Below are 240,080 nucleotides of genomic sequence, written 5' to 3'. Positions count from 1 at the left end.
ACTCTTTTTTGTGAGACTGTACTTCAGCTCTCAGCGCACTATTTCTTAGATTTTATAAATTCTTTTGGTGTAAGTTATTTCATATATTTCTCTTATTATAGTACCGGTTAGTAAAGCATGCGGTATGAGTTTGCCTTGGAGGCAATGATAATTTGGAATAAATCTCTTTACAGTATTATTGTCTTTTTTACGAGTAATTAACTATAAAAATGACCGGAATCACTAAGCCCAATGATACCTACCTTCTTATAGTTCGTTTTTTTAGCATTAGAAGAAGACTACCTTGACGTGCCTTTAAATGGTAACAGCTTTTTAAAAGTTTGTAACTATTACTTAGGAAAGCAAGAGTGTAAATAATCATACCTATATGATTCATACTTAATTGTTACATATTTGCCGTGACTTATTTTTCAATAAAAAAACACGTCAAGATTGTTTACCTTTTTTCTAATGCGAAATAAACGAACTATAGACTGATACGACCTTGAAACCTTCAAGAAAAGAGCGTACTTCCATCTTAAAGGCCGGCAACGCACTTACAACGCCTCTGGTCTTGCGAGTGTCCATAATGCGGTAATCGCTTACCATCAGGTGATCCGTCTGCTCGTTTGCCTCCTATATCATAAAAAACCCTTTAAAAAACTGTACATTAAAAAAATAAGTCCCGTTGAATGGGATTTGCAACAATTGCAACTGCTGCGCCATTAGAAGTTAGAAGTCACTTTTAAAAATGATGTAGAACTATCTGCGATCTTTTTTTAAACGGCCACAGTGCCCACAGTTTTATTTATTTACTGCGCTAAATCCAGGGGTCACCAACTGGATCATGCTGCGAAACCTTGCTGACGCCAATGTCGCGACCGCTGACTCATACTTACCAACTTATCTCTGCCGTCAACACACGGCAGCTCTCTTAAAATAACTATGAAGAAATATGTTAGTCACACGCATTGGTAAATTTGTACGGTAAAAAACTAGCCGTATTAAGTTGGTAATGTGTAATAATATGTACATAATAAATGTTCTGGCGCGGAGTATAAAGTGGTAATTGTTTGGTTTGCATTGCTTTGGCGCCATTGGAGTTATGCGGAAATACTCGTAGTTCGAATATAAACCCGGTAAAAATAGCACGCTCCGGCGGCGTCCAGCTTCTAAAAATTTGCTATTGATATGATATTACTCTCTCTGCCAGCGCGTTTAGAAGAGTGAAGGAGCATGGTCATTGTGGCGTCTAGGTTCTGTTGTATTACAAGGTGATAAATAAAACTCAGTTGGTCAGTCAGGTGTGCTCCGCGACCCGCCTGTACGCCATGACAGTTGACAACAGAATGTCCACTTGCAGGTAGTTCGCATTGCACTTTTATTGTATAAACGTCACATCTCTTCCTTTTTATAATGATTTATTTATTTTATTTTATGCGTTAGCCATGCAACAATAGTTCAGTCATCTCACATCTGTTTATCTTATAACTGCTAGGTTAATTTAGATTCTAATTCCGACATACTACCACCGGTTCGGAAAACAGCGTTAACCTCAGACCCGAGAAGAACCGGCGGAAGAAACTCGGCGAGGTGTGGATATATTCATTTCTCAACAGTTCAACAATAAACATTTTTTAACAATATAACCTTGGAATATTTACACTATTCCTAGTATCTCTCTCAGTTGCTTAGCGGTCAGCTGGAAGAGATCCTTTAAAGGGATGAGTTCGCCTTTGTACACATTTATTCTATTATCTTATTGTTATGTACTTGTTTAGCGTAATAAAGTGTTTTAATACAATTATGGTTTTACTTTTACAATATCAGTCTCTCTCCTTCTCCTTTTTTCAGTTTTGAATTTTGAGTCTGCTTTCTTTTATTCAAATTGATAATAACTCGAGGTTTAAATATCTTAGGAGTTTAACCTCAATTGATACATATTTTCTTTGGATGCTTACACTTTTCTAGGTATTTTCATTAGCGTTCAAGCTTCACACACACGTTTCACACAATTAATACCTATTTCGTGAATTTCCAATAAAATTGTAACATACAGGTCGCTTTCCAATAACATCTCGTACATGTACATTATTTATTGGCAACAACTGATTTCCTCAGTTTTACTTGGCTGTTTGATAGGTAATATAGTATAATATATAGATATAATGCAATTTATAATATACGTAAATGGTCCAATGTTAAGTAAGGTAAAAAGTCATACCAAATATCACAACCTATTTAGTTTTACTTGTGTACTGGTATGTTATTTACGCAAACCATGATCTATACAAATATATTTCTATTACTCGGGTAAAATGATGTAGGTACCTACATATTTGACCGTTATTATTATAAATTGCATTGGATACATTATTTTATTACCGTTTTTTAATTATAATACTTGCTGAATACAGTATTGACCTCAATTATATTCAAGTATGGTATATCGACTGTACTGTTAATCTAGCAACTTAATGTTACTTATACAATGAATGATATTATTTATGTTATGAAAACAACTTTAATCCCTGCTTACAATTGGAAGTTGATTTTAGCCTTGACTATAGTCTACAGTAGCCCTTGACTACAATATACACAGCCTTAATTTGACCATGGTTACAGTCACATTAATATTTTTTTTATAGACATTTTGCTTCCCTTAGGTTCAATTACTTACAGATATATTATAGAGCAAAACTAGCACCTGTGTATGTTCATTTTGATGGTGGCATATATTGTTTAACTCTAATTATGTATATTTTACAAGGAACCAATGGAATTTCATTACCATGAACACGGTTTCACCGAGTACATTGTTCGAAGATTTACTTTATTATTATTCCGTTGCTTTAATAAAACCCTAGGCCATTTTGGGTTTAAGTTCATACTTGGTACTTAGTACCTGTACGATAATTAAACAACGACTTAAGTAAATAACTCTTTTATAATATATATGTACTCTTGCAAATATAGAGGCTCGATCTGCAAACTCAATTTACAAGGTTTGTTTGATTTTGTTAGTTTCAACCTCAACTAGGCAAACTGCAATTTGGTGCAATCAAGATCACGTCTGGTCCTTACGTTTTTATACGTACACAGTATAAATTTCCCACTAACGTATCTGGGTAACTGTCCGATATTGACGCCATCACTTGGCCGTCCATTTTACGGATTTGGTTACTATGTTCGTATGTGTATGTTTTCACTATTAGGAACAAGTCATATATAAAGTAGCGCAGTGGGAGTGCAAGGTTTCACGCATCGTCACTGATTGGTACTTTGTATTTTTTTCAGCATTTACTTTAGATACCTACACAATGTGTGGCATTGTGACGGACCCAGCGTCTATTTATTTACCTTAAATTGACCTTTGACCTGATTGTAAATTTATAGAATTACTATTGTGTTCTTTTTGCACTAAAATTAGTTGATTGGCTTTAGGTAATTTATTTATTTTTGGACTTTAATTTAGTCGGCCCGTCGACTTTTATCGGTACTCATTTAGTCCTAGTGCAGCTTTGCATTTTGAATTGGCCTTTGTAGGCACATTTATCACATGCCGGCACATTTTATCTTTTAGGGGGAAGGCGGCGCCATTATCGCAATCCTGTCTACCTGTTTGTTATGTTTGCCCAAAAACTCTTTCAGTTGCCTCCTAACATTTTATCAAACTTGTTCCCATAATCACTTGTTTATTGTAACTGAAACCCCTAGATTCAATATTTTCCTTTAGATGGGCGGAGGCTCAATTTTCCGCATTGAAATCACATTTAGAATCATTAGGAATAGATTAGATTAGAAATTTCCAAAGTACAATTCTTGTTGCATCAGTCGAAACACGAATCGTTCATACAAGCTCTGTTTTTGCGAAAAGTATTCTTATAATTTGTCGACAGCAACATTAAAAATGTCCATTACGCTAGCTTCTGAAACGTGCGTACTTGGAAGAGTGCTCGCAGATAGCAGGCACACGACACTCAGGCACATTCTAAAGCGGACAATTAAGACATCATTGTAATTAAATACTATCCGTAAGTAAGCACGGAACATGTGCGTTAGGTAAGTACCTTCTAACTACCGAGTTTCTGTACTTGAGGAGTTATCGAAGTAACCTAACGTGTAACAAACAGAACAGGTAGACACATATACATAGGATTGGACCCCAAGACATACATTAAAGTTCAACGAGTCTTTGTGACAATAACCTGAGTTTCACTCCTTAACGTTAATTATAGTCACATATTACTAACAATTTAAATTTTATGGAATTTTTCCTGAGCTATATTTATTTTTAATTCTGAAGAACTTATCATTTGCACTACATGGGCCGATATCCCATGCAGCACTCGCGGAGTTTTCACTCCAATGGTATTTCCTTATTCGGACTTAGGTTCCCCTCACGGAGTCTTCACTCCAATTGTAGGTATTTATTTATACGGAACTCGTATCTTGCATAAACTATACATTAATACCATTGTCTTTTCAGCCTATGAAACTCGACTTCTCTAGTTTTCATATTTATAGGCAAGGTTGTGTCAATGTCTAGTTAATTATTTTAAATGCACCATAGTCGGCATCAGCAACCCCGCCCCACCACCATAACCGCGGTACTTGCATTTGAAAACTCGTTTAAATAATTAAATAAAGAACTTATTTAAGGAGGACAAGGTAAGCATTTCATGAGTTTCCAAATGTAATCGATCACCGCGCAATCATTGCTGGCGCGGCAGAATTATTAAGCATAGCCATACCTTCCCAAGGCCCACGGTCCTACCAGCTGTAGTAGGTACTTTCTAAGTTCGGTGGAAGAATTTTTTACATTTATTCGGAAAATGGTTTTTTTTTATTATAATTATTTTCAACAAAATCTGTTTACTGCACACATGTACGACTCTAGATTCTTCAGACTCTCAAGACTCTTAGACCCTTTAGCCTTCTTTAGACTATTTAAACTCTTACAATCTTTAGACTCTAACTTAGATTCTGTAGTCTCCTTAGACTCTTTAGACTATTTAGACTATTAAGACTATTTAGACTCTTTACTTTTTAGACTATTTAGACTCTTTACTCTTTAATCTCTTGAGACTCTTTAGACTCTTTAGACTTTTTAGACTATTTAGACTCTTTAAACGCTTTAGACTCTTTAGACTCTTTAGACTATTTAGACTCTTTAGACTCTTTAGACTCTTTAGACTCTTTAGACTCTTTAGACTCTTTAGACTCTTTAAACGCTTTAGTCTCTTTAGGCTCTTTAGACTATTTACTCTTTAGACTCTTTAGACTCTTTCGACTCTTTCGACTCTTTAGACTCTTTAGACTCTTTAGACTCTTTAGACTCTTTAGACTTTTTAGACTCTTTACTATTTAGACTTTTCAGACTCTTTAGGTTTAAACTCTTAAGACTTTAGGTTCTTTAATTTAACTTTTTTTTTTATTTTTTATTTCCTTATACATATATTATGTGATGTGAAAAGCAGTATGGGTCACATGGTAGCAAAATTATTTTCACTTTGGGCGTTAACACTTGAATCCCTCACTACGCTCAGTATTCCATTTTAATACCTCGCTTCGTTCAGGATTCAATGTTCGCCGTCGCCGTAACCATGACATTTTGCTCCTTAGCGACACAACCTAATGTTTAATTGAAGCAGAGTTGCATCTGTTTTGCTTCGTTCCATTTTAAACAAAACAAAATCAACCCTGAATCCTACACTATAGATTCAAATTTCAATAGCAAATTTCAGACTTTTTCCTTGTATGGCTGGGCCCCAGGAGGGTGAGTGCAATATTAACACAACAACATTTACAACCATAAAAGTATTCCATTTTTGGAGAATAAGTACTCATATTACGCTTAAGCTTTACGACAAATTTCACCGACAGTATCAGTTTGTTTATTTATTTTTCCTTTTGCATTATAGAAACAAGACCCAGATAATATTATGCTGATTTGGTTAAATAATTTAAATGCATATCTAACTAGCACACGTAAGCTAAGTAGCACCATGTTGTATAGCAGATGATCTGTTGATTTTTATTGAGTCTGACGCTAAATAAAGCGTACACTTATTATTTATTTAGGTAGATAACTTCTGGTTAAAAGTGCTAACCCTATTATGTGAACTATTATTAAGCATTTGTCGTTAATTAGATACATTTGTGAGCTAATAATAAACTACAGCGCACCCAGATATTGTTTCAACAACCGTTAACGCAGACAGCACCACGTTGGTATACTTAGTTACCTGTAGTAAATTACCGGTGAACAGACATATTCAGCACTACACAGCAATATGCGCGACAGTTTATTTATTATACGTATAACTTAATTATAGTTTTACACGCTTCCTTAAATACACAGTCGCTATAAAAGTTTTATTCCTTTTTTTTAATAACTTATTTTACTGTATTTGGCTTAATTTCTGTTCACCGACCCGTTTTTTGGAAAGGTAAAAGCATTAAATAGTATTTAAACTGAATAAGACGTTGAAATGTGCCCTATAGTAATAATATTAGCGTAAAAATAGTTCTTTTCTCGATCAAAATATAGTTTAAATACCAGAAGTGTACCTTATAAAGATGTTTATGTGCTCAGAGCTATAAATTAAGTCCACAATGGGTCCATCATACCTGTGCTATTTGGGTCATTCGTCTCCCTCCCTTTTATTGAAAAAATAATTTCAAACTGATAACTTTTTGTCGGTTATTTAGCAACTCCATCGATTTTTTTGTTTTTTCTTACGTTCTTTATCCTCGTCGCCATTGTGGCGTCTAGGTTCTGTTGTATTACAAGGTGATAAATAAAACTCAGTTGGTCAGTCAGGTGTGCTCCGCGACCCGCCTGTACGCCATGACAGTTGACAACAGAATGTCCACTTGCAGGTAGTTCGCATTGCACTTTTATTGTATAAACGTCACAGTCATAATCTATCAATAACAGATATTTAACCTCGTAAGGCCATAATCTGTTTCAATCTAATTTGAACCTCTCAAAAACTACATAAGGTAGGTAGGTAGGTGGTCGTGTCTTTTGTTTCATTGTTTTCTAAAACAAACGAAAGTCACCCTAATCTCCTATACAACAAGGTTCAAATTAAAAATAGGGAAAGTTTGTATGGTGGGCCTTACGAGGATAAATCTGAGGTACGCTCCCGTTTTTACCCGACTACGGCAACGCAAAAGGAGGGTTATGATTTTGACCGGTATGTTTCAGAATCAGATGGCCTACCGCGAATACAGAAGTTCGCAAATTGCGGGCATCTTTAGGTACCTATCTGTCACTAATTAGCCCTAAATTGGAGTAAAAGAGTTTGCGAATTTCGGTGTTCGCGGTAAGCCCTCATATTCGGAGCAGAGATGCCGACCGGCAAATGAAAAAAAAAGTACCTAATTAGAATTCGATTTGTTGTATCTGGTTGACTGACAGAGAAGGCCATTTGGCACTTATAGGTCTGGCTGGTCTTTACAAATAGTATAATCTGCATCTGCATCAGAAGCTAAGCTTGCGAGGTGTTTCCAAATGATTTGACCACAACCCAACTCAACTGTTGTTAAAATAAAAGAATAAACGCGTGTGTTGACTATTTTGAACACCTGAAGCACTACCACCAGTTTTAACATTGACATATTCACTCACGTTTAAGTAACTTACTTTCTATGCATCTCGCTCGTACTCGCATATTAGTGCAAGCGAGATGTATAGAAAGTAATTTACGTAGACGCGAGTTAATCTGTCAATGTCAAAACTGGTGGTAGCCGTACTGACCCACTTATCTACATCTGCAGCTGACTGTATCTAACAGTCACGTAGTTGTTACATTCAATCAATATGTCGCCATCCACATATGGTCACAGAACGAACAAATCATAAACAGGAAAATAACTAGCGTAATAAATACGTTTTAATCGGTAAAGCTGAGCGCTAAATAGCCAGGGTCCACGAGTGCCTTAAATGGAAGAAATGGCGGGCCGAGGCCGCTTGCGAAACCGAGGTCTGACGACACCTGGTGGATGCTTTTAAGTAATTTGGACATATCACAGACAAGACATCCTCCAGACTGAGCATAGTAGCTTTAACCCTCTGCCACGATAATACGGTAGTTTTACTCCATTTTCGAGTCGAAAGTGTCTTTGTGTGACGTCCGTGTCTTTGAATGGACCAATCACGGCACGGGACCTCGCTCACCTCGTCCCCCGCACCCCAGAATTTTTGGCAGCATCGGTTTCATGAAATAATTGCTCTAAACTCTGTCTAGAAGATTCCTAGTCTATGGGACATACTTAGGTTTGATGCGAAACCTATACCGTAGAATTAAGGATGACTCACGTTAGACCGGGCCGTATCCGGGCCCGAGCCTTCCGGGACTTACCTTTCTATGACATGACAGGTGATCACGTGAAAACAATGCGCTTACACGACACGGCCCGGTCTAACGTGAATCATCCTTTACCCAACTTCATTATAGTCCGAAAGTCCAATTTTGGCCCAAAAGTAGGTTATAGCTGGGTCAAACAGATCACTGTGTTATGTCTTTCCTGTAGACATACACAAGAGTTAAGGGCTATAAAGGTTAATTTTCTTATTTAACCCTTATCCATTATTATCCACGTGATCTGTTTGACCCAACTAGGTTCTCGTGGGCTTGGTTTCCGCAACTCGACGTCATATTATTGCGCCTATTTTGCATGATGGGTTGTCGGCACTATTCTTGCCAACCCAACTCTACCAAGAAGCCTAGCAGACCCTTGACGTTGCCGACGACTTCTGGGAGAGACCCCGGTAAACCGAGGTGTCGTGCCCGGTACTCTGTGACCCCTGGCCCCGTACACAACATGCCAATCACGCAACTGTCACTGTCACACTAATATGGAAGAGTGATAGAGAGACACGAAGCGATTCGATGGCGAAGCGCAAGCGATCATCAACTTGGCTAGGGCGCTTGGGCATTCGAGAATGACGTGGGCGTAAGTAAACTCCAAAAGGCCCATAACCTGCCCATCAGTAAAGAACACCTATTTACTGATGGGTAGGTTATGGCCATTAGTTGCCTGAAATAAGTTTTTAATTTTCTTTCTGGTCTGTACCGAGATGACCACAGTTACCTTCCTATGAATAGTAACTTTCGGGAAGAGCTACTTACGACAAAATAACAGAATCTGAATGTTATTTATTTGGCACTCTTTGACACGTTATTGTTGCCAATGTAATTTGGCATTTCTATTGCTGTTAGATTCATCCTGCTGACAGAGTACTTAGTGACAAGACGAGGCAGAAATACCTATAATATTTTAAGAAAACAGTTTAGATTTATTTACATTTCAGTTAAACGTTCTAGTACATACTAGTCTTTTACAGCCTAGTCACCTCCAACTTGGAATTAAGATTGCAGGTGGCTAAGGCAACTAAAGAGTCAGACCTAGTAAAATTTCATTTAAGTTTGACGTTTAAAATAACACTTGCACTGCGTGGGCTATCAAAATCGCTGCAGACTTTTCTTGGGGTCGTTCTCTCATTTCGTGCAAATCGGTGATATTCTCTCGATTTGTAATTTTTCTTTTAAATGGTAAACTTTTGGGTTTCGTCAATGTGTGGATTCATTTATTAACACTTTTCTGCTAAAGGCACCTTTGTAACCTTATTAGTTTTCATTTTATAAGGCTACTGGTAATGAACTACGCGCTGGTAATGAAATCGGCCGAGATGGTAATTTTATCAGTGGATGGTAATGAAAAAAACTTATGATATCGGACATAAAAAACTTTATTTCAAGAAAATTAACACTAATTAAAATCAACAATATTAAAAACATGTGTCTTAAGCACTGCGCAGATGATCAAACCGACTTGACATACACTTGGGGTTTACAATCCCGACTTATAATGTTCATGCTAGATGGTACATTGACCTTTTATTTATCATTATAAGTCGGGATTGTCAATCCCAAGTGTTTGTCAAATCGGTTTGATGATCTGTGCACCACATCTCATAAGACATAGTTTTCAAATTTTCAAAAATTTGCATAGAAAAAACATATTAACTCACATTTATAGACGGGTCTATCGCGATTTATTTTATTACCTTTATTTACCGTCGTTTCGATTCAAGTTTCACTGGTCATGGTCGCAGCTAACTGATGTCCCAGCAAAATGTCAAAACAGAGATTTGTGCAACTACCCGACGAAAAGTGTATGAAAAAGTTTGGGGTAAACAAACAATACAATAATTAACATTATGTGTAGTGGGTGGTTTGAAAATTTGATGTCTAAACTTTTTCATACATTTTTCGTCGTGTAGTTGCACAAATCTCTGTTTTGACATTTTGCTGGTAATAAAATAAATTCACGATAGACCCTATAAATATGAGTTAATATATAAAAATAGTTTTACAAAACTATGTAACAAATGTAATCATGAAAAGTTGTCATAAAACGTCTTCAAAGAAGGGTTTATTGTATAGAGGATAGTGGACGATGTACGAAAAACCGAATTACAACATTACGAAACACAAAAAATTTCCTCTCTGAATATCAATATTTTAGAAAATAGTTTTAAGTGGATGAATATTAACCATAGCTAAATAAATGTCTAAAATTGTGTAAAAACTCTTTTTAAAATGTTAATATTCTAAACCTCTTAAGAACCAAAATTATTTTGTTGTAAGTAACCGGCCATTGTGTTACATAGTTCTATACAACTTTTTCCATTATAAGATTAAAATAGCAAATATTTTTTTTATTTAGAAACTACACAAAGTATTAATCAGTCTTTGATCAGTTTGTTATTTTAAACTGTTACATAATTATCATCTCTTGCATATCAATTATTTTAATGGCGAGTTTTGCAAATATTTACCTAAATTATAGATCAGAAAAATACTTAAAACAATACTACCTACGCCGATTAATGTCTGACATTTGGAAAATACACAATATACCTGTATAAAACTATGAAATAATAAAAAGATGGCATAAAACGTCTCCAAAAAAAATATATATATACTTCTGAAAAAGAAGTATTTTGTTACAGCCGATCTTTATTTGTTATTTAATAGTTTTATACAACACTTTCTGTTATAAGATTAAGTAACAAACATAATTATTCTTTTATTCATAAATAAAACGATGTCTTAATCAGCCTTTGATCACTCTATTATTTTAAAATGTTACATTATTATTAATTAGCTTACTACCTACACAATTTCGATTAAATTACTCGTATAGCAATTATTTTAATGGCGTGTTTTGCAAATATTTACCCAAATTATAGATCAGAAAAATACTTAAAACAATACTACCTACGTCAATTAATGTTTGATATTTGGAAAATACACAATATACTTGCATAAAACTATGAAATATTGAAAAGATAGCATAAAAAGTCTCCTAAAGAAAAATATATACTTCTAAATAAGAAGTATTTTGTTACAGCCGATCTTTATTGGTTATTTAATAGTTTTATTCAACACTTTCTCTTAAGATTAAGTAACAAACATAATTATTGTTTTATTCAGAAACTAAACTAAGTTTGAATCAGTCTTTTATCAGTCTATTTTAAATCGTTACATTAGCTACAAAGCTGAGTTTAAGCAACTTGTTACGCAATTACGATTAAATTACTCGTAAATCAATTAATTCAAAAATGTTTAAAATGCTTCGTAGTGTCCGATAAGGTTAACCACATAGGTACTTAAAAAGAGTATATTATAACAATCTGACAAGTAGGTTTGTCAGATTTGTTATAATATACTCTTTCTTAAGATTAATATTTATCAGACGAACCCCACACATTCAAAAGTTCTGTGTCACAGAAGTACTCAACACATGACCCAAGTAGAGGTAACAGAGCGGCAAGTTTATGTCATTCTACTGCGCTCGAGTAAATCCAAAAACTCCCCGGTTGGGCTCCCCTATTATCACATACAGTTTTAAATGTTTATAACAACGTAATATTTATTATAACTAAGCCTCTTTCCATAAAATGCACTGCCTCGTATATTATTAGCATTACCTTCTTAAGTCGTTCATTACCTTCCTCAGTAAAATTGGAAGGAAAAGAAGTGAATGAAACCGATATGAATGAAGTTTTGGAAGTTTTTGTCGCCTACATCAGTTGGCATCAGACCTTAATTTTGCAGAATAAACCATCTGAAAGGCAACACAAAAACACTTCATTACGTATAATTATAATAATGTACACTTGGTACTTACTGTATAAATCACGCGATGGCGATGAAGACTGACGAGAACCACACTCCTTCCCGACACGAAAGATCGTATATATTTTCGCTAACAGCGACATACGAGCGTCCGCTACGAGAGCATTCGACCAACTGACTGACGAACAATGTGTTGCATCGGCGGTAGGCGCTATATACCCTTGCTATACAGCAAAATATAGCTTGAAGAAAAAGAAGAAATTACTTGAACCATCACTTATAAGGCTGTATATAGTTTTTATTATTAATTTCTAGCTTTTAATATTATACGATTTAAAACATAACTAAATTAGTCATTTATTGAAGAAACAACGAGTTTCCTATTTTTAGTATCTTAAGGTTAAAATGTAGGTCAAAGTTATACCTTCACGCGTTACATGTAGAGATGAATGAAAAAAATTAATTGTACATATAAAGAAAATACCTACCTTTTTAGAATTGTTCATTGGAGAGACATATACTTTAGGCCCTATGTTACAACCTTGCATTAACAGATATTCGAAAACGCCACCACATTTTTGGTAAATTTCCTAAAACACCGATTTGCACGAAATGCGAGAACGACCCCTTGGTCCAACTCTATTGGGACTGTGCCCAGCACTGGAACATAAATTTACGTTACCTACCTCTAAACCTCTATTTATACCATACCTATGTTTGATACTTATCAAAATTCTGAAGAAGCTCAAAAGTTAAAAACGCATATTTTATTTAAGAAGGAAAGGTACATTATCCGCATAGACTAGGAATCCTCTAGACCGAGTTTAGAGCAATTATTTCATGCAACCGATGATGCCAAAAATGCGGGAGTGCGCGGGACGAGGTGAGCGAAGTCCCGTGCCGTGATTGGTCCGTTCAAACGACGAACGAGTTCACGGACGTCACACAAACACACTTTCGACTCGAACATGGAGTAAAATTACCGTATGCGCAGAGGGGGTAGCGCGAATATGCTAAGTCTGGAGGATGTTTTGTCTGTGATTATCCGTGACAAACGTGTATTAAGCAGTACGGATATATTTGATGGTCGTTCTTGTTTACGTGACAGCGTGATAAAACGGTGTCCGTCACTTTCTAACCCATGATGTTAAAAAGTGACAGTTATTTTATCACGTGGAAAGCCATCCATAATACGCCGGCTGGATTTGTTTAATTCTGTCAAGAATTCCTTGTCACCCACAAAATTCTTATAAAACCGCTAAAGTCTGGAAGACACATGGCCCCCGGCTATTTTTGGCTTCATGCCTGAAATAACAGCGTGTCGTCATCGGCCGCGTACTGGATACATCACTGATTGCATCCTATACTCGTACAAGGGAAGGAAGACGATACGTAACTCATGTGAAAGAATTTCTCTTCAGTGTTGAACTGTTAAGGCCCCAGTACAAACAAGGTGGCTGTAGATGTAGTGGTCAAAATTGTACGTTGACCACGACTTATCAAGAAAATAAAGTATAGTAGGAGCGAGGAGTATTTAGGGTCAAAGGGCTTGGCCTACGAAGGGCGGCAGCGGCGCAAGCCAAACCTCGCGGTCAAATTTGTAACGGCTATGGATCTGCTTCAGCTTCGCGTCAGTAACTGGCAGGAAGTTGCGCAGGATCGGGACAGGTGGCACGCTCTCGTTTCGGAGGCCAAGATTCTCTTTGGAGCGCTGAGCCAAAATAGTTAGTTAGTTAGTTATGCCAGGAAACCTTCGCAGCAAAAAATTTCGTGTTTGACTCGGCAGCAACGTTTGTCTAACTCTAAGTCTCTAACCTAATCCTCGTGCCTTGACCCCCTCGCTACGCTCTTTATTCAATATTGAAAAATGTTAATTACTAAATAAAAACTTTACTCCCTTGTAAACTATTGCGTCGGAAAGTAACTGTTTGTCTTTAAATGTATGAAATCCAAATCTTAAATGTGACTTTTATCACATACTTTAGCATCAGTATAGCGACTTATGTGATATTGCGTCTTAGAGTGTCATCCATCTACCAAATGACATAGTCCATGTGATCCATGTCATAAGCTGCAAATAAAGCAAGTCGAATTAGGCCCTTATCTGCCACTTTTACCAAGTACCAACTCATATGCTAGCGTATTCACGTAAGTACATAATTGTAAGCATTGATCTTAGGTAAAGGCAACACCTTAAAAAGATTCTGGGTCGGCGCAGCTGGCACGGACGTTGAGTCACCGACGCATCGAGGAATTCGTGGCGTAATTACGATATGTGATTATTGTGAATATGTCACGGTTTGGAAACACTTGTACATATATAAAGACAAGGAGTACGTGTATTTATGTACATAGTTTATCCACTTATATATTTGCTAATGATAAGAGTGATAAGACACTAAATGCCGGCGTTCAGAAGACGTAAACTGGGCAACTGTTTCCATTTTTGATGCGTCGGTTTTTCTGCTCGCTGAAGCAGCTCAACTTTGTTATTTGGCAAGCAGTTTATGTCATTATGTCACTGCTATAAATAAGATATGCACGAAATAAGGCTCTTTATTGTTTTATTTATGGTACTAGCGGAAATCGACGCAAAATTTGAACCTATTCAACACTAAATCGAGAGAGAATAGACATCTCTTAGGTAAGCATATTCCATCCTAGACTGCATTGGCACTTACCATCAGGTGAGACTGTAATCAAATGATTACCTTTTTTTTAAAAAAAAACTTATAAAAGTATAACAAATTTGGAATTCAGCAAGTTAAAAACTGGGCCTTATTTGGTGCAGCTACTTTAGTCATAATGTCACGAAAACCACTTTGACTTTCCATGTCTAGGTCTTTCTTCCAAATAGGAAACCTTGGGTTTATCTGATGGCGCCAACGTCTCATAAAAATAGCCATAATATAAGGAGAACACCACAAGGTTAGGTATAACATGACACTTCCAGACCATATTTGCTGAACAGAACAGCCAGAATAGGTACTATAAAAGAGTCACAATGGAACAAAACGAATCGTAGGATTCTAAAAATCTCTAAGATACCTATTTACCTACTAGCGTTTTGCTACTGCCAAACTGCCACATGACAAATATTGCTTTTCACACTGTCTAATACGAGGAAACTCATTTTGCGACTCTACTGTCTCGTGCTTATGAAGGTTGGCATACTTTTTATTGAACGACTAGCTGTGCCCGCGGCTCCGCCCGCGTGGAATTCGGTCTGTGTCAGTAAGCGGCTAATTTCTAATCCTAATTTCTCTCCCTCTCCCCTGGAGGCGGAACTTGAAGTAAAGTTAACAGATGGATATGCTAGAGGATTGTAGACCAGATAAAATATTTTACAGTTACCACTAAATAAAACTACACTCCAAAATCAATAGTTTTTTTCGCCTGTACCTATATCGGACGATACACTAAGATGTATACGCGCGCGAGCGAAAGCGAAGTGGCCTGCCTGGCTAAAGCGCCACTCACCGTGGTCTTCTTCAGACTCCCGAGGAAGACCACGTGCCCCTTGTAACTTCAATGCGTTGCGAGACTTTCGCGAATGATTTGATTTTTTTCGGGAAGGCATTAAATGCGTATAAAATGCGAGTCCCAAATCGTTTGACTCCGCAAACGACCAGTGCCGGATTAAGATATTTTGATGCCCTAAGCATTTCTAGACCATGGTGCCTCCTCTCCCTAGGGTCATCAAGATTACATTGTTTTTTTTTTGGTAAATTGACGTTCATTGCCGCATTACAGCTGAGAATGGAAATCAGTCACATCATTTTATCACGAAAATTTACAGTGCCGCAGCAGTAACGTTGCAACAGAATAATGCTGCTGCAGTCGCCACCCGAATGTCACCTTTATCATACCTCAGGAAGTGATTGAAAACGCGAGCGAAGCGAGCGCGAAAATTTTTCGAAATAAAAAAGCAATTTGATAGACAGTTGTACATTTTTACTTTTAGTATGGAAATCAGTTACATAATTTTCTCACGAAAATTGACAGTGCTGCAGCAGTAACGTAGCAACAGAGTAATGCTGCTGCAGTCACCACCCGAATGTCACCTTTGTCATATGATAGAAAGTTATTGAAAACGCGAGCGAAGCGAGCGCGAAAATATTTCGATATAAAAAACGCAATTTGATAGACAGTTGTACATTTTTACTTTTAGTCCCATCCAGGCGCGAATCCAGGATTTCATTACAGAGAAGGGATGGGACAGTTTTTAATCAGCCTAGCTTCGCATAGGGCTCGATATTTAAGGGTCTTTTTATGCCTACGGTTTTGGTGCCCCCTAGACGTGGTGCCCTAAGCAAGTGCTTATTTTGCTTAAAAGGGTTAATCCCGGCACTGCAAATGACAGAGACAAATGTTTTTTTTTTGCAAAGTACCCACCTTCGTGGCCATTAAAGGCGCGCTTAAAGGAGGCGATACGTATGAATATGGATTTGATATGGATGCCATATAATTACGATTAGGTATAATTCATGACGGAGAAAATTAATAATTTTAAATAATTATGCAATTATACGCGTGTTGATATGTGTCTTCATTTTACCACTACGTAACTATGTAAACTCATTTTTAGTTTTCTTGATTACTTAATGGTTACTCAGTTCCCCAAAAGATGGCACTGTGCAATGAGGGGCAATTAATTTACTGTCGTTTAATTTTGTTGTATTATTAAATCAACATAATTATTCAATTAAATTTGTTGATATCCATTCCATACCCCCTCTTCTAAACTTAGAGATAATTTGGCAAAATCTTTCCTCGGTGGTTTATTCATGTCCCAACGTATTAAATTCAGCGCCATCTATTAGTTTACCAGGGTACTCAATAGTGGTAGCACATATTTGAAAAAAGTTTGCCCCTCCTTCCTAAGTAGCGCCATACGATTCAGGGGCAAACTTAAGTCAATCGAGTGTTGTGGCTACCCCCCCCCCCCCCCTTTTAGGGGTTGAATTTTTATAGCCTATATATAACCTGGCCGGGGACTTTCCCGACAGATTAGTAAAGTTTTCATCAAAATCCGTTCAGCCGTTTTCACGTGATGCGCGTTCAAATAAACAGACAAACAGATAAACAGACAAAAATTCTAAAAACTGTTGGAACGTGTTCTGTTATCGATTCTAAGTATCCCCAGCCAACTTTTTTTCGAATATCTTCCATGTACAGACTTTCGACCCTCTTCAGCTTTATTATATGTATAGATACGAAGGTGTAACCCAGTGATGGACAAACATTCTTCACGGCGCGCCAGAAAGTTTACGCAATTTGACAAGTGCAGCAAAAATGCATTTTTATTATTTCGCAGGCCATATATACTACCTAATTATTTCGAAGGACCGGCGGCGGCGGCGGGCCGGATCAAATCCTTTCGCGGGCAGCAGCTGGCCCGCGGGCAGTAGTTTGCCCACTACTGGTGTAACCTGTTAGCCTATAAGGCATGTATCAACAGTCTGAAAGTGTGTGTTATCAACGAGCATCAAAGCAGCGACAGCATTGTATATGTCATTTTAGTTGAGATTAGAAAATGTAACCAACTTTAAGGCATCCACCACTAATTACGGGACATAACACTCTTTATCGCCATCAACTACCTCCCTCATGCAGACCACTGGCTGTGGCAACGCGACTCTAAATCTCTCTCCATTTAGAGTTAAAGAGAGAAATTCTTTTGTATGTTACGTATCGTTTTCCTCTTCCTATTGTATGGGACGCAATCAACTGATGATGAATGATGTGTCCGTACGCGACCGATGACGACACGCTGTTATAACATGCAAGACTATTCTAAAGCCCCCAGTGGTCAACGATGGTCCATGATAAAGCCGTCACCATTGTATATGGTACACCTCACAGGTACAGGGGGCAATGATTGACAATGGCGAACGACTGGCCATCATGGTTGTCTATCGTGGTGCGCAATCGTAGTCGATTTTTTTGACACTACAAAGGAATAGTGGCGTAGTGTCTGTGGTGTTCACACAGTCGCCCGTGGCAGCAGTGGCTTGGCATGGCCCATCGTTAGCCACTGTGTACTGGAATTGGACCTACCTACAAAAAAATTGGGATAATAATAAATGTGCACCACTGTGTACAATGTCGGCCATTAGCCTATACAGTCATCGCAGTCGATGTAGGCTGTAGACTACCTCCTCAAAACACCTTTTCTTAGGTCGCTGCAACTACTTATCATCTGCAAAGACGCTGTGGCCAATGATGATGGTGTAGGTACCACAAAAAAGGAAACAGTAGATGTAGGTACGTATGTTTCCTAATTAATTTAGAATAAATATTTAATTATTATACTTATATCTTTAAATTTAAATATTTACACTTCCGAATGTCGGGTGATTCCAAAATTACCCTACATCCAATCATAATTAGAGTCTATTTTAGGAGTTACCCGAAAACAACTTCCATAACTTAAGTATATAAGAATGCGTTTACTGGCCGCGTACCGTACTTAATAAAAATAACTAATTCTAAGTCAAATCCGCCATGAAGCACGTCACACACCGCGAAACCTTTTGTTATGATCAGCTGTCGGGTGATTCAGTTTTCCTCTAATTGGCAAGCCGTGAATAGCGCTGTGGCCGCTTATCAAATGTGTCGAAAGCCAAGGTGGTACGAATTCTTCTGAATTGGGTCAACGCAGCGGGTTGGGAGGAATTCAGAATACTTATTAATTATTTTTCTTGTAACTATACTTTACTAAACACAGAATTATTTATGGAAAACCTTAAGAGCCAACAGGAGTGGTCATTCCTCCATACAAACGTAGTCCTCGTTTTCCTCCGTGGTTTTTGAAGCTAGAGCAATGATTTTTTCAACACAGATTAATATTGTCAATATCTGTGTCGGACCGTTTTGCTTTTTTTGATATTTTTGTTTTTTAAGGCGCTAGAGCCCTTCAAAAACGGCCAAAATGGCCTAATAGACTATGCCGCAATGAGAGGCGTGGTATTCAAAACTGATATCAATTAGCCAAAAAAGCAAAACGGTCCGACACAGATAATTTCATAATCATTTAGATTTCCAAATTTGGTTACGATTGGTTAAGTTTTGGGGGAGGAAAAAGAGGACTACGAAACCTCGATTTTTGTAATTTTTACGCAGGATTTTTCGCCTCAGCTGCAGTTGTCCCTATCGCACTAATTTTAGGGGCGGAGTCAAGTTTCTAAATACGTACACAGCCAGAAAAGTGATGGGCAATAGTCGACATTTAATGTCGATAATCTAGTGATGTAAGAAGTTATCGATAAACCGTCTTGTGTGAAAAATATCTAGATCCTAAGATACAAGGGGTTTTGGGTTGAGAGTAGGGAACACATTTTTGTAGTTATGATATACAATCTATTATGAACTTTTTGATTCTAATATTTCAAATTAGAAATCAAAATCAAAAATATTTTATTGCATGGTTAAAATGGGTTAACAAAATTTTTAGGTACCTACAGGCACGCTTCGTAATTGTCGAGCAATTTAGGGTCCTAGCTGAATTGGTTGTTCCATACTTACTCGTGCTCTATGGAATGTCCAATTTAGCTAGAACCCTAAATGGCTCAACAATCACGGAGCGTGACAGTACTAATGATTCATGTTCTGTATATCCTGCCCTACAATGGCGTTAATATTTGGTTGTCATGTCTATACTTCGTTTTTAAGCATTATTGAAAAAAAAAATAGTAAATACTAATATTAACCACTAAGTACATAACTATTACAAAAAAAGCTAAATAATTATACGATTGCATGCTTAAAAAAGACACGTCACCTTCACTCTAATGCTAACCAAACGAAGAATAAGAACTAACAGCGATAAGACCGCCTGTTGCTACCTTTATCTACATTGTAAATCGGTTTTAGGGTTCCGTACCCAAAGGGTAAAACACGGGACCCTATTACTAAGATTCCGCTGTCCGTCCGTCCGTCTGTCACCAGGCTGTATCTCACGAACCGTGATAGCTAGACAGTTGAAATTTTCACAGATGATTTATTTCTGTTGCCGCTATAACAACAAATACTAAAAACAGGATAAAATAAAATTTTTAGTGGGGCCTCCCATACAACAAACGTGATTTTTGACCGAAGTTAAGCAACGTCGGGCGGGGTCAGTACTTGGATGGGTGACCGTTTTTATAAATAATGGTACGGAACCCTTCGTGTGCGAGTCCGACTTGCACTTCGCCGGTTTTTTTTTAATTTGTTTTTATGTTTGTGGTGTAATAAAGAATATTTTAGAGTCAGACCAAGAAAAGTCTACAGCAATTTTGATAGCACACGCAGTGCAAGTGTTATTTATATGTCATAATTTCATAGAAGCGACGTTTGAAATAATACTTGCACTGCGTGTTCTATCAAAATCGCTATAGATTTTTCTTGGCCTAACTCTACTTTAAATTACAAAGTAAGGCCTAAATTATAAAATAAGGCCCATCAATGTTTTTTTTTGTGTTTATTAAACTTGATATTTTGTCTATAGTATTAGCGGACATGGCCTCAAAATTTAAACCCGCTTAAGAATCGGGCCTTATTTCGTGCATTATATACAATACTACCCATTTTTGTGTAGTCATTATTTATACTATAGAAGCATTGTTTGAGTAGCCAATTATTTAAACAGTATTTTTTTAAAGGGCAACGGTGGCAATATTTTAAGGTCTGGATAATAAGATACAGATCTTAATAAGGATATCAATGTAAGTGAATGTTACCATGACTACCAAACAAACAAATGTGATAGAATTTGCCAGCTGGCATTGTAACATTCAGACAGTTACCTATGTACCTAATCTGAAATATGAATAAATTAGTAATATTTTAAACAGGAAAGTAAACCGAATTTTGGCCTTTTGCTGGACACAATCACAATAGTAATTTGTTTTACAAGAGGGCAAAGTTTATCGCCACCGGTTGATGCATTTGCAGCACCAATGGTAGAAAATGCAAGCTCATCATCAACTGCATAATCGACGTTTGATATGACTATTGAATCCGAGCTTTTTGATCATGAATCATGATAAAACAAAATTTTAGAAGGTCGCAGAATAGTGGATTTAAAATATTTATTTTCTGTGATCTCAAATATCAGGCACGATCATACAAATTGTACATTTGCTGATCTTGCCTTTGTCATTGAAAGACGTAAGGGTTTACACAGAGAATATATATTAAAGTGTAATATGTGCAAAAAAAAGGAAACGATACACTCTGAAGACCCAAAAAGAAAATGTTAGTAAATACTGCTCCTCCCCATGGTTACTTGGTTCCTTATTCAACCTACCTGAAATTAAACGAGTAGGTTAGTAAATTATATCATTTTACATTATAAAGTTAAATGTTTAGGTATCTCAATCACTTACTCACTGGTGGACATGGACGCAAAATTTTTGCCCATCTACTTATACTATCTTATAAAAAATGAAATTTTAAAAGTTAGCACGCTTAAAGTTCGTTTTTTTTGCATTAAGGTAACAGATTCTGACATGTCTTATTAAAAATTACCATTGAAAAATAAGTCATAGCAAATATGTTAGAATTATAAATCATATTAATCATATTAATGAGCAAGAGCACCCTAAACCGGCGAGCGTGTATGAGGAATGTTATGAATGTGAAGGAAGCGAAACTGGTATGTCAGGATCGTAGCAAGTGGAAATCCGTGGTCTCTGCCTACCCCTCCGGGAAATAGGCGTGATTGTATGTATGTATGTATGTATGTATTAATCATATACTTTTTTATATTCTTTTGCTTTCATAAGTAATATAAACTAATTTTTGAAAGCGTTTTTCAATAATTATTAATAAAAAGACACGTCATGATTGTTTACCTTCTTTCTAATGCTAAAAAATAACGAACTATAATAACCGGGCCTTATTTGATACAGAACCTTGATTTGATAGGTACATCGGATATTCTGGGCCCCTGAGTTTGTTACGTAAAGGACAAAATGGTGACATGTGGTTAGAGCTGATACTGTTAAACTAGTGGTTCTGTGCGCTAAGTATAAAAAATAAGCTTCAGCGAACTCATTAAGCCTAGAAAAAACCCTACACCCTACTGCCACTTAAGTCAGTCTTGAGTCTTTGAATCAATTTCCGTAGTAGTACTACTACTACTAAGGTACTAGGAGGTAATAAGGCCTATAGTAGGTATAATAAGGCCTACCTGAAAAATAATGTTCTTACAACAGTGTAACCGTGTTAGTTATTTGAGTAACATATATGTAAAGTGATACAATTAAAAGCTAACAGCAAACCAGTACATAAATTATATCTTATGTACTTCTTATGAATTACACTCTTATAAAGGTTTCGGCTAATTACGCTTAATTACTTGAATAAAGGTAGATGAATTGCGTGCGGTCCAATAGGTAACCACAACTCACGGAGTCCAAAACAATAAGCTGATCAGCAAAGTCAAGTAAACAAAGCCAAGTCACAGTAGTAGAAAGATTAACGAGTTCCGTAAACGTAAGCCGGGTCAAAAAATTCAATCGCAACACAGTAAGTAATAAGTGAACGCCTCGTGGCAGTAACGCACGAAAAATAACATTGCAAATTGTCGGCAATGAGGCGCGCGCGGGTGCAAGCGTACGCATCTGTGTGCGTGCATTACACACACAAATACAGTCTCTCACGCCCCGTCAGAGCGACGGGTATATTCAGCTTGAAATCTCAAAATTGACTTTTAGCTCAGCTCCCGTTTCGTCTGAGGCTAAAGGCCGTATTATACTAACGGAAAATGTTTATTAAAATGGAAAATAATTCGCAATATCATTAACGCTAAAAATTTTATCTGAAATTAGGTGCATGTGTGCAACTTGTGACTCTAGATTGAAACCTAGGAGTATCAATATCTAAACCTATATCTTTGAAATTTTGTTATACAGGTTGAATATTTTGTAAAGTAGCTATAGATGGTCAAGCAAATCTTGTCAGTAGAAAAAGGCGCGAAATTCAAATTTTCTATGAGACGATATCCCTTCGCCCCTACATTTTTCAAATTTGCCGCCTTTTTCTACTGACAAGATCTGCTTGACCAAGATAGCTGCAAGATTGATGATCTTTAGGAGCCCATTTTTTTTAATTTATGACAGTTGGAATATAAAATTTAAAAAAAGACATATGTCAGCAAAAAATATAGGTACCTATACTTGGTCAAGCAGATCTTGTCAGTAGAAAAAGGCGCGAAATTCAAATTTTCTATGAGACGATATCCCTTCGCGCCTACATTTTTCAAATTTGCCGCCTTTTTCTACTGACAAGATCTGCTTGACCAAGTATATGTCATCATTTTTTTTACATTTCTTCCAAACGAATTCCTAAAAGATAAATGCTTAGGAGAAACTTTGGTTTGGATAGTAGAAATTTCAACAAACCATACCACGGCTGTATTTATCTGTAGGGAAACAATAGTTTTTTTTGTTAACGTAACAAACGTAGGTACGAAGGAATTATTGCCATTGCATTTGAAAGCACCGGCTTTTTAATTTTCTTTAAAACTCAAATTTCAGAGACAATGGGATTACAATTTCTATCATTGTAGTGATCAAGAGAAAGCTTTCTTTCCAATTGCCAATTTAATCGCAATTCGGAAGGCTTTTCTTCACACTTATTCTCGGAGCGGGGAAGATGGCCATCTCCTTACGCGGCCGTAAGGCGACACCAGCAACCGCGCGCCGCCAGTTCGCCAGTCGCACCACAGCTCGCGTCGACTCGACATGTAAGTAACCGTGCCATAGTGTCCGTGAAAAAAAAGTGTTTTTTTTTTTAATTTACGTGTTGGTGGTAAGTAGGTAGTGCAGTGATTCAGGATATTATAGGATTATAAAAATTGGTTTTGATTTTTGGATGATCAATTTGTGATTAAAATCCAAAAAAATGATGCGATATTATTGCCGGTGTCGATTTTATTATTGCTCTAATTGCTTGACATTTAATGTATATTTATCTCATTAATGTAGGTATTTATTATCTATCTATGTATAATTATTTATGTACTTGTAGCATTAAGTAAATAGTTAAAACTCGTGAACTTATAACAGGTATTTCAATAATTAGTCCGGGAAAGCGGCCAGAAATTTTGTAATCGCTCGTTCTATTTTTGAATACCGCGGTGCTTGGTTACATTTCGGGCGGCCAATAGAAAATGTCTATGCCGAAGTTTTGCCGCGCTTTTGGCAGCCGGCCAGAACGTCGGCCAATGGCAAGCGAGCGAGGAGCGGGGGCGATAGACGCATGCGCGGAGCGGTAGATAAACTTTTTTTCAGCCGAGTTAATTTTAGATGCCAGTAAATCAGGATATCGAGGGGAAATCTTATGAAAGAAATGTTCAGGATACTTTTAAAATTTTAATTGAATGCAGCTACAGGAAAAATATGTATCTATCTAGGTGTAGGTATATATATTAAACGTTTAATTTGTTAGAAAAACTTGTGTTTGCCGAATGAGTAAACAAAACTTAGACACGTTATATATTCGGTATTATAATTTAAATTAAAGTTTAATACCTACACTAGGTACTGTATGATCGAATAAATCTATTCTACATTTTAGATAATTGTTACTAGGTATGTTGAAAGGTTAAAATGTTTTATGATCTTCGATGACGACCGATATCGATCGATATGCATCGTACTTTTTTATACCTACGTATATATATACCTACAACGTATTTTTTTTACAACCAACCTAAAGACTTTGACATTAATACATTCTGCCTTGACATAATACTCGGCACTCAACAGGTACGATCACCTTCCCAATTTGGGCAACACATTTCATTAAGTTGTAATAAGTCGCGATAAAATCAATGCCCGTTATGGATAACCGTAATGTTGTATTATATTCCACTACGTCAATGCCAGTAAACAAGCATAAGAAATAAAAATAGTTAAACGTATTAACGTATAATTAAATTAAAATACATCCCGACGTTTTGACCTCTTTACTTCACAGCATTCGTGTCGTGGCAACCTGGGGGTTCCCATCCAATATTATAGGTATACAATATACATATTCCCAGGCAAGACAAGCGAATAAAACAAAAAACTTTGTTATGTTTCTTTTTAAAAATAAAATAATGTTTCCTATAAGTAAAACGAGATAAGGTTTTAAAGTCCCATTATTTTTTCCAGCGTGTATATAATCCGTTTAATAGTTATTTGTTTTACAAGGGGGCAAAGTTGTTGTTTAACCGCTCGTGCTAATATTGATACCCGAGCAAGCGAAAGATTCCAAAATTGAACCACGAGCGTAGCGAGTGGTTCGAAAATGGAATCTTGAGCGTTGCGAGTGTTTCAAAGCACGAGGGTTAAACAAAATTTGCCCCCGAGTGAAACACAACATTTTTCACCACACCAATCCGAAGCAAATATTAAATGTAAAATATCAAACAAAATCAAACCAAATCAAATCCAAATGAATGTTTTTAAATATTTATCATCCAAAATCATCATTTAAAAGTCAATTCTACCAGCAAACATAAGAAAACAACTCAACATTTGCATTTGATTACTTTGCCTCACATGTGAATAAAATGCAACTTTGCTATCAGTTTTTGAAGTGCAAAGTAAGCCTTTCCGAGCTGGTGTGGTGAAAATACTTTTATTTCATTAATAACTATCGCGGTAACCGAAGACAACATTAAGCATAAGGAAATTTAGGGATTGTCACATGTACGTTGGCTTTAAAAAAATTAACGTACCTGTACCTACTCACTTTTAATTTTATTTTAATTCTAAGTTAGAGAATAAAGAGGCGACAAACGGGCTGTCGACTATCGGATTTAGATAGTCAAACTCTGGGACCTTTACATTATAAGTACCTACTCCTTTTTGATGGACTCGAGTGTGTAGTCTCTCGAAAAAACTTAATTATATTATAATTATTTCAACATTAAAACACTTGAAATACCGGAAAATATCCTTGAGGACCGAAGCTAAAGTGAATCGAGATTGCAATCGTGACGCTTTCCTTATTATTAAATTTTTATTACATTATTTTCATTACTTTAAAAAAAAAATTAATAAAACTACAATGTAATAACTAAGGTGCTGGAAGTAATAAGTGAAGATAAAAGGTGCGGCCTGCAATAACCTAATGATTACGCGATTTATTAGCAGATTTAATTTTAATAATCCATTTGACATAGCAACTTCATTAATTATGTGAAAGGTTATCAAACTTATCAAATATTGTAAAGCGAACCAAAAAGAAAGCATCAAAGTCCCTACCAGAAAGTCCACTACTTAATAAAATAATTCATGGCCCGTGTCGAATTCATCTTCCAAAGTGAAATTAAATTATCATTTACCAATAACGCATTTGGATTGGACGCACCATAGACCTTGAATCTTGCAATAGCAATCCTTAGCTCTAACCAATCAATCTCAGTAATTAGGGCGGAATTTCTAATCGACCATAACTAAACACAAATAGATAATTGTTAGCTGACAAGTAGCCATTAACTAGGTACTTTTTGGACGGTAGCCAATTGGTGCAGCGTCTTGCGTCAGCAATCGTCAGCGTGAAACAATGACAACACTAAAAAAATTTGCACATAATGCATAATAATTTAATTTATTAAATTGAATTAATAATATAAGTATTATGTATGTATTACCGGTCATTGAAGACGTTTAATGTCAAATTGTTTGATGCTAGACGTAAATAATCTTAATTTACCATTGTTTAACTAGAATAATTGCCCGCCATCTGGTTTCATCCTGTATATATGTTCAAATATGTTAGGTATGATGATTGTTGGGTTAGTTTTTAGACATATAATATAGGTACACTATAATTTTACTTTCATGCCAAAAGTTTGCGAAATTTTCTTTTGTTCTTTTGTAAGTTTAAAAAACAATTAAAATATGAAATAAACTGGAATCTTTGGATTAAGAAATGACGGATGGTACTCACTACTCAAGCACTCATTCTTTTTAATTAATATTATGAACGAGCTAAACATTTATGGCGTTATTCAATTTATGGCCTGAGTCAGCTATGAATCGTTTGTCATTTTAACTTATGTATTTGTAGGAAAGGGATAAAACATAATTTAACTAAATCAGGCCCGTAAAGTTTTATGTATGAATAAGGGGGTTAAAAGAGACTACGATATCTACATAAATATCACAGGGAGTAGTACATTTTCTAAGAAAATTATGTAGCAATCCTAATAATAGAATCATTATCAACAATCTTGTGACTATAACGATAAACATTAAATGTATGCAGATAAACAGGCATAATGCACGGATGGAATGCAGAAGATGCAATCGTCACGGCATACGGACGTGCTTTTACTGTACACGGATTATAATATTTCTTAAACGCGATGGCTATACGATTATAGTGGTTCTCAATCTTTCATCCACTTAGATTTCCAAGATTTTGTAAGCAGGGGCATACAACAAACGATCATCCTTGCAGTCTTGCAAGAACAGAAGAAAGGTCTGCTATATTGATCTGTCATCTCCCATCAAACCGGTTCAAAGAGTTAATATATGATTCGAAGCAAGAGTTCCAAGAGAAATAAGGTTCAGAGATTGTTAGCCCAAGCACCCATTAATCGTTGGTTACTGGTTTTTATTTTTTATTTTATTAGCCTATTAATAGAGTGTCCCACTGCTAGGCAAAGGCCTCCCCTACTTGCCGCCATTTGGTCCTATCCAATGCACACACCCGCCACTCTTTACAAAATGTATCAAGGTCGTCCCGCCATGTCCGTTTTGGTCTGCCCCTGCCCCGAGATCCATCTTTTGGGACCCAGTCTGTGGCTAGTTTGGTCCAGCGCTCCGAAGTTTTATCAAAATATATTTCTTTATATCGCGAGCATCAGCTAAGTGGGTATGTGAGCTACCTGAATTATTGTAGGTATTTCCCCTGGAGGGCCTAATAATTTCTTACCTGTAGGTGCTTTACATTGTAATTGTAGCAACCGTTTGAGGATCACTGCGGAAACCGGTCCGGCGTTAAAGGCGTGTGATTTAAGGCTTATGACATTCCTTCTCTGTTGTTACTGATGACGTGCTCACTTTAACTACTTAGGTATATTTATATGTGCTTCTAGTCTTCATCCGCAATTTCATATGGAAGTCATTCAATACTTACAACCCCATTTTCATCCCCTTAACGGTTGAATTTCAAAAAACCTTTTTTTAAATATCTTTGAATTTACAACGTTCATGTAATAAATAACAAAGCTTAAATTATATCATTGTAAAGACTTGCGATTACTGGAACTTCCAAAAAATAATTAAGGATATATTATAATCAGATAATTTATACGGCGAACTCTTACCATCAGGCGGGCCGTATGCTTGTTTACCTTTGTCACCGATGTGTTTAATTTTTTTTAAATCTGGTTTAAATATTTGCTCGTATTCCATTTACACCCTGTATACGTAGGTGTAACGGTAAATATTTTCCGTTTCAAAAGCAATCGTATTCTGTAAATGTAGGTAATATTCGAAGTGCAGTGACCTAAATGTCATTGTTTTAATATAATATGACAATGCCAGTTAACTAATCCAATTTGTTTAAAAGATCTGCCATGTTAAATATTTTTGCAAATATTGGACAGGTGGTGTAAGTGACGTAATTTCGAAAAATACAAGGCCAAAACAACTGTGGTACGAGCGAGGAGTCAACGCGGCGGGTGTGAATTTTGGAAATGTACTACTACATACCTTACGTTACATGCCTACTTTAAAAGTGCAGCGCATGACTTGGGCTCGCTACCGTCCATTGTTTTTATGTAGCTTTAATTAGAATGGTTTACACTATATGGCATTACAAGTACCAAAGTTAACCAAAAGCAATAAAAATTAATAAACCTAAAGTACAGTTCACATAACATTATATGCGTCGCCTACAGGTGGAATACCACCCTAAGTAAGGTCATTGCGGCCAATTCCGTGTGCCGGAAATTCCGTACACGAGCGTTTCTTTTAACAATAGTAGTAAGAAACTAGAGCCCATCTGGTTTTGACTACTGAAACTGAAAGCAATATCTGCCTTGTCAATGAAGTTGAGAATAATATGAATCATTGATGAAACATTTGTTATTGGATGGTGTGAAGAAATCAGTTGCCTCCGAGCGAACTGGGACCATCCTGTTTTCTTTTAGTATGTAAGTTGACTCACGGTTCAAATCGCTTTCTTATGAATCATCTCCTTTGACTGCATATAATATATATGCGGAAAAATTTAATTGTTCGGGTATTTTATGTGCACTTAATGCCAGAGGACTGAAAAAAAAATCATTTATTCAGATGAATAATTATACAGATTTTTTTCTTCTGCCAAACTGGAGGGCAGTTTGTTGGCAGAGGGAACTCCCTTAAAACATAGATGGGAAGACTTAGCTAATTGCCTCATCATCATCATCATTTAATTTTTTTATCTGGTTAATTTGCTGCAAAATATCTTACGGTCATTAACCTTAACAAAATCCAAAATTATATTAAAGATAACCCAAAATCGTCACCTTATAACTCAATTTAAAAAAAAGTTAATATTAACTCTATGATTAACAACAACAATAATGGATTCGAGTCATGCCCCAAGAAGACAATTTAAAAAATATCGGCACCGTTTAAAAACAATGCATTGTGGTTAGCAATCACCGTGGCGTTACCGTTCCAGTGCTATAAATGAATTAGATGCCAATTCCAGGTTTAACATTCACAAATCATTTATACCGATAGAATTCATGGCTAGTATAACTTGATCCCAATGTTTATAACGTTTCCGAGGGTAAAGTTTTCTTTGCTCAAGTGTGTGTGTAAAAGTATCCAAGTGCAACATCTTCAAAAATCCTTACAAAATATTCGAAATAAAACGAAGGTTTAGGTATCTCAAAAGCGCCCCAAAGGACAGTTTCATATCCATAGAGCTCAAATTAAGGTTTCATAACAATGCGTAAGTTTAAATATAGAAATCAGCAAGTAATTGATGACTATCGTTTGACACAAACTTAATGAGAATTTTTTTTTTGTAATTACTTAAGAGATAAATCAACAGTTAATACAATTTCTCTAATCCGATTTTATGCTTGTATGTGGATAAAACCGCGGATATTCATTTTTTGTTTTTATTAGTTTTCACCCCTCTTCTCCCTACTAAATTGATGTGTTGCTGGAGAGGGCCTACCGCGAACATCGTAAATTAAAATTTTGTACCTGCAACTGGTGGTCAAAAGGTAAAAGATCAACTCCTACACTGGTTTTGTAGGCGTTTAGCTCGGTAGCTTGTCAATAGGCTACCTAGGTGTTTAACCTCTGCCCAGTGGCGGATTTGCAGTCTTTGCCGCCCTAGGCCCCAGGCCTTGTAGCCGCCCCTTTCTCAGCATCAGCACCCATATTGACTACATTTAGGTCAGGCGACGAAAGGTTATAGAGGGAAATGCTTGGGACACATTTTTAAATATGATCAGTAATAAACTGTTAACATATTTCGGGTTCCTTTCCTCGTGAACACCGTGAAAATATTATTGAAGGAAATTTAATGTAAAATTACAGTTTTTCAAGAGCGGATATCTCGAAAACTATACAAGCCCCCCTCCAGACTATGTGCGTGAATCGCATTGCATTCGCGAACATATCGCGACGTTGATGTATGACTCCACACTCGCAAACTTCACGGTGATTTCGCAGTTTAGTTCGCGCCAAGATGGCTGAAAAGCATCATCTGATCGAGTTTGACTGTCATTTATCTACGGCATGAAGTATGAACTTGCTGTAGCTATTTTTCCATTTAATTTTCTTGTAAAACCATAAAATATAGCCGCTATAAGTATATAATATACCTAATTAAGAAATTAATATTTATAGCTGGTCAAGCAAATCTTGTCAGTAAAAAAGGCGCTAAATTTAAATTTTCTATGGGACGATATCCCTTCGCGCCTACATTTTTCAAATTTGCCGCCTTTTTCTACTGACAAGATCTGCTTAACCAAGTATATCTTGCAACTGATGAGCCAAAATAGTGTGTAATGTGGAGTCTTGTAAGTTCGCGCTTCGCGCCTCCTTTGACGTTGTCTGAAAAACTTACAAAAAAACCGGTTCAGTGCGAGTCGGACTCGCGTTCTAAGGGATCCGTACATTAAGTCCGACTCACGCTTGACTGCACATTTCTAATAGGTTTTCCTGTCGTCTATAGGTAAAGAACTATTTTGTGTATATTTTTCAAAATTTAGACCCAGTAGTTTCGTCATGAAATTTTTTGCCTATTATAACTATTTATCCTAAAATTAAAAAAAAATATATATTTGAGATTCTTACAATGAGCTCTTTGATTTGATATGTAAGTTTGAAAAACTTAATTTATTAATTTTCTCCTGCCCCAAAAATGGCATCCTTATTTAAAATTCATTTATTTACGTTACACGTCCATCTTCGGGTCACAAACTTACATATGTGTGCCAAATTTCAACTTAATTGGTCCAGTAGTTTCAGAGAAAATAGGCTGTGACAGACGGACAGCCACACGCACGAGTGATCCTATAAGGGTTCCGTTTTTTCCTTTTGAGGTACGGAACCCTAAAAACGGGGAACAAGGCGCGAAGGCTCGCGCGAAGAAATCTTCGAAATCGACGCCACACTCGCGTTCGCGGCTTCGCGCCGCGATTCGCACACAAGTGTGGAGGGCCCTCAAGATATCGAAAAACTTGTAGCTTGTAGCAAATTTAACCAGCTTTGATCATGTCGTTAGAACGCATAGTTTCCGAGATATAAGCGAAAAACCGAAAAATGTGACCTTCAAACCCCTCTCTTCCCCCGGCTCAAGGGCTACGGCCAGGGACTTTTGATATGTTCACTTCCTAGATAGTCCAAATAAAGTTAGGTACGAAGACAAACATTTTGTTCCAAGCATTTCCCTCTATAGGTACCTTTTTTTGAGAATTCGTTGCTTGGCCTAATTATGAGTTATGTTTTGTTATCATCAGCGAATTTTTTTATACATTTTGCCGCCCCTAATATCTCGCCGCCCTAGGCCCGGGCCTACTGTGCCTTATGGGAAATCCGCCACTGCCTCTGCCGACAATCGTTGGAAAAACTTAATCGTTTGTTAAGTTCGTTCTCATAGTTCGTATTGGATTCTAAGTATTCTTACGGTGGAATTTTAATTGCGTGGATTCTTTAATGAGGTTTGATTAAGAATTTGCAAAAACATTCGAGCGTTGTTGTTACATCTGACAATTTGCAAATCAAAAATGGTTGGTTCTAAAGATTAGAATTAAAGTTAAGAATTCAACTTAACTTATTGTTATTTTAGGTTCCCCTATAAACTCAATAAAAAAAATACCTACATAAATAGGCAAAGAAAACAGCATGTATGCCCTTCTTATCATATTACATGTAAAGTGTAAAATGTAGGTATGTTATTGTTAACATGTTACGTAAAAAATAAATATCTTTTTCTAAATTAATTTGTATCTGTTGGAAATTGGATAAAGCCAGTAATTCGGAAATTTAATTCTGAAAATATAAGGATCAACGGTGTAATTGTGTAAGAGATAAATTAACAGTTAATACAATTTCTCTAATCCGATTTTATCCTTGTGTGTGGATAAAACCGGATATTCATTTTTTATTTTTATCAGTGTTCACCCTGAATAAATGAACATTTATTTATTTTAAATTTTTAAAGTAACCCATTTCATTTTACGACCCGTTCTTTACCGCTACCATACACCATACTCCTTACTTTCGAGCTCTCAGTTAAGAAATGTAAAATGATTTTAAAATGGCGGGTTATTTTTAGCTTGGGTGCATTGATCTTGAAACTTGACCGAGCCGTTGCAAACCATAACTCACGCTTGTTCGGTTGAGTAGGGTCAGCGGTCGCTGGTGATGGTGAGCCTTGGACAGATTTGGAGGCCCAGCCATACAAATGTAAAATCCAAAATTTGACTATAGGTTCAAATCTTGTCAGTAGAAAAAGGCGCGAAATTCTAATTTTCTATGAGACGATATCCCTTCGCGACTGGTTAGATCATTTTCCCAAAATCATAATTTACCTGTAGCATAATTTCTATTCGCATTTTTTCCTATTCTTAATTTACACCAGACGCATTAATTCCTAACATGATATTTCCATTCGCATATTTTCCCATTAGACAATTTAGCCACTCACAAATATTTCTTACGGCGTTTATTATCGATTTTTTTGCATTCTTTTTATTTCTTAGGCGATAATATTACCATGTGGTCTCACCGCACTGTTTCTGTTAAAAAAACATTTAGTTCCCAACTTAGCTAGACGGAGCCCCGAAATTCGGGTGAGAAAAAATGCGAATGGAAAATTTGCTACGCGGAATTAACGATTTTGGGGAAAAGATCTAAACATCCTACATTTTTAGGGTTCCGTACCCAAAGGGTAAAACGGGACCCTATTAACTAAGACTCCGCTGTCCGTCTGTCACCAGGCTGTATCTCACGAACCGTGATAGCTAGACAATTGAAATTTTCACAGATGATGTATTTCTGTTGCCGCTATAACAACAAATACTAAAAAGTACGGAATCCTTGGTGGGCGAGTCCGACTCGCACTTGTCCGTTTTTTCAAATTTGCCGCCTTTTTCTACTGACAAGATCTGCTTGACCAAATATATTTTTATTTTTTTAATTTTGTTTACATTATTTAAGTATTAATACTTATATTTTATTTTTTTGTTACATCTTTCTTCGTGTATTATGTGTATCTCTCTGTAAATGTTTTATTGACGTTGTACAATAAAGAGAATATTAACTTTTTATATGATGTAGGTATGTCGTGGTCAATAATCAGGCCAAGGATGCCAACCTCGGCTGTGTCACATAGGTCAAAAATGCAAAAAGATTAAAAATTCGGTCAGGGGGCCGATTTTTGAATTTCGATCGCTCGATTTCGTCACACGAAAATCGGCAGCAAACGACGAAATGCTAATTTTTGAAATTCGTGCGATCGATATTTGGAATCTATTGGTATTGACCACTCGATTTCAATTCTATTAGTAGAATTTAAATGCCTAGTAGTGGAGATATCATTTAATGAAATACACGAAATCGAGTGGTCGAAATTCAAAAATCGGCCCCCAGGATCCTTATTATAGTTATCATACAAATAAACAACTTCAGAAATTATTTTTAAAAGCAGTGTAAATAATGTCAAGATATACAGTTTCATTTTTATTTCTTTTAAAACAAAAGAATACTAGTGTCCGACCGAAGGTTCGGTTTCGGTTTCGGTTTCGGCCAGTTTCGGCCAAAAAATCATGTTTCGGCTGTAGTTTCGGTTTCGGCCAAAAAACGGCCGAACCTTTCGGCCGGGCCGAAACTTACGAAATGGTACTTCGTACTATGAAACTAAACTATGTGACAAAGACCAAAAGTTGGGGAATAAGTAGGACAACAATATTAATATGTACCTACATATACTGATTCATGTATAGGTACAGTAATTAACTGGTTTATTATCAAAACACAATTCCACTAATGAGGGCGCCACTAGACGCAGTCTTAAGAGACTGTTAATACCTATAACGCGCACACTGTCTAATTGTATCGGAGTAAATGAGATAGCACTGTCGCATGTTACTGGGCCTGGGCAAAGGAATAATAAGAAAACTCATCATCTTCCTCGTGTAATCCCGGAATTTTTGCCACGGCTCATGGGAGCCTGGGGTCCAATTGACAACTAATCCCAAAAATTGGCGTAGGCACTAGTTTTTACGAAAGCGACTGCCATCAGACTGACCTTCGAACCCAGAGAGTAAACTAGGACTTAACGGGACTAGTCCGGCTTCCTCACGATGTTTTTCCTTCACCGAAAAGCAAATAGTAAATATCAAATGATATTTCGTATACCTATAAGTTCCGAAAAACTCATTGGATTCGAGCCGGGGTTTGTACCTGCGACCTTCGGATTGAAAGTCGCACGCTCTTACTGCTAGGCCACCAGCGCTCAAGGAAATATCTCGCTTTTTAATACAATGGACATTGGTTGGAGTTTGTGCTCAACTACTTATCCTGAAGCCTGAAGCACGGCTTTGACTTCGCATGAAAGTTCGCCTCACTGAGGCACTTCGGACTTTTAGGCCCAGGTGAAGATCGGTACCCGGCCTTGCGATATTTTAACAAAAATTTTCGCGCTCGCTGCGCTCGCGTTTTTGGTTGACCCTGTATATGTATATACATGTTAGCTTGACTGGTGAATTAATAGAGTTAGACTAAGAAAATTCTGTAATGATTTTGATAGCATACGCAGTGCAACTAGTGCAAATGTTATTTATACGTCATAATTTCATAGAAGTTTTGACGTTTAAAATAACACTTGCACTGCGTGTGTTATCAAAATCGTTGCAAAATTACCTTGGTCTAACTCTAGTAATTTTCTTAAAAAACTGCTTAAGTAACATCAATTTCAAGGACACTGGGTGTTGACAGCTCCATAATATGTGTGTAAAAGCGGTTTTATGACATTTTTTAAACGATTTTAACAAGTCTACAAAAGGTTCGGTTTCGGTTTCGGTTTCGGCCGAAACTAGAGCCAAAGCCGAACATTCGGTTTCGGTTTCGGCAAAAAAACATGTTTCGGTCGGACACTAAAGAATACGATAATAGATAAGCACACCGAGACAAAGTCGGTAAGTAGTCAATGCGTTAATAGTTTACACTGCCTTGAGTGCATTGCATTCCTTTTCGAACATTCCGTCGGATTACCGTTTTAAAGATTAGGGACAATAGGGACCAGTTTTAACAACAATGAGATGTCGATTTAACTAATACCTACTTCTTGGCTGCACTACCTTACTTAGCTACCGTAGTGATACCGATTGATTTATATTTTTCTGAAACAACATTTCTTATTACTTTGATAGATTCTTAATTTTTAGTTTTAGTTATTATAATTATTGTAGTTAGTTTTAGTTTTATATTCCTGTTCTTATTCCAATTGTTTAAATAAATGATTACTTTTTCTTATTACTTAAGTAGATAGTTTTATAAAATTGTCTTCTAAGTTTCAAGTTCCTAGCTCAAAATAAAACTTCTACCACATACAATTCAACTCCCTTTTTAAACCCCTGTAGAAGTTGAATTTTTTTATACACCTATTATTTCTTGTATACTATAGTATATATTGATAACGTAATTGCTATAAATATTGTGTAACGATGTGGTGTGCAAATTTCAACTTTCTAGCTTTTGTAGTTTCGGCTCTGCGTTGATGTCAGTCAGACAAGACACGCACTGTATAAGATAATTAGGTGAAAACTGAAAACATTAGGTAATAACAAGTAATAAGAACATGAGCGTCTTAAAATGATCCTAATAATGTATGTGCTAATTTTTTTTCCCTTGTCCATAGACTTTGACCCAGGGAGTAAACAAAACAAACCGCCACCATGGACGCGATCAAGAAGAAGATGCAGGCGATGAAGCTGGAGAAGGACAACGCGCTGGACCGCGCGCTCATGTGCGAGCAGCAGGCCAAAGACGCCAACCTTCGCGCCGAGAAGGTAAGGCTTGTTGGAGAAGATGTAGGCGATGGATAGAGAAGGACAACGCGCTGGACCGCGCGCTCATGTGCGAGCAGCAGGCCAAGGACGCCAACCTTCGCGCTGAGAAGGTAAGCCTCGTTGGAGAAGGACAACGCGCTGGACCGCGCGCTCATGTGCGAGCAGCAGGCCAAGGACGCCAATCTTCGCGCTGAGAAGGTAAGCCTCGTTGGAGAAGGACAACGCGCTGGACCGCGCGCTCATGTGCGAGCAGCAGGCCAAGGATGCCAACCTTCGCGCTGAGAAGGTAAGCCTCGTTGGAGAAGGACAACGCGCTGGACCGCGCGCTCATGTGCGAGCAGCAGGCCAAGGATGCCAACCTTCGCGCTGAGAAGGTAAGGCTCGTTCGAAAAGGACAACGCGCTGGACCGCGCGCTCATGTGCGAGCAGCAGGCCAAGGACGCCAACCTTGACGCTGAGTAGGTACGTCCACTTCAGTATCTACGTAGAGGGGGTTTAGGTCCAATCTTTGTGAAGGGAAGTACTTCCACATCAGACTTAGGGTATTACGTAGTAGCTCTAAACAAAGTGGTCCTTCGAACCGGATGTTTAAAATGTCAATCTCTTTCTAATAAAACTCTCCCCACAGGCCGAGGAGGAGGCTCGCCAGCTCCAGAAGAAGATCCAGGCGATCGAGAACGACCTGGACCAGACCCAGGAGTCCCTCATGCAGGTCAACGGCAAGCTCGAGGAGAAAGAGAAGGCTCTGCAGAACGTGAGTACATTGTGTACAATATGACCAGGCCCCGGTAGCAGTGGGGAGACACTCCTGACTTTCGGTAAACTCGGCTCCGTTCGGCTCAGCATTGATCCGAGCAATTATTAGGGTTGGCACCACTTGACGTCCTTTTGCGTGCACGACCACAGATAAGATAATCACTTGAATTTTGACAACCCTAAATCGCCGAAAGGGATAGTGCCATATATTAGAAAGGGATAGCAATGATAGTATGATTCGACTCTGAATCGCTGTCAAACTTCGGTTTTGTAGGAAGTGTCCTTTCTGTACGGTAGTACTATTATGTATTCTGTGCCCGTAGACAACATGCCAATCGCTAACGCTACGTAGCGAACGAAACGCAACGTCACTGTCACATTAATATGGAAGAGTGATAGAGAGACACAAAGTGATTCGATGGCGAAGCGCAAGCGATCGTCACCTTGGCTAGGCCACCTGACAGAATTTAACCATAGATTATAGTTAGGGAGGCGAGGTAGCTAAATGGCGTAATTCAACGGCGCCGTCGAGACCTATCAAAATCGAAAGATAAAATAATTTCGAAAAGAAAAGCTCGTATGGCAAAAACCATTTTAGCGGTGGGTTTGGCGTGTACGGTTTTTCAAAAATGTTAAAAAAAACAGTTACTTGGGCATTCTCGAGCGCGTCAGATATTCATACTACGTATGCCCCGAGTGCCTCTGATAACAACGGTATACTACTAATCTGCCGGTTTGCGTGGTGGGGGTAGGCATATAAAGTAGTCAAAAATGCAAAAAAAAAAATTTACTCGAGCGCGTCAGATTTTCGGAAGGGGTGTTAAGTAGGCCCCAAGGAAGCTTCCTTTAAAAAAACTGACGATTTCGGCGTGACGATAAGTTACGATGAATTTTTGAAAATGCAAAAAAAAAAAGTTTTTTTGAAATACTCGAGCGCGTCAGATTTTCATAGGGGAGGTTTATCTCGGTATCCTGAAAGCATATTTTTTTAATCTGACAAAAATGTTGGTGGGTTCTCTTAATCTGACCGAAAAAGGTTTTTTGGTTTTTTTTTCCTTTCTTTCTCCTTGATAAAACGGGGAATTTAAGAATGACAATAAAATTACCTTTTTTGTTTATTTAAACTTTTTTTTTGTAAAATGTATCGTTCGCGACTTATATGCCGCAACGCGTTCTTAGGAAGACGAAATGGCTCCTCCACACTTCCGGTCATGCGGAAACCGGCAGATTTTGTATTTTTAGTAAGTTTTAGATTATATTCTTCAAAAAAAAAAAAAAAACAATCGCGCTCGAGAATGCCGGATTAACGTTTTTTTTTTACAAGTTCGCGACCCTATAACTCGGCGGCGTCAAGGACTTATCGTCAGATTAGTTAAATTTAGTCTTTAAACACTAAAATCAACCCCCAATATCTTAATCTGAGGCGCTCGAGTATTTCAGACTATCCATTTTTTTTTACTAATCTGATCGTCTATCCTAGGCGCGCGTCACTACATATAGAGCTAAATACTTTACAAGGTTGTTCTATTAGGTCTAAGGTATCTCTCATATCTTAAACTGCCACGCTCGAGTATTGCCGAAAATTCCCCTATTCGCCTCCCTAACTATTATGAGGATCTGCGGGAAGTTCCGTACACGAGCGCTTTATTCAAACAATGAGTAGTAAGTATACCTACGATGTTAACTATATCGACAAAGCGGCAATTGCTTTTAGTTATTCTACGGTTGAAAGAGAAAAGGAATTTCCCGCAGACGCATTTGGCCCTTAACCCTATGACATATCTATAGGTATTGTACACATTGTGACATGTATATAATATTGGTAGTCGAAAATTAGCTCGTAGGTGGACGGAAACTAAGTACTTTTGCAAATTATATTTTTTATGAAATAAACCGTAAATATTATTTAAGGTCAAGTAATATTAACCTAGAATAGACAAATGAGTAATACACACAAATATAACACTTGTAAGTAAGAGTAGGTACCTTCCTCCTTTTTTTTGGCATTTCAATGTAGGCATCCTGACACATCCTATATCTTGTCATTTCTATTGCGCGATAAAGATTCTAAGTCTAAGCCTCAAGAAGTACAGTACATAAGGTAACCTACTGTCTAGGTCACAGAAATCAAAACGTCAACCTTCCCAGTACACAAACTTCGCCCTAGTAAAACTTTGTAAGTTTAACCGAAATTGTTAATCGTTTTCAAAAACGCGGTTATAAAGTAAGTAGGTACAAAAACGTATTTAAATATAAAATATTGTCGCATTGCATGTTTGTTAGTTCAGCTGGTTATTACTTATTATAGATATTGTAACCTAGTTTTAGTTTAATTTACCTTGGTAAACTACTTTACGTAGGTACCTAACCTATAATGGTAGAAGAGCCGGCCGCAAAATTTCTAACCGACTTGATACCACGATGAAATGCACAATGGTTTCCCAGAAAAGTTATGCTAAGTCCGAATTCGATAGTCTGCCACGGCGGAACTTGCCGAAAGTACGAAAAAGAAGGCCACTTCCGGTGCGAAAAAAGGGGCTGATTTAACCCATCTGATACCGAGATAGTAGTTATGGCAGCAGTTAGAAATTTACATGTAGACACAGAAAAGCGAAGTCTGCCACTATTTTTTTTGCCGGAAGTGCTTGGCAGACGCTCTCAAAGGTGACCATCGGGACCCCTAAATTAACCCATCTGATACCACCATGAAACCAATGCCAGTCGGTAGGTATGAACTCTCATGTCAGGAATATATAAGTCTGCCAAGGCTTTTCCTGCCGAAACACCATGGCAGACGAGATTATGTAAGCAAGGTCGCCATCGGTTACCCTACACTAACCCATCTGATACCACCATGAAACCAATTCCATTCGGTAGGTATGAACCCCCATTTTAGGAATATATAAGTCTGCCAAGGTTTTTCCTGCCGAAACACCTTGGCAGACGAGATTATAAGCAAGATGACCATCGGTTACCGTACACTAACCCATCTGATACCGCCATGAAACCAATTCCAGTCGGTAGGTATGAACCCTCATTTCATGAATATATAAGTCTGCCAAGGCTTTTCCTGCCGAAACACCTTGGCAGACGAGATTATGTTAGCAAGGTGTACATCAGTTACCCTACATTAACCCATCTGATACCTCCATGAAACCAATTCCAGTCGGTAGGTATGAACCCTCATTTCGGAATTTTTTAAGTCTGCCAAGGCCTTTCCTGCCGAAACTCCTTGACAGACGAGATTATGTAAGCAACATCCGCATCCGTTATACCGGACCGGTATACGTGATTACTGTAGGCTTATTTATTACTTTATGCTTTTACATATTTGTATATTATTATGTTATTAATGAAATATATTTATAATTTATTAAACCTATACCTAATACATTGGGAATTCATTACCTGCTTACGGCAGTAGTAGGGAGTAGTGGGTATCAATAAGATATCTTTAATTTGTAATTTTTAGCGAGTTTTAGCGGTGGGCAAAGTAATCCGGTGATTTGGCATCCATACCAACATTGCCCACCACCAAAAACGGATTAGGGTTGTCACTTTCATCTAATTTACCCAACTTCGCATGTAAAATAAGGTTATGTTTGTACACTAAAGTAAGTTTATAAATATATAATGTATTTAATTTGTCTTATTATCCTTTACTTAGATGTTTTATCCCGTTAACTAATGAAAAACACAGCAAAAATCATATTTTTGGCCATTAAACTATTGTAACAGATTTTCTCAAAAGTGACAACCCTAGCCTTTGTAAAATGCTTAGGCGAGCCTTATATGGAAATGAGCAAAAACGGGTAGGCAACATTGCCCAGCAAATTTATTTAAAAGTTTTTACACTTATCGCTAAGTTATTAACAGGGAATGGTAGGATTGCCCAAAACCAGTGATCCTTAGACATCATCATCATACGAGCTGTATTTGAATACCAAATTGACGTGGGCAATGTTGGCGAAAACTCCGGATATCTTTGCCCACCCTCTAAAACGCAAAAAAATGGGTAAAAACACGATAAAAATATTTTTTCTTCAAATAAACTGATGCGTTTGATCACAATGGACGTGCTGAGCAAAAAAAGTAATTACGATTTTTTTTTTGAGAAATTCGTGTTTTTTTTTAAATGCGGGCAAAGTTGGTGATAATGACCGGTACCTACTCTTCGAAGGCCGCAAAAATATATGACATGCACTTATGGTTCTACAAATAAGATCGTGTCAGATATTTTTGCGGCCTTCGTTGTGTGTTGTGTAACATAAATTGCAGGTGACTGTATATTAGGAATAATTATTTTATTTAGTTTCAACGAAAGTTTCAAGTTTAGTACGAAAATACTTCAGATATACAATATGCACAAAATGTAGACCTAATCGAAATAAAACATTGCTTCTTATAGTAAATTTTTTTTAAAAACATTCGATACATAGGTATACATAACAATAACCAGGCCACAGCGGTATTGGCCTGTAAGCTTTATCTCGGTCTCCAAAGCCGCAAAAACTCGCTAGTGCTTCGTGCTGGTCTAGCTGTTATTTTTTCTTGAAGATTTTCAGAGAACAGCACGTACACGCATTATAGATATAGACGGAACGAACGGCATAATCATAATCATTTATTCGTCGCAATCCATGGTATTACAGATCTAGGTACAAGACTTTCAGGTATTACTTATACGAATTACATAACGCTTCCTGTTAATAGGCAATATTTTAAGATAAAAGTTCTATAATATATTACAAGATTACAATTGTCATCAAAATTAATTGACGTACAGAAGTCAAATACGTTTTTAAAATGACGCAAAATGAAAATTAATCCCAATCAGTAAAGGATGAGTCTTTAAACTTTTTTCATTTTAAGCGAGTTTTGATTTGAAGGAACATAATACTTAAATTCGACTGTAATCGTATTGTTTTAAGATAGTTTACTGAGGTTTTCAACCATTATGACCCGTAAATAACAGCAAATCAAATTTAAAGGAGACGCGAGCTGATATTTATGTACCCTATTTTTTGAAATACAATTTATCTACTGGTATACTTTCTCGTGTGCGTATATGATTTAATGTCAAATCAAGTTGTCATTTTTATTTGAAGAATTATACGTGTGCTCCGGACGGCTCCGGTGCAGCCCCAGCGGGCATCTGACTTGAAGAAGAATTTTGAGTGATGTCGTCAATGTATGGAAATTGTTCGAAGGTTTACATTTGAGATTGAATTTCTGTGTTGTCTTTGTGAGTAAAAATATAAATCTTGAATTGTCTAGCTTTCAAAATCACACAATAATTCAATTACTGTCAAAGACAAAATTGTTTTGCTTCTTTCTCAAACGGAACTCCATATTTTGATATTTTGATACTTTTAGTGTCGATTTGTAGAGAATAACAGCAAATTAAAAATATAATGGCATGAAGAGTCGGTACACGGTTTCTTCGTGAACAAATTTACGTGTAATAATAATAATTATAATATAATATATATTATAGTGGTTTTCCGGGTCAAGGTCCGGGTCCGAGTCCGGGTCCGAGTCTGAGTCCGAGTCCGGGTCCGAATCCGTGTCCGAGTCCGTGTCCGAGTCCGAGTCCGGTTCCGAGTCCGAGTCCGAGTCCGGGTCCTAGTCCGAGTCCGTGTCCGAGTCCGAGTCCGGGTCCGAGTTCGATTCCAAGTCCGGGTCCGAGTCCGGGTCCGAACCGGATCCGGGTATGAGTCCGGTTCTGGGTCCGGTCCGGGTCGCAGTCCAAGTCAAAATCGAAATTAGAAATCACCAAACGTGTACTATTCGTCGTTGAAGAGTTTTGTTCTGGTCATCATCAGCAGTTCCACTTCATCAAATGCGACAGTTTTTAATGTAAATGCTTGATTTTATGATGAAAATACAAAAAAAATCTATACTTATGCCTTTAATATTTGAGGAGTTCCCTCGATTCCTTATGGATCCCATCATTAGAACTCGAGCTTGACAAAAATGTGGCTTTAAAACTTGACTTGCTTAACAAACATAACGAAGAGGAAAAATCGCCAAACGTGAACTATGCGTGGTTGAAGAGTTCTGTTCTGGTCATCATCAGCAGTTCCACTTCATCAAATGCGCCAGTTTTTAATGAAAATCCTTGATTTTCTGATGAAAATACAAAAATGTCTATACGCATGCCTTTAAGATTTGAGGAGTTCCCTCGATTCCTCATGGATCCCATCATCAGAACTCGAGCTTGACAAAAATGTGGCTTAAAAACTTGACTTGCTTAACAAACATAACGAAGACGACAAATCGCCAAACGTGAACTATGCGTCGTTGAAGAGTTCCGTTCTGATCATCATCAGCAGTTGCACTTCATCAAATGTCACTTTTTTGAATGTGTATGCTTAATTTGATTATAAAAACCCAAAAATCACTATATGTATGCGTTTAAAATTTGAGGAGTTCCCTCGATTCCTCATGGATCCCATCATCAGAACTGGGTTTTGACAAAAACGGAACCAATCTGTATGCATATACATACAATCAAAAACCTAATTTTCAAAATCGGTCTAGGAATGACGGAGATATAGAGTAACAAACATAAAAAAAATAAAAAATAAAAAAAACATACAACCGAATTGATAACCTCCTTCTTTGAGATTTGGAAGTCGGTTAACAAACTAATATTAGCCCAAAATCTAAAATAAATGAAGTACCGATCACATAAAAAGTAAAAAAAATAAATTAAGTAAATAAAAACAGGAAGGTATCATAAAATGTTAATAAAGAGAAATTGTAAGAGATGGTATTATGCCAACCAACAACTGCAAAGTTTTTTAACATCGGTTTGTGGCAAATACTGTTTAGTTTATCTTTATTTTAAAACGAAAAATGTCAACTTGCATGTTTTCTCCACTGTACACAGAATAAGTAATGATGTTACTATATGTTATACTATACTATACTATATATATGTTCAGAATATTACTTGAATAAACTTATTATCCTATATAAAATGTGTGTTTTTATATTTCTAAACCCAGTTTCTAAGTAGATTGCACATACATTATAGTCACATTAAAATTCCATTTTGCGAAATAAAGAATTCAACATTTAACTTTGCAAAAGTAGATAATTGTTATTAGAATATTTTCTAAAAGCAATAAAAATAGATTAGGTTAGATTCGAGCTACAATGACATTAGGTTGGGTTCAAGGTAAGGTTGCAGGGCCTCAACAAGGGAAAAAAAGGGGGAGGGACTGTTGGCCTGGCTAAGTGAGCCAGAACTCACCCACTACTCCCTACTACTGCCGTAAGCAGGTAATGAATTCCCAATGTATTAGGTATAGGTTTAATAAATTATAAACATATTTCATTAATAACATAATAATATACAAATATGTAAAAGCATAAAGTAATAAATAAGCCTACAGTAATCACGTATACCGGTCCCACGGATGCGGATGTTGCTTACATAATCTCGTCTGTCAAGGAGTTTCGGCAGGAAAAGCCTTGGCAGACTTATATATTCATGAAATGAGGGCTCATACCTACCGATAGGAATTGGTTTCATGGCGGTATCAGATGGGTTAGTGTACGGTAACCGATGGTCATCTTGCTTATAATCTCGTCTGCCAAGGTGTTTCGGCAGGAAAAACCTTGGCAGACTTATATATTCCTAAAATGGGGGTTCATACCTACCGAATGGAATTGGTTTCATGGTGGTATCAGATGGGTTAGTGTAGGGTAACCGATGGCGACCTTGCTTACATAATCTCGTCTGCCATGGTGTTTCGGCAGGAAAAGCCTTGGCAGACTTATATATTCCTGACATGAGAGTTCATACCTACCGACTGGCATTGGTTTCATGGTGGTATCAGATGGGTTAATTTAGGGGTCCCGATGGTCACCTTTGAGAGCGTCTGCCAAGCACTTCCGGCAAAAAAAATAGTGGCAGACTTCGCTTTTCTGTGTCTACATGTAAATTTCTAACTGCTGCCATAACTACTATCTCGGTATCAGATGGGTTAAATCAGCCCCTTTTTTCGCACCGGAAGTGGCCTTCTTTTTCGTACTTTCGGCAAGTTCCGCCGTGGCAGACTATCGAATTCGGACTTAGCATAACTTTTCTGGGAAACCATTGTGCATTTCATCGTGGTATCAAGTCGGTTAAAAATTTTGCGGCCGGCTCTTCTACTATAAGAATCATATAAGAGTTGAGACAAAAGGGAGAAAGAATGGAACAAATGGTATCAAATAGCAATAAAAATAAGATCATATTATGAGCTATTGTTAGTTAGTGCAATAAGTATAGTTTTGTAACAATTAACTTTTAGCACCATTATTTTATTAACCTTATTAAATCTTGGGGGTAGTATAATGTTGTTTTGTTTATTGTTTTTATCCAATTTGTCATTATCAGATAATTGTTACCTACAGCACGTGGCTACGCGAACGTAAACTCTAATTTTAAAGTGATAAAAACTTTCGGATCTATTTCGTTCGATGACAATGAAATGACGCTGGATGACAGAAGCAAAATTGTTTGCCAACTACCGACTTTCAGCGTTTAGTAGTAGTTATAAGATGCTGTTCGGTGCATAACGTAGTTTAATACGCGCTCCAGGGGGCTAGACACGCTCGCGGGGTTATTTTCAGCGTCTGACCTAATATGGCCCCGATGCCCGGTGTTTCGGTAAAAATAGACGCGCTCACATGAGTGAGATTTCTAACGACTCAATCAATCGCATGATCGAGTGATTGAATTCTTTAGTTTCATTTCACATTATTTACAAATAAACATCAATCTGGTAAAATGTATTTCGGTAAAACTACTTGAAACGGTCTAGTAATAATAATTTCTGTAGTATCAACAAAAGAAGTTTTTAGAACTCGCGCGTCATAGTGTAAACAAAGAGTTTCCGCTCGGTCGGTAAAGCAGATCGGAAAGTTAAACAAAAGATGGCAGCAGAGTGGCGACGGCAGCGCCGCGCGCGGCGAGACGATGCAGACGCCAGTCAACATGGCGGCCGCCTGAGCCAGCGCGGCCGGAGCGCGCCTCGAGCAGAGATGTCCGCGTCCGCGCCCCACGCCCACGGGCGCACCCCCGTGCGGCGCAGGGGGCACCAACACCACCCGCGGCTCCGGGGCGATCGCGCGCCCGCCCCCACAAACGCGAACACTGATCCGTCCAAACAAGTGACCTTACACAGTCAAACAGACGATGTTGTGCCTTGTGTCAATAGTGTTAGTGAATCTCAACAAGTGACAAGGACGAACGGTGACGATACACTTTCGAATCGAAACGTAATACAGGAATTTTCGAATATTGACGATGAAGACGAATTTGATAAAATAATAGCGAGCGTAGAATTGCGCGATAGTTCGGACGATGATTTTTCTAATAAAGAAGAGAGGTCGGCGGGAGACGGTGCAGAGGTCCCCGCGCTCACGGATGCGTCAGACGATGATCCGGAGACAGCGGAGCTGGCCCGGCTGCGGTGCACCAGCGTGTGCACGGAGGTGTTGGCGGAGCGAGAGAGCCGTAGGCGGCGGCGCTGCGCCGACTACCCGGGCCTGGCCTTCGGCAGCTCAATATTCTCATCGGATACGATGATGAAATTTTCGATCATCAAGAATGAACTGCAGAATATCAAGAACACAGCTTTGAAAAGGGTAATGTCCTATATTATTTGAGTTATCGGTGGGCCGCGCTCGCGAGTTGGGCCGCCAACTGCGCCAGAACTATTTTTACACGGGTTGAGGCGGAATGTTGACGCTGAGCGGGGCGGCGAGCATCACTCGCGTCCGATCAGCTGAGCCTGACATTTCGTTTGACATGTTTACGCTTAGTACTGCATTGATATCCGCCAGATGTCGCTGGGGTCGCCGCGACCACGTGGCCTTACGCTTGATTACATTTTATAAATAATCGACGATCGGAATATTTAAATGCTATAATTAATTAATTCAATTTGATTTAAATTATTGGGGCCTCTGATTTACAGTTGCGAATTATTTAACTTTGCATTGTACATCTTTTCATTTATTTTATCTTAAGTGCTCTGGTAGGTATTTAGAATCTGACAAGAGGATCTGATAAGATCTCTCTGTGCTACTTAGATAAAACGTTCTAACTTCAGATAAAAATCAAGTTAATGTTTGTATTAAAATTATAAATTATTCAAATCATATGCCACGGGGTTCACTAATTAATTTGCAAATTCAACTTTCTTTATATTTTTTAATTCATTTAGTACATGAAGCAGCATAGTTGTGTGTGGGCGGGGAACTTTCTAAATTATTCAACATTACATACTCAGTGAGCAGTTGTAAATGCCACTTCTATACCTGCTGGTTGAGGAAGCCAACTTACACAACAGTTATACATTTTCATTACATATACTTAGCTTTTCAACTTAGGGTGGTATTCCACCTGTCCAATGTGCATTGCATCTCACTCTCTCATTAAGCAAAAAGTGAGACCAAATACACATTGGACCAAGATATTAGACAGATGGAATACAATCCTTACTTAGACTGAGTTGTTTACAATTCAGTTTTTTTTTATTAACCTATAGGCTGAGCGCAGGAGCAACGCAATATTTCTAACTGTATTAATTAGAGAGGGACGGGTTGCCTGTCTCACGGCGAGATACTGAGGCGCTGCTTCTGTGCTAAGCCTACTGGTTACTAATAATATATAACAAAAAATTTAAAGGTCAGGTCAGGGTCAAGTTTTAAAAAGTGTTTGCCTTATTTGAAAAAATCAAACAATTTTCTGAGATGAAAATGCAATCACTTCCATATTTACAGCATATTTGGAATTTTTTAAAGCCATTGTCCTGTATCAGACACATACACAACCTAATTTCTCGTAGATAAGTATCTGTACACAAAACAAATGTTATGCTTAACTATTTTTGTTAGTATAAAATGAAACAAATGTATCACACAACAGATTTAATAAAATTTGGGGCACTTAACTAAAATTTAATATAAATGTAGAGGCTAAATGAAATCAAAGATGATAGAGATGCTAAACTGTAACAACACTGAAATAAGAACAACATGTTGTTTATTATTTATCTGATAAATGTGGGTCATAAGTTCATACAGCTTAATAGAATCTATACTAATATGCCTACTTAATATTCGTCATATCAGCCCTTTATCGCCCACTGCTGAGCATAGGCCTCTTCTAGTACGCCACTTGTCCCGGTCCTGAGCTAGTCTCATCCAGAAGTGACCTGTAATTTTCCGGATGTTGTCCACCCAACAAGCCAACGGACGCCAGGCGCTTCTTTCACCCAATAGCGGTCACCATTCTGTTAACATTTTAGTCCACCTGCCATCTTAATATTATAAACCCGAAAGTACCTATTTCTTCTTTGTCTGTTTGTTACCTCTTTACGCTTAATTTCGTATGGAGATAGTGTGAGGCCCCGGAAGTGGTTAGATTTTATTGATCATCATCATTCCATGCAGACAAAGTCGGGGACAGAATCTAGTAATGTCTAATATGTATTAAGAAGCCAACATAATAACGAGTCTAATTTGCTGATCACTTAACCAAGGGCTAGTGTTTCATACTTCTTAGCAACCATTAAATAAGTGTAATCTGCTGATCAATCCTTGATTTAGGTGTTTTTTTTAATAATGCTGTAAATATTTAATTATTTATTAATTATTAAACATTATTGCACAAAAAACAAAGAAAAAAGTACAAACACATGGCACCTATTACACATTTTGCTCCAAAATATGTCCAATAATTTTTACAATACAAAGACAAAAAAACAAAAACGGGAGGCTTTTGCCCAGAAGCGGGACACAATTTAGGCTATTAAAAAAATAAAGTACTCATATTTTTAAGTAAGTTGTATGCACCCATTTTTACACTTGGATGTACTACTATGCACTGGATAACACTGGCTGGACTAGGTACTTATTAAATAGTGTAATGAATGAGGAATTTATATAGAACTCGTGGTTACGACCTGTTCTGTATCGGGCTCATTATATCTTGACCAATTAACAAATGAAATAGATAACATGAAGTAGGGGAGACTGGGGAGACTTGATCCCCTAAATTATAAAGTTATATTCAATTTAAGATAGCAATTATAACTCTACATTCTTTTCAAAATTAGAACATTATAGCGATTTATTAAAATGTATTTATTTTAGTTTAGCAAGAAAACCAACTAAGGTGTTTATTTTTTGTACCATATAAGGTATACTTTATGAAAGGCAGGCTAAACTAAACACATATATTATGCCAATTTGAAGAGTCCTAGTCCTATTTATATAATTTTTGTATCAGAGAATGAAATCAATTCCATTTCTCACCTATAGTCGAGGGTGGAAGCCCTAAACGACGGCGTTGCATGAACAAGAGATTTCCTTTGGCAGGATTGGTCCTTAAGACCCAAGGATGGATTTAAGAAGTGGAGCCACCGAGATTTTTGATGTAAATTTTTGGGGGGCTCTCAACTTTATCTTGGTATCTATATAATTTTAGTTACTAGGCCAAGTTTGGTATCGTTTTCGTATAAATCGGGGATGCCGAATTCATTTGTGATATCATTCCGGCACCATTTCTGAAGTAAAAACACATAAAATATGAAAAAAATACTTTTATTTTTATTCCTCTTCACGCTTAAACTGCTGAACCAATTTTGTTGAAATTTGGTATAGAGATGGTTTGAGTCCCAGGAAAGAACATTTTAATGTCAAAAAGAATCCCTAAAGGGTGTAAAAAGGAAGGTGGAAATTTGTATGGGGATTCAATAACCGCTGAACCGATTTAGATACAATTTTGTATAGAGATAGTTTGAGTCCCGGGGAAGAACATAGGATAGATTTTATTCCAAAAAAAATCCCTTAAAAATTAAAGGTAAGGTGTAGGATTGTATGGGAAATCAATAAACGCTGAACCGATTTGGATGAAATCTATGTCTACATCTTTGATTTAGTTGAAAATGATACTAAACTTGACTTAGAACCTAAACTTAAAGAATTATTAACCTCAGACGTAGCAGACGCTTAAAAACCCCCCCACCCCCCACCTGCATCAAAAATCTGGGTGGCTCCACTTCTTAAATCCATCCTTGGGTCCTAAGGACCAATCCTGTAAAAGAAAATCTCTTGTTCATGCAACGCCGTGGTTGACCTTTTTATGCTCTGAGCACACTCAACTACTATTTTCAAAGTTAAAGCAATGTTTCCAGTAAAAAATGGAATACTGAAAACTATCATTCATCATTTTATAGCCTTGTAAGCCCATCTGGCAAATTTTTGTACTTTTAAATTCGTTTTGTTTTCTAATGAGTTCAAAACTCGATGTAATTTGTACTTTGTGCATGACCTGACCTTATATTTCTTATAAATAATATATATATATAACTCTATGAGTCACCCTCCAGCTGTCATTGCATTGAGCATCAAACCAAGTCCATGTAAGGCAATGCTAGCCTTACACATTAATACGGATGAACATATGGCTACATGATAATATCTCATTAGTATGTTTTTAATATTGTGTTTTGTATTGCAATATAATTGAATAATACCTAATTGAAATAGGCTTATCTATAATTTCAATGTTTATTGTGTTGTCTTTAATGTAGATACGGTTTGACTCAATGGTTGACTGGCAGAGAATGCCTTTTGTACTTTAAAGTACAAATAAATAATGTTGTACTCCATGATAAAAAAGAAACATTATAATAGAATACTCATTCAGGTGAAAGAATTCACGAATGTGTATTTTATCTGAACTAGAAATTTGTTGGTAGATCTAATTCACAAGTAGGTATTACAAAGTGCAACTGAAATTTTGGTTAAGGTCAAATGAACACAATTGAACACTTCCTGCACAAAAGAAGTGCAGAGCGGCAACTGTTCATGAGTAGGTAGTTTAAATGTTTACAAACTTTGTTAATTAGGTACAATACTACCTAGTTTGCGTAAACACGTAAACTGTCATTTGTTTAAAGAACTTTTTAGAAGCAATACTTATTAAGACATCATGAGTCAGTACAAAAAATGTACTAAAAAAATCCTTTGTCAGAGCATTACTTAGCAAAATTTTCAAACGGCCAAATGCTTTCCAAATGACGTCACCTCTTTACAAAATTCGGGCATCTCCGTGTTTGCCGCTACTTACCCGGTCATCCGAATTAATACCGGTTACTGCCGGCTGCCGTTGAGTGCGCTGAGGTCGCTCGCATATCTTTGAAGGTTCCGATGAAGAGCCCTAGATGGCGTTACGGGTCTCAATTTAACTATGGTCATATCGAAAATAATTGTTGATAACAACATTTATGTGGCTCTAATTATAACAGTTCTTTTTGCTCGTATATAATTAAAATAATTATCTATCCATCGTAATTACGTAGGCTCATTTCTAAATTGCCACCGTAATATTTTTTTCCCACGTTAAAAAATTAATGATGTAATGCCCTTTTACTATGTATGACTATCGTCTACTTCCGGTCACTTTGTTGTGTGGTCATTGGACCGTTTCACCCATCCCATGATTTTGGTTTCTTTCAAAACCCCACTTTTGACCCTACAGGATGTAGTTCCTGTGATGTGTAACAGGTGGTGCTGCTAGTCGCACGGTCGATCGCTTAGTGACGTGACGTTTGCCGTGTCTGTGTTCTGTCAAAGTCATTTTATTCGAAATAATGCGTGGTTGTTTCATTTACTAATTTGATTCGTGTTAATTGTTATCGCCGTGGGTTCCGATTATTAGTTATCGTCGAATGCACGAAAGTGCACGTCATTAGTATTGCGATAAAGTTGTGCGCCGAGGTTGGTGTCCGCCATCTTACTCGCCGGCTGTGTTCATTCGTGCTGCGCCCATCTCTGCGATACCGAGCCAGTCAGTTGGCATTTTCGCGACTCGAGCGGAGGTGTCCTTAGTTTTTAGCTTTTAGGCTTGTAATCTAAACACAAAAGTGCATAAAAATGACGACGAACATGCAGCAAGGAACGATTCTGGACGTTTTGAAGAAGAAAATGCGCCAGACTAAAGAGGAAATGGAGAAATACAAGGATGAGTGCGAGGAATATCACAAACGGTTACAAGTGGAAATAATGCGGAGAGAAGAAGTAAGAATTGTGTATTGTTACTGTGTTTAGTGTTTTGTGTAATTCTAGTTTCAATGTGTAAATATTTGTGACACGTTTATCACAAGGAAATATGGAAGTTATCACGTTCGGTTACTATCTACCTATAGTGAGTAATGTCCGGCCATACTTAGGTGTGCAGGCGACGTACGCATACTTCCGTCTCTTTCCGATTCATCTCGCGAAAAAGAGATGGCGGAGAATATTTTTCGTGTTCCTAAAATTTAGTGATGTCCTGAAACTAGAAACATGTTATCGACAATCCCAATTGTCTGTCGAGATCTATCCTTATTCCGTGAAATTAACCTTACATAATTGCCTGTTGAATGGTTCGTGCGGTTTTTATGTTACACGTAACAGGTTTGGTTGCGTTGGAGGTCGTATAGGTACCGGTCTTTTGTGGCACATGTAGAGCGAGGCGACGGGTCCGCGAGCCGGCACCCTTTATGCATTCCTGTTGTTCGGACGTCCTCGGAGGGCCGCTGGCGCCGGGAAGGCGTGTCCGACCTCTTCGCCGTTATCGCCGTATGACGTAACCCTGTACGGCGACGATGCCCTACCGGCCAACACCTATGGACGGCTTAATTATCTCCTGTTAAATTCCGATTACGAAATACATATTCTTCATATTTTCAATTTCCTTAGAATGTACATTGCCTTATCAGCTTACGTGTAATCAGACGTGCGATAAGACATTTACAGTTGGGCAATAAAGGTAGGTTAGTCTCTTAGGTGAAATGATTTGGTAGGTTGGATGAGTCAAACCCAAATTAAGAGATACACATCTGCCAACATGACCACCGCGTTGACTGTGGGCGTAAAACTAACATTGAACTGTTTAGTTTTGTTATTACACTTTAAACTGCCATTGATGTCATGACCGACTAAGGAAAAGCAGTATTAAGACTCAACACTTCCACTATTAAAGGGAACGTACGACTGACATACCGCTTTTATGCAGAAAAAAGAAAAACATCCACACTTTATATATTCCTCGTAAGAAATGCAAAATAACTCGACATGCTTATAAGCTCCTGAGCCGACTTTAACCTGTCTCTAGTATATGTAATACTTGCTTGAGAAACCCATTATTTCAAGTCTAACCCTGACAAGTTGAACTTGAAGGTTTTACCGTAAAGCTTTGGTTACTATATTAAATTTCACAATCGTAGCGCACCGTTTGGCAGGGAGTTAAGCCCTTCGTGGCCGTAAGCCGCCTATTGTATTACAATCCATTGGGCTTGCCATTGTCCTCATATCAATAGCCACTAGCCCTACGTTTCCCAATACCATCAAATTAAACAATGTTAAAATTTATCAGAAAGACTCATCCGGAACTAACTGCCGAAGGGAGCAGGTTCATTCAAACCGTTTCGTCGTTCAGTTCATAGACCCCACCTCAGGCTATTTGACTAATGTGTATAAAATAGCCTTAAACATCAATTAGAGCCATGTTCGAGTTCAAGGTGACGAGACAGTCCAGCGTCAAGAGGTAATAAACACTTATGTGAGCTTACGTGTAACTTTTTTACTCCAATCGGACTCCGATCAGGTTTTATCAGATCGTTCTACGTACTGCCTCGGTTAATTGGTTGAAAGAAAGTTATAAAAAGGTGTTTGTCTGTGGTCTATAAATAGAGGCCACGCACGGATGACGACACAGGATAAAGGAGGAGAAACTGGGACTCGTTAGCGCTTCCTCGCGGGCAAGGACGCGTGATGTCATGAATATATCGGCGCGACACTTGTCACATTACCTAACGTCAATAATCCTAGCTGATCAGCATTACTGCTACAGTTATGATTTAATGTTGACCAAATAGGTGAAATTGTAGGGATTTATTTATGTTACTGTTACCAATTGTTATTTTCACTAAGTTTAATAAGACCATTTGACCCATTGACCAAGGAAATAGGTATCAAAAATTCCTCTTCCATAATGAGTTAATGTAAAGAAAAAAAATGATGTCCACGGTTCTGATAGAGATAGAACAGCTTAAACTGCTTGTAGGAATGTTTTTATGGAAAAATCCCTAAAGGAATTTTGTATAAACAGTCGCCGGTTGGAATAAATCAGCCCTAATTCGGCAGTTGGTACTTGGTAGTATAGCGATCAGTATGCCACTGTCGTGCCGTGAATTCGAAACACGTGTATTGTGTAGACGTTTAAAAATGCGACTTTGGCAATGCGGACTTGCGGACACGCACAAACTTGGACGACCAAAACATGTGTACACTTTTGCACCTTACCGTATTGTAATAAGGGTAAAAAATGTGTATTTAGTTTTGACTACACAGTGACTAATCGTAAACTTTATTGCAAAGTGAAAAAGTCTTCTGGTGAGAAATAATCTATCTTCGTTTTGCAAGAAATTGATTTACCGCCAATCACTAAAATCGGTCGGTACATCTTGTATGCAACAATTTCTAGGATCTATTGAGCTTTTTGTTCTCTTCATTCGATATATTTAAATATTTTTATCGTAATACATCACGCGATTGTTTATGGTTATCGATACTATACGCCTCACTAGCATTGTTAATTTGTATGAAATTGGAGCAATTAATAATTATTATGCAACATGCCTACGTTTTCTGTGAAGGATAATTCAGATCAATATTCTACACATGCTTATTTGCCTTGATATGTAGATATCTTATAAGTATGGAAGATTATAATTATACGATTGTTGGTAGTTTTACCTTATTTCGGATAATAAGCGCAATGGATATTTTCGTAACTTAATGATTGATGTAAATGTCAACTCGTTAATAATATGTATTATTTATTGTCGCTATAAATGCCAATAGTATTCGGTTACTGTTTCAACATAGGTCCCTTTAACGTTGTGGCTTTAAGCCTTTTAAGGTAGGTTAGTAATCGAATGTCTGAAGTTTTGATTTATGGAGTTTGGAGTTAACGTATGTAGGTTAACAGGTACTTGAACTTACATTTCCATAGCGAGATTAAAGAGAAAGCCCTATGGTAATACAATACATGTATGTATCGTACTATAACTACCTAGTATGTATCCAAACCCGTGTTATGAGAAACAAGTTGTTATGACCACTTAAACTTAAAAACTGGATTGTCAAATTCAATGCTGCCTTAAGCATCAGGGTCGAAAGCGTTTCGGAAAATCGGCGTCTTTTCAAGTAGTCGTTTTCGTCTTGAAAGTTAACGATTTGAATACATTTTTCTAAAACTTTATTGTAGGTACAACTTTAAAGAAGTAGGTTTTAACGTGCCTATAAAGTAATAAAATTAGGCATCAGCTCATTGTAAAGGGCTACACATAAGACAAATGCTTCAAGGTTACTAAGCCATTAACCCCCTTTCCAGGCTGAGTCCGAGGTTGCCGCCCTCAACCGACGCATCCAACTGCTGGAGGAGGACCTCGAGAGGTCCGAGGAGCGTCTCGCCACCGCCACCGCCAAGCTCGCGGAGGCCAGCCAGGCCGCCGATGAGTCCGAACGGTGAGTCGAACAACAAAACTGGCGTAGACTAAACATATGTCTCTTTTTGACAAGTTAGTAGGTTCCATTTTCTGGCAGATACGTTTTCGCGGTTGTCAGAAATATGTTCTGTGGCTGGCAATGGGGTTGGCCGTTGGAAGTATTTTACTGCAGTTAAATTGTTGTCTTGTTTTTTATTTTTTATTTTATACCATGAATGCTAAATGCCCTTTAAGTTAAATCCCATAAAACAAATTATAGAGACAGGTAAAACCTATGCTGCCGCCATCTATAAAAAGCTTTGACAGTTGCCAACCCCATTAAAACCTTATCACAACCGACTACGTGGTGCCTTTTGCAAGCAAATGGCTTAAATGTAGGAAAACAAGAAACATATTTGCCTCCTAATTACTTACGAGGATTTTTACCTAGCTATCATTATCAGACTAAGATTAAGAGTGATCCTTTGCCATTTTTTACAAACGTTGATTCTTTATTTTAAAATTACTAGATAACATGATGTAGCAGAGAGGCAACAAACATTTTGTTTAGTCACTGGTTGTGTCAATCCGAAAATGGCTTTAAATCAACATTGACACATTGCAAGTGTTATTTAGTGTGATTTCCAAGAACGTGACAGTGACTAAACATAATGTTGGCGCCAGAAAACCTTATTTCAAAGAAATACCACCTGTTTCAAAAGCGTTTTGAAGAGCAGCCATACAACAAGGTTTTAATGCCTACAAAACATATAAATATAGAGTCAGACAGTGATTTCTTATAAAACCTTATTGTATGGCTTCCATTCAACTGTAAATGGATCAGCCCTTGAGTTTTTGTGTGCATGAGTGCTTTCGTTTTTATTTTCGCCCATAACCACCATATTTCTAGACCAAATGAAAAATAATGTTAAAAGCCACTTTATCGATATCGATGTTTGTAACACGCATGTGTTTGGCCCCGCACTAACCAGAATACGCAAGGCGCTGGAGAACCGAACCAACATGGAGGATGATCGCGTCGCCATCTTGGAAGCGCAGCTGGCGCAGGCAAAGCTCATCGCCGAGGAGTCGGACAAAAAATACGAAGAGGTGAACGCTTATCATCGTCATTATTTAACCAGAGACAATCAGTAACTTTAGGACAGTAATGTTCAAAGTCTAGGCGGCTAATCAGCCTATATCTTTTTATGAAATGCTATTGTCCAATACTTTAAAAAAAAATACGCAGATATTCAATACTGTCCCAGTTACTGTCTGTCTATATTTTTGTCATTCTTAGACTAAGGTATAACTGAGCTCAAAAATACAGTTCTCTAGTAGTAGATCATTAGAAAAAACACTAGTCTGACTGGTCGGAGTGCCGTTATATTTTCCATTGATTTATTTTACATGCATTCAAATGTATTTATGGGCTCTTGTAAAGAATGTAATGTTAAACTTAATACTATTACTCACTATACTTCGCCTTGATGACTGTTGTGACCATCGTGCGTCCAGACATCTGTCAATGATCGCAAACGCAGATAACGAAGATCATGATGTAACTGCCATATTTACTAATAATTGATGTATATCGCGTTATGTCACCAGTGTCGTGACTCAAGGATAGTATTCAGTGTACATTACATTGTCGTATTGTGTTATAAGGCTACACGAATTTAAACCTTAACGCCATGCCTATTTGAAACAACACGCCATCGTAAACCTTTCCGGAATGCACGAATAATCTTAAATTGTGACCGTGCGCTTCTGTGACTGTCTTGGGCTGTCACAGTGTAAAAAGTTCTATGTTGCCTATGTTGGTAATAAAAAAAATCGTATAGCCTTATAACGTCATAGTTGACAATTGACATTTAGATACTTATCTTATGTCCATGTTTTGAATTCACTAAATAGACTTATATGGTGTTAATGCAAAACTGGATTTAAGTTTTTAAATGTCAACCTTACTTAACCTTAGTGTTGCAAAATACATGCCTATCTGTATTTTGCAGTACTGTGTCTTACCGTTCCGTAGAATACTGATTCTGATCATTATGTGTTAAGAATTTGTAATGGGCATTAACTGTTATATTTACCACAATCGTAAAAAATTCGAAAGACTAAGATGGTTACAATGTGTTTCGAAATAGAACTGTCATGGTTACCATTTGCGGTTTCGATATATAAGTTAATGCTCGTCGCAAAGTATTTCCTTCACAGCTGTATCCAGTCGGACGCGTCGCTTTGTGTGTTCCTTCCGATGCATGTCTAACTCTTGGGCCACCCTTGGAAATCGATAGGTTCATTCATTTACGTACAATGACGACGATACTTGATGACGATTATTGGTAGGAATTTTTTCGGTTACTGATGTTGTTTTGGATGTAGCGCCCGCAAGGTCCTCGAGAACAAGTCCCTGACTGATGAGGAGCGTATGGACGCCCTGGAGAACCAGCTGAAGGAAGCCAGGTTCCTCGCTGAGGAAGCCGACAAGAAATACGATGAGGTCTTTATTCGATGTCGTTTGGGTTGCGCTTTACTACGTGTGGAGATTTCCCCTTCGAAAATCCCTCCCATTGATGTCTCAAACCGTAACTCAGACTAATCCAAATTTAGTTTTGTTTGATACTAACATTTAACGACCTAGTAACAAGCAACGAAGTTGCATTCCCTATTTGACGTGTTCTGTTTCTGTAGCATGATGCTGTCTTTTATATCACGTTTTCACGTGATTAGATATTGCATTTTCAAGCAGATATCAATAATTGGAAACAGATGGAGTGGCCAGATGGTCCGTCCTAATTTCTCTGACACTGTCCCGTAGAAGGAGTCGTGTCGCCTGATCTTGGCTTTCGCCGTAAAAGGCGCGACAGGCCTCGGTCGCATGTCGTAACATAAGCTTTACTTCCATATACGTAGTCGTCAAGACCGAACGTGATAAGATACCCGTAATTATGTACTATACTCAGCAACTGTAATTCAAGACCAAAAATGTTGACAACGCGCAACATGTAGACATTTTTTTAATGTTGAATTTACATTGCGGAAAAGGCCTTGTCAGTAACTTAATTTTGATGAATCTATAAATTATTGTTAACAATTTGATTTGTTACAAATATTAGCATGATAAAATTATAGGTGTTAAAATGACTCATGAATAGCAGCAGTAGGTGATAACTGATAACGTCTTTTTTTGGACTGAAGATTTAAGTATGATTAGTTGATTATGTCCTGTCCTGACTAATTTCGGTCTCAGCGGCTGCGTGTTGGACTCGAGTTTTTTTGATATCGATGGCTGACTTTTGGGTTTTGATGTCCAGGTGGCCCGTAAGCTGGCCATGGTAGAGGCTGACTTGGAGCGTGCGGAGGAGCGCGCCGAGACCGGCGAATCGTAGGTTTCCAATCTCGGACCCCCCCGCACTTCATATTGTTTGGTTGCAAGCAAAATTCAATCAAAACACCCTTAGATTAGCAATTATATTTGCATACCAAGCAATACTGAGCTAGAGGGGAATTCTGAGACGAGTTTTTGCGCCGTTCTGCATGGTTGTTGATTAAAATTCCTAACGCACCGTAACCCGAACTACCTACATTGGTATTTTAACATAGGTTCACCGTTTTTTATTGCATGTCCCATTCTAGGTCGAGCCGGCGTACGAGACATTTATTTTTACATTTAATTTGCATCGTTAAGTGACATCGCACACGGCTTTTTGCATTAATACAGCATAGTTAAATTTGCCCCAGACGATTGTGCGTTAGCAGTAATTTAGTACAACATACTTAGAATACGCTGCAGTATTTTTGCAAACAATTGCCATGTGCGATGGCGGTAAGGTGTTGTTCCATTTCATTTCCTATAGTGGCAACACCGCCTTTTTTTAAGCACGGTTCATGGTCATTTATGTCCGTAACGCGACTTAAATGATTCTGTGCCGATAGATAACCAAAACAAGGGTTGCCCCATCTCATGGATATTTCTATGCGTTAACTATCATGTCCATGTGTCGACTAAACTTCTTCAATGTGTGTACCGTAGTGGCTGTAGGCTAGGCCAGGGAATATGTGTGGTATAGGGCAATTTTGTTTTCAGATATGCACGGCATTACACCAGAATTACTGGCCGTATGCGTGCCGCACATATACAAGCGCACACATCACATAGTAATAACTTTAAAGCACTAGATAGCACATAGATATTTTTTATAATGTTTACAAAAAGTAAAATTTAGAGCTAAATGTTTTGGGACAACCCTCGTTTATTCTTACGCCGCCGCCCTCGACTAAGCTTGTGTTTTTTTCGCGTCGCTTTCTTTTTAGCATCGGCGATTCCGTCCTAGCACCTTTTATGTAACATCGCCGAGCCTAAAACCCTTCCATCTAGCATTGACCCCATCCTTAGATCCACGTCCTTTGCACATGATATGGCGCATAGCACCGCCACTGCACACAGCGGGTCGAGAGCGGCGCGCTCAAACGTAACGTAGCGTAGTGTGTGTTGTGTGTGCGTGTACTAACGCGGCCGGCCGCCAGGTGGCGCGCAAGCTCGTTATGATGGAGCAGGACCTCGAACGCGCCGAGGAGCGGGCCGATCAGAGCGATAGGTAAGTGGAAGAGACACTTCAAACCGACCTTATGTCGATGGGATAAGGTTGGAAGTTAATCGTGTCGTCGATATTACGATTCACACGCCTTAAAAATACATTAGTGCATTATGCACTGGACGATACAATAAAATATGGATATAAGCTCAGAAAGTGCAGTGTAATGTGGTAAATTTCTTAAAGCATGTTTCTTATACACACAATTTTACAAGTTTAAACCGGTAACAAAATGCAGATATTATTATTATGGCGTGTGGATCGAGAAATGCCTTCTGCATAAAATTAAATTGTCGTGTCATGAAACAAGAAATTAAAGACGTAACCTAATTTCAGGACGCGCAATGGGTAACAACCCAAATAGGCAACAAACCATTTAATTTATAAAACAGTAGTTTTTGATCTAAGAATTCCTTTATAAAATTTGCATTTAATGTAGTATTAGTAAAAACTATGATAGATGTTGTATTTAAACGTATTCCTTTTTTAATTTTTCGCTAAACAATGCTTAGATAATCAAACGAGAATATTGCGTGATCGTTATTTTCACTTTAATTTGGTAATAAAAAGCAAAGATTTACGATAAACATACGATCGATTAATGTAATTAAAATTACGTTATTTTTTATTGAAATTGAAGGATTTTAACTCATCTTTGCTTTTAATCACCTATGCAAATGCATGTTTTTGTTGACAGTTGGTATTTATTTTTATTAAAACATTCTCGTGCAAAAAAATGTACAAACAGCAATCTTAAAGCCATGTAACATTTTTTATCGACTGATAAAAATGATGGCCGACTGACCATACAACATGGAAAGAGAAAGATAAAATTAAATTTTCTAGTAAAGCAAGCAGGTACTGTAAATTAGTTATAAATGTTTTATTAAAATAAATGCCAACGTTTTATAAATATTCAACATTAACCAGCACGCTTTTTGATTCCACTAGTTTGTATTTGCTCTAGATATTGAATTCAAATATTTAGGTCAGTACGTCCTTAAATTGTTATTGATTGACTAGCCCTTTGTTGTGAAACAGTCAACTCTATATGATAGTATAGTACCTATTAGTCTACTCTCATACATGGACATTAGATATGAAACAGAAAAAGTTTACCATTAACAAATGTTCCCTGACTTATTCCTAATAGTTTTCAGATAAGAATAGAGGCTAGCACTGTCACGCCCGAAGCAACCCAACCCTTTTTATACTTATGATCTAGGGTAGCCATAATTTCCCAATTGGGGCACTTTCTTTTAATACTATTAGGGGCCTATTTCCCAAACGGTTTTAGGCTAATATGTTTAGTCCACGAATTTATGGGTTGCCATGACAACACACTAATAATATTAGACTATATCGTTCGAGAAATGGGCCCTAGAATGGAGAATCTGGCCAAATCTTTCTCGAATTAGAAATTTCAATCGGACACGAGACATGATATTTTCTGATGTGGCTCCTTACGTTTCCAGCAAAATCGTCGAGCTTGAGGAGGAGCTCCGCGTTGTCGGTAACAACCTGAAGTCCCTGGAGGTCTCCGAGGAGAAGGTATCTTATCTAATTATCATTATCCAACCTTGTTCTGTACAATCTATACAAGTACATCTAAGCGTGCGTTAAAGACAATGCGTGTTCTTATAGTATTTTTGTACCACTCTCAGGTAGGTATAAAATTAGGTATTATATGTGTATAATTAGGTCGAATTTCAAAATTATCAGATGACAATAAATTTTTGTTGTTGATTCTACTAAATACTAAAGATACTTAAATCTAAAATACGAAAAATGGAGTAAAAAAAATGGTAAATAACTATATAACATTGAAAGCACCTGTTTGATATCTTTGTACAGTTTATTTATAAAATTCTAAAGATAGGTTCTGTAGCATGTATTTCAGATAGCTACGCAGCGCAACGAATATGTAAAATAGGTCACATCACAGCCGATAAACATATTTATAATTTGATAGTCGGATATAGCACATGACATATCTACCACTTACACTTTATTGTCTTGTCTTTAATGCGCGCTTAGATTGCCGAAGTACATGAGGTAGGTTTCCGAACGCGGCTTCTTTATATAAACTACGAGTAAATATATAGGAAAATTTGATTGCACTGAAAATTTAATAAGTAAAATGAAATATGAAACAATTTTTGAATCGGGTTTAACTATTTGCATTAGCGTCAATTTTTTTTGTATTGAAATAAAGGCGCAGCGATTCGAAATCTTCTTGACTGGAGCTCTAATATTGTTGTTAGAGGCTCTACAAGAATTCATCTAAATAAATAAATAAATATTGTTTTTTCATCTCGCCGGTGGAAAAACACTTTATTGTTTTTCGTCCAATGTTTGGACAAAAGTAATTTCTGAAATGTCCTTTAATAATGTAAAATTTTAAGATTATGATGCACCAACCAAAATTTTATCCAGGTCTTATCTTCTACAAACGATTAGAATTAACCTAAAGTCCTGACATAATATTTGTAGAACGATTGTAAATGCAGACATCATGTGTAAACTAACTTGTTAGGTTATTTCAAATAGAGGAGTTCAATAACTAAGCTGATAATTTAATACAGGCCAACCAACGCGAGGAGGAGTACAAAAATCAGATCAAAACCCTCACCACCCGCCTAAAGGAGGTGTGAATGCGACCAGACCGTCGACTGATCGCTTGCCTAACTGCATACTGCCTCACTGTAGTGTGTTTTCTATGCCTGATTCACATACAAAAACGCTCAAGTTTGAGTCGGCGTCGAAAACGACGCGTAACAATTCTGATATGCGTATTGACCACATGGTGCATTAGCAAATGTCAGTCAGGCATAGAACGTAGTGCGTCTTTAAACTTTTCGTATTACGTTACCCTCCTCTCACTTTTTTATTTGGCTGTTGTTGTTTTCTTTCTCTAGCGTTCTAATCTAGTGTATATCCGTTGTTTTCTACGCGCGGCGTTGCCAAAAACACTGTAACATAAAGCAACGCTGTGTGTGCATGAAGTTTCGTTTTCGTGTTGTGTTTTTTCGTTAATAAGTAACAATCGCAGGCTACGCAAAGGGAAGAGACGTTCGAGGGGCAGGTCAAACTTCTGGACGCACAACTGAGAGAGGTAAACCGCGGTCTGAGAGTAGATAGCGGTTGAGGTTGTAGATAGGATCATCCATCGCCATCATGTTGGGGTTGTAGTTTTGCTTTAAACTGTGTGAAGAGGGACTTAGGCGAATGTCACGTTACAAGTCGAGGGACCCTCGATCTTTTTGGAGGTACACGAACCTAGCCGCCGCCATATTATTGGTTTTAAAATGAGAGCGGAACCTTAGTCGGGAGCAGCTAGGGCTTACCGCGAACCACGTTCGAAGTGTTGCCTCTCTGTCGCACTTGTAAATTCGTACGTAAGTGTGACAGGGAGGCAAGGCAACATGTCGAACCGGCCTACCGCGAAGGCCCTCAGCTTTGAGACGGCGGGTTCAGTGACTCAATTGGTGCTAATTTTGCGTGACATTCTTAGGATCTTCGCACAGTTTAATGCGTCCTTAGGCTAGGTATGGTGTAGACCCGAGCAGCGGTTGGTGCTTCATCTATGTATGTACAGGTCTATCCTCTGTGCAATAATTATATCCCTTATGTTTATGTATGTCTTGCGCCTGTATTGTGACTGTACGCTTTATATTCCCTTAGTCAACTTGTGCTTGTCTTCTCCAGATTTCATGATTTATTTTCCAAGTGTCTTATTAATATTTCTAATGAAGGCTTAAATGTAACATCTCAAGGTCAAAATCAGAAGCTTTTTTGTCCCTTTTATATCTTTGAAAACATTTTTGATGATATTTCGTCACTACTTTGAAAAAAATCTCGTATCTCGCACTGCTACTCGAAAGTTAAAACGCAGTAACTCTGTATGCATAACATACATAGTTACCAAATTTTTATTTTTGTGGACAGAACAAGATACCAGTTTTTTTCAAAGTAGTTACGATTTTGGTTGTTTGGTAGAGGAACCTAAACAATTCAGAAATATCATAAAATAACGTCAAAAATGTGTCCAAAGAAATTAGGCGGTTGAAATGCTTGTGATATTGACCCATTACTGCCGTGTATAGTGTCAGAACAAGCTAACTCTGCATTTGCAATGACAAAGTGCGGATATGTCATCATTAATGTCAAACTATGAAAATATCACGTTTATAATGACACTCCACACTTCGTTGTGTTCAAGTTGGTGCGAAGTTAGCGTAGAAGGACTCTAGACCCTTACTACCATGTATACCCTAAATGTGTCAATATTTTCTAACGGTTTAACTATGAGATTGGTAAAAAAGACGTCTGGAAAAGTCAGGTACAAGCGAATCGTACAATCGCAACGGGCGTGCTCGAGCTGTGAGTAAATACCAGTGTGTGTCAGGCGATGGCGTCCCGTGAGCACGTGGAGGATAAGATCCACGGCCTCTCCGCTAAACTGTCGCAGGTGAGTCGCGGGACACGGGACAGAGAAACATCTATACAACCCCTGTTGTCTTAGCGCGGTGTGTATAGCTGTTACTCTGGTTCAGTGATTTGGCGCGGAGAAAATAAGTACCAATATTGATAAAGTTGTATGGAGACGCCATCTGACAGTACTTCTATATAAAAAAAGGGTTGGGTTTGAATACGGGATCTTGATTGTTTCTGAATTCGAAATTGTACTTTTTCATCACACTTGCTCGGAAAAGATGTATTTACACGTAGGGCTTGCGGGCGGGAAATTGAATTTTTCGCCCTAGGGCGGAAAAAATCTTTTCCGAGCAAGTGTGATGAAAAACACTTATTTACACGTAGGGCTTGCGGGCGGGAAATTGAAATTTTCGCCCTAGGGCGGAAAAGTGTTTTATACAGAAGTTTGTTTTTATTAATTCTCCTTTTTTTCCTTACAAGTGTGATGAAAAACATTGTGTGTGCCACGGGCGGTAAAGAAATTCCGAACTCGTGAACATTTTAAGCCCTCGCTTCGCGTCGGGCTTAAAATTGACACTCGTTCGTAATTTCTTATTTCCCGCCCTTAATACACAATGTACTATTGGTTTAGACGTAAAAGAGTCATGTGTTCATTGGATAAAAAATTGTTTCGCTTCTTAAATTTAGACGTTCATCAGTCACTCTGTGTATGTTAACGGTATCCTTATACAACAAGGTACAAATTATATGGGAGAAAATTGCCGAAAGACAGACATTTAATTCCATTTTTGTATAGAAAAACTGCCAGCAATGCGTCTTCTTGAACACTCTTTTTTTCTATATTTCTTATTCAAATAAAGTATCATTACTAGATATAAGCATCACATCATGATCATATTTTGTAGTCACAGTATTTTAGTAGTGGGTAACGGTATATTGTTGTCTAGTTAGTGACCGGCAACTTAGCTGCTTGCGGTGAAGGTAAATGCATGAGTTGTGGTGCTTCAGCTTTCTTTAACAATGTGTTATTTGTTTTTATAGATATATTATTAATGAAATTTAACAGTTTTAAAAGTACTGGGATTTTCGGTAGCAAATTGTATAACGTTTTTTAATTATAATTATGTAGATTTATGATTAACTTGTCCGATTATTTCTCATTTTAACTTTATTAATTAGTGTGGGGACAAGTATAATCGATAAATTTTCCTAGTATAAATTGTTGATGCCTATTTATCGAAAATCATTTTGAAGAATATATCAATGTCAGATATGTGTTCATGTTTGTGATAATAAGAAAAAAGTTAATCTCACGATTCAAATAATACATTCATTCTGCAATTAAAGATTTTTTTAACTGCTACCGAATCCGTTGTGTCAATATAAAATTAACCAAAGAAAGTTTGCATGATTTTGGTCGATTAAAAAGAAAGCAGTCCAATTTAAAGCAATTAAAATTTTTAAATGTTAAATTCAATTATGATTCTGTATCGTTTGTTTATTCGATTTTTGGTTAAATTGGACTGTTTTCGCAATAAGGCCAGATGTTAATTTTTTTTTAAATAATTACAGGCTGAAGCCCGCGCTGAGTTCGCTGAGCGCTCTGTGCAGAAACTCCAAAAGGAGGTCGACAGGCTCGAAGGTAATATATATTCCTGTTTCAAATATATTAGAAATTGTATAAGAAACGTCGGATGACATTTTGACAAAGCATTCTAGAATATAGAAAAAAATACAAATTAGAGCAACGAGAAAATAATGTAAGCCATCCAGTTATTTGTTCAACTTTTATATTCTGTCTTATTCTGACATATACCTGTATAACTTTTCTCAAATCGCGTTATCAGTTATATAAGTGGCAATAATCAAATTTTGGTACACAAAACCTAATCGTTATCATGGATGCTTCGTCAAAATGTATCAATATAAAAAGAAAATCTAGGAAAAATAATAATATGATCTACCAATTGCTAGTTTTCAAGGTTCTCCAGATCTATTACACACTACAGCAGTACGGTTAAGTCAATTTAAAGTACCTCAAGTCAAGTTATAACATGTTTGACAGAGCTTGATCATTAATGCACAGTCATCAGAACTGGCTTTCTTCTTGACTCTCAAAGCTAAGCTCAGCTATTGACGTAAAGCTTATTTACTTACTTCATTGCGCTATTAATTACTGATTTTATTTAAATCATAGTAACAGTTTTAGTTTTTTTATTATTTTATTTTTTAAGCATCGTCGATTACACAGTTGTTACTGGCACATGAGCGAGAAAAAAAAATGTAAAGTGGTGATTTAATAGTATCGTAATATTCGTAATCGATATGGCAATATTATTTTGTCAAACAAAGTATTTTAAAAACACACTAAAAATCCATTTTTGAATATACGTATTATTAATTATGCAAAGATGTGCCCGAAACGATTGTGTGTTCGACTTTAATTATCAATATTAGAGCTCATTTACAAAACAACCTTGAGCAACATAGAACTTCAATCGTAAATCTTAGATATCATACGAATAGTTTGTAGGTGAGCTCTGATACTTAATTACACAATTTAGCATGTCTTTGTGTTAGACTGCTCGGTCGTTGTATTTATATAGTGAAGCATGGATTTTGATTTCTGTTGTTTTTTCTTTGTTTTGATTCACATATTTTCTGTCGTTTGGTGACTATTTTCATACTTTTATAGAACTTTAAGTGCACCCTTCTCCTTCACACATATAAAGAGATTGATGCATTTAATATCGTTTATTAGTTTCATTTAAACTCAATATGGACTGGAAAGTCTTAACATTGTATTTAAGCAGAGTTCAATGCAACGATGATTTAAGTTCAGATCATATCGCGATGAAGAGTCTGAGTAAGATCAAACAAATTTTGCCGCTCTGATAACCCTACATGTCACCACGACAGATAATGTTTGAATGTGTTGTGTGTTCTGACCGTGGCCGCGTCGCCTTGCAGACGACCTGGTTGCCGAGCGCGAAAAGAGCAAACTCCTGCAGGAGGAGATGGAGGCCACGCTCCACGACATCCAGAACATGTGAACGCGTGACCGCCGCGCGCCCGCCCGCTCATCGATATCGATTCCCGACACGCTAGCGCGCTTTCCCGACCCTACAACTGTCATTTGAAAGCGGAACGCGCGCTAGTTTTTTTTTCAACTCGGCAGAGATATTATTTTATTTTTTTGACTTGAGAATCGATGCCCGCTGAGCCGGCCGGCGCTTAGATGTTACTAGCTATAGAGTAATTGCCAGCCGCTTCTATTGTAACGTCGAGTGTTCGCTACGACACCACTGCCATGTGCAATTTTTTTTAATTTGATACACAAATTTACTAATATTTTTTTGTTGAGAAGTGTACTCGTATAAATCCTCATTTGTTTTAGTCATTATTTATCGAGAGTGACTGATTTAGCCGATTGCGGCCGTTGTATGCAGCTTAGTAAGATCTTACGGCACTCTAGTTCTAAGGGAAAAAGTTGACATTCCAAAATGGGGACCAAAATGTTAAATACATCCAGCATTTGTCATACTCTAAAGTCATTCCAGTAGCGTAGAACAAAATAGATACCAACGTCAATGAAATAAGATTTCCACAGTAACTGATATTATTCAGATATCAACTTTAGCAAGTCTGTTTGCAATTCAATGAGCTCTTACTTAATTTTAGAGAAGAGATTAAGTAGATGTTTTATTTAATGAGTGATGATAAGCATATGATATTTATAAGAATATACTTGCTATGAAGTATTTTGATATTCTATTTTGTTTCGAGTATGATTTTTTCTTGTGTCATAATTTGAGTTTGTTGCTATTTATTTAAATTAATCGATGAAATTGACCGCACCGTGTCGCGTTTTTGGTTCGGCGCGTCGAGTACCGCCCGCCGGTCATACATACAAATACTTATGAAAATGTGAAAAATATTAAAATACGTTCGATAAATCGAGGGGAATCCGTCTTTTTAATGTTATCGATTAATGAAATGGTAGATAAGTTCGTGAGAAATAAATTAATGAATTTAAGAGTATTCTAACACAAGTGTTTATAAATATATATTATCATTATTTTTAACTCGGTGTTGTTTTTTTGATACTAATCCGTGTGCTCCTTCTAACCTCCCTTTCACTAATATCATCGATTCTATCAGCTATAAATAAAGTCATTGTAATTATTCATATCATTTGTGATCCATCAACGATTCGGAAGAGGAATGATCAAAAACGAAATCATCACGAGGAAGCATCGAACGTACATTGGCACGGGGCATGGCCCGACCTTATCCTATGCATTGTTCATTATGGGCATGACACGGCCGCGACTCGACACTGACGGCCTGGCCTGACGCAGATGAGGTGATCAACGAGAGCGAGCGCGTCAACGACATGGGGCTCGACCTCGACGACTCCTTCGTGGAGATCATTCCCGGCGTGGACCCCTCCGAGCGGCAGATGGTCGCCATCCGCGCCGAGCGCGCGCGCATCGCCGAGGCGAAGCGCAAGGAGGAGGAGCGCATCGCCGAGGCGAAGCGCAAGGAGGAGGAGCGCCTCGCCGAGATCGCGCGCCAGGAGGCCGCCAAGCGCGCCGCCGAGGAGGCCGCCGCGGCCGCGGCCGCCGCCGCCGAGGAGGACCGCATCCGCCTCATGGAGGAGGCCAGGATAGCCGCGGAGCTCGCCGACGTCGAGCTCCAGGCCCGGCTGGCCGCGGAGCGCCAGCGCAAAGCGGAGGAGGCAGCTTTCCAGGCGGCGGCGCTGTCGCAGGAGGGAATTTTCGAGCGCGAGGGCTCCGTGTCCCATCTCACGCAGACGACGGAGGAGGATCTCGAGGCCGCTAAGGCCGCGGCGGAGGCGGCGGCGTTGGCTGCCGCTAACGCGCCTCCCCCGGCCCCAGCCGCTGCTCCGGCTGAAGGCGCCGCGCCGCCCGCCGACGGCGCCGCCCCCGCTGAGGGCGCCCCGCCCGCCGAAGGCGCCCCGCCCGCAGGTGCCCCCGCCGCGGCCCCAGCCGAAGCCGCGCCACCATCATAAAAAAAATCACCTCAAAATATACGCCTCGGATCTATATAACCAAAACTGCGGCGTAGCAATTATAATGTGAATTCTATTTTTTATCGTCAAATTAAACGAAAAACGAGCTATAGCTGATGGAATAGTATTTCAATTAGGTTTAGTGTCCGTGTTGCATGCGCGTGCCACTGACGACCGTGGGCTGACCGCGTCGGTTTGTGCAGACGACCTGATATCGGGCAAGGAGATGTTCCACGAGATCGGAGGGGAGCTGGACCACGCGTTCAACGACCTCGGCCTGCAGGCCCCGCCGCCCGTACATGGGCCTCTTCACGCCATCCCCCCGGCCACATGCGAGCTGTGCACTTGCTGCCATTGATCTGCTGCCGAACCGCTTCCTCATACGCATTTAAAGCCTATAAACCTTACATACCCATATAATTATCAAACGCTTCTACTAAATTCTAAAACCGCATGACCGATTGACTTTCGAGCGAAACGCTTGAGGTAACAGCAAGACCGGCGCATGGCTTCGGAATAAACAGGATCACGACATGTAAGCACTCATTTTCTTTTTTCATACGCTGCTAATAAATGCAATACTTGACTTGGAGAAAATCAAGGAAATATACGGTATATTTAAAAATTTACGCCTAATAAAGTAGTAGGCGCAATTGATGTTTAAGCGAAATATTGCTAATAAAAAATTCCAGGAGTATTTAATGGTTTCTTCCAATCCTGAAGACCTAATAGTTACTGTACATACCTGTAGCGCCAATATGGCTACGAAAGTAATTTATACGCCTCAAGTAAAGTCTATATTGACTGTTCAATGATAAATAAAGGGCGTTAAAAGGAAAAATCACTCGTTTATCTCCTAATTTATGACTAATCTCTCTTAAAATGTACAGACGAGCTCGTCGCCGAGAAGGAGAAATACAAGGACATCGGAGACGACCTGGACACCGCGTTCGTGGAACTTATCCTCAAGGAATAAACGAGCACTGCCGAGTCTGGCCTGGCAACACCATCTGCCCGCGATTCAAACTATCTGTATAAACGTATCTTAATTTATATTTTATACTCCTGATTTTAAAGTATTACAAACCATAGGTTTATGGCGGTATTTATTTTCGTTTAATTTAATAAATAATTTATTAATTAGCTCTTGTTGTTTTATTTCTACTGATCAAATAGAGTTCGAGGTCATATAAAAGAATTTTTTTCGTTACATGACTGACGATCCTTCCAATAGGGGGTATTACTGCAATGTTCTGCCGCCAGAGAACAGCACTGTGGCACATATTGTAATGGTCCTAATTAATTAATTAATTAATTAAATAATAACCATATGCCTTAAACAGTCTTCCGCGAATATGGAAAATTCGTTATGTGCCTCTATCTTTCGAATATGCAATCTAGAGTGAAAGAGAGGCAGATAACGAAATTTCGTGTTTCGCGGTAAGCCCTCAGTGTGCTAGTGGCGCCCTCTACGCAGAGTTTTGCGTAATATCCCATTAATGTCATGGATTAATAGCCAATACAAGTGGCCATCATGGACATCATTGTTTAAATACCTTGATATCTAAATAGATGTCACAAAAATGCCCATATTGAAAGCTCTCTTGCAATATAGTCACAGAAAAGACACACTTGCAGGTATGCATTTGTAAACTAAGTCTGCCTATCGCATTGATGTTCATATATATCTCCTACACTTCCGAGTTCCGAGTACCTATAGGTACCCACAGGTAGGACTTAAACCATTTGACATACCTTTCTATGTAATTTGATTTCGAACCGTAATTCTTATTGTTGACATCATGCGTTTGTGTTTTAAGTACCTATGTTGCCGCTTTGGGTTAAGTCGAATAATTTAATGTTCAGTGTAGCTCAGAAAAGAAGATGGAATTTAATAAAAATGGCAAAATTTTTAACCAATTAACTTTAAAAACGACATTGGCTCTAATACCAATGCTATATTTAACCCTTCTTTGCATGATTTTTTATTTATTTTTGAAATAAATCAAGATAATGTTAGTTGACCTCCACATTACGGTAAAAATGTAAAAAAAAATATATAAACTGTAGTATAACCCTTGCATGAAGGGTAGGTATTTGCATTCGCCATACTTTACGAGTGAAGTTGTTGCATAATGATGGAAATTTCCATCACATACTTTCGAGTTACTTTATGTTCCAATTTCGAAAATGTATGCACAAAAAGTAACATGTTATTAAATTACATACCTGATACACATTAATTATTCCGCAAATATCAATATTTTCGCAGTACTATCGTTCAGAATACAGAATACAAGGTCAACAGTTTTCGTAAATGGCGCGAAACGGCGACCCCGCGAATAAAAAATTGAAATGTCATAATTCTGTTAATTTATCTTATCACAACTACTCTCCATTTCACGCTGTAATGTTGTTGAAACATGACAGTCTTAAAAATAAATATCAATCACCTCCGAAAGCACCTTTATTTCATAGGACAATGTTATGATGGAAATTTCCATCACCATGCAAAGAAGGGTTAAACAAAATTTTAATAAAATAAAATAATTCTGTTTATTCGGTAGGTATCTATATTTCGATTTATAATTAAATATACTAACTATAACTTCAATTTAAATAATCAAATGAGTATTATGCGTACTAGTCAAAATGAATTAAGAATTGAAATATCTAATAAATGTGCCAAATAAATGAACTATATAAATAAATGGCTGCTATTTAACTGATCACCAGATTTAGTAAAATTTAATACCAAAAAAATATGTTTTACCACCCTAAAATAATGAATGATCACCAAAATTATAACACCATTTTAATGTGAAATGATTACCAATTTTATTACATTTTACTATCCTTTTAAAGGAAATAACACCAAACTAATCATTATTAACCCAAATATTGTAAATGATTACCAAATTTCAAACCCCATTTTAATGTGAAATGATAACCAAATTTTTACATCTTGCTATCCTATTAAAGCAAATTACTCCAAAATAATCATTGTAAACCCAAAAATAGTAAAGGACCACCAAAATTGTAACCACATTTTTATTAAAAATGTGCAAATATTTAATATAATACTATGAAATTAATTAATCCACTTCGTCACCTTTTTCTAGTAGCATTTTATTTCTGTAACAGTCGCAGTTCTAACCTAACCTAACCCACTTTTCTAGTAGCATTTCGTTTCTGTAAGGGTCGCAGTTCAAACCTAACCTAACCCACTTTTCTAGTAGCATATCTTTTCTGTAAGGGTCGCAGTTCAAACCTAACCTAACCCACTTTCCCAGTAGCATTTCTTTTCTGTAAGGGTCGCAGTTCAAACCTAACCTAACCCATTTTTCTAGTAGTATTTGGTTTCTGTAAGGGTCGCAATTCAAACCTAACCTAACTCACTTTTCTGATAGCATTTCTTTTCTGTAAGGGTCGCAGTTCAAACCTAACCTAACCTACTTTTCTAGTGGCATTTATTTTCTGTATGGATCGTAACAGTGTTAACCTAACCTAACCCACTTAACTGATAGCAGTTTAACTTAGGTTAGGTAGGTATGCGGTGCGGGGTACGGGGGGTTGAGCGGGAGGGGCTAGTAATTTTGGCATCAGTTTACTTTATTTGATAATATGTATACATTTTTTGGTAATCATAGTGGTTTATTTAGGTGAAAATATCGCATTAATTTGGTCTTCAAGATTTGGTGATCATTAATGATTTTTGGTGGTCATTCAATATATTTGGTATTTGAATAAAATTTGAAGGGCAGTCGTAATTAAAACGGTGGTACTTTTGTATTTTTAGGCCTTATTTTTTTGGTGTTCAGTAATTTTTTTTGGTAAGCATGATTTTTTTATTTAGGGTACCAAAGTATTTTTTGGTGGTCATTATATTTGTAGCCTAAATAAATTGAATTTGTGTTTATTCTGAAGCAATAGATACTCAAATTAATATAAATTTTAAAATTATCAAGCAATGTAATACACGAAATAGTTTGCATGTTAAATATAGTAAGCTAGATAAGAAATACATGGTAAATATATATATATATATATATATATATATATATATATATACATACATACATGTAACTAGAGGGTACACTACATAATTCCGAAATATTTTATGCCGAATTTTAAAATATCGAATTTTATTATTCCGATTTTTAAATGCTCGACCCATCAAAATTCCGATTGTCGTAATTACTGAACGATGAAAATCACGAAGTTTTATATTTCCGAATAGTAAAACCGACGATTTTTTAAATTCCGAACCACATAATTCCGAATATAAAAATTCCGATAGGGAGAAACACCGAATTTAACATTTACGATTTTTGACATCACGAATTCCGAATTGTCATAATTCCGAAATTTTGAATTCCGATTTGACGTGATTCCTATTTTTAAATTCCGAATAACGATATTCCGAATTTGTTGTTAATAAATAAAGGTACCTACGTTTCTACGGGGGGTAGCAGTTCTAACGTAACCTAAACCTACTTTCTTAAAAACAGTTATTTACTGTAGGGGTCGCAGTTCTAACCTAACCTATACCTACTTTTCTGTAAGCAGTAAGTTTCTAGGGGAGGGAGGGTCGCAGTTCTAACCTAACCCACTTTTCTAGTAGCAGTTGGTTTCTGTAAAGGTCGCAGTTCTAACCTAACCTAACTCACTATTCTGGTAGCAGTTGGTTTCTGTGAAGGTCGCAGTTCTAACCTAACCTAACCCATTTTTCTAGTAGGAGTTGGTTTCTGTGAAGGTCGCAGTTCTAACCTAACTTAACCCACTTTTCTAGTAGTAGTTGGTTTCCGTAAAGGTCGCAGTTCTAACTTAAGCCACTTTTCTAGTAGCAGTTGGGTTCTGTGAAGGTCGCAGTTCTAACTTAAGCCACTTTTCTAGTAGCAGTTGGGTTCTGTGAAAGTCGCAGTTCTAACCTAACCCACTTTTCTAGTATCAGTTGGTTTCTGTGAAGGTCGCAGTTCTAACCTAACCTAACCCACTTCGCTAGTAGCAGTTGCTTTCTGTAAAGGTCGCAGTTCTAACCTAACCTACTTTTCTAGTAGCAGTTGGCTTCTGTGAAGGTCGCAGTTCTAACCTAACCTAACCCATTTTTCTAGTAGGAGTTGGTTTCTGTGAAGGTCGCAGTTCTAACCTAACTTAACCCACTTTTCTAGTAGCAGTTGGTTTCCGTAAAGGTCGCAGTTCTAACTTAAGCCACTTTTCTAGTAGCAGTTGGGTTCTGTGAAGGTCGCAGTTCTAACCTCACCTAACCCACTTTTCAAGTAGAAGTTGGTTTCTGTAAAGATCGCAGTTCTAACCTAACCCACTTTTCTAGTAGCAGTTGGTTTCTGCGAAGGTCGCAGTTCTAACCTAACCCACTTCGCTAGTAGCAGTTGGTTTCTGTAAAGGTCGCAGTTCTAACCTAACCTACTTTTCTAGTAGCAGTTGGCTTCTGTGAAGGTCGCAGTTCTAACCTAACCTAACCCACTTTCCTAGTAGCACTTGGTTTCTGTAAAGGACGCAGTTCTAACCTAACCTAACCCACTTTTCTGGTAGCAGTTGGTTTCTGTGAAGGTCGCAGTTCTAACCTAACCTAACCCATTTTTATAGTAGGAGTTGGTGTCTGTGAAGGTCGCAGTTCTAACCTAACCTAACCCACTTCGCTAGTAGCAGTTGCTTTCTGTAAAGGTCGCAGTTAACCTAACCTACTTTTCTAGTAGCAGTTGGCTTCTGTGAAGGTCGCAGTTCTAACCTAACCTAACCCATTTTTCTAGTAGGAGTTGGTTTCTGTGAAGGTCGCAGTTCTAACCTAACTTAACCCACTTTTCTAGTAGCAGTTGGTTTCCGTAAAGGTCGCAGTTCTAACTTAAGCCACTTTTCTAGTAGCAGTTGGGTTCTGTGAAGGTCGCAGTTCTAACCTCACCTAACCCACTTTTCAAGTAGAAGTTGGTTTCTGTAAAGATCGCAATTCTAACCTAACCCACTTTTCTAGTAGCAGTTGGTTTCTGCGAAGGTCGCAGTTCTAACCTAACCTAACCCACTTCGCTAGTAGCAGTTGGTTTCTGTAAAGGTCGCAGTTCTAACCTAACCTACTTTTCTAGTAGCAGTTGGCTTCTGTGAAGGTCGCAGTTTTAACCTAACCTAACCCACTTTCCTAGTAGCACTTGGTTTCTGTAAAGGACGCAGTTCTAACCTAACTTAACCCACTTTTCTGGTAGCAGTTGGTTTCTGTGAAGGTCGCAGTTATAACCTAACCTAACCCATTTTTCTAGTAGGAGTTGGTTTCTGTGAAGGTCGCAGTTTTAACCTAACTTAACCCACTTTTCTAGTAGCAGTTGGTTTCCGTAAAGGTCGCAGTTCTAACCTAAGCCACTTTTCTAGTAGCAGTTGGCTTCTGTGAAGGTTGCAGTTCTATCCAACCCACTTTTCTAGTAGCAGTTGGTTTCTGTAAAGGTAGCAGTTCTAGCATGTCCAAATGATTTAAATGCATTTTTTTTTGCAGATCAATTTTAAAAACGGCTGACCATTTAATTACTTCCCTTTTGAAAATCACGAATTTCATTATTCCGAGTTTACAAAAGATCGAAAATCTGAATTCCGAATTATTTTATTTCCGATCGGTCAATGATTTTTCGGAATAGACAAATTCGGAAAAAAAATTCGGATTTTTTAATAATCGGAACTTTAAGCTTTCGTTCATATGACAATCGGATTTTAAGTATTCGGAAATAGCGCAGTCGTGATTTTTTTCTTTCGTGGTTTTCAAAGTCGTGATTTCGATATTTCGGACGTATAAAAAATCGTGATTATGAAAATCGAGGTTATGAAAGTCGGAAAAACATATTTCGGAATATTTGGGTGTTCCCGTAACTAGATACTAAGTATCAGAAATAAAGGCTATTTGAATTGAATTGAAATCTATATTTCAGTAAACGTTAGGTATCTATTGTGCCAGGTGTTACCGAAGTCACTCATATTTGTTTTCAATTTTTGCCATTTATATTCACGGACCTTTGGAGTCAAATGAAATATCCACATTTAACGTTACCAAAGTAGCTTATTTTAGCACATGTAGGTTTTTATGCTTTTAGGTGCCTATTTATTTATATTTTGTAATTAGCTAGCTTCATCAAGCTTGTAAATGGCTTAAATTGGTAAGTAGTTTATTTATGTATTTTATTATATTTGCTAAATACCTACACAGTAGATGCACGCATTGATGACACGAATTGTTGATAAAATTGCAATCGCATTATAATCAAATATGTCTACTTTTAGTCTGGCGTTTAGATTCTGTCGAGAATCAAATATTCGAGGAGAAATCCAATTACTTACACTTATAGGTACCTTAATTATCAAACATCAGGGTTATTATATAGTACTTATTAGAATCCTCCCTGGATATGAACATTATTGAAAATATTGTGACACAATTTGTTGTATATGAACCACAGTTATGCCCCTACTACGTTAGATTTTTTTAAATATTTAATAGTTAGGAGCATTTATAAATTTGTATTGAAAGCTATAGTTAAGTATATATCAAATTATGTAGTAAGTATATAAGTATAATAATATTTTCCATAATGTCAATATCCAGATAGGAAAATGGGGAAACCTATGCTGGCGTCATCTAGGTATACATTTTGATAGTTGCCAACCCAGCCAAAGAAAAGATTACCTTATAATGTACGGAGCCGTACAGCGCCATCTGTATTAGATTTTACACACATTCAATGAACATTTACTAACCACTAACCCTTACAGACGAGGTGCTAGAAGAGCGCAGTAAGTACAAGGCGATCGCCGAGGAGGTGGACCAGACCTTCGCCGACCTGTCCGGCTACTAAACACGCCGCCATCTTGCGCGATGTGGCGGGAAAATGATTGAAAACTAAACGCTCGTGCAGGGGGCTCTATGGATATGGGCTAACCCCAAATTAAGGCTTCTATAGACGGCGCAACAAATGGCATGCGATTTACGATAATTGCTGACTACAAGTAGGAGCAACGAATTCTACTATTTGATTGATCAAATGCCGCAATGCAGTGTGGCAAATCGCATGCGGTTATCGGTGAGGTTTGGAGAGGACATTACCATTAGTCTGCCTATTTAATGCCTAGAAAAAATTAGATAAATGTAGTCTAAAAGCTACGATCTCATATGAAAAAAAAACGGCTAGATGACTCCAATATCACCATTAAAGTAAAATTTGGGATTAAATTGGAGATTGACGCCAATTTCATTTCTGATCAAATCGGTCGATTTGATCATCCCGTCTGGACTCCACTTAAAAAGGATCAATAAATCCATGGGCGCCTTCTGTACTGAGAATTAGTAATTTTAATCCTATTGACAGCGCGCACTGCGGGCTCAATTTGCTTTCTCTATATATTTTGCTATGTGCACATGAAAAAAAGAATTATGATGGGTTTTGTATGTGACTAAGTAGAGTGGCTTATAATGAGCAATTTTGAAAATGCCTAATATACTTATATGGATGTTAGCGTTCACCTTAATATTGAAATATTATTGTTATTCTCAATTCTCAACCAGGCCATTAATTGAACATGTTAAATAAAAAAAAACATCAAATTTTAAAATTGTAATTTTTGATACTTGTACAAAATTGTTATTTAGAAGAAAAATTAAGAAATGGAGACAAATAAACCGGAAAATTCAAATTGAAATTTCAAAAAAATCATTTTGGCGAAAGTGCGCTTTTTAGTAGATCACTGCCGATATAATTATAAATTTTAATGTAATTTAAATATTCGTATGTTTAAAAGTAATAAGAAACACTAAACAATCTAAATTGAGTTAGAATAAGTTTCTAATTGACTATTGTGTTGCTTTTTACTTTTGAACGTACGAACGAATGTAGATTTCGTAAGTTGCGATTTTCATATTTTTTTATTGAGTAATTTTATTGAAATACTTATGATTAAGAGCCAACAGGAGTAGTCATTCCTCCATACAAACGTACTGGACTGTTTCCTCCGTGGTTTTTGAAGCTAGAGCAATGATTTTTTCAACACAGATTAATATGGCTACAAATATAATGACCACCAAAAAATACTTTGGTACCCTAAATAAAAAAATCATGCTTACCAAAAAAAATTACTGAACACCAAAAAAATAAGGCCTACAAATACAAAAGTACCACCGTTTTAATTACGACTGCAATTCAAATTGTATTCAAATACCAAATATATTGAATGATCACCAAAAATCATTAATGATCACCAAATCTTGAAGACCAAATTAATGCGATATTTTCACCTAAATAAACCACTATGATTACCAAAAAATGTATACATACTACCAAATAAAGTAAACTGATGCCAAAATGACTAGCCCCTCCCGCTCAACCCCCCGTACCCCGCACCGAATACCCACCTAACCTAACCTACTTTTCTAGTGGCATTTCGTTATGCTACTAGAAAAGTAAGTTAAACTGCTATCAGTTAAGTGGGTTAGGTTAGGTTAGCACTGCGACCGTTACAGAAACGAAATGGTACTAAAAAGTAGGTTAGGTTAGGTTTGAACTGCGACCTTTTACAGAAACGAAATGCTACTATAAAAGTGGGTTAGGTTAGGTTAGACCTGCAATCCTCACAGAACCGAAATGCTACTAGAAAAGTGGGTTAGGTTAGGTTTCAACTGCGACCCATACAGAAACGAAATGCTACTAGAAAAGTGGGTTAAGTTTGCTATCCTATTAAAGCAAATGACTCCAAAATAATCATTCTTCCAGAAGCAAAATGCTACTAGAAAAGTGGGTTAGGTTAGGTTTGAACTGCGACCCTTACAGAAACAAACTGCTATCAGAAAAGTGGGTTAGGTTAGGTTTGAACTGCGACCCTTGCAGAAAAGAAATGCTACTAGAAAAGTGGGTTAGGTTAGGTTTGAACTGCGACCCCTACAGAAATAAAATGCTACTAGAAAAAGGGGACGAAGTGGATTAATTAATTTAATAGGATAACGATATATTAAATATTTGCACATTTTTAATTAAAATGTGGTTACAATTTTGGTGGTCATTTACTATTTTTGGGTTTACAATGATTATTTTGGTGTCATTTTCTTTAATAGGATAGCAAGATGTAAAAATTTGGTTATCATTTCACATTAAAATGGGGTTTGAAATTTGGTAATCATTTACTATTTTTGGGTTAATAATGATTAGTTTGGTGTCATTTCCTTTAAAAGGATAGTAAAATGTAATAAAACTGGTAATCATTTCACATTAAATTGGTGTTATAATTTTGGTGATCATTCATTATTTTAGGGTGGTAAAATAGATTTTTTTGGTCTTAAATTTTACTAAATCTGGTGATCAGTTAAATAGCAGCCGATTAATATTGTCAATATCTGTGTCGGACCGTTTTGCTTATTTGATATTTTGGTTTTATAAGGCGCCCTTCAAAAATGGCTAAAATGGCCTAATTGACTATGCCGCAATGAGAGGCGTGGTATTCAAAACTGATATCAATTACCCAAAAAAGCAAAACGGTCCGACACAGATAATTTCATAATCATTTAGATTTCCAAATTTGGTTACGATTGGTTAAGTTTTGAAAGAGGAAACAGTCGAGTACGAAACCTCGATTTTTGAGATTTTTAAAGATGATCTTATGAAGTAATATGATTGTTTGCGATAATATATGATAAGTTACAGTACCTATGTACGAGTATGTTTTGGATTATATTCGTGAAATCAGCGTGAAATGAATTTGTGAGTTTTTTATACAGCTGTTAGACTGATTAGCGCACAGTGTTCCCAAATCTCGAAATCTGACGACGCGATGCAAGTTGATGAAAATGGACATAAATCTATCTTCGAAGGTGTATATTAATCTAGCGTCGAGAAATGGAACTCTGTTTCAACCCGCCTCGGTCTCCCCGTGCTTACTTAGATTTGGCAAACAGCGCCAACAGCGCTTGACTAAAGTCGTAATTTAATGTGTGAATGTCGTTATTTGCTATAACAGACCTTACTTGACCACATTAGACGTCAACTGACGGGCGCGACAACAGTGGAATATCAACCTTCGTGCATTCGAACAAGGTTCACGTTGTCGCGCCGCGCAAGTTAGGCTTGGTTTTCAAAGGGTTAAAATACTTGATAGATAGTTTTTTTAATATTTTAAATGAAGCTTATGTTGGTTCCATACCTACAACTCAATGACTGCTTAGTTTGTAATGTAGCTTCCCTTTTCAAGAAACTTACCTGCTGTCTTTTCATTCCAATAAAATATACTTTTTACAATAATTTGTTTTACTGATGTGACCGACTTGGCTGCTTTGTAAAGCCCGCTCCACACTCGTGCGCGTATCGCGCGCGAGTGTGGAGCGGGCTTTTTAACATGTACTCTTTTAACGCCGTGACAATAAAGGCGTGTTCAGATATTTCTCAAAAATTGCTCTGGGACTTACGGGCTATGACTAACTTTAACTATAGGTATACTCCGTTTTTAGGGTTCCGTACCCAATTCAATTCGATTCAATTTCTTTATTGTTGGATAAATGTAGGTAATACAGATTTTCTAAAATGGTTGTGACCATTATAACCTGCCTTTAAGGAGTACAATATTCTTTTCACCTCAGCAGCCCGAACAAGGGTACTTTGCTTCTTAAAAACAGTGAGCAAAATGCGATTTTGCTCACTGAGTGAGACAAAATGACATTCAAGCGACCTTTATAGTCAAATATCATTTCAACATGCGGGGTCTAATACAAGTTCGATATACTTGGGTTCTATTATCTCTGTCCCTCTAGGAATGTTCTCACTGCTTAGGGTGAAAAATTTTGTGTACTACACGAGATCAAAGTTATTTACATCTCGTGCGCTTTTGAATCCCTTACTACGCTCAAGATTCTAAATTAGATTCACTCGCTACGCTCGTGAATCTATTATAGAATCTTTCGCTTGCACGGGACTCAAAATAAGCACTCGAAGAAATATCAAACTTTGATCTCTTGTTGTACAAATAACTATAAACTACATGCATTAGTAACTAAACTAACCAAAGGGTAAAAACGGGACCTTATTACTAAGACTCCACTGTCCGTCTGTCTGTCTGTCACCAGGCTGTATCTTACGAACCGTGATAGTGATTATGTATTTCTATTGCCGCTATAACAACCAATACTAAAAAGTACGGAACCCTAGGTGGGCGAGTCCGACTCGCAATTGTCCGGTTTTTTTAAGATTACAATTTTACTTACATCAAAAGTAGTGGCAAATTAGCTTTTTCTTCCGAAATGCTAGGGTTCCTAGTTCAATAATATGTAAACAACACTATAATTATATTAATTTAATTTAATTCAGTGCATACCTATTTATTCAGATTTAATTTTGGAGGAAAAAAGTTACCACTAATTTTGAGGTTATAAAAAATCTGATAAAATAATTTTTAAGAAAAAAAAACTGACTTCTATGGGGACCGGTGAAAGATTATTGTAGATGGTGCAATATGTAGAAAAGGAGGTAAAACCACCCACTTTTCTACTAGCATTTCGTTTCTGTAAGGGTCGTAGTTCTAGCCTAACCCAATCCATTCCTCTAATAGCAGTTCGGTTCTGTGAGGATCGCAGTTCGAACCTAATCAAACCCACTTTTCAAGTAGCATTTCGCTCGCAGTTCTAACCTAACCTAACCCTTGTTCGGTTCTGTGAGGATCGCAGTTCAAACCTAACCTAACCCACTTAACGGCGCATGCGGTGTACGGGGGTTTGAGCGGGTGGGGCTAGTAAGATTGGCTTCATCATACTTTATACCTACATTTTATGGTAGGTAATCATACTGGTTTATTTAGTTAAGGTGTATCATAAAAGTGGTTTTCTGGCTCAAGGTCCGGGTCTGAGTCCGGGTCCGAGTCCGAGTCCGGGTCCGAGTCCGAGTCCGAGTCCGGGTCCGAGTTCGGTTCCGAGTCTGGGCCTAAATCCGGGTCCGAGACCCCGGGTCTCAGTCCGGGTCTGAGTCCGGTTCCGGTTCCGAGTCCGGGTCCGAGTCCGTGTCCGGGTCCGAGTTCGGTTCTGAGTCCGGGTCCGAGTCTGGGTCCGAGTCCGTGTCCTAGTCCGTGTCCGAGTCCGTATCCGAGTCGGGGTCCGAGTCCGGGTCCGAGTTCGGTTCCGAGTCCGGGTCCGAGTTCGAATCCGAGTCCGGGTCCGAGTCCCGGACCGAGTCCGGGTCCGAATCCGGGTCCGAGTCCAGGTCCGGGTCCGAACCGGATCCGGGTATGAGTCCGGTTCTGGGTCCGAGTCCGGGTCGCAGTCCAAGTCAAAATCGAAATTCGAAATCACCAAACGTGTACTATGCGTCGTTGAAGAGTTCTGTTCTGGTCATCATCAGCAGTTCCACTTCATCAAATGCGACAGTTTTTAATGTAAATGCTTGATTTTATGATGAAAATACAAAAAAAACTATACGTGTGCCTTTCAGATTTGAGGAGTTCCCACGATTCCTCATGGATCCCATCATCAGAACTGGGTTTTGACAAAAACGGGACCAATCTGTATGCATATACATACAATCAAAAAAAGAATTTTCAAAATCGGTCCAGTAATGACGGAGATATGGAGTAACAAACAAAAAAAAAAAACAACCGAATTGATAACCTCTTTCTTTGAGATTTGGAAGTCGGTTAAAAAGCAGGTTATAGGAGGAAGACAGTCCTGTCTTTAAGTGTAGTTTTGTAGTTAAAGTGATGTCAAAACAAGGTAGATTTTTTTTATTCGAATATTCTTCCATAACGATCATAAAGATTTGTCTGAAAAAATTATTAATAACTAATATTATACTTCATTTTAAAATGGATTTTATCTGGTTTTGATACGACCTTCCGACCGACCACGACTTCCACTTCATTTTGCACGTCGTATCAAAATAATATCAAAACCATAACTAATTGTTACCTATATCAGAATCGGGCTCCCGATGTTTGTCAGCGCGTAGCAAAATGTTCCCTACAAACGAAATGGGCACGCTACGGCCTACGGCGTAGCACGGGTACGCGAAGCTTGCACCCCGAGAGGGTGACAGGCCTATTCGGATTTCGAGATAATCACAAGATCTTGAGACGATTTAGAGATCAACTAGATCTACATTAGACATCGACTAGATGTGACTTGGATATCTAAGTAATAACTTGTCAAAATCGTTCAAGAGGACCTCCAGAATCGCGGAAACGTCAAATTTGACATATCTATCTTACAAATATCTTTAAATTATCCGTATCGTCACTTGTCTAGTAGAAATCTAATTCATTTTCCGAATCGAGCCGTGACCTTCGGCGCGATTCAGGAAATGAATTAGAGATTAACTGGATACGATATACTAAAGATATGTGACGTCCCACGGGTAAAGGTATCTTATGGCGGTTGGCGCTTACGCTATTCTTAACGACGCGACGTAAGCACCAGCCGCCATAAGGTACCTTTTACCGTGGAACATCACATAACTTGACTATTTCATATCTAGTGAATCTCTAATTCATTTCCCGAATCGCGGCGCCAGCCGCCATAAGGTACCTTTTGCCGTGGAACGTCACATATCCTTACTATTTCATATCTAGTGCATCTCTAATTCATTTCCCGAATCGAGCCGTCTAACTGAAAACGCGTGCATTCAAATATGAATAAATATCTGGGAGACTGAGCTTTGCTCGGAAAACATATAAAAACTCAAAAATGCACGTTTTCTAGAGATAAGACCTAGCTAGATCGATTTATCGCCCCTGAAAACCCCCATATAGCAAATTTCATTGAAATCGTTAGAGCCTTTTCCAAAATATATAAATAAATATACAAGAATTGCTCGTTTTAAGGTATAAGATAAGATATAAGATTAGGGTTGGAATTGTTATTAGGATTATTAAATTTAAAAGTTACTAGGTAAGTAATGGTTTCCCGAGAGAAAGTGTGAAAAATAGTAGTTTTTATATTGTTTATTAATTGATGCTCTTTAAGAAAAGCTCAAGAACGAATGAAAAGCACTTTAAGAAAGAAGAAGAAAAATGGATTTAAATACTTAGCATTAACTTAATCCTATTTTAGAAATATAATAATAGTAATGCTAGTAGTAACAAGTAGTACTCGTACAAAACATACTTATAAGTTAAGAGTTGTTGTTAGTACCGACCCTATAAGTACCTATAATTACCTACACTCAAATAGTATATCTATAAACATTCAAACAACATACGAGTTCTGGGTCTGGCTGAACGTCCCTGCGCTTGCCAAAACGCTGCCAGTCGCAGACAGCCCAGCGTCACAAAGTGCATACTTGGACGTACCCGATTCATTTAGCGTATGCTATCTAGTGTTATTATTTGTCTTTTATGTTCCCAAAAGCTATACGAAGATGATGCCCACAATTTTGAGAGGTAGTACACCAGATAACAATGTCGTGAGGTCGTGACCGGCTTTGGACTAAGTCAGACCTGTCCTTATTATACTACTCTTTGGTCAGACCTACAATCGGGTACAGGAAAGATGTTTATTTAACTTTGAGATCGTTTTAACCAGTTAAGGACTACGATAAACAAGAAACGCCTCTGTAAACTCTCGGCTTTTAAGTTTAACGCAATGAATACAAACAAACTTTATTTACAGATACCGTCATAGATTATGTTACCGCGATGAAAGCACGATCCCATGGCGTTCGATACCGGCTAAATATAGTCCAGGCGATAAAGCAAAATGGAGAAATTCTGCAGGCGTGCGAGCAAGCGAGACCGTTGACAAATCACGACAGATTTAGCCGGCATTGACTGCGAACAGTGCATCGATCTATCGACCCGAACCTCGATGCATCATCGCTATACCCTTTGAATTGGAATAGTTTAATAGCTGAAAAGGCGCGCGAGAGCGTGACGGGCAGCAGAGTCTCTCGCTATCGGATCCTGGATTTTTGGCACCGAAAATAGCAGGGCGGGCGCTCGGTGTGCGGCGCTCGCGCAGTGCGTGTCGCTCCGCCGTGTGAACAGCCCGCTCGTGAGGTGAGTGAGGAGCGCGGGTACTCCACCGGGGCCGGATTGAGGCAGTGTCCTGCCTGAGGGCCCTCGCCGTCCGCGACCCTACTTATCAGGACTAGTACTTGGCTTAATCCGGCCCTGCAGCCAACCACGTTGTGACCAGGAAGTGGATATTGTGCCTGTGCAGTGTGGAGTATCCTAACTCTGGATTGTGCTCTTTTTTGGGTTCTAAGTGACGTCACAGTGTGAAAGTGAAGGCGATGCTTCTTATGGTGCGCCCGCGCTGCTGTGACTCGGGTTTCAGCGGCGGCGCGGCCTCGCTGAAAATACCTCGTCCCGCCCACGCGCCCGCCTTCGCTCCGACCTATTTGTGGCATGCGCACGGACGTTTATTTAGGAAACTCGCCTCAATTTTTATTTAGAATTAGACATGGCCCATATATCAAGTAATTAGGGCGCTCTGGAATGTCACTGGAGCTTTACATGTCGAATGTTTCCGTTTTCTAATGATCTATTTATACGCTTGGCTCACACAGAGTTAACACAATTTTACACGAATTCGCACACACTTTCACACTGTGAAACACGCTTGAAAACGATATGATGCAACTTTAGCATAAACTAGGGTTTGAGCTTATAGAGTCTATTCGGAAAGAGAAGAGTCGTGGAGTGTATTGGGCTCCATACATTCCACGACTCTTCTCTTTCCGCACAGACTCTAATCGACACGACCTTTTTAGTGGAAAGTATCAGGTACAAGCGATATGGTAGTTAACAGCTGTAAGTGACAGTGGGGAATGTTGGCACCGGATCAAACGGGATCTGAGGCCGCAACTGAAATATTTGGGCCGGAGATACTTTGATACAAGTGGTTTAGATTTCAGTAAAATAAAAACTAATGAAAAGAATGGCTCTTTGTGGAATTCCTTGTAGAGCTTTAATAAAATAGTAGATACCTACATGAATAAGACTATTGCATATAGATAAATAAATAAAGTTTGCGAAGTTATGCACGTAAATCATGATTTCAATAAATATTTTTTTTGGTTTATACATTCAATTACTAACTTGCGTTCCTTATCATTTATCGTTTATTTTAACGTTTTGCTTTAATGTTATGTTTGCGGAACTTTAATCGCAATACGTAATAGAAGTTATATATATATATATATAGTACTCACATTACGATACAAGTGCGAAAAGCAAGAAATTCGCAACGAGTGGCGATAAATTTAAACATGACCAAAGGGAGTGTTTTAAATCGACACGAGTTGCGAATTACTATTTCGCACGTGTATTGTAAAACGTTTTACAGTACGAGTAGGTACATATCGTCGGGGATAGTGCAATAAGGCGTAACTAACAAAGGCGATAGAGTTCTAAATTCAAACAATGTAACAAAGAAATTAGACCTTACTGCATTTTTTAGTTACGCGGTATTGCACTATCCCCGACGATATGGCCCTTTAAATTTTCGACATAGGCACGTATTGTGCTAATTACCGCACTAGTGCGGTAAAGTAGCACTATATGTACTGTAAAAGTTCATTGACCATCCCGTAACACTTTAAATGACAAGGATGCCTTACGTTTTTGCGATTTTTAATAGCTAAGCGCGTTGTCGACGTAAAGTTGTCAGATTTTGGTTTCGCTGATAGGTATAAGTCCTAATCGGATGCGCACAGACCAATCTGATCCCAATCTCCCTTAATAATTTTTTAACGAATTATTTAGGTAGACAACAAACATTGTGTGCCTTTACTGTAAACTCTAGTTATTTGCTACTTGATGGCTTTATTCATAATTATGAATTAGCTATGAATCGTTTGTCTATTATCTGTCATTTTTGACTTATGTATTTGTCATCATCTTCCTCGCGTTATCCCGGCATTCTGCCACGGCTCATGGGAGCCTGGGGTCCGCTTAGCACATAATCCCGAGAATTGGCGTAGGCACTAGTTTTTACGGAAGCGACTGCCATCTGACCTTCCATACCAGAGGGTAAACTAGACCTTATTGGGATTAGTCCGGTTTCCTCACGATGTTTTCCTTCACCGAAAAGCGACTGGTAAATATCAAATGATATTTCGTACATAAGTTCCGAAAAACTCATTGGTACGAGCCGGGGTTTGAACCCGCGACCTCCGGATTACAAGCCGCACGCTCTTACCGCTAGGCCACCAGCGCTTGCTTTTTTTTTGCTATTTGCTAGAATGAAAATATTAAAATATAAATTCGTATTTACAGCGCAGAAATACGGTAAACAAATTACTTTTCTTGGCGGTTGTTATGCTAGGTGGGGTACCTATTATTTGAAATAGGTTTTCGTCATTACACAGACAATGGTATTACATCTGACGTGGGCTTTAACGATAGATTTGCCACGACTTTCTGCCCACACTTTGGGCGTTTGCCAGACGGAATCAGCAAGGATGGAGTGGCTAGTTTACATAGTTTTGGAATAGAAAAACTGGAGAACATTAAAAACACATTAATCAAAACAAAATAAATTGGAACAGATTGTGGAATGACGTCGATGAAGTCACTCTTGAGAATAACGGCAATGCCAAGAGCGAAAATTTCAAATATTGTAACTAAAAATGCAAAGTTCTAGTATGACGGATATGTCGAAATATTTGCGATGTCACAAGCTGGGAAAAGTAATGTGGAATCGCACCCTTATACACTTGTAATATTTCATAAAATAATTTGAAAAAAAAAATCGTACATACTACCTACACAAACAGAGTGCACTAACTGTCAGATACCTAAGTCGTATTTTTCCCCCGTATATAATTCGGTAAAAGTACGTAGGGTTACTACGTGTGGCCCCTAAATGTAATTGGCCACTCTTAACAAATCAGAAAGAAACAAGGCAATAGAAGTCTTATTCTGGCCAATAACAGCAGTCACCCTACTAATGTTTTGCGTTTAGGATTAGAAAGATCTTTAAAAGAATGTAATCCGGACGCTTCCTGCCGTCATCATCATCATACAGTATTTACTGCTAGTAGGGAGGAAACGAAACATTTCCTACTCTCACAAACATCATGCTGTTTAAGTTATTATTGTAAATAAGTTATTTAAGTAAGTAATAGATAAAACGCCGGTGGCCTAGCGGTAAGAGCGTGCGACTTTCAATCCGGAGGTCGCGGGTTCAAACCCCGGCTCGTGCTAATGAGTTTTTCGGAACTTATGTACGAAATATCATTTGATAATTGACCAGTTGGTTTTCGGTGAAGGAAAACATCGTGAGGAAACCGGACTAATCTCAATAAGACCTAGTTTCCCCTCTAGGTTAGAAAGTCAGATGGCAGTCGCTTTCGTAAAAACTAGTGCCTACGTCAAATCATGGGATTAGTTGTCAAGCGGACCTCAGGCTCCCATGAGCCGTGGCAAAATGCCGGATTGCCGGATAACGCGAGGAAGAAGAAGTAAACTTTAGTATCTGGTATTTATTTAACAACATAGTTAAACCTGTAGGCCAGAAGTCTCAGTGCAAGTAGTGCAACGCAACGGGTGCAAGTCTGCAAGACATATTGATTGATACGGGCTATTTTAATCTTCAATAATTAATTTATATGTATGATGATCTGCAGCCCAGATCTACGGACTAAAATAATAACTGTGCCGATGTTCAGTGCCAGAGATTTGTTTACTTTTAAACAAACACGAACATGAATAATAAATAAAAGAGCATATTTACGGCTCGATTCGGAATATGAATTAGATTTCTACTAGACTTCAACAAGTTACGATACGGATAATTTAAAGATATTTAAATTAAGTAAGATAGATATGTCAAATTTGACGTTTCCGCGATTCTGGAGGTCCTCTTGAACGATTTCGACAAGTTATGACAGATATCCAAGTCACATCTAGTCGATATCTAATGTAGATCTAGTTGATCTCTAAATAGTCTCAAGATCTTGTGATTATCTCGAAATCCGAATAGGCCTGTTATATTTTACCAAGTTTAATATCGATTAACCAAAAATGTTAGCTATATTTAGTTTAAAAGAGTAAGCAATTTCATTACTTTTATACGTGACCTCTGTAAATATACAATCGTACTGGACACGCACTTAGATAATGTATGTAGGGTAAATATATCTGTATATAACATTAAAAGGGTTATTACTTTAATTTAGTCTCAAATTCATACAATTAACAAAATTATTATTAAGGGGCTGTCCATAAATTACGTCATCGTTTTTTGACGATCTTTGACCCCCCCCCCCTAAAATCATCCAAAAATCATGCTTCAAATGACCCCGTTTCCTCCTACGACATGCTACCATCATCCGATGTCCAGACCCCCCCCCCCTAATTTGAAATGACGTAATTTATGAATAGCCCCTAATTAAAACGAAACGCTCGTGTTAAACCTCTGATGAAAGACTGCTGAAGTTATGGACGCCTAAAATTGGTATTAATAAGCGCATTTAATTATATTTAGAGGCAATAATAGTATCAATTGGGGTTGTCACGCCGTTACCAGATTCCATTAACACGAGAAAACACCCAGAGGGATTGTCCGCGGGATTAACCCTATACTTAGTACATTTCAGTTACACTATACAGGGTGTCCCTAGCCATTGGACAAAGCCGAAATATACATATGCATTAGGGTATTTAGCAATCGGTGCAAGCAATTATATAACAATCGGTGTAGCAGTTACGAAGAAATTAACAAATTACGATTTTTTTACTTTGGAGCAACCTGTATGTTAATAGCTCCTGAGGTAATAAATAGTATGAAACCTTCTTCGACCGTTTTGATTATTTTTATTTTTATGACATTAATAAGATTCTGACTTTTGACAAATGTCATCATTGCCGCACATTTTCAAACAAATTGTCAAAAGCACTTCCAAATGATTAATACAGTATGTTTCTTTTTGTTGTCGATTATTGGAAATAACTTTTGTTTGATAATTTATTTTTTTATCTTTTGTTCATAATTAAAAAAATATTACCGTTAGAGCATTTCTGAGAATTACAACCCTATGTGGGATTTCAGGGTTTGTCCAATGGCTAAGGTCATCCTGTATACTTAATATTATACCTACTGTTACTGAAAAGCCAAGAATTACTAGGGATTTGAGTACCTAACACTATACATGTAATATAGGTGTACGTCTTTTCACGAAACATATTTGGAAGTATACCATTGTCGCATTCGGTTCATTAAGGTCATTTAACCTCCTTATTTTCCTAATAGGTTTTCTAACCATTCGCATAATTTGGATATGTTTTCTTATTATAATATACGAGACACTAACTAAAAAATAACTTCTTTTGTAAATCAATATCGTACAATAAAATAAGTCAGTTAACCTAACACACTCCTCCTCGCTTCGCTCGTCGTCGCACCTATCTATTTTCTGTCTTCCGTGATTGTAAACAAATGAAATATAGTGGGAAATTATGCGAATGGTTAGAAAACCTATTAGAAAATTAAGCTATTGGAAAATTAAAATAATGGGAAAATATGCTAATGGTTAAATATGATTTCGGAAAAGGAAGCTATTGAGAAAAAATAAAATGGTATAAATTGCGAATGACAAAAATATCAATCTGGAAAAAACGATTTTCATGGCAGCGTTGTTGATTTAAAGGAAATATTTAAAATATTTACATCGTGAAATATTTTAGCTCACAAAATTATCAAACCGTATTGTAAACAAACTTTCTAAAATTAAACATGGTTAAATCGATATAACATTAGGTACATAAAGTGAACCCGAATGCGTTTAATTATTATTATGCACCCATCTGGTATTGGCTCCGTGCCAGTAGTTGCATAATTCCATGCAGGAAAAGCCATTATACATGACATAATCTATTTAAAATTTCATTATGGAAAAGACTTCGTGTTGGTAACAAAACCGACAATCCGAATTTTATTAGGAAGATGCTATTTGGTAGATAGATAGTCATTAGTTGTTAGAAGCGCTGGTGGCCTAGCGGTAAGAGCCTGCGACTTTCAATCCGGCGGTCGCGGGTTCAAACCCCGGCTCGTACCACAATGAGTTTTTCGGAATTTATGTACGATATATCATTAGATATTTATCAGTCGCTTTTCGGAGAAGGAAAACATCGTGAGGAAACCGGACTAATCCCAATAAGGTCTAGTTTACCCTCTGGGTTGGAAGGTCAGATGGCAGTCGCTTTCGTAAAAACTAGAGCCTACGCCAATTCTCGGGATTAGTTGCCAGGCGGACCCCAAGCTCCCATGAGCCGTGTAAAAATGCTGGGACAACGCGAGGAAGATGATGATGAGTCATTATTAGTTATTAGACATATATGAACTAAGAATAAACAAAAATCACTAGACTTATAACAAACTGTTAAACATAAATCATTTTACATAATAACACAAAACGTTATGGCTTAATAATTCTTATTGGCCGCATTAAGAAACATAAAATGTGCTACAAAATCTATTTTAACACCAGAATCTCGTATACCTAAATAGACATCTGATTGAAAGCGACACGTTATTAACTTTTGACACGAAGAACCTGCATATCTAAACAGTAGAGCAAATTTTACGAGGCAAACTTAGAGCTTACCTACTGAAATAACCCAAATGAAATTAGTTCGCTGAACAAAAAACAAGGTCACAAAATTATGTAACGCAGCTCCCGTGACGCATACTAATGTGTTCCTGAGATATTATGATATTTATGTAGAGTTTGTGAACATCGCAATAAGAGAGCTTTCTATCTGCGTCCCTGTTATTTTCATAATGCAAGAGCGATAGAGACTCTCTTTAACTTCGATCCGTCTTGTTCTTAGAGACATTCTTATTACTTAGTGTATTACTTAGATACGTAGCAATTGCACGTTATTAAAAATACATTAGCCTGACATAATATACAGTTTACAGCTCTGTAGGTATTTATGTTAAATTAATATACATATTATGAAATTGCTTAGGTACACATCTGCTGAAACCCTATTTATAATAAATGCTTCCACATTATATCACGACAAATTAACTGTGAAGATTTATTACCTACAGGAATTTGGCAAAGAAAATTAATTAGTTACAAATAGGCAGTTAAGTATTTATCAAATATATTAGCCCGGATATTGCAAAACAATTAGGTATCGTGCCAAAATTGTGAAGTATTTACTACAATAGGTGTCAGGGGTGATAAAGAGGCATCGATTTTACGAGTCTACTATCAAATACTTTAAAGATTTGTAAAAAAATGCCAGTAGTAGATTAGGCTTCTAATGTCCTGATGATGACTTTAATAACACATAATTTTTCATATTCCAGGCCCATTGGCGTATTTTCTGTAGAAAAAGCAAACACACAAAGCCGCCACCATGGACGCGATCAAGAAGAAGATGCAGGCGATGAAGCTGGAGAAGGATAACGCCATGGACAAGGCGGACACCTGCGAGCAGCAGGCCAGGGATGCCAACCTCCGCGCCGAGAAGGTAAGGTTCGTTAGATAAGGTGCAGGCAATGAAGCTCGAGGACAACGCCATGGACAAGGTGGATACCTGCGAGCAGCAGGCCAGGGATGCCAACCTTCGCGCCGAGAAGGTAAGGCTCGTTAGATAAGGTGCAGGCAATGTAGCTCGAGGACAATGCCAGGGACAAGGTGGACACCTGCGAGCAGCAGGCCAGGGATGCCAACCTCCGCGCCGAGAAGGTAAGGCTCGTTAGATAAGGCGCAGGCAATGTAGCTCGAGGACAATGCCAGGGACAAGGTGGACACCTGCGAGCAGTAGGCCAGGGATGCCAACCTCCGCGCCGAGAAGGTAAGGTTCGTTAGATAAGGTGCAGGCAATGAAGCTGGAGGACAATGTAGGGACAAGGCGGAGACCTGCGAGCAGCAGGCCAGGGATGCCAACCTCCGCGCCGAGAAGGTAAGGCTCGTTAGATAAGGTGCAGGCAATGAAGTTCGAGACAATGCCAGGGACAAGGCGGATACCTGCGAGCAGCAGGCTAGGGATGCCAACCTCCGCGCCGAGAAGGTAAGGGGAAACTTCCAAAAGTACAATCCATCCCACCGTCCCACTCCTTAAAGCGAACATAAGTCTACTCCTACATTTCAATTTACGTTAAGATTGTCCAGCAATAAGGGAGAAATTAAATATTCTGTAAACCATGTCTGTAATATTTATCCGATAGACCATAGTGCCATTTGTTGATCAAAGCACCACAGGCCTATAATATTCCTACCTATATTTTACTTGCCTTTATACCAGTCTCTACTGTTACTGCATGAAACAGAGCATTTCTTTCCACACCCTGTCTAATCCAAAATGTCTTCTTTCCGTAGGTGAATGAGGAAGTCCGTGAGCTCCAGAAGAAGCTGTCGCAGGTGGAAGAGATCCTCACCCAGAGCAAGAACCAGCTCGAGGGCGCCACCAAGACCCTCGAGGAGAAGGAGAAGACCCTCACCACCACCGAGGCTGAAGTCGCCTCCCTCAACAGGTTCGTACCTACTTTCAATCGTGTACTTTTGTGTCTAGCACTTATCTATAGGATTGCGATTTGCGATTTTATCATCTCACATATCAAGTCGTGCCTCTCCCTTGCAATTCCATTATTCCATCTTAAGCAAAGAGGAATAATATGACTCGATGTAAAGTAAAGAACTATGTAACGAATCTTTGGCCATGTACCATAGGGTTCCAGGGGTTGGTCTGCCTCATTCCGTGTTATAGGTGTCGTGGAAAAACTGGTTTGAATTTGGACTTTGTTGTAACGAATTGGATAAGTTTTCAATAGCTGTTACGACTATTGTGCAAAGTGGGCAGTATTGAGCTCCATGTACTCGCTTAAATTCATGAATTTTATGAAATTACGGGTTTTTGTTGCTCATGTAGAATGTCTATACCTTCTGATCACAGCACTAGCACCTAAAACGTCTTTAATAACGCGATATGTCTCTTCTTCCTTGTCGTATCCGGCGATAGCGACTCCATTAACAGTTCTTATCCGGATTATGAAATGACCTAATGTGGCTCGGATAACCAAACTTTATCTTGAAGATGCGGTCACAGGTTGCGCAATATGTACTCATATGTTGTTCTTTACACAGGAAGGTGCAGCAGATTGAGGAGGACCTTGAGAAGTCCGAAGAGAGGTCCGGCACTGCCCAGCAGAAGCTGCTCGAGGCCCAACAGTCCGCTGACGAGAACAACCGGTCAGTACTAGACTAATTTAAGAGGATATACCAGCTGAGGCCCTTCTCAGATTTGAGAGTTTTAGGTAAATAACTCCGTCGCGATGACGGAGACGGCTCCTAAAAGTGCGATAAGGACAACTGCAGCTTAAATAATACGTAAAAATCTCAGAAATCGAGGTTGTGTTCTCGACATTTTACTCCCCCAAAACTTAACTTAGCGTAACCAAAGTTAGGGAACGGAATAAGAAAGAAAATTTTCTGTGTCAGACCGTTTTGATTTTTGATTTACGGCGCATTTATTTGGCCATTTTAGCGCTGTTTAATTTAAAGTAACTTAGTTATTATAAAAACAAGAATATCAAAAAAGCAAAATGTGCAGACGTAGATACCTACAAGTAATACTGAACTCATATAAAAAAATATTCATCTAGGGCCAAAATGCAGAGAGGAAAATGTCGAGAACGCTTGTATGGAAAAATGACCACTAATCACTAAATGAATCCTCTTAATAGTAGACAAAGCTTCCGCCAGCAACTTCGTCCGCATACTTATTGTTAGAAAAAATGGATCACCATTTTCACCCCCAATGTACTGGCCTGACGTGTCGTGTCGCTTGACGTAGCGCTTAGCGTAGATGGACCCTATTTAACTTAGGTACTTACGGGGCGTTGTTGTTACAGTATGTGCAAGGTGTTGGAGAACAGGGCCTCCCAAGACGAGGAGCGTATGGACCAGCTCACCAACCAGCTCAAGGAGGCGCGTCTGCTCGCCGAGGACGCCGACGGCAAGTCCGACGAGGTGCATTCCTTTTTTATATCATGAATTATGAGATAATGTTAATGTTTTTCGGAACTTATGTACGAAATATTATTTAATACCAGTCGCTTTTCGGTGAAGAAAAACGTCGTGAGGAAACCGGACTAATCCCAATTAGGCCTAGTTTACCCGGGTTGGAAGGTCAAATGGCAGTCGATTTCGTAGAGCCTACACCAATTCTTGGGATTAGTTGTCAAGCGGACGTCAGGCTCCCATGAGCGAGACAACGCGAGGAAGATGATGATCATGATGAGATAATAAACATATCGATCAATTTACTTAGATGGTTGGCAGTCCTCAACTGTACGTTTCTCCAGAAACTTCTTTCTGGCACAGCTAGATTGTGGAATGAACTGTTGCCTGCGGTATTTTCAGACCGATACGACTTTCAAGAAAAGGTCGTACCTACTTATTAGTCATCAGTGGTGTCCAGAAGTTGTACCTATATGTAGCTAGGTGATTAGATTATGTAAATATTGGTACTAAATAAGCTGATATGATGTCCAGGTGTCCCGCAAGCTGGCCTTCGTTGAAGACGAGCTGGAGGTCGCTGAAGATCGCGTCAAGTCCGGAGACTCCAAGATCGGCGAGCTTGAGGAGGAGTTGAAGGTAACTATTTAGTTTGGACTCACTTTATCCTGGTTTTAAACTCTTGTCTGAGTATAATAAGGATCCTGACCGAATTTTTCTTCATATTTCTTTCTTAAATTTTTTCGAGAACGTAAATCTTCTGCTTTATACAGCACAGCCGATGTTTAAACCCACGTTGATTGACTACCACACACAAAGATTAAGACTAAGATAAGTCTGCAGCGATTTTGATAGCATAGAGTAGACTATGCAAGTGATTTTTTTACGTCACTGTCATAATTTCATAGAAGTTTAACGTTTAACAAAGGCAGCCTGTAGTTGCAGGCGTTCATAGGCTACGGTGCCTGCTTACCATCAGGCGGGCCGTACGCTTGTTTGCCACTGAAGTGGTATTTAAAAAAATCTAACTTTCCATTGCTAATATTTAACCAAATTTTCCTTACCCCAGGTCGTAGGTAACTCCCTGAAGTCCCTGGAGGTGTCCGAAGAGAAGGCCAACCAGCGCGTGGAGGAGTTCAAGAAGCAGCTCAAGACCCTCACGAGCAAGCTGAAGGAGGCCGAGGCCCGCGCCGAGTACGCCGAGAAGACCGTTAAGAAACTGCAGAAGGAGGTCGACAGGCTCGAAGGTACGGTCACATTGTCTGTGGTCTTTGTTTTTTTTTATTTGTCCAGGAGGCCTCACCAAGATGGCAACCGTACCATCACGCTCCGCGATTGTTGCGCCATTTAGGGTCATATAGTTCGTTTTTTTAGCATTAGAAAGAAGGTAAGCGAACTTGACATGTATTTTAATTGAAAAACACGTTTTAAAAATAAGTCACTGCAAATACCTATGTAACAATTTTGAATCTAATACGATCATTTATATTCTTCTGCTTTCATAAGTAATAGTTACTGATTTTTAAAAAGTGTTTTTCAATTAAAATACGTGTCAAGATCGCTTACCTTCTTTCTAATGCTAAATAAAACGAACTACAGCTAAATGGGTTGTTAAATACTTACGCTATAGAATTTACAATTTAACAAGAATCCTAAATGGCATAATAATCACGGAGCGTGACTAATATACATCGACGACTAAATAGTTTCTCCCAAGAGTGTCTCATTTCAAACACAGACGGAGAGAATCATACTGTCTTTGTCTTACGCTTGTACTAGTATCTAAAAGAAAGGGATGAGTATAATTTTCCTGGTTCTTACTGATTGACAAGTTGTGTTTGCCAGACATATTGAAGACAAAATGTTTCATTGGGATGACACGATTGATTTATGCTCCATAGTGCATAATTGTTTTCCATCGTATTTTCTCGGGAACGTTCGTGTTTGCCATGCTACTTCAGTCAACTTCAGTACTTTTTGTACCGAGACTGACTGAAATAGCAACACACGTTCGTATGTTTCCGTAAAAAATACGAAGGAAAATAATTATGTATATACTACATCTGTACGAAAAGTCACGTGTCCATTTCCATACATTATTTTTACTAATGACTTGAATTTTCATCATAAATTGTAATACGAAGCGCGCTCTTCAAACTTAATTATTTAATTAACGCTGGATCTAACAATTAAGGAGAACTTTATAACTTCTCTATTGAAGCTTTTTAATCAACTTTAAAACTATGTTCTTCACAATAATGCATTATAATAGTATCGAGTATATTGATTGATTGATGGATGGTATCTTAACAAATTTGGTACCTAATACCTAATGATATTGTATTTATAACAGAAGAAGACTATTAAAGCAATATTGCCGATTTTATATTGGCAAAAACAAGCTTCAACAACTAAAAAATATGTTTTCTAAATTCATCATTGAAACTAAAGATCACGGCGACTTTAAATCATTGTTCGATACAGAACTGTTACTTTATACTTGAATCAACTCGCGTGATTTTAGTTTTATTGGTCTATTATTGTCACTTAACACCATTTTCAGACTTGTTATTCAACGAGAAGGAGAAATACAAGGCCATATGCGATGACCTCGACGGCACATTCGCCGAACTTACAGGATACTAACCGCTTAAAGCTTAGTTGAAGACAAACCGTCCAACGCGCTTTCCGTAGCCCATAGCTTTAAGCCTATTATTCCTGATAGTGCCCCCACACAGGCAGTTATAACGTCATACAACATCATGTGCAGCTATGTAGTGACTAATTATTTTCCATCGTATTTTCACGGAAACGTACGAGCGTGTCTTGCTATTTCAGTCAGCCTCGGTACAAAAAGTACTGAGATTGACTGAAGCAGCATGACAAATACCTACGAACGTTTCCGAGAAAATGCGATGGAAAACAATTATGCACTACATATGTAACAGGGACAATATGATAGTATTGATAGTGTTCTAGTACGTTGTACTTACCACATAATGTTATACTAAGTAAGTAAGTAAGTATAACGTTAAATAACTGTCAGTGTAGGAGCACCATGAGAAACTTCCTTGCTGTGTAGGATAGGAGAATGGGTGCCGTCTTCTATTTTACTATTAATGCTTTACTTTTCACACTAACTTTCTATTTTTAAATGATTCTCAACGCGCTGAACTTCAGATGCCAAAAATTGTCTTAATAATTTTTGATCATTTTCTTTTCCATCAACTTTACTTCGATCCTGACTTTCGCTGCAAAAGGGACTATTATTATCACATTAACACCATTTTCCAGACTCATTGTGGAAAGAGAAGGAGAAATACAAGGCGATATGCGATGACTTGGACGGAACATTCGCTGAACTCACAGGATACTAACCTAACCGCCCTAGCTTAGTTTAAGACAAAACCGTCCAACACAAGTTATCCGTAGAGTCCATTTTGTACCATCGCCTCCACTGTTAACTGTGCATTGGTGGACCTTATGCCTTTTGTAATAAAGTCCACAGATGTACAGTTAGGAGTGTTTGTAATTGTATGCCCTTCGAGGAGTTTAGACTCCTCGCCTACGCGTGTTTACGTGTAGCTGATGAGAGAATCAGCGCAGCCATTTCCGTTTTAATTTTCTTTCACGCTAATCCCCCTGTTCTTTAGAGGATTGTTGACAGTGGAGCCAGAACACATTTTTACACGAGAAAAAATAAGGAGCGCATTTATTGTTTCTCGGTAAAGGACTAGAATTGAATTGGAAATCATTGTAATACTGTTTTCACATATAACTGTTTTTGATTTTAACTTATAGTGTAAAAAAGTGTTCTTTTATACTCATTTAGCTGAACGTCTAGCAAATTTTGTCTATGTCGAGTAGTTTAGCTTTTAAACAGAAAATAAAATTGTCGTCTTTTGGGGCAATTTGTGACAAGACATTTAGGTAAAGCTTGCAAATCCTTGTCACGAGGGTTCTAAATGACGACGGTGGTTTTTGTATAGATGCAAAAGCTGACTTAATGCATGGAAATAAAGTTTAAATTCCGAGCATGCTAGAAGCTGACGTTCAGACAATCCTGTTTAGATCGCATAGATTTAAGGTCCCGCTTTTCGTGTTGTGACTAACATGTCTTACGCTTTGCTGCTACCGGCGGACAATGCTTTCAAGGTACTGGTTGTTCTTAATTAAATTAGACTAGTTAGGGCAAATAGACAAGTTCGGACGTCTGTTCGAACTTTGCTATTCGCCAAAATTATTCTAAAGTAGGATTTTAATAATAGTTTAGTAAATAAAGCCGACGCTTGCGCTGCAAATTAAATTTAATTAGTAACATTATAATTTTAGTAACTATCTTATTTCACAATTAATATTTCATATTAAAATGCTATAACTTTCAATTCGCTTTTCATAAACTAATTTCACCATCAATTTTAGACATAGAGCACCAACGTAGAGGAGCAGTCAAGTAATTTTTTTTATTCTAATAAAAAAATGTCCGTTCAACAGACGAGCTGGGCATCAACAAGGACAGATACAAGTCCCTGGCCGACGAGATGGACTCCACCTTCGCCGAGCTGGCTGGATATTAAAAAAAAAAGCTCCCGCGCACTCCAATACAAACCCACGAGCCCTCTCTTTCTATCACACTCGTGCGACAGAGAGAGACTCTTGCGTTTGTTTATGTAATAATTCATACTGCTGCCTGCAGAAATGAGCATCGACTATCGTGATGTATAATAATATTTATTTATTATTTTATGTAAATTTATTTACGATTTTCAATAAAATTAATTTATAACATCTATTGATTTCTTATTTTAGTTTAAGCCATTTCTTAACGAGGACCAATAATAATTAAATACATAGTACAGTCACCTGCAATAATATGTTACTCTTCGAAGGCCGCAAAAATATGTGACACGCTCTTATGGCTCTACAAATAAGATCGTGTCAGATATTTTTGCGGCCTTCGTTGTGTAACATATTATTGCAGGTGACTGTACCTATGGTCTCTTAGGAAGGTCTTATTGGGTACTATAGACGGTCAAACAAGTTTGTCAGTAGAAAAAGGCTCGAAATTCAAATCATGAGACGATAACTCCACGCCTATATTTTTAAAATTTGCCGCTCTTTTCTACTGACGGAAATGGCTTGACAGAGTATACATACTCATAGTAACATGCGACGCTAAGTACCTACCTACAGTCTTGAAAAGAAATGACAAATGTTCAATAAAGCTTTATGTTATGTCGCAAATAATCATTCCACTAGCCTCCGACCGCACTCGAATAACAAAATAAAACCCCAGCTGCTTCAACAAAAAGCCACAGGAAACAACTAGAAAATAAACTACGAAACCGGAACCACATCTGTCACCTGTCATCCGCACAATTGGCGGCAAATGACGTCTTTCCGCCACAAGATGGCCGCCGGCGACGCGCGCAGGCTCGGCCGCGGTCCGCACACGCGCACTCACCTTCTACCCCAATCGATAGTGCAACTCTAGTCACACAACAGCCTGTTGGCCGCGCGAGTTTCACGACGTATTTCTGATCTGAGAGGATTTTTCGGGACTGAATAGAGTGCAAAAAACGTCAAGGTGTCTGTGTCCAGCAGTGTTCTGCCGGGGGCCATCACGATGAAGATCCTGGCAGCGCCCGACGGGCCTGCGATCTCGCCCGTTGATCCTTGTAAGTTCTTAAATATCAAGTATTTATACTAATCTATCCTATTATCTTAGGCTTAATAATGAAACAGAACAATATACTGATTGTATTCTTGCCTGAGAAGTTTTTAATGATCACCAAAACAGCTGGAATGAGTATGAGCAAATGATGCGCAATAACATCGCATTGTAGACAAAATATACAGCTCTTCAACATTGCCCTGGGGGACCATGTTTCATTCTCATTAGATACGAGTCTCAAATACATGATTTGAGGAAAAGATAGGTATTTTGTGTAACAGATATTTCATTTAAGTAATCTTTTATAATCGTAGGTTAACAACTTAGTTTGATGTTCTTTAGGTATATTGAGGTAGGTAATTTTCCTCACATTAGTCTTGTAAAAGAGTAGGCAGGTAATTACAGGAGACTAAGATATGTCCTTAACATAATTCGGCGTCCTACCAATATCATCTGTTAAATACAACATAACTTAACCAAACCAGTCTAGCCTGAAGCCGACAGACGCAGGGCCGTCTTTAACTATGCTGGGGCCCCTGGCTAGTAGCTAGGGCTAGTGTGCGTCCATCGTGAGTGATATATTTACGCGCTAATGGTCAAGACGGTCGACGGTCATATCGAAACCAGTTCAAAACCATTACAAAATAAAAACGATCTCCAGCTCAATCGTGAGCTCAATCTTACGCAAACCAAACACAACTCCCGCAAGAAGGCACTGCAGAAACTGAGCTTCCCTTCCCTTATTTCGACGGGTGAGCGGTCAAACCAGATAAGTCTAGATATTTTGTCACTTAACCTCCTGAGTCAAATGTACATTACAATGTACATATTCGTGCAATCTAATTTGAACTGAATTAGAACCTTTCATGAACCAAATAAAGTGGCATTTCTTTTGTTTCATTGCTTTTTAAAACAAACGAAATTCGTTCTAATTTACTTATTGAATAAGGTTCAAATTGAAAATTCGAAAACTTTGTATGGGGGTCTTACGAGGTTAAATAAGAACTCTACGCATGTCACATATATTTCTAATTTCAAAAACCCATTTGCAGGACTTATCGGGTTTTACCGCACACCCTCCAGCAGAAAACAGTGACTTTTCTAATTGAATTAGTTGGTCGTAGGTTTTGGTCAGTTAATACGTACCATCGCCCACACTGTTGACAGTTCGTAAACCTTATTACAAAGGTATAAGGTCGACCGATGGACAATTAAGCGTGTCGCTGTTTGTACCTACTTTAATTTAAGAAAGTACCTACCTCACGGCGACGTTGTCTTAACTTGAATCAACTTTATCACCTCATCTTAACTTTCTTAATTAGATAAGTCTTAAAAATATTTAATAATGGCATTAGGAAATTATTTTGATGACTAAAATACAATAAAATTATCATAACTTTTTATACAGCCTGTTTTTTAATACAACCGCAAATTGAATCGTGCCATGAAATGATTTTAAAATATTTCTTTAATTAGGCCTTAACTAACAGAGATCAATTATTTAAAAAAAAATGTCGAATTATTTTATAAGTAAAAAATAAAATTCTTAATATTTCAGTAGGTAAAACATGAAAAATTCTTTATTCGGGCCCATAGTAACTACTTACCCTTAGAATATACGATCGTATAATACATGCTGAATTTTCAACTAAGTATAAATAGCATCATAAAATATAACTATGAACAAAATTACATAAATAAATAAATCACCTATTTAAATTAGGATAATTTGACTCTTTTAAACATATAACACAGAAGCCGAGCTATATCCTATAAGTTAACAAGTTTCGCTTATAGTTGGATAATCCTAAGCGCATCTAACTTGTCCATTTTAACCGTTTATGGATAAGATCCACCGAGCCATCGAGCTAACTGGGTCATCCAAACACTCACTATCACAAGTAGAGGCTCTGTTCTGCAATGAGATAGTTACGTGTTGATATTGGATTAGAAACGTATTGGTTTTATCGATATACTTAGTTGCACAGGAAAACCTATAATTGGCCATACTATTGTATAAATTAGCATAAGAAAAAAACACTCTGTAGCGCTGTTGGTTTTCACAATAAATAATAATATTAATTCTACACGACATTTAGAGCTCTCCAAAGGGCTTCTACGTGTTGGATCTATATCCCCACGCAAGCCTATCAAAAGACCGGAATTTATAGGCCCGTGAAATCCTTAATAATAATAATATAGCCTTTACGCAAAGCGACGCGATTAGTCTCATATTTTTTTTAAAACCAGATCTACTTACGTTATCGAATAGGGTTTTGTTTTACCATTGCTAGAAAATCTCAACCAATACCTATCTACTCTACTTACCTATTACCTATCTACCTAACAACCAACCAGTACAATCCTCTTCAAAAATTAGATTTCATTTGAGTTCAATTTACTTTGTATTGGTGGTTGCTGAATAAAGACAGCCCGCATGCACTTGCTCTGAAGAGTTGAGTTATCGAATGCAAATTTAATGATCGTGATTGAATTGCGGTCATGATTAATTATTTTGTTTGTTCTACTTTGCAGTTTCATCTTATTTGGATCAATAGTTGTTTATTCGGGCCGTTAAATGGGCCGTTAATATAATATAATACCGCTCCACGCTTCTCATGTAGGTCTATTCCTCGGTGATAGTATATTTATCTTTAAATATATAAGTAATAGTGAAAATGTTTATTTCATAATTAAAATAACACATAAACTAAACATAAAACTAATTAAAAACTAAACTAAGAAAGCGATAAATAATATAGGTATTTAAATAATAATAAAACATGGAGTCGCCTTTAAGAGCTTACCCTGCCGAAAAACTTGCACAATTGTGCAAACTTTTGTATGGACTGACATGACTAGGTATTTACGTACAAATCATGTAGAAATAGCAGTACATTTGACGTCCCCTCCCCCGCAAAAATCGGCAGACTGTTTCGTAAAGAAAATGACAGCGATGACATCTCCAGTTACTAAATGCTCTAAGATTTGAAATACTAACTTTTGTTTTAAATAGACAGCTACAATTAGTGTCCGTTCAAGTTTGACAGTAGGTAATACTAATAACATTCCTCTTATATAAATATAGCTTGTTGAGTAAATATTTTAGCAACCCTCTGCTGCTGCTGCTGCTCGTCGCTTTCAATTTATGTTAGCTCAGCTCTGGAGGCTTATTCGAAGTTTAGAATCACGACTTAACTTGTTTTTTTTTTAAATCAGAAGGGGACTTTGCGGTACAGTTCCAAACTTGGTTCCCACTCACCGGTGCCCCGCATGTCGCGCTTGTATAATACAATTAGCAAGCACAATGCCCAGCTGGATATATACTATGACAGCTTAAATAGTTTTAAAAAGAAGCTTACTTCGATTCCCGATAGAAGTGCCTCTTGACATTCCACTTTGTAGATTTTAGGTTTATTTATTGTTTAGTTTTTATCTAGTTATTAGACTTATTAGGCATCATTGTGATTCTTCTTACCTTATTAAAATGTTTAGAGTAATATGCATGCTGTGTTCGCCTGTAATTGGTGGCGCAATCACAATTGAATAGTGCGCAAGTGTGTTAGTGCATAAGTTGTTGTTGCCACTGTTGGTGAACCTTAATAATAAAATAAAATACAGATTTTCTTTTGCCATTATGCAGAAGGCGGTAATATTGGACACGGCGCGTATAGTACGTCGGTTCCTCACTCTGCGGCCCTGACCACCGGCAGCTTGGGCCAAGCCCCGCTGCCGGCGGCACCCTAGGTTAGGTTTTTTATAATGTGTTTATATGTATTTTTTATTGTTTTGTAAGTGTTTTTATATTTTACTTTTATATTCATATTATAACAAACCTAACTTAAGACGAAAAATAAATAAAGAAAATAAAATAAAATAAATAAATAAATACAGTTCCTAAATTTAAATGCCAATTTAATTACCACAAAATCAGTCTTTTAAGAATTGTTTAGGAGAACTTATTTAACCATGGTAACGAGAGATAAGGAAAAGTTGATTCACCCATGTGGGACTGGGTACCCCTACACACTTAATACCTACGCATCATTTTACATTTAAAATTATTAATTTAAAAAGTCGGCCACGTGCGAGTCACAACTCGTGCACTAAGGCTTCCGTACCATTAAGCAAAAACGGCAAAAAAATCACGTTTGTTGTATGAAAGCCACTTAGATATTTTTTATCCTGTTTTTAGTATTTCTTGTTATAGCGACAACAGAAATACAGTCTGGTGACAGATAGACAGACGATAGTAGTAAAGGTCCCGTGTTTACCCTTTGGGTACGGAACCCTAAAACGTAAATTCTATGCTATAACACAAAAGTTGAAAGAGGCACGTGTTCATAAAATGTGTAAATTACGGTAGTTTCAAAGTTTTTCAGGACAAGCTTTAAATTGTAATTTCTTGAATAAAGTGATTAGTAAGGTTTCGTCCTTCCATTCATAACCATTACTGCCAATATTGTTTTCAGTAACTGCAATAAGTACTACATGATGTAACATTACATCTCGACGTTTTGAGATCCTTATAACCAGTGATCGTTAATTTTCCAGCAATTTTGGTGCAGCATTGTTGGTTAAAAGCATCTGTATGCCCTACTCTAGGTGGAATAGATAATTAGGGTTAATAACAGTAATATTAACCTTATCCAATCCTCTCCCTAGATAAAAATTAAAAAAAATCCTTTATTTTTACTATGTTGCACCAAAATTGCTGGAAAATTAACGATCACTGCTTATAACTCTCGAGACCTTTACAGATTTTCTTTTGCCATTATTTAGAAGATGTCCGATTTAAGGCCAATTTTACACACTGCTGTGTACCGTGTATAGCCTGTATCGTTTCAATAATTAATCAAGCTGAGATTTTTACTTTCGAATAGGCTTCCCATCCAACCTGTCCTAATTGGGAGCGAAGCCGGGATTAAGTCTGCTAATCAAATTACGATTTAATGTATCACAAATTCAAATTTAACGTCTATCCCAATTTCGGCAAGGTATTTTAAGACTTGAAATATTTAATTGCATAGAGATTTTAGAAGTGAGTGATAGAAGTTGGTCAATTTGTTTAGGTCTTAGGTTCCTGCGGCTGTCGTGAATAGACCTCGTTTACAAAATCTCGCTTACCCCCCCTAGTGGCACAATGTACATTGTACAGTCACCAATATATATATCGGAGCTGCTATCTAAAGTGTTCACAATATCTGAACACGCGCTCCAACGCCTTGACAATAGAGGCGTGTTCAGATATTTGTGAGCGCCTTGACCGCTCCGATATATCTGATGGCGACTGTACTATTTAATATGGAATGTCTATCCGAACTCTTAACTATTTACCTATATACCGGGTGTGGCCTGTAACATGAGCAAAAAATTAAACTGTAGGCTGTACTCCTCATACTGACCAACATTTGTTCAGCGACTTTTAAAAATAACTTGTGGTTTGATTTTTAATACACTTTAAAGTTTATTCTAAGACGCAATGTATTGCGAGTTTTGTTATGTTTAAGGCGTGACAAGCAACGTCAATCACAGTGATATGGCGTGGCGATGGCGTCCATTGAAGATACTATTTATTTTGTATGAAAAGTAGGGAGTCTGAATACTTCATAATTTTTAAAAGTTGTTGAACAAAAGTGTCACCGTTTGAGGAGTACAATCTATGTTTTAATTATTTGCTCGTGTTACAGGCCACACCCGGTATGTGATGTGTATTAATGTTCCACTAAACAAAAACAATAGACGGCACAAAAGAAAAATAAAACAAAAGTTATCCAATGACAGTGCGGTTAGGTAGAACTCCCAAACAATTAGATTAGCGATGCCCCCACTATTTCATCGTCGGGGTAATTCGGTTTGCGGACAATGCAATTAGGACATGTTCGGGATACGCCGAATTAAGACACTAATACACCACGAGTATATGGAGAGCTATTTACAGCCTTTTGAGACTAAGTAGGCCTTTTGGGAATAGGTATTAGGTATAGTGTTTGAAGGGGCGACGCGCACGGTAATTATAGTCTGTCAAACATTCAGTCTTAACATTCAGGGCCAAGAACCCGACTGTCGGGTACACTGTGTAGCGACTACGCGCTCCATACGGCGAAACCGTGGCTATACGCGCTACGAGCGTAACCCAGCACTTAGTGACAATGAATGTGTTAAACTATGCTGAGGCCCTTGGGCACATAAGAATTTGGGGCCCATTTGGAAAGTAAAAAAAGCGAATTAAACTAACATTCTTCTACTATGATCTTCTATTTATTATAGGCAATCAAATACACTGTTACTGTCTGTCCTTCGGGGCCCCCCGAGGATGGGGGCCCTGGGCACGGGCCCCGTCTGCCCTTATGGTAAAGACGGTACTGCTATCAAACAACTTTGTCAGTAGAAAAAGGCGCGAAATTCAAATTTCAATGGGACGATAACCCTTCGCGCCTACATTTTTCAAATTTGCTCCTGACGGATTTTCTATATACTGACGGAAATGGCTTGACAGACTATACGTAATTTCATTACCTCGTTTTCTCGTAGTTTCCTTAGTTACCTCGCAGCTCGCTTCTTCTTACATTACGAGAACTGTCCCTACTCCGCTTCAGAGACTAAGATTAATTTTGTAACGGGATTGAAATCCAATATTCACGCGCAAGGTTTAAGCAATTAATAATGTGAAATGAACATTATCTTAATAAAACCTAAATAGCGTTCCATATCTTTTATGTGCCTATCCGTAGTATCTGTACGGCTTGGTATAAATTAATTAAATTATTAAATTATTATACAGCCATTTTATCTTAATGCCCCTAGGTCGTAGCCGCGTAGACGGTCTACGGCGTAGCAGGTGCTACACGTAGAGCCTGGTATTACTTAATTGTGTTAGCCTCCTAGATCCAGCAATAAAGGGACCTTAATAAGAAAAAGTTGATACTAAAGTATCAATCTGTGTCGTTTTATGGAAGTTTCGGAAATATGATGATTTGACGAGAACCTGTTAGGTTTATTATCAACTAGCGACCCGCCCCGGCTTCGCACGGGTTAACACATTATACACCTAAACCTCCCTCAAGAATCACTCTATAGGTGAAAACCGCATGAAAATCCGTTCAGTAGTTTTTGAGTTTATTGCGAACAAATATACAAACACACAAACAGACAGACGCATTAAAAAGAAAATAACGGCCCGATCCTAACGTTAAGATACGTCAGTTAATAGATGTAGAAATTATATGGATTAGATGTGTCAAATGTGACGTTTCTTCAAACATAAACGTCACTTTTGACACTGACACATCTAATCCATATCGTTTCTAGATCTATTAATTGACGTATCTTAAAGTTCGAATCGGGCAATATGTATGCATTACAACACCATAGAGTTAGTAAATTACAAGGTATATAATACATATACAGTAAGTAAATAAAGTTAAGATGTTTATGATATTTTCAATCCAGTGGGACATACTTAAATATTTCTACGAAATGTAAAATGATGTTCACTCAAAAAATATTCAACTCGTCTGTACACTCCACTGGACACTTTTATTCTGTAAAAGAGCTCCGATTTTTTTTTTATTAACAAACGCCATCTTAGAAAATGGCGGAGAGCTGGGGGCTGATTCTGATGTATGATGTCATATTTCATATCTACGAATAATTATTATCATAGAATATAATTTAAAAAATACCGATTAAAAAATAAATTGAAAGGGGCCCACTGATTAACAGTTAGAACAAAATGTTTACAGTTCCGAACAACTGACAGGCCGATACCGTCCGGCGGACTGTTAATCAGTGGGCCCCTTAACCACACAATCCATAGATATAGAATAAAAAACACTAGAATATAGTTTTTAGGGTTCCGTACCCAAAGAGACCCTATTACTAGTTAAGACTCCGCTGTCCGTCTGTCGGTCCGTCCGTTTGTCTGTCACCAAGCTGTATCTCATGAACCGTGATAGCTAGGCAGTTGCATTTTCACAGATGATGTATTTCTGTTGCCGCTATAACAACAAATACTAAAAACAGAATATAATAATTATTTAAGTGGGGCTCCCATACAACAAACGTCATTGTTTTACCGTTTTTTGCGTAATGCTATGGAACCCTTCGAGCGCGAGTCCGACTCGCACTTGGCCGGTTTTTAAATGTCAGTAAGAAAACCATAATAAATAGTGAAATCAGAATCTGTTCTGTAGGCCAAGCACATGATTGGCGCGACAGTATCTCGCGGCGAGATAGACTACCCGTCTTTTTCTAACTATGTTAACAAAAGAGGGACGGGTAGTCTATCTCGCCGCGAGATACTGTCGCGCCAATCATGTGCTCGCCCGGCTATACGGCCGCTATCTGAGCGCCGCCTTTGTTGGATTTTGACGAAATACCTTTTGTAAATAGAAATCGCTCACTTGGGTATTTATATGTTACTTACACTCTCGTCTGTCATTTTTAGGGTTCCGTACCCAAAGGGTAAAACGGGACCCTATTACTAAGACTTCGCTGTCCGTCCGCCCGTCCGTCCGTCCGTCCGTCCGTCTGTCACCAGGCTGTATCTCACGAACCGTGATAGCTAGACAGTTGAAATTTTCACAGATGATGTATTTCTGTTGCCGCTATAACAACAAATACTAAAAAAACAGAATAAAATAAAGATTTAAATGGGGCTCCCATACAACAAACGTGATTTTTGACCAAAGTTAAGCAACGTCGGGAGTGGTCAGTATTTGGATGGGTGACCGTTTTTTTTTGCTTTTTTTTTGCATTATGGTATGGAACCCTTCGTGCGCGAGTCCGACTCGCACTTGCCCGGTTTTTTATAATATAAGTATGTAAAGCAAGGATACTGTAAGCACGAACAATTTCCTTCATACGTGGTGTAAGGTAAACGTACTGGTGCTCGACGCGGTCCCAGTACATGTCATCTTGAAACATAAGTCATTGTCAATAGAGGTGACAGCAAGGTGTCATCTATTGGGCATTAGCATTTCGAGCACTAGTACGTTTACCTTACTAACGGTAAGATACTAGAGTGTATTAGTGGAGACCGAGGTGAGTTAAAACAGAGGTAAGTTGAAACAACGTAATAATTGAGACATATTATATAACTAGGGTAGCATGCATTTTGTTAATTTAGCTGATAGTAGTGAATTCTTTAGCGCCTAATGTAATCAATAAAAACCGGCCAAGTGCGAGTCGGACTCGCACACCTAGGGTTCCGTACCATTATCTATAAAAACGGTCACCCATCCAAGTACTGACCCCGCCCGACGTTGCTTAACTTCGGTCAAAAATCACGTTTGTTGTATGGGAGCCCCACTTAAATCTTTATTTTATTCTGTTTTTAGTATTTGTTGTTATAGCGGCAACAGAAATACATCATCTGTAAAAATTTCAGCTGTCTAGCTATCACAGATCACGAGATACAGCCTGGTGACAGACGGACGGACGGACGGACGGACAGCGGAGTCTTAGTAATAGGGTCCCGTTTTACCCTTTGGGTACGGAACCCTAAAAACTGGCAAACTAGGAAAAGTGCCATCCTGCGAGACAGGCATAGCCTAGTGCAGGTGTCACGGGCAATTTTCATATCTTGCAAGAACTTTAGCAGTGTTTAACTAGAATAAGTTTACCTAACCTTGTTTAATCATAAGTTTCACTGTATCAATAAAATATTTTGATTTTGATTTTTGAACTGATCGTGGTGGAAAAAAAATGTTTAGCCGCGTCCTAACACGCTGGTCCTTCCATATGCGTCCTTGCATCAAGACGATTATACATACCGGAAAATTCACGTTGTTTCAACTTACCTCTGTTTTAACTCACCTCGGTCTCATATATTATACAAACCAAAATGTAACAAAGGCTGAATTGTCTTCTACGCCGAGACACGTGACAGTACAATACAGTGGGACGCACGCGATATCGTTAGTATGAGTGGTATGAGCAAAGACATATGTAACTTCGTATAAGATGAATAAAGTCTAAGGAAAAAACGTGCCTCGGAAATCAAGAAAAAGTAATTCTCGGATAGATGGCGCACACACCTTTAGCCTATGTTCGGCTAGATGGCGTGACGACACCGTTCAAATTTAACAATTTTAACACATAGATATCAGTGAATGAATATGGGTCAAAATGATATAAAAATAATAAAATCATTTATCCATATATATACATTTTTTTGATAATTTTATACGTTTTATTTTGAGTTTTAGTCGTGTGTCGATAGATGGCAGTAAATTTACTGTGACTACAAAATTTACTATGACAGGACCCCTCTATACTATCTATTCTCTTTGGTATGAGCAAACTTCACAGCTTCATACCAAGGGTAAACACGGCCAGATACTAAACTGTGTTACGCTGTATATTATATAAACCAAATGTAACTAAGGTAGGATTATCTCTTCGTGGAGAAACACGCGATCAGCCGGACAGTATAGAACATGTTTGTTCCCGTTTCAAGGGCCGGGAGTAGTTCGTAATCCGATTGAGCGCGTGGCGCGGGACGCACGCGATATCGTTAGTAGATGAGCAAACTTAAGTTTAATAAACCAATTACCTATGAATAAGTATGATTACTTTATTTAATGTGGAAATGAATTATATAATTTTCTAAGTGTGGTTTGAGATTTTTGTATACGTATATTTTTAATTTAGATCAAAGTTACATTACCATTAAAACCTAAGTCCGAATTAGGTCCGAGTCTGGGTGTATCACATGTTATTCTAACCGAGCATTTTAAACAAGGATTCAACGTAATTCCCTAAAGTAATTTGGGCTATTCATTATGTAACACAAGCGTCTGGAAAGCTGAATGAGTTAAATATTACAGTAGACATTACGGCCGGTCTTCTTTATCTACCCGTACCATGAGTGAGTCACTGACAGTGTCAAAACTGACATCGGCGCGATTCGGGAAATGAATTAGAGATACACTAGATATGAAATAGTAAAGATATGTGACGTTCCACGGAAAAAGGTACTTTATGGCCACAATAATATTGGAGCGGCGTTAATAATAGCGTAAGCGCCAACCGCCATAGGGTACCTTTTGCCGTGGAACGTCACATATCGTTACTATTTCATATCTAGTGAATGTCTAACTCATTTCCCGAATCGCGCCGATATACGCTAACGTCTACGTAATTTACTTTCTATATATCTCGCTCGCACTAATATGCGAGTATACGAGCGAGATGCATAGAAAGTAAGTTAACGTTCTCGATAGCGTTTATGTCAGTGTCAAACTGGTGGTAGCCACACTAACTGTTGTAATTTGATAACGCTTGTTGAAATACTGTTATATTTTATTCACGATTTTTTGATCTGTGGGAATAAAAGAGAAGATTTAAGTTTGTTAGGCCCACTTGCACCATTTCGCTAACCCGGAGTGAACCGGTTAAACCTGGAGTTAAGATACCAGTATAATTTGACACTGGGTTAACGGTTTGCTTAACCCCGGGTTAGTGGGATGGTGCAAGTGGCCCTCTAAAAATACAATCTAGTTTTTACCATCTAATAATTATTTCATATTTTCTTTTCTTGCCGTTTCAACCCCTCTTAAACAGTTTGGGCTTTAAAAATAAATAGCTATCTACTTACTTTAATAAATACTAGTGTGATTCTTATTAATTTGCCTTTAAGTAGGCACATAAATCAAGAATATATTCTGCGAATTCTGTATTAAATACAAACATTCTAACAACAATATTCAACCTTCTAAGTAACTAAACTCAAACATTATTTAAAAACAAAACTGTTTAAACATCATGATATGAACACTTGGAATAATAATAAAGTAAGTAAAATAAGAAATAATACCTATTTGAAGCCAATCTAACATAGATCTAGTCCCAAACTATGGAGCTTTATATATATAAAAGCTTGCTTTTCTTCCAACATTGTCTGTCCTATTTTCGGACCGCCGCGACGTGACCCCGCAAGATGTAATATTTTAAGGCTCGGATGACATTTCGACGCTTAAGAATCAATACTGTCTATGTAACAAAAATACAATTTTACAGGAAGCGTGGCATGCTATTCGTTATTTTTGTCTGCACCTAACTGCATTAAAAGGTAAACAAAAAAACCGGGCAAGTGCGAGTCGGACTCGCGCACGAAGGGTTCCGTACCATAATGAAAAAAAAAACGGAAAAAAATGCAAAAAAAAAACGGTCACCCATCCAAGTACTGACCACGCCCGACGTTGCTTAACTTTGGTCAAAAATCACGTTTGTTGTATGGGAGCCCCATTTAAATCTTTATTTTATTCTGTTTTTAGTATTTGTTGTTATAGCGGCAACAGAAATACATCATCTGTGAAAATTTCAACTGTCTAGCTATCACGGTTCGTGAGATACAGCCTGGTGACAGACAGACGGACGGACGGACGGACAGCGAAGTCTTAGTAATAGGATCCCGTTTTACCTTTTGGGTACGGAACCCTAAAAACGTCAAAAATGTTGGTTAGACAGTATTGATTCTTAAGCGTCGATTTGTTTGTCTCGCGTAGGCCCAGAATCTTCCCTACATGACAGTCCTAATTCATAGACTACTTCAGTAAACGTAATACATTGGTAATAATTTTACTAGCTTCTCTCTGTGCCTTCGTCTGCGTAGAATGATGATTTATATGATAAAAACTAACCCCATTATTCATGAAACTTAGTAAACCTTTATTAAATGTTGTTGCGATTCAGCGAGTAAATGCTGCCAGTATCTTTGGCACTATGCCCCAGAAGTCCTCTTTAGATATATATAGATTTTTAGTTTAATTTAGGTATTCGTTTTAGTTTTGTAGGTAGTTTTAATTTTAGGTTACTTTTGATTGTAAGTTTGTTATTTATCCCATTTCAATAAAATGTGAAAACAACTTCTTATAGGGTCCTTTATTAATTTAATTTTTATACAGTATTTATAGGTACTAATTTATTTAATTTTAATGTTGTTTTGCCTATGTAAATAAATAAATAAATAAATAAATATTATTGGACAATTTTACACAGATCGGCCTAGTCCCACAGTAAGCTCAATAAGGCTTGTGTTGTTGGTACGAGACGACGATATATATAATATACACATACATACAAATACTTATATACATAGAAAACATCCATATCTCAGGAACAAATATTTGAGATGAACACACAAATAAATGCCCTTACCAGGATTCGAATCCGGGACCTCCTGCTTCGTAGGCAAGGTCACTACCGACTAGGCTAGGAGGCCATTATGTAATTCAATAAACTTCTTATCTCAATTATTAATATCCGTAACAAATATACTTTGAACCTTAATTCGAATCAGAAATGAGCTGACAATTTGAATTCCTATTTACGCGACCGCCGTCCAGATGGAATTTCCCCAGGCACGGATTTATATCTAGTACCTTCCTTATAATACGACGTTTTCCGGGCTCCCAACTGTAATATGTAACAATAGTTTCACTGACAAAAGGCTCGAACGGAGGAAAAACCTTCGAATGAACAAAGAGTGTGAAAATGCGACACAAATAACTATCAGAATTCTGAATTCTTCGTAACACTGTGGGTAATATTTTATTTTATTTAATATGAGCGTTAAACAGTTAAAATTGTTAGAACTATAGAAGGAACGAACTGATCAACGTTAAATATTGCAACGGCGGTTGTTACCTCAACTGTCAAACTTTTCACACAATTTTAACGAACTATAATCAGTACAAAATCACGTCACCATCTTCATTTCTCATAATTACATACTTAATTTCATAGTAAGGTAATTTCATAGTACCTAGAGTCAGTCTATGAAAAGTCTGCAGCGGATTTGATAGCCCACGCAGTGCACGTGTTATTTTAAACGTCAAACTTCTATGAAATTATGACGCATAAATGACACTTGCACTGCGTGGGCTATCAAATCCGCTGCAGACTTTTCTTGGTCCGACTCTAACAAATCTAATATACTATACCTATAGCTTAGCTAATTTGACACACTACCTTATTAGTAAATTAGTGTGCTATTAGCTAGGAATTTGGTTAGATATGAGTTGCGTTCTCGCACGCGACTCCATATACATGTAGCGCAACTTCAAGTATGGGTACGCGCGCGAGAACGCAACTTATGCTAGACCGCCTGATCTGCCTGGCAGAACATCTGCCGTCATGGCTGGTGTAGGTCAGGAATTATTACGCTGTACGCAGTAAATTATGGTGTACGCAGACACAACATATATACCTACCTAATCCCGCTAATAACTAAACAGATTTGTCTCCCCTTAGCCTTTTACATTTGACACTATCTAAGCATATTTTCAGTATTTTCTCGTAAGTTAACATATCTTAAACACCATTGTTACCTCTAAAGGGGCCCACAGATTACCAGTTCGCCGGACGATATCAGCCTGGTGCGTCGTCGTATTGCGTCGGTGCGAGTAAAAAAATCGCTGTTTTTTTATGATTTTTTGATTTAGGCATATTTTAATTCCTTTTTCAATTTCCCGTCGACCCACGTAAATATTTTTTTATATCTTATTATTTTTTATTAGTTTTGAAAAGCAGGTAGGTACTGAAGTAGGTAGTCTGTGGATTAGGACTGTCATGTAGGGGGCTGTTCATAAATATATATTTCTAACTCCATAACTAAATTCAAAAGTCACACAGATCGCTTACTCGAAATTAGCCCTCATTATGCTCTTGTGATTCTTAAATTCTGCCTTTTTGTCCCTAAATTTACGTATGTGCTCCGCTGTTGTCCTTTCTGGAAACATCAAAATTTATTGTCGCCCATAGATGATTTGATCAAAATTAGTTTAGAGACGATTCTAAACATTCAGCTAAGTGAGCCATCCTGGTCTCAAGCGTCCCTCCCTATTCGGTTTGGAGGTTTAGGAATTCGCAAAATTTCCAGTGTGGCTTCCCCAGCCTTTTTGGCGTCCACTCATAGCACGTCTGGTCTCATAGGAAATATCTTAAGGGCTTTGCCCATAAACTGTGAGATCGCGAGCTTTGGGGACGCCAAAGATGCTTTTAAAATTGCTTGCCCAGGCAAACAATTTCCAGACAACCCAAATTCACAAAGGAGTTGGGATAATGTTTACTGTGATTTAACTTACAATACTCTCCTAAACAACTGTACAGGTCCAGACCGCGCGAGGCTTTTGGCGGTCGGAGCCCGGGAAGCCGGTTACTGGCTACATGCCCATCCTTCGCCCAATACTGGTACTTTCTTGGATCCGGCCTCCCTTAGACTGGCGACTGGTTTGCGACTCGGGGTTTCGGTCTGTGTACGCCACACGTATGCTCTTGTGGCACGGACGTGGACCGACTGGGACACCACGGATTATCTTGTCAAAAAAGTGCAGGCCGTTTTTCGAGACATGCGACGCTTAATGACATAGTCCGTCGGACTCTTGCCACCATCAATGTGCCTGCTCTTCTTGAGCCGACTGGCATTATCAGAGATGATGGCAAGAGGCCCGATGGGGTGTCTTTAGTTCCTTGGAGCTTGGGTCGGATGTTAGTGTGGGATGCTACCTGCGTAGACACACTGGCACCGTCCCACCTCCAACGGACTACTGTAAAAGCGGGCGGAGCGGCGGAAAGCGCCGAAATTCTAAAACGTAACAAATATAAGAGCCTCGGTAGAGAGTACCATTTGGAGTTGAAACTCTAGGTCCATGGGGTCCCAGCGCGCATAAGTTGTTCGCAGAAATCGCGAAGCGTCTGGTTGACGTAACTGGTGACCGAAGAGCTGGCGGCTTCCTCGCACAACGTATCAGCATTGCGATACAGCGAGGAAATGCCGCCAGCATCCTTGGTACAATGCCTCAAGGGCCTATTTTAGATTTAAGCTAGTTATTAATTTCGTTTAGTAGTACCACTGTATATATATTTTATGTAAATAAATGATTTAGGAACATGTCAAAGACACGTTTTGAAAATAACTGAACAACATTTGTACAAAAAAATAGCATTGTGATTTTTTTAGCACCTAACGAAATTAAATGCCTTGTTTTCCGTCGAGGGTGGTGGCGATAATGTTGCACATGGCGATTAATTGTAGAGTGGATTACCCTAAAATCCGCTATGTATCATTTCTCGTGCTACGTTACTTTGGCAACAAATCGCTATGTGTAAACTTAACACATGACGATTTTAAGTGAACTAAATTCAAGTCGCTATGTAGCAAAATTCTGGTTAAAATAATTAATATTGTAAAAGTTTACGAAAAAATCTGTTTATTTTCTTCATAAGTATCATGTAAAAACCATTGATCTACCAGAAAAAAAAATACAGGTGCGACAAATATATTACAAACAGGAAAATAAACAGTTTTTTTGTCTCCTGAAAAGTAACTAAAAAATACATGGCGATTTTTTTATTCGCAGCGATGATTGGCGCTGATTCAGAGCTGTCACATTTTGCGTGTCCGGGGAACTGGTAAACAGTGGGCCCCTTAAGTAAGCTTAGCTTAGAGCATTGGAAAACACTCGATGTCTTATGTTTTATGGTCATGCCACTCGTGCCGTCAGTGGGTGTAAAGGTCACTGCGAGTTGCGAGCGGCTCGGCCGCGTTTAGCGCTCATTTCTTAAAGGGTAACGTGGCTGCGAGTGGATTACATGTCTCTTTAGCAATAAAACCACAACACCACGAATCCTATTCGAACTCAAGTTTGTGTGAGTCGCTCGTGCTCGATCTCAAATAAGAGATTACTAGTAGGTAGTTGGCCCCGAACTGTACCCCTAATGTAAATTTCGTTTGCGTTAAGTGTCAATTTGTATGGGATTTAGAGTTGCCAAAACGTCCCGCTTGGCGCGCTGTTCAAAATCCCATACAAAAATAGACATAACGCGAACGCGAACATTCGTCACGCTATCGAAAGAAATTTCCACTAGGGAGTCCGGGGACCCCCGCGTAGTCAAGATGCCAATCGCTTACGCTCCGTAGCGATCGAAACGCAACTGTCACTATCACACTAATATGGAAGAGTGACAGAGAGACATAATGCTTTTCGTTGTCGAAGCTATAGCGATTGTAACCTTGGCTAGGCCGGACTCGCGTTTCGCCAAAAACTATATACGGTAGATTGATAGACATCCGTGATTGACAGACAGACTGCCACTTTTTATAATTTTAACTACGAATTTATGTCTATATTTCCGAGGTAGCCTCGATAGACCCGTTAAAAATTATGATTCACTAATTTCACTACATACGAACACCCGATGTTTACATTTTTGCACCTTAGGGTGGTGTTCTTGTCCAATGTGTATTATGTCTCACATTTTGCTCAATGAGAGAGTGAGATACAATGACATTGGACCAATATATTGGACAGATGGAATACCACCCTTACTCCTTTTCATTAATTAGACGAAAACGTCGACTACACATACTCGGAAGCAAAACGCTTTTTAAAATGTTTTAAATCTATCAAATCAAGTTAAAATATAGCTCGAATATAGGTAAAGATCGAACAGCCGTATTCGAACAATGAAATACGTCAAATACTAGATATTAAAACAATATGGATTGGATATGTCAGTGTCAAACGAGTGTCAAAATACACGTTTCTTCAAACAAAAACGTCACTTTTGATACTTGTTTGACACTGACATATCCAATCCATATCGTTTCAATATCTAGTATTTGACGTATCTCATTGTTCGAATACGGCTGTATAGCTTCGGACGTAGGCGGTTATTGATCACATCTCGCTTACCTTGCCCTTGAGCGATCAAGATCGATGGCTGGACGATTCCTCGAAGTAATTATTAAGGCGTGGAGCGCTGGGATTCCACGTGCCCTTTAATTGAAGTTGCTTGAGGGAAAAATAGTTGAAGATCAAGGTTTTCAGGGCATGTTTCGACTTGACTCATTCACTATTAAGTTACACTCTTATTCTACACGATAGTGTAGGTTTTCCTAATATGTAGCGAAAATGCTTCGTAGAGGCATGAGCACGACGTGGAGGTATTTTCCTTCTTTTTTGAATTAGTTTTGATACGACGACAGCCGGTGACGAATTAACTCAACATTAATTAACTAGAATGAATTCTTTCTTTACTACCTCACATTGACCTCCCTTATTACACACTAATTTAGCTTTACCGCGTATATTTTTCTGTATTGTGCTACATAGAATTGTAGAAATTAAATAAAATTGAACTAAAGGCGAAACACAGTGGCAACACCAGTTGACTTGTCACGACCATGTCACAACCATGTGCAGTGGCGGATTTGCAGTCTTTGCCGCCCTAGGCCCCAGGCCCTGTAGCCGCCCCTTTCTCAGTACCCATCATATTGACTACATTTTGAGTTATTTCTTGTTATCATCAGCGAATTTTTTGTCATAATTTGCCGCCCCCAAATAACTTGCCGCCCTAGGCCCGGGGCCTACTTGGCCTTAGGGCAAATCCGCCACTGCCCATGTAATTTAGGATTTTCTGATACTGAAGCGATTGTAGCGTTTATTAAACTTAAGTATTATTTAGTAGGATTTACTGAAGTAATTCTGGAATATATGTAAGCGCACGAACCCCGCCGGTTTACTCTACCTAAGATACGAGATTAGACTTCAAGTCTCATTGCTTTACTTATTGTGACATGCTTTTACATTTTATCCCATTTCGAAATTGGGTTTACAATTCAAACTGAATTTACCAACTTCAATTATAAGGTTTCATTTCGTTCAACAGACGAGATCCAAGTCCTTGTTAGTATTTCTCATCTCGGATGCTATTAGGTATTTGGAACTTATTTCCCGATGTTAAAATGATACCATTTTGCTACCGTTCACCCCTGCGTCTCGCTCGTGCCAATGCGCGAACAATTATAAGCGAAATGTTCGCGCGAACTATAACAAAATGACATCATTTTGGCATCAAAACGTATGTTCGAATTGGCCTCCCCTTACTCGTGTTCATTATATATTCTGATTGGGATTCCGATACCGACGGTGATTCCTCGTGTAACTTGAAGCGAAGTTTTCCGAGTCTAACCTTGTTTACCGAGTTTGTTTTCTTTGTTTGGAAATGTTCACTAAAATGGGTATTGGAGCGGCATTCAGATATTTAATATTTGTATGGACTTTGTTTTTCGGTCCTAACTCTTACAATAATCTAAAAATCTTAAATAAAACAAACGAAGGGGCATATGTAGCTATAGTGCTCATTTAGAATTGTAAATGTAATCTAGAGCAAAAAGATGTATTTTCAGTATAGATATTTTCGTTCATTACGACGAAAGTGGCCTACAATCTTCTCTGCTTTGCCCTAAGGTTGACTGGTAGAGAATGCCTCATGGCATTAAGTTCGCCTTTTGTACACTAAGTTTATCTTTTGTGCAATAAAGTATAAATAAATAAAGTGGAGGACCCGCGAGAAATTTTCATACAAACTTAGAACTTATTTTCCTCTCTCGATATTTACATTAGGTATTGAAAATATTTTGACACTTGTATATCAACCACAGCTACGCCTCTAGGTTAGATTTTTTTTTTGATTTTTTTTTATTATTATAAGAGTTTTTTTATTATAATATATTAAGATTATAAAGAGCATTTGTATAAAATCTGTTTTTCGCTCCTACCCATATAACCATTCCAGTCGCAGAATCACAAAGTGGTAACTAAATGTCAGATGTGTCGTAACAGAGTCCACACAATGTGTCTAGAATTGTTTCGAAACAAAGTGTCGTCGCCGTGTCTACACTTTTCCGTAACAAGGTGTCGACACATTTGTGTGCACTTTGCGTGCGGTTTGCGACTAAATCTGACAGCAAATTTGTGACAGCAAATGTCAATATAAAATACCTCTTGAAAACCAAGGTTTGTCAAACTACTATTAGTGTCTCGTGTGCTCGTAATTCTAGTAAGTCATCATGGGCAATGCAAATGATAATAATCGACCGAAACCATATAAACACCCAACACCCGTCAACCTTTTACAGAAAAGTTTTTAAAGAAATTCAATAAGCTACTTAGGTCAGGCAACGAATGCTCCAAAAGTTGTAGAGGGAAATGCTCGGAACACAATTTTTGACTCCGTAACTCGGTTTGACAAGTTAGGAGGTGAACATATCAAAAGTCCCCGGCCCTAGCCCTTGAGCGGGGGGGAGAGAGGGGGCTTTGAAGGTCCCATTTTCCCGTTTTTCGATTATATCTCGGAAACTATGCATCTCAGCGACATGGCCACTTATTCAAAATGAAAGTTAATTTAATTTGTTACAAGTTTATTCAGTCAATTTTTTCGATATGTTGAATAGTTTTTGAGATATCCGCTCTTGAAAGTTTATTTAGGGCTCTCAATTTTATCTTGATATATCTATATCAGTAAAGGTGCTAGGCCGTGTTTGGTATCGTTTTCGTATAAATCTGGGGTGCTGAATCCATTTAAGATATCACATTGACACCATTCCACAAAATAAAAATAAATCTTTTTAGGGTTCCGTACCTCAAAAGGAAAAAACGGAACCCTTATAGGATCACTCGTGCGTCTGTATGTATGTCCGTCTGAATACACAAAATAGTTCTTTACCTATAGATGACAGGAAAACCTATTAGAAATGTGCAGTCAAGCGCGAGTCGGACTTAATGTACGGAACCCTTAATACGCGAGTCCGACTCGCACTTGGCCGGTTTTTTTGAAACTCTTCTTGACGCTTAACCGCTGAACCGATTTCGTTGAAATTTGGTATAGAAATAGTTTGCGTCCCGGAACAGGACATAGGATAGATCTTATAACCAAAATCATCTTTTGAAGGTGTGAAAAGTGGCGTGGAAATTTGTACGGGAAATCAATAACCGCTGAACCGATTTATATGAAATTTGGGATGGTCTACATCTTTGATTTAGTTAAAAATGATGAAAAAACATGACTTCAAACCTAAACTTAAACAGTATTAAATTCAGAAGTCAATTCTGAATTCCCCCTACACCTCATTTCACACCTTTAAAGGATGATTTTTGAGATAACTTATTATATCCTGTCTCGGGACTCAAAATATATGTGTACCAAATTTAAATTAAAGCTGTTCAGCAGTTTAAGCGTGAAGAGGAGTTTAAAAGAAAGTATTTTAATAAGTTTATATGTTTTTACTTCGGAATGGTGTCAATGTGATACCTTAACTAAATTTGGTACTGCGAATTTATACGAAAACGATACCAAAACATGGCCTCGTAGCTTTACTGTTGTAGAAGTCAAAATAAAATTGAGAGCCCTAAATTCTTATTACTTGGCCAAACTTGTGTAGAAGGAAAAGGTAAAATAAAAGTCTTCGGCAGGAATATAAGACACAAATATATTTTTTTTTTGCGTTACTATTTCATTCATCAAATATAAACATACCTTGATTATACTATTCTAGTGAGATCCTCATAGATAAACAAAAACATTTACTTAAAAAATTACAAGGTCGAAATGTCACGGAACTTGTGAGAGTAATATGTGAAAAAAATAAACTTTTATGACAAAAACAATCTGGACACAATTTAAGAATCACCCAATTGCGTCGAGGAATCATCTGTATTTTTGCTTGTTTCATTACCTCCTCGCTTCTTTTTTGTCCTTTGTATTCTGTAGCAATTTGTTAGATCTGAAAATAAAGATAACTTGCGTCGTCACGGATGTCGATTTATAGGTTTTAGGGAGTGCAGAATTCGAAAACGATGATCATTTTATAATCCAAGATGGCGGCTACGTATTTTGTCATAAAAGTGGAATCCAAAATAGTCATCATTTTCGAAATCTGCGCCCCCTAAAACCTATAAAACGACATCCATGACGACTTTTATGACATAGTGCATGGCCGCCATCTTGGAATCCAAAATAGTCATCATTTTCGAAATCTGCGCCCCCTAAAACCTATAAAACGATATCCATGACGACTTTTATGACATAGTGCATTGCCGCCATTTTTAAATTGAAAATGTTATCATTTTCGAAATCTGCGCCCCCCAAAACCTATAAAACGACACCCATGACGACTTTTATGACATAGTGCATGGCCGCCATTTTGGATTCCAAAATGGTCATCATTTTCGAAAGCGGGGCCCCCTAAAACCTATAAAACGACATACATGACGACTTTTATGACATAGTGCATGGCCGCCATCTTGGAATCCAAAATGGTCATCATTTTCGAAATCTGCGCCCCCTAAAACCTATAAAACGACACCCATGACGACTTTTATGACATAGTGCATGGCCGCCATTTTGGAATCCAAAATGGTTATCATTTTCTAAATCTGCGCCCCCCAAAACCTATAAAACGACACCCATGACGACTTTTATGACATAGTGCATGGCCGCCATTTTGGATTTCAAAATGGTCATCATTTTCTAAATCGGGGCCCCCTAAAACCTATAAAACGACATCCATGACGACTTTTATGACATAGTGCATGGCCGCCATCTTGGATTTCAAAATGGTCATCATTTTCAAAATTGGGGCCCCCTAAAACGTATAAAACGACATCCATGACGACTTTTATGACACAGTGCATGGCCGCCATTTCGGATTCCAAAATGGTCATTATTTTCGAAATCGGCACTCCCTAAAACCTATATATCGACACCCATCTCGACTTTTATGACAAAGTGCATGGCCGCCATTTCGGATTCCAAAATGGTCATTATTTTCGAAACCGGCACTCCCTAAAACCTATATATCGACACCCATCTCGACTTTTATGACAAAGTGTTTTGCTACCATCTGCATGCAAGACATTTCTATTATTTTTACGTACAAAAATGGCCCCTGTCAACTTTCAATCGAGATTTAATCGATAATTTATTCGATTAATATTCAGATTAATTCAATTTCAATCTATGTTAGGTCGACTAAACTAATCGCGATTAAAATTTGAGAATTAACTTTTTTTATTCCATTAATTAGTCGAATAAACAGTTAATCGATTAATGCCCATCTCTGACCACGGCATTTTTACACTTTGAGAATATCTGAAAACAAATCAACACAAGGAGCCATTTTGCAAATCCAGTAACATACCAGTAACTTTGTTATTACTTTTGACAGCGCGTGTCATGTGTCAACACAGAGTCGACACAAAGTCGAAACATTGCAACTACTTTGTGACTGCAATATTTCTCAGCCTTAAACCATATTTATACATCATAATTAACAAGTTTCGTAGTATGTAAAGCGTTATTTCTGTTATTTAAGTATAGTATACGCATCGAAGTACTAAAAATGCTTCAAATAATATAGTTATGAACACAGGCACTGAGAAGTAAACAATTTCATTTCCGGCTAAACTAAAACAATGTGGTGGCGCGTTGATTATATTACACTTAGTTTATCAAATCACTCGAGCAGTTTAATTCCCCATAATAATTTAAGTCCTATTGTAATATAAATGCAAACAATATATAATTACGTCTTGTAATCCGTTTTAGAGATGGCGTATTAATGTCACTTATTTTTATTTAAGTATTTTTCCATCTGACAGTTTCCATTTGACAGGAACAAAATGAACGAATGATTTTGGCATAAAGTAGTCGCAAACCCGAAACAATGTGTGCACACGGCGACCACACTTTATGTCACTTTGTGTCATGTGTCGACCCTTCCCCATTTCTGGTAACTGTGTCGACACGGCGACGACTCTGCGACTGGAATTGTGACCGAAACAGACGGTGTCGACACAAGATGTGTCAACACCGCGTCGTAACGGCGACTGGAAATGGTTGTATGGGTAATTTTTACAATAATTACAAAATCGAAAAAAGTCAAACGTAGGGCATACCTATCATTATAATACATCAAATTAAGTAAACACATTTTCCATAGTGTCTTAATCCAGAGAGCAAAATGCGATGGGGACTACGTTTGTATGGAGTAACAGCCGTCCCCTTTCCTCTGTAAACATTTAAAGTAAACGTACTAGTGCTCGACATGCTAATGCCCAATAGATGACACCTTGCTGGTCACCTCTATTGACAATGACTTAAGTTTCAAGATGACATGTACTGGGACCTCGTCGAGCACCAGTACGTTTACCTTATTTCTATTTGGAAAATTCTAGCCTATTGCGAGAATGTAATATCCATCTATAAGATTGCTAAATTTTACGTCATCTTCTGAGTTAAAATATCATAATCTCTTAAAGCTATTACATTAAATTTTATTTCCATCGTCTGCTCAAATTGTCGGCACCATCTAGATATATTATAACCCCACTCGTAAACTGAAGTACCTACTGCCAGTAGTTCTGACCCTTTTATTGCGTTGGCTTAAGTGAGCATCAAATCAAATAAAGCTAATAAAGGTTATGTTAAGGTTAGAGATATAAATAAAAGCTGTCTGTGACGCGACAAGACGTGACAAGGTTTTGTTTAGCTACAATATGATAGGTCACAGGACTCACAGGTAGTCTTGTTTATTGATTGACTGTTATTTAAAAGAACATTTTTAGAAACGGAAAATATTATAGTAATTTGATTTCAATATTAAAGCTCCCGGCACTTGTGCACCACTACACAACTCATACCTTTTCAAACTTCTAAATTCAAAATGGCGTTATGTTTGCTAATGGAGTTTAGTAGGTACGTTTCGAACACGGCGTTAAATATTTATAAATATCGATATTCCTGAATCGGCTTCTATGGTACAGTCAGCAGCAATAGTTGCTAAGCGGGAGAGGTGTTCAAAATGATCTTGACGCGTCTTTATTGTTAAGAGAATAATCATCCGCATAGCAACTTCTGCTACTAACTGTATCGGTTTTAATGCGATGAACGACAAGTTTATTTAGGTGCGTACATACATACATGGGTTTCATGAAAAAAATATTTTCCTTGAATCTTCTTCCCCCAAATTAAAATGCCGCCAATATGGGTCACACATAACATAACATTGCTCTAGAACTTAGATCACCGAAAGTTCTGTACAAGACGCCATGGTGTGATAAGTGGATAAGATCCGTTCCATCCATTAGAGGAGTCCGGGACTGGGTCAGCTGGCGGTCACCCACCCGTCGCCTACCCCTTCCCCCCTTCTACCCTGCTATTATATTACATCTCGACTCTTTCACGGTCTAAGGTCACGGCCTCTTGAGAGATTAAAATCTGTTTTGTTGAAAACTTAGATAGGTATTTAACGTAGTAGACACAAAAGATATTAAATATTATACTAGGTTCTTACATGCTACCCTATTCGGGTGTTGCAATATGTACGCTTTATGTTTTGAAGTACTTAGAACATAAATTTAAAAGTGGAAAAATTACGGTCTTGGGTGAGACTTGAACTCACGGCCTCTGGATCGATACTCCAGCGACCTGCCATCTGAGCCACCAAGACCTCATCCATAGCCAGCAAATCTTTCCACCATATTATAGGTCAAGGGGACCCTTAGCCGCCGCTTATGCCGCGGGGGGTCTATTTATTCTAAGCTTAATAGCATCGTTCGCAGACGTTTCTGCTTGTTAAAAATTCAAATTAGTATGGGTAGCACATCGTAACTGGTGAATTTCCAATGACTTGGAACTCCGGTAGCCGTTTAAGAAGTGTAACACTCTTGCGGTAGATGTCCCTAAAGGGTCTCCTTGACCTATAATATGGTGGAAAGATTTGCTGGCTATGGATGAGGTCTTGGTGGCTCAGATGGCAGAGCGCTGGAGTATCGATCCAGAGGCCGTGAGTTCAAGTCTCACCCAACACAGTAATTTTTCCACTTTTAAATTTATTCTAAGCTTAATAGCATCGTTCGCAGACGTTTCTGCTTGTTAAAAATTAAAATTACTTAGAACATGTAAAGAATAGTAGATCTATAGAGACATAATAAACGCTTCAATATCTAGCAATTTTCTGATAATAGAACAACTAGCTATTAAAGGAAAATCTGAATAACCATTTTCTTCATATCAATTAAATAAAATCTCATATCGCTGATATGGTATGTTCTGTCTATTGTACGCGCGATTTTTTTTCTGTAATTTCGCTATTAGATATTAAATACAACCATCATTTTATAAAACTTTACCCTTTAACATAACTTTGCCCACCGCGTCACAGTTCAGTGAATGCGAAGCTGAACCATGGCGCGGTGGGCAAAGTTATGTTAAAGGGCAAAGTTTTATACTTTTACGGTAGTGAGTTGTGAAGAGTTACCCTATTTACTATATTATAGTAAATAGGTGTAGGTAAGTAAATAACTACAACTAATAAAAAAATAAGCTTTCTGTTTCGTTTACTAAGTTTAAATCTACTCTGTAAGCATACAAAAATACCATTATATTATAAAAGTTTCTACTTGAACATAAATGAGACAAAAGTAATCCTCTCTCGTTAAAGATGTTCACGGTTGTCTTACTGAGACCAAGTACAAAGTACTTTTAAACTTCCGTCTCGAACTGTCGGAACTCTGAAAGCATGGATTTAAACTTTCCCAATGTCCCTAAAGCCGCCCAGAGACCTATAAAAAGTTCATTCACCCTGTTCCATTCTAAATTGAACTTTGTGTTGACAAAATAAAAATTCATTTTGCTTGGCAAGGTTTGACGTATGGGCGGCTAGAGGATAAAATAAAAGAAGAATAGTGACACCAGAAATCAGCACAAGGTTTATATTTTAATAATAATATGACACGACCTTTTCTTCAAGGCCTCTAAGATGAAAAATCACGGAAACGGAAAAAAGGACACACATCAATAAGAATAAGGTACTTTGAGCAGAAAAAGAAAAGGTTTAAGGTTAAAAGTATGCTAAATAATCCTTATACAAACAATATTTTAGTAACAAACACATACCATCCTTAGGTACGTTTTTGTTCAGAACATTGACTTATACCTGCATTACTTCGTAAAGGCAGACCTTACGGGCACTATGAATGGTGCCTATACAGCGGTGTCATTTTGGGTGTCACGCACGAATTCCAGGCAATCGGGCAGTCTAACGCAACTAGTTGCGACCAGTTACTCGCGTGATGCAAACTCATCAACCAATCGCGTTGTATATGACACCGTAAGATTGTGAACCCGTTAGTTTATAATCTAACGTAGGTTAGGTTAGGTTAGATTGTAATCTCCCTACCGTCAGTTTATAATTTAACTAGCGATATTATAAACTGACGAGTGTTTACAATTTTACGGTGACATATATAACCTTCTACCCAGGCACACCAAACGACAATTTTTTTTTGTTAGTCTATTAGTGTGTGCCACTGCTGGGCAAACGACAATGTTCGGTCGGAATATATGTATAAACCATAATTTGATGTATGTCGACTTGTATTCGTTGTGATTAGTTATGTAAATAGTACTCTGAATCTAATATGCATGCATATTCTAGCATACATGCTATGGTAGTATGGTATGGTATGGTGGAAGTATACTTCAGTAAGTAATTTTACTCTTTTGATTCTGTATATCACTGCAGAGACATTTTACAAAGTACCCACACAACGCGCCCCAAAATATGTTGAATATATGTGAATTCCTCTGGCAGGTGTACAAAGATCTCATTGTGGGTTTTCCTCACCAACAAGCTTGTTAAGTATGCTGCACACTTTGTCAAAAGGAGCTCAGATGCCAACTACATCTCGGCTTTCAAAAATGCTAGTGACTTCAATCTTTTCAGATTCTTTTTAATTTCGAGAGTGTCCTAAGGCACTGCGAAATTTTCTAAAGCCAAGCTCGTTTACTTTTCACGTCTATTCACGAAAGGGTGAAGCTTTTGCGTATTCACAATATAAATATATGGTAATGAGCGCACCTACGTTCCATTTCAGGCAAATTTGTAATTCCACTTCATCTTAAATTCGGCCCTGGGGCGTATTTCAAAGAACAAGCATTGAGGGATTTATTGTGGGTACCTACTTGACATGACGTAGGTACCTATGTGATGTGAATTAATAAAATTTCACCTTGTAGAGCAACATAGCGGGCACCGGTCCGATCGCTATAACCAATTGAGGGATAAGATCGACGCTTACTTAAAATTTTACCCAAGGTCGATAGTTTTCAATAAAGGATTCTTTAAGGCTCAAAAATGTTGAAGGATTTACATGCGGAAGACCGTTGCATTTATCTCAGCTGTAGAAGAGGCTAAGGCGCTTAAGTTTTCTTGCTAATATTTACTTACGTACCTAAAATGATTGACACTATGAAAGCCATCCTACTCAGGGAATTGAATAATTTAACATAACAGAAACTGAGGGATTACTTATCCACTAAAACCTTTTATACGGAACGGTTTCCTATACGGAAATTCTCGTAAAAATTACGAGGATCCAGTAACCTATATCAAATTCCGGACGCACAGGGGACATGTCATATGATAACTTCTACGGTAATGTCACAAAACTGTATAACTTGTGGCCTACGTGCCTACGGTACTAAAGTGGGAGGGGTCGGTGAAGGTAATATCCTTTGGTCAGGTTACTTACAAAGATACCTGCTATAACTAAATTTAAAAAGTTGGAAATTGTTTGAAAGCCACCCTATGACTAACACTTGTACTATGTCATGCAATTTAGAAAGAACCAAATTGAAGGAATGATAAATTACCGTTAAACGGGGTGAGTAGGTTTCGCGGGGAGCTATGGGTTATGAATGAAGAGAGAAGGATTGAGAGGGGGGTGAGGTGGGTTTTTAAGGCTACTGCTACAAAAATAATGTATTCCAATTTAAAATGGAGCTATAGTAATATTCATAATAAAAAAAAATCGATCCAACAATCTTCCAAAATCACCTTTGTATGAAAAACCTCTCACCCCTAATACGAGGCACTACGGGGTGAGGTGGGTTTTCCTCGTTATCGTCAAGGTTATGAAATGGAACTACCCAAAATAAAATACAAACGTCCGAACCACTTATTATATGACACCATTCAGTTCTCACATGTAAAAATAAAATTTTATCGAGGTTTGAAAGTCAAATTTCACCCAACTCACCCCATTTTACGGTACTTAGTTATTTTCTTGTGTAAGCTATACTTAGATAGGAGTAGCTATGACCAATATGAAATTGGGATGAAATTTTAACTCCTTTTATGTGGAAGACGTTGTGGGCGGAGGCGAGAGTGGAATTGCGTCTATATAAATCAAACGTTGATTTGTTTCTAGGTTCCAACATAAATGTTGCAATGAATTGGATATAAATGGGGTCGTAACTCCCAGGAAAGTAGGTCACACTGCACGTGCCTAGTGCATGTGCAAGCTGCTCCTTTATATACTATTTACAGTAAAACTGATATTGGAATGGAAACGACAACGTTCTCTCTTTCACGCATATCATGTAAGAGCGGGAAGGAATCCGATACACATTATATATGTATGTTGTCAGAACAGGCCTGAGATTTTATGTTACTAAGCTTTCTGGCTTCTTGACGTGTCGTTACGTATGCTGATGTTATTATCCTTAAACCTAAGAAGGTACGTAATTTCTTACATAGGTACGCAGCTGCTGCACCTATATACATAATTAACGTTTTTATTAAGGGTATTGGTTAGGTAGGTACGCCTTTACAACGAACACTTGAACAAGACAACTTTAAGTATGACTCACTCACATTAGACCGGGCCGTGTCCGGGCCGGAAATTCCGGCGCTTACTTTTCTATGACATGACAGGCGATCACGTGATGCTTTCCATAGAAAACGATGCGCCGGAAACTCCGGGTCGGACACGGCCCGGTCTAACGTGAGTCATCCTTAAAGTGCGACAAAGAAGAGACAGATTAATTTTACGATATATTATTGCAATATTTTTTTACAAAGCATTTGTTTGAAGTTACAGATTGTTGTTTAATCTTCACTTTGTGTTTGTTGCAGCGGGCGAATGGCACGGCGCGACATTCTGGTTGCTAGTGCTAGGAGCGGGCGCGTTAGCGCTGGCGACGCTAGCTGGGATCGCCTGCTGGCTCGCCAAGCGACGCAATTCGCTGCACAAGCTAGGTAACTTCATTTACCACATTCTAGCGTGCCCCGTCTAGTTCCGTCTACATTTGATAGTTGTATTTATCGCTGTAAATAAAATGTGACGTCATCTATGAAAAGAGACCTTATTGTCGATGGCGCTTACGCCATTATTAACAAAGCTCCGATATAAATAAAATGCCGCGCGACGCTGTGCAGTGTAAGCGCCATCGACAATAAGGTCCCTTTTCATAGATTATGCCCCAAATAAACGTTTCGTTCAATTTTTTTTTTCTAAATGTCTCCACTGCGATTTGATCACAATTTATAAAAATCATTTAACCCACAAATAACATGTTTATTGATACTTAATTTTTCTCTCAGGAGGCAAGCGCGGCCCAGATAAGGCGCTAGTGTTCCAGCCGCCACGCCGCGCCACCGCCGTGCGGTCTCCAGGCTCAGCGACCCACTACCTGCGCAAGTCTCCGTCACCTACCGCACCGACTGCGCCAGCTAGCTCGCCGCCTAACGCGCCGATCCCGCCGCAGATCCCGGTCAGTACATCACTAGCCACTACCGTGCGTTCTCTAAGATCAGCGACCCACTACCTGCGCAAGTCTCCGTCACCTACCGCACCGACTGCGCCAGCTACCTCGCCGCCTAACGCGCCGATCCCGCCGCAGATCCCGGTCAGTACATCACTAGCCACTACCGTGCGATCTCTAGGCTCAAGTGCAACACTAGTCACCATCACTCTCTGAGCTCAGCGTCACCTAATCCGCCACAAATGGCTCCTTAAGCCAGTTGAGAGTAGATGAAGATATTATTTATTTATTTTATTTATTTATTGAGGAGATAACACAGAAAAACATACATGGGATGAACATAAAACTTAAAATAACATAAATGGCCTTAAATATAGATGCTTCCATAAACGTATCTCACAGAGAACATATGAATATTATACCACTTACCTAATACTAATACTTAACTATAACATGCGGTTCACAATATTTCAAGTGTTGAGAGACACTGTACCTATATAATAATATACTATGTATGTACTTAGACTAATGTAATAGGAAGGAAAAAATTACCTAGGTATTATTTATTTCTATATAAATTTGTGACTGCTGTCTTAAACTGGGCGCGGGATTTTGAGAAGAGATCAATCTCGAGAAGAGACTTATTGTAGTGGTCGCACAGTCTGTATATAGGTGCACGTTTTCCGGATTTAGTCTTTGTCTTCGGAAGACTGAAGAGGTGTGTGGACCGCGTTAGTTTAGAAGGAGCTCGAAAGTATATTTTTTTTTTATTTATTACATGTTCAAATAATCATCCAGTGGCCGATCCAGGCGGTTTTGTATTTGGTTGGTTAGCTAATAAATGTTATAACTACCCGAAAATGTACAAATTATTTGTTTACTTTTATTTAAATACCTAAAGATACAGAGAATAGTACCATTTTTAGTGCCCGGCCTGAGATATACGTGCTCAATACCTTGAAAAATTTAAAATTTCTCGGAAGAAGATAACCCGATTAGAATTTCCCCACAGTTGAGCGGTTATATATCAACCTAACGACTAAATAACCTACCGCTCAACATACAAATGTTATCTTGCAGTCATCCGGCGGCAATAGCCCGCACACGCCGACCGCGCCGGAGCCGGCCCCGCTGAGCAAGGAGCTCGCCGACGCCAATGCCACCGAGAAGCCGAACAAGCCCGCCGACTCCGACAACAGCGAGGGACGGCTCGGCGACTTGCATTTCAAATTGCGGTGAGTCGTGTTTTGTCTTTGACATTATTTGTCCCAAAACGTGTTCTTTTCTTAGTGATATTGACTCCGGTATGAACCAACAATACTGGACAGATTGTTCGGTCGATTACGATGAGGCGGTGTGATATTTTAACAAAATGTGCTCCGAAGCGGCGATAGTGGTTGAAGACTAAGCCTACTGATTCTGACAAAAGTAACCACCGGCTAGGCTACTTGCACTATGCTTGCACTTCGATCGAATTGATACGTTATTTCTGCCGTCCGAAAGAGTTATAAAAGTTGATTCTAACACACCTCAACAGAATAGTCTAGACATCACAACAGACTAGTATATAGATTTGAGAGAACTATTCTTAAATTGTACTATTTATGTGCTGATTGACAACGGTAACGAAAGTCGAGCGTTGGATTATGTCGTTTGTGTTGTCGTACTGTTTGCCAGCCACACTAAAATAATTATTTTATAGAGTAGGTACTGTTAAGGGCGATTTGAATCTCCATTTTTCAAACTTTATTGTGTGATTTTGGCGTATATTCATTCCGTATCGGATTCGTACGATAGACATACGTGACTTACTTTAGGTAAAGGATGACTCACATGTTACATTGAGATCCTATGCCCTATCTATGCGCATCTTTACAGACAGTACTTCTGAACTACAAAGTCCAACTTCGTAATACAATTTTTATTATTCTGTCTTACAGAGCTTTCTCCGCAAAATTACCTAGATACCAATATGCGAGACTGTAGTATAGGAACGTCCATTTCTCGTGGACAATGGGAATCGAATTCCAAACCGCTTACATTATACATGAGGCTGCATTGTTGGCTTGTGTCAACGTACTTGCGGCCGGGAACCGAAGCCGATCGATATTTCGATCAGGACGTAATCTGACCGCAAGCAGACAGGCTAAAGGAAGATACCTATTCAATGCTGAAGTGCTGGTTTAAAAGATAGGAAAATAACAATCCTGATCTATAGTCTGTAGCTTTCTTTAACTATGAAGCCTATAGGAGGTACCTACTATGAGCGCTCATTTATTTCTTTTATAGAAAATGTATAGAGTAGTACCTTATAGTTAAAAAAGTAGGACTACATCCTAAGACTACATCACATGACTTTTCGAATACCTGTTTATGTCTACAAGATGACGCAGTATCGCAGTTTATTTGTGGTTCAACTCCACCTAAAGACACATCTTATGTTCTTATGTACTTTCCTGACACCTCTAGACCAGGAATGAGGGATTTCCTGCCGAACCTAACCGAAACACCCTAACTTATAATCTCTTGATGTTTGAAACAAATAAAGGATATACAAACAAAAATGTGTCAAGAATATTTATAAAACATATTATTACATTCGTCTATTCTGATACTGTTACGACCTTATTCCGTTTAAAACTCTGCTAATGAGTAATGACACTATTTTTCCTATTTTGACCTTTTAAGGTGGTGGTACTGGTGCTAGACGCGGTCCCAGTAGTATCCCATCTTGAAACTTAAGTCATTATCAATAGAGGTGACAGCAGGGTGTCATCTATTGGGCATTAGCATGTCGAGCTCTAGTACCACCACCTTACCTAGAAACACGTCAACGCATTTTTAGAATCCCATGGTAAATATGCGATTTCTCTTTTATTACCAATCCATCAATGACAGTCATAAAGATGGATATACGCGGGGTAAACAAGCAATACGCGCTAAAATCGATTGGTTAAGTACCTACTAAATAAATATAGGTGGGTGATATCGAGAGCCAGTTAGGTACTTATGGGTCTTACTCGTTTAAATATGAAATGCGTACTCAAGAAGATGTGTAAAGTCATGAGTCATGGTAGGACCAGACGAATATTGACCTACTCTACCTAGAGCAGCGGTCGGCAACCTTTTAGCAGCTAAGGGCCACATAGTAGTTAACGAAGTTGCCGCGGGCCGCCCTTTGGTAATATTTGTGATTTTAGCAGACATTGTCGTTTGTCAATATTATATACAAAATATCACTGAGAGAAAAAACTAACAAAAACACACTTAGAATTACAAAAATAAAACTTAATCCGGGGACAAGGAGAGTCAACTAATAGGAACAAATTGACTTTTGCAATTTCCATTTAGTAGGAAATACAACTTCTATATTTGTAATTTGAAGTATGCTAGAGTAATTTCAGAAATTTGGTTTTGTTATTCCGAGAGGTGCTTTAGCAATATCGGAGGTGATGACGTCATGGGTGAAAACTAACCGTTTTGTAATTCTAAGCGTGCTTTAGCAATATCGGAGACGATGACGTCATAGGTTTTACTAAACTGTACTGCGATTCCAAGCTAGCTGTTGTTATTCTAGAGATAATGACGTCACAGGCAAAAACTAAACTGTTTGCAATTCCTCCGCCCCTAGCAAACGGGCGCCGCGAGAGCATGTCGCGCGCGTGGTATCTACCCGTCTCTATTTCTGTCTGTATGAATAAAAAAGCATTTGGTAGTATATCTCTGTACTAAAGAGGCACTATAAAAGCCTGTCGAGATATTCTACCCATTCCTTTCTTATTCATACAGTCAGAAAGAGACTAGTAGTTATTACGCGCGCAACATGCTCTCGCGGCGCACCTGTGCTAGGGAGGTTGGAATTGCAAACAGTTTAGATTTACCTTTGATGTCATTATCACTAGAATAACAACAGCTAGCTCGAAGTTGCAGAACAATATATTCCTGTAGACCCCAACTACACAGTAGGTCGCGGGTTAATATGTCCATGGCCCACAATATATCCTAAATTTATTATTTAACTTAAGTATGTTTTAAACAAAGAAGACACGAGACACGCCCGCCCGACATCCGACACAATACTAACTCTAACCAAATGAACGTAGCAAGTAGCTGTGTTGGTATTACAAAACTCGTTTAGTGATTGGTACAACAATGAACATAAACACAACAAGTCTATCTACTAAATACCAGTAAACTTTGTAATGTCGCTATAGTAACAACTGAATTGTTATTTTAAATGGGGTAATGTTATTCCCGCGAACTCGTTTTTTAGATATTACAAAACTATGTAAGTGAGACATTTACTAAAATCATAACTTGAAATCACAGATGCTTTTTTCCAAAAATCACAAACTTTACTAGTAAAAATCGGAGAATTTTAGTAGTAATAAAAATGGATTGTAACAAATACTGAACTTTGTTTAATGCTCCATTTACTAAAGTCTGTTTGCTGAAATTAGATTTAGTATTACTGAGCTGTTTGTAGAAATAAATAAATTTTACAGAAATAGTGAAACTTCCATGAATACTACTAAAACTTCATTTTTTCCCCCAGTACAGAACTGTTTATTAATTCCTGGTGGTGATTTTTCTCTCAGCTAGGGAGGCTCGCGGGTCGCAAGCGAGAAGTTCGCGGGCCGCTTGTTGCCGACCGCTGACCTAGAGGGTCAACATTATGCCAATAAGTAACTTAGTTTATAATTATATAGTATAGGTAAACAAATTCTTACTCCTAGCGGCAAAACATAGCGTTCGCAATAATGCTTTAACGATAAGACCAATTTACAATATACCTATGTTATAACGAATAAATGTATGTATGTATCGTGGCCATACATACAGTGGCGGATTTGCCCTAAGGCCCAGTAGGCCCGGGCCTAGAGCGGTAAAAATTTAGGGGCGGCAAATTGTGACAAAAAATTCGCTGATTCTAACAAGAAATAACTTAAAATGTAAGTAGTCAATATAATAGGCTGCGAAAGGGGCGGCTAGGGCCTGGGGCCTAGGGCGGCAAAGACTGCAAATCCGCTATTGCATACATACATACATACATATAAGATTTATTTAACGACTATACGTATATTATGTTATAATATAATATATAACGTATTTTACGTACGCAAATTGAATATACATTATTATATGAGGCGTTAAGTTATCTTAATACCCGTCTAGACTAAAAGTTGATAAAGGATATGTAACTACTACCCACGCTAAAATTTGATAGCGAAACAAATACGCGATGAATTCTTCAATAGGCAATCATTACAAAATTAAAAATAACTAAGTAACTTCATAGCTTAGCATTTAAAGCTCCCTGAGGTGTACTTATACTCTGTATCTTTAGGTATTTAAATAAAAGTAAACAAAATCTACCCTCAAATGGCTCCTTGAGCCAGTTGAGGGTACATGAAAACATTATATGATCAAATAATGTATGTTAAAGTCAGGTCGTTCAGTGAAAGATCCAGGCGGTTTTGTATTTGGTTGGTTAACCAATAAATGTTATAACTGCCCGAAATGTATAAATTGTTTGTTTACTTTTATTTTAATACCTAAAAATACAGACTATAGTTTAATAGATGCACAGGTACACAAAAAAAAACAATAGCATAACATCATTTCGTTCGAAAAAGTGAAATGGAATCAACATAAGTAAAAAAGGCAAAAGGTGACCGAGCGAGAGACCTATGGACGCATCGAAGCTCGCACACCGCAGCGGCCCGCGGATCCGCATCCAATGTGAAAACCATAAAATCAATGAGGTGTTAAACAACTGAAAGTCATCGGAGCCCACTCACGCCCCCGCGCGGCGCCGTGCGTCAAACTCATTATTTATAGCAACGAGTTGTTTTACATCGGGTAAGGGGAAACTGTCTGCAAACAGCCTTCCAAGAACTGCCAGTATGCAAAAATACTAGGTAAGGTGTATTCGGGTATTACCGAATGTCGGATAATTCCGAAATTCAGATGAAAATCACCCTTAATTCCATCATAATAAAAGTCTCTTTTCGGAATTATCCGACGGTTTTCGACATTCGGAATTACCCGAGTAAACCTTACCTATAGTTTGTTTTTTTTAGCATTAGAAATAAGGTAAACAATCTTGATGTGTTTTTTAATTGAAAACCACATTTTAAAAATAAGTTACGGCAAATATGTAACAATTATGAATCTAATACGATCATTTATATTCTTCTGCTTTCATAAGTAATAGTTACTGATTTTTGAAAAGCGTTTTTCAATTAAAAGACATGTCAAGATCGCTTACCTTCTTTCAAGTTCTTTCTAATGCTAAAAAAAAGGAACTATAAATAGAGTCAGACCAAGAAAAGTCTGCATCGATTTTGATAGCCCGCGCAGTGCAAGTGTTATTTTAAACGTCATAATATCATAGAAGTTTGACGTTTAAAATAACACTTGCACTGTGTGGGCTATCAAAATGGCTGCAGACTTTTCTTGGTCTAACTCTAGTACATTGTGACACGAGGGGGGTAAGGGCCGCCCCACACTAGCGTCTCCCGAGCGTTGGCGTCTATTCAACTCTTGCTGCTGCTCGACGCAACGTTGACACAATTGCGCAGCGACTCCATTTTTCATAGCGCTGACTAGACGCCGACGCTCACAAGACGCTAATGTACCTTACATTAGCGTCTTTTGAGCGTCGCACATAGGTTGATTTGCCCGATTTAGGCGGCCAAAATTATTTTATGCTGTAAATTTATCATTTCTAAATGGAACAAAAAATACGGAAATATGTTTTTTCTCAAAAGGCATTTATATTTACTTAATTAAATAGAAAATTTTTAAAAAAAATCTACAAAATATAATTAAAAATTGTCATTTAATCTGACATGCATTATAATTACTTATAATAAGTAAACAGATGTAAAAAAGGTGTTATATTTTCTTAATTTAACAAGTAATCGTAAAAATATTAAAAAAACAACAATAGTCACAATAAGAAAAAGACTGAATGCTACATTTATTGACATGCCTACATAATATAAACAAAATGCATTAAGTATAAGGATAATAGAGTTACAACAAAACATGAATTGTTATTAAATATAATTAAACATTCCCATTTCTTTCACTTTCCAAACATTCCTGTTCCGGCAAATATGGTTCAGCACACAACAAAATCCAGACGGCAAAATTGGCCGCCTAAATCGGGCAAATCAACGTACCTATGTGCGTCGGCCCTAATGAAATATTGCAAAAGAGAGTCTATAGATTCACGATAGCCGCAGGCTGGAGTGAATTAAAGTTTCGAGTTTGCAATATACATACACCCGGAGTTACACACAATGTTTTTCATCACACTTGCGAAGAAAAAACTAAATTTTAAGCATAGTATTTTTGATTACAGTGACATTTCAAACATTCGACGTATAATGCAAATTATATTTATAATACCTTTCAAGCTTTTCTTCCACTGATTTGTGAGAGTAGATGCCAGTCGCCTTACTCGCCTTCAATAAGCTAGTGCATACGCCAATTTCCAGAATTAGAACTAGAATTTATATAATAATCACTAAGGCCCACTTGCACCATCCCATTAACCCGGGGTTAAGCGGTTTAACCGTCAACCCAGTGTCAAATTATACTGGTAACCATGGTCACTCCAGGTTTAACCGGTTAACCCCGGGTTAGTGGAATGGTGCAAGTGGGCCTAAGTTGTTATTATTATCATATTAACTATATTCGGGGTATTAAAAGTCTAAGAGCCACTTGCACCATCCCACTAACCCGGGGTTAACCGGTTAAACCTGGAGTTACCATGGTTCCAGTAATATTTGTCATTGGGTTAACGGTTAAACCGCTTAACCCCGGGTTAGTGGGATGGTGCAAGTGACCCTAAGGGCCACTAACACAGGATTAACGATTTAAACCTGGAGTTACCATGGTTACCGGTACAATTTGATACTGGGTTAACGGTTTACCCGGGTAACCCCGGGTTAGTGGGATGGGGCAAGTGGCGCTAAGAAGTCTAACGGCCCAATTCGCACAATACAATTATAAGATGTCACAGCGATACGATACTGATCTGATTATGTCAAAATCAAAAGCCACGCACGATGACTACACTTTCGAGCTTTCTTATTAAGTAATATCAAAAAGAATTTGATATAGAGTTACTGTCATGGTAAATTATGTAGCTACAGTACATTTACTGCCATCTTTCGACAGAAGATTAAAATTAGTAATATTATTTTCAGGATAAACAGCTTACGTACCATATCCTACGTTACCAGACATCTTACAACTTGACAAATAAAACGTAAAGCCTTGATAGGTATATTCGTCCCCGTGGCGGCAGTAAAAGTCTTTTATGGCCTATTTCAGACAAACTTAACCTTCAGCCGAGTCGGCTGCTGGGCGGATACGAGTATCTTAATAAAAAACCATAGGTAAAATAGACCTTAAGTATGTGCACTTTTGCCATTGTGAAATATACTATATTTAAAAGTCTACGCGGGTGCATTATTTTTCCCTTAAAGTAATACAACAAAGCCACCTTCGTTTATATTTTGTCCAACGGCAAACAAGTAAAGTTGCATGTGCAAACTTAAATTTACGACGCTGCCGTTCCCTACAATAGGTACTATATTTTTCCACATTAAATGACTCCAGTTTTGGTTTTTCCAACTGCAAATGTAAGGTGGTAAGAATTTTTTTATAGCGTTCTAAAGTTAGTTTAAAAGGTATAGGTACTGATGGCGCTGTTCATTATTTATTTAGTGGAATGAATGACTCTTAGTTTTACTCGTACAAGTCCAAAATAGAGTTGCAATGAGGGTTACCAGATGACAGGAATTTTCCTGACATGTCAGGAATTTTGGCCTTTTGTCAGGAATGGGGACGGAACATGAAAAATGTCAGGATTTTTTTGAATTGATAGACTGTTTTATAAAGTACCTTTTTATTTACTTAAATTAATACAAATAATAAATTAATAAATCTTAAATATAAAACGCGGCTATCGGCTCAATCGGGTGGCCATCGCTAACGGCTAGACAATCCCTCCCCCCTCTCGTCAAAAATATGAATGTCAGGAAAAATATTCGGAAATCAGGAATTTTGACAGGAAATTCTAAATTTGTATCTGGTAACCCTAGTTGCAATTCAATTGCGAGTTCAAGAAATCATCGAATCGAGCCGGAAGGATCCTCATCATCATAGCTTCGATTTTGGAAATAATCGACTGCCAGATAAATAAATTGCCTATTGTATGAAACACCAAGTTAAAATCTCATAATATATTGTACAAATATAGGTATAGAATAGGTAATAAAATAAAACAATAATGACCAACTCTACCCGGCAGCAACCATTTTGCTTTTATTGTTCCGACGCACGACTGTACTACTGTACCCTTACCATGAGTTTAACAATATATTTACTTGCGTTGCATAAGCTTAGTCCTTACTCCATAGTCTAGTGACTAGAGTCTAGTCACTAGACTAGACTCTTGTCCTACACCGGGACAGGCCACGCTACTGAAAACTGTGTCGCCAAAATGGTTTTTATTTACAACGCTTTTCGATTTTTCTATGTTGGCATATGCCAATCGTTTACGCTCCGTAGCGTACGAAACGCAACTGTCACTGACGCACTAATATGGAAGAATGATAGAGAGACACGAAGCGTTTCGTTGTCGTAATGCAAGCGATTGTCACCTTGGCTAGGCACCCAGAAATACCTTCTTACTAACTTCTCATTAAGCGCTGGTGGCCTAGCGTTAAGAGCGTGCGACTTTCAATCCGGAGGTCGCGGGTTGAAACCCCGGCCCGTACCAATTAGTTATTCGGAACTTATGTACGAAATTTTCATATTTACCAGTTTCTTTTCGGTGAAGGAAAACATCGTGAGGAAACCGGACTAATCCCAATAAGGCCTAGTTTCCCCTCTGGGTTGGAAGGTCAGATGGCGGTCGCTTTCGTAAAAGCTAGTGCCTACGTCAAATCATGGGATTAGTTGTCTATAGCGGACCCCAGGCTCCCATGAGCCGTGGCAAAATGCCGGGGTAACGCGAGGAAGAAGACTAACTTCTCACTAAACGGTAAATCTAAGATGATCTGCGAGTGAGTTGCGCACTAGCCACTAGCTGGCGAATACTGCGGCGGTAAACTCGTGGTATGGGTTCTAGTACTGGAGTATCTATATAATTAAACCTCATACAATACACGATATTTGCTCCCGACGCTATTGATTTTGGTTTTGTTTTTATTGAAGTATTGCGGGTGTGGTGGCTCTCAACTTTTCAATAGGTTATTTGTGTTGGCTTTTGTAACACAGTATTTTTAATAAGGGATTTTATTATAGACTTAGCTCTTTATTCATAAAACTTTACGGGCCTGATTTTGTTAAATTATGTTTTATCCCTTTCTTACAAATACATAAGTTAGAATGACAGATAAAGACAAACGATTATTAGCTAATCGAGGTTTGTAGCGCGTTTATAAATAAGGGGGTAAGATTAGAGATTTTATTCTAGACTACGGTATAGGTAATAAAATAGCATTTATGGTTACGTGTACTATTAAACTCTGCCCGATTCGAACTTTAAGATACGTCAATAATAGACCTAGAAACGATTTGGATTAGATGTGTCAGTGTCAAAAGCGACGTTTTTTTTTGAAGGCACGTCACATTTGACACTGACATATCTAATCCATATCGTTTCTACATCTATTAATTGACATATCTTAAAGTCCGAATCGGGCCGTATAATCGTGAAGCCGCAAACTTATTGATCGGAGTCTTGAAAGTGGATTTATTCAATGTTCGATTTGTTACAAGATGGAATATGGTGGAAAAATTATTGGTTATACATGGTTGAAAACGACTTCGTCGTTTTTTGCCACAGTTACAAAATTTTCCAATGGTGGCGTTTAGAGTTAGAGCCACCCCACACTAGCGTCTCCCGAGCGTCTACTCAACTCTATGGCTGCTGCTTGACGCAACGCTGGCGCTACTGCGCAGTGACGCCATTTTCGATAGCGCGATTCGGGAAATGAATCCAATATTATCGCGGCGCTATGCGACGTAAGCGCCAGCCGCCCTAAGGTACCCTTTGCCGTGGAACGTCACATATCTTTACTATTTCATATCTAGTGAATCTATAATTCATTTCCCGAATCGCGGCGCCAGCCGCCATAAGGTACCTTCTGCCGTGGAACGTCACATATCTTTACTATTTCATATCTAGTGCATCTCTAATTCATTTCCCGAATTGAGCCGGGGATGCCGACACTCAAAAGACCTAAGAGTGGCTCTTAGACCATTTACAATTAGAGTTAGACCAAGATAAGTCTGCAAAGATTTTGAGAGCATACGCAGTGCGTTATTTAAACGTCACAAATTCATAGAAGCTTTAAGTTTAAAATAACACTTGCACTGCGTGTGCTATCAAAATCGTTGCAGACTTATCTCGCTCTAACTCTATGAGATTATGAGACAAAATAAAGTCAAGTCAAATGGAACTCTACTTTAATTATATAAACTTTTATGCCTTTACATGTTTTAGTGTTCCGTGCAAAACTGTTCACGGAACACTTATGGGATCACTTCGGTCTTGCAAATCAGTTAAATGCGTTTTTCTCCGAGACCGTTTGACGTAGATACCTAAAATTTGGAACAGTTATAGCAATTACCACCACTAATATTGTAATAAAGTCAAAACTGCTTAATTCTATATTTTCAGATATGAGAATGAGAAGAACGCATTGGTGGTGTCGGTGGTGTCCTGCCAGGGCTTGCCGGGGCGCGAGCCCGCAGGCCCCGACCCCTATGTTAAACTGCAGCTACTGCCGGACAAACAACATAAGGTCAAGACCAGGTCGGTATGGTTAAATATATCCAATGAGATCACCTTCCCGGTGTGGCATCTCGTCTGTCCACGTCGTGCCGCAAAATTCTAACAGATGGCGTTAGCATTTCCTACATCGCGCTTACGGAGTTCCGAATGTCAGTTACTATATATACTACTCTTAGCAAACTCTCGCCGGACTTTGGTCCCCAGGTACAACCACCGCCTAGAGAAAATACTCTTTATTGCCCTCTCTCTACATACTACACTGTAAGTATTTAGAGACTGCACGCGACTTCATTCGAGTTTAAGAACGCATTGGGCAACCAATCCGACAACGCGAGTCGACGGACACCAGTCGTCTCTCTTTTCAGAATCCATCAAACACCTTTCCTAGTTCTTATTGCGTTACAAATGAATATAGCCTTTTTTGTTTAAAATTTATTAAGGATTATTTCTTACCTTGACACTTTATTCCTAACTCTAATACTCTTCTCAAAAACTAAAAAAAAACCGTCACGCGGGACATATTTCATGCTAAAAGGGGGGGTTGCGTCAGGGGGAGGGCATGTGACACTAGTGTACGTAAAGCACCATACCCAAAGGTATCATACTACATTCATTGAATGCTGGCTATAATTTGTTTGTCTTCCCCGTACATTAGAACACAACTTGACCGAATCATAGGTACTGTATCGGCCAGACAAACTATAAAGTTGAAACAGCAGTGGGGTGACAATGAAGATCCTTTACTTATCCTATGTGCTCCATATTCCAGGGTGGTCCGCAAGACCCGCTGCCCCGTATACGATGAAGATTTCACCTTCTACGGCCTGGCTCCGCACCAGCTCCCTGCCATCACTCTGCACTTTGTCGTGCTTAGCTTTGACAGGTGACTATACCTACTCTGTAACTCTAGGTATTTAAATAAAATCTGACGACCGGTCTGGCCTAGTGGGTAGTGACCCTGCCTGTGAAGCCGATGGTCCTGGGTTCGAATCCTGGTAAGGGCATTTAGGTATATGTGTGATGAACACAGATATTTGTTCCCGAGTCATGGGTGTTTTCTATGTATTTAAGTATTTATAAATATGTTTATATTATATATATCGTTGTCTAAGTACCCAAAAGTACCCACAACACAAGCCTTATTGAGCTTACTGTGGGACTTAGTCAATTTGTGTAAAAAGTCCTATAATATTTATTTATTTATTTTATTATTATTTAAAAGCTAGTAAACAAAGATAGATAGATAGATAGATAATATTTATTTCTGATTGAAAATTTACATGTTATTCTTCCTTAAAAATAGCAGAAATTCACAAAAAGATCGTCAAGTGTATACAAACAAAATTAAAAGAATAATAAAAAATAGTAAATTGTGAATCAATAATGTCAAAAATAAAATAGAATAGAAATCAAATTAAAATGTCATAAAACTTAACTAAAACCTAAAACTATTTTGTATATAATACTAGGGCTTTCCTAGGTCATATAATGTCATATTCCATAAATAAAATAAAATGTCAACAATCAATACAAAAAACAATATAAAATAAAAACAATAATTTCAATTTAATGCCAAGTAAAATTATTAATATTTGTATCGTTCACTGTACTCTTTAACAGAGTACAGCGATGTCGTTAGGAACAGTTCTTTTAGTCGGCGATCAAATATGTCGTCAGAGGTTTCATTTCTGATATTGGCGGGTAGACGTTCATACAGTGACGGACCTATTACTCGCGGGTTTTTGTCGAGCAGCGCTAGCCGCCGCGGCACGGGCAGTAATCGCCCCGTTTGGCGGGTTATTCCGCCAAGCATATTCGACCGTTTGAATTGGTTAATATTTTTGCGCGTAAACATTATAATTTCATACACGTAAAGCGAGTAATAGGTCAATATATTGAACTTTTTAAAGAGTTCTCTACACGAGTGCCTCGGACTCACACCTGCCAATATTCGTATAGCCCGTTTTTGTAATATAAATACTCGGTCTGAATCGGTTGAGTTGCCGTATAAGATTATACCGTAGTGCATCAGTGAAAAGAAATATGCATAGTATATTTGAATTAGGGCATCATTTGAGACAATTGGTTTCAGTTTGCGCAGCGCAAACACAGCGCTGCCCAACCTTTCACACAAGTTGTCTATGTGTTCTTTCCACTTCAGCTTGGCGTCGATGGTGAATCCGAGGAACCTGCATGAGTCACAGCGTGGTATCGGACTCTGTACTAGTGGAATGTGTGTAGTATTTCCAGCTGAGAATAACATTACGTTCGATTTCGAAGTGTTCAAAATCTTCCCTCAAATGTCTCGTTAAGCCCCTTAACTGGCTTAACGAGCCATTTGAGGGAAGATTTTGTTGTAGATGAAAACATTACACGATCAAATAATGTAGGTTAAAGTCAGGTCGTTCAGTGACTGATCCAGGCAGTTTTGTAATTGGTCGGTTTCGGCCAATAAATGTTATAACTACCCGAAAATGTACAAATTGTTTGTTTACTAATATATACATTATCAATGTTTTTCCAAGTACATATGTAGTTACAGATAGTAGTTGTTTCGCTTTACTGAACTGTGACACGGTGGGCAAAGTTATGTTAAAGGGTAAAGTTTTATACTTTTACGGTAGGTAACGTAGTGGCACCGGTGACCGACAGGGAACCAGTAACCCGACACCGAAATTTTTATCCAAGAAAATAAGCCTGTGCAGCTACTGGACAGTATTGCCACATTAACAATTCGGCTTCCTACCCTTATTTTCTGGGATAAATAGGTATTTATCGGGTTACTGGTTCCCTGTCGGTCTTAGGTACTTAATACTTACGTTTACGGACATAACATGGGAAGCTTGATTTTAATTTCATAAATATTGAGGGGGTTGGGGGAAAGCAAGTAGGAAAGCGAACCCTGGCAAAGGTCGGGACAACGCTAGGTAGAAGAAGAAGAAATATTGAGGGGTGAATTTATAAATAATTTTACGTGGGCTTCATTGAATGGAACCCATTTCGTCTACATTTTTATGGTTTCCTTTATGTAACGAAAAACATTTCTAGATTGAAACGGCTAATTAACGTTACACAATGGAATCGATTATACGAATAACTGACGAATCGAAGTCACATATAAATTGCACTTAAGGGAAGAGGAAAATTCATACCTCATGCAGCAGGGAATCGTAAGAATGTTTTGCGATTACTCCAAGTGGAAAATTTTGCAGAAATTCTCCGCCGGCAAATTAGTATTACACATCAGTCTTTCCTTTGTTTGTGGCTAGCGGTGTAGACACGATGTTATGTTATTTTTCACCACACCAGCTCGGAAAGGCTTACTTTGCACTTCAAACACGGATAGCAAAGTTGCACTTCGCTATCAGTAATTCACATGTGAGGCAAAGTAATCAAATGCAAATTTTGAGTTGTTTTCTTATGTTTGCTGGTAGAATTGACTTTTAAATGATGATTTTGGATGATAAACATTTAATAACATTCATTTGAATTTGATTTTGTTTGATAAATTACATTTAATATTTGCTTCGGGTTGGTGTGGTGAAAATTTTTGTGTTTCACTCGGGGGCAAATTTTGTTTAACCCTCGTGCTTTGAAACCCTCGCAACGCTCAAGATTCCATTTTTCGAACCACTCGCTACGCTCGTGGTTCAATTTTGGAATCTTTCGCTTGCTCGGGTATCAATATTAGCACGAGCGGTTAAACAACAACTTTGCCACCTTGTAAAACAAATAACTATTTTATTTTCAGATACTCCCGGGACGAGATAATCGGCGAGGTGGTGGCGCCGCTGTCGACGCTCCAGCTGCAGAGCGGCGAGGCCATGGCGCTGTGTCGCGAGATCCAACCACGTAGTCTCAAGGTACTGTCCTCTGAAATCCATCCTGATTGATACTGTAAAGGGGTCGGGCTAGTCTAGTGAGGGTAAACTTTTCACTTACGAATAATAATATAAGTATGAGGAAGTTTTTCAAATGATTGTTCCTTGCTCTATAATGTATATGTATATAGACTAAGTCCCAATTTTATAAATAAGTAAAATAATGCCCTTGTCTTTACTCGTCAAAACAAATAAAATTTTAGTGAATCTTTTGAATAATTAACAACTCAGGTTACGAGAAGTGCTAAAATGGCGAACCCTGGTATTCCTGGATTGCATTGAAGATATTTTTTTTTTATAAAAGTAGTCTCTTTTATTTCTCTTGTCTACAGTTCCAAGAAACTCAATGTAAGTACATACGAGCGGGGTTCAAATCACATCCTCCGGTTTGGAAACCGTACGCGGGGGCCTCCAAACTTTAATGATTTTAAGGGCCAATGTGGCCAGCTCTTCCCTTCTTTTTCGCGGGCCGGATAATATGGAATTTGGCTTTTTTCTCGTCAGACTTGCGGGTAGGATCTAGGCTAGCCAATCACATTGTGATAACTTCTAAAACGTAATAAGAAGTATAACGTTTCAGATGCGCAGCGTGGGTCGCGGCGAGGTGCTGGTGTCGCTGTGCTGGCAGCCCGCGGCCGCGCGCCTCACCGTGGTGCTGCTGAAGGCGCGCAACCTGCCCAAGATGGACGTCACCGGCCTGGCCGACCCGTGCGTACCTTTTAAACTGCTACCTACAACACTTATCAGTAACCTGGGCTGGCCACACAGGACCGCAAACCCAACCACTCTGCCAACAAACAAACCAACAAACCGCTCTGTGGTTTGGCAGAAGAATGCTTGTAGAAGTAAGATTGAGAATAAACGTTTGATTTGCCCTGGGTACCCATACTCCTCAGAACTTAACCTGTGAGACTGGCGGGGCTGTTAACGCCGCTGCCCTCTGGGCATCCTTTATTTGAGGAACTTTATAATAAAGAAGAAAAATCAGAAACCCAATTTGTTATTTGGGTTTTGAACGAGAAATATAGCTAACGAAGCCTTCTATCCATCCATCTCCAGTCTCCTAAGCTGTCTTTGATAAATCTGCTGATATGAAAAGGGATGGTATGCTCCATTCTAGCTGTAAAGAATATCTGCTGATATCATATGACTTAGTGTTTTTTTTTTGCAATTCACACTACATTTTTAGAGTACCTACACTCAAATGCATACTGTAGGATGAAGCTTACGTAACAAAACACTTTTTTTTTAAATATTCACTTTACAATTTAATTGAATCCATTGTGTAACAAGAATACCAATTGACAGGGCTCGGAACCGGAATACCTGTTAATATCGTTCCAAAACCGTTTTATTATTTCGTTCATTAAAAAACCGGTTAATTGGTGGAACGCGAACTAAAAAATTACGTTCCCTCTCCTAACCGGTAAGAAGAGGGAACGGAACTTTATGGTTTGCAGGGAACGATATAATACCGGCTTTTCTGGGCTTTCGGAGACTCTCGGTTAAACTCGTTGTCATACGTGAAAGAGATAGCAATACTTACTCGTTCTATCTCGCTTCGATATTTTCAATTTAACCGGTTAATTTCATTCCACAAAAACGGAAGGCGAACGAATTAGACATAAATCAGTATCTTAATAGAACAGTTCTTTAACCGGTAACCGCAAACAGAAACGAAATCCTTTTCGTTCCCGGGTGAGTGAACGAAACCGGTTTGAAAAATAAAACGGTTTCCGAGTCCTGCCAATTGAAATATATTTCGTTACACAGAGGAAAACTAACACTAATGACGAATTCCTTAACCTTTTACCCTCAATATTTATGAAATCAAACGTCATAATTATGTCAACGACACTCTTTTCTGTGTTACAGATACGTGAAAATGTACCTGCTGTACAACGGTCAGCGCATCGCCAAGAAGAAGACGCACGTGAAGAAACGCACGTTGAACCCGGTGTTCAACGAGTCCTTCGTGTTTGAAGTCCCCGCCGCACCCAACGCCACTCTCGACCATGTGGCGCTAGAGCTGCTGGTCCTGGATTGGGACCGCGTCACCAAAAACGAGGTAGATTCTCTAACAATCTTCTTCTTCTTTCCATCCTGTTACCTAGGGCCGTCTTAAACTATGCTGGGGCCCCTGGGCACATAAGAATTTGGGGCCCTTTTGGAAAGTAAAGAAAGAGAATTAAACTATCATTTTTCGTCTATGATGTTCTATTTATTATGGATAATCAAATATACCGTAAACCGGGGTTACTTTGATCAATTTTAGAGTTTGGCACCATTTTTTGACTTTCCTAATATAGGTAAAAATATGAAATAAAAATATAATAATCGGTTTTTTCTCTTCTTTCCGCCTGCCAAATAAAAAAAAAATAGGACTTATATTTTTTTCGGAAATAAATAAAAACAACGCGATCAAAGTTATATTGAGAATGGGGTTACTTTGAAACCACTATTTTTTTGCTGACAATCTAAAGTAGACCCGCTAAAAAGCCCATAAAAAATAAAAAAATAAAAATCGGTTAAGTACTTTTTAAGTTATTTATATTTTTAAGGTGTGGGGTTACTTTGATAACATACCAAATGATACAAATTAATAACTTTAAGCGCTTATTATATTATCTACTATAAATAACGTAGGATTATAACTTATTATCTCACTTAGCAACTGATTTTTGAATTGCAAGCTTTACGGTTTCAGTAAATTTGGTCTGTGCACCCGGGTTTTTGATATGTTGCCTTTATACTTATTGTGTAAAGTTGTATAAAAAAAATTGTATGCTTTCGATGCGGCACAAATAGATTTTGTGCCCGCCACTATGTGTGCGAGTGCATCATTGAGTTGTTCTTCTTGGTATTTTTGTAGTCTCGTTACCCGATATTTTTTTTGTAATCTCTGGCATTGTTTTTATAAAAAAAAATGCATATTTAATAATAGTAGAATTAATTAATACCCTGGTGGTGGTGGGCTGGTGGCCTTACGCACGTATAATAAAACACCTAAAGCAAAGACGCAGGATTAAATATAGCCAATTTCCACCCAGAAAGTTAATTCCATACAATAGAAACGGGTAAAAGAATGCTTAAAATCAGATAAGCAGTTCCGGAGATCAACATTTACATACAAACTTATAATTCTACAACCTCTACCTCTTCCACTGACTCAAACGATACCTATTTATTATTGAAAAAGATACATAAAAAAATCATAAGTTGCCAAAATAATTCATGGTGTTACTTTAATATTTTGATCAATTTCACCACGTATAAGTGATCAAAGACACCCCGACCCATGGATTCCCCGGCTATGTGCTCATGTGTAGGTTGTTGAATACAGGTATTTTTTTATAAACTCACGAATAAACACTGATTAACCTAAGACACTATAAAATTACATGTATTTAATTATTGACACAAATACAGTTTAAGTTTTTCAAGCAATAAAACCAGGAAGAAATGCGTACCCGCCATTAATATTTTTTTTCAAGACGAAATAATAATATTACACTCGCGTCCGGTTACTGGGCGGTGAAGCAACTATCAGTGTTGCCAATAAAGAAAAAATAACTGCGAAGGTATTTTCCAACTCTTCAAAACAAACACTTTAGTAGCGGAGGGAAGTCGTTATCAAAGTCGACCCGCAAATCAAAGTAACCCCGGTTTACGGTAATGTTACTGTCTGTTCTTCGGGGCGCCCTGAGGATGGGGGCCCTGGGCACGGGCCCCGTGTGCCCCTATGGTAAAGACGGTACTGCTGTTACCTCCTGCTGGGGTGTAGGACTCGAATCTATTTCTTCCACTGACTCCGGTCCGGACAACCGGTACAAGTTTAAACCAACTTGGCTTGACCTAAATTTTGTATCCCATTTCCAGGTGATCGGTCGGCTGGAGCTGGGAGCCAACGGCGCCGGCTCGGCGCGGCACCACTGGCGCGAGGTGCAGGCGGCGCCGCGGCGCCAGATCGCCGACTGGCACAAGCTCAAGGAGTGAGACGGCGTCATATTATCCGTCTCACGCCTGCCTGGCCAGCTGGCTCAACTGACCTGTTAAATTTACTCTCCTTTAACCTAAAACCTGACTAATGTAACGTTTGTATGAATCTGTCCGTCTCACGCCTTGGACGTAACCGACCTGTTCGTTTTTTTATCTTTTGACCTGAATCTTTGTTTAATGTAACGTTTTTAGAACACGTGCCTCTTGAGGTTTCTCTAAAGATGTATTGGAAAAACCCTGATTCCATCAGATAGGCACAAGCTCAAGGAGTGAGACATTAGGTATGATGTTGTCTGTAACGCCTATTTCAATGAGACCTTTTCTCTTTGGCTGAGTTGCAAAAATATTGCATAATAATTCGTCAACAAATTAATTAATTAATTCTATTGCGTAACGAAAACTTTCTCCAAACATATATGACTATGTTTCGTTACACAACGGAATAAATTGATGACGAAATAAGGCTCAAGTCTCCTCGCGTACCAATAGGTAGAGTAGTTTTGAAATTCACTTCTAAACTTTTCAGGATTTTCATCTTAATGACCACTGTTTAGATAAACAACTCACTGATACAAACAATTCTACGGCAAGATAGCAAACCTAACTTAAAGTAAAAGGTACTTACCTAATTAAATCTACATCATATAGTTTAAGTATCTGATATTTTATTTGTTTTCGGGAAAACGTATCCGGATCAAAAAGATATCATGGAACGTACGTGGATTTGAATTAAACGTTACATTTTATCAACTGTGGGTTAGACGAGAGCTATCTATCGTATGCCATCTTTTTGACCACCATAATTAATATTCTTCCATATTTATTTGCTGATGCGTTTTTGGTAAAGACAGTTATTGGAGAGGTCAAATTTATAATACTTTGAAATAGGAGGGAATGTCTTGCAATACTTCCATCCTCAATATGGGAATGTCTATCTATTCGTAGTTATGAGCGTAAAAAACAACAGCGCCTTGTTTACTCAAAAACTACATTCCGTTTGTTGTTATGTACATTTATAGTTTCTTTATCTAAATATATATTTTTTTCTGTGTGCGACGATTGATTTTGATAAATATTTATCAGAATACGTTTACCAGAACTCGTTTGTAGCCGGATAACAGGCACAAACAAGGAAAAAAACGTTATAATTTATATTTACTTCACTTATTATTGATGCACGTTTGTATAATCGAAGCTCGAAGGTTTTCCACCACCATGGTCAAACCAAAGTCCAAAGAAGATATGGAGTTAGCTATAATTTTGTAATTATAATGTAGTTAGTAAATCATTCTTATTTCCAGACCAAACCAATATCAGGACCCGCTAAAGTATTACGCACACAGTTTTGTATACTACTCGATTTTTCAATGTTTCAAAAACTAAACGTTTTTCATATTTTTATGTGTAGGTTAACTTGAATGTAGACACCGGGATCTCGTGTTTAATATAGATGTAGATTGTATTGTTTATTGTGAAGAAGTAAAACCTCGGTACTGCTTCGTTTCAACTCTACATATCTGTATATAAACACTTGATGTAATATTGGGAAGTAGGAACATATATTAATATATGTCTTGAAGATATTTGGACAGTAAATAAGCTACACTTGATGCAAGTTAATCGCGATTTGATTCCTTAATACGTTTTTTGACGTTATTCAGTTCTTACAAGATTATTTGTAAATTAGTAACGATGGCCATTGACATATGAATAGATAAATTATTATACAGTATCATTAAGGCTTTGTAATCAATACAGGTATCTATAGATAGTCGCTTCACTACTGAGATGATACAGTCGACATCGAATACGTTGGTACAAAAGTACCTATAACATTATTTGAACACTGTTATATTCGTACCAAATATTATTGGATGTCAACTGTACCAGTGTTAATTAATTGATTGAGTGGCAAATAACATTATGTCGTCAAAGTAATTGTGTCATTCTGCTAATCGTTGGCTTTTGAAACATCTCATGGTTGACGAAATGTTGAATGGTCCAAGTTACTCTAGGTGCAAAAACATGTAAACTTACATATTTACATTTGTGGCGTATTCAACCAAACGGGTACTTATTGTTGGTTGTCAATAAGACGCTATTTCCATAAATCTTCAAAATTATAGCAACTTAATCGACAACAGACAAATCCGACAATGTGGTACCCTTTTGTTGAAAATGTCACATTTTGTGGCCCTTTCTAACTCAAATACGATAACCATGTCATAGTCGATCATTGTTGTCTATGCTTTATGGATGGATTTTAGAAATAGTTACATAGTTGAGAATGTTCAATGCTCTACAATAAATTCATTCATTTGTGTAACGATAGTTACCCGTATAGGTACATGTATGATTCCTTGTCGTTATACAAAGATATCAATTAAATACAATAGACAATATTAAATACTCTAAAAGGGTTAATTTAAAAAAAAGTAATTAAATGGGGCTGAATCTATTTAAGTGTGTAACGTAATATATTAAATTACATCTGTTTTTTTATTTAATGAGATTATATAATAATATATGGAATGGACTTGTTTTTTATTGTTAATCTGCATTGAAATTAATATATAGTGACATATTTAATTGATTGATTATTTATATATGTAAAGGAAAATTAAGCTAACGGTTCATTTTCATTCGTTTTTTTAAATAGAATTACTTAAAATTTCAATGATAAACGTCCCGTTTAAGCATAGACAACATTTTTATCTGTATTTATAATTTTTCAAGTAATTACATCTAGTTTAACATCAATACTCAACACTATCAGTGTAGTCAGAAGGAAATACTATGTATAGAGCTAGGATAGGGAAATCAATCTATTTTATACTTACATTACGTAGTTCGTGGATGTAGAATAAATCTTTTACTTCTCCAATAATTAAGAGTATATTTGTAAGCTCATTTAAATATCCAAATTTATAAAAAAAAAACAATTTTAATTACTATTTAATCATGAATGTAAAAAAGCGTAGATCTGGTTAATAATCGTGGAAGTTTGCAACTCATACGAATGTAAAAGATAAACAAAACGGATATTACAGAATGACTGGAAATGTTATAAAAACCATTGCCTCATTAGGTAGTATTTTACGTGTTTAATATAATACATATTTAGTGGCACAATTTACCGTAAGTATGGTTAAAACATAACATAAAACAATTATGTTAAATAACTACCCATAATCTTCGAAACAAAAAACGAAACTATTTATTTATTTGTTTAAACAAATATAAACAGTGATGGAAATAGACCAATTATTTAATCATTTTTCATGTTGTGACAATAAAATTGCACGATACGCAGCACAGCCAACAAATATTTCACTTATCTTAAGCACTTGATTCTTTTTCCACCTCTGCATTTTAAGTAAAAGTACAAATGATAGGAAGATACCTTTATGAAAGAAAAACTTAATAGCTATATTGGTATGGTATGAAATTGAGCTTGATTGAATGTACCTGCCGAAAGCACTAGATAATCAAAGTTCTGTGTAGTACACGATTATCTTATGCCTATAACGAACTATCTTGTATGATAAGTACTCCATACTTAAACATTCCTTGGTGTAAATGTAAATAGTCATGCTTTAGTGTTTAATATCCGTTTCATTCTATTCTTACTTCTAAGTACACACTTATGAACCTAAACATAACGAATTCATAGATCATAAAGTTGTTTTGAATTAAAGCTTGTGACACAAATAAACGCCCTTTTCGAAATATCGATAGATTAATTTACTACAATTGAAGCCTTATGTCTACTTTTGAATTGGTTCCACTGTGTAACGAAAAGTTTCATATAAATTGTGTGAAACATTTATGTTACACAATGGAACAAATTAAATTGAAGACATACTTAGCCTTAATTATCTCCACATTTTTTAATCTATCGTGTTTCTTTAATAACCAATAACGTTATTTCGATTAAATTCGAATTGACCTTAATCGTTATTTAATGTGGAAGTTATGGGAATAACTATCTCGTGAACTGCAACGATTGTTTTTTTTATTAAGTAAATGTTCGAGTGTGTAGCGAAGCTCTTCAAAAGAGCAAGTCTTTGTAATAGTTCATAAGTTTGAAAGTGTTTGGGCTTGGAAAACATTGGTAATTGTAAAGACATCTTGGATTATTACGATTATACTCGAAATGTGACACCATATTTAAAGTATGTTGATTGGTAAGCGTGATTTGCTCTTCTTTGAAATGTCACAACCCTTTGAATGTCATACCAACATAAGACGATATTAAATGACTTGCGGGTGTGTTCTTTTTCGTCATACTCCAAGACAACGCACTTTCGTGCGTTGAAAATTCCTCGGCATTCAAAAGGTTACTTCCAAAGAGCTAAGCTACAATTTCACGGTTAAAAAAGTCCAGGTCCGAACACTATGCTCGAGTAATGTCCCGCGTTCGCCGCACGTATATTGTATTAGTGTCGATGTCACCCCACTGATACCTACCATGTTTGTATACTAAGAAATATTAGTGAATAAATTATTGACTGGTGCTTTCACAATAATTGTGCGTTTTATTACTACCTATGTCACGATAAGTATGTTTAAAATCCTGGTATTCGTATACCTGTCAGTACCTTACCATACTTTATGAGATATGGTTGGTGGTGAATATGCACATTGCCCGAACAGATATACTAATTAAATAGCAAATACACGTTTATGTATGGACCTATTATTATTAAATGAAAACTAAATTACTCCATTGTAAATATGTTGATATCGAAAATGTAGTTAGGAATAGTAAAACAAATCACATCTCTTTAATGAATTGTATATTTGATATCAAATCTTAATACATATAACACAGCTTAACAAATTTGAAATATACAGTTAGTTGAGACCAATTTCACTATAGTGACAACTTTTAGATCGATATTCGAGTTTAATCAAATCAATACAACAAACATATCTGAATTGGTGGCAATTTTGCAACTTATTTTTAGAAACAGAATGAGATAACAGCGACACCTTCAAAGTCGCAAAGTTTACGTATCCGTAAATACGGTTCACTTCAGTTTCACGCGTTACAATAAACTACCTATTTGACCGAGCAAAGTGAAGAGCCTCGTTTTATCTTAGGCAATTATGCTTTCATATATATCCGACTTCGACAGGTCACATTTTCTTAACCACTACTCATAAAATTTTGTGAGGTTACTTATTTTTGTCGATTTAGCTTTTGGATATTTTCAAAATGGCGGAGCTATGAGAGTTAAAGAGCTCTACAAGTCTACAGCTCTAAAACACACTAGTAAAAACAATACACTCCTTTTTCTGGGCGTGTAAAAATAGAAGATGGGGTAACGAAGAATATGCTGTTTACAGATACATCCAACCCGAAATATCCCTTAAAAGCAATCTTAGGATTCTGAAGGTGTCACTATATAAACCAAGGTATTCACAATATCAATCTAATATTTGCACACTTTTTGTTTTTCGTATTTCCGTGTAAGCTCAGTGCTTTCTACGTGTTTTCTTATCGTTATCAATACAAGTTAAACATTTTGCGACCAGCGAAAACATAAAAGTATATAGATTGATTTAAGATTTTCGCTAGTTGCAATACGAGTACAAAAGGTGACGCTATGAAACTAAAATGTTTTACGAAGTGTAAAAAAGCGATTCGTGTAAAATATATAAGATAATAAGCATTAAAATTACCTTATCAATTACCAATCAGACAGGACAATGATACAAAAGTACTCTAGTCAATCAGACACAACTGTTATACTTGATAAAGTCGCTCTGCGACATGTTTATGCTTACGAAAATTGGATTGAAGTGTCTCATTGATCGGAGTAAAGGCCAGTTCAGACGGGACAATTTTTCGCCCAATCTGATTAAATTGTCAATTTTATCAGGTGGTGTGGACGCAATAATGAAAGTGAAGGACGTTGGTTTGCCGATCCCAATTCCACTATGAAAATGTGTACGCGTGGACGCTAGATGAGATTGACCAATTTTTTTTCTGATCAAATTGTCAATTTCATCGTCCCGTCTGGACGTGCTATGTAGAGAGTAACAAAACTAAATTAAGTATTCCTACACATTTATATTGTCACTTTGATACAATCCCTACTTGGACGTCTTTGATTTCATCTAGCTATGACAGCTACCTGTAGCAGGTTACTGTGCAGGCGAGTGGATATTTACAAAAAACAATGTTGTTATATTACAAGACTTCGTGGCTATAGATAATAGAGGACCAAATAACTATCAGAGATATGTCAAAAAGTAAATGTGCTGAAAAATATTTGAATGTCATTTCTTTCCAAGTAGTTTTCTGACACTGACTAGTAACTAGTGAAACCTACTAAAATAATAAAACGAGGCAAGATTTTTTTGTGCAATATAAATATTTTGAACACTTACATTCTTCCTTTTAAACGGCACAGATCCATTCTTTAAAAACGTTTGACACTTTTATTTTACTATATTTTGTTTTACCAATGTAGAAGAAAATACAAATCCAAGAAGAATGTCTTATTTCACTTTTGAAATATTCCATTAGTAACACCCCCGTTTAACGTCAGCAAACAAAGGTCTAAGCTATGCGAAGTACGAAAATGTGGACGTTTAAATCTACGCCTGTACACAGTAATTGACACGACCAGGCTACAGTTCGACATAGCAAGTGACTTATATGATCTAAGTTAAAAATAGTTTTAAATGAATTCATGCTTGTATACTGTGATGTTACAAAGTTTAAACACATATATTTAAACAAGATTTCGTTTACGATTTAATTGGTTCCACTGTGTAACGAAAATTTGTCATGTTTATTTTTCGTTACACAAAGGAATAAATTTGGAATGGAAATTCTGACCTACATCTGATACTAGGTATATTGACAAGCATTAAATTTTAAGTGTTATCTTGTAACGTCTTAGTATAAAAAAAATAACAGTATCATCCCATAAAATTATGCAACCGAAATAAATCATTTCGATTACAGAAAGTTAAAATAATTATTGCTAATACAAAATTAGATATGACTGTTAGATCAGATATGTTAACTGCGTGGCGATATAGTTTTGGTCCGAATATAGTTGATAATAGAGAGTATATTGTACACAAAGCTATGGATAAAATGATTCATACAATTTAAATACATTAATCAGTTCACGCTATTATATGTAGACGTAATATCGAAATATATTGTGTATTATTTGGACAACAATTTTGTATTTGATAACATTATAATTATGACGCTATTATACTTTAATAATTAGGTATTGTTATTAAATTAAAATATTAACTTAAATTATTTTCAGATAACTTAGACAATTTCGTTAGATCAGTTCAGTTTATGTCATGTTTTAGGCTATCTGGTAACTGGTCTTAAATTCTAACATAAATCCGTTAAAACATACGCCGATAAACATTAAAATCACATTTAGGTAGAGCTATTAAATGCATTCTAACCTTAATTAACATTAACCCATTCAACAAACCGACATCACAACATTATAACTAATAAATTATACAGCATTCAAAACAATTATACTTATTATTAATTAATGTCATTTTATAAACTTATACTACGTCATGTTAGAATACTGGCAAACGATACGGCAAGCCTTGAATAAAAAGTCTTTTGTTAAGATTTCGTGGTTCATAGTTTATTCCATTATGTAACGAAATGAAAGTTATCCATAAAAATGTATGACTATACTTTTCGTTATACAAAAGATTCAATTATAGTAGAAGAATTTATATACATAAAATTCTTACATTGATTGCTTGGGACTAGCAGATAGAAATTGTATTCATTTGGGAAGTTTTGAATTGACGACAGTCATCAATTTTTAGATCATTGGTAAGAATAATTAATATTCAAGCCAGATTAGAAAAGATCGGAGTATTAATACCCCTTTGTTTCTGAAAAAAAAAAACTTTTTTTGTTATTTTCGTCCATTAATCTGTTTTACAAGAGATATGTTACAGTGAAACCGTCGACAGAAATTACATTCATCTATCTAAAAGATATGTTTAATATGTGTAATATTACGAAGCAAGTCAGACGGATTTCAATTACTCAAAATTATTGTAATAATGTTATCGGAACGAAATGATTTAGTGTCATTAATGAGACTACATAGCCTGTAAAAAAAACTCGAGTATTCAGGTTTCAGTAAATAAATGCACTCATAATTTCGTCTTAATAGTCGATGTTGACAAAACAATTAATGGCAAAAACGGGAAACAGTTCCAATTTATAATTCTTTTTCGCTCAAAATTACACTTAATTCAAGCAGTGAGTATAAAAATTAAATTCCAACATAAATTACTTAAGAACTCGTGTAAAAAATAACATATAAATTAGTGAGATTAGGCTCAAGCAAGATCTATTCACTGCAATGTCATGTCTGCAATGCAATGTCATGTCATCGATGTGAAGTAAGCTGCTACAATTTGATTGGTTCTAAATACACCAATTTTGTAGTTCCCATTTGTCCTACAGACAAATACTCAAACTCGTACGAAAAGTGTTAACAGAACTATGGAACCATTCGCTAAGCAGCGAACTCCACCCGAAACGATACACTACAGTGCAAAAAACTCGCCTTATATAAAACCAAATCCCCATTTGTGGGGATAACGTGATCCCACGGTCGCCTGAAGCGACTGTAGAAACGACTATTCGGGAAGAATCCCGCGGAAAATTGGACACAGACCTTTGGGACGGTTGGATTATAGGAGGCCGCGATCGAGTTCCTTGCGAAGCATGCGTGCTAGTTTGAGGACATCCTCGTCGACTTGTCCGGCGAATAGTGAGTCCAGTAGGTCAGCGCGGGAGACGAGTGCGAATACCCCCGCGAGTCGAGACACGGACTTGTCGGAAAGGTGGCGTTCCACCACTGATCTGGAAAGTGTAATTCATTATTTAGATTTTTTTCTTATTCGTCTATTACCATCTGTTCTCGACTTGTTATAAGATTTAAAAGCATTGATGTTAGCGAATATTTTGTACAAATGCCAATGGAATTATTTATCATCTGAAATTAAACTCACTTTAGCGATTGATGCGACTCACGTAGAGCGTCCTGAAGGAACTCGCGATCGTAGGAGAACTCCACTTCGCAGAAAGATACCACCGCCATCAGCACGGTCTGCAAAAAAATATACGAATATCTAAGTACTTAAAGCGCATTTCCTTCTTTACTGACACTTACAAATAATTAATTACAAATAAGTGCTCAAAGTCTGGAAAACCGGGGTTCCCAATTAAAATTCAAAGGAATCAATAACTAAAAGCACATCGAACCGTCATCAGTAAACAGTTGTCGTGATTCCTGACGCTCAGCACCGAATTGTTACGCATAGCCTCAATCTGTACTACAAGAGCTACACAGCGCTCGTATCATAGGCTCGAGTTACGAGGTTACGTCATCTGCAGTTCCTCTTCGTTCTGGCGCTGACTGTTTATTTTCAAACGTGATGTAAGAGGTAACTACATAATACCGAGCCCGTAGTGCCTCGACAAATTGAACGAGTTCTGTTACGATATCTTGTTTCCTATTTTTTGTTAAGGAAAGATTGCAAATTGAGGTTCATTTGTTGGTTGACTTTAAAAACCGGAAGGCGTCGAGCCGAGAGTGCCGCCGCAGCACGCCGAGCTTCACCGCTGCTTTGATCCATTCACCATCTTCTTCGTGTACAATACTCACGTGGAACTTGGCCCGGAAGGCGTCGAGCGCGCGGTCGTCGGCGGACAGGAGCCGAGAGTGCCGCCGCAGCACGCCGAGCTTCACCGCCGCTTTGATCCCTTCACCATCTTCTCCGTGTACAATACTCACGTGGAACTTGGCCCGGAAGGCGTCGAGGGCGCGGTCGTCAGCGGACAGGAGCTGAGAGTGCCGCCGCAGCACGCCGAGCTTCACCGCCGCTTTGATCACTTCACCATCTTCTCCGTGTACAATACTCACGTGGAACTTGGCCCGGAAGGCGTCAAGCGCGCGGTCGTCGGCGGACAGGAGCTGAGTGCCGCCGCAGCACGCCGAGCTTCACCGCCGCTTTGATCACGTGCTTCACCATCTTCTCCGTGTACAATACTCACGTGGAACTTGGCCCGGAAGGCGTCGAGCGCACGGTCGTCAGCGGACAGGAGCTGAGAGTGCCGCCGCAGCACGCCGAGCTTCACCGCCGCTTTGATCACGTGCTTCACCATCTTCTCCGCTTCGCGCTTCTCCACGCGCGACCGCAGCACGCAAAGGAACTGAAATCATAGACATGGTTTTTTTTATTTCCTCGCTGATAAACACAATAAGAAAGGAAGGAACATAAAAAACAAATCAAAAAATATTTCATACAAATGTTGATTTGTTCCCTAGTTGGATAAAAAGGAGTGATCACTGTTTCAGGAGTGCTCTTGACACTTGAGGATCTTAAAATGAACGCATCAGCAATCTATTTCCGTATTGAAGAGTCGCATTTTAAGCCGAAATTTATTCCCACTCCCCAATAACAAGCAAAAACCATTTTTTTTAAATGGTAGCGTTGATTTTCAATCTTCACAGTCAGTTTAGCTAAGTTTTCCTTCACTTCACTGCCAATAACTCCGTTAGTCCCGTGCCATATTTTAGTCTCCTTTCCCCGCGTATAAATATGACGTAAACCTATTAGTAGTAGCAGCCGTAATTATTAAGTAAGTAAGTATTTATTTGCAAAGAATAAGTAGGTACAATAGTGTCTTAGGTGGTAAGTGACAATTGGTTGCTTATTCTGCTATTTGTACTATACAGATTATTCTAGCATGCAAAAATCTTAAAACTACAACAAATCTGGCTGTATATCTTCAGAGAGGAAATCTTTTACACTGTAATAGCTTTTATCAGTCAATAGCTTCATCAATTTATTTCTAAATTTATGTACAGGTAGTTCTCTTAACGTTTTTGGTAGCTTGTTAAAAAGTTTCAGGCACATAACAAAACAGTGATTAGAATATAGTGCTGTCCTGGGAACACAGTTATGAACCAGCCTTCCAGGATCCCGTTGAATTCTAGTAGAGGCGCTTTCAGCTGTTGTAAATAAATACATATGCTTTTTTACAAACATGCAGATTTCCAAAATGTATAAACATGGCAGCGGTAAGATTCCAAGTTTTTTGAAGGATGGTTTGCATGTCTTGAATGGGGCTATATTACAAATAGCACGTACACATTTTTTCTGTGCTACGAATGGAATATTAAAATTCGTGCAATTTCCCCACAAAATAAGCCCATATCTTAACACTGAACTAATATATCCATGATACGATTAGCCGCTAAAGAGTTGTTTGTCTCAATTTTGTGCGGTCATAAACTCATAAGCCATGTGGACTTCGACCATCTACATACCCTGAGAAAGTTTTCCGTTCATTCGCCCTAAAATTATATGTTTCTCCACATATTGTGTTGATGACCACATAATATGACCGAAGAGACTAATGGCTCGCTCGTGACATATTGTGGAGAGCCGAGTGTCAATGTTAAACTCTGTTAGGAGAGGTTGAATCTTCTAGCTGTACAAGTCATACGCAACAGTCTTCACCAACACTCAATTTTTGCCACGGCACACTTTTTGAGGCTTTCTTACCTGGTCGAGGAGCTTGGCAGCATGCTCGTCTAGCACGAGGGCGCGCGCGCTGGCCGAGCCGCCGACCCGCGACAGGAACTTCTTCTGCGCGCGCAGCGATATTTCGCGGGCGCACCACGCGCCGCCCTCCATTGCTGGAACAAAGAATTTGAAGGTTAGTTCCGTTAAAATATCTACGACTATGACAGATCAATGAAAATGACATGATCCTAAAATTGTTCTCAGGACTAATAGGTATGTATTAAAATAGGTAATATAAACACTTCAAAACAAAGACAGGAACCTACAGTATTTACTAGTTAGGTGTTTACAGTTTTTATAGGTCGAGAGTCTAAGAGATTGGCTCTGGTAAAGTTTAACGATACTACTAATTAATTAAAGGAAAATCACCGCTTCGGGCAAGGTTCTAACTTGCGACCTTATAGACATGTACAATGTGTCATAAACTTCACTGTATCAATAAAGAAACAAATAAGGAAGGTCACAATTAAAGAACACCCACACCCGCGGGCCAGAAAAGGTTACGCCAGTTGAACCGAAGCGAGTTTAGATAATTGAAGGGCCAGAAAGTAAAGACTACAATAAATGCCGTTGAACCTTTTAACCGAAATAACCGAGCCCACGCGTGCTTGAAATTCTTGCGTCAAAACAAAATAAACTCCCATACACACGTCAAATCTTTCAAGCCACAACTTATCCACATGATGTATTATCAAGCAATTAGTCGAACTGGTAATTTCAAAATACATAAGTAATCAAGTCGCCTTATGGCAGCTGGCGCTTAAGACCTTACTAAGCTCCTACAAGTATAATCGAGACAGTAAAACGACATAAGCGTATATTATCAGACGGTTTAGAGGAGTACGGGATTATTGCAATACCGTGGTGTTATTGGAGCGGCGCGTTCCAAACGATTACCTCGAGATGCGATGCGATTTCATTTCTGTAACGTACGAGTTGCTTTGTTGTATGTACATATGTATGTATATAATCTTATGATGGATTTGTATGATACTTACTGCCCGATTCGAACTTTAAGATACATCAAATATTACGTCTAGATACGATATGGATTAGAAACGTTTTTGTTTGAAGAAGCGTCACTGACATAGCTAATCCATATCGTATCTATACGTAATATTTGACGTATCTTAAAGTTCGAATCGGGCCATTAAATCGCTGTGTACTAAGTAGACATTACCTTATTAAGGGGGAAAAGGGATTTAATTGATTGATTCCTTTGTGTTACAAACGTTAGTCATACATTTATACCTATAGTAAGTTTCGTCACACAATGGAGTTAATTATTTAAATGCGGAATAATTAGGGTCATACTAGGGTCATACTAGGGCCATTTTTTTAATGGACCCTATATTATTTAACAGGAATTTTGAGAGGGTTTTAAACCGAATGGTTCATCAACAAAACGTTCTAAATCTGCCGGGTTCCAAACGTACAATATTAAATCCATTTTATTTTATTTTTTATTCCATTTTTAGAAAACTAATTATAGTGAATAGAATCAGGCGTTACTTTGCGGAAATCCATACTAATTAAAACCAAAATATTACTTTGCTAATCCGCGAAAAGATAACGTGCTAGTCAATCAGTGCTAAAACTAATTATTCTTGACAATTAATGTTTATTTGTCTTGTTCGGACCGACAATTGTGAACAAGGCCATAGATATTAATGTCCGAATTGAGCACATTATGTTGTGTATCAAACTCCTAATAGACAATTGTCTCAATTGAACATTTAGCGTGGTGAACTGGGACAAGCCAGTGCATCGTTACATCATCGGCATAAACGTACCATTTTACACCTTAGTGCCAGGGTGTAAGGTCTAACAGTGGTCAATTAATGGTAGCTGTTAACGTGCGTAAGCTAATCATGTCACAAGATGTTCGGTGTCACGGGATCCTCATCTTAGTGTTGTTCTAGTAGGCATCCTTAAAGGGGCCCACTGATTAACAGTCCGCCGGACGGTATCGGCCTGTCAGTTGTTCGGAACTGTCAACATTTTGTTCTAACTGACAGGCCGATACCGTCCGGCGGACTGTTAATCAGTGGGCCCCTTAAGAAGCACAGAGTCCGCTCAGCTACGGTCTACCGCCAAAACCGTAAATCGAAAGGACCCCGGAGCTAAAGTATGGAAAATGTGGTTTCAGTTAAATATCTTGAGATTTTGATATGTTATAGATTACAGAGTCCTCAACAAAAGTCTCTAGGGGTGCTACCACTGTTTCCGAGTCCCTTTCAGAGTTTCGACTGATTTTGTACTAGATAACAAAGTAAACAGTGGTAGCACCCCTAGAGACTTTTGTTCAGGGCTCTGAAATCTATAACATATCAAAATCTCAAGATATTTAACTGAAACCACATTTCCCATACTTTAGGTCCGGGGTCCTTTCCTGCCGCTCTTCCAGTCTTGCATATAAAGAAATCGAAAGAAAACTATCGAATGACATTTACACTAAGGCGCTCTGGTTTAATTTCGTGTTTTTTGCCAGGGTTTAGGATTATTCTGATTATCGTGTAAGTTGACAAGTTTACGAAGTTGTAAAGGAAATACACGAAGAAGTTTTATACGGAAGGGAAATGACAAGTTGTATAAATAACTAAACAAAAATTAATAACATGTTGTTCTCATTTTCCGTAAACAGTGCAATATGTTTTTATCGTTCAGTTAAATTAAATTATATTAAGGAAAATCAGCTTTATTAAACTGTAAATTAATAGAGGTAAGTAAGTCATTTTATGCAGTTATGGTATTAGATATGTAGGTATGTAAATATAGACGTAATTAATCAAATTAATATGGGGACCTCAATCAATATCAATTCACCTTAAAGTTTCCGCGGCAAAAACCATATTTCTATCAAAAATTCAGTGAAAATGTGTCGGCGGTATTCATTTGTCAAATTATAATAATTCATCTAAGCCGGGCCTAGATTATTTTACAATGTTTTCAAAGTCATACAAGCGGACGTAGTTAAGCGAAAAGGATAAATGATTTTTCGTTTTGGCAGTAAGTTCAAAATTTATTGACAGATATTTGTGGGTTGGATCCTTTTCCCTAAATTACGTCCAAGTAAACATAGAACCGACCCCATTAATTTCAAAATTCAACAATTTTTCATGATAAATGTCGGTGCTTGAGTGTATGACAAGTTAATATCCTACAATTAAAGGTTCAATGACCATGGTAGGAGGCGTTGGCCAAAATTAATCGTCAGCTAAATTTATGTCAGACGATTCGTCTTCTAAACGCCCCACTGATGAAATATGTACCTATCATAACAAAAATGGTGGGCACGGAAATGTTATTGAAATTAAAACATTTAATTTAACTTTAAAGGGCTGTTTTGCATTACATGTATGCTGTAATTGCTGTATTATGATACAGTCCGTGCATGAGCTGCAAATTTTCAGGCTGTGTATACCTAAGCGACTATCAAGAAAAGTATGACATGAAATACAATACTGTATGTAATTGCATGAATTCTATAGTAATTTAAATTGTATTTTTTCTTATTTACTCGTAATGCGTGTTAATTATAAGATGTAATGTTTTGAAAAGATGTGTCCCGCCGAGTTTGTTGCCGGTCCCATATTGGGATACCCTCCTCCAATCTTTTCGAGGCAGAGGCGTAGGGTTGGAGCCGGTGTAGCTTTATTTGACGTTCATAAGCGCATTCTAAAATGCTGATTGAATAATAAACTATCTTTATTTTATCTTTGAAATATTTTTGTATTTGAGGCGATCGATAACTACAGGTCTCTACAGGTATCTGTCAGCAGACTCTAATTAACTGAAATTACGAATTAATCGCTGCACCGACTGCATGTTATCCAAGACAAAAGGAGTTTCGATGCAAAGATAAATTAGTCTTCCCTGAGAGCCTCATAAACATTTGCTCAAAAAATAACATATTAAATGAATAATGTACCTAAACCGTAATAGCTAGTTTAGCAATATCGCAGAGGAAATCCCAGTTTCTCATAATTCGTTTCAGCGAAATTTCTATCCTTAATTACAAAATAGTGACCGGGTCACAACCACTCCTAACTGACCACTTGTATACCTTATGACTTTAAAACTAAGGTTCAAAATTTGTCAATAAACTTTGTGGTCGTCTGTATGTGGAGCCATAATGGAAACGGCGCGGATTTTCCAGCTTAATGTTCCGTAAAATATGAAATTCGTTTCAGCTAATGAAAGTCTGAATTACGGACGCACCCACAATGTTTCAGGCTAGATAAATTCCAGTTTATTGTTGTTCGTGGAAATCAGTTTTTCCAACTTTAATGTTAATTTTGTCTGCTTTCCAGCAATTCTTTTGGGTTTACGTAGGATTTTGGTTGAGAACTACACTATCGGCACAGAATAAATAATAGTACTAGGTACAGAAGACTCACTCTCTAACAAAACGCGTCTGTTACGATGAGCACAGATATGGCCGCTAGGTAGCGACACACGCGCGGCTTATGGCAAACCCCAAAATTGGGGCCGAACGGATGTACTTTTAGCTACCTGTAGCAAAGCGACGAAATCGCGGAGTGAGCCACGCCTGCTAACGGCGCGATTCGGGAAATGAATTAGAGATTCACTAGATATGAAATAGTAAAGATATGTGACGTTCCACGACAAAAGGTACCTTATTGGCGGTTGTCGCTTTCGTCGCATAGATATTGGAGTGGCGTTAATAGCGTATAAGCGCCAACTGCCATAATGTACCTTTACCCGTGGGACGTCACATATCTTTACTATTTCATATCTAGTGAATCTCTAATTCATTTCCCGAATCGCGCCGTATGTCAAATCCACAATATCCACATTATAGTCCGACAAGAAAGTCACATTTGTGACGTAAAATGCAACAGCAACAGTTTGGCAACAGTTTAGAATGGAAATTTTTAAGTTCCATTTTATTTCATTTCTACTATTTTATATCGTACTTCTATTAACCTATAAATTTTATATTAAGAAAAGTACCTATTTTTTTTAAAGAAAAATAAAACCCTTACGGTAGTTTCTTCAACAACATTACATATCATTTTTCTCCATCTTTCGATCTTAGGTGTTGAAATAAGTTGTTCGTAAATACGAATAAGTTGGTAAAACGCAAAACGCTAATCTATCATTGTATAACCATGAGATTGGCGTGAAACTCGAGAACACCGACAATCTACAGGAGTCTGTTACATCTCGCTTCGGGCGCGGTGTGTTCCCCAACCTGCATTTATCTTTTATGTTCCAAATATAATAATAAGTAGAAGACAAATTCACTGTTTCTACAATAGTCCCAATATAACACTTTAAACTCTCGCGTTTTGTACACATATTTAATTACACAAACGGGTCTACCGCGATATAATTTCATTGTTTTTACCTTTAATTCCGACGTTTCAGCTGAGTTGCACCAGCTGTGGTCACGGAAAGCGGTGGTCAGTGGTGTGTCTTTCCGTGACCACAGCTGGTGCAACTCAGCTGAAACGTCGGAATCAAAGGTAAAAACAATGAAATTATATCGCGGTAGACCCGTTTGTGTAATTAAATAATAGTCCCAATGCCTTCTGAGACCGGTTCATGGGTGTCTATACTGTCTATTGTTGCGCCTGTGAACGGGATCCAGCAGGCGTTCTACATGACATTAAAGCTCTCCAAGGAGTCTCTAGGTACGTGTTGAATCTATATCCCCACGCAAGCCTATCAAAAGACCGGGATTTATAGGCCCGTGAAATCCAAGTAGAAGACAAATATTATTTATACCGTGGGATGAGCCAGCACCATCAGCACTTATAAGCCGCGGGTCCATTTATCCTTATTTTATGATGTACGAGGCAAACAAGCAGACGAATCGCTTGAGGGTAAGCGATTACCGACGGCGATGGACTCTCGCAACACCAGATTAATTGTATTCTTTTTTTTATTCTATATGCCATATACGTATAAATATTTCCCATTCCAGACCAGGTCCAGACCCAGTAGCGTTGCGCCTTTAATTGTAAGTTTTACTCATGATTTTTCTAACAGCAAAATAATCTTACTGGTCCTTGATCGAGAAAAGGTTGAGAGCCACTGGACTACGCAAGGGATTCATATATTTTTTATAAAGAAAACTCGTTTCCTCGAGATGGAGGATGAATGTTAATAAAGTTCCTTTCTCGTGACGCTATTAATTTCCGATCACATTTTCACTCACTTTTAATTTGTGATCGGACGTCGAATTTTTTAAAGACTTTTTATTGACTCACTGAAAACATGGAAAGTTATATCGGTATGTGAACTAATCTCGTGCTCACAGCAAGTAATATCAATACACGGTGAGGCACGTAGAGTCTTATCAAGCAAATTGAATCAGGCTATTAGCCTGAGGTCGGGGCCCTCGCCTAGACCTTGGCTTCTAGCGTCGATCAAGCAAAGTCATGTCATATTATTTTCATAACGGATATTGTGCTGTAAGTGCTTTCCTTTGCGGCCTAGTCGTATCAAGGTCATTGCTAATATGATATCAGCTACCTATGTGTTGTTTTGAACCAGGGATGTTGCGGATGCAGATTTTTTGACATCCGCGGATGCGGATATTTAAAGGCTCACATCCGCGGACGCGGATGCGGATGTCAAGCAAGATTAGGTACTTACAAAAACGCCAAATATTACGTTTTAGTATTTTTTTCCATTAAAAACGTTTAGTACTTATTTGAACAAGAATATAGGTGCGTTATATTTAATAAACAGTAACTTGGCCGATTTTCTGGATCTAGACGATTTCGTTATAGATGTAATGACGAAATTAAATAGCATCTGCGCCCCCGCTAAGACATTCCTGTACCGAATTGTTTGACATACGCATTCGCATTAATCTGCGCATCGAGTTTATTTATGCGGATGAGGATGCGGATTTTGTAAATAATGCGGAAGTTCCGCGGTTGCGGATGCGGATGCGAATATTCGCAACATCCCTGTTTTGAACTTATAATGTTAAATCATTTTGTACGAACCGGCGTCCATACATACATATACCTACACATAAACGGGTCACACAAAGATAAAGGGTCATACACAATTCATTGCATGGTTAACTCGTTCGTGTCTTTTCTGTAGACGTCTCGCAAAGTTAACAAAATCTAATACTAATTTTTATGCTGCACCCTTGCGGGCGAGATACATTTTCAGTGGTTGAGACTCAAATTTATAAGAAAAACACGTTAAGTACATATACACGGTGTTGGTCCCATAGTAAAAGTTGCTCAGTATAATCCCAAAACCTCCCTGGCAACGGGAATGCACTTATTTTTTGGCCACCCTGTATAAGTAAATATAATATACCTGGGTACTTAGTTTGCAACAACAAAACTAAGTTTAAACCAAACCTACGTGTGAAAATAACAACAAAATATAGGTATAGTGTGAAGTTGTGTGCCTAAATGCTAAAAATTATGTGGTTGTTTGGATCCTGAGTTCAGTCAACAACTTTTTATGAGGGTCTTGCGGGATTATTTTTATATAAAGATTTATGGACTCCAATTTATGCCAGCCTATCTTATCAAGTCGGCAGTTTTTCTCTTCACCCGAAGCTGTTTGTGACTTACAAAAGTTTAAGTAAGTAGGTAAAATCGTGTAAAAAAATTCAGCCTATATACTTCCCACTGCCAGCAGTGGCAGCCAGCAGCAAGCCCTCTCGCGCATGAGAAGATCGCGGGGAAATAGGTACTTATTTACAAATACTTTACAGAAAATCAAACTCACAAATTGACAGTGCTCCTTGCTCTGAAGATATTATGTAAGTAGGTACTTTTGTGCTTTTGGACTTCTGAGTGAATAAAATTGCCAGTTAGTTAGGTTATGAGAATCAGCAAACATGAACGCGTTAAATTTAACAATGAACATTATTTTATAAGAAAAACCGTACAAGTGCGAGTCGGACTCGCCCACCGAGGGTTCCGTACTTTTTAGTATTTGTTGTAATACATCATATCTGTGAAAATTTCAACTGTCTAGCTATCACGGTTCGTGAGATACAGCCTGGTGACAGACGGACGGACAGCGGAGTCTTAGTAATAGGGTCCCGTTTTACCCTTTGGGTACGGAACCCTAATAAAACAAGTCATTCATAATATATTGCAAAGCAGGTTTCGCAAGGGCCGAAGTTACAAAACGAAACGAAGTTGAGTTTTGTAAAGACAGGACCGAGAATTTATAATCGAATTTCAATCTCACTGGTTGGCAGTTATTTAATCTACAAATAAGAGTGCTGGAGTAGAAAAAATATATTAATTTTTCCGAAAGCCGGCTCTATAAGCGTAAAGGGACCCACTGATTATCAGTCCGCCGGACGGTATCGGCCTGTCAGTTCGGAACTGTCAACATTTTGTTCTAACTGACAGGCCAATACCGTCCGGCGGACTGTTAATCAGTGGGCCCCTTTAATCGAATCCAAACGAAAGGGCACCATTTATCAGAAGTCTCAGAATAAACCTTACATCACTAGGGGTGACCCATTGCCTCACCTGCCTATAATTTTACCAAGGCAATACGCGTCGAAACCCACCTATTACTCCACACCTCAACAACAACTCGTCGTAAGCTTACATGAATAATATAACACATACGACCTTTTAAATCGGATCAGTATTACTAACTCACTGCGCCATTTTGTACGGAAGTACCACCCTTGGGAATCATTAAACCCTCAAAAGAGTCTGCCAAATGGGCAGTTTTAACGAGGGACGTAAGTAATGGACGAATGAAATGGATAGGAATGCAATGTCACTCTTGTCTGTTATGAGGTAACCTGAAGGTGTCGGGAATTTGTTGCTACAAATTTTTGGGTAAGGTTTAGAGTTTTCAATGTGACATGCACATAGCTTCTTGATCTTTTTAGGGACCACTAGGCCTTTTTTGAAGATTAGAACAATGTAAGTATAATCTAAATTTTAAGGAAGATTAGGTATTAATTTAGATAGATCGACACTTTTTCTTCAAAAATATATTTTCAAAATATCTATTGTAGTTATTTCTGCAAGTCGCAAGTCGGCCTCATGAGTCCTTGGAACTATATCTCTATATGTATTTATTTAGGCTGCCTTTTCACTGTGGTAGATAAGACAAGATGTGCGGAAATCAACCAAAAGCATTGATTGTAATAAAAAGAACAATAAACAGCGGAACCAATGCTATTGGTTTGTTCCTTTCCTGCTCATCTCCCCCTCAGTGGAAAGCTGGTAAGGCAGCCTCGCCCTCAGCAGCGGATTAAACACCCTTCATGTCTAGGCCAGTCGGAATCGGCCATTGTGCTTGTAAAAACAGAGTGGCCGCTATCAAGATCCAAGATTACCTGAGACCTTGGTCCAAACATTGACATTGCAGGAACTTGACATTGGCCGTGGTCTAATTCCAGCCGCTTAGCCAACACTGGCGGTGACTCAACCAGAATAAGTTCGCTCTTTGATTATACAGAGTGGACCAATAATTCGAAAAACTATAACAACGTATCACTCTGTTAGATATGGTTTTGTCATTGAAGCTCCGTAACTAATTTAGTTTAGTTTAGTTTCTTTATTGGTAAACAATATTTTACAGGTCACACAGGTACAATTGAAATAAGATAGTTATTTTACAATTCTAGATAAAAATAATACATTGGTCAAAGTTTACAAATCTCTAAATAATGAATAATGATCGTGCAATAATTGTTAATACAGTAAAATTTACATATTCTCTTTCATAAAGTCATCAACAGAATAACATGCTTGGTCTAGAAGTAAACATTTGAGTTTATTATTAAATATTGAGTCGCTTTCTGTGAATTTAATGTCATTAGGAATTTTATTATATAATTTGGCCCGATAATACTGAGAGACTTTCGGGCCTTCGCGAGTCGTTGCGTAGGAGCGACTAGCATGGGCAATCTGCGGCTGTCTGCGTCGCGGGTACAGGTTTTTGTGTATGTTTCAAGGTTTGCTCACACACTAACAATAAACACTAGTCAATATATAAACACCCCCAATGTGAATGGTAGCCACACTTACCCGTACTAACCTTACGTAATTTAGGAACCGAAATTTCTGTACGAAGTTGGTCTAGTTATTTTGCTTTTTTCTGTATATATCCGAGTTCCTAGCTACCCTGGTTGACCTGACACCTCCACTGTCCCGCACTCTGCAAGCCGCGGGTATAGTCGGCCATTTTGGCAGCCCTTCAGCTAGGCTTTCCTAGTGGACCTAGTGGATCTCTATAATGTTAGTCTATGGTTATTCTGCCTCTCCATGTATAGACCTAAGGTCTCAGTTACCTTCGCCTAATTCACTGTCCCGCACTCTGCAAGCCGCGGGTATAGTCGGCCATTTTGGCAGCCCTCCAGAGGCTTTCAGCACGCGATATGCTAATACACCTATCGCAGTTCCGCCGGGAAATTGCCTGGCTGACTCATCAGCTTTGTGTTGTGGAACCCTAATGTTACCCTAATGTTCAATAGATCTTGCATTACAAGCTTTTATTTACCTGTGCCGTTGTCTGTAAGTATGTAATCAAATCTTGCAAGCCTTCACTTGCACTTCAAATTTAGTCGATCGAGGTAAAACTGCACATTCTTATGTAAGTTGTATTGTATCCAACTTAATGCAATATGGTCTGATGATGATGGAGACTGGAGGTGGCCATAGGTACTCTGTGATAAAACAATGCAACTTTATATTTGGGTTTGTTAGAACTGTCTCAATGAGTTGACTGCTGAAAGAAAAATACAGTAAATGATAAAAGTTTGTCTCAAAAATGAAATTTTTGACAAAAAAAACTTATTACTTATCTATAAAGATCAATGAAAAATAGACGTAATAAAGAACCCTAGAAGCTTGACATATCTCTATCCTAGGTTCATCCTATCGATGTTATCGCTCGAAGGTACTCGTGGGTACTTCAGTAAATATTATGGTAATCGAAAGGACTGCTTTAGATAAATCGTGTAATAACCGCGATAAGAGATTATCTATGTATTGTTTTGCATTAAAAGTGTATTGGGATATCATATAAACTATCAGTTTTCATTCGATAGCGTGACGAGTGTTCGCGTTTGCGATATGTCCATTTTTGTATGGGATTTTAAACAGCGCGCCAAGCGGGACGTTTTAGAAACTCAAAATCCCATACGAAATGAGACTTAACGCAAACGCGTACCGTAAAACGGAGTGAGTAGGTTTCGCGGGGAGAGGTGGATTATGAATGGGGAGAGAAGGTTTGAGAAGGGGGTGAGAAGGGATTTTAAGGCTACTGCTACAAAAATAATGTATTCCAATTTAAAATGGAGCTATAGTAATACGCATAATAAAAAAAACGATCCAACAGTCTTCCAAAATCACCTTTGTATGAAAACCCCTCTCACCCCAAATACGACGCACTACGGGGTGAGGTGGGTTTTCCTCTTTATCGTCAAAGTTATGAAATGGAACTACCCAAAATAAAATAAAAACTAAAATACAAACGTCCAGAACACTTATTATATACACCATTCAGTTTTCATATGTAAAAATAAAATGTTATCGAGGTTTGAATTTCAGTTTTGACCCTACTCGCCCCATTTTACGGTACGTCACGTCACACTATCGAATAAAATTTACACTAGGGGTACTGAGAACGTGAGTCAATGGACTCGTAGAAACTGCCGTGACCCTTAAGGCCTGTGCACACCGGCTGCGTGTGCGTGACGTGCACGTGCGAAGTTGTAGTATACAGATCCTTACGAGAGACGTCACGCAAGCGGTGTGCCCTCTCTCGTAAGGATCTGTATACTAAAACATTTATAGTGTACCTATACTGCAACATTTTAGAGACAAGGAATTATTAACGTCTTGTTAAATTTGATTGCATTTTATGAATAACGTCATAAGTGTACATCTATGCCATTAATTTTATGTTTTCATAATATTTTTAACAATAACATATTTGAGGTTTGAGATGTAATCGTCATTTCTCATTTCTTTTATAGGATTAAATTTGTCATTTCTTCTTCAGAGCTACCAGTTCTATTCAAAACATTTCATTCAGCAAATTCGTGCGAAAATTACGGACGAGGAATTATTGTTCACCTCAAAATTCCCATCCTTAGGACGTTATTGTACGGATCAAAACACTTGTATTAAAGTTACTGGTGTTATAACGTCCTGGATGACACGGGCCCGGGTCAATGGCCTCGGCCAATTAAATAACCTATTGTTAATTGGGGGCAACTGAGCCAACTGAGAATTATTAGAGAGCTGTTTAAAATGGAAGTTTAGAGCAATAGAATGGGGTTGGCAACTGTCAAAGGTTTGCATAGATGGCGCCATCATAGCTTGCCCCTTTTTCTATGAGATGGCTTAAGAGCCAACGGGAGTGGTCATTTCTCCATACAAACGTACTCCTCGTTTTCCTCCGTGGTTTTTGAAGCTAGAGCAATGATTTTTTCAACACAGATTAATATTGTCAATATCTGTGTCGGACCGTTTTGCTTTTTTTGATATTTTTGTTTTTTAAGGCGCTATAGCCCTTCAAAAATGGCCAAAATGGCCTAATTGACTATGCCGCAATGAGAGGCGTGGCATTCAAAACTGATATCAATTAGCCAAAAAAGCAAAACGGTCCGACACAGATAATTTCATAATCATCTAGATTTCCAAATTTGGTTACGATTGGTTAAGTTTTGGAGGAGGAAACAGAGGAGTACGAAACCTCGATTTTTGAGATTTTTACGCAGGATTTTTCGCCTTGTCCTTATCGCACTACTTTTAGGTGCCGCTTCCGTTAGCGAGACGGATATATTTACCTAAAATATTTAAAACTCAGCTCCTGTTTCGTGTTAAAGAGCTGGCATCCAGGGCATAAAATTTCATTAAAAATACAAAAAGTTGGCCCTTTTCTAGGGATTGACAGGGCAAGCTATGCTGGCGCCATCTGCTATATACTTCGACCGGCCAACCCCATTGGAAATCGAATTCGATTAGTTATTACCATGAAACTTTAATGTCAGTAAATTCTGTCCAAAAAACACGCACCAGTAATGGGCACTTAAATAATTCCCGACACCAGATCTGATTTATTATTTAGAGCCACTGCGTACAAATAGCAACACTCCTGTACATCGCTGGACCTTATTATAAAAAGCATAAGGTCCACCGATGTACAGTTAACAATGTGGGCGATGGTTCAAAAGGCCGAATGAATTTTTTAAACGCGTCACGCCCAGTTCATGACAAAATTGTATGTATATGTAGATGTTCCAGTGACAAAAACAAGAACTAAGATGCCGCTTATTTTTAGTTCAGTTCAAGATTTGTCATACGGAGTCCCTGGTACATTTCGTACCTAATAATAAAAAAAAACATTAAGTATATAAAATACTTATTTGATTTGTACCTCTTTTTAAAATGTTTCCCAACTGATGGTTCAAGCTATTCGGATTCGAGATTATCTAAGAAAAACAAGTATCTAAATATAATAAACATTTTAGTACCTAAGGTAGATATATAGAGTAGGTATTTATTTATTTAAATATTTAATAAGAAATAAATTTAAATAAGAAAGTAAATACATCAGCAAAATATTAATCTAATTCCTTTTCAATCAAACAATACTCCAATTTTCTATGTTAAAACTTATAAAGTGATCGTTATACCCAAACCAACTTATGCATGTACATATTTAATATATATTTTACTATAAAAAAAACTGCAGTGTATATTTTAGGTGGAAATTCTACAGGGCGTACCTATAGATAATCGTGAAACATTTAAACACAAGTTGGATGAGCTTTCTGTATGGTGACGAAGACGATGACGAAGCCTGCGCTATGGATCTGAAGGTATGCTGATTATTTTAGATTCTATAACAAAATTAGAATAAAATATAACCTGAAGTTAAAACTTTAAGCACCTAAATTACATAAATACTATAGTTCGTTTAATTTAGCATTAGAAAAAAGGTAAACAATCTTGATGTGTCTTTTAATTGAAAAACACGTTTAAAAAATAAGTCACGGCAAATATGTAACAATTATGAATCTAATACGATCATTTATATTCTTCTGCTTTCATAAGTAATAGTTACTGATTTTTAAAAAGAGTTTTTCAATTAATAGACATGTCAAGATCGCTTACCTTCTTTCTAATGCTAAAAAAAACGAACTATAGATAGACAAAGCTTTACAAACTACCTTCGAAAAGCAGTTCTAGTACTTTTCGAAAGTAGTTTGTGATAGTGAATACATATTTAAACGAGTGTGACCCTGGCATTGAGGTCTATTTCGGTCTTCGGGACGAATATTAAAGTAGTTCTAGTGTTAAATAATGGGGTTGGCAACTGTCAAAAGTTTGTATAGATGGCGCCATCATAGCTTGCCCCTTTTTCTATGAGATTTGACTTAAAGGGCTGGCATCCAGGGCATTAAAAAACAAAAATTTGACAAAATTCTAGGGATTGACAGGGCAAGCTATGCTCGCTGCTTTTACCTGATTCCGGCGAAGACAATAGGAGGGGTTATGATTTATGATTTAAGCAATCACGTGCTTACGTACGTGTTACATCTGTTTTCCTATTTTTGGCACTTGTATCGTAAATAACTATTATAATAATACAGTGTTTCCAACGACGGCAGAAGACTCAAAGCAATTCACTTAGCCAAGTTGTTTACTGAACTCGCTACGCCGTAGCGAAGTTTCGTAGCAGTGGCTACGAGAGTCTCTTTAAAAGTTGTATTTACCAGTCATACAGGCCAATTCGAACGTATATACTGACATCTGAATGACATCTGAATGATGTTGTTTAATTATCATGCGTTTCGCTCGGACTTGTTCATACATGTAAGGGGTTGTGCACAAATCACGCGAGGTGTATCCGGCTACTTTTTGACCCCTCCCTCCCCCTTGGTGATATTTGGTGAGGTTTTTGGCTACCCCCCCTCCTCCACACAACCTCACGTGTATTTTTTTGAAACTTTTTCATTCGACCTTATTTTAAGATAAATATGTATATGGAAAATCTTGTTTATTTTTCTATTTTCGTTAAATAGACTCGCTATTTTGAAGTGCACAGTGAAGATTTATGTTTAACGAAACCGAGTAAAAGTAGGTATCTACTCATGTGGTAGGTTTTTTTCTTAGTTTCGTTCATGTTGAAAAATACACGTGAGGTCTCCTTATACCCCCCTCCCCCAACGTGATCTATCGTGATTTTTTCGTGACCCCCCTCCCCCTATCGAACCTCGCGTGATTTGTGCACAAGCCCTAATGACGCGATAACTAAATAACATGATTCAAATGTCATTCTGATGTCAATGTTTGTATGTATGTATGTACGTTCGAATTGGCCTGATACACTCGAGAGCGATGAAAAAGGTCCAAAGAGACCAACAACTAAACTTCTTAACTAGTTAAAAAAACGTATATACAACTTCCAATCTCAAACTTATTTATTATTAATCAAATAACTTCAACGAAATTTATTATACTCGTTCGCTATCTAAAAAATACCTGTCAAAATCATTGGCCGATAGTCGATGTCAATTTGATATTACTTTTAAAAGGTTTCGTATTGAAAGCGTATAAAAAATCAATGAAATCAGGGTCACCCTGACGCCGAGAAAAATATTAAGCTACTGAGACTGATTCTGTTTTTTTATAACAATTAATAAGGTTTTGATCTTCTTTTATACGACCTAGAGGCATCTCACACACATCAATAAGTGCGAGCGAAATACCTTATGACACGACATCGGTAAAATGATAATCGTTGGTTGACGTCAATCGAAATTTAAATTATGGATGAAAATACTGACGTGACTTTTTGTACCAGCAAACAGCAGTCATCCCGGTACATTTTTAGGGTTCCGTACCTCAAAAGGAAAAAACGGAACCCTTATAGGATCACTCGTGCGTCTGTCTGTCCGTCACAGCCTATTTTCTCGGAAACTACTGGACCAATTAAGTTGAAATTTGGTACACATATGTAAATTAGTGACCCAAAGATGAACATGTCACGTCAACAAATGAATTTTAAATATGGGGGCACTTTTGGGGGCTAAATGAGAAAGTTAAAAAATAAAGTTTTTCAAACTATATCGTGTTATAAGTTATAAGTATATCAAACAAATGAAAGAGCTCATCTTGAGAATTTGAAATATATTTTTTTTATGATTTTTTCTACTTGCGTACTTTTATTTGTCATTTAAAGGGTCGTTGCACACACCTTTAAAACCCTACCTTATAGTTGTCAAGACAAGTCTTTAGTCTATTCCCCAAAAAAGAATTTGTGCAAAAGTATCTTTTTGGCGATTTTACGATACTTCGTGTAATGACCACTTAAAAAATATTGAATGAAATACAGTGTTGCCAACCTTATTTTAAATCTCATCTCTGACAAATAAGTGAACCATAGACATTTTATTTTTATTTTATTCATTCATTCATTCTTTTCCCGCCCGTACCCTCCATTTTTGCTACTTCTTGAATTAAAAATATTTGTTGAATTTACAATTTTATTTCAAAGTAAGTGCTTGGTCGTAGAAAAAGTATTGCATGCAACGTTGTTTAACTTATTCGCCTTCGCCTCAAATTGTTACTCACGCCACTCGCCTTTTTTGCCCTCTCTTAAACAACGGTTGCATAAAATACTATTAAACACATAGGTTACAAGTTATTTAAGAATATAGCCAAAAAATGACTATTCCCCTTCCCTTTATCTCCGAAACTACTGGGTCTAAATATTGAAAAGAATACAAAAAAAAATAGTTATTTCCCTATAGATGACAGGAAAACCTATTAGAAATGTGCAGTCAAGCGTTAGTCGGACTTAATGTACGGAACCCTTGAAACGCGAGTCCGACCCGCACTTGGCCGGTTTTTTTTCTTTTCGTTAAGCGTTTGTTGATGTAAGATTGTCCCCTGGTAGCATTTCGTTAGCATCAACGTAACCCACCGCTTTTACGCTGGTCAGTGCCCACGGTAAAGGTCAGATCAAAACAAAATGAAAACAATACCAAATTGTCGCAACAGAACCGAGCTACTGAAAAGTGCGCACAATATTTCAGGAGAACCTTTTCTATTATATTTATAATAATGGTAAGGCTACCTGTCCCATTCCTGTAAGGTTGGCGACAATGTCAAATGCGAAAGGAAGGTTTACGCGTAGGATTCTCATTTTATGAAGGTATGGATCACGTTTCTAGTTATAAAAATCGCTTTAAACGAAAGTGCTGTCTAAAAATAATTCCTGGTAGGGCCGAATTACCGTGACTAAAAAAGAATCTGCCATATTAGGTTGCCATATATTATAGTGACAGATTTTAATTTCGTACATAATGTTGGAAAGAAGCACAGATGCGTCCCCCAGATCCCAGAGATCTGCTCGCAAACACCTCTGCGCCTAACTCCCGCCATACATTGATAGATTCGTCCGCCGGACACATCTGCCAGCCAGATTTGATTGGTTATGTAACCATTATTGGTAGTGTCCAACCGAAATTTCTGTTTCGACAGGTTTCACATTAATTACATATGTGATAAAGTAGTTAAATACTAGTACTTGAATACACTGTAGAATCGTCACGAAATCATGCCAGTGGGCATTTTAAAGCACCAGCCGTATTTAGTCCGCCAGATCGATGCGCGCGACACGCAACTATTGTGCTTTAATATGCTTTTTGTTATGTTTGTTGTGTTTTGTTGCTTCAGAGAATAGGGTCACAACTTATTTGTGGAAGGTTTATGTTCTTGTATCTATTAAATCTTTATAGAGTTACATACTTTGTAGAAAGTTACTTAAATACATATTAGCAGACTACTTTATTTAGTCTGCTAATTTGTATTTAAGTAACTTTTACCAGGCCAGACAATATTGTAAATTCCTTTTCTACCCTCGGTCGGAAAACGTCAGCTTTCGTCTCGCTGCGCTAAACGAAGTTGCCACTTTCCGGCTCCATCGAGCAGAGCAATAATATACAAAACTCGGGCAGTAAATAAGAAAGCCTCAGATGTTTGTCGACCTCGGATTCGTCTCGGCCGACAATTACCTACACGTGATCTGAGACATTTCTTACTACCTCGGATTCGTCTCGGCCGACAACTACCTACACGTGATCTGAGACATTTCTTACTACCTCGGATTCGTCTCGGCCGACAACTACCTACACGTGATCTGAGACATTTCTTACTACCTCGGATTCGTCTCGGCCGACAACTACCTACACGTGATCTGAGACATTTCTTACTTTACTGCCCTATGTAATATACTATTTCATACTATTGACTTCCAATCACAACAACTGTCAATAGTAATGTCATTAAGTGTCATGACTTTAAGTCAATGCTTACCGATGAAATGTGTTTGGCACGCAGTTATCGTATGTACGACGCCATAATAAGACGCAGTTTTTCATGCCTTGCTTCATTTTCCTGCTTAATATATGACGCAGTTACCGAGTTACATTTATAACAATTTCAATAAAATACAACGTGACGTTGGTAAATATCTAATAATAACAATTTTGCGAAATAAATGGTTTGATGTACGGTTTCTTATTTGTACAAACAGGCCAATTCGAACGTACCTACACTGCCACATCAGAATGATATTTGAAACATGTTATTTAGCTATCGGGGTCCCTTTGTTTCACATAAAGTTTTAAGTCATAATGTATTGTTTGTACTATTATCATTAGTCATAAAACTGAAACCGTTAACTTTTCAGGATTTTCTAAGGTTATTCTATAGATAGGTTAGGTTAGGTTTGTTTTATGGCAATCCTGAAAAGTTACGCGTTTCTGAAAAAACAAATTAAGACTAACGAAAGTGCGGACAAACAAAATACATTATGACTTAAAACTTTATGGGAAACAATAAAGACTCGTACCATCGCCCACACTGTTAACTGTACATCGGTGGACCTTATGCCTTTTATAATAAGGTCCACCGATGTACAATTGTACAGTTATAGTGTTGCTGTTTGTACTATGGGTAGGACCGTGGGCCTTAAGTAACTATATCATGGTTGATCATCAACCATACGTATTTAGGTAATTAAAGCATAATAGTGGCAAAGGGCCTCTTTATGACAGCAACACAGTAAGTCCAGTAGTAAAGACAATCGTAAACGTGACGAGCACAGGTGTGTGCCGCCATGTTTGACCAGCTCAAATTGACGGGCACGTTCGTTGACTTGCTCCTTTTTAGGGTCCCGTACCCAAAGGGTAAAAACGAGACCCTATTACTAAGACTCCGCTGTCCGTCTGTCCGTCTGGTTGTCTGTCACCAGGCTGTATTTCATGAACCGTGCTAGGTAAGCCCACGCCTTAGGAGGATAAGTAACCATATCATGGTAAATCATCAACCATTGGTAGGTATTTAGGTTTATATAAAGGGCCTCTTTATGTCGGCAACACAGTAAGTCCGGCAATAAAGACGGTCGTAAACGTAACGAGCACAGGTGTGTGCCGCCATGTTTGACCAGCTCAAATTGACGGGCACGTTCATTGACTTGCTCCATTTTAGAGTTCCGTACCCAAAGGGTAAAAAAGGAACCCTATTACTAGTACTCCGCTGTCCGTCTGGCTGTCACTGGCTGTATCTCATGAACCGTGATAGCTAGGCAGTTGATTTGAAAAGTAGAATTTTCACAGATGATGTATTTCTGTTGCCGCTATAACAACAAATACTAAAAAGTACGGAATCACGCTATCACGCGCGGTTCACGAGACACAGCCTGGTGACAGACAGACAGACAGACATTGGAGTGGAGTCTTAGTAATAGGGTCCCGTTTTTACCCTCTGGGTACGGAACCCTAACAGAGTGTATATCATAGTTTCCGACACGTACTCTCGAAGTATCCTGCTGTCGAATGTTCGTTGATTCGAATGTTGCTGGATCGAATGTTCGCTGGGTCGAAATACTTGTGGCCGAATTATGCATAATCGAAAAATCGTAATCTAGAATTGTATGGGTTCGATTTGTTGTGTATCGAATGTTCGTTGATTCGAATGTTGCTGGATCGAATGTTCGCTGGGTCGAAATACTTGTGGCCGAATTATGCATAATCGAAAAATCGTAATCTAGAATTGTATGGGTTCGATTTGTTGTGTATCGAATGTTCGTTGATTCGAATGTTGCTGGATCGAATGTTCGCTGGGTCGAAATACTTGTGGCCGAATTATGCATAATCGAAAAATCGTAATCTAGAATTGTATGGGTTCGATTTGTTGGGTATCGAATGTTCGTTGATTCGAATGTTGCTGGATCGAATGTTCGCTGGGTCGAAATACTTGTGGCCGAATTATGCATAATCGAAAAATCGTAATCTAGAATTGTATGGGTTCGATTTGTTGTGTATCGAATGTTCGTTGATTCGAATGTTGCTGGATCGAATGTTCGCTGGGTCGAAATACTTGTGGCCGAATTATGCATAATCGAAAAATCGTAATCTAGAATTGTATGGGTCCGATTTGTTGTGTATCGAATGTTCGTTGATTCGAATGTTGCTGGATCGAATGTTCGCTGGGTCGAAATACTTGTGGCCGAATTATGCATAATCGAAAAATCGTAATCTAGAATTGTATGGGTTCGATTTGTTGTGTATCGAATGTTCGTTGATTCGAATGTTGCTGGATCGAATGTTCGCTGGGTCGAAATACTTGTGGCCGAATTATGCATAATCGAAAAATCGTAATCTAGAATTGTATGGGTTCGATTTGTTGTGTATCGAATGTTCGTTGATTCGAATGTTGCTGGATCGAATGTTCGCTGGGTCGAAATACTTGTGGCCGAATTATGCATAATCGAAAAATCGTAATCTAGAATTGTATGGGTTCGATTTGTTGTGTATCGAATGTTCGTTGATTCGAATGTTGCTGGATCGAATGTTCGCTGGGTCGAAATACTTGTGGCCGAATTATGCATAATCGAAAAATCGTAATCTAGAATTGTATGGGTTCGATTTGTTGGGTATCGAATGTTCGTTGATTCGAATGTTGCTGGATCGAATGTTCGCTGGGTCGAAATACTTGTGGCCGAATTATGCATAATCGAAAAATCGTAATCTAGAATTGTATGGGTTCGATTTGTTGTGTATCGAATGTTCGTTGATTCGAATGTTGCTGGATCGAATGTTCGCTGGGTCGAAATACTTGTGGCCGAATTATGCATAATCGAAAAATCGTAATCTAGAATTGTATGGGTTCGATTTGTTGTGTATCGAATGTTCGTTGATTCGATTGTTGCTGGATCGAATGTTCGCTGGGTCGAAATACTTGTGGCCGAATTATGCATAATCGAAAAATCGTAATCTAGAATTGTATGGGTTCGATTTGTTGTGTATCGAATGTTCGTTGATTCGAATGTTGCTGGATCGAATGTTCGCTGGGTCGAAATACTTGTGGCCGAATTATGCATAATCGAAAAATCGTAATCTAGAATTGTATGGGTTCGATTTGTTGTGTATCGAATGTTCGTTGATTCGAATGTTACTGGATCGAATGTTCGCTGGGTCGAAATACTTGTGGCCGAATTTTGCATAATCGAAAAATCGTAATCTAGAATTGTATGTATGTATTGTTGTAAAGCTCATCGTCTCGTCTGGCATGGCCCAACATGTGTTTGACAGCTTATTTTTTGTCAGATAAGTCATACCGCCATAAGGTCCCATTTCTAAACATTACATTTATTTGTAATCATTTTATTTTTTTTTTCTACGCTTTTCGACCCAGCGAACATTCGATCCAGCGACAGTCGAATCAACGAACATTCGTACCCGAGATCTTCTACGGGATGACAATCGAAACCTCAGATTCGATTCTACAATTTATTATTTCTACGCTTTTCGACCCAGCGAACATTCGATCCAGCGACAGTCTAATCAACGAACATTCGACAGCAGGATACTCCGAGAGTACGTGTCCGAAACTATGATATACACTCACCCTAACAACAGACCAAGCTATCTGTTTATGAAGTTTATGTGCCATAAAGGAAGCTGTCGCAGTCACAGGTAAATGTCAAGTTGCTCGTTATTTAGCCGCGACTTGTAAGTAATGAGGTCGGGCGCAGCTTGTACAAAACAGTTGATTCAGCTTTTTTATGGGACACTCAATTCATCGGAATCTTTGTTTTCATGTACAGCCAGCAGCAATAGTTGCTAAGCGGGCGAGGTGTTCAAAATGATCTTGACGCGACTTTATTGTTAAGAGAATAAGAGCGCGTCAAGGTAATTTTGAACACCTCGCCCGCTTAGCAATTTCGGCTGCTGACTGTACCTACAGAAAAGGAAATTGAGCTTCTGTCTTCGTCTGCGGAGGTTGATGATGATGATTGATAAAATCTATCCTATGTCCTTACTCGGGCCTAAAACTATCTCCAAACCAAATTTCATCTAAATCGGTTCAGCAGTTTAAGCGTGAAGTAACAGACAGACAGAGTTACTTTTGTAGTCAATGTGAAAAGCCACTAGCGATTTTTTATTATTGTCACTGAAATGATAAGTTACGATTGTAAAGAACAGTGGTTCCCAAAGTTGACGGGGTTCCGACCCACCTAACACTAACTGCCATTTTTGGGACCCAAATCATGGCCGTCTTGAAAGGGAACATAAAATATTATTGGTTACATACATCAAGCGTGGTTTCAAGTATGGACTCGCACGCGAGAACGCAACGGCTGATTTAGACGATGCGAGAACTCGCATGCGATTTTAGTTACATTGCGGACTATTGGTTACGTCCAATTCAACCGAGCGATCAAAAACCGCAATGTAATGAAACTCGCGCATGCGAGTTATCGCATCGTCTAAATGAGCCCTAAATGCTAGACCGCCTGGTTCAACAGATTACCTTGGCAATTCAGTTGGCTAAGTCTGCCAGTGTCATGGAGCCGTTTGAGACGCCTTTCTTCCTGCCCTTCTAACTAGTTTTAATTAGTAGTTAAGGTCAAATCCGGTTAAAAATAAACTCAAAACAGTCTGGAAAGGAAATTAATGATTACTATTGAAGATTGGGGTCGTCAACAACGTGCGATTGAAACATTTGTAAATGAGTAAAATGAGTTTCGGGAAAATTGAAAAGGGCGGAAATGTGGTTATATTTGTTGAATCGGTTCATGTTGGAAGTGGGGTTGAGAGAGCGCTGCTAATTTCTGTACTTATCTATTCTTTGTTTTAGTTAATACATATTACAAATACAAATAATTTATTGAGAAAAGTATAGTACAGTGGTTGTTCTTAAAGACTAAGAATTTATATAGAGACAAGTGGTTTACAAATGCCTGAACTAGGATTCCCTGTGTTTTAGGCAGCGAAGAACGATATGTATGTGTATGTATATTGTATTATGTCTGCCAATCTGTCTGGTATAATGGCTCCATATAGGCTCAAACATCCGTCTAATTCTAATTGATAAAATTGGGTAGAGGTGTAGTGCATAATTGTTTTCCATCGTACTTTCTCGGAAACGTTCGTATTTGTCATGCTACTTCAGTCAACCTCAGTACTTTTTGTACCGAGACTGACTGAAATAACATGACACGTTCGTACGTTTCCGTGAAAATGCGATGGAAAATAATTATGCACTACAACTGTAGAGTAAATCGTGCGTTACTTAACTATATATCGTAGTGATTCATCTGGGCAAACCGATTTGCGCTGTCAAAACAAATGCAATCGAGAACAATTGAAGTTATGCTGTCAATCAATCTTCAGAAGGGAACGATGAGAACGAACAGGAGAAGATGACGCCTGTGGCGGTTCCTGGGTAAATCCACTGGTTTGCTTAATATAAGAAACGTAACGCGTGCTATGATTTGTATTAAATTTTGTAAAGACTGTGAGTTGAATATCGTATTTCATTGAAGGCCCTCGTCATCCACAATTGAAGGTTCTGATGTGCTGCCGATAGTATGATACGCCCACGATTCCCGACATATCGTCACAGTCATGTATGACAAATCGTTGTTGATTATCGTTCATTGGTGGCAGTTTCAATTTATATTAAACCATCGATATATGCACAATCTGAAATCGCTACGATTAAAAGCTACGTGTGTAACCGGCATTAGAAAAGCCCGATGACACGTGATAAAGAAAAAAACAAATGGCAGCTGAATTATGGAGCGGTTTCTTGGACTATACAGAATTGGGCCAATAAATACACGAACTTATCTTGTTTACACGGGGGCGTCGATCGCGGCACGCGCCGTGATTTGTATGGCTTTGTGAACTACGCTTCACCTAGTCAACTTTCGATAAAAGTAACCTAAGATGACTCATCATTTATCCTCCGTCTGACGAAGTTAAAGAGAAGGAAAATACAGATGATTACCAAAATATGCAACGAGTTCTCAGGAATTGGGGCAATAAATACACACGAGTTGTCAATATCTTGTTTACACGAGGCGCCGATCGCGTCACCTGGGCAACTTTAACTAGAAAAGTAACCTAACAGAAGAGGAGGAAAAGACAGATAATTGGCAAAATATGATATGCAACGGTTTCTCAGGTTACACGGAATTGGGCCAATAAATACACGAGTTGTCAATTTTGTTTACACGAGGCGCCGATCGAGGCACGCGCCGTGATTTGCTTTGCTCTGTTTCGAATAGTAATAAATTATACCTGAAGGTTGGGCCGCTCATGGCTTAGCGCCACCCGCGCATTATTATTTCAAGATACTTCGATTTTATTTCTATTACAGTGATTATTTCTATTCCGTTTCCTTATCTATATGTCGTAGTCAGATCGTATAATCCGCCGTATTACATTACGGCTAGCCGTTATCAAAAACAGGGGCGTTTTGAAATGCGGCGGTTCGACGATTAGCCGGATTGTCATTGCGATACGTTCTTCAATAAGGCGGCCAACGTTTAGCCGCATCGTACTACTATTTTAGATTGTAGAGTGACCAGTTCTTTCGGTCGCCCACGTAACCGGAGTTTGACAATGTTTGCAATTTAATTTATTTTTACCATGGTCCCACCGCACTACATGTGTTTCTTTTCCAAAACATTTCCTTCACAACTTAAATAGACGGAGCCCCGCAAGCGGGGCTCCTATTTCTGGGCGGTTTGCCCTTCGGGCATCTGAAGCTACCTAACGAACCTAACCTACTTACCTACCTACGCTTTTTTCCCCAAAGTGTAATGTTTTCACGGACGTCTCACTAAATCAATAGGTAGGTAGGTTAGGTTCGTTAGGTAGCTTCAGATGCCCGAAGGGCAAACCGCTCAGAAATAGGAGCCCCGCGAAGCGGGGCTCCGTCTAGTTAAGTTGCGAAAGAAATGTTTTTTGAAAAGAAACAGTCCGACGAACTCCATTTTTGATGGACACCCCAGCGTTTGTCAGGCAGCGCCACGGGTGTTAAAAATGGGAACTAAAAACTGTCAAAGCGGCGGCTAATGACTCGCTGTATTACATTACGGCTAGCCGTGTTGAAGAACGTATGGCGCCGAATACATTCCGGCGGATTCTCATTCAGCCGCATTCAATCCGGCTAATCGTTAAACCGCCGCATTTCAAAACGCCCCTGTTTTTGAAAACGGCTAGCCGTAATGTAATACGGCGGATTATACGATCCGACTGCGACATATATACCGTTGAAGGTAAGAGCTTTAATCTATATACTTTCTAACTAAGGAATATTTTTTAGGAAGGAAGGCTAATTATATTATTATAAGTATTGTGACAAATAATGGGCTTAAAAATGTAAGTAATGTAGGTAAGTAAGGAGTCCGCAACACTTGCCTTAAAGGTCAGAAAGCATTCTGATTAACTTATAACGTTAGGTTCAATCATCTAGTTCGCAAGCACTGCATATTGCATTGCAGTTGAACCGGCCTTAGTGCTAATAGAACGTCCAAGGAGTTCCGAAGTGGGCCAAGGATCTTTGTGGCAAATCGTTCATGAAGTTATGAGCACGGCAAACTACATAGGAAAGTTAATTATGTATTTAGTTCACACAGGCCACCGTAATATGAAGCGTTTAGTAAAAAAAGTCACATTTAAAGTGTAATATCTGGGAGACCCGAGCTTTGCTCGGAAAACATATAAAAACTCAAAAATGCGCGTTTTCTAAAAGACCTATCTAGATCGATTTATCGCCCCCGAAAACCCCCATATAGCAATTTTCATCGAAATCGTTAGAGCCGTTACCGCGATCCCCGAAATATATAAATAAACAAGTATTGCTCGTTTAAAGGTGTCTCATCATGTACCTCTACCTATGTCTTATCATGTAAACCAGCGGTCGGCAACCTTTTAGCAGCCAAGGGCCAAATAGTAGTTACCGAAGTTGACGCGGGCCGCACTTTGTTAATATTTATGACTTTATCAGATATTGCCGTTTGTTAATTAACATACAAAATAGCCAGGGAGGCTCGCGGGCCACAATTGAGAAGTTCGCGGGCCGCATGCGGCCCGCGGGCCGCTGGTTGCTGACCGCTGATGTAAACAAACGTGACGTCATTCCAACAATACGATTCATAGACAATCTAGACATCGTAATGTCAGATGTTTTTGAGGTGATCCGTTGGTTACTGCGATTATTAATGAAAACCTTATTAGAAATGGTGTTTCAGTGATTATTTGGTTGATTTCAATACTTTGTGATGATTATTGTGTAATTCCAGAGAAAAGTGTGATAATGTCTTCGACAAGTGTTTGTTTACAACTTTACATGATAGGACAAGTAAGGATAAATACACTTTAGGCACAGAATAAACTAGTGGCTCTGTGAGCTGTAGACCTCGCGAGCAGAGCTTTAAATTACATGGTGCTAAGAGCTTTAAATATAGTAAATAAAAAAAAAACAATACGAAATTTAAGTGTAAAAAAATAAAAAAAGTTATATCCCAGCATACAAATAACCCAGACTCTCTGTGCAAACAAACAAAAAAAGCGAACGTTTACAAACTGAGCCAAATAGTTCTTGGCTAAGCTGACGAAATTTAGCTACTCATTCTCAAGTTAAAATTAATTAAAATTAAATATCTCAATACCTCCGAAACCAGCGAAATAAATTTTCTGAATTTTTGGCCATTTAATCTATAAACATATCTCAAAAAGAAAAAACTCTCATGATATCGATACGACTATTTGTTTAGGCGCGAGGTATCACGAGTCCGCCATTTTTAAAAATTTCCAAAAACTGGATTGACATAAAATTTTTATTTAATCATAGAATCTGGTCACAAAATTTCACGAGAATCGGTTGAGAATTGTGACCTGTAGAGGAGAACATCCGGATGGACATACGAAAGCAAAATGCCCGAGTCAAAACGTAGACCTTCGCTACGCTTCGGTCAATAACAGTACTAGGTAAGTAGGTACAGAAGACTCACTCTCTAACAAAACGCGTCTGTTACGATCAGCACAGATATGGCCGCTAGGTGGCGACAGCGCCACGTGCGGCTTATGGCTTTCGCCAAAATTGGGGCGGAACGGATGTACTTTTAGCTACCTGTAGCAAAGCGACGAAATCGCGGAGTGAGCCACGCCTGCTTTAAGGGCTATTTTACACGCAGAATGCTACGAATAGGTACGAAAGCAACACTACTCAGTTGCATGTTGCATCCTAATCAGAGGTCAGGAATGTTTTGAATATAAGAATCAACCGCATTAGAAATCATCAGTTTTAATGTTAGAGTCCTTGAACTCCACTGACACACATTACATATTCTACGTAGTTTCCAATTAAGTTTTTTGCACCTCCTAAATAGTTTAATTAATATTATCATTTCTCCACTGCCTAACTAAAGGTTGTCTGGAAGAGATCGCTCTTTAGCTTCTTGTTACCTCTGTCTTCGTGTATTATGTGTGTAAATGTTTTATCGAGGTTGTGCAAAAAAGAGGATTTGTATTGTATTACATTCAACGGAAACGTAGAAGTCGTGTGACTCAGAAAATCAGGCGAGTTGTATGAATCATGAAAACAATTAGCCGAGGCGTTTAAAATAACTGGACAATGTACGCGACGATTGGTATTAATTGTTTGAGAACAATACAGGACAGTTGTTATATATTTTTCCCAAACATGCAATGAAATGTCGTCGCTCCGGGCGTTATATCAGGCTTCGAAGTATCACGTTTAGGGCGGAGCAACTCCAGAGAACTGTAAAGGAATTTCGTACAAAATTGAAGGCCTAGGCCGGGAAGTATTTTTTTTTTTAATTTCCATTTCACAGATGACACACCATCGTGGCATTCAGCCATTAAAGTGGTAGCACACTATCGCACCGCTTTTAAAAAAAACTATAGGCAGTTTATGCTTTATGGTTTATGGTACGATTTCTTTTTTTTTATCTTTATAGGGCTGTATCTCCTAAACCGTGCGTCGTAGCGCAAAAATAATCAAATTTTCGTTCCCCTTTTAAAACCCACAACTAATATTTAAAAAACACGAAAAATAAAAAAAGAAAGAAAAATGTTTATAGGGTTGTATCTCCTAAACCGTGCGTCGTAGCGCAAAAATAATAAAATGTTCGTTCCACTGTAAGAAACCCCTAATTAATATTAAAAAAAAAAAAAACAAAAAAAAAAAACTTTATAATGCTGTATCTCTTAAACCGTGCGTCGTAGCGCAAAAATAATAAAATTTTCGTCCCCCTTATGAGCCCCACGCACTGAATAACCTATCACATTAGGACATGAAACAATCATCATCATCAATTTTTATTATTACTTCATTGCATGTTTAAGAAAAGCACTATACATACCTCGGCGTGAAAAGGGGTTGTCGGCCTCATAACTATCCGGCCTCACTACGTTCGGCCGTCTACTTGCATTCGGCCGGCAACCCCTTACTTCCCAGCCTCTGTAGTAATGTACTATTTATTCTAGAACTAAAACGTTTTTTTAAACGTAGTCAATTCCACTCTTTATTAAAGAAAAGCTCACTTTATAACAACTTAAAGAAGAAACAATGGGCAAGATAACGAGCGAGTTTATTTTAATCTTTAAACCGTCTTAATTATGCTCATAGCAGGAAGCAAACTAGCTGCCGCTCTAAAATGAACTTTATCTACATAGTATTAAAGATCGTAATGCTGGAATAGATTACACCTCATTATCATTTTTCGAGACAATCATCTATATAATCTTGGTTTCTAAATTCTGACTGTTAGAAATTAATTTATGTGAGAAATGTCGCGCGGTGCGGGTCGCTTCCAACCGGTACGAATGGAGGTCCAAGGGGGAGGCCTATGTTCAGCAGTGGACGTCCTTTGGCTGAGATGATGATGATGATGATGATGATGATGATGATGATGATGATGATGATGATGATGATGATGATGATGATGATGATGAGAAATGTCAGTAAGTTATATCGTTAAGGAAACTTACGTAAGCGACTAGTTAGTACTTATGTTAGCACTAAACTAACTCGTTAAAGGTAGGACTTCGAAATTTGAAACATAATTATGTTCGTCAAAGGACTTTTATAATTCAAGTCCTAAGAAGGTGATAATCATACGTCGTTATCGCGGGGGCAAAAACAAGCCTGTCAAAGAACACATGTAACAGAACGTCTGTTTTGTAAAAGTGGAATATACTGCCTACACATTTAAACCTCTAAGATGTTCTTCATATCTAGCATAAAGTTTTCGCTGGAAAAGGTCAATTAATCTCGTATTTAACTTTGTAGTTAAACGTATACCTATAAGTCAACGTGTCAACTTGAAAAATAAGTCACCAATGTATTTAATTATTTATATCAGTATTTATTATACAGTAAACTAATGTGGTAGTGTGCAGTGAATGGAGAATTTATCTTGAAGCTCGTTTAACCATCATTTTGGAGTCTACGGCCGGTTGTCCACGTGTTTCTTGTAAAGCCCGCTATCGCTTTACAAGAGCTAAATCACCGTACACTGTCTTGTACTAACCGTACAATTTCAATCGTTTTACCCTGCTACTACGACCTTGACACTGGCGAAATAGCCCCAATGGGCTGAAGCCATAATTTTAAAAGAATGAATGAATATCAGTATTTACTTCTGAAAGTATTTTATGTGATTTTAGTAATAGATGACCAAACTTTTATTTATATTCGATTCTGCTACATTTTGAACCCATAGGTAGATATAAACGTTACTCGATAGGAATGTCACTTCTGTTATTACATATTTATTTGTCATAATCTTTCACTACTGTCAAATCGTTGTTGCCCCCGCGATAACGACGTATGGTGATAATGGGTTAAAGTTTTAATGACGTCGCGGAAAAATTGTGGGTCGCGGCAAGTTTTAAAAGTAATCAAACACCGTCTTTGTATAATTTAATGTTTGTAACAAACATTGCAAGCTTTCCAGAGCTTTGCGTTGACCTTACGAGACCTTAGTATATAAATAAAACGCCTTTCACGCATGGAAGGTTGAAAATAATGATTTCCCTTACGTCAGATTTGGGCCCATGGAGCATCCCTCGTTGACTCCACAATCCACATTGTAAACCATTTACAACTCGCGGTTGTTGTTTTTTACCAGATAAAGGGCAGCGTGTGCAAAGTATTGAAGTTAAATACTTGGTGACCGCAAACTTTTACATGAACCACCACTAGTGTGTAAGTGCTCTATGTTCGGGCCCTGACAGCTCGTTATCACGTATCTCCCTTCAAACGAAGCCTGAATGATGGGGACAACGAACGCATTTTCCCGATTTTTCCAGCAGTTATGTTTCGACACTTTCGACGCCCTTTAATATCTAATGTGTGTATTCTGTAGTGTACATACGGAATAAATAGACCGCAAGAGAGCAACATTTTCATAATCAAGTTCAATCTAGGCTATAATGATGAATCGTGAACTTGAGTTGCCGCTACGTTGAGGAACTGTAGAAAGATAAATTATTTGTAATTAATTCCAAATTGAGAATGTAGGTACCTATAATTATAATTATAGATAAGTTATTTGGATGAAAAAAAAATCTATATTAAAACTAAATGAAATAAACAAAAACCAACATAATAAAGCTTAATACTAAAGGCCATATTAGTCGGTTTTCCATAGTAAGTTGGCCATTAAGTCAATTTGATTCGGGTTTTTTTTTGTGAGTACCACTTATGGTGAAGGATATTTTTGCTGAGTATCAACATCCTACTAGTGACAGTTTTTGACTTATGATTTTATTAATTTTATTCTTTAATGTATTTTTTTCCGGGATGTATTCAAGCGATTTGCTTCAATTTTTTAAATAGTGTTCTTTATTTAGGTATGCATCGATACTCAAAAAACGAATCCCAGTTGTCATATAAAAAAAAATCAAAAAAGTAAAACATTTTTTTTATGTCGTGGTGAAGTAGTGACACCTCTAATTTTTTTTCTAGTTGTAGGCCAGACATTGGCCTACTACTTGCCTAAATATCAAAATTTTCCAAACGGTACTTCCTGTCAAAAATTAGCAATGTGTGTGGTCAAGTTCTGTTCTCAATCGGTGTTTTTCAATGTAGTATACAAACTCTTCGATTCTGTTTGCGATTTCTTATCAGGTTGTCGTATTTAAGAGTAAAATGCCAATGACAACTTAATGTTTGTATACTACATTGAAAAACACCGATTGAGTACAGAACTTGACCACAAACATTGCAAATTATTGACAGGAAGTACCGTTTGGAAAATTTTGATATTTAGGCAAGTAGTAGGCCAATGTCTGGCCTACAACTAGAAAAATAATTAGAGGTGTCACTACTTCACCACAACATAAAAAACTGTTTTATTTTTGTTTTACTTTTTTTTCTTTTTTTTCATATGACAACTGGTATTCGTTTTTTTAGTATCGATGCATACCTAAATAAAGAACACTATTTAAAAAATTTAAGCAAATCGCTTGAATACATCCCGAAAAAACAATACATTAAAGAAAAAAAAATATAAAATCATAAGTCAAAAACTGTCACTAGTAGGATGTTGATACTCAGCAAAAATATCCTTCACCATAAGAGGTACTCACAAAAAAAAACCCGAATCAAATTGACTTAAGGGCCAACTTACTATGGAAAACCGACTATGGCCTTTGTGCGTGTGCGTGTTTGTGTGTGTCAGGTTACGCATCAACATTGAGAATTTGAGAGTATACGAATTCGTGGGCAAAAGCTAGTACCTAACCTACCTATACAAATAAACCGCCTTTCACACAACACGTGCCTCGAAAAGTAGTGATTTTCCGTAACGTCAAAATCGACATCATTTGGACCCTCACGCCTCGTAATCCCATTTCCTTCAAACGGATGGAGGCAACGACCGACCGTATTTGCGATTTTTCGACTAAATATTATTCAGTCTTTCAGTAATATAAGGATTCTATACTTAAACATTTGAAACAATGTAAAGTATCAACCAAATAGTTTAGACTTCTTCTTCTTCTTCAATTTAGGAGTATTGTAAGAGGTGGTGGAGTATTTTCCATTTCTCCCTCTCATAACCCAGTTTAGACATCTCGTCCATTTCCATGATCCACTTTAGTATAACCGGGGCTAAACTCACTGAAATTTCAAGCATCTTAGAAGATAAATCGCAATAAATTGGGTTCTTTATACCGTTATGTACTTCGGAGGCCATTCTGAAAATGAAAACCGCCTAAGCCGCTTTATGCGGTAAGCTCTCAGTACATAAAAGATCTTGCAGTGTATTTTACCGTGACAAAGCCCAGAACGCTTCTTTAAAATATTCTACAAGGAGTAAAAGTAGAAGAAAAATTTTTGATGGAAAAGAAAAAATCTTTTACAGTACATATGGTCATATTTTCCCGCACTAGTGCGTAAAATAGCACTTTTCGTACTCCCTTCGGTCGTGTTTTAATTTATCGCCACTCGTTTCGAATTTCCTCTTTTCCGCACTTGTATCGTAAATAACTATTCTATGGGGATGAGGCAGGTGGGCCAACCCTCCAATAAAAGGCTAAAAATTATTCCCGTCAAAATATTTGTACAATAAATCAATTTAAATGAAATAGATAAAACAAATGGTCGAATAACTCGCCCGGAAACTCCCAACTTATTTTTTGCCACACTCGCATTGTATATTTTACGCAGCATACACAAACTGTAGTATGAACTACTAGTTATGAAACTATTAGAAAAATTAAAATAGCAATTTTTGGAGATGATAACCAAAATCATTACCACGCCTTCTTAAATCCTGAATGTGTCAAACTCAAAACACTTCCCGGTACGCACCATACACGCTCTGTCAACTAGCTGTCACTTCCAAACGTTTATTAAATACAAACATGTGTAACACCGCGCCGGTCACGATTGTAAACTCTCCACACAAATATTATTGCTTCTATTGTCGTCTTTCCTGTTACTTCTTGGAAACATTCGGTATGTTTCTTGAGCTCCTTGAGAGTAGTGTCACGAGCGCACTGTCAACACTATAAATTTAATACAGTCAAAAAAATATGGGTGTAGACAACTAACTCAAAAATATGTCCCATAGTTCTTAATTCGCTGACATAAGAGCTATGGGACATATTTCTGAGATGATTTCTGCACCCATATTTTTACACTTGACTGTACGAAAAATGTGCCGTCTTTAAATTTAGTGGTTGCAAAAAACGCCCCCTTCAACTCCTCACGGACGCCTCATAAGAATTGAATTATTTTATATCCCAATGATGAAATATAATTACGTGAACTGATATCTTCCTGTTGATGTCCTCGCTGTGTCCTAGAGAATCCTCGCTTCCTGAGCAAGGACGTCGCGTCGCCATGGGAGCGCGATCAATATTGCAACGCCGTTTATTAGGGACCCGCAATGTCCCGCAATTATTTGCTTATACTGTTTTATGGGATCTCGATCATCCCGTATGACCGTTTTCAAAATGGGCCGCTTGGACTCTTTACTCTGGCAATAAAAAGCAACAATGTATTAGAAAATGTAATTAACAACTTTTACAAAATTGTACCTGTCTTTTTCCTGCTGTACATACTTACCAATGATTTGTGATTTGTTTTTTACAAGCACTCGAATGATTTACAATTGGGCGACACAGAAAACTGTTCCCAAGGTACTTAATGGCCGAGCCATTAGGTTTGTATTTACTATGTACTTATCTAGTGTCAAATAAACCTGTAATTCAGGCTACTTTCAATTTAAAAGAGCTAAAAAATGATACCCAACATACCTTCACGTACCAACAATATCTCCATCTATCCGCCCAATATTTTGTGGCACAGGTAACGTAGAGACAAAAATAATGGCCTGCCAACTTGTCGAGAACCTCGCCGCCAATTTCATGCCGTTATTTGAAATGAGATATATCTTCAATATTCCACTGCCTTGGGCCTCATTCTTCAATGTGTATTTTATCAAAATGATATCGTGAACGCATTGGGGGTCCGCCAGCTGATGGTGCGGGTACAAACACGCCTAACTGTGCATCGGTGTACTTTATAACAAAATGCATAAGGTCCACCGATGTACAATTAATAGTGTGAGGAGCGGTCGGTCGCGCGCGTGTGCCATTGTATGCGTTGCTCATACCATTTCTCGTTAACCCGTTCACCTGCTCAGTGCACCCGCGCCAGCTAATAGCGGACGCCGTAAGGGTCAGTTGCACCAAACTGTTTGTCATCGTTAAAGAGTTTGCTAAATTTTATTGTATGGAAAGTTTCATAGTAAACCGCCGCGCCGCGCCGGGTGACGTTGAGCAGTCTGCCAAGTGCGGATGGTGCAACTGGCACTTAAGTCTCTAGTTGTTTTTGACGTTGACATCGACTATATGCAATTACCGTCCACAGTAAACTGAAAGCTACTGCTAATGTCATACATTCTGGTCTCGGGCTTGGCTTAATTGTGACGATAAAACCTGCCGTTGCCGAGAACGTCCACGGTAAAGTATATTAGCGAAAACGGAAAATATCCTGACCTATATCAATTCTTCATTCATTACAAAACCTATTACTAAAACGAAAGTCAGACAAATGGCAAATCCGTCTCAAATGTCTAAAACCATCGGTTTTACAAGCATTTAAAGACATTTAAATCGTATTATATTGTGCACGGGTTTTTTATTCCGAATACAACCCGTGTATTGGAAATGGAAAAGATATCTAGCGGATATTAATTTATCCGAGGTATCCGATATCTCATTTGTCGATACGAGATATTGTAGCTATTGACCTTTACAGTTGATTAGTTCACTTGGAGTTTGTGGAAATTTCTTACGAGTTTGTTTTGTAAATGTCGAGAGGTGAAGTTGTAGCAGCATGTTTGATAGGGAGCCGTCCGTTTAGGGCACCCACTATATCCTCGTAATAAGACCCAACATATAAAGTTTTCAAATGTTTAATTTGAACCTTATTCTATAAGTAATTTGGAACGAATTTCGTTTGTTATGAAAAACAATGAAACAAAAGAAATGCTATTTTATTTGGTTCATGAAAGGTTCAAATAAGATTGCACGATTATGTACATTGTAATGTACATTTAGTCTCAGGAGGATATATATACTTATAACTACATACTCAAAACACGCTAAAGGGGGTTTTCAGAAAAACGGTAAGTACAATTTACTTTTTATCGAAAAACCATCAACTTTTGGGTTATTTAGACTCAGAATCATGAGATGGCCTAAAAGTGAATCGCTGGTTGACTTCATTTCGTAAATTTTATAACATATACAACAAATCAATATAAATAATAGCACACAGAAAAAAAGAAATATTAAAACAAAAAGAACCAAAAAGAAAACTTACAGGTAGAAACCATGGAGACAAGTCAAAAGTAAACTTCGACGTATATCAACGAGAATCGTCGCCACCTCCTGCAAAAGAGAGAAAGTAAAAGTTGTAACACAAAAGAAAAAATAAAGAAAACACGAAAAAAAGATAAGAATAACATAAGTTAATCAAAAACAAAAGTAGGTGCAAAATAATAAGTATAAAACAACAGAATTTTTAAAGAATTTTTCGACTACCTTGTTCCTTATATTTCCCCTGGCCTAAACTATATTTTTTAATAAGTAGATTTAAAAAGAAAGTTAATGTTTTCCCGCCAAACATTATCTATGGAAATATAGTTTTTAAAAGTATATGTGATAGGATAGGCTTTCTCTTTGTTTCATATTTTTGTATTGCAAATAAACACTTATCCAGCATGATAATAATAGGCGCATGTAAATTACATTACACAGCCAGGATCGACATGTTAATCATCAAAAACATGGTAGCTCAATATTTTTAATTTTTCACGGTAAAAACACGGAATGTCCGCATCTCCGCAATCTAAATTTAAATTCCTTTCATCTCTGCGGGCGACGATGCGTCCGGATGCCACGGGAAAAAGAATAAAAAGAAAATGTCCAACCACATGTGGCTTTAGCTTGCATGAACGCTTAATGCTATAATCCCGCCATCGCGGCGAGTGAGAAATAAAGGAAATAAAATATCGCTTGATATTGTACGTAAGGGCGGTTTCAGATTAGCGTTTTATACGAGCGTTTAAGTTCGTTTTAGGGGCCCACAGATTACCAGTTCGCCGGACGATATCAGCCTGTCAGTTGTTCGGAGCTGTCAAATTTTGCGTTTAACTGACAGGCTGATATCGCCCGGCGAACTGGCTTTAGTTTAGTTTTCGTTCATGTCTTCTCGGATATGGGTGAATATGGTATCGATGCATTCAGTGTAATGCCTTGAACACAAATATATGAGATGACAAGCGCGAAAGTGGTGGGGGTAGTTGCTGTGATGTCATAAAGTCGGCAGTACAAACTTTTTTTTTATTTGCCTTTTAAACTTACCATGTGGGGTACCCAATGAAAGGGATTTGTGAGTAGATCACAAAAATATAACAGTCTGTAACATTTTCAATACTTCTAACAAATTTATAGAAAATATTCAAAAATTTCACAATCCACTGTTGACTTTCAAGTACTCTCAATTGATAATGGCTGTATGGATTAGTCCAAAATACATACCAAGTGACTGTGAATATCCTCTATATAATGTTAAAAAATAATTAACTGATAGTACAGTTTTTCTTGGTATAACTTTAGATTCTAAACTCCAGTGGGGTCCCCATATTGCTACTCTTTCGAATAGACTGAGCTCTGCAGCTTTTGCAGTGAGCAAAATCCGTCAGTTAACTGACGTGAAAACAGCTCGATTAGTATATTTTAGTTACTTCCATAGCATTATGGCATATGGTATTTTACTGTGGGGCGGTGCTTCAGAGATAAATACCATTTTTGTTCTGCAGAAGAGGGCTATTCGAGCAATATACAAAATGAACCATAGAGACTCACTTAGAGATAAATTTAAGGAAATTGACATAATGACAGTGCACTGTCAATACATTTATGAGAATATTCTGTATGTACATAAAAATATTGTAAATTTTAGGAAAAATTGTGAAATTCATAATATTAATACTAGAAATAAACATAAGCTCGCAGTGCCCTTCACTCGGCTCCATAAAATTAAAAAATCATTCATGGGTAATTGTGTAAGATTTTATAATAAACTTCCAAACCATATTACTGAATTATCTATTAATAAATTTAAGAATTATGTAAAGCGTAAACTTATTTCTAAAGCTTATTATACCACACAAGACTACATGAATGATATTACAACGTGGGATTAATTGTTATTCGAAATGATTATTTATTTATTAGGCATATTTGATTAATGATGAGGAAATGGATATTCCGATGTAATACTATCTACTTCTTTTGTTACTTATGCTTTTTTTTTGACATTTAGATTTTATTCTAGAAATTCTAGACTAGTATTTTTTTATACAATCTTTTTAATGTTTGACGATCCTTTTGTGAAATTTTTAGTGTTAAATTTGATATGTATAATAATCCAATTTTATTATGGAATAATATTAACATCAATAAATTGCTCTGATAATTAGATTAAGATTAATTACGATTCATAAGAGCTTGTTGCTAGGCCTACATGAATAAAGTATATTTTGATTGATTGATTGATTGATTGATAACCAGATATATCAAAAAATAAGAAAAGTACATCAAGTTGAAAAAAGTATAATTTTCTGTTACATTAAACAAACAAAAAACCGTCGTTGAAATCTATTTTTGTAGTGTTCTTTTTACTAGCTTTCATTTGGTACCCAATATGCGCGCCAACATACATTTTGTTGACACATAGATTTTATTACTAAAAAAGATATGAAAAGGTTTAAAGAGATTATACGATCCTAAAGCCAGCTTAAAACAAATTTACTCCCGAGTGTAAACAGTTAAAATAAACAAACAAAACAAGACCCACAGCTGACAAACATTTGCACATGTACCCAACGGGGTTAAACACCTCTACATACCGACTTACGAACCGCTTTTTTAACCTTCTGTATTGAGCTCGCTAGTCGATTCTAACTTTAAAGGTGGCCACTGACGAGCCTTCCAACAGTCCAAATAGCGTGGCTGCAATCCAAAATCGGTCCGTCAATGTCAAAAACGTACAATGTTTAATATTAGGATGCCGTCCATTTGGATGAATCCATTGTAACGGCATCCATTTGGAAGGCTCGTCAGTGGCCTGCTTAAGAGCGCTATTACATTTCGGCGTTGAGCGAGTTTAGGTATTTTACGCGCTGCGGCAGGCCGTGCGAGCTCAGTATGCCGATCCCTTCTACCACACTCGCACTACAATGATGGATTAAACATTCTTGATCCTTCGCGAAGCATATTGAAATCAACCATAACAACACTAACTGTACTTAACTTTTAAAGTTCTAAAACTGTTATTTGGTAAGTCCGAAAATACTAAATCCAGTGCAAATGTACATAGGGGCTGTTCATAAATTACGTCATCTATTTTTGACGATTTTTGACCTTCCCCACCCCTCAAATCATCCAAAAATCAAGCTTCGGATGAATCTGTTTCCTCCTACGTCATGTTACCATCATCCGATGTCCAGACCCCCCCCCCACTCCTCCCATTTGAAACGACGTAATTTATGAATAGCCCCATACTCGTACTTATGAAGGTATATTACTCGAAAGAAATTATAGGTACCTACTCGCTTATTTACATGTTTCGTCATTGCATTTGGTACCTATAGGTTGTAAAGTTTGTATCAACGAGGGTTTAAAAACGAACTGGTACTGAGGATCTGATGATGATTAAGGTGGTCACGGATACCAATCAACCATGTAGTAACATGATTAGGCTCGTTTGATTCGTCTCAACAAGATCTTTGACACTGAAGATACACAGGGTCTGATGATGGAGCTGGAAGGTGGCCACGGGTACCAGTCTATCATGTAACTAAACAACTTCGTGTTTGGGCTCGTTTGATTCGTCTCAACAAGATCTTTGACACTAGGTGATACTCAGAGTCTGATGATGGAGCTGGAAGGTGGTCACCGGTACCAATCAACCATGCAACTAAACCACTTCGTGTTTAGGCTCGTTTTATTCGTTTCAACAAGATCTTTGACACAAGATAGTACTCAGGGTCTGATGTTGGAGCCGGAAGGTGGTCACCGGTACCAATCAACCATGCAACTAAACCACTTCGTGTTTAGGCACGTTTTATTCATCTCAACATGATCTTTGACACAAGGTAGTACTCAGGGTCTGATGATGGAGCGCGAAGGTGGCGACGGGTACCTGTCTATCATCATCAGCTCCATCATCAGACCCTGAGTAGTATCTTGTGTCAAACATCTTATTGCGACGAATCAAACGAGCCCAAACACGAAGTAGTTCAGTTACATGGTAGACTGGTACCCGTGGCCACAGTCCAGCTCCATCATCAGACCCTGAGTACTAACTTGTGTCAAAGATCTTGTTGCGACGAATCGAACGAAGCCAAACAAGAAGTGGTTTAGTTGCATGGTTGATTGGTACCGGTGACCACCTTCCGGATCCATCATCAGACCCTCAGTACTACCTTGTGTCAAACATCTTGTTGCGACAAATCAAACGAGCCCAAACACGAAGTGGTTCAGTTACATGGTAGACTGGTACCCGTGGCCACAGTCCAGCTCCATCATCAGACCCTGAGTACTAACTTGTGTCAAAGATCTTGTTGCGACGAATCGAACGAAGCCAAACACGAAGTGGTTTAGTTGCATGGTTGATTGGTACCGGTCACCACCTTCCGGATCCATCATCAGACCCTCAGTACTACCTTGTGTCAAAGATCTTGTTGCGACAAATCAAACGAGCCCAAACACGAAGTGGTTCAGTTACATGGTAGACTGGTACCCGTGGCCACCTTCCAGCTCCATCATCAGATCCTGAGTACTATCTTGTGTCCAAGGTCTTGTTGAGACGAATCAAACGAGCCTAAACACGAAGTGGTTTAGTTGCATGGTTGATTGGTACCGGTGACCACCTTCCGGCTCCAACATCAGACCCTGAGTACTATCTTGTGTCAAAGATCTTATAGAAACGAATAAAACGAGCCTAAACACGAAGTGGTTTAGTGGCATGGTTGATTGGTACCGGTGACCACCTGCCGGCTCCATCATCAGACCCTGAGTACTATCTTGTGTCAAAGATCTTGTTGAGACGAATCAAACGAGCCTAAACACGAAGTGGTTTAGTTGCATGGTTGATTGGTACCGGTGACCACCTTCCGGCTCCATCATCAGACCCTGTGTATTATCTTGTGCCAAAGATCTTGTTGAGACGAATCAAACGAGCCCAAACACGAAGTGGTTTAGTTGCATGGTTGATTGGTACCGGTGACCACCTTCCGGCTCCATCATCAGACCCTGAGTACTATCTTAAGTCAAAGATCTTGTTGAGACGAATAAAACGAGCCTAAACACGAAGTGGTTTAGTTGCATTGTTGATTGGTACTGGTGACCACCTTCCGGCTCCATCATCAGACCCTGAGTACTATCGTAAGTCAAAGATCTTGTTGAGCCGAATCAAACGAGCCCAAACACGAAGTGGTTTAGTTGCATGGTTGATTGGTACCGGTGACCACCTTCCGGCTCCATCATCAGACCCTGAGTACTATCTTGTGTCAAAGATCTTGTTGAGATGAATAAAACGAGCCTAAACACGAAGTGGTTTAGTTGCATGGTTGATTGGTACCGGTGACCACCTTCCGGCTCCATCATCAGACCCTGAGTACTATCTTGAGTCAAATAAATACATATAGAATGTCAGGTCGTTTCAAATATTTTTAATCCTGTCCGGTAGTTTATTAAACTGTACCATTATAAATTATAATACTATAAAAACAGTGCTAGGATCAAAGTCTCTCGTTGCGGTTTACACGCACACAGTATAGCGTTTTACACGGCGCCCGCCGCACACAATGATAAAAAACCTCGTCGTCGCCGTTGAAAATGTGCGGAGCCGACCGACACACGTCCTGCCTCTACAAGCTCTGCCGCGGCACTGAGCTGGCGCAGCGCGCGTCATCGGTAATATAGAGTAGTTTTCAAAAAATTGCCAAAAAATTATAGTAGAATTTCATAAACACTAATGTATACCAACAGTATAAGCAAACGTTGCAGATTGCTTGAGTATGAAAATGACTTCGATATTAATTAGATTTTCGTAGGAATTGACACTTGTTTCGGAGAGAAAATCGAGTTCGTTTTACTTTGATTTTCTCTTTCTCAAAGGTATGTAGGAAAAATATAGTTTGATATGCCTAAAGTACAGGGTATTAGTAATACAAAATAGCCAGGTTTAGCAGAGTAAAATTCTCAACATTTCCAAATAAGAGCTCGCCATTCAGTGCTTCACGGGGTTTTTCGGAAACGACCATCAGAAAAAAAATCATTACTAATTTAATAAGTCCTTTTTCTAATATTTACAACGATATTTATAAAGATAAGAAGACGCTTTTACTGGAACAAGTACTCATCGTTTCTAATAATGAGCGCAAAGTCCTGAATTTCGTCGACTAGTATCATCAATTTTGCATTATTTCGACTTTTCTTGTAAGAGCGCTCTTAAGATACGTCAAATTTGAAATTTAAAGAGACGTCACTTTTGACACTGACATATCTAATCCATACAGAATCCATATAATAAGTTGGAATCGGGCCGTTTGTGACCAGTAGACCTCCCAATTCTCGCAAACCCCTCCGCCATTTTGAAAATTTTCCAGATACCGATTGGACAAATATTTTCACAGGATTTCACGAGAATAGATTGAGAAACACGACCTGTAGAGAACAGCCAGGCAACTTTAACTGACAGACCAATTTTTAGTTACTCGATCTGTTTCCGATATGATAATGATACTGATCTGTCAGTATCAAAAGCGACATTTCTTCAACCAAAAACGTCGCTTTTGACACTGACAGATCAGTACCATATCGGAAACAGATCGTACAAAACTAAACTCGAATTGGCCTATGAGAGTAGGTACTAGGTACGCTGGAACAATGCAAACACTCCCACATTCAATCAGAAATTTACCATCGACCCAATAAGCGGACCATTTGTGAATCTTATTGCTATATGATAAGGTCTACATACATACGAGCATATATGGTCAGTTTTAAGTTGAAATAAAATACACTTAATGCTTAGTCATAGATGTTTGTTCAAGCTCCACGTCTTTTTTTTTGCGGTTAGTCCGTCTTATTACATGGCTATTAATAGACTATAAGGGGTCGTCCAGAAATCATGTGATCGTTTAGAGGGGGGGTGGGGGTAAGAATAATATCACGAATGATCACGATGGGGGAAGGGGGGTCAGAGCACGTGTCACAGGTCACGTGTAATTTTTTTTTCTAAGCGGGAAAGCCAAAAACAACAATATTACTCAAAAATTTAATCAGATCAAATAATCCGCTCTATTTTATATCCGTATTTACCCAATAAAAAAGCATTCTATAATTATCACGTGATCTTGTGGCAGGAGGAGGGGGGGGGGAGGGGGGGTTGGGTTAAAATCACCTAATATTACTAAGGGAGAGGGGGGAGTCAAAAATAGGCCAAATATGGCCATGATTTCTGGACGACCCCTTATATGACCATTAAAATTTATTTGTTCATTTCCTGCTTAAATAATAAAATGAGTTATTAATACTGTTCACAAAAGAGGAACAAAACAGGAAATACTAAATTTAGCCTCATTATGTATGTAGGTACTTATTCATTTTATATATAATAAAAAAACTCTGTATTAATTTGCCTAGCTAAAATCTACAAACGCAATGTTTGTGAAAATATGTAAAACAAACAAAGAGCCGCAAATTGAAATTCCATGTCATTCCAAGCTATACTTTCTGCAACAATTAGATTGCTGTAATAAATGAATTTCAAACATTACTGACCTTACGATCGGCCGCTGACATGGGTACTTTATTTACTTGGTATTTGGTAGCATACCTACAATGTTTCGGTAACTAAGCTAGTATATCTTTTTAAGTATGTATTGTAAATACTTGTATTAAGAGAATACCGCTCTTCCACTATAGGTAAGTTACAGAGTTATTTTTGTTTTTTTATGCTATTAACATTAGTTAGGGTAAAAATTTACAATTACAATTTAACATTAAAATTAAAATATCCTGCTAAATATAAATATTAATAGACTAAAACATAGTGTTAGAACAAAATTTTATATTTGTCATCATCATCATCATCATCAGCCTACTCTCGTCCACTGCTGGACATAGGCCTCTCCTATTGCACGCCATTGAGCACGATTTGCGGCAACTCTGATCCAGCTCTTGCCAGCCGCCTTGCGAAGGTCATCGCTCCATCTAGTCTGAGGGCGTCCTACGCTACGTTTGCCGATGCGCGGTCTCCACTCGAGAACTCGTCTACCCCAACGGTTATCGGTTCTACGGCTAATATGACCGGCCCACTGCCACTTCAGCTTGCTAATCCGGTGGGCTATGTCGATGACTTTAGTTCTCTGACGGATGACTTCATTTCGAATACGATCCCTCAGAGAGACTCCGAGCATAGCCCTTTCCATAGCTCGCTGAGCGACTTTGAATTTATGAAGCAGTCCTACCGTGAGTGTCCACGTTTCGGCTCGGTATGTCTATATTTGTCTTATATTTGTAATAAAAACAAATTGTGATGGTCGGGGTCATGCACTTTTCTCCAACGTTTCCAATTTAGGAGTTTGAAGCCCTATCTTATGCTAAGCGAGTAAGGACTCGCAGTGCATTTCTGTTTTGTTAAAAACTATAATAGGTGTGTATTGGTGGATCCAATGGTCTCATCAGCTCAGTTTTTATGTTATAAACTTATAAAAGTATATAAGATTGACTAAACTGCGTTCAGTTTAAATTATCATTATTATACCTAAGTGTATTAAGTATTACACCGGCTTATCAACGGAAACGATACATCGCTCGTGATGTAATATCTACATTATCCACAATCCAGTCACAATGCGTTGGCTAACGAAGGTAAACAACGCATGAGTATTGTCAAACATTATCGTAATACAACTTACTGCCAATTACTCACCGACCGGCTATGAATAATTGTGTATTTAAGTGTGCAAACTGAGTGGTCGCTCGGCGACCATGTTCGCCGGCTGTACACACTCGTAGAGACCACCAGGTCGAGAACGAGTGTGTACATGCTGCTCCCTTGTCGTCTCGCTATTACCTACTCGTCTCGTGTCGCGCTTCTCCGATTGGGTCTGTTTTTTGCCGAGACCATGGTCTAATAAAACATGGTCTTCCATACCCAGAGTGACACGGGCCTACGTCACAATAACATTGCCACTTTATTTCAACATAACATGTTACATGGGTACATTATACCTATGGTTAATAAGTTAAAATATTTCTTTATAATTTTATAATTTTCATTTATATGTATTTTAGCTTAAATTTTACAATAACACGTCTTTTTTAATTACTCGTTAGCAATATCTTCCGATTCACGAAAGAAATTTCAGACTTTCGGGTAATTCTGTTTATACTACTGGCAACACAGGATAGCGCTGTGCACATTTGACAATTCGGATCTAGATAACTTCATGCCCTGACCGTCATCCTTGTCGAACGCGTGTTAATTGTTATTTCCTTCTCGCTCAGTGTCAGCAGTAGCAGTGTTTTCCAAACTTTTCACGTCGTAAGCTTGGTAATTAATGTGTAACTGTGAATTAGTTTTTTAAACGTTTGTCTTGTATAGATAAATAAAGTTTAATTTAATACATTAGATTTGTTTTATTTTACTATGTTTCTACATGAATAACTTAAAATTAATGCCGTTAAAATAATTTTCACCGTTGGTTATAATTCTCCCACATTTCAAAGTTTGAGAACCTGTAAACAGCACGATGACGTAGGCGCGTGTCAGTTAGGTCATACGCGAATCTCGGAATGGAGTAAGTACCAGGCGGAGTATATTATTATACCATGGCCGAGACTACGCGAGAGGCTCTCGACACCTATGTAGCATTGCCGTAGCCGGCATTAGATTTCTTTAGATTTTAATTATCATCATCATCATATCAGCCAGAGGACGTCCATTGCTGGACATAGGCCTCCCATATGCTGGACATATTAGATTTTAATTATATTAAGTTGTAATTCCGCTCCTATTATAGCTATAGCTATAGTGGCGAACCGGTGTGGTGGTGGTATACTAACCACACCGGTTCGCCACTGTAGCTTGAAGGGACTCGAAGCGAGAAGTATAATTGTCAATTTATCAGTTACCAGTAGGTACGACTACGGCGGTAGGTACTAATATGGCTAGGTCTGAGTTAAGCTAGTAGTTCCGGTTTGTTTTATGACTTCATACGTAGCGTCATATCATGAGTGCTTCTGCAGAAGTTAGGCAAATAAGTATCTACGTTTATAATGATATTCGTGCAAGTTATGTTTTTTCAACTCCTAGGATTCACGTTCCGACATACGAAAGGTTAATATTATTATACAGATGTAGTGCATAATTGTTTTCCATCGTATTTTCTCGGAACCGTTCGTATTTGTCATGCTACACCGCCAACCTCAGTACTTTTTGTACCGAAACTGACCGAAATGGCAAGACACGTTCGTACGTATCCGTGAAAATACTATGGAAAATAATTATGCACTACATCTGTACTGCATCCTAAAGATGTTTGATTAGAGCTGCGGTCGGCAACCTGCGGCCCGCGGGCCGCATGCGGCTCGCGAACCTGTCACTTGCGGCCCGAGAGGTGCCTTGGCTATTTTGTATGTAATAGTGACAAACGACAATGTCTCATAAAGTCATAAATATTAACAAAGTACGGCCCGCGTCCGCGTTAACTACTATGTGGCCCTTGGCTGCTAAAAGGTTGCCGACCGCTGGATTAGAAGATATTTATGTTGCCTTCTACACTAAGTCAACCGACTTCGAACGAGCTCTGTCTCATACACACACACACACACACACACACACACACACGCACACACACACAGAAAATGTATTTTTAATACCGTTTAAGTTTTAAAAGCCTAACGGTCCTAGCATAAATATCATCCTAAGAGTTAATATATTCATCGGCTATATCCACAACGCATTAATATGTCCGATGGTAGATAATTAGCAGTTTTGTTTGCTACATAAACTGGTCCAACCGGTCGACTGTATTAGGATCTAGTCTTATAAATACATATTATGTACATTTAACCATAATCCTAGCCGATTTAGCACCTTGTCGTTCTCGTTTTAATTAAGATATTTAAGATGTTTAGTCAAAAAGCATTTCCAAAGTTTTAAGAGCCCATCACGAACACTCTCTCTCTTGTTACGCAACATAATATAAAAAACCGGGCAAGTGCGAGTCGGACTCGCGCACGAAGGGTTCCGTACCATAATGCAAAAAAAAAACGAAAAAAAAAGCAAAAAAAAACGGTCACCCATCCAAGTACTGACCACTCCCGACGTTGCTTAACTTTGGTCAAAAATCACGTTTGTTGTATGGGAGCCCCATTTAAATCTTTATTTTATTCTGTTTTTAGTATTTGTTGTTATAACGGCAACAGAAATACATCATCTGTGAAAATTTCAACTGTCTAGCTATCACGGTTCGTGAGATACAGCCTGGTGACAGACGGACGGACGGACGGACGGACGGACAGCGAAGTCTTAGTAATAGGGTCCCGTTTTACCCTTTGGGTACGGAACCCTAAAAATAAGGGTGAAGTTAACAATAAGGGCTAGTTAGTTGCGTTAGTTAGGGGAAAGACTATTTTTCATTATTTTCTGACAGGCTAACGCGCACGTGGAACTTGTTTACCGTTCTCGTACACAAATGTAAAATGTAATTACGTTCGTCACGTAACTTTTTTTTATTTCGCTGGAACTTTGTGTTCAATTTAAATTGGAGTACGGTGATGAGTTGAAGCTTCTGTTTTATGAAGTGTTCGGATAGATATAAGCTATCATATTTGAATTTTATAGTTTAACGTAAGATGTTTAAAAAAAAGCTTTTTATCTTTAGAAATCTGTTAAATTAAAATCGTTGTCGTGTATAGCTAGTTTTTAATCATACATGTTTAGTTTTAATCGTTCTTCTATGTTAATCTATTTTTGTGTGTTTATTGTCATTATTTTACCATGTAACTTGTGTCTAATTTTACCATGTAACTTGTGTCTTATTTTTTATTATGTCACGTGTCTAGTTATAAGTCTTTATTGTTCCCCAATTAAATATTACCTTTTTTCCCTAATTTTGTAAACATTTGTAATACGCTACTGTGATTGGTTCAATAAATAAAATACTTACTCTGCACGTAACACCCACGCCTTGAGTAGGCGTGGCCTAGAGTACCCACGGTGGGGATCGCGCCGAGCGCGCCTATATATACGCGCCCACCCTGGATGCTTGTCACTCACTCATCAATAGCCACAGAGGCACCAGCCTCCCAACACTCTCCAGAGTTTTCTTATAACATACATATGTGTTTTTATTAAACTCCAACTACACTCCCGGTAATGGTGGTAGCGGTATCAAGAAGGTAATCTGCAGCAGCCAGCCAGCGCGTTCCAGCCGTCGTGTACGAGTTCCTGACTTCGGAATCTGCGAGCCCCACAGTAACTACGCTCGACAATCGTCATATCATTAATTAATATTATTCCACTATTTTAAATTAATTAAAAATAGTTACGGCAACACCGGACATGGCCAATTAGCGCGGAACCATCTTAATTAGCGACAAGCCTAATTGATAAGTGATTCCCGCGGCTTTCGAAGTAAAATCGTGAGAGTCATAAAACAATAACCGATTTCGAGCGCGCGTGTCTAACGAAATGGCGTTACGTGCGGTGGCGTGATGCTGTGATAGGTATGACTCGGGTATGGTAGGTAAGACAATATGGTACTTACTAGAGATGCCCCGAATAGTGGTTTATGCCGAATACCGAATATTCGGCCCCTCTAGGCCGAAGCACCTACTATTCGGTGACCGAATATTCGGCATAACATGCGAACATTTTGAGTCACGTTAATTATGAGAACAGTACGGCTACCATCAGTTTGTCACTGACATAAACGCCGTCGAGAACGTAATTTACTTTCTATACATCTCGCTCGCACTCGCATATTAGTGCAAACGGGATGTATAGAAAGTAAATTACGTTCTCGACGGCGTTTATGTCAGTGACAAACTGATGGTAACCGTACTGTTCGCCAACAAAGCACGTTTGTTAAGATTTAACTTCTGTTGCTCAGAACTAGTGAATGTGGTTAGAGCCAACTTGTAACAACAACAGATTTGTAATCGAAAAATTCTCAAAAACAGGGTCTTCGTATGTAACAACTTTCCAAGAAAACATGTTAGTGGTTTGCGGTTATTTTTGGTATGTATTTTTTTCCTTTTTAGGTAGTTGCAACAGATATTCGGTATTCGGTAGATATACAGTAGAACCTCGATTATCACGTATGCACCAAAACATGTCACATTTCATATAATTTCTGAAATAATACTTACCTAATTAACGCGATATGTTCGCTCCATGTTTTGAGGTCGAGCCCTAATGAGCAGTATTTAATTAATTTGCAACCTGGCGAAGCTTTACAAGGTTAACCTGCACGTGTTAGTTTTATACATTGTTATTTTCCGGCAAATTTATCGAATAACACTTAATTAAAAGGTACATTTACGGTTTTGTATGCCTTCGTGGAAATTGAAAAGCAGTCTTTAATAAATTATTTACGATATGATGTTTATGTTGACATAGATATCCACATAGAGAACCAAAAGTAAGCAGAACTCCCCCTCGCCAATGACCTTAGATCTGAATCCCTTAGTTTTCTATTGTTTTTTGTAGCTTATTATATTAACAGCAACGGCTCTAAAGCAATATAGTATCCCATATTTACTTCAAAGTTCATTGTCTTCGAGATATTTGGCATTAAAGATGCAAAATTTTAGACAAAAAGCCTGGTTTTCTGGCCATAACTTTTGTGTTAATTAGTTTAAAATTAAAATCCTAGACACGTTTTTCGAGACGTCAAATACGAACCCAAATATGTAGATTTCGTATATGTAAGATCCTTCATAGCAATCTAGTTACGAAAAGTGTTTTTACTTAGACAATGTTTAAAAAAATCGTAAAAAATAAGTACCTAATATTCATTTCTTTCAAAATCCGGTAGACAAGAATGGAGATAAAAGATTGAAGAACTTTGTCTTATAAATCTATCTGTAGTGCAAAATGTAGGAGATACGATTCAAAACTTGTCAAATATCGATGAAAACCGCAGCTAGCAGGTAGCCCCTCAAATTCCAATCCCGACTTATTTAATAAAGTCCTAAACAGACAAACAGGAAACTCGGCTATCTATATTGAAATGATAAAAGGCCGTCATTGTGTGTTAAATATAAAACAAGTACCTACATAGTTCGTGCCATTAAATAATGGTGACGTAATAATGGATCTATTTTTAAACATTTGGCCGACAATTACAGGAAAGTCGATAACATTAATAAATAGGTACTTCAAATAAATAAAATACACGAGTGACTCGGTAATAAAGGCAACAATGCATAGATCTTTACACAGGTTTCAGTTACATAAGATTCTAATAATGGTTCACTAATTGGTCACTACGATTGATTGTTTTGTTTGGTTACACATCGAATAATTTATTTCAATAAGTTTGTTTACTTGTTTAGTTACTAATGTCTTTTGTATACTTAGTTAAACACTCATGTGTGGCATTTTCAGTTGGATTTCTATCAGTAACTGGGGAGCGTGGTCCATCCAAAAACTTACTATCCTAGGATACTTAACAAGCAAACTCATGACATTTGACTCATGATCGAATAAGGTCTACTAGGTAAAAATGACTTCCAAACTTTTCGTAGCAAATTTTAACGAATTACAATGATGCCATTTGTGTGATGACATCATCATTCGCTTGCCCTTATCCCATTCATTTGGGGTGGGCGCAGCGCAGCATGTCTTTTTCTTCCATACCTCTCTCTCGCCCAGTCCATCCACCTTTTCCTCGGTTTTCCTCTCCTGTTACTTCCCTCCACATTCATTCGTAATACCTTTCCCAGTTCCCTAAATGTATTATGACATTCGGATGGCAACTGGAGAAGCGTTAATGTTGTAGCGTTGCAATAGCGGGAAGCATGAGATTTCACTGTCAGTTTCCTGTCGGGCTAGCACATGATTGGCGCGACACCATCTAGACTATATACCCGTCGTTCTTTAATTAACATAGGTAGAAAAAGAGTGGTTGTCTATCTCGCCGCGAGATACTGTCGTGTCAATCATGTGGATCGCGTCAGGCCTGCTGGATAAATTGAGTTACTCTCGCTATTGCGTCAATCCCCCACTTATATTCAGATATTCTAGGAAATTGAGAATGACCTCGTCCCTTTTTCCCTTTTTCGCTACTGCAATGCTGTTGATGCAGCTGCTCTGCCATCCGAATGCCAATTTGAAAGTCACGCCTATCGTATGCGGCACGTCATCGTGAACCTTGTCGGTGTGGATTGTATTTTATTTTATATTGGCGGTCAAATTGTTAAAAAGTTAAAATGCTACTGGGTTCGAAGTAAAAGGCGTCCTGTAGCCTCCGTGCGACGTATCGCTTCCACCACGTTGATTGTTTACTCGTAACCCGATAAGCGTATCGCTCGCCGCAGCCCGTCCTGTCTGGGATTGAATTACGAAGGTCCCTCCGACCTAGGCCGTTATTGCAAACACGGGAGAATCGACGGCTCATGGTAACCAATATACTTGTCACAGTCAGATTACGCTTTGTTAAGTATCCTTAGAGGTCTTGTTAGAATGGTTCTGCTTGGAACTGAGGAAGGTACTGCTCCATTCTGGCATACGAATCCCTAAGGGAATGTACAGCCGTGACACAGTTATCAACAAAGCCACAGGACATTCGGGATGTCACTTGCAAAAATAATATCTTCTTGTAAGGGGGTAAAAACTTAAAAATAGCCCCTTGTCTACTTACAGACGATTTCTTCCCCTTAATCCATTGCAATAAGCATGAAATCGACTGTACAGGGGTTCAGTTCAGAACGATTTATAACTAAGTCTTACAAATAGGTATGACACGTGAAATTTTGAATATGTTTCGATAGAAACTCGCCAAACTCAAACATCGGTGTTTAGCAGGTAAAGGCATACCATATACCTGTTTCAAAAGAATACCTATTGGTAAACTAAAAATGCTCAACATCGATGATTCACGAATGGTATGCGTGTCGTTGCTGCACGACGTCATTCTTGCGTTTTTTATATCACTCGCCTTCTCATACACCGTGAACAAGGTTTATTTTATCACAAATACTGGCCAGCGATTGACCCTACTTTAAAAAATATCGAAATAACCTAATATGAAGTTCACTGGTTCATTCACTTTTTATTTCTGTAAACAGAGACCTTATACCTCATTCAACTTACAGATTTAGAACTGGAATACTCAGAATTCACAAATTAGGTCATAGATGATCTAAATGGAACAAATAATTTTCTGACCTAAGTGGCAGCTGACCTAAACGGAATAATTCGGCCAGAGATAGATGCTGCGATAGATCCCCTCAGTCAGGGTATTGAGGGAATGTAGTAGACAGGAGACAATTCCATTTCATTCCTTCGCTTCGACAAATGGTATGCCAACAACATAAGGATGCTCCCCGCATAGATGTCAGACGATGGAATGGGGACGATAGAATTAGGATGTGCTATTGTGCAATTTCTGTGTCTCCAAAAGGAATTCGATTAGAACCGATAGAACAGCAATTGTGGTGCAAGTGTATTGTACTGTATCCATCTCTAATAAAAATAAAGTATCTAATATTTCATTGATTCCATGTTTGTAATTGTTTTATGTAATTTTGGTTATTTTTATTGCTTGTAAAAAATGTACATGCAAAAGTGCCCCTTGTGGCCTATTTGCTGAATAAATGTTTGATGTTTGATTGGTAAGAAACTCAACGGCTTGGTGTCTTTGGATCGTTGGTACCATCGACAACTCTGTCAATTTGTAAAGCTTAATACAAGGACAAAGTCCACCAAGCAAGTTTATTTATTTATTTTAATCTTGATGCGGACCGGCAAGTTAAGGTGACACGAAATACACGGCGACAATGGCGGGGAATTTTCACGTCTTACTTACCTGTTCGCAAAATGAATCAGGATGCGTAATAATGCTTTAAATTGAGGCCGCATACCGTGTAGTACTGTACGTCAATAATATTTATATAATTTGAAGCCTTATAACCGGGGAATTAGACACAATATTGTATAAATACGAACGCGTATGGACGGAAGTTATGGTATGTTGTAAAACAAGCGCCAGTATGTTTTTTTGCAAATTAACGTCGAGTTTTGGTTAACATACGACATACTAATAAAAATATACTGTTGTATTATGGCAACTCCTTCAGTATATTACGCGTATTAATCTTATATTAGGCAATGCAGTAGAGTGATATCATCGTGTCCCACGTTTTTTTTTCTGTATTTGCGATCGTGATTCACAAAGTATTAAGACATAAACCACTTTACTATTAGAAGTATTAGAACAAATTAAATTATTTTCAGAAAATATTTTAATCTGTTTTTATTTCTAGTAGAAAAGACTACTACATATATAAATTATAAACTGAAATAAATGTCATATACTAAGTAAAAGTGTCCCAGGCTGAAATCGAAAAGGCGTCCTCTGCTGTGCTCTGTTTTTCTTAGTATATGACATTTATTTCAGTTAGTAAAACACTTTGTAAATGCGCAAAAATGTTGTACGGTAAAAACTCACCCGTGAATTACATCTTACGATGGTCTCATACGAAATAATAATGTGAACATTGTGAACCGTTATAATGACAAGCTTACTTTTGGCGCTGTACGAGTCACTATTCAATAAGAGCAGGTTATGACTTCAAGCAGCTTATGACTTCAGCCAAAAATCAATGCAATGGCTTACCTCATAAGGCCTATTATTAAATAAACATTTTAAAACAAGGTCATAGTCTAGACAGACAGGCCTATTAGTGCATAAATCATGATCATAGTGCGCTTCAAGGTAAATTCCTATTTTTAGTTCTGATGATCAAATGTCAAATGCATTAAAGCAATAGAAAAGTTAGAAATGAAGAGTAAATATCAGGAATTTCCCAACTTAGATTTTGATATAAAAAGGATATCTAAGTCGTTTTGTTAACATTCTTAGTGCATTTCGTTCGTATTTACTTGTTTGTTCATGTACCTATTACCGCAATGGAGACCCAAGGACGTTTATGTTTACCGGCTCTCTGCGCTTCGTACAAAAATTCGTAAAAGAAAGATTGTCTGTGATGTTAGACCTTGTTATTGTCATCCATAGAAAGATAAAATTAGTTCCGATTCCGACTTCCGACAAGCGAATAGTATTTATAATTGCATCATGATCAAGAATTGCTGTGGCTTTATATTTCCTGATAGATAGATGCTTTATAAAACATAATTTATTTCGATGTCCAGATTTAGCCGATGCACGAGTTCGACGCATATTGCTTCAGATTTTATTTTTATGTGATAGGTAGCTAACGAGCCGAAGAGCCGAGGCCAGATTGGGAATGTAAAGAATACTTAAATTTGGAATCTTTGGGAATACATTTTTGGAACGTTGACTTGAATAATGTTTGTGAAATCGACTGTAGGTACCTATACCTAGCCACTACCTAAGTACACCTGCATAGAAAAATAAGTAAGCCCAAATGATATCCATAACCGTTTCATAACAAGAAATGCCTAATTTTATATTAAAGGAAATAATGGAATGGTTCCGCTTCCGGCAGGCAGGACTATCATGCAGGCATGGTTACGAGCAACGCACGGATTACGGAGGTTGCAGTTTCAAATCCTGCCTGCCGGAAGCGAAACTTTTTCCAATTTTTCCTTTAATATATAATTTGGAGTGTCGGTCGCGTACGTATCTGCTTGTTAAAACAATTTGGTTAAGAAATGCCTATCTGAATAGGTTTCCTGGGCAGTGAGCCACTGAGTCGAGTGACTCAGTGACTCAATTAACGGTGATACCCGTCCGGCGAGATGCCATTCCAATCATGCGCTTAAATTAATCGATGTTCAATTGTCAACAGTTTATTGAACCGGGGTCTTATAATTACAATTATACTTACCTTACATCAGCGCAATATATATTGTAGGTATAACTTATCCTTGTAAGACCTAAGCCAATTTTTGCACTTTTGAATTTGGAACTTTCTTTTATTTCTATAAAAGTTCATAACTCGAATTTAATTTGTACTTGTACAAGTACGCGGGGACTTACGAGGTTAAATTACTATATAAGTTATACCTAATAAACTATAGGTGTAGGAACATAAAATCAACGTGTGGCACATGTTTAGATATTTAGGCCTTTAAAAATAACTTGTAAAACATATAACGAAACGGCGAAGGTATATAGAGTTTAATGAGGGGCTGTAAGTTTGTGCACAAAAATAAATGTCCATTCATCTCTAAAACTATCGACATCAGATAAAAGTTGTAACTTAGAGCAGACTTGAAATAAAAGGGGGATACGAAGAAATCCACAAGTCGTTGACCCCCCACAGTAAATTCTTACCCCTCTTAACTGAACATCCTTGTATTGTTAAGTGCTAGGCACCATGTTTAAAGTTGAACTAATGTAAAGAAAAGAGAGTTAGAAAACCGGAAACCAGAAGGGTATTAGGAAGCGATGGATATATAGAATGTAGCCAGTAATAATATTACTAATCCTTTAGTAAAACACATATCAAAATTAAAATTATTCTCTGAATATGTGATGTTCCGTACCTTTACACGTGTGTAAAGGTACCTTATGGCGCTTACGTCGCGTAGTACCGCTTTAGTATTGGAGCATCGTCAATAATAGCGTAAGCGCCAACCGCCGTAAGGTACCTTTACCCGTGGAATATCACAAATATTAACATTTTCGCCCATGACATGATACTAGGCACATCAGTTAAGAGCGCTCTTACAAGAAAAGTCGAAATAATGCAAAATTGATGATACTAGTCGACGAAATTCAGGACTTTGCGCTCATTATTAGAAACAATGAGTACTTGTTTCAGTAAAAGCGTCTTCTTATCTTTATAAATGTCGTTGTAAATATTAGAAAAAGGACTTATTAAATTAGTAATGATTTTTTTTCTGATGGTCGTTTCCGAAAAACCCCGTGAAGCACTGAATGGCGAGCTCTTATTTGGAAATGTTGAGAATTTTACTCTGCTAAACCTGGCTATTTTGTATTACTAATACCCTGTACTTTAGGCATATCAAACTATATTTTTCCTACATACCTTTGAGAAAGAGAAAATCAAAGTAAAACGAACTCGATTTTCTCTCCGAAACAAGTGTCAATTCCTACGAAAATCTACTTAATATCGAAGTCATTTTCATACTCAAGCAATCTGCAACGTTTGCTTATACTGTTGGTATACATTAGTGTTTATGAAATTCTACTATAATTTTTTGGCAATTTTTTGAAAACTACTCTATATTACCGATGACGCGCGCTGCGCCAGCTCAGTGCCGCGGCAGAGCTTGTAGAGGCAGGACGTGTGTCGCTCGGCTCCGCACATTTTCAACGGCGACGACGAGGTTTTTTATCATTGTGTGCGGCGGGCGCCGTGTAAAACGCTATACTGTGTGCGTGTAAACCGCAACGAGAGACTTTGATCCTAGCACCGTTTTTATAGTATTATAATTTATAATGGTACAGTTTAATAAACTACCGGACAGGATTAAAAATATTTGAAACGACCTGACATTCTATATGTATTTATTTGACTCAAGATAGTACTCAGGGTCTGATGATGGAGCCGGAAGGTGGGCACCGGTACCAATCAACCATGCAACTAAACCACTTTGTGTTTAGGCTCGTTTTATTCATCTCAACAAGATCTTTGACACAAGATAGTACTCAGGGTCTGATGATGGAGCCGGAAGGTGGTCACCGGTACCAATCAACCATGCAACTAAACCACTTCGTGTTTGGGCTCGTTTGATTCGGCTCAACAAGATCTTTGACTTAAGATAGTACTCAGGGTCTGATGATGGAGCCGGAAGGTGGTCACCAGTACCAATCAACAATGCAATTAAACCACTTCGTGTTTAGGCTCGTTTGATTCGTCTCAACAAGACCTTGGACACAAGATAGTACTCAGGATCTGATGATGGAGCTGGAAGGTGGCCACGGGTACCAGTCTACCATGTAACTGAACCACTTCGTGTTTGGGCTCGTTTGATTTGTCGCAACAAGATCTTTGACACAAGGTAGTACTGAGGGTCTGATGATGGATCCGGAAGGTGGTGACCGGTACCAATCAACCATGCAACTAAACCACTTCGTGTTTGGCTTCGTTCGATTCGTCGCAACAAGATCTTTGACACAAGTTAGTACTCAGGGTCTGATGATGGAGCTGGACTGTGGCCACGGGTACCAGTCTACCATGTAACTGAACCACTTCGTGTTTGGGCTCGTTTGATTTGTCGCAACAAGATCTTTGACACAAGGTAGTACTGAGGGTCTGATGATGGATCCGGAAGGTGGTCACCGGTACCAATCAACCATGCAACTAAACCACTTCGTGTTTGGCTTCGTTCGATTCGTCGCAACAAGATCTTTGACACAAGTTAGTACTCAGGGTCTGATGATGGAGCTGGACTGTGGCCACGGGTACCAGTCTACCATGTAACTGAACCACTTCGTGTTTGGGCTCATTTGATTCGTCGCAATAAGATGTTTGACACAAGATACTACTCAGGGTCTGATGATGGAGCTGATGATGATAGACAGGTACCCGTCGCCACCTTCGCGCTCCATCATCAGACCCTGAGTACTACCTTGTGTCAAAGATCTTGTTGAGATGAATAAAACGTGCCTAAACACGAAATGGTTTAGTTGCATGGTTGATTGGTACCGGTGACCACCTTCCGGCTCCAACATCAGACCCTGAGTACTATCTTGTGTCAAAGATCTTGTTGAAACGAATAAAACGAGCCTAAACACGAAGTGGTTTAGTTGCATGGTTGATTGGTACCGGTGACCACCTTCCAGCTCCATCATCAGACTCTGAGTATCACCTAGTGTCAAAGATCTTGTTGAGACGAATCAAACGATCCTAAACACGATGTGGTTTAGTTGCATGGTTGATTGGTAATGGTACCTTCCAGCTCCATCATCAGAGCCTGAGTACTGTCTTGTGTCAAAGATCTTGTTGAGACGAATCAAACGAGCCCAAACACGAAGTTGTTTAGTTACATGATAGACTGGTACCCGTGGCCACCTTCCAGCTCCATCATCAGACCCTGTGTATCTTCAGTGTCAAAGATCTTGTTGAGACGAATCAAACGAGCCTAATCATGTTACTACATGGTTGATTGGTATCCGTGACCACCTTAATCATCATCAGATCCTCAGTACCAGTTCGTTTTTAAACCCTCGTTGATACAAACTTTACAACCTATAGGTACCAAATGCAATGACGAAACATGTAAATAAGCGAGTAGGTACCTATAATTTCTTTCGAGTAATATACCTTCATAAGTACAAGTATGGGGTTATTCATAAATTACGTCGTTTCAAATGGGAGGAGTGGGGGGGGGGGTCTGGACATCGGATGATGGTAACATGACGTAGGAGGAAACAGATTCATCCGAAGCTTGATTTTTGGATGATTTGAGGGGTGGGGGGGGGTCAAAAATCGTCAAAAATAGATGACGTAATTTATGAACAGCCCCTATGTACATTTGCACTGCATTTAGTATTTTCGTACTTACCAAATAACAGTTTTAGAACTTTAAAAGTTAAGTACAGTTAGTGTTGTTATGGTTGATTTCAATATGCTTCGCGAAGGATCAAGAATGTTTAATCCATCATTGTAGTGCGAGTGTGGTAGAAGGGATCGGCGTACTGAGCTCGCACGGCCTGCCGCAGCGCGTAAAATACCTAAACTCGCTCAACGCCGAAATGTAATAGCGCTCTTAATTCTATGACGTCTTAGCCTTACTTATTGACCTCATGATATGTATATGATACATTATAAAACGATTTTGTCTTCAAATGTACAGCGAGCTGCTAAAGTGCATATTATGTGTGTGCAAATGCAATTCATTCTTAAAGTGGGTAAGTATGTACTTCGGCATCTGCGTGTACCTACAGACGAGTTCATAAATATGTATAATTTTTTTATATATGTACATACATATTTATAAAATCTACTGAACATATCGATATTGAAATTGAAACAGATATAGAACAAAAGAGTCGGAAAATTCTCCGTTCTGCAGTTATTTGTCACTTAAACAATGAACACTCGACAAAAGCATATTTGTAACTTATCCTATCAATAATTCATTGCACAATACGCACCGCGTGCCAACAAATGTATTATTCTAATGCGAAGCATTTTAAAATGAACCCATGTCTACGAGTATATCGTCTATCCGTAGAGAATTGTACAAGTAACATTATGAAGATATTACTTAACGTTTTCTAATAGTATACCGACATATGTGACATTATCTATGAAGGGACCTTATTGTCGATGGCGCTTACGCCATTATCAACGATGCCCCGATATAAATTCCGTTAATGTCCATAAAGGCTCTGGTCCTGACGGAGTCCACCCTGTGTTCATAAAAAAATGTTCTAACTCTTTGGCAAAACCATTATGTTATTTATTTAAGAGATCTCTAAGTGAAGGCTATGTTCCAAAAATATGGAAACAAGCATGGATAACTCCCATACCAAAAGGAAAAGTTAGTCACGAAATTGAGAAGTACCGACCTATATCGAAACTTTGTCAATTTAGTAAAATTCTAGAAAAGATAGTAAAATGTCAACTCTTTGAAGTCGTCAAGAATCATATTACCCCCTATCAGCATGGTTTCTTTAAGGGTCGTTCGGTAGACAGTAATTTATTAATCTTTACAGGGGAAGTTCTTGGTGCAATGGAGAGTGGATACTGTGTCGACGCCGTGTATACCGATTTTGCCAAGGCATTTGATAAAATCTGTCACAGTACATTATTACATAAGCTTTGGCGACTCGGTATACATGGTGATCTGTTTCGATGGATTAAATCCTATGTCGAATTTAGGACTCAGGCAGTCGTATTGTCCGGTTACACATCACAGTACAAGGTCGTCACTTCAGGAGTCCCACAGGGATCCCATTTGGGGCCTCTTCTTTTTGTGTTATATATTAATGATATAACCGACTACATTAAGTACTCTAAAGTTTTACTCTACGCTGATGATGCCAAAATTTTTAAAATTATTAAAGATGTTTCAGATTGTTATTTATTACAAGAGGATTTATTTAACTTAGAGAAATACTGTACTGATAATAATCTATTTTTGAACAATGAAAAGTGTAGCATTATAACTTTCTCTAGGAAAAATAAAAATATTGATCATAATTACACAATTTCCGGTAAAATACTAAATAGGGTAACGCAAATTCGAGATCTAGGAGTAATAATGGATTCTAAGTTGTCATTTATTCCTCACATTGATAATGTAGTTGCTAAATCGTTTAAGCTATTAGGTTTCATCTTAAGAGTCTGCAAACCCTTTAAAAATTCTTTTAGTTACATAACTCTCTATAACAGCTATGTAAGAAGTCGTCTTGAATTTGCGTGTGCTGTTTGGAAGCCATTTCATGCTGTCCATATTGACAGAATAGAAAGGCTTCAAAAGAAGTTTGTAAAAACGTTAGATTTTAGAACTGGACAAAATTATGTTGATTACCCCTCCTCATTGCAATACCATAAAATTCAGTCTCTTAAAGACCGCCGTGACTGCGTAGACTCGGTCTTACTTTATAAAATCTTAAATTCTAAATTGGAGATTCCCTCACTACTTCAAAAAATAAATATAAAAGTCCCTCGTGCGCGTCAGCGCAAATGTCGCAAAAAGGAGTTATTTGCTGTCCCGTTTAGCAGAACTTGCTATGCACGAAATATGTTTATAAGGCGTGCCTGTAGACTTTATAACGAATGTTTAAATCTCTGTAATATTGATGTTTTTTACTGTGATATAGTCTCCATAAAAAAAGCATTTGTTTGTGAAAGAAAATATAGCTAGGAATATATTTTATTAAGTAAAATATATGTATAACTAGATATTTTGTATATGGCGTATATTTAGTTAGTATAGTATAGTAAGTTAATAACTTTGCAGTTAAACAAGTTTTGTATTTTTTAATAATTAGAGAAATAATAAGCACCGATCTTCTGTATTTTCTGTAGCAATAAAAATGTAAAAGAAAAACCATAGTGTATAAAAATTTAGCACGATTATATTCAATTAAGGAAACTGTAGGTCTAACCTTAAGATGCAATGTTAAACCATTACGCATTAATGTAAATGACCGTTTGTTTCTTGATTCACAATAAAAAAAAAAAAAAAAAAAAAAAAATACAATGCCGCGCGATGCTGTGCGTCGTAAGCGCCATCGACAATAAGGTCCCTTTTCATAGATAATGCCCCATATTACCTTATTCCTACATTGCCTTTTAGAACACCGAATTCCTTAATAAAATACTGTTTTTTTTTACATATGTTAAAGGTTATGACTCTCCGATTTGTCACATTTTTAGGGTTCCGTAGGCAACTATCTGTCTGTCCGTCCGTGGCTATTACTCCTTGATCGTTAGTGTGATTAAAAAGCTACAATACATAGTAGTAAAATAAAAAGTAGAAAAATAAATTAAAATAAGTATACAATAACCAATGACCTTTTATTTATGTAGACGTGTGACGTTCATAGTTGACAAAACTAAAATTTGATCCAACGATTTTGACAGCTTGACAGGTTGGCGTCACCCATACGACTAACTAAATATAGGTTCCGGAACCTATATTTGATGGCTCACGATCGTGCGCCTGGTACCATATCTACCTCTTTTTACTTACATCCATGACAATAACATCAATAGGAGTGGATGATACTACTTGTCAAAAGTATCTACAGTTCTCTAATAGCTTTACAAACAGATATAATTCTACATATATACACCAAAAATTAAGTGTACCCTTGAGCTCTATCTCTAATTATATTTGTCAAATTATTAGTGGCATTTGTATTGGTTCCCATCAGCATCAAAGTATTTAATATACAGGGTGATTCAGGAGACGTGAGCAGGACTAACACTGCGCATTTTGTAAATTATAAGCAACTGTTTCATATCAGTATTAGTGAGATTAACGTTAATTTTCTACTCGTGTTGAAAAAAATAATAATTTATTTACGACATGCATGGTCGCCCTAAAATTAGAATACTAAACTACCGATATTCTGTGTCAAATTGAATGTCATCACGGTCTGGTTACTTTTGAACACTCGTATCTCACTCAAGTTTGACAGTTTATTTTCTTCGTAATCAAAATGGCATTACGGTTAAAGAGTTTTATGTTTATTAATTGGGTCTTGTAGGGTAACCATGATTGTAGAGAATTAAATTTGCCCTCACCAAAAAGTTAAAAAATAGGAAAAAGTATGGTTGTTTCACCTAAATACGACGGTGATCGATCAATCATCAGTTACTGAGTGTGCAGGATTAGTCCTGCTCACATCTCATGAATCATCCTGTAGTAGTACTAAATTCTTTTTTTTTGTGCAATTTATCCAAAATAACCTCACTAGTCCAATAGACAAGGCAAGACAGACGCTTGACAGACCGCATGCGCCGTCCGTTACAAACATGACGGCGAACAGCTGTGCGCGCACCTGCCAGCGCACGCGCAATCTAACACCGACCTTAGTATATAAGCGTTAAGGACTATTTTAACTTGTCTGTATCAATGTCTTATTCTTACAATACTTACCAACCGGACCTTACAGGCCAATTCGAGTTATAGTTTTGCGATCTGTTTCCGATATGATTCTGAACTGGCAGTGTCAAAAGTGACATTTCTTCAACCAAAAACGTCACTTTTGACACTGACAGATCAGCATCATATCGGAAACAGATCGCATAACTAAAACTCGAATTGGACTATTAATCGTTTGGATATCAATCGGAACAAACAAGGTGTATTTTTTATGCGAATTGAATGAGGGGGAAACCATTAAACCGAGACGTAATTCAAGCGATATTTTAAAAAGGATGTGGAAGTGTTTTGTTGTTACGTTCATGGTGCATAAACTTGTAGTCGAGAACGGGTTTTTACGAGGATTTTACGTACTTTTTATTTATTTTTTCATAAAAATGTTGGCCACATGTCACATGAGTCACATCCTTGCTCCCAAGTATGATGAACCGAACTAAACAAGAACAAGCGGCATATAGATATAGACATCTGAATTACGAAATATTTCGATGGACCATCTCGCTCTTATGGCCATCCAACCCAGAATTACCCTACTTGTTTTGTAAAATTCCCATAACATGTTTAAAACTTCACTCAAATACTTTCAAAGACAAAATATGAAAATACTTAGCTGGATTTTAATTCATTGTTTCCTTCACGCATCCCTTAATGAAGTAACGTAGACCGGGGTGACTTTGGAAAATTTGGGGTTACTTTGATAGGTTTAAAACGGCCTTAGAATTACCATTATTCATTATTTACCGAAAATGTTCCTGTAACTAGTTAGATTACTATATGTGACGTTCCACGGGAAAAGGTACCTTATGAGGGTTTCTAGTTTCGGAGATATGAAATGTTTTGTAAAGAGGTGAAAAAATGCTTAATTTTTTTTTATTGTGTGATCTGAAACCTTAATGCGTAACGTTTGTTTACCTGTTTTTATTTTTGTTATAAGTTAGTTATAAGCCTAGTAATGTCGTCTCAGAGTTTAGTAGAAAAGGTACCTTATGGAAAAAAGATTGAAAATTCCCAAAAAAACTAGTCAATACGGGAAAAGAAGTTTGGTAGAGAACTGTATTAGCATTCTGCAAAACTAATTTGATAATTTCAGTTCTGGTTGGGGCGCCTCGCAAATATTATAACCGTACATCGACCGACATCACAAATCCAAGTAGCCTGCTATTATACCAAAGTTACTCTCGTCAAGTCTTTCTTAACTAGAATAATCTTCATTTGGTTTGGTCGCATGCAGTAAATCAGCCATTGGTTTGCTGAAAAATGCCAATACCCGACGCATTACCTTATGGAATATCTGAGGTCATTGAACCTCAATGCCGCTTATCTTCAATAGCAACCGAAATATATTATTGATAAGAAATAGACGATTTATACCATCTTAACCCCAAAATATTATTAGTTTATCCTAACTGTTCCATCATCATCATGCCTCATCATGTAACTTAATCACAAGGTACCTTTTCATTACATACAAATTATTGGTCTTTTTTAAGATTATTATGACGAAGAACTAATTAAATTTGGGGCAGTTTAATGTAAATTAATATCTTCTATTCATAAAAGATAAACTGTAATATGATTGATATTTTGTAGTGATGTATTATTAGATTTATTTCCATAAGGTACCTTTTCGTAAATGTATGGAGCAAATACTGTTATTGTTATGTAAGTTTAAAGTGGCATAAGGGGTTAAATATAGTATTTAGTTGGGGTTTTAGGATTTATTTCATTTGAATGACAGAATTTCTTTCATATGTGCTCAGAAAAATTGATTGTGTGTCACATTAAAAGTAAAAATATTGAATTTTGTGATTTTATATGAAAAAGTCAGAAAATACATTTTCACCTCTAAATCGGTATTGTTTTTTGCTTAAACTGTCTGTCAGTGTCGTTTTCTAATAGATAAAATTTAAATCTTGAGAGCTCATTGCAATCAATCGTGAAAATGAAATAAAACTTTATTTTCAAGAGATTGGTTAGTATACACATAAATCAGTCGATATCAAAAGTTTCTATTTGCATTACAGAACAAGTCGCAATATTTTTTTAATCTCAGATATATAAGGTATTATTATTTGTAGTCAACTATGTAACTTACTTCAGGAACATAGTTTTTTAGGCGGCTAAACTTAAAACTTCTCTATCGTAAAGTTGCTAATTTCACAACATTATTTTCAAAAAATCATATCTCTGTAACTACGCAACCTAGAAGGTTGATCTTTTGTGTTATCGATAGCTTATTTATTGTAGATTACTGGGGTATGCATAACTCCATACCCGCCATAAGGTACCTTTGACCGTGGGACGTCACATATATTCATATTCACCTACTGTAAAAAATCTCGCATAAATATATATTATATCAACTGTAGATGAGAAAGTAGCCAATTTTAACTCCTCTCTCTTAAAGTTATTTGATGCACACGCGCCGGTTCGCGCAGTGAGACTGAGGCGACCGCCTGCTCCTTGGATCACAAGGGATGTTCGGATGGCGATGGCTAAACGGGATAAAGCGTTTCGTAAATACAAGAAGGATCGGAGTGAGGGTAACTGGGGTCTTTTTAAAGCTGCTAGAAACCGCTGTAACCAAACGGTAAGGGCAGCAAAGCGTCGGCATATCCACGAAAATGTCTTGAACTCATCCCTTGCTGACACCTGGAAATTTTTGAGATCGCTTGGCATTGGTAAAGGTAAACCTGGTATAGATTCTTCTTCTTTTACATTAAACCAGTTAAATTCGCATTTTTCTAAAACATCAACTCTCAATCCATTAATTAAATTCAAAACTTTATCTCTCATTGCCTCTTTTACTTCTCCAGATATCGTTCCTTTTACTTTTTCTCCTGTCGCCATTGAAGAAATCCGCAAAATTATAGTATCAATTAAATCTAAGGCCGTTGGCCATGATAATGTCAGTCGTCTTATGATTATTCACATTCTGGACAGCGTCTTGCCAGTTATTGCTCACATAGTCAATACTTCTCTACTCACTGGCGTTTTCCCATCATGCTGGCGTAAGGCGTTTGTCATCCCACTCCCCAAAATTAATAATCCGAGCTCACTTAGCCACTTTCGTCCCATATCTATTCTCCCGTTTCTGTCCAAAATACTGGAGGCCGCGGCCCACAAACAGATCTCACACTTTGTTCATAGCAACAGTCTCCTTTCACCGCTGCAGTCTGGTTTCCGGTCTGGACACAGCACCACCACCGCTCTACTTAAAGTTACAGAGGACATAAGACTCGGTATGGAATCTTCCAAAGTTACGGTGTTAGTGCTGATAGATTTCTCCAACGCCTTTAATGCCGTAGACCATGACCTACTTTTGGCTACTCTTACTCATTTGCAGGTTTCTTCAGATGCCACAAAGTGGTTCTTTTCATATCTTTCCGATAGAGCCCAGGCAGTCCGTGTCAGCCGCTCGTTATCTGATTGGTCTGAACTGAGTACTGGAGTACCTCAAGGCGGTATTCTCTCTCCTTTTCTCTTTTCAATTTTTATTAATCTTATTACCGCCAAGATTCGATGCTCTTACCATTTGTACGCAGACGATCTTCAGCTGTACGCGCAAGTTGACGTGGAAGATATAAACACGGCTATCTCATCAATAAATGCTGACTTGGATTACATCGCCGAGTGGTCTGCTAGCTTTGGCATTTGTGTAAATCCAGCTAAATGCCAAGCCATAATTTTAGGTAGCCAGTGGCAAATGTCTAGGTTGAGTACAGTACCTGTTGCTCCGATCCTTTTTGAGGATACTGTAATTCCGGTGAGCAGTCGGGTTAAGAATCTCGGATTAGTTTTAGATTCCAACCTTTCCTGGTCTGGTCAGCTCTCGGAGACAAGTCGGAAGGTCACAGGTACACTTAGAACTCTATATAAATTTAAAAACTTTCTGCCTGTAAGCACGAAAAAAATGTTAGTGCAGTCCTTAGTGTTACCAATAATTGATTACGGGGATGTGTGTACTACTAATGCCACTCAGGAATCACTCAATAAACTAGACCGTCTACTCAATAACTGTATTAGATTTATATTTGGACTTCGTAAATACGATCATGTCTCCTTTTACCGCCGGCAGCTCAACTGGCTCTCCATCCGTCGTCGTAGGTCCTTTCGGATCCTTTGTATCCTATTTTCGATCCTGTTTGAGCCTTCTGCTCCTGGATATCTCAAAAGTAAATTCGTCTTCGATACTCCTCGTCCAGGATGTGAGCTGCGTACCTCCCGCGTTCTCAAACTGACCATACCTTCTCACCGTACTGGTTTTATGACTAATTCTTTCGCCGTCCAGGCTAGTCGTCTTTGGAATTCACTCCCTCTAAATATTAGACAAGCTCCAAGTAAGTTTTCTTTTAAGCGGTTGTTGCGTAAGCATTTGCTAAAACAAGAGTTCGAATAATATCCATCATTATTATATTTATAGTATGTATTGTATAAATATGTAGTAGTTTATATATATTTTATTTATTTATGTAGTTTATATGTATAGTTTGCTTTTTTTATATTCACTGAATAGGTATATTTCTCTCTCTGCACCAATTGTAGATGTCTGTTTGGCCCTATGGTTGACTGGTAGAGAATGCCATTTGGCATTAAGTCCGCCATTTGTACATTTTTGTATATACTTTGTGCAATAAAGTTTAAATAAATAAATAAATATTATGGCTTAAAAACTAGAATTTTAAAGTCGCCCCTGCATTTGAAAGTCACCCCGGTCAATGGTACCGTACCGACCCCCGTAACGAGGAATGTAAGGCCACGATATATTACGAACTCGTTATACCAAACACTGGCCTTGGCCTTCCACATATCGCACATTCCAATGGCATCCTGGGGGAGGAGTGCTTTTAATAATAAAAATATTTTGCAGCGGTCTTACGTCCATACATATGTATACAGTACCCTGATGCCTTTGTTTGACCATAGAGAAAAAAATACATAGAGTGCTCACTCCATACATCAGTTTTAGTACCAAAACGACTATTATTTTCGCAGTCGACATCTAGCATCGAGTAGCGGAATTATCAGTACCGCTGTAACCATGATTAACCGTGAATCATTCAAAACTGTTATTGGTTGTTATTGGTTGGTAAGCCGTTATATGTTATTTTTGATACACACATCAGCCAGAAATGATGCCTGCCTTGTGTTACTGAACGGCCTCGCATCTCTCGTCCGTAAATCCCACTCGGCAACCTTATTTCTCGACCTTTATATACTATTACTAATGCTCTTAGATAATACTTCAATAGTATGGTACGGCGTGATAGAGTCCAGACACTCCAGACGATCATAGGATCATTGCCGTAACGATGTTATCGAATCAATTTATCAAGTGGTTATGATTGTGGCCGAACTGGGGCACACGCTTCTTACATCTTACGTCAGGTTGGTCATCGACTGTTATGGCTCCTCTACACGATGGGCCAGCGCCGGCCACTCCAAGGGACGCATTTATGCGTTAGAGGGAGCAAGTGATATTGCTATCTCATTCTACCGCATGGCTGCGTCCCTTGGAGTGGCCGGCGCTGGCCCAACGTGTAGAGGAGCCATTATAGGTGTTATCCGCCATCACCCGACTTTATTTTATCATACACATATTTAAAGATTGGAAGGTCAGATGGGAGTCGTGGAAGGTCAGATGGGAGTCGCTTCCGTAAAAACTCCCTACGCCAATTCTCGGAATTAGTTGCCAAGCGGACCCCAGGCTCCCATGAGGCGTGGCAGAATGCCGGGATAACGCAAGGAAGACGACGATGACACATATTTAAAGATTTTGGTTTCTGCGCAAGCTTCAATAAGCAGGTAAGCACGTTATATAATACCAACGTGTTTTAATAAACGTGATCCTAACCCTTCATCACAGATTACATAATACGAAAACAGTTATGCTACTAAACAAATTCTCTATGCAGCGGCTAACCGGAGTCACAATCACAAATGCGGCTTCCTAGTTTATCAAAAATGGTAATTTATTTAAAACCGCCGAAAATGAACGTTTGTGGTGCTGTAATATTTTACATAAGATCAATGTGGTGAAGACCGTCTATAAGAGAAGACCGTCTAGATCTAGAAGCTCTTTCGTCGATTTTAACTCTTGCGTTTGTACACTTGCAGAAGGTTGGTAGAACAGAAGGAATGATGTTCTTCGTCACTTTCATCAGAATGTCTGATCTGAGCGACGTACGTACAAATGCGACAGTTCTTGTCCTACGACGAGCTTCCCTGCAATAAATTGTATATTCCAATCTTCTCCACATTGACCTTACTGTTGATATTTACTTACATTCTACTGTTTATTGAGTAAATTAAGTAAATATTAAATTGATATCGTGCAAATAGACGTTTGACCTTATCAATTCCGTATATTTTCGTATTTGAATCGTATCATATTTAATTTCTTTTTTAATCTGTGTATTCACGCGGCCATATTGGGATTCCTTCATTACTTACACCGACTGAATTCAGAATGTCTGTCTGTTCCGACAAGCCCCAATCTTAGACCGAAGGGGCAAACACTTCGGAATGAATTGGAAATGTAGCAATGATAGAACATTTGTTGGTTCCGAGGAGTGGAATTGGGTACTGTGAGTTAGTGGTGGTAAAGGTTTGAGTCTTTGAAGCCCTAATGAACAAGACTCGACTCAGCTATTTAGACTCATTATTGCAAAGATGTAACAGCTACCGATGGTTAGTTAACAGTGTTATAATATTTAAACCTTTCGCGTTTTGAACACATATCAACTCACATTTATAGACGGGTCTATCGTGAATTTATTTTATTACCTTTATTTAGCCACGTTTCGACACAGGTTTCACTGGTCGTGGTCGCGGCTAACTGATGTCCCAGCAAAATGTCAAAACAGAGATTTGTGCAACTACCCGACGAACAGTGTATGAAAAAGTTTGGGGTAGACATCACATTTTCAAACCGCCATTAAAAATTCACCAAATTAGAAATACGAGTTCAATAAACGCTGCATGAACGACCTAAGATTCTTAACCCCTGACACAAGAGAACTCATTAACAATAACAACAATGTGCTTAATATAAAGTAAACAACTAAACATGTTCAAAGGCAAAGCAGTAGCTTTAGAAAACGGCAGCATAAAAGGCTTTATAAAAATACCTAATTTTTTGCAAATCACTGTAGACTGTAGAGTGTAGAGTAACGTCTACCCTAGGACAGGGGTCGGCAAACCACGGCTCTTCATGTGATCAAAAACTGAACACGTAAATTCTTCGATCACTGAAACCCTACAAGGCGGAGTCGTCATTCGTTGGTGGCTTTAGACGATAGTGCTACCACTAGTTAGTCGGGCATCCCTTCCCCCGGATCAGGTGGCACGCGTCAACGCATTTCCCTAACATTCAAAAAAGGAATGAAGACGATGCCTCTAGAAAACCAGTATAAGCTTAATCACTAAGCACGCACAGTTGTCACAGGTCTAGAGACCCAGTTATGCTGGCTGTGGTTTAGTAAGCAGGGAATTCAGGGCCAGATGCCAGATTTAAGGTGGAATCGATTGGCACGCGCCGAAGGACGCGACCTCGGCCCAAGGTTCCTTTAACGGCTTTTATTCTTTAAGCTGCTATAAATATGCTTTAATTCGATGTAATCATACGATAGACAACCGGACAAGTGCTAGTCAGACTCGCCCACCGAGGGTTCCGTACTTTTTAGTATTTGTTGTTATAGCGGTAACAGAAATACATCATCTGTGAAAATTTCAACTGTCTAGCTACCATGGTTCATGAGATACAGCCTGATGACAAACTGACGGAGAGTGGAGTCTTAGTAATAGGGTCCCGTTTTTACCCTTTGGGTACGGAACCCTAAAAAGAAACATTTAAAATGCAACATCATTTACGATAGGCAATCTTTCAGTATCGTGTCTAGTTAGTTCCACTTCCACAAGCAATGATGATAATTTGAAAATTATAAATTACATCTGTCATCTGTCAGTGTCAAAAGTGACAAACAATTTATAAATTTTAACCGAATATCCATTAGAAATACTTTGATATTAATGAGTCCATAAACTTTTCGCGCTAGAAACTTGTGAAAGTAGAGGTTCTCGACCTTTAAGAAACTTTTCTTATTAATTCTATATCCAGATTCAAAATGTTCTGGGCGCAAATTCTAAATTAACGCGGTTTCACTATTTTAGCTGCGCGTCTAAAATTAAGTACAATCAACAGCAGAAATTGCTAAGCGAAGCAACTAGGAAACTATTTTTTTTTTTATTAAATCCACTATATAAATTACTTAAACTGAAATAATTGAACCGGTGTATTCGGCTAACGCCCTTATTCATATACTATAGGCTATATAATGTAGTAAATAAAGGTAGTGGACCCCGCAGTAATTCCTCAGCCAGAAAAAACTTTACAGTATGATAAAGTATCAATAAATAAAAAGTATTGTATAAATATCCAAAGAATAATAGTAATAGTATTTAAGTAAATACCTAAAGTCTTAAATCGTTAATATCTTTTTACGGAAAAATGCTCCGTTCAAACTTTCGTCTCCACCGGAAATATTCATGTAACGTATTGCAACAATATATGACATAACAATAAAAAAAATCCCAGCAGAAATACCAATAACTTATTTGGTAAAAAAATTTCGGACGGAGGAATTACTCGGTTAAATAAATAAACAGCTTTGTATGTTTACGTATAAATACCTAACTTAGGAGTGTTTTTAGGGTTCCGTACCTCAAAACGAAAAAAAAGAACCCTTATAGGATCACTCGTGGGTCTGTCTGTCTGTTTGTCACAGCCTATTTTCTCGGAAACTACTGGACCAATTAAGTTGAAATTTGGTACACATATGTAAATTAGTAACCCAAAGATGGACATATTTTTTGTATAATTTAAAAATACATAGGTTCGAAGTTATTTAAGAAAATACAAATAGCCAAAAAATGACCATTCCCCCTGTATCTCCGAAACTACTGGGTCTAAAATTTTGAAAAAAATACACAAAATAGTTCTTTACCTATAGATGACAGGAAAACCTATTAGAAATGTGCAGTCAAGCGTGAGTCGGAATTATGTACGGAACCCTAGAAACGCGAGTCAGACTCGCACTTGGCCGGTTTTTTTTTGGATATTTATAATGTTAGTTTCGTCTCATACTATACAATAACCAAGCAAAATTTCATCGACTGAGGAATTAATGCATGGGTCTCCATACAACAACTTGCTTCGTTTACTATACTACACTAATAGGCCATTGGTTCGATTCAGGCTTCGGCCACTGGAGGGGTTGGTCATTTTTTTTAGTAAATGACATTTAGTTCAATTTATAGATAGATTCTTATACTCTGTGTCTTTAGGTATTGAAATAAATAAACAAGATCTACCCTCAAATGGCTCCTTATTAAGCCAGTTGAGGGTAGATGAAAACATTACATGATCGAATAATGTAGGTTAAAGTCAGGTCGTTCAGTGACTGATCCAGACAGTTTTGTATTTGGTTGATTAATTACCCAATGAATGTTATAACTACCCGAAAATTTACAAATTGTTTGTTTACTTTTATTTAAATACCGAAAGATACAGACTATAGTAGTCCTTTAGTTACTCCATTGTAGACTCCATCATTCGCTTGCCCTTATCCCATTCACTTGGGGTCGGCGCAGCATGTCTTTTACTTCCATACCTCTCCCTCGCCCGTCATCTCATCATTCACTTGCGTTCGTTTCATATCATCTCTCACACAGTCCATCCACGGTTTTCCTCTCCCGTTACTTCCCTCCACATTCATTCGTAATACCTTCAGAATCAAATGGCCTCTAATATAAATCTGTGTAAGCTGATTTTCCTTCAGCGGAACGCGGAAGAACATTCATTTCAGCGAAATGTCATAACTTTTGCAGTATATTCCGGGAATTTCGCCTAAAATGTGTTATCCTCATGGGGTCGACGAACGGCCAATTTATCATGAATTTGTAATAAGGGAAAGTTGAAATTCTACGAAAAGTTATTCAGAATTTATTAAGGAAGCCTTTCAAAAGTACTTAATATATAATATAAGCGCCCTTGCACCATCCCACTAACCCGGGGTTAACCAGTTAAACCGTTGACCCAGTGTCAAGTTGTACTGGTAACCATGGTAACTCCAGGTTTAACCGGTTAACCCCGGGTTAGTGAATGGTGCAAGTGGCCAAGTTTGTTTGTAATTCACAAGCCTTATTGCGATTACTATGGGACTTGTGTAACATTTGTTTAATGGCTCCTCTACACGATGGGCCAGCGCCGGCCACTCCAAGGGACGCAGCCATGCGGTAGAATGAGATAGCAATATCACTTGCTCCCTCTAACGCATAAATGATAGAGGAGCCATAAGATTTGTGTAAGATTGTTTCATAAAATGTATTAAAACTATTTAAAACCAAAATGGACAAGCTTCAAGATAAATGGGAACATTAATTGTATGTATACAAACACAAAAAAAAAACATGATAAGAGCCACGCCTGATACCGTTTTGCTTCATTAACGTTGAACAGACAAATACCAACATGTGGGCTTATGATTATTAAGAAGAAACCATTAACTTAATTGAGGGACTGTTGAACTGGAGTGAAAGAGACGCAGTTATGCGTGAGAGCGAGAAGAGTTCTTCGTACCATCGTCCATGTTGATTGACATTGCGTACACCTTATTACTAGGCGATAAGGTCTAGCTTTGACGCGTAATGTCATCCGCTACTATTGCAGCTGTTTTGAACAAGTGCGTAGAGATGTAGTGCATAATTATTTTCCATCGTGTTTCCACGGAAACGAAAACGTGTTATGCTATTTCAGTCGGTCTCGGACTCTCGGTACAAAAAGTATCATATCATATCATATCATATCATATATTTATTGCATCCATGGTAAGTACACAGGTGTTACATAGGTAATACAAAGATGTTTCACATGGGCCCTGGTAGGGCACGGCAATATTCTTAAATCTAAGGATTGAGTTTGTATGTATGTAGGTACCATTAACAATATCTTATTTCATTTTAAATTAATAAATAGTTGTAAACATTATATAATTTTTACTAACGTCAATAGCAAATTATCAAATTATATGTCACTAAAAATAATAAAATTAAATATTCATGCTTAAAAAAATGTTAGGTGCTTACAGTTTATGTCAAAAATGTCAATTGGTATATAATGTTAATTTAAAACTAATTATTAAAATTCAGTACTGAGGTTGACTGAAGTAGCATGACAAATACGAACGTTTCCGAGAAAGTAATGGAAGTAATGGAATGGATGGAGTAATGGAGTAATGTGGTATGGTTTATCACGAATAAAATGCTTGATTGATTGATTGATTGAAAACAATTATGCACTACATCTGTACATTTGAGCTTGCGTCACGTAACTTTAGAGGAAAACCGCGATATTTTTCGCGCGAAAGCATAATACTAGTCTTTTCTGACCGAAAAGTGTCGGTTTCAGTTTCGGAAGGTCCCAGCATAAAATTAATGTTTCGCCCAAAGGTTCGGTCTCGGAAAAACCTGTAGAACTTTTCTGCCGCGCCGAAAGTGTATTTTCGGTAGTGTCCGACCTAAGTTTAGGTTTCAGAGGGCCTGCCGCGAACTACGTTCCACGTGTTACCTCTCTGTCACACTTGTAAAATCGTACGTAAGTGTGACAGGGAAGTAACACGTCGAACGTGGTTTGCAGTAGGCCCTCAGATTCGATCGGCTAAAAAGTTCAAATTATTCGGGCAGTTTTGGCAGTTCGGGCAGTTTTGGTTTGGTTTTGGTTGGTAGAGCAAAATCGAACCTTCGGTTTCGGCAAAATATCGGAATTCGGTCGGACACCAGAAAATGCCTACGTAGTTTAGGTAGGTACTAGATATTCGCCAGGTGCATTGCATCCCACTTTTGAAATTCACAGGAATACAAGCAGGGTAGGTACAGTCACCTGCAATAATATGTTACACAACGAAGGCCGCAGAAATATCTGAAACGATCTTATTTGTAGAGCCATAAGAGCGTGTCACATATTTTCGCGGTCTTGGGGCTGTCCATAAATTACGTCATCGATTTTTGACGATTTTTAACCCCCCCCCCCCCTAAAATCATCCAAAAATCATGCTTCGAATGACCCCGTTTCCTCCTACGTCATGCTACCATCATCCGATGTCCAGACCCCCCCTCCCTAATTTGAAATGACGTAATTTATGAATAGCCCCGTTCGAAGAGTATACATATTATTGCAGGTGACTGTACCTACCCATTAAGATTCGATTTCGACTGCTGACTGTACCTATATAAATTGCTACACAAATGAAGTAAAGTGCGTCCAGTTATTGTGCAAAAATGTTCACTTGCGTTCAGTAAATAAGTAAGTAATGCACTGATTGGAAAATTCCGTCCACATTCCTACCAAACTATTAATCATACAATTAGGTAGGTACAGTCACCTGCAATAATATGTATACTCTTCGAACGCCGCAAAAATATGTGACACGCTTTTATGGCTCTACAAATAAGATCGTTGTGTAACATATTATTGCAGGTGATTGTACGTAAACGTATGAATATTTTCTCGGCGCGGCGCGTCCATTAGTCCTAACGGCTTAACGGATTTAAACGTATTTTTAAGAGGTGTCATCAATGTCGTCTTAAATTTTAAAAATAAAAATTATTTAAGGTTGGGGTAGATTCGAATTGTCGGGTAATTGCGGTAAATTATGGGTGATTTATGGAATACGAAAAATTTAAATCAAAGGTATTCGGAATTAAATGAACCCAAACCTTCCTACCTACCTATATAGTTGTATTATTTTTGTAACTAGGGAAACTTAGGTAGGTACCTATCCTATACCTATCATCGGATCAACCTTTGCTTTGTTTACATTTAATTGGATGTAATTAAATAATGTTATTATTTATTTGCTCAAAAGTAAACTTTGTATCTTTCGTTTGTTCTTGAGCTAAGATAGTTGTCTTTGCTAATTATATAGGTATTCCAAATTAATCTATTATGCATGTACTGCGGAAATATTTAAAAAAACCGCTATTTTCCCCAATACACGTATTAAAATAAAATAAGTTTAGGTACCTACCTACTACGAAAAATTTCTCCAGATTTTAGCAAGTGTCGAGGAGCCGAGTATGTTTTTCTAAATACAATTTTAAATAATAGGTACTTACAGCTAGACACATGGCACTCGTTCAGGACACACTGGTAGATAATCCAGGATTCCAGTTCAATCATCGTAGAGGCCGTCATTTTCACGAAAATCCAATAATATCAATTTTTAAACACAATCCAATCTGATATTTTCACCGAATGTCACTGTTATTCACAGAACACTATTGTCTGCTAATAAATAATGTAAGCACTTAGATTTCAGTCAGTGTTTTCGAATATTGTAAATAAGCACGCGAACATGAGGTACGTTGTGTTTTGGTATCGCCCACATCCAAAGCAAAGTCGAGTGGTTGTGCTTTCAAACGATTGGAGGGGTGTCCGTCCGGCGATCATATGTGACAGGCGGGGAGATATTAACAATGTTGCCAGCAGCCAGAATAATTTACCCGGAATTGAACGAATAAAATAAAATATTGAAATCAAATATTAAAAAATCATCGATCAAAAGACGCAACATTTTTTTTAAATACGGTTATAACTAATTTTTTACTTAAAATTACCGCAAGCTAGGTTCTTGATAAACAAAAAATATGATCGGAGTGTAATGCAAATAATACAATGTACTCTATACGGACAGTTTGATGTCGTTTAACCTTTTAAAAATTACATTTTATAATATATTTACACAGACTGCTTTTTTTAAACAAGCAAAATCAGACGTATGTGCCTTAATTTACCCGATTATGGGTAAATAGGTTCAATAACGGCAACATATTTACCATAGACAAACAATAGTGCTGTCATAAACATCCAGAGCGTATCATAGGTGTCGATAACAAAATAATAAATCTAGTAGCATATAATCGACATTGGTAAAATCCATGTACATAAACATTTTTGGTTGAATTAATTAAGTATGTATAATGCGACATTTCTGGTTAGCATGTCTTACAAAACTTACTCACTGGAATAATATACTTGGTTAAGCAAATCTTGTCAGTAGAAAAAGGCGACAAATTTAAAAAATTTAGGCGCGAGGGGTTATCGTCCCATAGAAAATTTGATATTCGCGCCTTTTTCAACTGACAAGATTTGCTTGACCAAGTATATCTACTAAAATAGTATTATTCTCTTTATTTATTTTTCGTCTTAAGTTAGGTTTGTTATAATATGAATATAAAAGTAAAATATAAAAACACTTACAAAACAATAAAAAATACATATAAACACATTATAAAAAACCTAACCTAGGGTGCCGCCGGCAGCGGAGCTTGGCCCAAGCTGCCGGTGGTCAGGGCCGCAGAGTGAGGAACCGACGTACTATACGCGCCGTGTCCAATATTACCGCCTTCTGCATCTGACCCTTGATCCAACCACCCAGCGAGAGTCTCTCTAGGTGTTGGTCGAGACTCTTCGCTA

The 240,080-nt window shown here is 37.9% G+C and overlaps 4 protein-coding genes across 41 annotated transcripts; 3 read left to right on the top strand and 1 right to left on the bottom strand.

Annotated features, from left to right (window-relative positions):
• Nucleotides 1–23,722: 23,722 nt before the first annotated feature.
• Nucleotides 23,723–78,454, top strand: LOC134798906 (tropomyosin-2). Of its 36 annotated transcripts, XM_063771301.1 has the most exons (12): nucleotides 23,723–23,871; nucleotides 36,507–36,627; nucleotides 36,914–36,943; nucleotides 37,286–37,411; nucleotides 55,865–55,998; nucleotides 58,350–58,467; nucleotides 59,282–59,352; nucleotides 62,038–62,113; nucleotides 63,148–63,210; nucleotides 66,572–66,641; nucleotides 69,361–70,569; nucleotides 70,925–71,177. In XM_063771301.1, the coding sequence occupies exons 2-11, from the start codon at nucleotides 36,544–36,546 to the stop codon at nucleotides 70,032–70,034; spliced, it is 1,446 nt and encodes a 481-aa protein (XP_063627371.1). In that variant the 5' UTR covers nucleotides 23,723–23,871; nucleotides 36,507–36,543; the 3' UTR covers nucleotides 70,035–70,569; nucleotides 70,925–71,177. The 36 variants fall into 36 exon arrangements, with proteins under 36 accessions (XP_063627371.1, XP_063627391.1, XP_063627387.1 ...); XM_063771321.1 differs by lacking the exons at nucleotides 69,361–70,569; nucleotides 70,925–71,177 and adding an exon at nucleotides 77,799–78,454; XM_063771317.1 differs by lacking the exon at nucleotides 69,361–70,569.
• A 7,420-nt stretch (nucleotides 78,455–85,874) lies between these two features.
• On the top strand, nucleotides 85,875–100,749 carry LOC134798929 (tropomyosin-1). Of its 3 annotated transcripts, XR_010145284.1 has the most exons (10): nucleotides 85,875–86,036; nucleotides 93,307–93,470; nucleotides 94,322–94,476; nucleotides 95,087–95,191; nucleotides 95,854–95,971; nucleotides 96,497–96,598; nucleotides 97,029–97,206; nucleotides 99,254–99,404; nucleotides 99,497–100,114; nucleotides 100,454–100,749. XR_010145284.1 is itself a non-coding variant. In XM_063771360.1 (8 exons), the coding sequence occupies exons 2-8, from the start codon at nucleotides 93,357–93,359 to the stop codon at nucleotides 98,603–98,605; spliced, it is 855 nt and encodes a 284-aa protein (XP_063627430.1). In that variant the 5' UTR covers nucleotides 85,875–86,036; nucleotides 93,307–93,356; the 3' UTR covers nucleotides 98,606–98,667. The 3 variants fall into 3 exon arrangements, 2 of the variants coding, with proteins under 2 accessions (XP_063627430.1, XP_063627429.1); XM_063771360.1 differs by lacking the exons at nucleotides 99,254–99,404; nucleotides 99,497–100,114; nucleotides 100,454–100,749 and adding an exon at nucleotides 98,523–98,667; XM_063771359.1 differs by lacking the exons at nucleotides 99,254–99,404; nucleotides 99,497–100,114 and having other exon boundaries at nucleotides 85,876–86,036.
• Nucleotides 100,750–101,245: 496 nt separating this feature from the next.
• Nucleotides 101,246–151,751, top strand: LOC134798919 (synaptotagmin-4-like). Its single transcript, XM_063771345.1, has 10 exons — nucleotides 101,246–101,637; nucleotides 131,404–131,526; nucleotides 131,872–132,176; nucleotides 133,113–133,267; nucleotides 143,743–143,877; nucleotides 144,626–144,739; nucleotides 147,608–147,719; nucleotides 148,318–148,445; nucleotides 149,613–149,805; nucleotides 151,617–151,751. Exons 1-10 carry the CDS (start codon nucleotides 101,586–101,588, stop codon nucleotides 151,731–151,733), a joined length of 1,434 nt encoding a protein of 477 aa, XP_063627415.1. The 5' UTR covers nucleotides 101,246–101,585; the 3' UTR covers nucleotides 151,734–151,751.
• A 4,769-nt stretch (nucleotides 151,752–156,520) lies between these two features.
• Nucleotides 156,521–239,080, bottom strand: LOC134798944 (tumor necrosis factor alpha-induced protein 8-like protein). Its single transcript, XM_063771377.1, has 5 exons — nucleotides 238,721–239,080; nucleotides 163,341–163,474; nucleotides 161,824–161,982; nucleotides 160,779–160,876; nucleotides 156,521–160,629 (listed from the first exon to the last, which is right to left on the bottom strand). Exons 1-5 carry the CDS (start codon nucleotides 238,797–238,799, stop codon nucleotides 160,458–160,460), a joined length of 642 nt encoding a protein of 213 aa, XP_063627447.1. The 5' UTR covers nucleotides 238,800–239,080; the 3' UTR covers nucleotides 156,521–160,457.
• Nucleotides 239,081–240,080: the final 1,000 nt, after the last annotated feature.

The sequence above is a fragment of the Cydia splendana genome, chromosome 17, assembly GCF_910591565.1.
Source record: "Cydia splendana chromosome 17, ilCydSple1.2, whole genome shotgun sequence".
In the NCBI taxonomy this organism is placed as follows: domain Eukaryota; kingdom Metazoa; phylum Arthropoda; class Insecta; order Lepidoptera; family Tortricidae; genus Cydia; species Cydia splendana.
Note: the sequence above shows the minus strand (reverse complement) of the source record. Positions and strands in the feature narration are given on the sequence as shown.

Coding starts and splice junctions, on each gene's coding strand:
- LOC134798906 (XM_063771300.1), top strand. CDS start 46,345: ATGGCAGCAGAGTGGCGACGGCAGCGCCGCGCGCGGCGAGACGATGCA. Junction 55,999..56,950: donor GCCGCCGATGAGTCCGAACG/GTGAGTCGAACA, acceptor CGCACTAACCAG/AATACGCAAGGCGCTGGAGA. Junction 62,114..63,614: donor TGGAGGTCTCCGAGGAGAAG/GTATCTTATCTA, acceptor TAACAATCGCAG/GCTACGCAAAGGGAAGAGAC.
- LOC134798929 (XM_063771359.1), top strand. CDS start 93,357: ATGGACGCGATCAAGAAGAAGATGCAGGCGATGAAGCTGGAGAAGGAT. Junction 95,972..96,496: donor CCGACGGCAAGTCCGACGAG/GTGCATTCCTTT, acceptor TATGATGTCCAG/GTGTCCCGCAAGCTGGCCTT. Junction 97,207..100,453: donor GGAGGTCGACAGGCTCGAAG/GTACGGTCACAT, acceptor TCCGTTCAACAG/ACGAGCTGGGCATCAACAAG.
- LOC134798919 (XM_063771345.1), top strand. CDS start 101,586: ATGAAGATCCTGGCAGCGCCCGACGGGCCTGCGATCTCGCCCGTTGAT. Junction 133,268..143,742: donor GACTTGCATTTCAAATTGCG/GTGAGTCGTGTT, acceptor CTATATTTTCAG/ATATGAGAATGAGAAGAACG. Junction 144,740..147,607: donor GTCGTGCTTAGCTTTGACAG/GTGACTATACCT, acceptor TTTTATTTTCAG/ATACTCCCGGGACGAGATAA.
- LOC134798944 (XM_063771377.1), bottom strand. CDS start 238,799: ATGACGGCCTCTACGATGATTGAACTGGAATCCTGGATTATCTACCAG. Junction 163,475..238,720: donor CGAGTGCCATGTGTCTAGCT/GTAAGTACCTAT, acceptor TCTTTGTTCCAG/CAATGGAGGGCGGCGCGTGG. Junction 160,630..160,778: donor GAGTCGCATCAATCGCTAAA/GTGAGTTTAATT, acceptor TACACTTTCCAG/ATCAGTGGTGGAACGCCACC.